At 51.5% G+C, this 245,172-nt stretch overlaps 11 protein-coding genes and 1 long non-coding RNA gene across 19 annotated transcripts; 1 reads left to right on the forward strand and 11 right to left on the reverse strand.

Moving 5' to 3' along the window:
- Positions 1-7,220: 7,220 nt before the first annotated feature.
- LOC128847388 (gastrula zinc finger protein XlCGF8.2DB-like) lies at positions 7,221-9,004 on the reverse strand. The gene is made up of 2 exons (XM_054046779.1): positions 8,996-9,004; positions 7,221-8,848 (listed from the first exon to the last, which is right to left on the reverse strand). The coding sequence occupies exons 1-2, from the start codon at positions 9,002-9,004 to the stop codon at positions 7,862-7,864; spliced, it is 996 nt and encodes a 331-aa protein (XP_053902754.1). The 3' UTR covers positions 7,221-7,861.
- A 10,734-nt stretch (positions 9,005-19,738) lies between these two features.
- On the reverse strand, positions 19,739-24,083 carry LOC128847827 (zinc finger protein 883-like). Of its 2 annotated transcripts, none has more exons than XM_054047550.1 (3): positions 24,012-24,083; positions 23,273-23,386; positions 19,739-22,970 (listed from the first exon to the last, which is right to left on the reverse strand). In XM_054047550.1, exons 1-3 carry the CDS (start codon positions 24,043-24,045, stop codon positions 21,112-21,114), a joined length of 2,007 nt encoding a protein of 668 aa, XP_053903525.1. In that variant the 5' UTR covers positions 24,046-24,083; the 3' UTR covers positions 19,739-21,111. The 2 variants fall into 2 exon arrangements, with proteins under 2 accessions (XP_053903525.1, XP_053903524.1); XM_054047549.1 differs by having other exon boundaries at positions 19,739-22,973.
- A 13,673-nt stretch (positions 24,084-37,756) lies between these two features.
- Positions 37,757-45,161, reverse strand: LOC128847793 (zinc finger protein 34-like). Its single transcript, XM_054047495.1, has 5 exons — positions 44,956-45,161; positions 42,411-42,498; positions 41,788-41,914; positions 41,049-41,162; positions 37,757-40,735 (listed from the first exon to the last, which is right to left on the reverse strand). The coding sequence occupies exons 2-5, from the start codon at positions 42,477-42,479 to the stop codon at positions 39,651-39,653; spliced, it is 1,395 nt and encodes a 464-aa protein (XP_053903470.1). The 5' UTR covers positions 42,480-42,498; positions 44,956-45,161; the 3' UTR covers positions 37,757-39,650.
- Positions 45,162-46,855: 1,694 nt separating this feature from the next.
- On the reverse strand, positions 46,856-49,668 carry LOC128847794 (uncharacterized). The gene is made up of 3 exons (XR_008446952.1): positions 48,661-49,668; positions 48,246-48,317; positions 46,856-47,414 (listed from the first exon to the last, which is right to left on the reverse strand). It is a non-coding gene; the product is annotated as an uncharacterized LOC128847794 (long non-coding RNA).
- A 149-nt stretch (positions 49,669-49,817) lies between these two features.
- LOC128847791 (zinc finger protein 850-like) lies at positions 49,818-64,807 on the reverse strand. The gene is made up of 5 exons (XM_054047494.1): positions 64,703-64,807; positions 55,703-55,790; positions 54,829-54,955; positions 54,099-54,212; positions 49,818-53,807 (listed from the first exon to the last, which is right to left on the reverse strand). The coding sequence occupies exons 1-5, from the start codon at positions 64,714-64,716 to the stop codon at positions 51,274-51,276; spliced, it is 2,877 nt and encodes a 958-aa protein (XP_053903469.1). The 5' UTR covers positions 64,717-64,807; the 3' UTR covers positions 49,818-51,273.
- Positions 64,808-76,119: 11,312 nt separating this feature from the next.
- Positions 76,120-81,178, reverse strand: LOC128848111 (zinc finger protein 665-like). Its single transcript, XM_054047893.1, has 3 exons — positions 81,052-81,178; positions 80,357-80,470; positions 76,120-80,115 (listed from the first exon to the last, which is right to left on the reverse strand). The coding sequence occupies exons 1-3, from the start codon at positions 81,176-81,178 to the stop codon at positions 78,332-78,334; spliced, it is 2,025 nt and encodes a 674-aa protein (XP_053903868.1). The 3' UTR covers positions 76,120-78,331.
- A 4,970-nt stretch (positions 81,179-86,148) lies between these two features.
- LOC128848110 (zinc finger protein 260-like) lies at positions 86,149-96,798 on the reverse strand. The gene is made up of 5 exons (XM_054047892.1): positions 96,570-96,798; positions 95,075-95,162; positions 94,437-94,563; positions 90,904-91,017; positions 86,149-90,595 (listed from the first exon to the last, which is right to left on the reverse strand). The coding sequence occupies exons 2-5, from the start codon at positions 95,129-95,131 to the stop codon at positions 88,647-88,649; spliced, it is 2,247 nt and encodes a 748-aa protein (XP_053903867.1). The 5' UTR covers positions 95,132-95,162; positions 96,570-96,798; the 3' UTR covers positions 86,149-88,646.
- A 7,042-nt stretch (positions 96,799-103,840) lies between these two features.
- On the reverse strand, positions 103,841-112,491 carry LOC128847633 (zinc finger protein 260-like). 3 transcript variants are annotated; one of them, XM_054047197.1, is made up of 5 exons: positions 112,263-112,491; positions 110,398-110,475; positions 109,764-109,890; positions 106,930-107,043; positions 103,841-106,629 (listed from the first exon to the last, which is right to left on the reverse strand). In XM_054047197.1, exons 2-5 carry the CDS (start codon positions 110,419-110,421, stop codon positions 104,762-104,764), a joined length of 2,133 nt encoding a protein of 710 aa, XP_053903172.1. In that variant the 5' UTR covers positions 110,422-110,475; positions 112,263-112,491; the 3' UTR covers positions 103,841-104,761. The 3 variants fall into 3 exon arrangements, with proteins under 3 accessions (XP_053903172.1, XP_053903173.1, XP_053903171.1); XM_054047198.1 differs by having other exon boundaries at positions 103,841-106,626; positions 110,398-110,479; XM_054047196.1 differs by having other exon boundaries at positions 110,398-110,479.
- Positions 112,492-120,968: 8,477 nt separating this feature from the next.
- On the reverse strand, positions 120,969-169,870 carry LOC128847389 (zinc finger protein 850-like). Its single transcript, XM_054046781.1, has 13 exons — positions 167,247-169,870; positions 166,584-166,710; positions 165,849-165,962; positions 164,039-165,564; positions 163,574-163,664; positions 155,780-155,939; positions 150,518-150,605; positions 149,876-150,002; positions 144,696-144,809; positions 142,595-144,369; positions 126,962-127,034; positions 123,653-123,766; positions 120,969-123,349 (listed from the first exon to the last, which is right to left on the reverse strand). The coding sequence occupies exons 1-13, from the start codon at positions 167,385-167,387 to the stop codon at positions 121,482-121,484; spliced, it is 6,318 nt and encodes a 2,105-aa protein (XP_053902756.1). The 5' UTR covers positions 167,388-169,870; the 3' UTR covers positions 120,969-121,481.
- A 6,153-nt stretch (positions 169,871-176,023) lies between these two features.
- LOC128847637 (zinc finger protein 883-like) lies at positions 176,024-196,403 on the reverse strand. 3 transcript variants are annotated; one of them, XM_054047206.1, is made up of 5 exons: positions 196,175-196,403; positions 186,110-186,197; positions 185,506-185,632; positions 182,152-182,265; positions 176,024-181,826 (listed from the first exon to the last, which is right to left on the reverse strand). In XM_054047206.1, exons 2-5 carry the CDS (start codon positions 186,131-186,133, stop codon positions 180,031-180,033), a joined length of 2,061 nt encoding a protein of 686 aa, XP_053903181.1. In that variant the 5' UTR covers positions 186,134-186,197; positions 196,175-196,403; the 3' UTR covers positions 176,024-180,030. The 3 variants fall into 3 exon arrangements, with proteins under 3 accessions (XP_053903181.1, XP_053903182.1, XP_053903180.1); XM_054047207.1 differs by having other exon boundaries at positions 176,024-181,823; positions 186,110-186,311; XM_054047205.1 differs by having other exon boundaries at positions 186,110-186,311.
- A 2,359-nt stretch (positions 196,404-198,762) lies between these two features.
- On the reverse strand, positions 198,763-220,419 carry LOC128847642 (tripartite motif-containing protein 10-like). 3 transcript variants are annotated; one of them, XM_054047218.1, is made up of 9 exons: positions 220,362-220,419; positions 219,674-219,727; positions 211,815-212,262; positions 210,713-210,808; positions 210,069-210,299; positions 208,394-208,416; positions 206,720-206,835; positions 200,317-200,376; positions 198,763-199,780 (listed from the first exon to the last, which is right to left on the reverse strand). In XM_054047218.1, exons 3-9 carry the CDS (start codon positions 212,223-212,225, stop codon positions 199,269-199,271), a joined length of 1,449 nt encoding a protein of 482 aa, XP_053903193.1. In that variant the 5' UTR covers positions 212,226-212,262; positions 219,674-219,727; positions 220,362-220,419; the 3' UTR covers positions 198,763-199,268. The 3 variants fall into 3 exon arrangements, with proteins under 3 accessions (XP_053903193.1, XP_053903192.1, XP_053903194.1); XM_054047217.1 differs by having other exon boundaries at positions 219,674-219,837; positions 220,362-220,416; XM_054047219.1 differs by lacking the exons at positions 219,674-219,727; positions 220,362-220,419 and having other exon boundaries at positions 211,815-212,357.
- Positions 220,420-227,936: 7,517 nt separating this feature from the next.
- On the forward strand, positions 227,937-239,676 carry LOC128847640 (E3 ubiquitin-protein ligase TRIM39-like). Its single transcript, XM_054047215.1, has 8 exons — positions 227,937-228,410; positions 230,815-230,910; positions 231,814-232,044; positions 232,367-232,389; positions 233,310-233,425; positions 235,070-235,129; positions 235,646-235,705; positions 236,506-239,676. The coding sequence occupies exons 1-8, from the start codon at positions 228,021-228,023 to the stop codon at positions 237,021-237,023; spliced, it is 1,494 nt and encodes a 497-aa protein (XP_053903190.1). The 5' UTR covers positions 227,937-228,020; the 3' UTR covers positions 237,024-239,676.
- The last annotated feature ends 5,496 nt before the right edge of the window (positions 239,677-245,172 follow it).

Here is a 245,172-nt window from a genome sequence, read left to right on the forward strand (position 1 = left end):
GGGCCCGGGCTGGGCCGGGCCAGAGCCACTCGGCCGGGACTGGGCTGGGGGTGTTCGGCTGGGGCCAGGCCGGAGGGAGCCGCGCACTCAGCGAGGGCCGGACTGGGCCACACTGCGCCTCCCTGGAACTCTCCTCGCGTCCCCCCCCCTTACCTCCTGCCTGCTGCTTGTTTCAGGCTTCCCGTGAACATCTGATTCGCGGGAAGCAGGGGAGAGGGAGGAGAAGGTGGGCGGAGCGTTCAGGGGAGGAGGGGGAAGTGGGCCAGGGGCGGGGTGGACAGCTGCGCAGGGCCCTCTAGGCGCAGGCCCGATTCAGGGGAATCGGCCGAATCGGCCTAAAGCCGGCCCTGGCCCCGTGTACACTGGCAAGTTTCTGCACAGTAAAGCAGCTTTCTGCGCTGTAATTCCCGAGGTGCACACACTGCCAAGCCACTTAGTGCGCAGAAACTTCACCATTATAGCGCTCTAAAAAAACCACCTCGATGAGCGGCGTAGAGCTTTCTGCACCGCGGCTACAGCACCGTGGTGCCACCAGTGTAAACACCGTGGTGATTACAGCGCTGCGATTGGCCTCCGGGAGGTGTCCCACAATGCCTGTTCTCACCTCTCTGGCCATTGGTTTGAACTCTACTGCCCTGCCCACAGGTGACCAACTGTCAGCTCCACCCCAGACATTCCTTTGGAATTTTGAAAGTCCCCGTCCTGTTTGCTCGGTGATGCGTGCAGTGGTCTCAGCGCTTCTTTCCAGGTGGCCACGCCGGCTCTATGCACCAGGCCATCCCCCGTTTGCAGTAATGCCAAGCTGCCGAGACTCATCAGTGTTTCGGGAGAGGAAGCTGTCCAGTCCCAGCTGTGCTCCAGCCATCAGAATTTTGATACCTACGGACAGATTTCTAGATGCATGACAGAAAAAGGCCATGACCGGGACACGTTGCAGTGCAGGGTCAGAGTGAAGGGGCTGCGGAATGCCTACCACAAGGTGTGGGAGGCAAACCACCGCTCCGGTGCTGCGCCCACAAGCTGCCGGTTCTACAAAGAGCTGGATGTGATACTCGGTGGTGACCCCCACCTCCACTGCAAAGTCCCCTGTGGATACTTCATTGGCTTCGTTTCCAGTCGAGAGTGGACCGAGCCAGGAGCAGCCAGCTTCCATAGTGCAATCGCCACACGCTTCTCCAGTGACAGGGCAGCTCTCATTCTCATGTCCTTGCGCCGCAGGGCTGGAGTGAGCTCATCACCCAGTCCCATGAAAGTGGCTTTCCTCATGCAAAAGTTCTGCAGCCACTGCTCCTCATCCCAGATGTGCATCACGATGTGGTCCCACCACTCAGTGTTTGTTTCCCAAGCCCAAAAGCGGTGTTCCACAGTGGTCAGCACCTCAGTGAATGCCACAAGAAATCTCGTGTCGTAGCTACTACGCATGGCGAGATCAATGTAGCACTCCTCTTGCCTTTGTAGTTTAAGGAATAACTCCACTACCACTCGTGACATGTTGATCATTATGACCAGCATTCTTGTCAACAACTCAGGATCCATTCCTGCAGTCAGAAAAAGGCAGGACAGGGCACGCCGTACACAAACCATTGAAAGATGGTGCCAAATGCGGACAGAAGCACAGGGATTGCTGGGATGCAAAGCAATGCATCATGGGACATTGGGACAGGACCCAGGATGCCCCGTGACCCCTTCCGCCTTGCCACAAGTCTTAGCAGGAAAAGAGAAAGAGGTGCTCTGTGGGATAGCTCCCCAGAGTGCACCGCTCTGAATAGCGCCACAATTGTGAATATGCTATTGCACAGGCAGCTGTCAGTGTGAACACACAACAGCGGTTTTATTTTGGCGCTCTCTGAATGGTGCTGTAACTCCCTCAGTTTCAGTAAGAGGCCAGCAGTCATGGGGCCAGGCAACTTCACGGTGTGTGTGAGCTCCAAAGCATCCTTCAGGTGAATTATAAATGTCTTTGTTTACCCCTTTCTTCCTGTTGGTGATGGACGGCCAGATAAGAGTTTTCTAACACCCACAGTCGGTCCTTTGTCATCTCTGAGGAGTTTGAGTGGGACAATCCCCAGAACTATGACATATTTCAGTAACAAAAACTTTGACATATGTCTGGGTTTTTACATACAGATCCTCTTTATTGAGCGCATAACAGCAAATTTTCCCATAACAGCAAATGTCCGGGGGTGTTTGCAGAGCACAAGCACTGAAGTTCAGAAATAACCCTGATTAGTCACCTTCCCAACTAGCCAATTGCCCTGCATCCATAGCTGATTGATTACTGCCGGATCGCACCTACCCAGGCCTGGGCTCCCAGGTCCCGCAGGTCGGAGCTGACTGATAGCTGTTGCCATTGCCCTGCCACAATGACAGCGGCCGACACTGCCCTCACCTCATGAGTACCCCCACCGCACCCCCTCCAGAACCCCTCACTCTACACCCCCCGCCAGCTCCCACCCCCCATCAGTGTCCTGTTTTGGGGCACCTGGAATATGGTCAGCCTAGCAACAAACATACATTAAAAACTCACCATTCTACATGCACTGGTGTTACAGGTATTTCAATGGCACAATATTCAGCAGATCATTAGTTTTCCAATGATCCCTCACCAGGCACACTTTGCACACAATATATCATAACCATACACAAGTGGTGAACATGGGGCACGGGGATTAGTCACAAGAGGGATGCAGTGTGGGGCAAGTGGGGCAAAGAAACTCTGTCATCCCAACACAAGACACGGCAGTACATGGGGAGGGCATGACAGGCGGGGCTGTAAGATTCCTCATCTCCGTCTGGCTTCAGTGATGGGGACTGGCCTGGCTTCAGGGCTGCCCAGGTCTCCTAACATCTCCGTCTCCCTTTTTCACTCTGCCGAACCGCAGCATCTTAGCAATAGGGAGACGCTGCCCCCTCCTCACATCCTTTCTCTTGGGGTGTCGTTCATGGGCCTTTAGAGTTCAGGTCCAGCTTCACACTACACAGGCCAAGTCTAGTTGCTCTCTGGAACTGGTGCACCAAGTTCACAGTTCTCAGCCTCAGCCATCTGGGGCTGAAGAGCAAACCCAGCGGTTTCCCAGGTCTGTTCCCCTTCACCTCCCCCCCACCAACGATATCACACATCACTGCAGGGATCATGCAATAACTTCATTTCCGTTTCAGATTCTGCCTCTCGGAGTCTCAATCTAGCTCTCACCATCAGTGTTCATGCTGAGAGATACTGATCACTGTCATCGTTCAAACCACACACAAAAATCTCACCACAAAGAGTCAGATAAACATTAACATAAAATAAAATTTTAAAAAGGACGATTCTGGAAAATAACCATTTTTCTCTTGAAATCCTCAATAAATCTGTGACGCATCCTGTCAAACTAAATTAATATCAAAGTACGTGACCTCTCGGCCTTCACAAAGAAAGAGAAATCCACAGTTCAGGACAGGCTATAACATGATTTCACATTCATAAAGTGAAATCTCAGAGAATCCTTTAGGACTCAAAATCAGGAAAAGAAATTTACCCATTTTCTTCTGAAGTGGCTAAACCGGCTTCACTTCTCGCCTCATTATTCGGCTGTATGAGTTACAAAAGTTTTAGCATCATCATCATAAAAGAAAGAGAAAGGAAGACAAAAAAACCTTCCCATCTACAAATGATCTGGACTAAACCTAGAAAAAGCCAGGAAGAAACTTTACCAATAGATGGAAACAGGGCTATAAGATCTGAAGGTCAAACTGTGCTTTGAAGTTCATTGAGATTTCCCTGCCCACTCCCAGGTCTGTGACACTTCCTTCTCCAGCACTCAGGAGTCTGACTTAAGATCATAGACATCAAAGCTGTGACCCCTAAGCATGGAGAGCCGGGGACACGGTGGTAAGTGACACCTTGGAAGATGGAGGGGTAGAACGGAGACAGGTTAAACTTTCCATGGCTAGGACAGAGGCTGCTGTGTGGAGAGTGACAGTGACAGGGGAAGGAGGGAATCTCTCGCACTCACCCCATCGCCCTGAAACAGCACAAAAGCTAAAACTTCACATTTTACTGTCCCTGCTCCCCACTATTTTAGCATTTAGTTAATTCTGGTGCATAAGGGATAAAATGTACAAACACTAAATGCTTTTCAGCACAGCCTGGTGTAATGTGAGACTATCTGGGAATGAGACAATCTGGCCCTGAAGGGGGAACTCAGGGACTAGCAATCACTCTGCTAACGGGAGGTCGGGGATCAGAAACTGTTCCCTGCAGGTTACACAACTGCACTGCAAGCTATCGAGGACCATGGAGGCAGGCAGGGAGAGGATCCCCTCCCCAGGTTTGGCCTAGATCCACCAGAACTGCTGGGGAGAGGAACCCCTCCCTCAGTCCAACTCAGGACCACTGGAGCCGCCGCGGCTGGGGAGAGTTGCCTCTCACCTGGCCCCAAGTTGCTGCGGTGAGAGAGGGCTGGGGGGAGTCCTCTCCCCACTGCAGTCTGCACCCCAAACCCCTCATCCCCAGCCCCACCCCACACGCCTAGCCAGAGCCCTCACCTTCCCACACCCCATCCTTCTGTCCCAGCCCTGAGCCCCCTCCCACACTCCGAATCCCTTGGCCCCACCCACACCACATGAATTATGTTCTGTGCACCAATATGGAGATGATGTGTCACATATTGGTGCATAGAACCAAATTCATGCCGCACATGGATGTAAAAAATGAGGCAACACTGGTCAGAACACATAAGTTGCTCAGAGTGAGTTTACACTAGGAAATCTGGTGGAGGGTCACAGAGATCTGCTGGCTAATCCCGACCACACCTCCTAGCGTAGCCAGAACTTCAGAGGCTGATGCTACGGAGGCAGAGGTGGGATCTCCAGGCCTCTGACAAAAGGTCCTGTGGGAATCAGCCCCTCTCAGTGGCGCTGTCTGAATGCAGAGGGGGGAAGGGGCAGAGAGGCTGAGTGAGGAGAGGCAGCACCTCTCTACCCCTGTGCTCTCCCTCGCCTCTGATCCCATCATCCCCAAACACTCAATACCCAGTACCCAGCTCCTGCTGATTTCAAGCTCAGCCAGCCTCAGCCATTCAATCCCCAGTGACCTCCCCAGAACCCATCGCCCTGGTCCCTTAACCTCTGATCTCCCAGAACCCAGCGCCCTGCGGGATTCGGGCAGGGGAGGAGTTACCAGCCCCCACCACCACCACCCCACTCCGGGACACTCACCCTGCAGTGAAAAGTTCCAGGTAAGTGGTGGAGTCCAGCCAAGGAGCTGGTGGAAGATGGGGGATGGGTACAGGTGTTTAGAGTGAAGGTGAGGCCTGGCCCATATGGCCTTTCTGCCCCCTCCCCTCCCGCACACGTGGTGATCTGGAAGCCTACTTTCGTCGTCTCTGAATCAAGGAATATTTTCAACACACCACTGAACAGCGCACTGACCCAAAGGAACCCTCCTATCAACACTATAAGAAGAAGAATTCTGCGTGGACTCCTCCAGACGATTGAAATGACAGACTGGACTTCTACACAGAGTGCTTCCACAGACGTGCACAGGCTGAGATTGTGAACAAACAGCATCACTTGCCCCATAACCTCAGCCGCACAGAACGCAACGCCTTCCACGGCCTCAGAAACAAGCCTGACATTCTAATCAAAGGGGCTGACAAAGGAGGTGCTGCAGTCATCATGAAGAGGTCGGATTATGAACAGGAGGCTGCCAAGCAACTCTCCAACACCACTTTCTACAGGCCACTATCCTCCGATCCCACTGAGACATACCAAAAGAAACTACACCAACTGCTCAAGAAACTCCCTGCTATAGCACGGGAACAAATCTACGCAGACACACCCCTAGAGCCCCGACCAGGGGTATTCTATCTGCTACCCAAGATCCATAAACCTGGAAACCCTGGACGCCCCATCATCCCAGACATCGGCACTTTTACAGCAGGATTATCTGGCTACGTGGACTCTCTCCTCAGACCCTATGCTAGCAGCACTCCCAGCTATCTTCGAGACACCACTGACTTCCTGAGGAAACTACAATGCATTGGCAATCTTCCTGAAAACACCACCTTAGCCACTATGGATGTAGAAGCTCCCTACAACAATATTCCACACGAGGATGGGCTACAAGCTCTCACGAACATTATCCCTGATGAGGCCACAGCACACCTGGTGGCTGAGCTTTGTGACTTTGTCCTCGCCCACAACCACTTCAGATTTGGGGACAACTTATACCTTCAAGTCAGTGGCACTGCTATGGGTACCCGCATGGCCCCACAGTATGCCAACATTTTATGGCTGACTTAGAACAACGCTTCCTCGGCTCTCGTCCCCTAGTGCCCCCTCCTCTACTTGCGCTACATTGATGACATCTTCATCATATGGACCCATGGGAAGGAGGCCCTTGAAGAATTCCACCAGGATTTCAACAATTTCCACCCCACCATCGACCTCAGCCTGGACCAGTCCACACAAGAGATCCACTTCCTGGACACTACAGTGCAAATAAGTGATGGTCACATAAACACCACTCTATACCGGAAACTTACTGACCGCTATACTTACCTACATGCCTCCAGCTTCCATCTAGGACACATCACATTATCCATTGCCTATAGCCAAGCCCTGAGATACAACTGCATTTGCTCCAATCCCTCAGACAGAGACAAACACCTACAAGATCTTTATCAAGCATTCTTAAAACTACAGTGCCCACCCAGGGAAGTGAGGAAACAGATTGACAGAGCAACACGGGTACCCAGAAGTCACCTACTACAGGACAGGCCCAACAAGGAAAATAACAGAACACCACTGGCCATCAGGTACAGCCCCCAGCTAAAACCTCTCCAGTGCATCATCAACGATCTACAACATATCCTGGAAAACGATCCCTCATTCTCACAGACCTTCGGAGGCAGGTCAGTCCTCGCTTACAGACAGCCCCCAATCTGAAGCAAATACTCACCAGCAACTACACACCACACCACAGAAACACTAACCCAGGAACCAATTCCTGCAGCAAACCCCGTTGCCAACTCTGTCCCCATATCTACTCTAGTGACACCATCACAGGACCCAACCATATCAGCCTCACCATCAGGGGCACATTCACGTGCACATCTACTAATGTTATGCCCTTCTGCCATGTACACTGGCCATACCAGACAGTCCTACGTAAAAGAATAAATGGATGAAAATCTGACATCAGGAATGGTAACATACAAAAGCCAGTAGGAGAACACTTCAATCTCCCTGGACATTCAATAACAGATTTAAAAGTAGCCATCCTTCAACCAAAAAACTTCAGAAACAGACTTCAAAGAGAAACTGCAGCGCTACAATTCATTTGCAAACTTAACACCATCAATTTGGGCCTCAATAGGGACTGGGAGTGGTTGGCTCACTACAGAAGCAATTTTCCCTTTCTTGGTATTGACCCCTCCTCATCAAATATTGGGAGTGGACCACATCCACCCTAACTGAATTGGTCTTGTCAACACTGGTTCTCCACTTGTGAGGTAACTCCCTTCTCTTCATGTGCCAATATATTTATGTCTGTATCTGTAATTTTCATTCCATGCATCTGAAGAAGTGGTTTTTTTTTACCCACGAAAGGTTATGCCCAAATAAATCTGCCACCAGACTCCTCCTTTTATTATTAAGGGCTGACTTCCAATGGAAACCATACCTGCAGTGCAGGCATTTATAGGGTCTCTCTTCTGTGTGGATTCTTCGATGGTTATTAAGTTTTCTGCTGTAACTGAACCTTTTCCCACATACCAAGCATTTATTAAGTCTCTCTCCTGTGTGGCTTGCCTGACGTGTAACAAGCCCTGATATGAGTCAATTACATGCAAGCTGCTTAACCCTTTCTTGTCACGTATCAAAGAAGTTTAGATCCTGTGTGGATTCTCTGATGTTTAAACAGGGCTGATTTCCATGTGAAACTTTTCCCACAGTCAAAGCACTTATGGGGTCTCTCTCCTTTGTGGACTGCCTGATGTGAAACAAGGTCTGATCTCCGTATGAAACTTTTTCCACAGTCCAAGCACTTATGGGGTCTCTCTCCTGTGTGGATTGCCTGATGTCTAACAAGGTCTGACCTCCGTATAAAACTTTTCCCACAGTCCAAGCACATATGGGGTCTCTCTCCTGTATGGATTGCCTGATGATTAAGAAGGTTTGACCTGTGTCTGAAACTTTTCCCACAGCCCAAGCACTTGTGAGGTCTCTCTGCTGTGTGGATTGCCTGATGATTAACAAGGTTTGACCTCCGTATGAAACTTTTCCCACATTCCAAGCACTTGTGGGGTCTCTGTCCTGTGTGGATTGCCAGATGTTTAAGAAGCACTGACCTCATTATAAATGTTTTCCCACAGTCGAAGCAGTTATGGGGTCTCTCTCCTGTGTGGATTGCCTGATGATTAGTAAGATCTGACTTGCGTGTGAAACTTTTCCCACAGTCTAAGCACTTATGGGATCTCTCTCCTGTGTGGATTGCCTGATGTGAAATTCGTGCTGACTTAGAACTGAAACATTTCCCGCACTCGAGGCATTGAATGGGCTTCTCTCCAGTGTGGCTACTCCCATGGTTATTAAGGTCTGAGCAGTTATTGAAGCTTTCCCCACAGTCCAAGCATTGACAGCGTTTCTTTCCAGTATGGATTGTCTGAGGTGTCACAAGTTGTGATCTTAGAATTAATCTTTTCCCACACTGCAGGCAGTCCCTGGGTGTCTCTTCCTTGGGATTTGTCTGCTTCACTCTGGGATCCTTGTCTCCTCCCTCATCGTTAATAGATTCGTCCACTTTCTTCCCTGGGTGGTTATCCAGCAGCTTCTCTGACACGTGCCAATTTCCCCAGGCTTCTCCCTGTTCCCAGCACTGGGAAAAATTCCCTTCAGTTCTTCCCACAAATGTCCCCTGTGGTTCCACTCCACTGAGAACTTCCTCATGATGATTCCCCTCCTCATTCTCACTCCGTCGCTCAGCACCTGCTGGGAGAGACACAATCCAAACAGGAGTCATTGTGCTGGAGAGAAAGAGGAATAGCACTGAGGGAAAACCCGACACAAAGACTGAGCAATTGGATTCTGCCTCCACTTCTCACCCAAACACTCACAGGGAAGGAAAATTGGAAAGGAAAGTCCTGCAGCTAACAGTATGGGTGGAAATTCGTGAGCGATATCTGCTGACTGCAGCCCTGTCCTGGCTGAGATAAGGAAGAACTGAGGGCGTCACTCACACCATATTTTGGGATTCTCAACTTTTCCCTTTATTCCCTGGATGGTTTCTGTATCAGTTCTCACCTGGGCGGGCGCCTCTCGGGATCTCTCTTTCCTCGCAGGCCTGGAGATCGGGCACCCACGGCTCTTCCCCTCGTTCCAGCTGGGAGATCACTTCAGGTTTGGAAATGGGAAATCCTGTGCAGAGGGGGAAATCAGACCAGATCAGGGTGCATGGAGCATTGGTGGAGTATTTGTCACCAAGGACATTCCATGAGTGGAACGTTTCCCCGTGCTCTGCTGGAGGAACGTGGAATCCAAGAGGACGGGAAAATGGCCACTGAGCCCCCTTGCGAAGAGGAAGTTGTCTGGGGAGGTGAGTTGAATTATTACTACACCTTCTCTAGGCGTTCCCAGGATCTGTGCGCTCTGGGGGCCTTGCTGACTCACGCACAGCTCTACACTTAAAACCCTGCCTCTTTCTAAACCTGCAGAGCCCAGAGCCCTCCCCATGGCTGGAGCTATTCCCAAGGAGGGAGGCAAACAGGGATTTTTTCTGCAGCCAAGAAACAACACAGACAGGACAATGCTGGATTTATGCCCCTTTGAAAGCTAGAGGGGTGGGGATGAGCTAACATGTCCATTAAGTTTTGACACCGTGTCTCACTGGAGAGGGCAAGGAGATGTAAGTCTCTCTCACATGGCAGCTGTGCATCATGGAACTCATTTGCCTCTAATCTAACTGACCAGGGAACAAACTGACCAGTTTCAGACACGCAGACCCCACGACTTCCAATAACCGAGGGGATGGGAATCCCTTACCCAGCGAGGTCACTGTCTCGTAGTTCTCCTGCATGACGTCCCTGTAGAGGGCTCTCTGACCGGGGTCCAGCAGAGCCCCTTGCTCCTGGGTGAAATACACAGCCACCTCCTCGAAGGTCACCGGCATCTGAAACACGAAGAGTCCCGCACTCAGCACCTGCTGCCCCAGCCACAATCCCACTAGTCGCACGGGAGGAAGGATAAAGAAATGGAAGCTCTGGGAGCACCAGAGTAACAGAATCCCACCGCCACCATGCGTAGAGGAGCCAGGAGGATTTAGCGGGTGGGGAGAATTTGAGAGCTCCTTGTCCCCCCCGAAGACACAGAGCAGGGCAGGGTCTTCTCATTTCCCACACACCTGCCAGGCAGAGGCTGATGCGGGAAGCAGAGCTCTGAGCTGGGGACAGAAACAGGAATCCCAAAAGCTTCCCTTCATATTTCGCAGCAGCCTCTGGCTAGTAGGGTCAGACTCCAGCACTGGGAGCCTGGAAAATGTTCCCAGCCCTGCCGAGGGGGTTGTATCCTGTTTTAGAAATGGGGGAATGTCCCCTCTCGCCTCCCCCGCCACCTACTCAGAAAATCAGTAGGTTTATCACACCCTGACTCCTCCCTGCCCCTGCCCACCAGCTCCCTGAAAATCCCAGACCCGAGCTGGATCCATCACAACCATTTCCCTTCCCTGTCTCCTGGAAGATGGGCCGATCTGGAGCTAAACGTGGATGTGATTCCTCAGCCTGTCGGGGCGATGGGGGAGGTTACAGGAGGGGCTTCAGTCCATGTCACACCCCGATTCCCCCCCAGACTCTTCAGACCCTCCCAGTAACACCATCTCTGAGCCAAATGCTAGAAAAAGAGCAGAATCAAAGGGCCACGTTGGGTGATTGCCCCCCTTTGCATTGTAAACCCCTCTCTCTTAGCAATAGCTGGAGCCCTCTGGTGGCATCATCTGAAGAATGAGCTGCCCTGGACTCCCCCAGCAGCCCCAGGGACAGGCAGGCAGAGGCTGATCCCATTGGCCCATCCACACCACCTGTCTCACACCCGTGTGGCTCAGATCTGAATCCTGCCCTGAAATCAGATCAGGGCCCCGAGCAGCCCCCAACACTCAAGACACACAGATCCCATCAGCACGGCTATGCAAGGCCGGCTCCAGGCAGCAGCGAAGGAAGCAGGTGCCTGGGGCGGCCAATGAAGGGGGCAGCACGTTCGTCTCTTCAGTGTCAATTTGGCGGTGGCTCCTTCAGTCCCGCCGGAGGGAAGGACCTGCCACCAAATTGCTGCCGAAGAATGAAGCGGCGCGGTGGAGCTGCCGCTGATCGCGATAGCTGCTTTCCTAGGGCTACCATACGTCCGGGTTTCCCCGGACATGTCCGGCTTTTCGCTCTTTAAATAGCCGTCCGGGGGGGATTTATAAAAATCTAAAAATGTCCGGGATTTCCCCCCGGTCGACTATTTATCGACGGAAAAGCGGCTGACAGGGCGGCCGAGCGCTGCTCGCATTGCGGCATCGGCAGCCAAGGCCCCTTCCCGGCTCCCCCATCCCCCGCAGCTTCAGCGCTCGGGTGGGGCGGGGCGGGGCCAGACACCTGCTCTAAGCCGAGCAGCACGGTAAGGGGGCTGGGGAGTTGGAGAAGGGGGGCAGTCAGAGGACAGGGAGCGGGGTGGGGGGGTTGGATGGGTTGGGAGTTCGGGGGGGGCTCTCGGGGGTGGAAAGGGGGAGGGAGTGGCTAGGGGGCAGGACTACCCCCCTCTTTTTTGAAAGTTCAGATATGGTAACCTTAGGCTTCCCCCCCACCCTTGGGGTGACAAAAACCCTGGAGCCAGGACGGAGTGTGTGTGACAATAACACACTGGGAGCAGGATGTGTGTGTGTGTGTGTGTGTGCGGCGGGGGAGGGGGCTGGGACTCCCATACCCGGTTTGACCCGGAGCTTCTCTCCGCCCCTCCCCCCTCGTGTCCCATGGGGCGGAGAAGCTGCCTTGGCATCTCCCCCGCTTCCCCCGCCAGCCTCCCCACATCCCCCTTCCCTCGCTGTGCCCCACACTCACATCTTCCCCATTCCAGCCTCGCTCCCCTCAGCCCCACAATCCCCCCCCGATCCCTCCGCATCGCCCCATCCTCTCTTCAGTGCACCCCCGCCCCCATCCCAGCCTGCCCCCCGCATCCCCAGCACCCGCCTCCTGCCCCCACCCCCAGCCTGCCCTCACCCCCCGCCCCTCTTTATCCTCCTCCCCCTGCAGCCCGGGGGTGACGGGGGGGGGGCGGGTCTCTCTCACCTTCCCTCCGAGCGGGGCCCCCTGGGGCAGGGGCCGGGCCGGGAAGGGGCCTGGCCGGGCTGGGGGCTCTGCCCTGGGAGAGGCTCCTGGGGAGCAGCGGGAAGGGCCCTGCTGGAGATTCCCCTCTCCCGGCTGCAGCCCGGGCTCCGGGCTCCCAGCACCAGCCGCCGGGGCTCGGGGATCTCGCCAGGAGCCTGGAGCCAGAGTCCCCGCAGCGGCTGCGAGTCACTTCCTGCTGCCGGGCCTGAGCCCAGCGATCGCTCCCCCAGAGCCGCCTCCCAGCTGCTCCTGGGTCCTAGTGATCAACCCAGCGCGCTGCAGCATCTCTGTGTCCAGCTCCTGTTCCACTCACAGGCTCTATGGTCAGAAGGGCCCATCGTGAGCATCTAGCCCAGGGATTCTCACAACCAAATTTTTCGTGGTCTCAGAGTGTGGCCAGCAGCTCTCGCTGGTGGTCGCTCTGACACTTTTTCTTAAAATACTTATTTAACTTTAGGACAAACCAATACATATGCACTTGGGTAAGCCGGGGAACAGTCCTGCTATTGTGGGGAACATTCCTGGCTTATACACAGTCCCCCTGGAATTGGCTAGCGAAAGGATCTGAGTCCTTTACCCAGAGGCCTGCATGACCTCAAGGACACTCCTGCCTTCCACTCTGGCCCTGTAACCCCAAGGCTGGGCCCAGGGTTCCTGAGGCGCTCGACCCCCCATCCTTTATGATCACTCAGGACAGGTGTCTCCATTGTGGGGTGCTTCCCTGAGCATTGCACAGAGTTCAGAACAAATACAATTTATTAAACAGCAACTTAAAAAAAAAATAAGGAGAAAAGTGGGAAAGATTAAAGGAAAACACGTCACCCGCTCTGGGGGGGGGGGGGGGGAGGAGGACCACAAACAGCATCTCTGGCATGTCAGGGCAGTTCAGTCTGTTCCTTGCACTAATGGCCAACCCATTGAGTTTCAGTAAGGAGCCCATAATCCCCTTACACATATAAACATGACAATCATAATTTATTTATTGCTAGCTAGTAAATCTGTGTTTATTAATATTTTTCACAACCTCTCAGCTCGTGACTTGTGTTGCCAACTTGGTAATATTTTAAAAATGGACACTCACGCAGGAGTGTTGGAACCTCCCCTGCCCCACCTCTTCCCCCCCCCAAGGTCCCACCCCTGCCCAGCCTCTTCAATGAGGCCCTGCCCCAACTCCACCCCTTCCTCCAAGGCTCTGCCCACCCTCCACTTCTCTTCCCACCCTCCCTACCCAGGTCAGTAGGGACTTGTCTGCAGAGTCAGACCTGGGAGCTGCAGCTGCCCTATGCAGGTAGGAGGCAGCCCCAGAAGAGTAGAGTCTGGTGTGAGTGATGACCCAGTGCCTCCCCCGCACAGTAACTAGACTTTGGGAATCCAGTCAGTAGATCTAACCAGACACTGTCAGGTTCCCTTTTCGACTGGACTTCATGGTTGAAAACCGGGCACCTGGCCCCCCTAACAGCACCCAATTTGCAGTAAGTCCTGGGAACACCTCAGGGACAAGTTCGGCTTTCTGATTGTGGAGGAAGTAACCAGGGGGCAGCTGGGTTAGACTCAGTTCTGACCAGCAGGGAGGAATTCATTGGTCTAGATTAAATTATTGTAAGGTAGATGCACAACTAAAGACTGCACTCAGAGTAGTTATCTATGGTCTGGTGTCAAACTGGGAGGGGAACGGTGCAGGGTTGGGGGGAAGCAGAAGCCCCAGGTGGCCTCCCTCGCTCTTTGCGGGGAAGAGGGAGTGGAGGAGGGCAGCCCAGCGGGAAACGGGGACTAGAAAGGGGGCAGTTCACACAGAGCTTATAGGGCAGCCACATTCCTGGGACAGAACTGCTGCTGGAGTTGAGTGACCGGGCTCTCAGCTCCCCACACTACTCCTCTTAGGTCAGTGGAAGTGCTACTGGTGAGGACACGCCCCACCGAGCCAAGAAGGATTGTGGGGACATCATCTACCGCAGTCATTACTGGAGTGGTTATAAGTCAACCTAATACAGATCAACTTATGGGGAAGGGGAGGTGGCCAGAGCCCTTTCCCCCCCTTCTTATCCTCGGAATCTTTACACTGGAAAAGTCTTTGCTGGGTCATGGGGTCAGGGAACTCCATGGCACAGGTGAGTGCCACACTATGCTACAGATGAATTGTAAGTTTTTTTGTTTACCCCTTTCTTCCTAATGGTGGACGGCCAAATAAGAGTTTTCTAACACGGACAGTCAGTCCTTTGTTGTCTCTGAGCAGTTAGTCTGTGGGCATTCCTCAGAACTACACCCTATTTCAGTAACAAACAGGGTTATCCTATGTCTGGGTTTCCCAGAGAGAGCCTCTTTTTTGAACCTGCTGAGTGGGGATTTCCGGTAACAGCAAATGTCCCCGTAATTTGCAGAGGAAACACGCTGCAGCTCAAAAAGAAGCCCTGATTGGGAAGTGGACCAATTGGTCCATTCCTCTCCATCCACAGCCAACCGGTGCATTCCCCTGCATCTGATTGATTGATGCTAGATCCTGCCCACCCAGGCCCTGGCTCCCAGCCCTGGGGAGGGGGTCCCGCAGGTAGGTGCTAATTGACAGCTGTCACTGCATTCTGGGCTTGTACCAGCACCCTGCAGCTGTGACAGGGACTGACACTGCCCTCATGTAACCGGGTGCAGACTCACCACCACGGCGCTTACTGCTGGTTGTACAGGGAATTATCTCAGTCCATCAGCAGGGCACCCTCCTCTGGAGGTGTCACGCTGTCACTGCTTCATTAGAAGGACCTCCCTTCCCTGGTTGGAACGCTCTCCTTAGTATAAGTGCATAGTCCAGAGGTTTGAGCAGCAGAGATGCTGGAGCTGGAAAGAGGTAAGATGGAGATGTTTCCAGGGCCTTTTATATCTTGCATCATGTGGAGGGAATCCCCTTGTTCTTACTGTGGAAAATAACAGTAACAAGATGGTGTCCAGTCACATGAGCCATCACATGGGCAAATCATCCATCCATGCATACATGACTCAGTTCTTTACAGGTAGAAGCCACGGCCCACATGCTAGTTTGAATGTTCCCAGGAAGGCTCATCAGATGTGCATTGGTGTCTCCCAAGGCCCATTGTCAGTCATGTACTTCTTGGTGGGCCACTCAATTTGAATAGTCCCTTCACAATACACTGGCCAAATGCTTCACTGATGCTACTCAAAATCAAACTCATGGAAATACAAGTATATAGCCAATACCCATCATTTCAAATACAAAAATAACACATGCATACAGATAGCATAATCATAACCAGCTATTGATATCCTTTCCATAGGCACCTCACTTGACCACCTTTGTACAAGATTTGTGGCAAACCTAGAACAGTGGTTGCAACAGTGATGTATAGATTCATATTTCAAATAGATCACATCACACAGGGAACCAGCAGCCCTTAGTCCTTGCTCCCAGCCTCTTGCTGTGGTGACAAACTCCAGCCCCTGGTCTAGCCCTTCGCTCAGGGGCAAACTGCAGTTCTTTGATAGGCTGCTCTCTTTGGCAGCAAGTGTGACAGACCCACTTGCTTCTCTAGGCCCCACCCCTAGGACCCTCTAGCAGCAGCACTTACTGCCTCTCCTCCAAGTTCTGCTGCTTACTTCTTTATCCCTGGGCCACTTCCCCATAGCCCCAGCACCTTCCCTGCCCCCTATCGGGGCTTCACTCTGGCAACCAGTCAGGCTGGAGCTCCGCTTGTTCTCCTGACCATGCCCCATGCCACTCTTACCCTGACACTTCCCTTTATAGACAGCTAGTCCTTTTCCCTCAGGCTCTGGAAAGAGACTGCTCTCTGCTCTACTGAACAGTCCTTTTAATATGGCTCTCACTGGCCCCTATTGGCTGCTCCACCAAGCCTTCTTTCCATTGGCTGTCTCTGCAAACCCTCCTCTCATTGGCTCGGCTTTGCACAGCCTCTTCAAGGGCTACTTTAACCCCTCTTCTCCCAGAGTGGGAAACTGTACCACTACACCTCACCTTGTGAATACCCCCACCCAGGAGCGCCGCCAGCTTTTCTGCCACCCAGGGCGGCGGAAGGTCCCGCCCCGAAATCCCGCCCCCCCCACCCACAGAGGCGGCAGAAGTTTCTGCCGCCGAAATACCGCTGCGGTCGCTGCCCCCCAAATTGTAGCACCCTAGGTGACCACCTAGGTCACCTAATGGTTTGCGCTGGCCCTGCCCCCACCGCATACCCTCCAGCACCCACCACTCTACCCCCTCCAGCTCACCTCCCCTCCAGCTCCCACCCCTCATCAGTGCCCTCTTTTTGGGCACCTGGGATATGGTCACCCTGGCAACAAACATACAGTAAAATCTCACCATTCTACATGCACTGGTGTTACACGCATTTCCACGACAGATCATGAGTTTTCCAAGGATCCCTCATCAGACCTACATGGTACACAATATATCAGAACCATACATAAGTGGTGAACATGGGGCATGGGGTGAGGGGAGCAAAGAGAGTCTCTGTCATCCCAGCATAGGACACTGCGGTAGATGGGGAGGGGGTGACCAACTGGGCTGTCAGGCTCCTCATCTCCCTCTGGCCTCAGTGATGGGGGTCAGCCTGGCTTCAAGGCTGCCCTGGTCTGTTGATATCCCCGGCTCCCTTCTTGCCTGAACCCAAGTTTGGCATCTCAAGAACAGGGAGATGCTGCCCCCTCCCTTATCATTGTTTGGGGTGTCGTTCATGGACCTTTAGAGTTCAGGGGGAGCTTCACACGACACTCACAGTCCAAGTCTAGTCGCTCTCTGGCACTGGTGCAGCGAGTTCACAGTTCTCAGCCTCAGCTGTCAGGCTCTGAGGAGCAAACCCAGCCGTTTCCCAGCTCTTTTCCACCAACTTCTCCCCCTCCCAACGGTATCTCACGTCACTGCAGGGATCAGGCAGTAACTTCATTTCCGTTTCAGTCTCTGCCTCTTGGAGTCTCAATCTTGCTCTCACCATCAGTGTTCAGGCTGAGAGATACTGATCACTGTCATTGTTCAAACCACACACAAAAAGCTCACGACAAAGGGTTAGAGAAACATTAAAATAAAATCTAAAAAAGGATGATTCTGAGAAATGACCATTTGTCTCTTGAAATCTGCAATAAATCTGTGACACATCCTTTCAAACTAAACTAGTATCAAAGTATGAGACCTCACGGCCTTCACCAAGAAAGAAAAATCCACAGTTCAGGGCGGGCTATAAAAAGTGAAATCTCAAAGAATCCTTTAAGACTCAAAATCAGGAAAAGCAATTTACCCATTTTCTTCTGAAGTGGCTAAACTGGCTTCACTTCTCGCCTCATTATTTGGCTCTATGAGTTACAAAAGTTTTAGCATCATCATCATAAAAGAAAGAGAATGAAAGACAAAAAAACTTCCCATCTACAAATGATCTAGATTAAATCTAGAAAAAGCGGAGAAGCAATTTTACCAATAGATGGAAACGGCTATAAAATCTGTGCTTTGAAGTTCATAGAGATTTCCCTGCCCACTCCCAGGTCTGTGACACCTCCTGTTGCCTGACCTTACAATGACCGGGGGTATACCCACCTCCAATTATTTCCCCCCAGCAGTCCGGGGTGGAGAGAGGGATGCTAAACCTCTCCTCTTTTTCTCAGCCCTGCTACGACCGAGGGTGTGTATACCTTTTAATCATAAAAATTCTCAATGCACGGTATTTTGCTATTCAAATAAGATTCAAACCTAAACTCCTATTTCCTTCAGTTTGTGGTTAATTAACTGAAAGTTTTCAATTTTTCCTAGAGTGCCACGCTTATTAAAGCTGGCGGTGTGCACACCAGTTTTTATAATTGTGGATTTTATGCTTTCTCTCCCTTTGCAGTCTCCACCAATAATGTTATGCAGACAAAACTACACAGGATCGTTTCAGGGGCAAGACAAAGATGCCACATTTATTATATAACACAATTTGATTTATGATCAATAACTAATACCGATACACACACATCCACTAGATGTTCTGCAGCTGCTGTATAGTGACCAGTCCTGAACGTAGCTTGAGTCCGTGGCCTGATTTCGGAGCTTGGATTCATAGCTCATAGCGGCTAACTGGCCAGGAAAGCCGGGCGCAAGGAAGGGCTGGGTCTCTGTTGGGCATGCACCGATGACTTTCCATGTTGGCAGCAGAATGTTACCCTCCAAAGTCTTCCATCCCACCCATCCTTTTTGTAGGCTTTAATTTGAATCCAGAGTCTATAGGTCTTGCTGTGTCACGCTGCCTCTGGGTTTGGTGATTGATCACCCGTAAGTTGCAGACGTGACTTTCAGCCTGGGACCGGGCTTTGATCTTCCTTCTATTGTACCTTTGGTCTTCTCTTTTTGGGGTGGACTCTTCTTACTTTGTTAGGGCTCTTGTCTGCATCTTCAGCGGTTCGTCTTTGAACTCTGTTTCATCAGGAGAGGCTGGCGCTGGAGGTTGATACCATCATCCATACATCCCTCATTCACACATCTAAACTAAACTAATAAGATTACAGCAGGGTTTTGCAAAAATGAAGGTTGCAGCAAGCCCTTCCAAAATGGAGTAAGCGTTTTAAAATGGGGTTTCAATTACAATATGGCAAACAGTGAACAGAAGTTACTGAAACAGTGCAGGTCTCAGGGATTTAGGCAGGAATTGGATTGACAGTGAAATTTACAAGATCAACTGGCTGAACAGCTATGGATCTTAACAAGCATTTTAATTGTCAATTAGCCAGTTATTGGGGTGACCGGTTTATGAATGAAAGTTGTTTCATGAATGAAAGTTTATGAATGAAAGTTGTTTCATGAATGAAAGTTGTTTCATTCATAAACTTTACCTATGAATGTTGTCAAGTATCAGGGGGTAGCCGTGTTAGTCTGTATCTACAAAAACAACAAAGAGTCTGGTGGCACCTTAAAGACTAACAGATTTATTTGGGCATAAACTTTCGTGAGTAAAAACCTCACTTCTTCGGATGCATAGAGTCCGAAGAAGTGAGGTTTTTACTCACGAAAGCTTATGCCCAAATAAATCTGTTAGTCTTTAAGGTGCCACCAGACTCTTTGTTGTTTACCTATGAAGTTACATTAAAAGTGAACAATTAAAAACAATTTCATTCATCAGTTCTACAAGCCCCTCCCCAGGCCCACCGGAGCTGCTGGGGAGAGGAACCCCTCCCTCAGACCGGCCCAGGACAACAGAAGCCCCCGCGGCTGAGGAGAGGTGCCTCTCACCTGGCCCCATGTTGTTGTGGTGAGAGAGAGGGCTGGGGGGGACTCCTCTCCCCACCAGTCTGCACCCCAAACCCCTCACCCGCAGCCCCAACCCACAGCCTACATGCCTAGCCAGAGCCCTCACCCCTTCGCACCTCATCCCTCTGTCCCAGTCCTGAGCCCCCTCCCACACTCCAAACCCCTCGGCCCCACCCCCACCACATGAATTACGTTCTGTGCACCAGTATGGAGATGATGTGTCACATACTGGTGCATAGAACCAAATTCATTCCACACATGGATGTAAAAAATGAGGCAACACTGGTCAGAGCACATCAGATGCTCAGAGTGAGTTTACACTAGGAAACCTGGTGGAGGGTCACAGAGATATGCTGGCTAATCCCGACCACACCTCCTAGCCTAGCCAGAACTTCAGAGGCTGATGCTGCGGAGGCAGAGGTGGGATCTCCAGGCCTCTGACAAAAGGTCCCGTGGGAATCAGTGCCTCTCAGTGGTGCTGTCTGAATGCAGAGGGGGCAGGAGGAAGGGGCAGAGAGGCTGAGTGAGGAGAGGCAGCACGTCTCTACCCCTGTGCTCTCCCTCGCCTCTGATCCCATCATCCCCAAACACTCGATACCCAGTACCCAGCTCCTCCTGATTTCAAGCTCAGCCAGCCCCAGCCATTCAATGCCCAGTGACCTCCCCAGAACCCATCGCCCTGGTCCCTTAACATTTGATTCCCCCAGAGCCCAGCACCCTGGGGGATTTGGGGAGGGGAGGAGTTACCAGCCCCCAGGGACACTCCCCCTGCAGGGAACAGCTCCAGGTCAGTGGGGCAGCCCAGCCCAGGGGCTGGTGGAAGATGTTGGATGGGGACAGGTGTCTAGAGTAAAGGTGGGGACAGACCCAAGTGTCCTTCTCCTCATCTCCATGGCAGGGGGATCCTGGCTGGCAGGGGAAGGGAGAGGGGGGAACTTCAGCCAGGCAGAGGGAGTGTCTGGAGCAGTTTCTCTCTCTCTCCCTTCCCCCACCTGTGGCCCATCAGCTCAGCAGCCAGGGCTGCAGCGGGGGGAGGGGCTGATCGGGGCATCTCCTCCTCTGCCTGGGGTTTGCTTAGACCAGGCAGAGCCAGTGGGTCACTGACCAGCTGATGCTTGGCTGCTGCTGGCTCCTCACCCCAGCCATGGGCAGCTGGATGCTTGGGAGCCAAAAGCCCCTGACGTGTGTGGGAATGAGGAAATGGGGTTGTTCCTATGGCCTAGTCAGGGCCCTGAGAGAATTTCCCTGCTGTGTGGGGGAGTCTCGGATGTCCAACATGGTGTTAGCTCCACTTGGAGCGTTTTCCGCACTGAGAACATCTCAGCGGTTTCTTCCCTGTGTGGATTTCTAGATGTTTGATACTCCGGGAGCACCTAATGAAGCTTCCCCCGCATTCAAGGCCTCTCTGCTGTGTGGGTCAATGAGGTGTGAAGTCAAATTAAATCTTTTTCTGCAGTCCGGCTATTCCTAGAGGGTCTCATACCTCTGTGGATTCTCTGTTACTGAAGCTTTTTCGATATGCCAAGCATTTATAAAGTCTCTCTCCTATGTGGCTTGCCTGATGTGTAACAAGACCTGATCTGAGTCAATTACATGCAAGCTGCTTAACCCTTTCTTGTCACGTGTCACAAGTTTAGATACTGTGTGAATTCTCCCATGTTTAATGAGGTGTGATCTCTCTCTGAAATTTTTCCCACAGTCCAAGCACTTATGGGGTCTCTCTCCTGTGTGGATTCTCTGATGTTGAACCAGGCTTGATCTCCATGTGAAACTTTTCCCACAGTCTAAGCACTTATGGGGCCGCTCTCCTGTGTGGACTGCCTGATGTTTAACAAGGTCTGACCTCCGTAGGAAAGTTTTCCCACAGTCCAAGCACTTATGGGGTCTCTCTCCTGTGTGGATTCTCTGATGTTGAACCAGGCTTGATCTCCATGTGAAACTTTTCCCACAGTCTAAGCACTTATGGGGTTGCTCTCCTGTGTGGACTGCTTGATGTTTAACAAGGTCTGACTTCCGCTTGAAACTTTTCCCACAATGTAAGCACCTGTGGGGTCTCTCTCCTGTGTGCATTGCCCGATGTGTAACAAGGTTTGACCTATATAGGAAACTTTTCCCACAGTCCAAGCACTTATGGGGTCTCCCTCCTGTGTGGATAGTCTGATGATTAACAAAGGTTAAGCTACGTGTGAAACTTTTCCCACACACCAAGCACTTGTGGAGTCTCTCTCCTGTGTGGATTGCCTGATGATAAATAAATTCTGACCTTCGTATGAAACTTTTCCCACAGTCCAAGCACTTATGGGGTCTCTCTCCTGTGTGGATAGCCTGATGATAAACAAAGGTTAATCTACATGTGAAACTTTTCCCACACTCTGAGCACTTGTAGGGTCTCTTTCCTGTGTGGATTGCCTGATGTTTAACAAGCTTTGACCTGTGTATGAAACTTTTCCCACATTCCAAGCACTTGTGGGGTCTCTCTCCTGTGTGGATTGCCTGATGTGTAGCAAGGGATGATCTCCATGTGAAACATTTCCCACAGTCCAAGCACTTATGGGGTCTCTGTCCTAGGTGGACTGCCAGATGTTTAACAAGCGCTGACCTCATTATAAATTTTTTCCCACAGTCGAAGCAGTTATGGGGTCTCTCTCCTGTGTGGATTGCCTGATGTTTAACAAGCTTTGACCTCCCTATGAAACTTTTCCCACAGTCCAAGCATTTATGGGGTCTCTCTCCTGTGTGAATTGCCTGATGTTTAACAAGGTCTGTTCTCCGCTTGAAACTTTTCCCACAGTCCAAGCACTTATGGGGTCTCTCTCTTGTATGGATTACCTGATGTCTTAGAAGGTGTGACCTCCGCTTGAAACTTTTCCCACAGTCCAAGCACTTATGGGGTCTCTCTCCTGTGTGGCTTTTCTTATGTGAATATAGTGCTGACATTGACCTGAAACATTTCCCACACTCAAGGCATTGAATGGGTTTCTCTCCAGTGTGGCTTCTCCCATGGTTATTAAGATCTGAGCAGTTATTGAAGCTTTCCCCAATGTCCAAGCATTGAAGGAGTTTCTCTCCAGTATGGATTGTCTGATGTGTCACAAGCTGTGATCTCACAATGAATCCTTTCCCACACTGCAGGCAGTGCCAGGGTGTCTCTTCCTTGGGATTTGTCTGCTGCACTGTTGGATCCTCATCTCCTCCCCCACTGTTCACAGATTCGTCCGCTTTCTTCCTTGGGGGGTTTCCCACAAGCCTCTCTGACCAGTGCCAATTTCCCCAAGCTTCTCCCTGCTCCCAGCACTGGGAAAAATTCTCTTCGGTTCTTCCCACAAAAGTCCTCTGTGGTGCCACTTCCCCGGGAACTTCCTCATGATGATTCCCCTCCTCATTCTCACTCCCTCGCTCAGCACCTGCTGGGAGAGACACAATCCAGACAGGAGTCATTGTGCTGGGGAGAAAGAGGAATAGCACAAAGGGAAAACCCAACCCAAAGACCGAGCAATTGGACTCCACCTCCACATCCCACCCAAACACTCACAGGGAAGGAAACTCCTGCAGCTAACTGTATGGGTGGAATGGCGTGAGCGATAGCTGCTGACCATAGCCCTGCTCTGGGTGAGATAAGGAAGAACTGAGGGCGTTATTCACACCATATTTGGGGATTCTAAACTTTTTCCTTCATTCCCCAGATGGTTTCTGTGTCAGTCCTCACCTGTATGGGTGCTTCTCAGAAGCCTTCTTTCCTCGCAGGCCTGGAGATCGGGTACCCACGGCTCTTCCCCTCGTTCCAGCCGGGCGATCAGCTTAGGTTTGGGAATGGGAAATCCTGTGCAGAGGGTGAAATCAGACCAGATCACGGTGCATGGAGCATTGGTGGAGTATTTGTCACCAAGGACATTCCGCGAGCAGAACGTTTCCCTGTCCTCTGCTGGAGGAACGTGGAATCCAAGAGGATGGGAACAGAGTCACTGAGCCCCCTCGCACAGCGGAATTTGTCTGGGGAGGTGAGTTGAATTATTACTACACCCTCACTAGGCGTTCCCAGGATCTGTGCGCTGTGGGGGCCTTGCTGACTCACACACAGCTCTGCACTTAAACCCCTGCCTCTTTCTAAACCTGCAGAGCCCAGGGCCCTCCTCATGGCTGGAGCTATTCCCAAGGAGGGAGGTGAACAGGGATTGTGTGTGCAGCCAATAAACAACACAGACAGGACAATGATGGATTTATGCCCCTTTGAAAGCTGGAGGGGTGGGGATGGTTTAACTTGTCCATTAGGTTTTGACACCCATGTCCCACTGGAGAGGGCACAGAGATGCAAGTCTCTCTCACACAGCAGCTTTGTATTATGGAAACCATTCACCTCTGATCTAACTGACCAGGAAAGTACCTCACCAGATTCAGATACGCAGCCCCCACAACTTCCAATAACCGAGGGGACGGGAATCCCTTACCAAGCGAGGTCACCTTCTCGTAGTTCTCCTGCATGACGTCCCTGTAGAGGGCTCTCTGAGCGGGGTCCAGCAGTGCCCCCTGCCCCTGGGTGAAATACACAGCCACCTCCTCGAAGGTCACCGGCATCTGAAACACCAAGAGTCCCCCACTCAGCACCTGCTGCCCCAGCCACAATCCCACTAGTCAAGGGAAAGCAAAAAAAATGTGAAGGTCTGGGAGGGCCAGAGTAGCAGAATCCAACCCCCACCCTGCTCCGAGCAGCCAGGAGGCTTCAGAGGGTGGGAGAAGGTGAGCACTCCTGTCCCCCCCAGCAGACAGAGCAAAGCCAGATCTTCTCATTTCCCACATGCCTGCCAGCCACAGACTGATATGGGAAGCAGAGCTCTGAACCGGGGACAGGGACAAGAATCCCAACAACTTCCCTTCGTATTTCACAGCAGCCTCTGGCTAATGGGTTCAGGCTCCAGCACTGGGAGCCTGGAAAATGTTCCCAGCCCTGCCGAGGGGGTTTTATCCTGTTTTAGAGATGGGGGAATATCCCCTTCCCCCTCCCCCACCACCAATGGGCCTACTCAGAAAATCAGTAAGTTTCTCACACCCTGTCTCCTCCCTGCCTCTCCCTCACCCTGCCCAGCCCCTCCCTGAAAATCCCCTACCTGAGCTGGCTCCATGACAGCCATTTTGGGCCTATCTGGAGTGAAACGTGGACGCAATTCCTCAGCCTGTCAGGGCAAGAGGGGTGATGGGGGAGGTTACAGAAGGGGCTTCAGTCCATGTCACGCCCCGATTCCCCCCAGGCTCTTCAGACCCTCCCAGTAACTGCAAATTGAACCAAACACTAGAAAAAGAGCAGAATCAAAGGGGCCAATTTGGGGGGATTGTCCCCCATTGCAGTGTAAACCCCTCTCCCTTAGCAACAGCCGGAGCCCTCTGGAGCTGAAGAATGAGCTGCCCTGGACTCCCCCGGCAGCCCGAGGGACAGGCAGGCAGAGGCTGATCCCATTGGCACATCCACACTCCCTGCCTGCCAGAGCCCGCAGTGACTCCGGTCTGACTCCGGTGTGGCTGAGATCTGAATCCTGCCCGGAAATCAGACCAGGGCACCGGGCTGCCCCCAACACTCAGGACACACAGACCCCACCAGCACCGGTTTGTGACAATAACACACTGGGAGCAGGGCTGGCTCCAGGGTTTTGGCCGCCCCAAGTATCCAAAAAAAAAAAAAAAGCCGCGATCGTGACCTGCGGCGGCAATTCGGCGGAAGGTCCTTCGCTCGGAGCGGGAGTGAGGGACCGTCCGCTGAATTGCCGCCGAATAACTGGACCTGCCGCCCCACTCCGGAGTGGCTGCCCCAAGCACCTGCTTGCCAAGCTGGTGTCTGGAGCCGGCCCTGACTGGGATGGGGGGGGGTGCGGGGGGAAGGAGGAAGAGGGGCTGGGTTTTTTCCTTGTAGCTTCTGCGCCCTGAGGGGTTTGTCTCCTGATCCTTCCCAAAGCCGGTTTGACCAGTTCCAGAAGGAGAAGAGCTTCTCTCCGCCCCTCCCCCCTCGTGTCCCATGGGGCGGAGAAGCTGCCTTGGCATCTCCCCCCTTCCCCCGCCAGCCTCCCCACATCCCCCTTCCCTCGCTGTGCCCCACACTCACATCTTCCCCCATTCCAGCCTCGCTCCCCTCAGCCCCACAATCCCCCCCGATCCCTCCGCATCGCCCCATCTTCCCTTCAGTGCGCCCCCCCCCCCGCATCCCCAGCACCCGCCTCCTGCTCCCACCCCGCTCCCCCCGCCTGCCCTCACCCCCTGCCCCTCTTTATCCTCCTCCCCCTGCAGACCGGGTGTTCGGGGGGCGGGTCTCTCTCACCTTCCCTCCGAGCGGGGCCCCCTGGGGCAGGGGCCGGGCCGGGAAGGGGCCTGGCCGGGCTGGGGGCTCTGCCCTGGGAGAGGCTCCTGGGGAGCAGCGGGAAGGGCCCTGCTGGAGATTCCCCTCTCCCGGCTGCAGCCCGGGCTCCGGGCTCCCAGCACCAGCCGCCGGGGCTCGGGGATCTCGCCAGGAGCCTGGAGCCAGAGTCACTGCAGCGGCCGCGAGTCACTTTCTGGCGCCGGGACTGAGCCCAGCGATCGCTCCCCCCAGAGCCGCCTCCCAGCTGCTCCTGGGTCCTAGCGATCAACCCACCGCGCTGCAGCATCTCTGTGTCCGGCTCCTGTTCCACTCACAGGCTCTAGTCTAAGGTCAGAAGGGCAAGGGCCCATCATGAGCATCTAACCCAGGGGTTCCCACGACCAAATTTTTCCTGGTCTCAGAGTGTGGCCAGCAGCTGCTGGTGCCGCTCTGACATTTTTTCTTAAAATACTTAATTAACGTTAGGACAAACCAATAAATATGCACTTGAGTAAGGGGGGGGAACGATCCTGTTATTGTTGGGAACTTTCCTGGCTTATATACAGCCCCAGTGGAACTTGCTAGCAAAAGAATCTGAGTCCTTTGCCCAGAGGCCTGCATGACCTCATGGACTCCCCTTCCACTCTGGCCCCTTAACCCCAAGGCTGGGCCCAGGGCTCCTGAGGGGCTCAACCCCCAATCTTGTTGTGATCACTCAGGACAGGTGTCCCCATTGTGGGGTGTTTCCCTGGATGCTTCCCTGAGCATTGCACAGAGTTCAGAACAAATACAAGTTATTAAACAGCCATTTAAAAAAATAAGGAGAAAAGTGGGAAGGTGAAAGGAAAACACGTCACCCGCTCTGTGGGAGGAACCACAACCAGCGTCTCTGGCATGTCAGGGCAGTTCCCAGTCTGCTCCTCGCACGTCCCAGGCCTCCTGCCCAGGCCCTGGCTGTGCTGCAGGGATGCCGTGGGTTGGAGACTTACTCTGGTGGTGGCCACAGTACCCTATTGACCATGGTCCAAAGGGGCCCTGGCTCAGCCCGCTCTTCTCTGCCCCTCCTCCATGGGGGCAGAAGCTTAGTTCTTCCAGCTCCTGCTGCAGCAGCCAAGCTCCTCCCCCGCCTCTTTCCCCAGCATGCTACGTTCTCCCCCTCCCTCCCCACCCCAGCCGCCGATCCGCTGCTTGCCCGCAGGAGGGAGGAGGATTAATGGCGCTTTAGCAAGCTCCCCACTCCGGGGAGGAGGTGGAGGTGGGGCCTTGGGGAGGGGCTGGAATCAGGGCACACCCCCTCCAGCCCCCTGCCATGAGCACCCTCACGATCCCAGCCCACACTGACCCCTACGCCCCCTCACACACACCCAGCCCCCTGACCTGACCCCTGCACTCCCCTCACACCTCCCCAGCCCCCTGTCCTGACTCCTGCACCCCCCCACATCCCCAGCACCCTCACACCCTGACTCCTGAACCGCCCCCACATCCCCACCCCCATCCTGAGCACCAAACATGAGCTCCTGCACCCCCCGCATTCCCACCTGCACCCCGCGCACCAAACAGGAGCTGCCCCAGGTAAGCGCTCCACACCTCAACCTCCTGCCCCAACCCTGAGCCCCCTCCCTCACCCTAGCTCCTGGCCAGACCCCGCACCCCAACTTTTTTTTTTACAGTATTTGGAATGATCATTAAGTGGTCCGTCGAGACTCTGCAATTTTCAAGTGGTCTGTGGAAAAATAAGTTAGACTACAAGAACAATCAAGGTACCTCACTTTACTTTCATTTACTTGCTATTACTTATAGGAGGAGGAGGAAGAAAGAATGAAAAAATGGGGGCGGGGGGAGATAAGAGAGAATGTTCTTTTTCTTGGCTGGGGCCCAAGGAGGGACTTTAGGTAAGCGGCGCTGGGCCGGAGGCCAAACCCCTCCTGCACCCCGCCACCCAACTCCCTGTCCTGAGCCCGCTGCCAACCCCCTCTTGCACCCCAACTCCCTGCCTTTAAAAAAAAATTCCCTGGGTGCACACCCTAATGAAATGTGCTGCGCATGCCTATGGGTTAGACTCAGTTCTGACCAGCAGGGAGGAATTCATTGGTCTATATGACATTAGTGTAAGGTGGGTGCACAACTAAACACTGCACTCAGAGTAGTTATCTATGGTCTGGTGTCGTATAAGTGCATAGTCCAGTGGTTTGAGCAGCAGAGAAGCTGGAGCAGGAAAGAGGCAAGATGGAGATGTTTCCAGGGCCTTTTATATCTTGCATCATGTGGAGGGAATCCCATTGTTCTTACTGTGGAAAAGAACGGTAACAAGATGATGTCCGGTCACATAAGCCATTACATGGGCAAATCACCTGTCCATGCATGACTCAGTTCTTTACAGATAGACGCCACGGCCCACATCCTAGTTTGAATGTTCCCAGGTAGGCTCATCAGCTGTGGATTGGCATCTCCCAAGGCCTATTGTCAGTCATGTACTTCTTAATGGGCCACTCAATTTGAGTAGTCCCTTCACAATACACTGGCCAATGCTTCACTGGTGCTACTCAGAATCAAACTCATGGAAATACAAGTACATAGCCAATACTCAATTTTAAATACAAAAATAACACATGCATACAGATAGCATAATCATAACCAGCTATTGATATCCTTTCCATGGGCACCTCACTTGACCACCTTTGTACAAGATTTGTTGCAAACATAGAACAGTGGTTGCAACAATGATGTATAGATTCATATTTTAAATAGATCACATCACACAGGGAACCAGCAGCCCTTAGTCCTTGCTCCCAGCCTCTTGCTGCAGTGACAAACTCCAGCCCCTGGTCTAGCCCTTCGCTCAGTTCTTTGATAGGCTGCTCTCTTTGGCAGCAAGTGCGACAGACCCACTTGTTTCTCTGGGCCCCACCCCCAGGACCCTCTAGCAGCAGCACTTACTGCCTCTCCTCTAAGTTCTGCTGCTTACTTCTTTATCCCTGGGCCACTTCCCCGTAGCCCCAGCACCTTCCCTGCCCCCTACTGGGGCTTCAGTCTGGCAGCCAGTCAGGCTGGAGCCCCACTTGCTCTCCTGACCATGCCCCACACCACTCTTACCCTCACACTTCCCTTTATAGACAGCTAGTCCTTTTCCCTCAGGCTCTGGAAAGAGACTGCTCTCTGCTCAGCAGAACAGTCCTTTTTATATGGCCCTCACTGGCCCTTATTAGCTGCTCCATCAAGCCTTCTTTTCATTGGTTCTCTCTGCAAACCCTCCTCTCATTGGCTGGGCTTTGCACAGCCTCTCCAAGGGCTGCTTTAACCCCTTTTCCCAGAGTGGGCAACTGCACCACTACACCTCACCTTGTGAATACCCCCACAGCACCCCCTCCAGCTCACCTCCCCCCCCCCAGCTTCCCCCTTCATCAGTGTCCTCTTTTTGGGCACCTGGGAGTTTTCCAGTGATCCCTCACCAGACCTACATTGTACATGATATTCAGAACCATACATAAGTGGTGAACATGGGGCATTGGGTGAGGGGGGCAAAGAGAGTGTCTGCCATCCCAGCACAGGACACTGCGGTAGATGGGGAGGGGGTGACCAGCTGGGCTGTCAGGTTCCTCATCTCCCTCTGGCCTCAGTGATGGGGATCAGCCTGGCTTCAAGGCTGCCCTGGTCTGTTGACATCCCCGGCTCCCTTCTTGCCTGAACCCAAGTTTGGCATCTCAAGAACAGGGAGATGCTACCACCTCCCCTATTATTGTTCGGGGTGTCGTTCATGGACCTTTAGAGTTCAGGGGCAGCTTCACACGACACTCACAGTCCAAGTCGAGTCCCTCTCTGGTACCGATACAGCGAGTTCAGTTCTCAGCCTCAACTGTCAGGCTCGGAGGAGCAAACCCAGCCGTTTCCCAGCTCTGTTCCCCCAACTTCTCCCCCTCCCAACGGTATCTCACATCTCTGCAGGGATCAGGCAGTGTCCTGGAAATTAACCACGCCTTGTGTTTGGATCAGACAGCCTGAGGCTCCTTTATTGTAATACAAGCATGCAGGGAGAGACAGCTGCACCGAGCTGCTCTGCAAAGATGAAAAAAATAAAAGCTCATAGAGATTTGTAACAATATTCAGCTAACACACTTCCTCATTCATATTTCCTTATTAGGAACACTGCAAAAAGAAGTTGTACAGTTTTAACAAGTTGTTCTTTGGTGGTTAACGGCTTTCTTAAGATTAGCTGTTGCACCTGTGTTTCTCGGAGCTCCCTCGGCAGTAACTTCCGTTTCAGTCTCGGCCTGTCGCATTCTGCATCTAGCTCTCACCATCAGTGTTCATGCTGTTGCCGGCACAGAGGGCCTGAGGACAACAACACTGGGGTTCATTGCCCGGTGTGCTTCGCGCCAATGAACACACCAGGGTGGAGAAGCAGACAAAGTTTATTCAAGAGCTCTGAATAGGCACTAGGAGACCAGCATGTCGCAAATCAAGCGCACTGATACAAGCAGTTTTTCCCTTTTTATCCTTTTTTTTTCCTTCCCTACCTTCCCCCCCCTGTAGCAGTTACATTAAACAACCTTGGCTGTGTAGCTTGTTCGCAATGTTCCCTTCTGCAAGTTATCTTGTCCTTCAGCTAGAAGCATGTAGGTTCCCCTTATCGCTATCGCTTTCCAGCTGCTGGCCTGTGAGGTTAGTAAAGTTTAACATGGAGAGGCTTTGGTTCACTTTGGCCTAGAGCGGCGGGGCTTCATCAACTCTCGTGGTCTTCCACCTCCCCCGCGAGTTACCTTAGGGTGATGCCTAGTGACACCAACAATGCTGAGAGATACTGATCACTGTCATTGTTCAAACCACACATAAAAAATCTCATGACAAAGGGTTAGAGAAACATTAAAATAAAATAAAATCTAAAAAAGGACAATTCTGGCAAATGACCATTTCTCTCTTGAAATCTGCAGTAAATCTGAGCTACATCCTATTAACCTGAACTAATATCAAAGAATGTGACCTCACAGCCTTCACAAAGAGAGAAAAATCCACAGTTCAGGGCAGGCTATAAAATGATTTCACATTCATAAAGTGAAATCTCAGAGAATCCTTTAGGACTCAAAATCAGGAAAAGAAATTTACCCATTTTCTTCTGAAGTGGCTAAACCAGCTTCACTTCTCACCTCATTATTTGGCTGTATTCGTTACAAAAGTTTTAGCATCATCGTCATCATACAAGAAAGAGAACGAAAGACAAAACAACCTTCCCATCTACAAATGATCTGGACTAAACCTAGAAAAAGCCAGGAAGCAATTTTATCAATAGATGAAACAGGGCTATAAAATCTGAAGGTCAAACTGTGCTTTGAAGGTCACTGAGATTTCCCTGCCCATTCCCAGGCCTGTGACACTTCCTTCTCCAGCACTCAGGAGTCTGACTTAAGATCACAGACATCAAGGCTGTGACCCCTAAGCATGGAGAGCCAGGGACACAGCGGTAAGTGACACGTGGGGAGATGGAGGGGTAGAACGGAGACAGGTTAAACTTTCCATGGCTGGGACAGAGGCTGCTGTGTGGAGAGTGGAGTGTGACAGTGACAGGGGAAGGAGGGAATCTCTCACACTCACCCCATCGCCCTGAAATAGCACAGAAGCTAAACCACCACATTTTACTGTCCCCGCTCCCCACTCTTTTAGCATCTAGTTAATTCTGGTGCATAAGGGATAAAATGTACAAACACTAAATGCTTTTCAGCACAGCCTGGTGTAATGTGAGACTATCTGGGAATGAGACAATTTGGCCCCAAAGGGGGAATTTAGGGACTAGCAATCACTCTGCTAACGGGAGATCGGGGGATCAGAAACTGTTCCCTGCAGGCTATGCAACTGCACTGCTGGCTATCGAGGGCCGTGAAGGCAGGCAGGGAGAGGAGCCCCTCCCCAGGCTTGGCCCAGGTCCACCGGAGCTGCTGGAGAGAGGAACCCCTCCCTCAGCCTGGCTCAGCACCACAGGAGCTGCCGCGGCTAGGGAGAGGTGCCTCTCACCTGGCCCCGAGCTGCTGTGGTGAGAGAGGGCTGGGGGGTGTCCTCTCCCCACCGCAGTCTGCACCCCAAACTCCTTGTAAGGGAAAATCCAGTGGCATCCAAACCTTATAGGCCCAAGCCTCCTGTTAAGCTGCCAAGGTCAGCTCGCTTAAATGAACAATTTTGCAGTATTCCTTACAGTCGCCGTTTAACCGCAAAAGGACAGACAGTAAATAACAGGAAAGGTCTAATATGGGAAGAATTTAAGTTTGCTCCAATCTGTATTGATTTTGCAATATTTTTAGTAAGGAAATAACAAGGAAATGTGTGCAACCTTGTGTAACTAGTTTGTCGTTTTAAGCTTTATAAAGCTTTTTGTCTGTAACCAGTCGGGGAGGCCGTTTCCAACAGCGGTCCTCCCCTGCGCGCTTGTAATCAATAAAAGGCCTCAGGCTGATCTGATTGAAAAACACAACGCATGGATCGATTTTTCCACAACACCCTCAACCCCAGCCCCTGCCACAGCCCACACTCCTAGCCAGAGACCTCACCTCCCCACACCCCAACCCTCTGTCCCACCCATGAGCCCTCTCCCACACCCCAACCCCCTCATTCCCGGCCCCACCCCACAGCCCACACTCCTAGCCAGAGCCGTCACCCCTCTGCACCCAACCCTCTGCCCAGCCCTGAGCCCCCTCCCACACTCCGAACCCATTGGCCCCACCCCCACCACATGAATTATGTTCTGTACACCAGTATGGAGATGATGTGTGTCATACTGGTGCATATAAAGAAATTCATGCCACACATGGATGTAAAAAATGAGGGAACCGTGGTCAGAACACATCAGACGCTCAGAGTGAGTTTACACTAGGAAATCTGGTGGAGGGTCACAGAGATCTGCTGGCTCATCCCGACCACACCTCCTAGCCTAGCCAGAACTTCAGAGGCTGATGCTACGGAGGCAGACTCTCCAGGCCTCCCACAATAGGCCCTGTGGGAATCAGTCCTTCTCAGTGGCGCTGTCTGAATGCAGGTGGGGGTGGGGGCGGGGGCAGAGGGGCGGAATGAGGAGAGGCAGCACCTCTCTACCCCTGTGCTCTCCCTCGCCTCATATCCCATGATCCCCAAACACTCAATAGCCCCAGCACCCAGCTCCTCCTGCTTCCCAGCTCCACCACCCCCAACCATTCAATCCCCAGTATCCTCCCCAGATCCCAAAGTCCTGATCCCTTAACATTTGATTCCCCCAGAGCCCAGCACAATGGGGGATTTGGGGAGAGGAGGAATTACCAGCCCCCAGGGACACTTGCCCAAAAGGGAACAGCTCAAGTCAGTGGGGGAGCCCAGCTCAGGGGCTGGTGGAAGATGGGGGATGGGTACAGGTGTCTAGAGTGAAGGTGGGACCTGGCCCAAGTGTCCTTCTCCTCATCTCCATGGCAGGGGGATCCTGGGTGGGAGGAAAAGGGAGAGGGGGAAACTTCAGCCAGGCAGAGGGAGCAGCTGGAGCAGTTTCTCTCTCTCCCTTCCCCCACCTGTGGCCCATCAGCTCAGCACCCAGGGCTGCAGCAGGGAGGAGGGGCTGATCGGGGCGTCTCCTCCTCTGCCTGGGGTTTGCTTAGACCAGGCAGAGCCAGTGGGTCACTGACCAGCTGATGCTCGGCTGCTGCTGGATCCTCACCCCAGCGATGGGCAGCTGGATGCTTGGGAGCCAAAAGCCCCTGACGTGTGTGGGAACGAGGAAATGGGGTTGTTCCTATGGCCTAGTCAGGGCCCTGAGAGAATTTCCCTGCTGTGTGGGGAAGTCTCGGATGTCCAACATGGTGTTAGCTCCGCTTGGAGCGTTTTCCGCACTGAGAACATCTCAGCGGTTTCTTCCCTGTGCAGATTTCTGGATGCCTGATACTCTGGGAGCACCTAATGAAGCTTCCCCCGCATTCAAGGCCTCTCTGCTGTGTGGGTCACTGAGGTGTGAAGTCAAATTGAATCTTTTCCTGCAGTCCGGCTATTCCTAGGCTCTCTCATACCTCTGTGGATTCTCTGACTTTTAATGAGGGGTGATCACTGAACGAAGCTTTCCCCACAGTCCAAGCACTGATGAGGTCTTTCTCCTGTGTGGATCCTTTGATTTGTTCCAAGGGCTGAATTCTACAGAATACATTTCGACAGTCGAGGCAATTCTGAGGTTTGTCTTAAGAAGGAATGTGAGGTGCGCAATATGATGAGAGCTCCAATTAAACTTTTCCCACTTTCAAGGTATTTATAGTGTCTTTCTCATGTTGAGTGAGTTTTGAGCTAGTTAAAATTTTCCCCACAATCCAAGCATATATAAGGTCTTGCTCCTGTGTGGATTCTCTGATGTCTAATAAGTTGTGAGCTTAGTATGAAACCTTTCCCACAGTCCAAGCACTTAGGAGGTCCCGTTCCTGTGTGAAGAGTCTGTTGTGTGAGAAGTGCTCATCTCTGTGTGAAACTTTTCCCACACACGAAGCACTTATGGGGTCTGTTTCCTGTGTGGATTCTCTGATGTGTTATAAAGTTTGACTTCGAAATGAAAGTTTTCCCACAAACCAAGCACTTTTAAGGTCTCTCTCCTGTGTGGACTGTCTGATGTGTAACAAGGCTTGATCTCTCTGTGAAACTTTTCCCCCAGTCCAAACACTTATGGGGTCTCTCTCCTGTGTTTATTTTCTGATGCCTATTAAGGGCAGTAAACGATCTAAACTCTTACATGCCACAGGGGGCTTCAAAAGTGGTCCCCTTAACTCACCCAACAATATTGTTAATCTATCCAACCACACACTTAACCCAGCAGAAGAGTCTGTCCTATCCCGGGGATTCTCTTTCTGCCCCCCCTCCACCGCCCCCACACATGATACAATTCTGTGCGATCTGGAAGCCTACTTTCGTCATCTACGACTCAAGGAATATTTTCAACGCACCACTGAACAGCGCACTTACCCACAGGAACCCTCCTATCAACACTACAAGAAGAAGAATTCTGTGGACTCCTCCCGAGGGTCGAAATGATAGACTGGACTTCTACACAGAGTGCTTCCGCTGATGTGCACAGGCTCAGATTGTGAACAAACAGCATCACTTGCCCCATAACCTCAGCCGCACAGAACGCAACGCCTTCCACGGCCTCAGAAACAATCCTGACATTATAATCAAAGCAGCTGACAAAGGAGGTGCTGCAGTCATCATGAAGAGGTCGGATTATGAACAGGAGGCTGCCAGGCAACTCTCCAACACCACTTTCTACAGGCCACTCTCCTCCGATCCCACTGCGGAGTATCAAAAGAAACTACACCAACTGCTCAAGAAACTCCCTGCTATAGCATGGGAACAAATCTACGTAGAAATATCCCCAGAGCCCAGATCAGGGGTATTCTATCTGCTACCCAAGATCCATAAACCTGGAAATCCTGGATGCCCCATCATCTCAGGTATTGCAACTCTTACAGCAGGATTATCTGGCTACGTGGACTCTCTCCTCAGACCCTATGCTACCAGTACTCCTAGCTATCTTCGAGACAACACCAACTTCCTGAGGAAACTACAATGCACTGGTGATCGTCCCGAAAACACCATCCTAACCACTATAGATGTAGAAGCTCTCTACACCAATATTCCACACGAGGATGGGCTACAAGCTGTCAGGAACAGTATCCCTGATGAGGCCACAGCACACCTAGCGACTGAGCTTTGTGACTTTGTCCTCACCCACAACCATTTCAGATTTGGGGACAACTTATACCTTCAAGTCAGTGGCACTGCTATGGGTACCCGCATGGCCCCACAGTATGCCAACATTTTTATGGCTGACTTAGAACAATGCTTCTTTGGCTCTCGTCCCCTAGTGCCCCTCCTCTATTTGCACTACATTGATGACATCTTCATCATATGGACCCATGGAAAGGAGGCCCTTGAAGAATTCCACCAGAATTTCCACAATTTCCACCCCACTATCGACCTCAGCCTGGACCCGTCCACACAAGAGATCAGCACTTCCTGGACACTACAGTGCAAATAAGTGATGGTCACATAAATACCACCCTATAACGGAAACCTACTGACCTCTATACTTACCTACATGCCTCCAGCTTCCATCCAGGACACATCACATGATCCATTGTCTACAGCCATGCCCCAAGATACAACCGCATTTGCTCCAATCTCTCAGGCAGAGACAAAGATCTTTATCAAGCATTTTTAAAACTACAACAACATAATTTTAAGCTAAACAAAAGCAATAAAAGCATTAACGTTCCCATTGTAATAATATGATGGGGTGGTTGTATAGCCTTAGTTACATAGCACAATACATCATAATTAGTACATAAAATAGATACCCTATGGGGTGTATGAAAGGCACACTTTTCAATTGGATATATATGTTGGAGCATATGAATTTAACCTTGAAATTCAGAGATTTATTGACCTTTGGTAGGAGTGAAAGCAAATTTTGGAATCGGTCGGGTACTAAGGCAGTTCAATTAAAGGGTATTTGGAATCTCAGGGCTGATTGTAGAACTCTATCTGCAGGCCAGTAAATTATATGATTGCCTGCAGCAGTGATGGGATTTAAATGTATGTCTTGCAAAGTGGTGGCTTTGACATACACACAACTATTATTAGCTTGGAAAAAGCAGGTGTCCTGTCAGGGTAGTTTTTTGTCCCATACCCTTCCAACAAACGTTGTCACGAACAGTGACAACTTCCCCTAGCTTCAGTTTTTGTACACACTGAAGCTGTGGGGGTTCTAAAGGCCAAAGTGTCCATTGATTCCCTATTTTTATTTAAATGTCGGGGGTTATTCCAGGAGCACTGACTACAAATCGGTTAGGCATACCAGGTAGTTTAATTTCCCAAATGTTTTGGTGAATTATTTAATCCCACATGCATTCTTCCCACGGACCCAGCAGGATACGGTACGTGGGAGCTTACATCCCTCCAATCGGTCCGTATGCTTGGAAGGAGCACTGCAAATGCCTGCACTTCCACCCAGAAAATCTCCAAGTATGTCTTTACGGCCACAGATCAGAGGATACTCCTAAAGTGTCTGTAAGGGCAGCGGGCCAAGCGTGATGCTCCAGATCACTCTGAATGGCCATGAGTTTCTGAACAAGCCAGATCCCACTGCAATGCCTTCCCAGCCTCAGTGATATTTAGCACCATCGTCGTCAGAAGTTTCTGGGCCATTGAACTAAGGGCGGAGATAACACGTAATTCACCAACTCCAGCCTGTACCTGGGTTAGCTGTGCTCCAGTAAGAAGACCCGTGGCCTTTTCCAATTGTCCTAATTTATTTATGTGGTTGGCCTTTATAAATATTCCAAATTGCAGCTGCGCTATTGGCACCATTTTATAGGTGATTAGTTAAGTCCTTTTTTTTTTTTTTAAAAAGAGGAAACCCAGGCCCTTTGCTGTGCTAACCTAATGGCAGCTCCATTTGAGCAATTAGAATATGTAGAAGTGACCTGAAAACGGGATAAGGGCATTTTATAGTCCCCAGTGTAGCATTAATTACAGTTTATTGATATTTTAGCACATTTTTTTCAGTGAAGTACCATACCACATTTGTTGGCTAAACACTTTTAGATACTTTTGAGAGGCATTAGCATTAATAGCATAGGAAGGAGTATATTGCACTATGTTGCAGGTTCAATATTGGTTACTGGGATTATTTTAGGACAGGTAACATTTCCGGCGGCAGAACAGACTTTTTGGGTATACGTTTGATTATTTACTAATTGGGTGACTAAGTAACAATAAAAGCAGCAAAGAGTCCTGTGGCACCTTATAGACTAACAGACGTATTGGAGCATGAGCTTTCGTGGGTGAATACCCACTTCGTCGGATGCATGGGGTGGGTATCACCCACGGAAGCTCCTGCCCCAATACGTCTGTTAGTCTATAAGGTGCCACAGGACTCTTTGCTGCTTTTACAGATCCAGACCAACACGGCTACCCCTCTGATAAGTAACAATAAGAGTCTTTTTCATTTAACATACTACAAATTTCGGGAACGGCCATTATATTTACCTCGCTATAAAACCCATTCATTTTAATTTTAGATTTTTGGGGCTTACTTGTAATGATATTCTATATTTTGATTGTTATTGACCCATTTGTTTTTTACTTAATTGTTTGCTTATATGACTTATTTTGAATTTTAAAGAAGAATTTTTTTGAGCAGAATTTTAGTAAAGCACTAAAATGTGAAGGCCTTGGCCAGTGTATTTCATTAGAATATATGGTATTATTTGTATTTGGGTATATTACAGGGGTGGTAGTGGCGGTGGGGGAGATGGTAGGGGTAGCGTTTGTGACAGCAAAGTGCTTTTGGTATTCATCATTTGAAAGCCAATTGGGGAGTGCTATACATGCTGAAGGTACTTGTCCAAAAGCACAGCACGCATTACTTGGAATAAACCCCCAAATCCAATGAATACCACATTTCTAAGACTCGTCCCCACAATTTCCTTCTTGCTAGTATACAACACTTCGTTTTTGCCACCAGTGCCAGTTTTTAATGTTCTTTGTGGTCAGAAATCCCTGGACTTTGGCGGTTTCAGAGGAGCGAGTGTTCCTACTTTTTTCTTGGAACAGTCGTGGTTTAGCATTTTGCAGGGGAGAGGTTACTAGCACATCACCCTGTAATGCTTTAGTTTTTTTAGCAAAATCCAAATGCATGGTAGTTCTGTCAGTGGACAAGGGAGCGGTTACTAGCCCTTCACCTTGTCCTTTTTTTCTGCTGTCCAAAAGAAACAGCAGCACCAGAAGGAGAAACAGGCTGATCATCAGTCGGAAAGTCCTCTTGAGGTGAAGAGCCCTTTTTGCAGTGAGAAGCATGGGTCCAGGCAGTCAATCCTTGGCACTTTACAGGAGTGTTGGTAGTCAGCAGGACTTGGTAAGGGCCTTTCCAGCGTGGAGCCAGGGCGGTCTTTCGCTGATGGACCTTTACGTAGACCCAGTTCTTTGGTTTCAGCGCGTGGCAAGGTTGTTCAGCTATTATCATTATTATCTATAAAAAAAAGGTATAAAGGCTTGCCCCAATTGTTTATCTTTGGAGCCCTACCTGGAAGAAGGGAGATTCCCTGCCTGGGTGTGTAGTTCCCCTCTTGCAATTGCTTAAGAATAAACTGTCTCTGATTTGTTACAACCACCCTAGAAGTAAAAACTCTGTTTTCTTCCACAATTATTGGTGCCGTGACTCGGATGGTAACGCCCGGCTGAGACAGCAGCAGCTACTGCGGACCGTTCCTCTTCGAACCCCAAAGCGCCAATCAAGAGGTAAGAGACCTTTTGAAATCTCTAATGGGGTATCGAAGGAGGACTGCCCGTGGAGCCGTCTGTCCCTCTTGGGCTCACGCCATCCGAATTTATTGATTTTGTAACAAAATCAAAGGCAGAGCAGAACTGAGGAACTGTTGCCGCCCTCAATAAGATTAGTTTGAAGTGGTAAGGGCCGGCTCTAGCTTTTTTGCCGCCCCACAGCCGGCCCTGGAAGTGGTACTGAGGATTTAGTTTTCCCTGATGTGTAACCAGGCCTGATCTGAGTCAATTACATGCAAGCTGCTTAACCCTTTCTTGTCACGTGTCACAGAAGTTTAGATCCTGTGTGGATTCTTCCATGTTTAATGAGGTGTGATTTCTGTGTGAAACTTTTCCCACAGTCTAAGCACTTGTGAGGTCTCGCTCCTGTGTGGATACTCCCATGTTGAACGAGGTCTGATCTCCATGTGAAACTTTTCCCACAGTCCACGCACTTATAGAGTCACTCTCCTGTGTGGATTCTCTGATGTTTAACCAGGGTTGATCTCTGTTTGAATGTTTTCCTACAGTCCAAGCACTTGTGGGGTCTCTCTCCTGTATGGACTGCCTGATGTTGAACAAGCTGTGACCTCTGTATGAAACTTTTCCCACAGTCCAAGCACTTGTGGGGTCTCTCTCCTGTGTGGATTGCCTCATGATAAACAAGGTATGACCTTCGTATGAAACTTTCCCCACAGTCCAAGCACTTGTGGGGTCTGTCTCCTGTGTGGATTGCCTGATGTTGAACAAGCTGTGACCTCTGTATGAAACTTTTCCCACAGTCCAAGCACTTGTGGGGTCTCTCTCCTGTGTGGATTGCCTGATGATAAATAAATTCTGACCTTCGTATGAAACTTTTCCCACAGTCCAAGCACTTGTGGGGTCTCTCTCCTGTGTGGATAGCCTGATGTTGAACAAGGTGTGACCTTCTTATGAAACTTTTCTCACAGTCCAAGCACTTGTAGGGTCTCTCTCCTGTGTGGACTGACTGATGACAAACAAGGTCTGACCTTCGTATGAAACTTTCCCCACAGTCCAAGCACTTGTGGGGTCTCTCTCCTGTGTGGAGTGCCTGATGTTCAACAAGGTTTGACCTTCTTATAAAACTTTTCCCACAGTCCAAGCACTTGTGGGGTCTCTCTCCTGTGTGGATTGCCTGATGTTTAACAAGGTGTGACTTTTGCATGAAACTTTTCCCACAGTCCAAGCACTTGTGGGGTCTTTCTCCTGTGTGGGTTGGCTGATGATTAACAAGCGCCGACCTACATGTGAAAGTTTTCCCACAGTGTAAGCACTTATGGGATCGCTCTTCTGTGTGGATTGCCTGATGGTTAACAAGGTTTGACCTCTCTGTGAAACTTTTCCCGCAGTCCAAGCACTTGTGGGGTCTTTCTCCTGTATGGCTTTTCTTAAGTGACTTTCGTGCTGACTTTGAACTGAAACATTTCCTTTCAGCTCCTCCCACAAAGGTCCCCTGTGGTTGAACTTCTCCAGGAACTTCCTGATGATGATTCCCCTCCTCGTTCTCACTCCCTCGCTCAGCGCCTGCTGGGAGAGAGACAATCCAGACAGGAGTCATTGTGCTGGGGAGAAAGAGGAACAGCACCAAGAGCAAACCCAACACAAAGACTGAGCAATTGGATTCTGCCTCCACATCCCACCCAAACACTCACAGGGAAGCAGAAATGGGAAGGAAACTCCTGCAGCTAAGAGGCTGGGTGGAATGGTGTGAGCGATAGCTGCTGACTACGGCCCTGCCCTGGCTGATATGAGGAAGAACTGAGGGCGCTTACTCACACCATATTTGGGGATTCTCAACTTTTTCCTTCTTTCCCTAGATGGTTTCTGTGTCAGTCCTTACCTGTATGGGTGCATCTCAGAAGCCTTCTTTCCTTGCAGGCCTGGAGATCAGGAACCCACGGCTCTTCCCCTCGTTCCAGCCGGGCGATCAGCTCAGGTTTGGGAATGGGAAATCCTGTGCAGAGGGTGAAATCAGACCAGATCAGGGTACGTGGAGCATAGGTGGAGTATTTGTCAGAAAGGACATTCCGTGAGTGGAACCTGTCCCTGTGCTCTGCTGGAGGAACGTGGAATCCAAGAGGACGAGAAAACGGTCACTGAGTCCCCTTGCGCAGAGGAAGTTGTCTGGGGAGGTGAGTTAAATTATTACTACACCCTCACTAGGCGTTCCCAGGATCTGTGCACTCTGGGGGCCTTGCTGACTCACACATAGCTCTGGACTTAAACCCCTGCCTCTTTCTAAACCTGCAGAGCCCAGAGCCCTCTCCATGGCTGGAGCTATTCCCAAGGAGGAAGGTGAACAGGGATTGTGTGTGCAGCCAAGAAACGACACAGACAGGACAATGATGGATTTATGCCCCTTTGAAAGCTGGAGGGGTGGGGATGGTTTAGCTTGTCCATTGGGTTTTGACACCCATGTCCCAATGGAGAGGGCATAGAGATGTAAGTCTTTCTCACACGGCAGCTGTGCATTATGGAACCCACTCACCTCTGATCTAACTGATCGGGGAAGAACCTGAACACATTCAGACACGCAGACCCCACGGCTTCTAATAACCAAGGAGATGGGAATCCCTTACCCAACGAGGTCACCGTCTCGTAGTTCTCCTGCATGACGTCCCTGTAGAGGGCTCTCTGAGCGGGGTCCAGCAGAGCCCCCTGCCCCTGGGTGAAATACACAGCCACCTCCTCGAAGGTCACCGGCATCTGAAACACCAAGAGTCCGTCACTCAGCTCCTGCTGCCCCAGATACAATCCCAAACGTGAAGGTCTGGGTGGGCCAGACTAGCAGAATCCCTCCCCCACCCTGCTCAGAGCAGCCAGGAGGCTTCAGGGTGGGGAGAAGTTGTCCCCCCAGCAGACAGAGCAGGGCAGGGATTTCTCATTTCCTACACGCCTGCCAGCCACAGGCTGATACGGGAAGCCGAACTCTGAGCCGGGGACAGGGACAGGAATCCCAACAGCTTCTCTTCGTATTTCAAAGCAGCCTCAGGCTAGTGGGGTCAGGCTCCAGCACTGGGAGTCTGGAAAATGTTCCCAGCCCTGCCGAGGGGGTTATATCCTGTTTGAGAAATGGGGGAAGGTCCCATCTCCCCTCCCCCACCACCAATGGGCCTACTCAGAAAATCAGCAGGTTTATCACACCCTGTCTCTGCCCTTCCTCTCCCTCCCTCTGCCGAGCAGCTCCCTGAAATTCCCCTACCTGAGCTGGCTCCATCACAGACATTTCCCTTCCCTGTCTCCTGGAAGACGGGACGATCTGGAGCGACATGTGAACGTGATTCCTCAGCCTGTCGGGGCGAGAGGGAAGGTTACAGAAGGGGCTTCAGTCCATGTCACCCCCAGATTCCTGTGGAAGAAACAGTGTCTTCACTCTTGTGTTTGTTAGCAGCAAGTCAGAGGCAGTTTATTTCAAGCAATTGCAGGGGGAGCCTACGGACAGGGGGTTCCCCTTCCTTAGGCAGGTCTCCAAAGTACAACAGTTTAAAGCACGTATTTACAGGTTCCCGTCACATATGTCATTGGATACAGCTGAATCTTGTTTATACATTTTCCTCCCCATTATCTTAGTCAGCAGTCCATTCTCCTCTTAAAGCAAGGTTAGAAAACAGCATCCCATGTAGTTTTGCCATCCGCCTCGCACAATCCCAGCTTCTACAAATCTCGCGGTGTTAGGGTTAAGGTTAGCCTTGTCTTGGAAGAATGACCACGCGTTGTGTTTGGATCAGAACAGCCTACGGCCTTTTATTGATTACAAGCGCACAGGAGAGGACCGCTGTTGGAAACGGCCTCCCCGAAGCTGGTTACGGACAGGCTTATAAAGCCTAAAACCACAAACTAGTTACACAAGGTTGCACACATTTCCTTGTTATTTCCTTACTAGAAATGTTGCAAAAGCAATACAAATTAGAGCAAACAAATTCTTCACATATTAGGCCTTTCCTGTTATTTACTGTCTGTCCTTTTGCGGTTAAACGGCGACTGTAAGGGATATTACACAATTGTTTTTGGCCAGGGCTGGTGCCTAGGGCGCGAAACTTCCACCTTGCGCCACCCCCCCGCCAGCCCTGCGGCAGCTCCCCGCCCCCCCTCCACCCTGAGACGCCTCCCCAGAGGCACCCCCCCCCCCCGCGGCAGCTCCCCACCCCCCAGCCCCGGGATCCGTGCGGCAGCTCTGACCCGGGGAACCCCTGGGCTGCCGGCAGCACGCTGACCTGGGGAACACCTGGGCTGCCGCCGGCGCGCTGACCTGGGGAACCCCTGGGCTGCCTGCCGGCGGCTCAGACTCCCTCTCCCTCCCAGCGCAGCGGCCACTGTAAAAAAAAAAATGGGGGCGCTGCTTTTTGGCTCCCCCAAATCTTGGCGCCCTAGGCAACCGCCTAGTTGGCCTAAATGGTAGCACCGGCCCTGGTTTTGGCTACGGGACTGTTGGGTACTTTCCACTGCCTCCTCTGTGCCCCCATTTAAGCGAGCTGACCGTGGCAGCTTGACATGAGGCTTGGACCTATAAGGTTTGGATGCCACTTGATTTTCCCTTACAAGGAGCTTGGGGTGCAGACTGCGGTGGGGAGAGGACATCCCCCAGCCCTCTCTCACCACAGCAGCTTGGGGCCGGGTGAAAGGCACCTCTCCCCAGCTGCGGGGTCTCCTGTGGTCCTGAGCTGGGCTGAGGGAGGGGTTCCTCTCCCCAGCAGCTCCGGTGGACCTGAGCCAAGCCTGTGGAGGGGATATTTTCCACTCCGACTCCTCCTGCCCCTTGTACACAGAAACAAACAGGATCTTAGTTCAAGGCTTGTAAGCAAGCTTGACCAAACTCAGGACCTTGACTAAAGTTTAAGACCTGCTAAATTTTCCCTCACAGCCTGTCTTCTCCTCTGTCTGTTAACGACACTAAGATGGCTGCTGCAAATCCCCTTTTTACACTTCCCCATTCCCCCCAGGATCTTCAGATCCTTCCAATAACAGCAACTCGGAGCCAAATGCTAGAAAAAGAGAAGAAAAAAAGGGGCCGCTTTGGGGGATTGTCCCCCATTGCAGTGTAAACCCCTCTCCCTTAGCCATAGCCGGAACCCTCTGGTGGCATCACCTGAGGAATGAGCTGCCCTGGACATCCCCAGCAGCCCCCAGGGACAGGCAGGCAGAGGCTGATCCCATTGGCCCATCAGCTCTCCCCCTGCCAGAGCCCGCAGTGACTCTGGTGTGGCTGAGATCTGAATCCTGCAGGGAAATCAGACCAGGGCCCCGGGCAGACCCCAAAACTCATGAGACACAGACCCAACCAGCACGGGTGTGTCGGACAATAACACACTGGGAGCCGGGAGGCTGGGTTTTTGCCTTGTACCCTCTGCGCCCTGGGGGGTTAGTCCCTGATCACTCCCAAAGCTGGTTTGACCAGTTCCAGGAGGAGAAGGGCTTCTCTCCACCCCCCATCGTGTCCCATGGGGCGGAGAAGCTGCCTTGGCATCTCTCCCCCTTTCCCCACCAGCCTCCCCACCCCCCTTTCCCTCGCTGTGCCCCCCACTCACATCTTCCCCCATTCCAGCCTCGCTCCCCTCAGCCCCACAATCCCCCCGATCCCCCATCTTCCCTTCAGTGCACCCCCGCCCCCATCCCAGCCTGCCCCCCGCATCCCCAGCACCCGCCTCCCGCCCCCACCCCGCTCCCCCCGCCTGCCCTCACCCCCTGCCCCTCTTTATCCTCCTCCCCCTGCAGCCCGGGGGTGACGGGGGGGGGCGAGTCTCTCTCACCTTCCCTCCGAGCGGGGCCCCCCTGGGGCAGGGGCCGGGCCGGGAAGGGGCCTGGCCGGGCTGGGGGCTCTGCCCTGGGAGAGGCTCCTGGGGAGCAGCGGGAAGGGCCCTGCTGGAGATTCCCCTCTCCCGGCTGCAGCCCGGGCTCCGGGCTCCCAGCACCAGCCGCCGGGGCTCGGGGATCTCGCCAGGAGCCTGGAGCCAGAGTCCCCGCAGCGGCCGCGAGTCACTTCCTGCTGCCGGGCCTGAGCCCAGCGATCGCTCCCCCCAGAGCCGCCTCCCAGCTGCTCCTGGGTCCTAGCGATCAACCCAGCGCGCTGCAGCATCTCTATGTCCAGCTCCTGTTCCACTCACAGGCTCTATGGTCAGAAGGGCCCATCATGAGGATCTAGCCCAGGGATTCTCACCACCAAATGTGGTGGCCTCCACGTGTGGCCAGCAACTCTCACTGGTGGCCGCTCTGACACTTTCCCCTATAATCCTAACTAACTTTACGAGAAACCAATAAATATGCACAGAGGTAAGAGGGGGGAATGTTCTTGCCTCACTCTTTGCGGGGAAGAGGGAGTGGAGGGGGGCAGCCCAGCGGGGAATGGGGCCTAGATGGGGAGCAGTTCACACAGAGCTTGTAGGGCAGCCACATTCCTGGGACAGAACTGCTGCTGCTGGAGTTGAGTGACCGGGCTCTCAGCTCCCCACACTGCCCCCCTTTAGGTTGGTGGAAGTGCTTCTGGTGAGGACACGCCCCACCAACCCAAGAAGGATTGTGTGGACATCGTCTACCGCAGTCATTACTGGAGTGGTTATAAGTCAACCTCATACAGGTCAACTTAAGTTTGGAGTGTTGACGTACCCTTACAAGCGAAGGGATTTCTCTCACCCAAAAACTTTCAGCAGTCCATGCTCACTGGGTAGCCTTCCAGCTAGGACCACTCCCCCAGCTCAATGATGCTCCTATTGTCTTTCAAGAGATCTTGCTGCCCTGAGTAGAGATGAGGGAAGGGAGGGGAGGTGGCCAGAGTCCTTCCCCCCCTGCTTCTTATACTCAGAATCTTTATACTGGAAAAGTCTTTAGTGGTTCATGGGGTCAGGGAACTCCATGGCATAAGTGAGCTCCACCCTGTGCTACAGATGAATTGTAAGTTTCTTTGTTTACCCCTTTTCTTCCTATTGGTGGATGGCCAAATAAGAGTTTTCTAACAGGGACAGTCAGTCCTTTGTTGTCTCTGAGGAGTTAGTCTGCGGGCATTCCCCAGAACTATGCCATATTTCAGTAACAAACAGGGTTACCCTACGGCTGGGCTTTCCCAAAGGGAGTCTCTTTTTTGAGCCTGCTCAGTGGAGATTTCCGGTAACAACAAATGTCCCCGTAATTTGCAGAGCAGACACGCTGCAGCTCAAAAAGAAGCCCTGATTGGTCCACTTCCCAATTGGTCCATTCCTCTGCATCCATAGTCAATTGGTGCATTCCCCTGTATCTGATTGATTGCTGCAGTGTCCTCTTCAAGGTACAGTCCTCCGGCTGTGCCCCAAACTCCGTTCTCTTCCTTCTGGGGTGTAAAGGTTTGCTTTAGTGGGACACTACTGAGAGTATGCAATTCAGGATGAACTGCTGAGAGAAAGGGCAGGCACAGCCCAAAACTGGTAGTCCTTCACTCACAAGATACACCAAAAAGCCAACTTCTGTGCCATCACTCTGGCTAACAAAGTCAGAGAAGCAATTCCCTCAGATACTCCAGTCCCCTTGTATCACTACTAGAAGCATTGCTTATAGGGATGAGTGGTTATTAAAACCAGTGTCCCCTGTTATAGGTTCTCCTGATCCCAAAGGATCAGCTACACAGCCAGGTCAATATACAAATCAGATCTTACCCAGAAATCATGCTGTTGCCAATCCTTTAGTATCTAACATTTAAAGGTTTATTAATAAAAAGAAAGGTGAGAGTTAAAATTGGTCCAAGGAATCAAATACATACAATAATCACAAAGCTCTTGCTTCAGGCTTATAGCAGCGATGGAATAAACTGCTGGCTTAAGTCAAGTTTCTGGTTACTTCCAAATCATTAGAAGGACCTCCGTTCCCTGGTTGGAACGCTCCCATTCGTATAAGTGCATAGTCCAGAGGTTTGAGGAGCAGAGAAGCTGGAGCAGGAAAGAAGATAGATGGAGACATTTCCAGGGCCTTTTATATCTTGCGTCATGTGGAGGGAATCCCACTGTTCTTACTGTGGAAAAGAACAGTAACAAGATGGTGTCCAGTCACATGAGCAAATCACCCATCCATGCATGACTCAGTTCTTTACAGGTAGAAGCCACGGCCCACATGCTAGTTTGAATGTTCCCAGGCAGGCTCATCAGATGTGGATTGGCATCTCCCAAGGCCCATTGTCAGTCATGTACTTCTTGATGGACCTCTCAATTTGAATAGTCCCATCACAATACGATGGCCAAATGCTTCACTGGTGCAAACATAGAACAGTGGTTGCAACAACGATCTATATGTTCATATTTTAATCAGATCACGTCATACAGGGGAACCAGCAGCCCATAGTCCTTGCTTCCAGCCTCGGACCATGGTGACAAACTGCAGCCCCTAGTCTAGCCCTTCCCTCAGGGGCAAACTGCAGTTCTTTGATGGGCCGCTCTCTTGGGCAGTAAATGGGACAGGATCAGGCCCGCTTACTTCTCTGGGCCCCACCCCCAGGACCCTTTAGCAGCAGCACTTACTGCCTCTCCTCCAAGTTCTGCTGCTTACTTCTTTATCCCTGGGCCATTTCCCCATAGCCCCAGCACCTTCCCTGCCCCCTATCAGGGCTTCAGTCTGACAGCCAGTCAGGCTGGAGCCCCGCTTGCTCTCCTGTCCTGACCTGACCTGACTCCCGCTGTTCCTGACACTTCCCTTTATAGACAGCTAGTCCTTTTCCCTCCGGCTGGAGAAAGAGACTGCTCTCTCCGCTACAGAACAGTCCTCTTTATATGGCCCTCACTGGTCCTTATTGGCTGCTCCATCAAGCCTTCTTTCCATTGGCTCGCTCTGCAAGCCCTCCTCTCATTGGCTGGGCTTTGCACAGCCTCTCCAAGGGCTGCTTTAACCCCTCTTCTCCCAGAGTGGGAAACTGCACCACTACACCTCACCTTGTGAATACCCCCACAGCATCCCCTCTAGCACCCACAACTCTACCCCCTCCCCCCCAGCTCACCTCTCCCCAAGCTCCCACCTTCATCAGTGTCCTCTTTTTGGGCACCTGGGATATGGTCACCCTAGCAACAAACATACAGTAAAATCTCACCATTCTACATGCACTGGTGTTACACGCATTTCCACGGCAGATTGTGAGTTTTCCAAGGATCTCTCATCAGACCTACATTGTACACAATATATCAGAACCATACATAAGTGGTGAACATGGGGAATGGGGTGAGGGGGGCAAAGAGAGTCTCTGTCATCCCAGCATAGGACACTGCGGTAGATGGGGAGGGGGTGACCAGCTGGGCTGTCAGGCTCCTCATCTCCCTCTGGCCTCAGTGATGGGGGTCAGCCTGGCTTCAAGGCTGCCCTGGTCTGTTGACATCCCCGGCTCCCTTCTTGCCTGAGCCCAAATTTGGCATCTCAATAACAGGGAGACGCTACCGCCTCCCCTAGCATTGTTTGGGGTGTCATTCATGGACCTTTAGAGTTCAGGGGCAGCTTCACACAACACTCACAGTCCAAGTCGAGTCCCTCTCTGGTACCGATACAGCGAGTTCAGTTCTCAGCCTCAACTGTCAGGCTCGGAGGAGCAAACCCAGCCGTTTCCCAGCTCTGTTCCCCCAACTTCTCCCCGTCCCAACAGCATCTCTGCAGGGATCAGGCAGTGTCATGGAAATTAACCACCACTTGTGTTTGGATCAGACAGCCTAAGGCTCCTTTATTGTAATACAAGCATGCAGGGAGAGACAGCTGCACTGAGCTGCTCTGCAAAGATGAAAAAAATAAAAACTCATAGAGATTTGTAACAATATTCAGATAAGCACACTTCCTCATTCATATTTCCTTATTAGGAACACAGCAAAAACAAGTTGTCCAGTTTTAACAAGTTCTTTTGCGGTTAACGGCTTTCTTAAGATTAGCTGTTGCACCTGTGTTTCTCGGAGTTCCCTCGGCAGTAACTTCCGTTTCAGTCTCTGCCTGTCGCATTCTGAATCTAGCTCTCACCATCAGTGTTCATGCTGAGAGATACTGATCACTGTCACTGTTCAAACCACACACAAAAATCTCACAACAAAGGGTTAGATAAACATTAACAACTAGACAGCTGCAGTGGCACAGCCTGGTGTAATGTGAGATTATCTGGGAATGAAAAAATTTGGCCCCAAAGGGGGAACTCAGGGACTAGCAAGCACTCTGCTAACGGGAGATCGGGGGGTCAAAAACGGTGTTCCGTGCAGACTATGCAGCTGCACTGCAAGCTATCGAGGGCCGTGGAGGCAGGCAGGGTGAGGAGCCCCTCCCCAGGTTTGGCCCAGGTCCACCAGAGCTGCTGGGGAGAGGAACCCCTCCCTCAGCCCAGCTCAGGACCACAGGAGCTGCCACGGCTGGGGAGAGGTGCCTCTCACCCATCCCCGAGCTGCTGCGGTGAGAGAGGGCTGGGGAGAGTCCTCTCCCCACTGCAGTCTGCACCCCAAACCCCTCATCCCCAGCCCCACTCCACAGCCCACACGCCTAGCCAGAGCCTTCACCCCCTGCACCCAACCCATTGCCCAGCCCTGAGCCCCCCACCCACCCCAATCCCCTCATCCCCAGCCTCACCCCAGAGCCAGTACCTGCATCCAGACCCCTCATCCCCCCCCCACATCCCATCCCTCTGTCCCAGCCCTGAGCCCCTTCCCAAACTCCGAACCCCGCGGCTCCACCCCCACCACATGTATTTTATTCTGTGCACCAATGTGGAGATGATGCGTCACATATTGAATCATAGAACCAAATTCATTCCGAACACGGATGTAAAAAATGAGGGAACACTGGTCAGAACGCATAAGATGCTCAGAGTGAGTTTACACTAGGAAATCTGGTGGAGGGTCACAGAGATCTGCTGGCTAATCCCAACCACACCTCCTAGCCTAGCCAGAACTTCAGAGGCTGATGCTGCGGAGGCAGAGGTGGGATCTCCAGGCCTCCCACAACAGGCCCTGTGGGAATCAGCCCCTCTCAGTGGCACTGTCTGAATGCAGAGGGGACAGGGGCAGAGAGGCTGACTGAGGAGAGGCAGCACCTCTCTACCCCTGTGCTCTCCCTCACTTCTTATCCCATGATCCCCAAACACTCGATACCCAGTACCCAGCTCCTCCTGATTTCAAGCTCCACCAGCCTAACCATCCAAACCCCAGTGACCTCCCCAGAACCCAAAGCCCTGGTCCCTTAACATTTGATTCCCTCAGAAGCCAGCGCCCTGGGGAATGTGGGGAGGGGAGGAGTTACCAGCCCCCAGGGACACTTGCCCAAAAGGGAACAGCTCAAATCAGTGGGGGAGCCCAGCCCAGGGGCTGGTGGAAGATGGGGGATGGGTACAGGTGTCTAGAGTGAAGGTGGGACCTGGCCCAAGTGTCCTTCTCCTCATCTCCATGGCAGGGGGATCCCGGCTGGGAGGGGAAGGGAGAGGGGAGAACTTCAGCCAGGCAGAGGGAGCGGCTGGAGCAGTTTCTCTATCTCCCTTCCCCCACCTGTGGCCCATCAGCTCAGCAGCCAGGGCTGCAGCAGGGAGGAGGGGCTGATCGGGGCTTCTCCTCCTCTGACTGGGGTTTGCTTAGACCAGGCAGAGCCAGTGGGTCACTGACCAGCTGATTCTCGGCTGATGCTGGATCCTCACCCCAGCGATGGGCAGCTGGATACTTGGGAGCCAAAAGCCCCTGACGTGTGTGGGAACGAGGAAATGGGGTTGTTCCTATGGCCTAGTCAGGGCCCTGAGAGAATTTCCCTGCTGTGTGGGGGAGTCTCTGATGTCCAACATTGTGTTAGCTCCACTTGGAGCATTTTCCGCACTGAGAACATCTCAGCGGTTTCTTCCCTGTGCAGATTTCTGGATGCTTGATACTCCGGGAGCACCTAATGAAGCGTCCCCCGCATTTGAGGCCTCTCTTCTGTGTGGGTCACTAATGTGTGAAGTCAAATTGAATTTTTTTCTGCAGTCAGGCTATTCCTAGGCTCTCTCATACCTCTGTGGATTACCTTGGTTACTGAAGCTTTTCCGACATGCCAAGCATTTATAAAGTCTCTCTCATGTGTGGCTTGCCTGATGTGTAACAAGGCCTGATCTGAGCTTAACCCTTTCTTGTCATGTGTCACAGAAGTTTAGATCCTGTGTGGATTTTCCCATGTTTAACAAGATCTGATCTCCGTATGAAACTTTTCCCACAGTCCAGGCACTTGTGAGGTCTCTCTCCTGTGTGGATTCCTTGATGTCTAAGAAGGTGTGACTTCTGCTTGAAACTTTTCCCACAATCCAAGCAGTTATGGGGTCTCTCTCCTGTGTGGATTACCCGATGTTTAATGAGGTCTGACCTGCGCTTGAAACTTTTTCCACAGTCCAAGCACTTACAGAGGCTCTCTCCAGTATGGATTGCCTGATGATTAACAAGGTCTGATCTCCGTCTGAATCTTTTCTCACAATCCAAGCAGTTATGGGGTCTCTCTCCTTTGTGGATTGCCTGATGTTTAACAAGGTTTGACCTCCATATGAAACTTTCCCCACATTCCAAGCACTTGTGGGGTCTCTCTCCTGTGTGCATTACCTGATGTGTAGCAAGAGATGATCTCCATGTGAAACTTTTCCCACAGTCCAAGCACTTATGGGGTCTCTGTCCTGTGTGAATTGCCAGATGTTTAATAAGCGCTGCTCTCGTTATAAATTTTTTTCCACAGTCAAAGCAGTTATGGGGTCTCTCTCCTGTATGGATTGCCTGATGATTAACAAGGTCTGATCTCCGCTTGAAACTTTTCCCACAGTCCAAACACTTATGGGGTCTCTCTCCTGTGTGGATTGCCTGATGATTAACAAGGTCTGATCTCCGCTTGAAACTTTTCCCACAGTCCAAACACTTATGGGGTCTCTCTCCTGTGTGGATTGCCTGATGATTAACAAGGTCTGATCTCCGCTTGAAACTTTTCCCACAGTCCAAGCACTTATGAGGGCTTTCTCCTGTATGGATTGCTTGATGTCTAAGAAGGTGAGACCTCTGCTTGAAACTTGTCCCACAGTCCAAGCACTTGTGAGGTCTCTCTCCTGTGTGGATTGCTTGATGTCTAAGAACATGTGACCTCTGCTTGAAACTTTTCCCACAGTCCAAGCACTTATGGGGTCTCTCTCCTGTGTGGATTACCCGATGTTTAACGAGGTCTGACCTGCGCTTGAAACTTTTTCCACAGTCCAAGCACTTACAGAGGCTCTCTCCAGTATGGATTGCCTGATGATTAACAAGGTCTGATCTCTGTCTGAATCTTTTCCCACAATCCAAGCAGTTATGGGGTCTCTCTCCTTTGTGGATTGCCTGATGTTTAACAAGGTTTGACCTCCATATGAAACTTTCCCCACATTCCAAGCACTTGTGGGGTCTCTCTCCTGTGTGCATTACCTGATGTGTAGCAAGAGATGATCTCCATGTGAAACTTTTCCCACAGTCCAAGCACTTATGGGGTCTCTGTCCTGTGTGAATTGCCAGATGTTTAATAAGCGCTGATCTCGTTATAAATTTTTTTCCACAGTCAAAGCAGTTATGGGGTCTCTGTCCTGTATGGATTGCCTGATGTTTAACAAGTATTGACTTCCCTATGAAACTTTTCCCACAGTCCAAGCACTTATGGGGTCTCTCTCCGGTGTGGATTGCCTGGTGATTAACAAGGTCTGATCTCCGCTTGAAACTTTTCCCACAGTCCAAACACTTATGGGGTCTCTCTCCTGTGTGGATTGCCTGATGATTAACAAGGTCTGATCTCCGCTTGAAACTTTTCCCACAGTCCAAGCACTTATGAGGGCTTTCTCCTGTATGGATTGCTTGATGTCTAAGAAGGTGAGACCTCTGCTTGAAACTTGTCCCACAGTCCAAGCACTTGTGAGGTCTCTCTCCTGTGTGGATTGCTTGATGTCTAAGAACATGTGACCTCTGCTTGAAACTTTTCCCACAGTCCAAGCACTTATGGGGTCTCTCTCCTGTGTGGATTACCCGATGTTTAAGAAGGTCTGACCTCCGCTTGAAACTTTTCCCACAGTCCAAGCACTTATGGGGTCTCCCTCCTGTGTGGATTGCCTGATGATTAGCAAGATCTGACTTGCGTGTGAAACTTTTTCCACAGTCCAAGCGCTTATGGGGTCTCTCTCCTGTGTGGCTTTCTTGATGTGAAATTAGTGCTGACTTAGAACTGGAACATTTCCCGCACTCGAGGCGAATGGGCTTCTCTCCAGTGTGGCTTCTCCCATGGTTATTAAGATCTGAGCGGTTACTGAAGCTTTCCCCACGGTCCAAGCATTGAAGGGGTTTCTCTCCAGTGTGGATTGTCTGATGTGTCACAAGCTGTGATCTCACAGTGAATCCTTTCCCACACTGTAGGCAGTGCCATGGTGTCTCCTCCTTGCGATTTGTCTGCTGCGCTATGGGATCCTTGTCTCCTCCCCCACAGTTAATAGATTCATCCTCTTTCTTCCCTGGGTGGCTTTCCAGCAGCTTCTCTGACCTATGACAATTTCCCCAGGCTTCTCCCTGTTCCATGCACTTGGAGAAATTCACTTCAGCTCTTCCCACAAATGTTCCCTGTGGTTCCACTTCCCCAGGAACTTCCTCATGATGATTCCCCTCCTCATTCTCACTCCCTCGCTCAGCACCTGCTGGGAGAGAAACAATCGAGACAGGAGGCATTGTGCTGGGGAGAAAGAGGAATAGCACAGAGGGAAAACCCAACACAAAGACTGAGGAATTGGATTCTGCCTCCACATCCCACCCAAATACTCACAGGGAAGGAAACTCCTGCAGCTAACAGAATGGGTGGAAATTCGTGAGCGATATCTGCTGACTACTGGGTGAGATGAGGAAGAACGGAGGACACTCACTCACACCATATTTTGGGATTCTCAACTTTTCCTTTCATTCCCCAGACGGTTTGTGTCAGTCCTCACCTGTGTGGGTGCCTCTTGGGATCTCTCTTTCCTCGCAGGCCTGGAGATCAGGCACCCACGGCTCTTCCCCTCGTTCCAGCCGGGCGATCAGCTCAGGTTTGGCAATGGGAAATCCTGCGCAGAAGGTGAAATCAGACCAGATCAGGGTGCATGGAACATTGGTGGAATATTTGTCAGAAAGGACATTCCGTGAGTGGAACCTGTGCCTGCGCTCTACTGCAGAAACATGGAATCCAGGAGGACGGGAACATGGTCACTGAGCCCCTTTGCACAGAGGAAGTTATCTGGGGAGGTGAGTTGAATTACCCTCACTAGGCTTTCCCAAGATCTGTGCACTCTGGGGGCCTTGCTGACTCACACACAGCTCTGCACTTAAACCCCTGCCTCTTTCTAAACCTGCAGAGCCCAGAGCCCTCCTCATGGCTGGAGCTATTCCCAAGGAGGGAGGTGAACAGGGATTGTGTGTGCAGCCGAGAAACGACACAGACAGGATAATGCTGGATTTATGCCCCTTTGAAAGCTGGAGGGATGAGGATGGTTAACTTGTCCATTGGGTTTTGACACCCATGTGCCACTGGAGAGGGCACGGAGATGCAAATCTCTCTCACATGGCAGGTGTGCATTATGGAACCCATTCGCCTCTGATCTAACTGATCAGGGAAGAAACTGACCAGATTCAGACACGCAGACCCCACAGCTTCTAATAACCGAGGGGACGGGAATTCCTTACCCAGCGAGGTCACCGTCTCATAGTTCTCCTGCATGACGTCCCTGTAGAGGGCTCTCTGAGCAGGGTCCAGCAGAGCCCCCTGCCCCTGGGTGAAATACACAGCCACCTCCTCGAAGGTCACCAGCCCCTGAAACAAGAAGAGTCCCCCACTCAGCACCTGCTGCCCCAGCCACAATCCCACTACCCATGGGAAAGGAAAAAAAACGTGAAGCTCTGGGAGGTCCAGAGTAGCAGAATCCCACCCCCACCCTGCTCAGAGCACCTAGGAGGCTTCAGGGGGTGGGGAGAAGGTGAGAGCTCCTTGTTCCGTCCCGCCCCCAGCAAACGGAGCAGGGCAGAGTCTTCTCATTTCTCACACACCTGCCAGCCACAGGCTGATATGGGAAGCAGAGCTCTGAGCCGGGGACAGGGACAGGAATCCCAACAGCTTCCCTGCGTATTTCACAGCAGCCTCTGGCTAATGCAGTGGCCCTCAAACTGGTGACCCTTTCACATAGCAAGCCTCTGAATGCGACCTCTCTTATAAATTAAAAACACTTTTTTGTATATTTAACACCATTATAAATGATGCAGGCAAAGTGGGATTTGGGGTGGAGATTGACAGCTTGCCACCCCCCATGGAATCACCTAGTGACCCCTTAAGGGGTCCCGACCCCCAGTTTGAGAACGCCCGGGCTAGTGGGGTCAGACTCCAGCACTGGGAGCCTGGAAAATGTTCCCAGCCCTGCCAAGAGGGTTATATTCTGTTTGAGAAATGGGGGAATGTCCCCTCCCCCATCCCCTGCCGCCAATGGGCCTACTCAGAAAATCAGTAGGTTTATCACACCCTGTCTCCTCCCTGCCCCCACCCAGCAGCTCCCAGAAAATCCCCTACCTGAGCTGGCTCCATCACAGCCATTTCCCTTCCCTGTCTCCTGGAAGACGGGCCCATCTGGAGCGAAATGTGGACGTGATCCCTCAGCCTGTCGGGGCAAGAGGGGCGATGGGGGAGGTTACAGAAGGGGCTTCAGTCCATGTCACATCCCGATTTCCCCCAGGCTCTTCAGACCCTCCCAGTAACAGCATCTCTGAGCTAAATACTAGAAAAAGAGCAGAATCAAAACGGCCACTTTGGGGGATTGCCCCCCCTAGCAGTGTAAACCCCTCTCCCTTAGCAACAGCCGGAGCCCTCTGGTGGCACCACCTGAAGAATGAGCTGCCCTGGACTTCCCCGCAGCCCCCAGGGACTGGGAGGCAGAGGCTGATCCCATTGGCCCATCTGCACTCACCCCCTGCCAGAGCCAGCAATGACTCCGGCCTGACACCGGTATGGTTGAGATCTGAAACCTGCAAGAAAATCAGACCAGGGTCCCGGGCAGCCCCCAAAACTCAGGACGCACAGACCCCACCAGCTCGTGTGTGTCTGACAATGATACACATGGAGCAGGGTATATGTGTGTGTGGGGGGGGGGGGGGGGAGAAGGGCTGGGATTTTGCCTTGTAGCTTCTGCGCCCTGAGGGGTTAGTGCCCTGATCCCTCCCAAAGCTGGTTTACCAGTTCCAGGAGGAGAAGAGCTTCTCTCCACCCCCCACCCCCCCTCGTGTCCCATGGGGCGGAGAAGCTGCCTTGGCATCTCCCCCGCTTCCCCCATCAGCCTCCCCACATCCCCCTTCCCTCGCAGTGCCCCACACTTACATCTTCCCCATTCCAGGCTCGCTCCCCTCAGCCCCACAATCCCCCCGATCGCCCCATCTTCCCTTCAGTGCATCCCCGCCCCCATCCCAGCCTGCCCCCCGCATCCCCAGCACCCGCCTCCTGCCCCCACCCCGCTCCCCCCGCCTGCCCTCACCCCTCTGCCCCTCTTTATCCTCCTCCCTCTGCAGCCCGGGGGTGACGGGGGGGGGGCGGGTCTCTCTCACCTTCCCTCCGAGCAGGGGCAGGGGCCGGGCCGGGACGGGGCCTGGCCGGGCTGGGGGCTCTGCCCTGGGAGAGGCTCCTGGGGAGCAGCGGGAAGGGCCCTGCTGGAGATTCCCCTCTCCCGGCTGCAGCCCGGGCTCCGGGCTCCCAGCACCAGCCGCCGGGGCTCGGGGATCTCGCCGGGAGCCTGGAGCCAGAGTCCCCGCAGCGGCTGCGAGTCACTTCCTGCTGCCGGGCCTGAGCCCAGCGATCGCTGCCCCAGAGCCGCCTCCCAGCTGCTCCTGGGTCCTAGCGATCAACCAATCGCGCTGCAGCCCCCCCCCCCCTCCCCCGCCCCCGCCCCCTGGGGATCCACCGGCCCCGGGCTCAGGCAGCTTCTCCCAGCATTAAGGGGGCATCCTACATAGAAACGTCTCCTGTCAGCATTCAGTCTCGCTCGCAGCCTCCCTGCAGGAGAAATCGGGCCCGTCTGAGCCGTGGCAAATTTCTCTCCCCATTGGGCTGGCTAAGGCCTTGCTCTAACCTGCCTCTCTGGTCACAGGCTACCGGCACTGGTGCAAAACGTCTGGTTGTCTCAGCTGGCTGGGCCAGATTTGTAGGGGAGAGAGCAGAAGTGGGGGGTGGCATAATAGTTTAGACCAGTGGGAAGGAAACAGATGCATGAGGGGAAGGCTGGCAGCAGAATTTCAAGTGTCACATCCCAGGGGGAGTTCAGGATTTAGCCAAAGCTGAAGCAGTTGAGGATGTCGGCTGGTTCCCCTTCTCTGGTCTGCCTTGTGGAACTTGCCTTTCAGGATCAGGATGATGAAAGCCCAAGGGTGCCATGCTGGGTTGCAGGAGACAGTGGGTGTGAGACGTACCCCAGGGTACAATCTGGACTGTTGAACTGCTTAATTCTCCATCCCAGGGCATGTTTTACACTGCTGCCCTGTGTGAACAACAAACCCCTCCACGCTCTGCTCACACACAGCCACCAGCATTCAAAGTCACTCCTGGCTGCACTGTACTGAGTGCGACCAGCCAGACACTCAGGAATGTACCAAACGACACAGCAACATCAGCCAGTTTTATACTCCAGCCTTATACCCTGGGAATGTGCATCTTGGACTGCTCGGTCTTTTCGCTGTGGCTGGACAAACTCAATAATTAGTTGGTCATCCCCACAAAGGGGCCTGATTAGGCCACAGCCTTGTTCTCTCCAGTCAAATCCCCCAAACACTTCAGTGAAAACACACAGGTCCAGACAAAACACTAAAACCAGTTTAGTAACTGGAGCAAGGGGGTTTTCAGGGATTACAAGGGAGAAAGATGTAAAAGGTCAGAACAGGTTAAAAAAAATAAAATTAAAACACGCATTTTAAATCCTAAATTTTACCAAGCTAAGGAAGATGCGAAGCAAACAGGATTTCCCACCCCACCCGCTGTTGCAGGCAGTTCACAGTTCTTAGTACCCAGCCTGGATTTCCTTCCAGCCTTGGTCCGTCCTCCCCACTCCAAGGCCCCTGTTGCCTTTCAAGCCATCTTGTTGACTTCTGTAAAGATGGGAGAGGAGAGGTGAAAATGGAGGCAATTCTCCCTTGTGCTTTTGAACCACTCTCCTCTTTGAGGTTCAGCCCCCAGCCGAGGGGCAGATGACAGTCAGTCTGTGGCCTAATTGAGCATCCAGCCGTCCTTCCGGTGAATTGTAACTCTCTTGTTCACAGCTCCACAGCTGGTGAATGGCCGGCTGAGCAATTAATGGCCACTTAGCACCTAGCTGGTGTTAGGGTGACCAGACAGCAAGTGTGAAAAATCGGGACGGGGGTAATAGGATCCTATATAAGAAAAAGACCCCAAAATCGGGACTGTCCCTATAAAATCGAGACATCTGGTCACCCTAGCTGGTGTGCAGGTACCATTGTCTCTGGGGAGCTCGTCTGTGGGCGTTTTCCAGCTTTACAGCATGTAACAAACATACAGCAAACTCTCAGAGCTCCATAGACAATGTTGATAGACACATTTTAACGGGGCAATAATATTCAGCAGACGATGACTTTTCCTATGATACCTCACAAGACATACTTTGTAGAAGATTTATCATTTTGTAAAAGTGGTGACCATAATACTGAGGGCTTTGGGTTCTGGCGTGTGGTGGTCGGAGCCTTGGGTAGAAGGGGCGGAGCTGGCAGGCTAGCCTCCCCAAAACAGGGGTTCGCACGCCACCCATGGTAGGTGGTAAGGTTGTGTGAGGACAGAGGCACTATCAACTCCATGGTTTTAGCACAATGTGGGAGTGTATTTCCTGCAGAGAGACCAAGGGCATGGCTACACTTGCAGATCTAGAGCGCTTTGAGTTAAACCAGCCTTCGTAGAGCGCAATAGGGAAAGCGCTGCAATCTGTCGACACTGACAGCTGCAAGCGCGCTGGCCACATTAGCAGCTCTTGCAAGGGCCACAGAGAGCACTGCATTGTGGTAGCTATCCCAGCATGCAAGTGGCTGCAACGTGCTTTTCAAATGGGGGTGGGGTGGGGTGAAGTGTGACAGGGAGTGTGTTGTGTGTATGTGGGGGGAGAGAGAGTGGGTTTTGGGGGGGACTGAGAGCATGTCAGCATGCTGTCTTGTAAGTTCAGACAGCAGCAGGCCCCCCGTCCCTTTCTCTCACACACAGCATTCCACAGTAATGGTTGCTTTCTCTCAGAGCAGATAAGCAGCCGGCTGTCAGAAACTGAGCTTTCAAAGGGCATATCTGCAATCCTGCTGCGATTCCAAAACAATGACAAGAGTGGCCACTTGGCTTAAGGGGATTATGGGATGTTTCTGGAGGCTGATCAGAGCGCAGTAGTGTTCACACTGACACCCGGGTGTTTCAGCCAAGGCACACCAAGTGTTAATCTTCTCACCGAGGTGGAGTACCAGAAGCGCTCTAGCCCTGGAGTCAGAGCGCTCTAGGTGCCTTGCCAGTGTGGACGGGTAGTGAGGTAGGGCACCCAGGCCTGCTTTAATGTGCTCTAACTCGCAAGTGTAGCCAAGCCCCAAGAATCCCCTCACAACAACTGCACACTGGCGTAGACAGGTCAAGTGACACCAGGGGGATTACTGTTGAATAGCACCCAGGTGAGGGAGAGGAGGATGAATCCGGGAGTCCAGTCAGACAGTTCCTGTTTTGTACTGGGGTCAGGGAGAGGGGCACAAGAGTTCAGAGAGCTTTATCTCTATAGGAAGTCTGAGGAGCCTATGACAGGGCAGGGTGAGGTTGGCTGGGCGACCTCACTGTGCATTTCCATCCCAGACCACGTCTGCATTGGCTTTACCTTGAACCTTAACTCTGGAGTGGGTCCCCATTTCACGCAAAACAAAGGAGACTGGGAGTGGGAGAAACTAAATTCTACTTTATTACAAGCACAAGCCCAGTTCAGTCCCAGCCCAGCCCACTGCTGCACCCAACTCCCGCCCGCTCCAACAACACAGCTACATCTGAAAATGGGGAGAAAAGTGCCGAGAAGCCATGAGAGATGTTGGGACCCCGTCACAAAAGCAAACACCCCAAGAGCTGGGAATCCAAAGAGCTCAGGTTGGAAGGATTCTTGCCAGCAAGTTAAAGAAGTATGGGCTGGATGAATGGGCTATAAGGTGGATAGAAAGCTGGCTAGATCGTCGGGCTCAACGCGTAGTGATCAATGGCTCCAAGTCTAGTTGGCAGCCAGTTTCAAGTGGAGTGCCCCAAGGGTCGGTCCTGGGGCCGGTTTTGTTCAATATCTTCATTAATGATCTGGAGGATGATGTGGACTGCACCCTCAGCAAGTTTGCAGATGACACTAAACTGGGAGAACTGGTAGATACGCTGGAGGGTAGGGATAGGATACAGAGAGACGTAGACCAATTAGAGGATTGGGCCAAAATAAATTTGATGAAGTTCAACAAGGACAAGTGCAGAGTCCTGCACTGAGGATGGAAGAATCCCATTCACTGTTACAGACTAGGGACCAAGTGGCTAGTCAGCAGTTCTGCAGAAAAGGACCTAGCGGTTACAGTGGACGAGAAACTGGATATGAGTCAACAGTGTGCCCTTGTTGCCAAGAAGGTTAACGGCATTTTGGGCTGTATAAGTAAGGGCATTGCCAGCAGATCGAGGGACGTGATCGTTGCCCTCTATTGGACATTGGTGAGGCCTGACCTGGAGTACTGTGTTCATCCAGCCCATACTTCTTTAACTTGCTGGCAAGAATACTGTAGGAGATCATATCAAAAGCTTTGCTAAAATCAAGGAATAACACATCCACTGCTTTTCCCTCATCCACAGAGCCAGTTATCTCGTCATAGAAGGCAATTAGGTTACTCAGACGTGACTTGTCCTCTTCTTCCAAGTCTTTAAAAATACACATTTACATTTCAAACTCTACCTTATCTAAGGTGGACACATTTTTAAAATCTCTCTCTAAAAGTTGAATCTCAGTCAATTACATACAAGTTGCTTAACCCTTTCATGCCATGTGTCACAGAAGTTTAGATCCTGTGTGGATTCTTCCATGTTTAATGAGGTCAGACCTCCGTATGAAACTTTTCCCGCAGTCCAAGCACTTGTGGGGTCTCGCTCCTGTGTGGATTGCCTGATGTTGAACAAGGTTTGACCTCAATGTGAAACATTTCCCACAGTCCAAGCATTTGTGGGGTCTCTCTCCTGTGTGGATTACCTGATGTTGAACAAGGTGTGACCTTTTTATGAAACTTTTCCCACAGTCCAAGCATTTGTTCGGTCTCTCTCCTGTATGGATTGCCTGATGATGAACTAGGTGTGTCCTCTGTATGAAACTTTTCCCACAGTCCAAGCACTTGTGGGGTCTTTCTCCTGTGTGGATTACCTGATGTTGAACAAGGTGTGACCTTCTTATGAAACTTTTCCCACAGTCCAAGCACTTATGGGGTCTCTCTCCTGTGTGGATTGCCTCATGACGAACTAGGTTTGACCTCTGTATGAAACTTTTCCCACAGTCCAAGCACTTGTGGGGTCTTTCTCCTGTGTGTAATGCCTGATGTTTAACAAGGTGTGACCTTCTTATGAAATTTTCCCCACAGTCCAAGCACTTGTGGGGTCTCTCTCCTGTGTGGATTACCTGATGTTGAACAAGGCGTGACCTTTTTATGAAACTTTTCCCACAGTCCAAGCACTTGTGGGGTCTCTGTCCTGTGTGGATTGCCTCATGACGAACTAGGTTTGACCTCTGTATGAAACTTTTCCCACAGTCCAAACACTTGTGGGGTCTTTCTCCTGTGTGTAATGCCTGATGTTTAACAAGGTATGACCACTGTGTGAAACTTTTCCCACAGTCCAAGCACTTGTGGGGCCTCTCTCCTGTGTGGATTGCCTCGTGACGAACTAGGTGTGACCTCTGTATGAAACTTTTCCCACAGTCCAAGCACCTGTGGGGTCTTGCTCCTGTGTGTAATGCCTGATGTTCAACAAGGGTTGACTTTCTTATGAAACTTTTCCCACAATCCAAGCACTTGTGGGGTCTCTCTCCTGTGTGGATTGCCTCATGACGAACTAGGTGTGACCTCTGTCTGAAACTTTTCCCACAGTCCAAGCACCTGTGGGGTCTCGCTCCTGTGTGTAATGCCTGATGTTCAAAAAGGGTTGACTTTCTTATGAAACTTTTCCCACAGTCCATGCACTTGTAGGGTCTCACTCCTGTGTGGATTGCCTGATGTTGTACAAGGTGTGACGTCTGTATGAAACTTTTCCCACAGTCCAAGCACCTGTGGGGTCTCTCACCTGTATGTAATGCCTGATGTTCAACAAGGGTTGACTTTCTTATGAAACTTTTCCCACAGTCCAAACACTTATGGGGTCTCTCCCCGGTATGGCTTAACTGATGTCTAATTATTTGTGTCTTCGAAATGAAACATTTCCCGCATTCGAGGGATTGAGCGGGTTTCTCTCCAGTGTGACTTGTCCCATGGTTATTAAGATCTGAGAGCTTCTTGAGGCTTTCCCCATGGTCCAAGCACTGAAGGGGTTTCTCTCCAGTATGGATTGTCTGATGTGTCACAAACTGTGATCTCAAAATGAATCCTTTCCCACACTGGAGGTAGTGCTTGGGATTTGTCTGCAGTGCTCTGGGATCCTCCTCTCCTCCCGCACTGTTAATAGATTCATCCACTTTCTTCCCTGGGTGGTTTCCCAGAAGCCTCTCTGACCTGTGCCAACTTCCCCAGGTTTCTGCCTGCTCCAAGCACTTTGAAAAATTTCCTTCAGCTCTTCCCACAAAGGTCCCCTGCGGTTCCACTTCCCCAGGATCTTCCTCGTGATGATTACCCGCCTCATTCTCACTCCCTTGTTCAGCACCTGCTGGGAGAGACACAATCCAAACAGGAGTCATTGTGCTGGGGGGAAAGAGGAATAGCACAAAGGGAAAACCCAACACAAAGGGTACGTCTATACTTACCTCCGGGTCCGGCGGTAAGCAATCGATCTTCTGGGATCGATTTATCGCGTGTTGTCTAGATGCGATAAATCGATCCCGGATCGATCCCAGAAGTGCTCGCCGTCCTCGCCGGTACTCCTGCTCCGCGAGAGGAGTACGCGGAGTCGACGGGGGAGCCTGCCTGCCGCATCTGGACCTGCGGTAAGTTCGAACTAAGATGCATCGACTTCAGCTACGTTATTCACATAGCTGAAGTTGCGTATCTTAGTTCAAAGTGGCGGGTTAGTGTGGACCAGCCCAAAGACTGAGCAATTGGACTCCGCCTCCACATCCCACCCAAACACTCACAGGGAAGGAAAGCTGGGAAGCAAACTCCTGCAGAGAAGAGGCTGGGTGGAATGGCGTGAGCTATATCTGATGACTGCAGCCCTGTCCTGGCTGCGAGGAGGACGAACTAAGGGTGCTTACTCACACCATATTTTGGTTACAAAGTATTCTTAAAACTACAATACCCACCTGCTGAAGTGAAAAAACAGATTGACAGAGCCAGAAGAGTACCCAGAAGCCACCTACTACAGGACAGGCCCAACAAAGAAAAAAACAGAACGCCACTAGCCGCCACCTTCAGCCCCCAACTGAAACCTCTTCAGCGCATCATCAAAGATCTACAACCTATCCTGAAAGATGATCCCTCACTCTCACAGATCTTGGGAGACAGACCAGTCCTCGCTTACCTTAAGCAAATACTCACCAGCAACCGCACACCATACAACAAAAACACTAACCCAGGAACCTATCCTTGCAACAAAGCTCGATGCCAGCTCTGTCCACATATCTATTCAAGTGACGCCATCATAGGATCTAACCACGTCAGCCACACCATCAGGGGCTCGTTCACCTGCACATCTACCAATGTGATATATGCCATCATGTGCCAGCAATGCCCCTCTGCCGTGTACATTGGCCAAACTGGACAGTCTCTACGCAAAAGAATAAATGGACACAAATCTGACATCAGGAATCATAACATTCAAAAACCAGTGGGAGAACACTTCAACCTCTCTAATCACTCAGTGACAGACTTGAAGGTGTCAGTTTTGCAACAAAAAGACTTCAAAAACAGACTCCAAAGAGAGACTGCTGAACTCGAATTAATATGCAAATTAGACACAATTAACTTAGGCCTAAACAGAGACTGGGAATAGTTGGGTCATAACATGGGGGGGGGGAAATTCAATTAGTGTAAAGTTCTCCTCACACCTTCTATGGGTCATCTCGATTATCACTTCAAAGTTTTTTCTTCTGCTGCTACTGATAGCTCATCTCAATTGATTGGCCTCTTACAGTTGGTATGCGTACTTCCACCTTTTCATGTTCTCTGTATGTATAACTATCTTCTGTCTGTGTGTTCCACTCTATGCATCCGAAGAAGTGGGCTGTAGCCCACGAAAGCTTATGCTGAAATAAATTTGTTAGTCTCTAAGGTGCCACAAGTACTCTTGTTCTTTTTACCACATTTTGGGATTCTCAACTTTTTCCTTCATTCCCTAGATGGTTTCTGTGTCAGCCCTCACCTGTGCGGGTGCATCTCGGAAACCTTCTTTCTTTGCAGGCCTGGAGATCAGGCACCCATGGCTCCTCCCCTCGTTCTAACCGGGCGATCAGCTCAGGTTTGGGAATGGGAAATCCTGCGCAGAGGGTGAAATCAGATCAGATCAGGGTGGAGTATTTGTCAGAAAGGACATTCCGTGAGTGGAACCAGTCCCTGTGCTCTGCTGGAGGAACGTGGAATCCAAGAAGATGGGGAAATGGTCACTGAGCCCCCTTGCGCAGAGGAAATTGTCTGGGGAGGTGAGTTGAATTATTACTACACGCTCACTGGGCTTCCCAGGATCTGTGCGCTCTGGGGGCCTTGCTGACTCACACACAGCTCTGCACTTAAACCTCTGCCTCTTTCTAAACCTGCAGAGCCCAGAGCCCTCCCCATGGCTGGAGCTATTCCCAAGGAGGGAGGTGAACAGGGATTGTATGTGCAGCTGAGAAACAACACAGACAGGACAATGCTGGATTTATGCTCCTTTGAAAGCTGGAGGGGTGGGGATGGTTTAGCTTGTCCATTGGGTTTTGACACCCATGTCCCACTGGAAAGGGCACGGAGATGCAAGTCTCTCTCACACGGCAGCTGTGCATTATGGAACCCACTCGCCTCTGATCTAACTGACCAGGGAAGAACCTGACCAGATTCAGACACGCAGACCCCACAGCTTCTAGTATCTAAGGGGACGGGAATCCCTTACCCAGCGAGGTCACCGTCTCGTAATTCTCCTGCATGACGTCCCTGTAGAGGTCTCTCTGAGCGGGGTCCAGCAGAGCCCCCTGCCCCTGGGTGAAATACACAGCCACCTCCTCGAAGGTCACCGGCATCTGGAACACCAAAAGCCCCCACTCATTACCTGCTGCTCCAGCCACAATCCCACTAGTCATGAGGGAGGAAGGATAAAGAAATGGAAGCTCTGGGAGCGCCAGAGTAGCAGAATCCCACCCCCATCTAGCTCAGAGCAGCCAGGAGGCTTCAGGGTATGGGAAGAAGGTGAGAGATCCTTGTCCTCCCCAGGACACAGAGCAGGGCAGGGTCTTCTCGTTTCCCACATGCCTGCCAGTCACAGGCTGATACGGGAAGCAGAGTTCTGAGCCAGAGACAGGGAAGGAATCCCAACACTTCCCTTCATATTTCACAGCAGCCTCAGGCTAACGGGGTCTCACTCCAGCACTGGGAGCCTTGAAAATGTTCCCAGCCCTGTGCAAGGGGGTTGTATCCTGTTTGAGAAATGGGGGAATGTCCCATCTCCCCTCCCCCGTCACCAATGGGCCCACTCAGAAAATCAGCAGGTTTATCACATCCTGTCTCCTCCCTGAAAATCCCCTACCTGAGCTGGCTCCATCACAGACATTTCCCTTCCCTGCATCCTGGAAGACGGGCCCATCTGGAGAGAAACATGGACGTGATTCCTCAGCCTGTCGGGGCGAGAGGCGCAACTGGGGAGGTTACAAAAGGGGCTGGAGTCCATGTCACACCCCGGTTCCCCCCCCCGCCTCTTCAGACCTCCCAGTAACAGTATCTCTGAGCCAAATGCTAGAAAAAAAGCAGAAGTAAAGGGGTCACTTTGGGGGATTTCCCCAAACTGCCGTGTAAACTCCTCTCCCTTAGGAGCAGCAGGAGCCCTCTAAAGAATGAGCTGCCCTGGACTCCTGCAGCAGCCCCCAAGGACAGGCAGGCAGAGGCTGATCCCATTGGCCCATCCACACTCCCTGCCTGCCCAAAGCAGCAGTGACTCCGGTGTGGCTGAGATGTGAATCCTGCCCAGAAATCACACCAGGGCCCTGGGCGGCCCCAAAACTCATGAGACACAGACCCCACCAGCACGGGTGTGTCTGACAATAACACACTGGGAGCAGGGTGTGGGTGTGGGGGGATGGGTTTTTGCCTCTGTCCCCCGCCAGTCTCCCCACACCCCTGCTTCCCTCGCAGTGCCCCCCACTCACATCTTCCCCCATTCCAGCCTCGCTCCAATCAGCCCCACAATCCCCCCCCGATCGCCCCATCTTCTCTTCAGTGCTCCCCGCCCCCATCCCAGCCTCCCCCCGCATCCCCAGCACCCGCCTCCTGCCCCCACCCCGCTCCCCCCGCCTGCCCTCACCCCCTGCCCCTCTTTATCCTCCTCCCCCTGCAGCCCGGGGGTGACGGGGGGGCGGGTCTCTCTCACCTTCCCTCCGAGCGGGGCCCCCTGGGGCAGGGGCCGGGCCGGGAAGGGGCCTGGCCGGGCTGGGGGCTCTGCCCTGGGAGAGGCTCCTGGGGAGCAGCGGGAAGGGCCCTGCTGGAGATTCCCCTCTCCCGGCTGCAGCCCGGGCTCCGGGCTCCCAGCACCAGCCGCCGGGGCTCGGGGATCTCGCCAGGAGCCTGGAGCCAGAGTCCCCGCAGCGGCTGCGAGTCACTTCCTGCTGCCGGGCCTAAGCCCAGCGATCGCTCCCCCGAGAGCCGCCTCCCAGCTGCTCCTGGGTCCTAGCGATCAACCCACCGCGCTGCAGCATCTCTGTGTCCGGCTCCTGTTCCACTCACAGGCTCTATGGTCAGAAGGGCCCATCACGAGCATCTAGCCCAGGGATTCTCACGACCAAATTTGGTGGCCTCAGCGTGTGGCCAGCAACTCTCACTGGTGGCCGCTCTGACACTTTCCCCTATAATCCTAACTAACTTTAGGAGAAACCAATAAATATGCACAGAGGTAAGCGGGGGAAACGGTCTTACTATTGTGGGGAACTCTTCGGGCTTATACACCACCCTGATAGAATCGAATAGCAAAAGGAACTGAGTCCTCGCTCCCACTCCCTTTACCTGGAGACCTGCCTGACCTCAAGGACTCCCCTTCCACTCTGGTGTCTGAAACCCCGACAAGGCTGGCCCCAAGATTCCTGCGGGGTCTTCATCCCCAATTTTGTTGTGATCACTCAGGACAGAGGCTAGGGTGTCGTATCCGCACTCTGGGGTCCTCTCTTCACTCCGGACGCATCCCTGATGTCGCCATTCAGAATTGCATTGAGTTCAGAACAAATACGATTTATTAAATAGCAAGTAATAAAAAAAATTAAGGAAAAAATGGGAAGGGGGAAAGGAAAACATGATGTCATCCCACGCTGCCCAGGGTCCCCCCGTTGCTCTCCCCAGCTGCTCACCACACCCAGCTCCAGACTGCTCCAGACCCAGCACCCCTCTGCATCAGTGCTTCTGCTGCTCTGCCTCCAACCCAGCTCTGGCTGCTGCTCTCCCCTTAGCTCTGCCCTTCTTTGGCAGGCAGCTCCAGCTCACACAGAGAATTGGCACCTGACTCCCTCATTGGCCTGCTGGTCCTGTCAACGAGGCTGACCTAGTGCCTTGGCCTCTCTCCATTCACCTTGGGGACTAGTCTGAGGGTTTTCATTTCTCATTGGCCCTTCCTGTCTTTTGGTACTGGGAGAAGCCAACCAACCCCCCCCCACACTAAGTTTCAGTAAGGGGCCAACAGTCATGGGGTCAGGCAACTTCATGGTGTGTGTGAGCTCCAAAGCATCCTTCAGGTGAATTATAAATGTATTTGTTTACCCCTTTCTTCCTGTTGGTGATGGACGGCCAGATAAGAGTTTTCTAATACCCACAGTCGGTCCTTTGTCATCTCTGAGGAGTTTGAGTGGGACAATCCCCAGAACTATCACATATTTCAGTAACAAAAACTTTGACATATGTCTGGATCTTTATGGACAGATCCTCGTCTTTGAGCCTGCTGAGCGGGTTTTGCCATAACAGCAAATGTCCGGGGGTGTTTGCAGAGCACAAGGGCTGAAGCTCAGAAACATCCCTGATAAGTCACCTTCCCAACTAGCCAATTGCCCTGCATCCATAGCTTATTGATTGGTGCCAGATCCCGCCCACCCACGCCCAGACTCCCAGGCATCCCTCAGGTCGGCGCTGACTGACAGCTGTTGCCAGTGCCCTGCCACTGTGACAGCAGCCAACACCGCCCTCACCTCATGAGTACCCCCACCGCACCCCCTCCAGCACCCCTAACTCTACACCCCCCCGTCAGCTCCCACCCCCCATTAGTGTCCTCTTTTGGAGCACCTGGAATATGGTCAGTCTAGCAACAAACATACATTAAAATCTCACCATTCTACATGCACTGGTGTCACACACATTTCAGTGGCACAATATTCAGCAGATCATGAGTTTTCCAATGATCCCTCACCAGGCACACTGCACACAAAATATCATAACCCTACAGAAGTGGTGAACATGGGGTGCAGAGGTTATCACAAGAGGGATGCAGTGTGGGGCGAGTCACACTTCAATCTCCCTGGTCATTCTATTACAGATTTAAAAGTCACTATCATTGAACAAAAAAACTTCAGAAACAGACTTCAAAGAGAAACAGCAGAACTAAAATTCATTTGCAAATTCAACACTATTAATCTGGGCTTGAATAGGGACTGGGAGTGGCTGGCTCATTACAGAAGCAGCTTTTCCTCTCCTGGAATTGACACCTCCTCATCGATTATTGGGAGTGGACTACATCCACCCTGATTGAATTGGCCCTGTCAACACTGGTACTCCACTTGTGAAGTAACTCCCTGCTCTCCATGTGTCAGTATATAATGCCTGCATCTGTAACTTTCACTCTATGCATCCGAAGAAGTGAGGTTTTTACTCACGAAAGCTTATGCCCAAATAAATCTGTTAGTCTTTAAGGTGCCACCAGACTCCTTGTTGTTTTTGTAGATACAGACTAACACGGCTACCTCCTGATACTTGGCAGGCGCCACTCTGCCTTGGACGGAGTCATCTCCACTTGAGCAAGCGAGACTCCCCGCAACCGCCAGGCACCTCTTCCGTCAGTGGACGGTGACCCTGACTCCGAGAGAGACCCCGGGAGAGCGGGAGAGAGACGGGGTGTCCCTCGGCTGGGCCCCCTGGGGCGAGATTCAGCCCAGCCGCAGCGGGGTACACAAGGTACTAGGTGGAGAGGGGAAGGAGAGAGAGAGCCAGGCTGGAGACCTCCGGGCTCTGCTCCCCTCTCTGCACCAGCCTGAGTGGGGGGCCTCAGGGCTTTTCCCAGCATGTACCCAGCTCACCCAACCTTGTGTCATGGGTCCGGGCCAAGCCTTCGGAATGAGGGGAGAGAAAAAGGCAACGCTGCCTCTGCCCGGGCTGTGCAGGGAATCACCCCGCCCTTCTGGAACTACCTCTGGGGACCCAGCTGGGATTGTAGCTCATTGAGACTTCCAGAGCCTGGCCCCATTGCAGTCACTCCATGAGGTAGAACAGAAACACCTGCCTTTAAAATTCAACTGTATCTAGGGTGACCCCACCCGTATTTCAAGTTCCGTAATAGAGGACACTGCTGCGGGGGGAGGGGGTATTTTGGGGTGCTGGAGGGGTGCGTGTGTACTGGGAGATGGTATTTGGGAGGTGCTGGACAGAGTATTTGGGGTGTGTAAGAGCAGGGGTGCCTCTCGGGACCGGGGGACCTCCCGCAGGCATGCTCATGGCGACCGGCAGACAGCACCCCAGGCAGGCGCTTGCTGCGCTGGTGCCTGGAGCCGCCCCTGGTTGTCCCCCATAACGTCCATTCTTCTCCCCCCCACACCCCATGGAGCACTCCCCTTTTCTCCCCCCCCAAGGAGCACCCTTCTCTCTCTCTCCCCTCCCCTCCGGCAGGGCTGGGTTGGGTGAGGGGTTGGGGGGGGGGGGAGGCTGGCTGCCTGCTGAGGAATGAAAGTGAAAGTAACTCACTTCCTGGGCAGCCAGCCAGGATTGGAATGGTCACGCGTGGCTGGGCTGGGGAGAGCCAGATAGCATGTGTGAAAAATCAGGACGGGGGGTTGGGATAGGGTGAGCAGATGTCCCACTTTTATAGGGACAGTCCCGATTTTTGGGTCTTTTTCTTATATAAGCTCCTATTACCCCCCCACCCCCTGTCCTGATTTTTCACACTTGCTGTCTGGTCACCCTAGGTGTGGGTAATTGGTGCCTATATAAGACAAAGCCCCAAATATCGGGACTGGCCCTATAAAATCAGGACATCTGGATCTGGTCACCCTAGCTGGGGAGCGCGTCTCTCCCCCGGGCTGGCAGCGATCCATCTCATCCAGGGGGAGCTGCTCAGGGCAGGATGAGCTGCGGTGGCTCCATGGGTGCCCCGTCCCTGAGATCAGATGCTGGGCTAACTTCACCATGGTCCGTGGGGCTGGCGGTGGTGCCCATTGGCGTGTGATCGGACCTGAGGGTTTGTTCCTGCTGTTGCCACTCTGCACCCCAAGAGGTGGATTTTGGGGTCCTGCCGTTTTCCACCGATCTCCTCCTCTACTGCAGCTGTGGGCCCAGCAGGCTGGGGGTGAGCCAAGCATGAAAGCAGTACTGTGTTGCCATTTAGATTGTCATTTAACAACTTTGTTTGCCAAAAATGCTTGCTAACAATCCCTGAATTCAATTTCAATATATTTTTTTAAATCAATATCTTGGCCAAAAACAGAAAATTAAGTTGTTGACAATTATTTGTGACAGGTTTGGTTTGGGGCAGGGAGTGGGCCAGTTTTCATCAGAGAAACAAAAAATGTTGACTGACTTTCCTATAGCCCTGTTACTGCTAAATAGAGCCTCCGACAACTGTAATATGCTCATCCCCTTACTAGTCTATAGAGCAGGGGTCGGCAACCTACGGCATACGTGCCAAAGGTGGCACACAAGCTGATTTTTGATGGCACGCCGCGGCGGGCTGAGCGGCTCAGCCCACCGCCGCTCTGGGGTTCCGGCTGCTGCCCCATTGCCAGCCGGGGTCCCGGCCCCGCCGGCCCCACTCAGCGCCTGCAGCTGGCCTGGGGACCCCCAAGGAACCCCAGGCTGGCAACGGGCTGAGCAGGCCGGCGGCTGAGACCCCGTCTGAGCCACTCAACCCGCTGCCGGCCTGGGGTTCCATTCACTCAGCCGGCAGCGGACTGAGCGGGGCCAGTGGGGGGCTGAGTGGGGCCGGCGGCAGGCTGAGCGGGGCCAGCGGCTGGGACCCCGACTGGCAAGGTACCAGCAGCCGGAAACCCAGAGCGGCAGCAGGCTGAGTGCTGCTGGCACCCAAGACTGGCAATGGACTGAGCCACTCAGCCCCCCCGCCGGTCCCGCTCAGCCCCCCGCCGGCCCTGCTCAGCCTGCTGCCGGCTGAGTGAACGGAATCCCAGACCGGCAGTGGGCTGAGTAGGGCCAGTAGCTGGACCCCAGACTGGCAGTGGGTTGAGTAGGGCCAGTAGCTGGACCCCAGACCGGCAGTGGGCTGAGCGGGGCTGGTGGCTGGAACCCCAGAGAAGGATCCCAGGCAAGGAGCACACTAAACTGATAAGATCTGCATTTTAATTTGATTTTAAATGAAGCTTCTTAAATATTTTAAAAACCTTATTTACTTTAAATACAACAATAGTTTATTTATATAATATAGACATAGAGAGAGACCTTCTACAAATGTTAAAATGTATTACTGGCATGGGAAACCTTAAATGACAGTGAACTTGGCACACCACTTCTGAAAGGTTGCCGACCCCTGGTATAGAGTGACCATCTGTTGTACTAAGATTCTCTTGCTTTTTTTCCCAGTGAGTCAGGATAGCTTTTGCCAGCCCAGAGGTTGGGCAGCCAATGTCCTACGTTTTCACAATGTTTTGTCCAACTTTCATAAAGTCAATACATGGTTAATACGAGTTAAAAAGGCCAGGGACACTTCCTTGTGAAGAATCTGTGTAGCAGATCATGCTAGAGCTGTGAAAATGTCAGTTTTTGATGGAACTTTAGAGGCAGTGATTTATCCTGTCTTTCTGGCAGTGCCCAAAATGTGCTGCTATGGCTCGCATCTTTCCAAAGAAAAATGAGGCACAATAGGCTTTCTGTAACATTTCTGTGCTGCCTTAATCTAGATGAGATGATTCTGTGCTGACTTCATTCTGGTCACTTTGTGCTTTACCTAGGAGTAAAACTAGGGATTATATTTCCCCACTGCTTGGAAACCCAGCTTATTAAACTGGATAATGCCATTGATCTATTTACAGTAGAAGGTTGATCTAGAGTTGTAACTGACATTAAGACTGATGCCCACGATACATTTAAAACTAAAAAGTGGCTTTGTAAAAATGACCTGGGTTTCCGACTCTACCGTGTCTCAGTCAGGGCGGAGCGCCTTGTGCGGTGTCTTCACACTAGCTCAAGGTCACAGCGCAAGAACCTAGAGAGCCTCCTGAAGCACGGTGATAGTTTTGATTTAAATGGACTTGAACTGAACGAAGATTTGAGTATACGGCAACCAATGTTGCCACATGCAAAATCGGTGATGGACATTGTACAGTTTATTCATACCAGCAAAACTTGTTGACATATATCCTAATGTGTACGTTGCCACTCGTATTCTACCGACAATTCCTGTACCAGCAGCATCAGGAGAACGGAGTTTCTCAAAACTAAAGCTCATTACAAACTCTCTGCGTTCTACAGTGAGTCAGGAATGCTTGACTGGTCTTGCTATTCCTGCAATCGAACAAGACATCACTTTGTCTTTGTCATACAATGACATTATTACTGCTTTTGCAGCCCAAAAAAGCCAGAAAGATTGCTTTGAATTAAAAACAACTCCTTGTTTCAATACCTCTTCATATCAATTTCCAATCAAATGTTGACAAATTAAAAAAATTATATTATTTGCATCATTCTGGCAAATCAGAATTTTTTCTATAGCGCTACTCGTTTAGTGCTAGTCCATCAGCATCACAGTGGGCTTAATTAAGTTAAACTGGGTTTAATAACGTGCATGTGGCAAGTTTTCCAATACTGTAAGCTTATGTTTGTGTTGTTAAGAGCAAGTCAGGCACAGGGGCACCAGTTTAATAATCCCGCCTAGGGCACCATAAATCCTAAGGATGGCCCTGGCTGTAGCCCTCACAGTGGGTCTCCTCCATATGTCGCACTGACGTCTTGAGATCAGCTGGGGAGGCCCATGGGGAACCGGGCACCCCTACTGATCGTCAGACTCCCAGAGCCTCCACTCAGAAGAGGGGGCAGGGATCTGGCTTTGACAGGGGAATGGATGTGGGAGATGGACTCCGTACCGGGGCAGTGGGTTGTGGGGGAGCTCCCTGCATTAACTCCATTTTCCCCATGACCTGAGACAAAACATTAATCAGGATGCTGAGGGGTTGGCGATCATATTTTCCCATATCCTCTCCTAAATTCACCAACTCCTTCCAAATCATGTTCCTAAGTGTCTCCTTGGTTCAACGCTGCCCAGGGTTGTGGGAGGTAGGGAAATTAAGATTGGGAGGGTGCCTGGCAGAGTGAGGACCATTATTTGTAAATGTGATAGCCTGCACGGGCTCTGAGGTAGTCTTTTTGCTGACTTGTCTTTTTAAGACACCAGTTTCTCGCAGCAAATCTCCTGCCTGTTTGATTTTTGCCACTAGTTTACTCCAGGTTAGGTGTTCTAAATCCACAGTCCCCATGGTCAATTTTGTCTGAGAATTTAGTCCTGCATAAGTGCTGTGTACTAATTCATGTCCCTGATACTGGAAAGTGATAATCCCATTCTCTTCCGTCTGGGGTAATGAATCGGAGAGAGCATCTGCATCACAAGGAGAGGCGCATAACTGAGCCAGTTGGGTTAAGTCCATGCCAGCAGCAGAGGGGTACATTTGCCAAACACGGGCCAACCATGCAACGGCTGTGTCACGGTTCAGTGGCCCCAGTCTCTCAGCAATAGCCTTGGCTTGACTAGGAGACCACCTTACTACATCCGTGACCAGCTCTGTTGTGGGAAGATCAGCTCCTGCAACTATGCGCTTAACCTCCCTTGTGGAAACAGGGGCAACAGTATGCCTGTGTGGCCAATCGGGGTTAAATGGGTTTTGGGGGACAGCATCGGGGGTATCTTTGTTTTCCCAGGGGGCTCTAAATCACAATCTTCTCTCAACCTTACAGCTGCTACCACCCCCTTATGGGCACTAAGTCGGGCACACAATTTACTAATTTTTGCCTCACACTGCTGATGGTCTGCTGCTGCCTTTGCTGCCCTGTTCTCTTCTGCCAAGAAGCCAGTTGCTGCTCTTGCTTCTTCTAACAGAACTTTTGTGTGTGTTAACTCTTTCCTCTACTGTTCTGCATTCTGCTGGCCTTGTCCCTCTCCTCCTGTATATCTCTAAGTACAGTCACCGTTCTGAGCTTTTCTGCTATCAACTCACACCCGTCTGTCTCACATTTATTCAAACGTTGTTGTAACTGCTTTTTCTCCAGCTCTAATTCCTGCCCTCTCTTTACCATTTCAACCATGTCCAGACATGCATCAAATAATGCCCATGCAGCAGCTGCGTCCTTTGCACTACCACGTGGCTTAAAGGTTGTGCAATATTGTTCCAAGCTCAGACTAGCTTCAGTCAGGGGATTCTCACCCTTAAAACACCCCCTTTCCCAGGGGCATTTCCCCTTCTTCATTACCCATCTCTCTAACCTGTCAGTTTTCTCCTGTCTCAAGTGAGCAGCAGAAAGGTCTTTTTCAGCCATCTTTATTTCCTTATTTCACTAATGATCCCCACCAACAGCTCTTTCTAACACCTTTACTTTGAAGGCACTACTCTTAAGTCCTTATTTCACAGTTCTACAGGTATTCTAAGCACAATTCTTAACAGAAGGTTACCAAATAGTCTATGAGAGAGAGACCTTGCTAAAGGAGCTTGGTCTGAAAAAGGAACAGAAAGCTTACTCAGGTCTGTGCCTCAGTTTCCCCACTCCACAGCAACTACTCAACAATTACCACGTGATTAGAGTCACGTGCCTCTCACCAATTTGTTACCAGATGTGCCCATTACTTTGGGGTATGCTCATTTATTCGGGTTACTCCTCTGGGGAAGGGGGTTCTGTAATCCTGTCGATGTACTGCTTGTGTCACTTGTGTGTTCATATGGAGCTCTACTTCTCCCTTCTGCAAGTCCCCTCCCAATGGAGCTATCCTGCAGGACCTAGGGTTGGGTTACACCCGCCCCAGAACCAGATGAACACACCCACACGTACATTAACAGAGCAAGTCTGAGCGGACCGGGTCAATCAGCACTGTCAAGCTGACCCCTTATATGTCTCTGGACTCACTGGGCTGGAGGAAGCAGCACTTTCAAGCTGTCTCTCCTTATATGCCCCTGGGCTCCATGGACTGGGTCAAGCAGCACTTTCAAGCTGTTACCCTTATGCATCCCAGATTCAGCACGTCCCTATCCCCACTCCCGCAACACAATTGTACTGGCAGTAACCTACTTGATGAGCAAACCCCATAGGATTTTGGGCGCTGCAGGGATCTTTAGCTTAGGTAAAAGAAGCGTTGCTGTAGAGTGAATGGGGGAAGCTAAAACCACAAATGAGTAAAGTTCAGCAAGAGAGAGAGAAGCAACCAACTGAACCATAGAAGTTATTTATTGAATAATAGTTATAACTACACAAGGAGGACTAAACCAACCTAACATACATGATTAAAGGCTAATACCTAAGGTAGAAAGGAAAACAGAGAGAGAAAAAGAGGGGGGGATCTCACCCACTCCATGAGGCTTGAACTGGTCAGGGTTCCCCGATGATGGTGGTAGCTGGTTCCCTGGTTCCCCAGGAACACAGAGGTGTCTGATATCATGTTAAAGTTCTTCATTTGCATTCCACTAGGCTTCTTCCTCATTTGATGGGTTATTTAGTTACAGGGTATACACAATGGAAATATTCACTACTACATTATAACAGGATATAGATAAGTGAAAACAATGCAAGTAACATCCAATTAGTTGCCAGGAAGTTTAAACAACAAATACACTCAGATATATTTAACAATCACTTTGATCTACCCTAAACAAAAGAAAGGAAAATACAGCTACTATATGGTGGGTGAACAACTGGTTGGATAACCGTTCCAGGAGAGTAGTTATCAATGGTCATGCTGGAAGGGCATAACGAGTGGGGTCCTGCAGGGATCAGTTCTGTGTCCAGTTCTTTTCAATGGCTTCATCAATTATTTAGATAATAGCATAGAGAGTACACTTATAACGTTTGCAGATGATACCAAGCTGGGAGAGGTCACAAGAGCTTTGGAGAATAGGATGAAAATTCCAAATGATCTGGACAAACTGGAGAAATGGTCTGAGGTAAATAGATTCATAGATTCTAGGGCTGGAAGGGACCTCGAGAGGTCACCGAGTCCAGTCCCCTGCCCTCATGGCAGGATCAAAGACTGTCTAGACCATCCCTGATAGACATTTATCTAACCTACTCTTAAATATCTCCAGAGATGGAGATTCCACAACCACCCTAGGCAATTTATTCCAGTGTTTAACCACCCTGACAGTTAGGAACGTTTTCCTAATGTCCAACCTAAACCTCCCTTGCTGAAATGTAAGTCCATTGCTTCTTGTTCTATCCTTAGAGGTTAAGGAGAATTATTTTTCTCCGTCCTCCTTAGCAACATTTTAGGTACTTGAAAACTATTATCTGTCAGGGTGGTTAGACACTGGAATAAATTGCCTACGGAGGTTGTGGAATCTCCTTCACTGGAGATTTTTGAGAGCAGTTTAGACAACTATCATCTGGTTCCACTGAGAACAGTCTAGATCCATCCTCTTTGGAACCCCTTTTCAGGTAGTTGAAAGCAGCTACCAAATCCCCCCTCTTTCTTCTCTTCTGTAGACTAAACAATCCCAGTTCCCTCAGGCTCTCCTCATAATTTTTCCACATCCTTCTTGTAGTGTGGGGCCCAAACCTGAACACAGTACTCCAGATGAGGTCTCACCGATGTCCAATAGAGGGGAACGATCACGTCCCTCGATCTGCTGGCAATGCCCCTACTTATACAGTCCAAAATGCCATTAGCTTTCTTGGCAACAATGGCACACTGTTGACTTATATCCAGCTTCTCATCCACTGTAACCCCTAGGTTCTTTTCTCCAGAACTGCTGCCTAGCCATTCGGTCCCTAGTCTGTAACAGTGAATGGGATTCTTTCATCCTAAGTGAAGGACTCTCCACTTGAACTTCATCAGATTTATTTTGGCCCAATCCTCTAATTTGTCTACATCCCTCTGTATCCTATCCTTACCCTCCAGCGTATCTACCAGTTCTCCCAGTTTAGTGTCATCTGCAAACTTGCTGAGGGTGCAGTTCACGTCATCCTCCAGATCATTAATGAAGATATTGAACAAAACCGTCCCCAGGACCGACCCTTGGGGCACTCCACTTGATATCGGCTGCCAACATGACATGGAGCCATTGATCACTACGCGTTGAGCACGACGATCTAGCCAGCTTTCTATCCACTTTATCGTCCATTCACCCAGCCCATACTTCTTTAACTTGCTGGCAAACATACTGTAGGAGATCATATCAAAAGCTTTGCTAAAGTCAAGGACTAACACATCCACTGCTTTCCCCTCATCCACAGAGCCAGTTATCTTGTCATAGAAGGCAATTAGGTTACTCAGAAATAACGTGCCCTCTTCTTCCGAGTCTTTAAAAATACACATTTACATTTCAAACTCTAGCTTATCTAAGGTGGACACATTTTTAAAATCTCTCTCTAAAAGTTGAATCTGAGTCAATTACATAGAAGTTGCTTAACCCTTTCATGCCATGTTTCACAGAAGTTTAGATCCTGTGTGGATTCTTCCATGTTTAATGAGGTCAGACCTCCGTATGTAATCTTTCCCACAGTCCAAGCACTTGTGGGGTCTCACTCCTGTGTGGATTGCCTGATGTTGAACAAGGTTTGATCTCACTGTGAAACATTTCCCACAGTCCAAGCATTTGTGGGGTTTCTCTCCTGTGTGTAATGCCTGATGTTTAATAAGGTCTGACCTTCGTATGTAATCTTTCCCACAGTCCAAGCACTTGTGGGGTCTCGCTCCTGTGTGGATTGCCTGATGTTGAACAAGGTTTGACCTCACTGTGAAACATTTCCCACAGTCCAAGCATTTGTGGGGTCTATCTCCTGTGTGGATTACCTGATGTTGAACAAGGTGTGACCTTTTTATGAAACTTTTCCCACAGTCCAAGCACTTGTTCGGTCTCTCTCCTGTATGGATTGCCTGATGATAAACTAGGTGTGTCCTCTGTATGAAACTTTTCCCACAGTCCAAGCACTTGTGAGGTCTTTCTCCTGTGTGTAATGCCTGATGTTTAACAAGGTGTGACCTTCTTATGAAATTTTTCCCACAGTCCAAGCACTTGTGGGGTCTCTCTCCTGTGTGTAATGCCTCATGACGAACTAGGTTTGACCTCTGTATGAAACTTTTCCCACAGTCCAAGCACTTGTGGGGTCTTTCTCCTGTGTGTAATGCCTGATGTTTAACAAGATGTGACCTTCTTATGAAATTTTTCCCACAGTCCAAGCACTTGTGAGGTCTCTCTCCTCTGTGGATTGCCTCATGACGAACTAGGTTTGACCTCTGTATGAAACTTTTCCCACAGTCCAAACACTTGTGGGGTCTTTCTCCTGTGTGTAATGCCTGATGTTTAACAAGGTATGACCACTGTGTGAAACTTTTCCCACAGTCCAAGCACTTGTGGGGTCTCTCTCCTTTGTGGATTGCCTCATGACGAACTAGGTGTGACCTCTGTATGAAACTTTTCCCACAGTCCAAGCACCTGTGGGGTCTCGCTCCTGTGTGTAATGCCTGATGTTCAACAAGGGTTGACTTTCTTATGAAACTTTTCCCACAATCCAAGCACTTGTGGGGTCTGTCTCCTGTGTGGATTGCCTCATGATGAACTAGGTGTGACCTCTGTATGAAACTTTTCCCACAGTCCAAGCAGCTGTGGGGTCTTGCTCCTGTGTGTAATGCCTGATGTTCAACAAGGGTTGACTTTCTTATGAAACTTTTCCCACAGTCCAAGCACTTATGGGGTCTCTCCCCTGTGTGGTTTAACTGATATCTAATTATTTGTGTCTTCGAAGTGAAAGATTTCCCACACTTGAGGGATTGAGCGGTTTTCTCTCCAGTATGACTTGTCCCATGATTATTAAGATCTGAGAGCTTATTGAAGCTTTCCCCGTGGTCCAAGCATTGAAGGGGTTTCTCTCCAGTATGGATTGTCTGACGTGTCACAAACTGTGATCTCAAAATGAATCCTTTCCCACACTGAAGGTAGTGCCATGGTGTCTCTTGCTTGGGATTTGTCGGCGGCGCTCTGGGATCCTCCTCTCCTCCCCCACCGTTAATAGATTCATCCACTTCCTTCCCTGGGTGGTTTCCCAGAAGCCTCTCTGACCTGTGCCAACTTCCCCAGGCTTCTGCCTGCTCCAAGCACTGGGAAAAATTTCCTTCAGCTCTTCCTACAAAGATCCCCTGCGGTTCCACTTCCCCGGGAACTTCGTCATGATGATTCCCATCCTCATTCTCACTCCCTCGTTCAGCACCTGCTGGGAGAGACACAATCCAAACAGGAGTCATTGTGCTGGGGAGAAAGAGGAACAGTACAACGGGAAAACCCAACCCAAAGACCGAGCAATTGGACTCCACCTCCACATCCCACCCAAACACTCACAGGGAAGGAAAGCTGGGAAGCAAACTCCTGCAGATAAGAGGCTGGGTGGAATGGCGTGAGCTATATCTGATGACTTTTTCCTTCATTTCCTAGATGGTTTCTGTGTCAGTCCTCACCTGTGCGGGTGCATCTCAGAAGCCTTCTTTCCTTGCAGGCCTGGAGATCAGGCACCCATGGCTCATCCCCTCGTTCTAACCGGGCGATCAGCTCAGGTTTGGGAATGGGAAATCCTGTGCAGAGGGTGAAATCAGATCAGATCAGGGTGGAGTATTTGTCAGAAAGGACATTCCGTGATTGGAACCAGTCCCTGTGCTCTGCTGGAGGAACGTGGAATCCAGGAGGACGGGAACATGGTCACTGAGCCCCCTCGCACAGAGGAAGTTGTCCCTTACTAGGCGTTCCCAGGATCTGTGCGCTCTGGGGGCCTTGCTGACTCACACACAGCTCTGCACTTAAACCCCTGCCTCTTTCTAAACCTGCAGAGCCCAGAGCCCTCCTCATGGCTGGAGCTATTCCCAAGGAGGGAGGTGAACAGGGATTGTGTGTGCAGCCGAGAAACAACACAGACAGGACAATGCAGGATTTATGTCCCTTTGAAAGCTGGAGGGGTGGGCATGGTTTAGCTTGTCCATTGGGTTTTGACACCCATGTGCCACTGGAGAGGGCACGGAGATGCAAGTCTCTCTCACACGGCAGCTGTGCATTATGGAACCCATTCGCCTCTGATCTAACTCACCAGGGAAGAACCTGACCAGATTCAGACACGCAGACCCCACGGCTTCTAGTATCTGAGGGGACGGGAATCCCTTACCAAGCGAGGTCACCATCTCATAGTTCTCCTGCATGACGTCCCTGTAGAGGGCTCTCTGAGCGGGGTCCAGCAGAGCCCCCTGCCCCTGGGTGAAATACACAGCCACCTCCTCGAAGGTCACCGGCATCTGGAACACCAAAAGCCCCCACTCATTACCTGCTGATCCAGCCACAATCCCACTAGTCACGAGGGAGGAAGGATAAAGAAATAGAAGCTCTGGGAGGGCCAGAGTAGCAGAATCCCACCCCAACCCTGCTCAGAGCAGCCAGGAGACTTCAGGGGTGGGAAGAAGGTGAGAGCTCCTTGTCCTCCCCAGGACACGGAGCAGGGCAGGGTCTTCTCGTTTCCCACATGCCTATCAGACACAGGCTGATACGGAAAGCAGAGCTCTGAGCCAGAGACAGGAATCCCAACACTTCCCTTCATATTTCACAGCAGCCTCAGGCTAACGGGGTCTCACTCCAGCACTGGGAGCCTTGAAAATGTTCCCAGCCCTGTGCAAGGGGGTTGTATCCTGTTTGAGAAATGGGGGAATGTCCCATCTCCCCTCCCCCGTCACCAATGGGCCCACTCAGAAAATCAGCAGGTTTATCACATCCTGTCTCCTCCCTACCCCCGCCCAGGAGCTCCCTGAAAATCCCCTACCTGAGCTGGCTCCATCACAGACATTTCCCTTCCCTGTGTCCTGGAAGACGGGCCCATCTGGAGAGAAACGTGGACGTGATTCCTCAGCCTGTCGGGGCGAGAGGGGCGATGGGGGAGGTTACAAAAGGGGCTGGAATCCATGTCACACCCTGCTTCCTCCCCCCGCTCTCCCCCCCAGCGACTCTTCAGACCCTCCCAGTAACAGTATCTCTGATCCAAAAGCTAAGAAAAAAGCAGAACTAAAGGGGCCACTTTGGGGGATTTCCCCACACTGCCGTGTAAACCCCTCTCCCTTAGGAGCAGCAGGAGCCCTCTAAAGAATGAGCTGCCCTGGACTCCTGCAGCAGCCCCCAAGGACAGGCAGGCAGAGGCTGATCCCATTGGCCCATCCACACTCCCTGCCTGCCCAAAGCAGCAGTGACTCCGGTGTGGCTGAGATGTGAATCCTGCCCAGAAATCACACCAGGGCCCTGGGCGGCCCCAAAACTCATGAGACACAGACCCCACCAGCACGGGTGTGTCTGACAATAATAACACGCTGGGAGCAGGGTGTGGGGGGGCTGGGTTTTTGCCTGTGTCCCCCGCAAGTCTCTCCACACCCCCCTTCCCTCGCAGTGCACCCCACTCACATTATCCCCCATTCCAGCCTCGCTCCCCTCAGCCCCACAACCCCCCCGATCCCTCCGCATCGCCCCATCTTCCCTTCAGTGCACCCCGGCCCCCATCCCAGCCTGCCCCCCGCATCCCCAGCACCCGCCTCCTTCCCCCACCCCGCTCCCCCCACCTGCCCTGACCCCCTGCCCCTCTTTATCCTCCTCCCCCTGCAGCCCGGGGGTGACGGGGGGGGGCGGGTCTCTCTCACCTTTCCTCCGAGCGGGGCCCCCTGGGGCAGGGGCCGGGCCGGGAAGGGGCCTGGCCGGGCTGGGGGCTCTGCCCTGGGAGAGGCTCCTGGGGAGCAGCGGGAAGGGCCCTGCTGGAGATTCCCCTCTCCCGGCTGCAGCCCGGGCTCCGGGCTCCCAGCACCAGCCGCCGGGGCTCGGGGATCTCGCCAGGAGCCTGGAGCCAGAGTCCCCGCAGCGGCTGCGAGTCACTTCCTGCTGCCGGGCCTGAGCCCAGCGATCGCTGCCCCAGAGCCGCCTCCCAGCTGCTCCTGGGTCCTAGCGATCAACCCATCGCGCTGCAGCATCTCTGTGTCTGGCTCCTGTTACACCCATCGGCTTGCACTCCGGAAAATGACACCAAGGCAAACTTTGGCTGCAGTGGCTCCCCACTAACCCCTGCTCCTTCTGCACCTGTCCCCTCCTGTACCGTGCCCCCTTCATCACAACCCCTGCTTTGTGCATGCCCCCTTCACCCCAAGCCCTTCCCTTTCCTGTACCGATAACCCCTGCACTTTTCCCCCTCTACCCCAATGCCTGTACCCCTCCCCCATGCACCGTGCGTGCCCCCTCACCCCAGTCCCTGCATTCCCCTCCTGCACCCCAACCCTTGCACTGTGAGTCTCCCTCACGCCAACCCCACATCCGCCTCCTGCACCCACGTGGGGAAACTGACCTGGATGTCTAAGGCAGCTGGCATTGCTGCTGGCTGCCTGGCTGGACGGCTGCTTCTCCACCCTGTGCACCCCTAGGGGGCTGTGGGGCGGGGGAGTCAGGAGCCCCGTCAGGTGTCTCTGCATCCAGGTCACTTTCCCCAGAGGGCAGAAGAGCAACAGCTGCTGTTGCCTCATAGACAGCCCAGGTGGGAAGTAACCTGGGTGCAGGGAGCCCTGGTGTTATGTTTTTTGGGGGGGGGGGGGGGAGTGTGTGTGTGGCTGAGTGAGTGTGGGAGCGCACTGTCTCTTTAAGAAACCATTCAGCGTTAGGAACCTGAAGGCCTGTTCAGACACAAGCAGCTGCCAGCAGCTCCAGACCCACAGAGGCTGCAGCACCCACAGATTCCCCCTGTGCCGTCACCCCAGCTCATTGGAGACCGGTACCCAGGTGGGGAGTGATCCCCTGACTTCAAACGCACAGCAGACAGGAGGAGCTCCCAGTCCAGAATGGCCAGGGGCTCCAGGGAGGGGGGGAGCAGAAAAGGGGAGGCTGAATATGATGATGCTATTTGTTCGCATGTATCATTTCTCTATCTGAAGATATGAATATTAGCCACACACCTGTATTTCAAATGTTGGCCTCTGTGGTAAGACCGGTGAGGTATTTAGCCAGCACATTGTGAAAGGACTATTCAAGTTGAATGGTCCATCAAGGTACAGGTAGTCACAAGAAAGACACGCAGCTGCATCTAATGGACTTTCCTGTGAACGTTCAAACTAGAGTGTGGAGAATAGCTTCTGCTGTGATTAAGCAAAATAATGCACGGACATGTGACTCCATACTCCATCTTCACCTGTCACATTCCACAGAAAGGACAATGGGATTCCCTCCACATGGCAGAAGCTATAAAAGGCCATGGAATGTTTGGAATCACCTCCATCTGGCCCCTTTCCTGCTCTGGCCTCTTTCCTGCTCAAACCTCTGGACTATGCACTTATACGAAGGGGAGCATTCGAACCGGGGAATGGAGGACCTTCCAAAGATTTGGAAGCAACCAGAAACTTGATTTAAGACAGTGGTTTATTCCATCACTGCTACAAACCTGAACCAAGAACTTTGCAATTATTGTATGTATTTGATTCCTTTAACCAATTTTAACTTTCTTTCTTTCTTTCCAGGGCCATCCCTAGGGGGATATGGGGCCTGGGACAACCCTCCCCTCATCTCCATCTCAGGCTGCCCCCACCCCGCCTCTTCCCAACTCTGCTCTCCCCGTCCCACACCATCCTCCAAACACCCTCCCCCAAGCAATGTGTCTGGGAGCTGGGGGGCAGATGGGGGGGAATGGGCTGGGGCCGGTTTCTTCCTTTTCCCACCACTGCCAGTGGCGGGAAAAAACAGTTTGATGAAGGATGATCTAGGCCAGGAAGACAGGCACAAAGGGGGTCACAAGATGGAGTTTACAAAATGGTGGTTCAGACTCCATTTTGAATTGCTGCTCTGTCCTTACAAATTACATATTGAGTTTAACATACACATATTTGAATAAGCTATAAGAGTATAACAAATCACACCCAACACCAGTGAGTGCGGGAGTGGGCCCGACCTCTGCTGCCAGCACAAGGTCCCCTGCTAATCCCCCAACCTGCCCTGGGCCTCTTTCTTTCTTTCTGTAAATAAACCTTTAGATTGTATATACTAAAGGATTGGCAGCGGTGTGATTTTGGGGTAAGATCTGAGTGTGTGGCGGGTCCTTTGGGATCAGAAGAACCTGTTATTTGAGGAGACGGGTTTTAAAGAACCACTCAGCTTTCAATCCAGTGTTTTGGGGGGTGATACAAAGACTGGAATGCCTCAGGAAGCTGCTTTTATGACTTCTTGTTAGCCAGTGTGGTGAGATAGAAGTTTACTGTTGTGGCTGGTTTGGTATATCGTTTGGGAGAAAAACCACCAGCATTTTGGGGTGTATTTACTCTGTTTCTCAGCAGTGTGACCTGAATTTGGTATTCTCAGTTGTGACCCACAATGGCTCGGTTACAGGTGGGCAGCTTTTCTCAGCATTACGGGTGCATCATGCGTACAAACTTCTGCTACCAGGGCTCAGTCTCACTAGCAGCCTCCCTGCAGGAGGAACCCGGGCACGGCCCGACAGCTGATCAGCCCGTGAGACTTGAAAAACTTCTCTCCGTGTTGGAGTGATTAAAGCTTTGCTTTGCGCTGCCTCTCGAGTCACAGGCCACCTGCCCTGGTGCAAAACGTGGCGTTGTCTCGACTGGCTAAGGCAGACTTGTAAGAGACAGGGCAAAAGGAGAGAGACAAGTAAGGTGAGGAAGGAGAATGAGGCCTGAGGGGAAGGGTGACAGCAGAACCCCACTCTCCTCTCGCAAGCGGTGTTTAGGATTTAGCCAAAGCCAGTGCAATTGAGGATGTTGGCTGGTTCCCCCTCTCCGATTAGCCCTGTTCTCAGGCTGAAAGATGAGCGCGATGATGAAAGACCAGTGGGGCCATGCTGGGTCCCAGGAGACGGTGGGCGAGACGTACCCCAGGGTACAGTGCGGACTGTTGAACTGCTGAATTCTCCATCCCAGGACATGTTTTACACTGCTTCCCTGGGTGAACAACAAACCCCTCCATGCTCTGCTCACCCCCAGCCAACCACCGGACTCAAGTCACTCCCAGCTATGCAGCACTGTGTGCGACTAGCCAGCCAGTGATGAATTAAAGTACATAGCAACCCCAGCCAGTTCTCTACTCCCAGCCTCGCGCCCCAGCTGTGCGTCTTCTACTGTCCAGTCCGTACACTGTGGGGTACAAGCTCACTAGTGCCTCATCCCAGCAAAGGATGGTGATTAGGAAACAGCCTGGTTATCGCAAGTGAAATCCCCCGAACGCTTCAATGAAAACACACCGGTTGGGATAAAAACAAGTCTATTAACTAGAGCCAGGTAGGTTTTAAGGGATCACAAGTGAGAAAGGGATAAAACGTCTGAATTGGTTACAACAAAAATAAAAGGTAAACACGCATTTTAAATCCCCAATTTTACCAAGCTAAGGAAGATTGGAAGGAAACAGCTTTTCTCACCCCACCCGATGTTGCAGGCAATTCACAGTTCTTAGTACCCAGGCTGGATTTCCTGGTCCGCCCTCCCCAGTCCAAGGCCCCTGTTGCCTTTCAAGCCATCTTCTTGCCTTCTGTAAAGATGGGAATGGAGAGGTAAAAATGGAGGCAATTCTCCCTTGTGCTTTTATACCACTCTCCTCTTTGATGTTCACCCCCAAGCCGGGGGCAGGCGACAACCAGTCTGTGGTCTAAGTGAGCGTCCAGCCGTCCTTCCGGTGAATTGTAAATCTCTTGTTCCCAGCTCCACAGCTGGTGAATGGCCGGCTAAGCAATTAATGGCCACTTAGCACCTGGCTCTGAGGAGCTAGTCTGTGGGCATTTTCCAGATTTCCAGCATGGTTCAGTAACAAACCCATGGCAAAATCTCATAATTCCATACACAATGTTGATGCACACGATTTAACAGGACAATAACACGCAGGAGACCATCACTTTTCATGGGACACCTCACAGGGCTTGTATTTGTACAAAATGTATCATCATTTTGTAACAGTGGTGACCATAATAGCGTAGACCAGTGGGTCTCAAATTTCTTTCATCAGGTCCCCCTTAATTGTGTCTGTTGTCATTTAAGCCCCCTACCCGAATCCCACAAGTAGATATACAGCCTCCTGGCTCTGACCCAGCCCCTCTCAGTGGTGCTGTCTGAATGCAGAGGTGGCTGGGAGAAGGGGTCAGACGGGGAGAGTGAGGAGAGGCAGCACCTCTCTACCCCGGTGCTCTCCCTCGCCTCTTATCCCATGATCCCCAAACACTTAATAGCCCTGTGACACAGCAGGGAGTGGGGAGTATTCAGCTGGGAATGTTGCAGGGGAGTTTTACTGGGAATGTGTATGGGATAGGAGACTTTCCTTGAGGGAAGATACCTGAGAATGTAACATGAGAGCCCAGGAGGGGGTTTGGGGCCAGGTGACACCTGCCCAGGAAACTGGACAAGTCTGGGGGAGGAGCTGGGGGGAGGGTGGGTGAGACGGCTGGAGGGGGTTTGAGTTTTGGAGCTGGCTGGGGAAATGGGGGAAACCCCAGGACTGGGGCCTAAGCTCCCTACCCCCCAGAAGGACTTGGCTGAGGTGTCCTCGTTGTATCTACAAGCTCTGTTTTGGACTGTGTTCCTGTCGTCCAATAAACCTTCTGTTTTACTGGCTGACTGAGTGTCACGGTGAATCGCAGGAAGTGGGGGATGCAGCGCCCTGAATCCCCCACAGTCTGTGACAAGCCCCAGCACGCAGCTCCGCTATTCCTAGGGTCTCTCACACCTTTGTGGATTCTCTGATGTTTAATGAGGTGCGGTAGCTGAAGGAAACTTTCCCCACAGGCAAGGCATTTATGAAGTTGTGACCAGGGTCCCGGGCTCACGGGACACACAGAGATCGCTCAGTTAGGGCAAACTGCAAAGAATGGGCTGACAATCCTCAAAACTAGTGGCTATTTCAATACTTAGATTCACCAAGCCACCAACAAAACACCTATCCCCTTTTATCCCCTCTGCCCCTCATTATTCCTGGGGTTTGCTCTACAATACCTTATTGGCTACACAGAGGCCAAAGAACAGCTCCCTTAAAGCAACTGGGCCTTGGGCTCACTCCCAGACCGCCCAGTTAAACATGATGGGGATTACTGAAAATCTTCTTCATCATATAAAACGTTCTATCAATCCCGAAGGATCAGAAAAATCACCCAGCAAGTTAATGATTTCTTTAGTTCTGACCGAAATACACGCTTACAGCCAGTTCTTATGAACTAAACTAAGATTTCTTACAACCAGAAAAGAGAGAGCGTGTGGGTTAAAAGATCATGCAGAGATGAATAGAGTCCTTAGGTCGGTTTCACTGTAGAGATGAAGCATTAAAATTGCAAAGCCTCTGTTTCAGAATCACTTCACCAGGTGAACAATAGGCTTTTCAAGTAATCTTCTATTTCCTAAACATCACTAGTAATTATTTAAATGGATCAAAAATTAGGTAAATATCCATAAAGCAGTTAATAGACATTATTACTCCCAAGTTTTATCTATATGTTAATATTTCCTTTCCATCTCAGATTGAACAAAATACAACCCTAGACAGGAACCCTTTGGTTACACTGTTAACCTCTAACAAGATGTAAGTAACCACAGACTATTACAATTACTAGCTTCTTCCAGTTCTTTAACCATAAAAGTTTACATTTCAAAGCTCTAGCTTATCTAATGTGGAATGGCTCTAATTTCCACTTACACACATTTCTGACCTGTGTCTAAAGGTTGAATCTGGGTCAATTAGCCTGCAAGTTGCTTAACCGTTTCTGGCCATGTGTCACAGAAGTTTAGATCCTATGTGGATTCTCCCATGTTTAGTGAGGTGTGATCTCTGTGTGTAACTTTTCCCACAGTCCAAGCACTTATGGGGTCTCTCTCCAGTGTGGATTCTCTGATGTCCTATAAGATCTGATCTCCTTCTGAAACATTTTTCACATTCCAAACACTTATGAGGTTTCTCTCCTGTGTGGATCCTCTGATGTTCTCTAAGATATGACCTCCGTATAAAACCTTTCCCACAGTCCAAACACTTATGGGGTCTCTCTCCAGTGTGGATTCTCTGATGTCCTATAAGATGTGATCTCCTTGTGAAACATTTTTCACATTCCAAACACTTATGAGGTTTCTCTCCTGTGTGGATCCTCTGATGTGCTCTAAGATCTGACCTCTGTATAAAACCTTTCCCACAGTCCAAACACTTATGGGGTCTCTCCCCTGTGTGGATTGCCTGATGTTTAACAAGGGATGACCTCCGTACAAAACGTTTTCCACAGACTAAGCACTTATGGGGGCTTTCTCCTGTGTGGATTTTCTGATGTAAAACAAGGAATGATGGGATTCTGAAACTTTCCCCACAGTCTGAACACTTATGGGGTCTGTCTCCCATGTGGATTCCCTGATGTTTAAAAAGATCTGACCTCTGTATGAAACTTTTCCCACAGTCCATGCATTTGTGAGGTCTCTCTCCTGTATGGATTCTCCGATGTTTATCAAGGTCCGATCTCCGAATGAAACTTTTCCCACAGACTAAGCACTTATGGGGGCTTTCTCCTGTGTGGATTCTCTGATGTAAAACAAGGTCTGATATGATTCTGAAACTTTTCCCACACTCCATACACTTGTGAGGTCTTTCTCCTGTGTGGATTCTCTGATGTTTATCAAGGTCTGATCTCTGTATGAAACTTTTCCCACAGTCCATGCATTTGTGAGGTCTCTCTCCTGTATGGAATCTCTGATGATTAACAAGGTCTGACCTCCATATGAAACTTTTTCCACAGATGAAGCACTTATGGGGTCTCTCTCCTGTGTGGATTGCCTGATGTTTAACAAGGGATGACCTCCATATGAAACTTTTTCCACAGATGAAGCACTTATGGGGTCTCTCTCCTGTGTGGATTCCCTGATGTTTAACAAGGGAATACCTCTGTATGAAACCTTTCCCACAGTCCAAGCATTGATAAGGTCTCTCTCCTGTGTGGATTTTATCATGTAAAACAAGGGATGAGGTGCTAATGAAACTTTTCCCACAGTCCATGCATTTGTGAGGTCTCTCTCCTGTATGGAATCTCTGATGTTTAACGAGGTCTGACCTCCATATGAAACTTTTTCCACAGACTAAACACTTATGGGGTCTCTCTCCTGTGTGGATTGCCCGATGTTTAACAAGGGATGACCTGTGTATGAAACTTTTTCCACAGACTAAACACTTATGGGGTCTCTCTTTTGTGTGGATTCTCTGATGAGTAATTAGTTCTGACTTCCAAATGAAACATTTCCCACACTGAAGGCATCGAGAGGGTTTCTCTTCTGTGTGGCGTCTCCCATGGTTATTAAGGTCCAAGGGATTATTGAAGCTTTCCCCATGGTCCGAGCATTGAAGGGGTTTCTCTCCTGTATGGATTGTCTGATGTGTTACAAGCTGTGAGCGCAGAATGAATCTTTTCCCACACTGCAGGCAGTCCCTGGGTGTCTCTTCCTTGGGGTTTGTCTGCTGCGCTCTGGGATCCTTGTCTCCTCTCCCCGAGTTAGTAGATTCATAGACTTTCTTCCCTGGGTGGTTTCCCAGCAGCCTCTCTGACCTCTGCCAATTTTCCCAGGCTTCTCCCTGTTCCAAGCACTGGGAAAAATTCCATGCAGCACTTCCCGTAAAGGTCTCCCGTGGTTGCACTTTACCAGGAACTTCTGCATCATGATTCTCCTCTTCATTCTCACTCACTCTCTCAGCACCTGCTGGGAGAGAGACAATCCAGACAGGAGTCATTGTGCTGGAGAGAAAGAGGAATAGCACCAAGGGCAAACCCAACTGAGGAATTGGATTCTGCCTCTTCTTCTCACCCAAACACTCACAGGGAAGGAAACCTGGAAAGGAAACTCCTGCAGCTAACAGGGTGGGTGGAATGGTGTGAGCGATATCTGCTGACTACAGTCTTTCCTTGCGTGAGAGGAGGAAGAACTAAGGGCATTACTCACACCATATTTTTGGGATTCTGAACTTTTTCCTTCATTCCCCAGATGGTTTCTGTGTCAGCCCTCACCTGTGCGGTCGCCTCTCGGGATCTCCCTTTCTTCGCAGGCCTGGAGATCAGGCACCCACGGCTCTTCCCCTCGTTCCAGCTGGGCGATCAGTTCAGGTTTGGGAATGGGAAATCCTGCGCAGGGGTGAAATCAGACCAGATCAGGGTGTTACGGGATGCTCCATATGCTTTCTGAAAATATGCTTATCCATATGAATATGACATAACTGGAACATGCTTTATGCAAAAGGTCCCATGTAAGGGATCATTGGAAAAGTTGTAATCTACTGAATATGGTTTTCCTATTTGTATGTATGTATCATTCTTATATTTACAGTTAGGAATATGAAGTACAAATCTAAGGTCCCGTTGTAATTATGGTAAGTGAGGGTCCTTAATGATACTTGATTGCTGCATTTATCCAAAACAATGGGCTGAGAATGGTTTTGTTTACCTGTACGTCCTCCTGTGTAGGTGAGGATCAGCCCATGAAAAATGGAGACTGGGATCTTACAGAAGCATGGGACCATGTCACCTGATACTGGAATCCATTTTAAACCGTGGACTTTTCCATAAGGAACTGGGAGGGGGTCAAGCTGGAACAAAGGACTCCCGCCTTTTGCCAAATCTATATAAGGGGGCTGCCAGTCGTGGTGAGGAGACCCCTGCTTATCACCCAAGATGTCTCCTGGAACTAAGGGATACTGAACAGGGGAAAGGATTGGGCGCAGATTAGATATGTCTAGTCTGTGAAAGAAGGTTACTGAAACTTTTGCGAGGGCGAGAAACTATTATTTGTAACCAGTTTCTAGTGTATTGAACTTAGCCTTGCATGTTTGTTTTATTTTGCTGAGTGACTTTCTTTGTTCTGTCTAACAGATGTGTTGGAGCATAAGCTTTCGTGGGTGAATACCCAGTTCGTCAGACGCTGACAAAGTGGGTATTCACCCACGAAAGCTTATGCTCCAACACATCTGTTAGTCTTAAAGGTGCCACAGGACTCTCTGTTGCTTTTTACAGATCCAGACTAACACGGCTACCCCCCTGATATTTGTTCTGTCTGTTATTACTTAAAACCACTACTTTTTATACTTAATAAAATCTCTTTTGCTCATTAATAAACCCAGTGCAAGTAGTTGTTACGGGGGGGGGGGGGGGGGGGGAAACAGTTTGTGCATATCTCTCTTTTCAGTGATAAAGAGGGCGAACACTTAGGAAGTTACCCTGTATAACCTTTATACAGAGTATGACGGATTTATCTGGGGTTTAGATCCTATTGGGGCTGGGTATCTGAGTGCTGGAGATGGGTATCTTGCTGTGCTGTTTTCAGTTAAGATTTGCAACTTGGGGGTGTGGCCCGGACCCTGAATATGTGCTGCAGCAGGTTAGCGTGTCTGGTTCAACAAGAGAGGGTACTGGGGGCCCAAGCTGGTAGGGAGAACAGGCTCGGTGGTCATTTCAGCACATCAGGTTACAGTCCCAAGAGTTCTGTGACTGAACTCTTCGCAGAGGGCGCATGGAGCATTGGGGGAGTGTCTGTCACAAAGGGCATTGTGTGAACGGAACCTGCCCCCGTGCTGTGCTGGTGGGAATATGGAACCTAAGAGGATAGGAACATGGTCACTGAGCCGCCTTGGGGGGGGGGGGGGGGGGGGCAGGCGTCTGGGGCGGTGACGGGAATTTTTACACCCTCACTAGGAGTTCCCAGGATCTGTGTGTGATGTTGTGCAGTCTATAAGGTTTTATAAAAATATGATAATGAGTGAATATAATGTAACTGGGATATGCTTCATGCAGAAGGTCTCTTGTAAGGTATCATTACAAAATGTATAATCTACTGAGTGTGATCATCCTATTTGTATAAATGTACCACTCCTGTATCTGGGACTAGAAATATGAAATATTACTCTGAGGGCCAATTGTAATTATGCAAAGTGTGGGCCATTAATGGTCGTTTGGAATCTTAATGGTTCCCATCAACTAGGACAATTGACTGGGACTCTGTTTGCAGGCAGGCCTTCCTGTGAGTCAGGCTGGGAGAATGATGGCTTGGGGTCTTACAGTGACATGTGATCCTGTCACCTGAACTGGAATCCATCTTTAACCTGGTGCTTTTTCAGTAAGGGGGGGGAGTGGTGGGTGGAAAACCCAGAGAGAGACAAAGGATTCCCACCTTATGTAAAAGATACATAAAGGGGTGGAACAGAACAAAGTGGGAGAGACATCATGAAGAATCCCCTAGCTACCACCTGAGCTGGAACAAGAGCTGTACTAGGGGAAAGAATTGTGCCCAGGCCTGGAAGGTGTCCAGTCTGAGGAAAAAACTTACTGAAGCATCTCTGAGGGTGAGATTATCTGCATTCAGTTTGATTAGACATCGATTTGCGCATTTTATTTTATTTTGCTTGGTGACTTACGTTGTTCTGTCTGTTACTACTTGGAACCACTTAAATCCTATTTCTGTATTTAATATAATCACTTTTTACTTATTAATTAACTCAGAGTATGTATTAATACCTGGGGGAGAAAACAAGTGTGCATATCTCTCTATCAGTGTTATAGAGGGCAAACAATTTATGAGTTTACCCTGCGTAAGCTTTATACAGGGTAAAACGGATTTATTTGGGTTTAGACCCCATTGGGAGTCGGCATCTGAGTGCTAAAGACAAACACACTTCAGTGAGCTGTTTTCAGGTAAACCTGCAGGTTTGGAGCAAGTAATTCAGACCTGGGTCTTTGTTGGAGCAGATGGTGCTGAAGTCCTGAGCTGGCAGGGAAAACAGGAGCAGAGGTAGTCTTGGCACATCAGGTAGCAGCTCCCAGGAGGTTTCTGTGATCGAACCCGTCACACTGTGCTCTCTGGGGGACTTGTTGACGCACACCCAGCTCTGGCACTAAACCTCTGCCTATTTCTAAACCTGCCGAGCCCAGAGCCCTTCCCATGGCTGGGGCTATAAGAAGGGAGGTGAACAGGGAATTTAATCTATTTCCCCATGTTAAGTATCCTCACACCTTTTTGTCAATTGTCTGAAATGGGCCATCTTGATTATCACTACAAAAGCTCATCTTAATTAATTAGTCTCTTAGAGTTGGTATGGCAACTTCCACCTTTTCATGTTCTTTCTATGTATATATATCTTCTTAATGTATGTTCCATTCTATGCATCTGATGAAGTGGGCTGTAGCCCACGAAAGCTTATACTCAAATAAGTTTGTTAGTCTCTAAGGTGCCACAAGTACTCTTGTTCTTTTTGCGGATACAGACTAACACGGCTGCTACTATGAAATGTGTCTGACTGGGAATCAATACAGACAGGACAAGGAATGAATTCTGTCCCTTTGAAACCTGGAGGGGTGGGGATGGGCTAGCAGGTCCATTAGGTTTTGACACCTGTAACCCATTGGAGAGGGCACGGAGATCCAGGTCTCTCTCACGGCAGCTGTGCATTATGCAAAACATTCCCCTCTGATCTAACTGACCAGGGAAGAACCTGACCAGAGTCCAACACGCTGACCCTCGGCTTCTAATAATCAAGGGGACGGGAATCCCTTACCCAGCGAGGTCACCGTCTCGTAATTCTCCTGCATGACGTCCCTGTAGAGGGCTCTCTGAGCGGGGTCCAGCAGAGTCCCCTGCCCCTGGGTGAAATACACAGCCACCTCCTCAAAGGTCACCGGCATCTGAAACAACAAGAGTCCCCCACTCAGCACCTGCTGCCCCAGCCACAATCCCGCTATTCGCAGGGAAAGGAAAAGAACTCGAAGCTCTGGGAGGGCCAGAGTAACAAACTCAGACCCCTACTGTTCAGAGCAGCCAGGAGGCTTCAGGGGGTGGGGAGAAGGTGAGAGCTCCTTGTCCGTCCCCCCAGCACACAGAGCATGGCAGGGTCTTCTCATTTACCACAGTCCTACCAGCCATAGGCTGATATGAGAAGCAGAGCTCTGAGCCAGGGACAGGGACAGGAATCCCAACAGCTTCCCTTTGTATTTCACAGCAGCCTCAGGCCCTCTGGCCAGTGGGTTCAGACTCCAGTCCTGTGCAGGGGGGTTATGTCCTGCTTTTGAATTGGGGAATGTCCCTCTCCCCCACTGCCACCAATGGTCCTACTCAGAAAATCAGCAGGTTTATCACACCCTGTCTCCTCCCTGCTTCTCCCTCCCGCCGTCCAGCAGCTCCCTAAAAATCCCCTACCTGAGCTGGCTCCATCACAGCCATTTCCCTTCTCCGTCTCCTGGAAGACGGGCCCATCTGGAGCGAAAAGTGGATGTGATTCCTCAGCCTGTTGGGGTAAGAGAGGCGATGGGGGAAGTTACAGAAGAGGTTGGAGTCCATGTCACACCCCGCTTCCCCGCAGCCTCTTCAAAGCCTCCCAGTAACAGCATCTCTGAGCCAAATACTAAAAAAAGAGCAGAATCACTTTGGGGGATTGCCCCCCATTGCAGTGTAAACCCCTCTCCCTTAGCAACAGCTGGAGCCCTCTGGTGGCAACACCTGAAGAATGAGCTGCCCTGGACTCCCGGGGCAAACCCCAGGGGCAGGCAGACAGAGGCTGATCCCATTGGCCCATCCGCACTCTCCCATGGCCAGAGCCAACAGTGACTCTGGGCTGACACCGGGGTGGCTGAGATCTGAATCCTGCATGGAAATCAGATAAAGACCCAAAGCAACCCCTTAATACTCAGGGGGATGGTCATATCGGTGTGTCTGTGACTGCGATGCTCACAAAGGTGTGAGGCAGAGTCTGGCAGGTGTAACAAAACTATATTAAGCTCACTTCACTCATGTGATGAGTTTTCAGACCAGCCCATGAAATCAGTCAGCTCTGCCCTTAAATTACAACATTACAATAGAAACAGGAACTGTTACAGTGTCACCGGGAGATGTGATTGCTGAAGCTACTCGCAACTATTCATATTTCCCATGATGATTTGCTATTACAAATGTAAATTCCATGGCAGAGTGACATCCCTCCGCACAACGCTAATGAAGTTGAAGATGAAGAGCTCAGAGTAATAAAAATAATGTTTTTATAAGGAACTAATGGACAGGAGTGAAACTGCCCAGACTGGATTCCAAGAGGAGTGAAACTCAGGGGAACAGGGACAGTGGCTGGGACACACGGATGAAGCGCTGGGCGGCTTTACGCAGACACAGGAACTGAGACCTGGATTCTTTAAACACTCGAAGCAGGTGTGACAGTGAGATCTTGGGGGGGGGGGGGGGGTCTTTAGCAGCTCAGTAGCATCTTATACCGGGGAAGAGCGGCTCCGTCCAGACACTGCGATGCACTGGGTCTTTAAGGACACGGCCCTGGAAAATGGGAGCTGAGATCCTGGGAAGGGGGGAGGAAAAAGCCTCTCCCCCCACCTCCATTTATTTGTTTATTTATTTATTGCATCCACTGCAGCTAACTCCCACATCTGGGGGAACTTTTATCCCCGCTACCCCTCATTATTCCTGGGGTTACCTCTCCGCCCTGCCTGGCAGGGTCTGTACCCGGCTCTCACCCCCCCTCTGCTCCCCACGTGTCTCTGTCCCGGGCTCCCCCCGCCCCGCACACACCGGGAGCTGGCGGCAGCTTTCCCGGGCCCAGGGCGGGAATCGCAGCCAGCTCCGCTGGGAGCAGCCTGGGGCCAAACCTCCCCCTGCAGCCCGGGGGTGACGGGGGGGGGCGGGTCTCTCTCACCTTCCCTCCGAGCGGGGCCCCCTGGGGCAGGGGCCGGGCCGGGAAGGGGCCTGGCCGGGCTGGGGGCTCTGCCCTGGGAGAGGCTCCTGGGGAGCAGCGGGAAGGGCCCTGCTGGAGATTCCCCTCTCCCGGCTGCAGCCCGGGCTCCGGGCTCCCAGCACCAGCCGCCGGGGCTCGGGGATCTCGCCAGGATCCTGGAGCCAGAGTCCCCGCAGCGGCTGCGAGTCACTTCCTGCTGCCGGGCCTGAGCCCAGCGATCGCTCCCCCCAGAGCCGCCTCCCAGCTGCTCCTGGGTCCTAGCGATCAACCCATCGCGCTGCTCACCGGAAAATCACACTCAGGCAAACTTGCATTTGGTGCCCTCCATTGGCTCCCCACTAACTCTGCCCCCTCCTGTACCCCCAACCCCGGGTGAAGGGCAATGTACCGTGCCCCCTTCACCCCAACCCCTGCTCCTCCTGCACCTGCCCCCTCCTTTACCCCTAAACCCTTTACCATGCCGTCTTCACCCCAACCCCTGCTCTGTGCGTTCCCCCTTCACCCCAACACCTGCACTCCCCTCCTGTGCCCCTAACTCCTGCACTGTGCCACCTTCACCACAACCCCTGCACTGTGCTTGTACCCTTCACCCCAAGCCCTTCGCTCTCCTGAACCGCTAACCCCTGCAGTTTTCCCCCTCCACCCCAACGCCTGTACCCCTCCTGCACCCCTAACCCCTGCTCTGTGCGTGCCCCCTCACCCCAGTCCCTGCATTCCCCTCCTGCACCCCTAACCCCTGCTCTGTGCGTGCCCCCTCACCCCAGTCCCTGCATTCCCCTCCTGCACCCCTAACCCCCGCCCTGTGAGTCTCCCCTCCCCCTCCGCGCACCCCCCTCCTGCACCCACGTGGGGAAACTGACCTGGATGCCTAAGGCAGCTGGCATTGCTGCTGGCTGCCTGGCTGGACGGCTGCTTCTCCACCCTGTGCACCCCTAGGGGGCTGTGGGGCGGGGGAGTCAGGAGCCCCGTCAGGTGTCCCTGCATCCAGGTCACTTTCCCCAGAGGGCAGAAGAGCAACAGCTGCTGTTGCCTCATAGACAGCCCAGGTGGGAAGTAACCTGGGTGCAGGGAGCCCTGGTGTTATGTTTTTTGGGGGGGGGGAGTGTGGGTGTGCCTGAGTGAGTGTGGGAGCGCACTGTCTCTTTAAGAAACCATTCAGCGTTAGGAACCTGAAGGCCTGTTCGGACACAAGCAGCTGCCAGCAGCTCCAGACCCACAGAGGCTGCAGCACCCACAGATTCCCCCTGTACCATCACCCCGATCCCCTGACTTCAAACGCACAGCAGACAGGAGGAGCTCCCAGTCCAGAGTGCCCAGGAGCTCCAGGGAGGAAGTGGGGGCGGGAGCGGGGCGGGGCACCCCTGCTCCAGATGAATCACCTGGCTTAGCTCCTCCTCCAACAGCCCCCTGCAGCTGGGGTCTCCCCCCCATCTCCAGACACTGCTGCTCGCCTGCCTGCCCCCTACTTCAGCAGGACAGGTGGGAATCAGTCAAACCCAGTGCAGGGTGTCCTTTTTGGTGGTCCGCCTGCCTGTAGTGTCCACCCCAAAGGCAGCCCTGAACCCTGGCCCTGATCCTACCCCTTGGAGCTCCACCTCCCTTGGGTTTGGGCGGTGTGATGGTATCTGACTACAGTATGTCCATATACATCACTATTGCAACCACTGTGATATATTTGCCACAAATCTTGTACTACGTGTGGCATGTGAGATGAACACAGAAAGGTTACCATTTACTCAATACGATGATGCTATTTGTTCGCATGTATCATTTCTCTATCTGAAGATATAAATATTAGCCATGCACCTGTATTTCAAATGTTGGCCCCTGTGGTTCAAACCTCTGGACTATGCACTTATGCGAAGGGGAGCGTTCGAACCGGGAAACGGAGGACCTTCCAAAGATTTGGAAGCAACCAGAGACTTGACTTAAGCCAGTGGTTTATTCCATCACTGGTACAAACCTGAACCAAGAACTTTGCAATTATTGTATGTATTTGATTCCTTTAACCAATTTTAACTCTCACTTTTTTCTTTTTCTTTCTTTCTCTTTCCAGGCCGTCCCTAGGGAGATATGGGGCCTGGGATAACCCTCCCCTCACCTCCATCCCAGGCCTCGCCCCTACCTCACCTCTTCCCACCCCTGCTCCGCTCCCTCCCACCCCTTCCCCCAGACCTCCTCCCAAAAATGATGTGTCTGAGAGCAGGGGGAGCAGAGCGGGCTGGGACTGGTTCGTTCCATTTCCCACCACCACCAGTGTTACCTCACAGGGGAACCAGGAGAACTCTATACGTATAGTAGCGTAGGTATCAAGAGATAAGACAAGCCCTTTTTACTCAGAAGAGGAGACCCGCCCTTGTCTGCATAGGCACTGACTCCATGGGTGCTTTGTGACTAGAGCACCCATGGAAAAAAATTGGTGGGTGCTAAGCACCCACCAGCAGCTCCCCGTGGCCCCGCCCCCCCTGCTCCAACTCGCCTCTCCTTCCTCCCAGCTCTTGTGCCGCAACACAGCTGATTCAGAGAGCAGGGAGGGAGGAGGGAGAATGCCATGTGCTGGGGAAGAGGCGGGGCCGGGCGGGGGTTTGAGGAAGGGATCCAATAGGGGCAGGGAGGGGGCGGAGTTAGGTCGGGGACGGGGTTGGAATGGGGGCGGGGCCAAAGGTGCAGATGAGGTGGAGTTGGGGCGGGGAAAGGGGTGAAGGGGCGCGAGCACCCACCGGCGCTGGAGAAAGTTGGCGCCACTGCTCAGCCGTATCTGTCACCGGCGGACTGGTACAGACAGATCTCCCTCCCTCTTCCCTATGTGTAGTGTGAGAAATAAAGCCTGATTATAAGTAAAGTTAGAAAAGAACAGGTAAGTGTATTGAGGGAATAAGTACAATGAGGGGAAGGGGATCAGCATGAAATCAACGGTAGCTATGGAAATTAACACAAAACAGTGAAACAGCGGCTTACGACAGGAGCATGAAGTTCAGGCCCAAAATACAAAATCCCCCTGGCAATAACCATGTTAAACCCCGACTAAAGAACCCGAATTATCTCCCTAGCAGCACATCTGCGGCGGCGGCAGTGAAGCCCAGGACCTGCATTCGTTGGGTAACTGGAACCCGCCAAGGAGGAGCACTGGAGAGTCCCTCCATGGTGACCAGGGTGGAAGAAGCGGGCCAAGAATCCTCTGGGGATGTCGTCCCCAGGAGCAGGAGCAGGTGAGGTGGAATGCCATCTTCTCGTCACTTCAGGAAAGGGGGCATCCTTCGACCACGCACCGATGCCGCGAAGGCCTGAACCGCGCATGCACAGTCACTAGTGTTGACGTCACTAGGCATCACCATCACCCTAGGTAACTCGGGAGGGTGGAAAATCACAAGTGTCAATGAAGCCTTCCTGCACTAGGCCTAAATGAACCAAACTCTTTCCTTGTTTAAACTCTAATCGACCTCAAAAGCCAGGTGCAATTGGAATATGTAAGCAACCAGTTATCTGTGTGCAACCTCCTGCTCACACCGGTATCAAGTGGTAATAATAAGGCCTGCATGTTTCTGGCTGAAGGGAAAAAGGACAAGATAACGGTTTAAAAAGTTACTAACAAGCTAGGCTTATAGCTGCCAAGAATGACTTAACTGCTTAAATGTAATCCTTATTTGCTTAGTAACTATTACCAGGGACGGGAGGGGTAGAGGGAGGAATGGGGGAGAGAAAGGGAGGGCTAGAGGGAAAGTGGTGTGGGGGATGAGGCTTAACTGCAAAATGTATAAAAGAAGAAAAACTCTTTCTGTTGGTGTGCTTGATTTGAGACGTGCCAGTCTCCTTGCACCGCTTTGAGATCTCAAATAAACTTTGTTTGCTTCTCCACCTGGTGTGTTTATGGACGCAAAGCACACCAGGCAACGAACCCCGCTGTTGCTGTCCTCGGGCACCTCTGTGCCGGCAACACTAGGATGAGCTGCGCCACTTGTCCCTGGTCAGAGTTCTTTTATGCAGCATGTGGAGGGAAAACATGGTACGGTCCCAGCAAAGGCAGGAAATAGTCTGAGGTAACATTGTTCTTGAGATCGCCCAGTGGCGGGAAAAACCAGTTTGATGAAGGATGATCTAGGCCAGGAAGACAGGGCACAAAGGGGGTCACAAGATGGAGTTTACAAAATCGTGGTTCAGACTCCATTTTGAATTGCTGCTCTGTCCTTACAAATTACATATTGCGTTTAACATACGCATATTTAATAAGCTATAAGAGTATAACAAATCACACCCAACATCAGTGAGTGCGGGAGTGGGCCCGACCTCTGCTGCCAGCACAAGGTCCCCTGCTAATCCCCCAACCTGCCCTTGGCCTCTTTCTTTCTGTAAATAAACCTTTAGATTGTATATAGTAAAGGATTGGCAGCGGTGTGATTTTGGGGTAAGATCTGAGTGTGTGGCGGGTCCTTTGGGATCAGAAGAACCTGTTATTTGAGGAGACGGGTTTTAAAGAACCACTCAGCTTTCAATCCAGTGTTTTGGGAGGTGATACAAAGACTGGAATGCCTCAGGAAGCTGCTTTTATGACTTCTTGTTAGCCAGTGTGGTGAGACAGAAATGTATTGTTGTGGCTGGTTTGATATATCGTTTGGGAGAAAAACCACCAGCATTTTGGGGTGTATTTACCCTGTTTCTCCTGAATTTGGTATTCTCAGTTGTGACCCACAATGGTACAGTTACAGGTGGGCAGCTTTTCTCAGCATTAAGGGTGCATCATGCATACAAGCTTCTGCTACCAGGGCTCAGTTTCATTTGCAATCTCCCTGCAGGAGGAACCCGGGCACGGCCCGACAGCTGATCAGCCCGTGAGACTTGAAAAACTTCTGTCTGTGTTGGACTGCTTAAAGCTTTGCTTTGCGCTGCCTCTCGAGTCACAGGCCACCTGCACTGGTGCAAAACACGGCGTTCACTCGACTGGCTAAGGCAGACTTGTAGGAGACAGAAGGCAAAAGGAGAGAGACAAGTAAGGTGAGGAAGGAGAATGAGGCCTGAGGGGAAGGGTGACAGCAGAATCCCAATCGCCTATCCCAGGGGGTGTTTAGGATTTAGCCAAAGCCAGTGCACTTGAGGATGTTGGCTGGTTCCCCCTCTCCAATTACCCCTGTTCTCATGATGAAAGGTGAGTTGAATGACAAAAGACCAGTGGGGCCATGCTGGGTCCCAGGAGACGGTGGGCGAGACGTACCCTAGGGTACAGTGCGGACTGTTGAACTGCTGAATTCTCCATCCCAGGACATGTTTTACACTGCTTCCCTGGGTGAACAACAAACCCCTCCATGCTCTGCTCACCCCCAGCCAGCCACCGGATTTAAAATCACTCCCAGCGATACAGCACTGTGTGCAACTAGACAGCCAGTGATGAATTAAAGTACATAGCAACCCCAGCCAGTTCTCTACTCCCAGCCTCGCGCCCCAGCTGTGCGACTTCTACTGTCCAGTCCGTACACTGAGGGGTACAAGCTCATCAGTGCCTCATCCCAGCAAAGGATGGTGATTAGGTAAACAGCCTTGTTATCTCAAGTGAAATCCCCCGAACACTTCAATGAAAACACACTGGTTGGGATAAAAACAAGTCTATTAACTAGAGCCAGGTAGGTTTTAAGGGATCACAAGTGAGAAAGGAGTGAAAGGTCCGAATTGGATACAACAAAAATAAAAGGTAAACACGCATTTTAAATCCCAAACTTTACCAAGCTAAGGAAGACTTGTAGCAAACAGCTTCTCTCACCCCACCAGATGTTGCAGGCAATTCACAGTTCTTAGTACCCAGGCTGGCTTTTCTTCCAGCCTTGGTCTGCCCTTCCCACTCCAAGGCCCCTGTTGCCTTTCAAGCCATCTTGTTGCCTGCTGTAAAGATGGGGAAGGAGAGGTAAAAATGGAGGCAATTCTCCCTTGTTCTTTTGGACCACTCTCCTCTTTGTGGTTTGCCCCCTTGCCGGGGGGCAGGCAACAATTAGTCTGTGGCCTAAGTGAGCGTCCAGCCGTCCTTCCGGTGAATTGTAACTCTCTTGTTCCCAGCTCCACAGCAGGTGAATGGCCGGCTAAGCAATTAATGGCCACTTAGCACCTGGCTCTGAGGAGCTAGTCTGTGGGCATTTTCCAGATTTCCAGCATGGTTCAGTAACAAACCCATAGCAAAATCTCATAACTCCATACACAATGTTGATGCACATGATTTAACAGGACAATAATATGCAGTAGACCATCACTTTTCATAGGACACCTCACAGGGCTTGTACTTTGTACAAGATTTATCATCATTTTGTGACAGTGGTGACCAGAATAGCGTAGACCAGTGGGTCTCAAATTTCTTTCATCAGTTCCCCCTTAGAGTCTCTCGTCATTTAAACACCCCCAATCCCAGAAGCAGAAATACAGCCTCCCAGCTCTGAACCAGCCCCTCTCAGTGGTGCTGTCTGAATGCAGAGGGGGCAGGGAGAAGGGGCAGACGAAGAGAGTGAGGAGAGGCAGCACCTCTCTATCCCGGTGCTCTCCCTCGCCTCATATCCCATGATCCCCAAACACTCAATAGCCCCAGCACCCAGCTCCCCTATTCCTAGGGTCTCTCACACCTTTGTGGATTCTCTGATGTTTAATGAGGTGCGGTAGCTGAAGGAAGTTTTTCCCACAGGTAAGGCATTTATGAAGTTGTGTCCAGCGTCCCGGGCTGGCGGGACACACAGAGATTGCTCAGTTAGGGCAAACTCCAAAGAATGGGCCGACAATCCTCAAAACTAGTGGCTATTTCAATACTTAGCAACAAAACACCTATCCCCTTTTATCCCCTCTGCCCCTCATTATTCCTGGGGTTTGCTCTACAATACCTTATTGGCTACACAGAGGCAAAGAACAGCTCCCTTAAAGCAACCAGGCCTTGGGCTCACTCCCAGACAGCCCAGTTAAACGTGGTGGGGATTACTGAAAATCTTCTTCATCACATAAAATGTTCTATCAATCCCGAAGGATCAGAAAAATCACCCAGCAAGTTAATGATTTCTTTAGTTCTGACCGAAATACACGCTTACAGCCAGTTCTTATGAACTAAACTAAGATTTCTTACAACCAGAAAAGAGAGAGCCTGTGGGTTAAAAGATCATGCAGAGATGAATAGAGTCCTTAGGTCAGTTTCACTGTAGAGATGGTGCATTAGAATTGCAAAGAGTCTGTTTCAGAATTACTTAATCAGGTGAAAAGAACAGGAGTACTTGTGGCACCTTAGAAACTAACAAATTTATTTGAGCATAAGGTTTCGTGGGCTACCACCCACTTGATTGGAAGCATAGAATGGAACATACAGCAAGAATATATTTATACATACAGAGAACATGAAAAGGTGGGAGTAGCCATACCAACTGTAAAAGGCCAATCAATTGAGATGAGCCATCATCAGCAGGAGAAAAAGAACTTTCGAAGTGATAATCGAGATGACCCATAGAAGGTGTGATGATATTTAACATGGGGAAACAGATTCAATTAGTGTAATAACCCAACCATTCCCAGTCTCTGTTCAAACCTAAGTTAATTGTATCTAATTTGCATATTAATTCAAGTTCAGCAGTCTCTCTTTGGAGTCTCTTTTTGAAGTTTTTTTGTTGCAAAATTGCCACCTTGAAGTCTGTCAATGAGTGGTTAGAGAGGTTGAAGTCTTCTTCCACTGGTTTTTGAATAAAGCAACAGAGGCACCTTTAAGACTAACAGATGTTTTTGAATGTTATGATTCCTGATGTCAGATTTGTGTCCATTTATTCTTTTTCTTAAACAACACTGGTAATTAATTACATAGACTAAAATAAGGTAAATATCCACAGAGCAGTTAATAAACAGTTTACCACAAACTTTACAGAGACATGTAGACAACGATCTTATTACACCCAAATTTTATCTATATGTTAATATTTCCTTCCCATCTCAGACTTAACAAAATACAACTCTAGACAGGAACCCTTTAGTTACACTGTTAACCTCTAACAAGATGTAAGTAAACGTAAACTATTACAATTACTAGCTTCTTCCAATTCTTTAACCATAAAAGTTTACATTTCAAAGCTCTATCTTATCTAATGTGGAATGGTGCTAATTAGCATTTACACACATTTCTAATATGTGTCTAAAGGTTGAATCTGGGTCACGTGTCACAGAAGTTTGGATCCTGTGTGGATTTTCCCATGTTGAGTGAGGTGTGATTTCTGTGTGTAACTTTTCCCACAGTCCGAGCACTTATAGGGTCTCTCTCCAGTGTGGATTCTCCCATGTTTAGTGAGGTGTGATCTCTGTGTGTAACTTTTCCCACAGTCCAAGCACTTATGGGGTCTCTCTCCTGTGTGAATCCTCTGATGTGCTATAAGATGTGATCTGTGTGTGAAACATTTTCCACATTCCAAACACTTATGGGGTCTCTCTCCTGTGTGGATCCTCTGATGTTTAATTAGGTCTGACCTCCGTACGAAATTTTTCCCACAGTCTAAGCACTTGTAGGGTCTCTCTCCTGTGTGGACTGCCTGATGTTTAATAAGGTCTGACCGCCGTACATAATTTTTTCCACAGTCTAAGCACTTATGGGGGCTTTCTCCTGTGTGGATTCTCTGATGTTTAACAAGGGATGATGTGATTCTGAAACTTTCCCCACATTCTAAGCACTTATAGGGTCTCTCTCCTGTGTGGATTTTCTGATGTTTAACAAGGGCTGACCTCTGTATGAAACTTTTTCCACAGTCCACACACTTGTGGGGTCTCTCTCCTGTGTGGATTCTCTGATGTTTAGCAAGGTCTGACCTCTGTTTGAAACTTTTTCCACACTCCACACATTTGTGAGGTCTCTCTTCTGTGTGGATTTTCTGATGTTTAGCAAGGTCTGATCTCCATATGAAACTTTTTCCACAGTCTAAGCACTTATGGGGGCTTTCTCCTGTGTGGATTTTCTGATGTAAAACAAGGGCCGATGTGATTCTGAACGTTTTCCCACAGTCCAAGCACTTATGGGGTCTGTCTCCTGTGTGAATTCTTTGATGTTTAACAAGGGCTGCCTTCTGTATAAAAGTTTTTCCACAGTCCACACACTTGTGAGGTCTCTCTCCTGTGTGGATTCTCTGATGTTTATCAAGGTCTGACCTCTGGATGAAACTTTTCCCACAGTCTATGCATTTGTGGGGTCTCTCTCCTGTGTGGATTCTCTGATGTTTAACAAGGTCTGACCTCCGTATGAAACTTTTCCCACAGACTAAACACTTATGGGATCTTACTCCTGTGTGGAATGCCTGATGTTTAACAAGGTCTGATCGCCATATGAAACTTTTTCCACAGACTAAACACTTATGGGGTCTCTCTCCTGTGTGCAATGCCTGGTGTTTAAAAAGGGCTGACCTCCGTCTGAAACGTTTCCCACAGTCCATGCACTTGTGAGGTCTCTCTTCTGTGTGGATCCTCTGATGTTTATCACGGTCTAACCTCTGTATGAAACTTTTCCCGCAGTCCATGCACTTACGGGGTCTATCTCCTGTGTGGCTTATATGATATGTAATTATTTCTGACTTCCAAATGAAACATTTCCCACACTGGAGGCATTGAACGGGTTTCTCTTCTGTGTGGCATGCCTCATGGTTATTAAGGTCTAAGGGGTTATTGAAGCTTTCCCCATGGTCCAAGCATTGAAGGGGTTTCTCTCCAGTATGGATTGTCTGATGTGTTACAAGCTGTGCGCTCAGGATGAATCTTTTCCCACACTGCAGGCAGTGCCACGGTGTCTCTTCCTTGGGGTTTGTCAGCTGCGGTCTGGGATCCCTGTCTCCTCTCATACAGTTAATAGATTCACAGACTTTCTTCCATGGGTGGTTTCCCAGCAGCCTCTCTGACTGCTGCCGATTTGCCCAGGCTTCTCCCTGTTCCAAGCACTGGGAAAAATTCCATGCAGCACTTCCCATAAAGGTTTCCTGTGGTTCCACCTTACCAGAAACTTCTGCATCATGATTCTCCTCTTCATTCTCACTCACTCTCTCATCACCTGCTGGGAGAGAGACAATCCAGACAGGAGTCATTGTGCTGGGGACAAAGAGGAACAGCACCAAGGGAAAATCCAACACAAGACTGAGTAAATGGATTCTGCCTCCACTTCTCACCCAAACACTCTCAGGGAAGGAAATTCCTGCAGCTAACAGGGTGAGTGGAAAGGTGTGAGCAATATCTGCTGACTACAGCCCTGCCCTGGATGAGAGGAGGAAGAACTGAGGGCGCTTATTTATACCATATTTTAGGGATTCTCAACTTTTTCCTTCATTCTCCAGATGGTTTCTGTGTCAGCCCTCACCTGTGCGGTCGCCTCTCGGGATCTCTCTTTCCTCGCAGGCCTGGAGATCGGGCACCCACGGCTCTTCCCCTCGTTCCAGCCGGGCGATCAGTTCAGGTTTGGGAATGGGAAATCCTGCGCAGGGGTGAAATCAGACCAGATCAGGGTGTTACAGGATGCTCCATATGCTTTCTGAAAATATGCTTATCCATATGAATATGACATAACTGGAACATGCTTTATGCAAAAGGTCCCATGTAAGGGATCATTGGAAATGTAGTAATCTACTGAATATGGTTTTCCTATTTGTATGTATGTATCATTCTTATATTTACGGTTATGAATATGAAGTACAAATCTAAGGTCCCATTGTGATTATGCTAAATGAGGGTCATTAATGATTCTTTTAGAACTTGATTGCTGAATTTATCCAGAACAATGGGCTGAGAATGACCTGTAAGTCTTCCTGTGTAGGTGAGGATCAGCCCATGAAAAATGGAGACTGGGGTCTTACAGAGGCATGGGAACATGTCCCCTGATACTGGAATCCATTTTAAACCGTGGACTTTTCCATAAGGAACTGGGAGGGGGTCAAGCTGGAACAAAGAACTCCCGCCTTTTGCCAAATCTATATAAGGGGTCTGCCAGTCGTGGTGAGGAGACCCCTGCTTATCACCCAAGATGTCTCCTGGAACTAATGGATACTGAACAACGGAAAGGATTGGACCCAGATTAGATATAACTCTAGTCTGTGAAAGAAGGTTACTGAAACTTTTGTGAGGGCGAGAAACTATTATTTGTAACCAGTTTCTAGTGTATTAAACTTAGCCTTGCATGTTTGTTTTATTTTGCTTAGTGACTTTCTTTGTTCTGTTATTACTTAAAACCACCACTTTTTATACTTAATAAAATCTCTTTTGCTTATTAATAGACCCAGTGTAAGTCCTTGTTACTGGGGGGGCAAACAGTTTGGGCATCTCTCTCTTTTAGTGATAAAGAGGGCGAACACTTAGGAAGTTACCCTGTATAACCTTTATACAGAGTAAGACGGATTTATCTGGGGTTTAGATCCCATTGGGGCTGGGTACCTGAGTGCTGGAGATGGGTATCTTGCTGTGCTGTTTTCAGTTAAGATTTGCACTTGGGGGTGTGGCCCGGACCCTGAATCTGTGCTGCAGCAGGTTAGCGTGTCTGGTTCAACAAGAGAGGGTACTGGGGGCCCAAGCTAGCAGGGAGAACAGGCTCAGTGGTCATTTCAGCACATCAGGTTACAGTCCCAAGGGGGTCTCTGTGACTGAACTCTTCGCACAGGGCGCATGGAGCATTGGGGGAGTGTCTGTCACAAAGGGCATTGTGGGAACGGAACGTGTCCCCGTGCTGTGCTGGTGGGAATATGGAACCTAAGAGGACAGGAACATGGTCACTGAGTCGCCTTGGGGGAGGCAGGCATCAGGAGAGGTGATGGGAATTTTTACACCCTCACTAGGAGTTCCCAGGATCTGTGCTCTCTGGGGGACTTATTGAAGCACACCCAGCTCTGGCGTTAAAACTCTGCTTATTTCTAATCCTGCCGAGCCCAGAGCCCTCCCCATGGCTGGAGCTATTTCCAAGACGGGAGGTGAACAGGGAATTGAATCTATTTCCCCATGTTAAGTATCCTCACACCTTTTTGTCAACTGTCTGAAATGGGCCATCTTGATAATCACTACAAAAGCTCATCTTAATTATAATAGCTCATCTTAATTAATTAGCCTCTTCGAGTTGGTATGGCAACTTCCACCTTTTCATGTTCTCTGTATGTATATGTATCTTCTTACTGTATGTTGCATTCTATGCATCTGATGAAGTGGGCTGTAGCCCACGAAAGCTTATGCACAAATCAATTTGTTAAGTCTCTAAGGTGCCACAAGTACGCCTGTTCTTTTTGCGGATACGGACTAACACAGCTGCTACTATGAAATGTGTCTGACTGGGAAACAATACAGACAATATAATGAATGAATTCTGTTCCTTTGAAACCTGAAGGGATGGGGATTAGCTAGCATGTTGTCACGGAGTCCCCGGGCGATGCTTTGGAACTGCTCCCCACAAAGCCAGTCAGGACTTTGGGGAGCTTCCTCTCCCTTGGAGCAGACTGTCTTCAGGGCAAGAAGCTCACACGGCTTCACCTTCCTGGGTCTGACCTTGGAGCATTCAGCATATGCCCCTCCGTGCGCTTCCAACAGCGAGTCTGCCCAGGCGGGGTCCTGGGGAAGCCAGAGGCTCCTGCACCCCCACTTCACAGTCAGACGTGACTCTTAGCCAGCCAGTAAAGCAGAGGTTTATTAGATGACAGGAACACGGTCTAAAACAGAGCTTGTAGGTACAGAGAACGGGATCCCTGAGCCGGGTCCATTCTGGGGCCCAACGAGCCAGACAACCCCGTCTGCCCTCACTTCCCATCCCCAGCCAGCTCCAAACTGAAACCCCCTCCAGCCCCTCCTTCTCTGCTGAGTTCCTTTCCTGGGCGAGGAGGTCACCTGACCTCTTTGTTCTCCCACACCTTTAGCATCCCCTTGCAGGGGGGAAGGGCCCCAGCCATTAGTTGCCAGGCAACAGAGTGTTGGCCAGAAACTGAGGCACCCACACAGTATTCAGAGGAATCATTAAGAACAGTCCCACTTCGTCACACATGTCCATTAGGTTTTGACACCTGTATCTCATTGGAGAGGGCACGGAGATGCTGGTCTCTCTCATGGCAGCTGTGCATTATGCAAAACATTCCCCTCTGATCTAACTGACCAGGGAAGAACTTAACCAGAGTCCGACACACTGACCCTCGGCTTCTAATAACCGAGGGTACGGGAATCCCTTACCCAGCGAGGTCACCATCTCGTAATTCTCCTGCATGACGTCCCTGTAGAGGGCTCTCTGAGCGGGATCCAGCAGAGTCCCCTGCCCCTGGGTGAAATACACAGCCACCTCCTCAAAGGTCACCGGCATCTGAAACAACAAGAGTCCCCCACTCAGCACCTGCTGCCCCAGCCACAATCCCGCTATTCGCAGGGAAAGGAAAAGAACTCGAAGCTCTGGGAGGGCCAGAGTAACAAACTCAGACCCCTACTGTTCAGAGCAGCCAGGAGGCTTCAGGGGGTGGGGAGAAGCTGAGAGCTCCTTGTCCCCCCCACCCCCAGCACACAGAGCATGGCAGGGTCTTCTCATTTACCACAGTCCTAGGAGCCACAGGCTGATACGGGAAGCAGAGCTCTGAGCCAGGGACAGGAATCCCAACAGCTTCCCTTCGTATTTCACAGCAGCCTCAGGCCCTCTGGCCAGTGGCTTCAGGCTCCAGTCCTGTGCAGAGGGGTTATGTCCTGTTTTTGAATTGGGCGAATGTCCCTCTCCCCCACTGCCACCAATGGGCCTACTCCGAAAATCAGCAGGTTTATCATCCCATCTCCTCTCTGCTTCTTCCTCCCGCCACCAAGCAGCTCCCTAAAAATCCCGTACCTGAGCTGGCTCCATCACAGCCATTTCCCTTCTCCGTCTCCTGGAAGATGGAGCGAAACGTGGATGTGATTCCTCAGCCTGTCTGGGCGAGAGAGGAGATGGGGAGGTTACAGAAGGGGCTGGAGTCCATATCACACCCCGATTCCACCCAGCCTCTTCAAAACTTCCCAGTAACAGCATCTCTGAGCCAAGTACTAAAAGAAAAGCAGAATCAAAGGGGCCACTTTGGGGGATTGCCCCCATTTCAGTGTAAACCCCTCTCCTTTAGCAACAGCAGGAGCCCTCTGGTGGCAACACCTGAAGAATGAGATGCCCTGGACTCCCCCGGCAGCCCCAGGGACAGGCAGGGAGAGGCTGATCCCATTGGCCCATCCGCATTCCCCCTGCCACAGCCAGCAGTGACTCCGGTCTGACACTGGCGTAGCTGAGATCTGAATCCTGCACGGAAATCAGATCAAGACCCAGGGCAACCCCTTAACACTCAGGAATCAGAGCCTCAAAGATCATGAGCTTGTCTCTTTTTTTAGAGTGGCAGTCTGTATCAGCAAAAAACAACGAGGAGCCCTTGTGGCACCTTAGAGAGTAATAAATTTATCTGGGCATAAGCTTTCGTGGGCTAGAATCACAAAAGTTATGCCCAAATAAAGGTGTTAGTCTCTAAAGTGCCACAAGGACTCCTCGCTGTTTTTTCTCATTTTTTAATAAAGCCAATGTAAGCTGGGAGCAGTGTGTGTGTGTGTACGGAGGGGGTTGCATGTGGATATCTGCCTTGTAACTAGGCACTGCCAGGGAAATGTAACTTGGACAGACGGCATTGTCTGTTACCCCTGTCGTACATGGGGATGGTCATATCGGTGTGTCTGTGACTGCGATGCTCACAAAGGTGTGAGGACACAATCTGGCAGGTGTAACAAAACATATTAAGCTCACTTCACTCATGTGATGAGTTTTCAGACCAGCCCTGAAATCAATCAGCTCTGCCCTTAAATTACAACATTACAATAGAATCAGGAACTGTTACAGTGTCACCGGGAGATGTGATTGCTGAAGCTACTCGCAACTATTCATATTTCCCATGATGATTTGCTATTACAAATGTAAATTCCATGGCAGAGTGACATCCCTCCGCACAACGCTAATGAAGTTGAAGATGAAGAGCTCAGAGTAATGAAAATAATGTTTTCATAAGGAACTAATGTGCAGGAGTGAAACTGCCCAGACTGGATTCCAAGAGGAGTGAAACTCAGGGGAACAGGGACAGTGGCTGGGACACACTGATGAAGCGCTGGGCGGCTTTACGCAGACACAGGAACTGAGACCCAGATTCTTTAAATACCCAAAGCAGATGTGACAGTGAGATCTTTGTGGGGGGGACTGTAAATATTTCACTGGATCAAGTCTCCTTTAGCAGCTCAGTAACATCTTATAGGGGGGTGGGGGAAGAGCAGCCTGTCCGGGCTCTGCGATGCACTGGGCCTTTAAGGACACGGCCCTGGGAAATGGGAGCTGAGATCCTGGGAAGGGGGGAGGAAAACACCCCTCTACCTCCCCCCACCTTGTTTTTTTTTTTTGCATCCACTGCAGCTGGCTCAGCCCATCTGGGGGAACTTTTATCCCCTCTGCCCCTCATTATTCCCGGGTTTTCCTCTCCGCCCTGCCTGGCAGGGTCTGTACCCCGGCTCTCACCCCCCCTCTGCTCCCCACGTGTCTCTGTCCCGGGCTCCCCCCGCCCCGCACACACCGGGAGCTGGCGGCAGCTTTCCCGGGCCCAGGGCGGAAATCGCAGCCAGCTCCGCTGGGAGCAGCCTGGGGCCAAACCTCCCCCTGCAGCCCGGGGGTGACGGGGGGGGGCGGGTCTCTCTCACCTTCCCTCCGAGCGGGGCCCCCTGGGGCAGGGGCCGGGCCGGGAAGGGGCCTGGCCGGGCTGGGGGCTCTGCCCTGGGAGAGGCTCCTGGGGAGCAGCGGGAAGGGCCCTGCTGGAGATTCCCCTCTCCCGGCTGCAGCCCGGGCTCCGGGCTCCCAGCACCAGCCGCCGGGGCTCGGGGATCTCGCCAGGAGCCTGGAGCCAGAGTCCCCGCAGCGGCTGCGAGTCACTTCCTGCTGCCGGGCCTGAGCCCAGCGATCGCTCCCCCCAGAGCCGCCTCCCAGCTGCTCCTGGGTCCTAGCGATCAACCCATCGCCCTTCTCACCAAAAAATGTCACTCAGGCAAACTTGCATTTGGTGCCCTCCATTGGCTCCCCACTAACCCTGTCCCCTCCTGTACCTCCAACCCCAGGTGAAGGGCAAGGCACAGTGCAGCCTGCATTCCCCTCTTGCACCCCAACCCCTGCTCTGTGCATTCCCCCTTCACCCCAACACCTGCACTCCCCTCCTGTGCCCCTAACCTGGGCCGGCTCCAGGCACCAGCTTGGCAAGCTGGTGCTTGGGGTGGCTACTCCGGAGAGGGGCGGCAGGTCCAGCTATTCAGCGGCAATTTGGCGGACGGTCCCTCACTCCAGCTAGGAGTGAAGGACCTTTCGCCGAATTGCCGCCGCAGATCGCGATAGCGGCTTTTTTTTTGGCTGCTTGGGGCAGTCAAAACCCTGGAGTCGGCCTTGCCCCTAACTCCTGTACCATGCCACCTTCACCACAATCCCTGCACTGTGCTTGTACCCTTCACCCCAAGCCCTTCGCTCTTTTGAACCGCTAACCCCTGCAGTTTTCCCCCTTCATCCCAATGCCTGTACCCCTGCTGCACCCCTAACCCCTGCTCTGTGCGTGCCCCCTCACCCCAGTCCCTGCATTCCCCTCTTGCAGCCCAACCCCTGCACTGTGAGTCTCCACTTACGCTCAGGGATAGCTCAGTGATTTGAGCATTAGTCTGCTAAACCCAGGCTTGTGAGTTCAATCCTTGAGGGGGCCATTTAGGGATGGGGGGAAGGGGGGTTGGTCCTGCTTTGAGCAGGGGGTTGGACTAGCTGACTTCCTGTTGTCCCTTCCAACCCTGATATTCTATGATTCTAACCCTACATTCCCCCTTCTGCACCCAGGTGGGGATGCCTAAGGCAGCTGGCATTGCTGCTGGCTGACTGGCTGGACGGCTGCTTCTCCACCCTGTGCACCCCTAGGGGCCTGTGGGGCGGGGGAGTCAGGAGCCCCGTCAGGTGTCCCTGCATCCAGGTCACTTTCCCCAGAGGGCAGAAGAGCAACAGCTGCTGTTGCCTCATAGACAGCCCAGGTGGGAAATAACCTGGGTGCAGGGAGCCCTGGTGTTATGTTTGGGGGGTGTGTGTGTGCCTGAAGTCCTGTTCAGACACAAGCAGCTGCCAGCAGCTCCAGAGAGGCTGCAGCACCCACAGATTCCCCCTGTGCCGTCACCCCAGCTCACTGGAGACCAGTACCCAGACAGGAGGAGCTCCCAGTCCAGAGTGACCAGGGGCTCCAGGGAGGGGGGGGGGGCAGGAGCAGTAGAGCAGGGGAGGGGCGGGGCACCCCTGCTCCAGATGAATCACCTGGCTCAGCTCCTTCTCCAACAGCCCCCTGCAGCTGGGGTCTCTCCCCCGTCCAGACACTGCTGCTCGCCTGCCTGCCCCCTACCTCAGCCCAGCCAGATCTCAGCAGGACAGGTGGGAATCAGGCAAACCCAGCGCAGGGTGTCCTCTTCAGGAGTGGCCCTAGATTAGCTGCCAGCAACTGGCGCCCTAGGCAAACCATGCAATCGGCTTTTGGTTAACTGGGCAACATTTTGCCCCTTTTTTCCTTTTAATGTTTTTTAAGCGGGGTTTTTTTTTAAAACCGAGGCTTAATTATTCGCTTTGTCCGTCCATCCATCTGTCCAGCCAATGTTTCTGAGATCAGATAAAACAAGACATGAAATTTTCAGAATAGATACATAATACACAACAGCTAGATGATATTTCAGTCCAATTTCAAATAAAAATGCATTAAAAATGTTAATTATAATTTTTATTATTACAAATCCAAAATCATCCATGACACTAAATGGCTTTAACTGCCTTTACCACCACATCCAATATAGAAAGAAATAAGAAAACTCTTCAAGGAACGTTAACCTGTATTTACAAAACACTCTGAATAAAAACCACTCTGTGCTCTTAAAATATGACTTTTCTTGCTTTAAGTTTTTCAAATTCAGTCACTAGTTCTTTTAGATCCAGTTTTCCAGCTATTTCGTGCTCTATTAACATTGTGGCAAGTCCAACAAGTCTCTCTTGCACCATTGTTGAATGCAGATATGTTTTTATCAGTTTTAAGTTTGAGAAGCTACGCTCCCCACTAGCTACAGAAAGTGGCAAAGTTAAAAGAATGCGGAGAGCTATAAAAATGATTGGAAAACTGTGAGTTTATTTTCACAAACAAACTTCAGTACTTCTTCAGGAGTGGAATGTTTCTTAAGTCGTCTTGAAAAAGTCTGAAGCTCACTACACAAATCTATAGCATCAATGCCTTTTGAAATTTCATGAGTCAACGCCAACTCCAGTTTTATACAAAATTATCTTATCTGTTTTGCTGTTTTCTTTTGCAAGCTGTGGATATCATATAGAAATCCAAATACAGATGTTGGTGTCACTAGGCATAGCTACCAGGTAACTCGGGAGAGTGGAAGGCCAAAAGTGCCGATGAAGCTCTTCTGCTCTGGGCCTACGTGAACCACAGTGACTCCATCTTGTGAACTCTCACCTCTGTGCTAACTGCTTACATGCTGAAGCAGAAATGTAAGGGTCAGCTTTTCTCTAGCATACAGCTGCTGTTTTGCTCAGACTGCTGCACAGGCCTTGCAAGGCCAAAAGAGAAGCAGACGAATGGGAACTTTTCTAATTGTAACTGTTAGAGAAGGGAGGGGTGGGAGGGGTAAGAGGGAGTAACAGAACAAAGGCTTACACAGAAACTGCTTGGAATATAAAAGGGAAAATTTTATTTGTATGTGCTGCACTTGATTTGAGACATGCTGGTCTCCTAGTGCCATTTCAGAGCTCTGAAATAAACTTGGCTTGCTTTCTCCCCTCGGTGTCTTTATTGGTGCCAAGCACACCAGCAACGAATCCTGTTTGCCATCTCGGGGCCCAGTTCTGGGCAGGCAACGCAGTCTCTAGCTGCTGCATCTGTTGAAATCTTTCATTAACCGAGTGAATAGCACTATCAAGGACTGTGAAATAGAAATTCACTTTGAACCTTTGTTTTGGGTTCTGAATAAGTGTGTCTTGTCCTTCATACAAAAACTGCTGTTTCTTTTGGCAAATCCAAACTGGCTCTGGTTCAGATTCTATCGGAAAGTCTATTTCTTCTGCAAGCTCGAGAGAATCTACCAGTGTTCTTTCAACCCTTCATCACTTCTGAATTCCTCCAGAATATTTTTAGTTTTCTGCAGTTTTTGAATAGTAAAATATATGTTCAAGTTCTTTTCCTGAAGCTGCTTACTAGCGAGGTTAATCTTGAAAAGGATATTGTACCACAAAATGAGTGAAGTCACAAATATGAACTTGGAAAGGCCATTTGCAAGAGCTTCTGCATCTGAACGTGCCGTATTGCCAGATGATCCAGTAAAGGTAGTGTCATCAGAAATTTCAATTAGGGCATCATAAATATTTCCAAGTTCATAGCGAAGCGGCTTCAAAGCATCGATGTGATTCTCCCATCTTGTCTGACTAAGTGGATTCACAGTTAGAGAATTCACATGGCAAGTCAGAATCTCCCAATGGCATGTTGAGCCTGAGAAAAACACATAAACACATTGCACCAGGTCAAAGAAACTGCTTGCCACTGTCACAGAGTGTGGGGAAGTCTGGGCTCCTCACCTCCACTTCCTGTGATTTACCATGACTCTCAGCCAGCCAGAAAAATGGAAGGTTTATTGGACGACAGGAATACAGTCCCAAACAGAGCTTGTAGGTACAACCAGGACCCCTCAGTCAAGTCCTTCTGGGGGGCAGGGAGCTTAGACCCCAGTCCTGGAGTTCCCTCCGTTTCCTCAGCCAGCTCCAAACTGAAACCTCCTCCAGAAGTCTCACCCAGCCTCCCCCCAGCTCCTCCGCCAGCCTTTGTCCAGTTTCCCGGGCAGAAGGTGTCACCTGGCCCCAACCCCCCTCCTGGGTTCAGGTTACATGCTCAGGTATCATCTCTCAAGTGAAGTCACACCCTGTTATCCCATCACCAATGCAGCTGGTCAGAGCCGGATTTAGCAAGAGCGGGGCCCGATTCCTGGGGGCGGGCCACGCTCCACCCGGGGTTGCGGAGCTTGGGTCCGGGCTGGAGCCGCTGGGGCTGGGGCTGGGCCGGAGCCGCTGGGGCCGGGTCCAGGGGTGCTCGGCTGGCACCGGGCCGGCACACTCGGCCGGGGCCGGAGCCGCTCGGGCCGGGGCTGTTTGGCCAGCACCGGGGCCGGGCCAGAGCTGCGGGGCCAGGCCGGTGCGCTCGGCCGGAACCAGGGCTGGCACTCTGTGGCCCGAGCCGACCTGGAGCCACTCGGGCCAGGGACGGGGGTGCTCGGCTGGCGCCGGGCTGGAGCTGCGGGGCCGGGCTGGCGCCCTCGGCCGGAACCGGGGCCGGTGCCCCGGGGTCTGAGCCGACCCGGTCCAGAGCCACACGGACCGGGGCCGGGGGTGCTCGGCCAGGGCCGGAGGGAGTCACTTGGCTGGGGCCGGATTGGGCCGCACCTCCCTGGATCCCTCCTCGTGCCCCACCTCAGCTTACCTGCTGCTGCCTGCCCCTGCTTGTTTTCAGACTTCCCGCGAACATCTGATTTGCGGGAAGCAGGGCGGGGGGAGGAGCAGGGGGTGGAGCGTTCAGGGGAGGGGAGGAGGGGGAAGTGAGCTGGGGGCGGGGTGGACAGCTGCGGGGCCCGATTCAGCGGAATTGGCTGAATCAGCCTAAAGCCGGCCCTGCAGACAGTCCCAACAAAACTCCCCCGCAACGCTCCCTGGTCAATCTGCCCCACTCCCTACTCCGTCACAGCCTCCAAATAACATCTACCAGCTTCATGGACAACTAATTCAGAGAATGCGCACTGCAAGGAACGAAAAAGGCCCTAGAATTGATTTCCATCAATCAATTTACATCCAACCAAGCACGTGCTTGGAGTGGCACCTGCTAAGGGGAGGCCAATCTTGGGGTGGCGGGGGGCAGTGCGGCGCAGCGCTCGGCGGGGGAGTGGGGGTTCCGGCGGCGAAGTGCTCGGCGGAGGGTGTTCGGTGGCGCGGCGCTCCACTGGGAGGGGTTCGGCAGCGCGGCGCTCGGCGGGGGGGTGTTTGGTGGCACGGCGCTCAACGGGGGGTGTTTGGTGGTGTTTGCGCGGGGGAGCTTCAGCAGTGCAGCGCTCCACGGGGGGCGGAGGTGTTCGGCAGCGCAGCGCTCGGCGGGGGGTGTTCGGCGGCACAGCGCTTGGCGGGGGGTGTTCGGCGATCGTTAGCTTAGGTAAAAGAAGCGTTGCAACAAAGTAAATGGGGAAGCTAAAAACACAAAAGAGTAAAATTCAGAGAGAGAGAGAGAGACGCAACCAGCTTAACCATAAAAGTTATTTATTGAATAGTGATAACTACATAAGGAGATTCTAAACCAACGTAACACTTAGATTATTAAAGGTTACAAAAGTTATATATAGAAAACTATACCTGCCTGAGGTAGAAAAGAAAACAGAGAAAGAGAGAGAGGATCTCACCATTTCCATGAACCTTGAACTGGTCGGGGTTCCCGGTGATGGTGGTAGCTCAAGACCCTGAGTGCTGGAGACAGGCAGAGCCCCCAGCACGATCAGTCAGGAGAAGATGAAATCTCAGTGGAACTGATGCATAGTTTAGATCTAAGCATCAGAACCCTGACTAGAGGGTGAGTAGGGCTTTTTGTAGGGAAAATACAATGGTTCAAGGGAGAACAATAGATTTGTTTGTGGGTAAACTGATGACTCAAGGGTTTTCTTTAGGCTAGAGCAGGGGTCGGCAACCTTTCAGAAGCGGTGTGCCAAGTCTTCATTTATTCACTCTCATTTAAGGTTTCGCGTGCCAGTCATACATTTTAACGTTTTTAGAAGGTCTCTTTCTATACGTCTATAATATCTAACTAAACTAGTGTTGTATGTAAAGTAAATAAGGTTTTTAAAATGTTTAAGAAGCTTCATTTAAAGTTAAATTAAAATGCAGAGCTCCTCGGACTGGTGGCCAAGACCCGGGCAGTGTGAGTGCCACTGAAAACCAGCTCGATAGGTTGCCGACCCCTGGGGTAGACAATAGGAGCTGATCACTCCTGGCTATGGGTGGTGTTTTCTTCCAGGGAGCTCATAATGCAACTAGGCTGCTTCAGTATTTGGATATCAATTAAGGATTCATTACTAGAATTGGTCTGATAACTGCTGAGCTGGGTGTGTGCAGGCGTGGGTTCATTAACATATGGAGCACAGATCCCCCATGATGCAGTGCTTCCCTGCTTTTCTGGTCCCAGAGTTCAGTGCGGTTCTTGGGTTGGAATCTCTGTTCTCCATTCTGTATGCTAATGGCGGTGCCTGCCTATCCCATCTTTCATGCAGATGAGGCTAGGGGAGTTCCCTTAATCTTGTCACCCTTGTCAGGAGGGGTCCAGGTGTGTCTCCCCCTGCCCTTCACTGCTCCCTGCAAGTTTTTTCCCTGATCGGGTTTGGTTCAAGCAGAGACTGGGGGGGGGGGTGTCTTTCATGAGTCAGACAGGCTGGATACTGTGCCCTGGTTCCCCAAGAACACAGAGCTGCCTGGTATTAACTGTGGGGTACAAGCTCATTAGTGCCTCATCGTAACAAAGGATGGTGATTAGGGAACAGCCTGGGGATCTCAAGTGAAATCCCCCAAATACTTCAATGAAAATGCACTGGTTGGGATAAAAACAAGTCTATTAACTAGAGCCAGGTAGCTTTTAAGTGATCACAAGTGAGAAAGGCGTGAAACGTCCAAATTTTAAATCCTGAACTTCACCAAGCTAAGGAAGATTGGAAGGAAACAGCTTCTCTCACCCCACCAGATGTTGCAGGCAATTCACAGTTCTTAGTACCGAGGATGGATTTCCTTCCAGCCTTGGTCTGCCCTCCCCACTGCAAGGCCCCTGTTGCCTTTCAAACCATCTTGTTGCCTTCTGTGAAGATTGGAGAGGAGAGGTGAAAATGGAGGCAATTCTCCCTTGTTCCTTTGTACCACTCTCCTCTTTGAGGTTCACCCCCAGGTCGGGGGGGGGGGGGGCAGGCGACAATCAGTCTGTGGCCTAAGTGAGCGTCCAGCCATCCTTCCGGTGAATTGTAACTCTCTTGTTCCCAGCTCCACAGCTGGTGAATGGCTGGCTAAGCAATTACTGGCCACTTAACACCTGGCTGGTGTGCAGATACCATTGTCTCTGGGGAGCTGTCTGTGGGCATTTTCCAGATTTCCAGTATGGTTCAGTAACAAACCCATAGCAAAATCTCATAACTCCATACACAATGTTGATGCACACGATTTAACAGGACAATAATATGCAGTAGACCATCACTTTTCATAGGACACCTTACAGGGCTTGTACTTTGTACAAGATCTATCATCATTTTGTAACAGTGGTGACCAGAATAGCGTAGACCAATGAATCTCAAATTTCTTTCATCAGGTCCCCCTTATTTGTGTCTGTCATCATTTAACCCCTCCCCCGCAATCTCACAAGTAGATATACAGCATCCCAGCTCTGAACCAGCCCCTCTCAGTGGTGCTGTCTGAATGCAGAGGGGGCAGGGAGAAGGGGCAGACGAAGAGAGTGAGGAGAGGCAGCACTTCTCTACCCCGGTGCTCTCCCTCGCCTCTTATCCCATGATCTCCAAACACTCAATAGCCCCAGCACCCAGCTCCCCTATTCCTAGGGTCTCTCACACCTTTGTGGATTCTCTGATGTTTAATGAGGTGCGGTAGCTGAAGGAAACTTTCCCTACAGACAAGGCGTTTATGAAGTTGTGACCAGGGTCCCGGGCTGGCGGGACACACAGAGATCGCTCAGTTAGGGCAAACTGCAAAGAATGGGCCGACAATCCTCAAAACTAGTGGCTATTTCAATACTTAGATTAACCAAGCCAAAAAGAAAGCAGCTTCTACAATACGTTACTGGCTACACAGAGCCAAAGCACAGCTCCCTTAAAGCAACCCAGCCTTGGGCTCGCTGCCAGACAGCCCAGTTAAACATGATGGGGATTACTGAAAATCTTCTTCATCATATAATGACAGGTTTCAGAGTAGCAGCCGTGTTAGTCTGCATCAGCAAAAAGAACAGGAGTACTTGTGGCACCTTAGAGACTAACAAATTTATTAGAGCATAAGCTTTCGTGGACTACAGCATCCGAAGAAGTGGGCTGTAGTCCACGAAAGCTTATGCTCTAATAAATTTGTTAGTCTCTAAGGTGCCACAAGTAGTCCTGTTCTTTTTTCATCATATAAAACGTTCTACCAATCCCGAAGGATCAGACACATCACCCAGCAAGTTAATGATTTCTTTACTTCTGACCAAAATACACGCTTACAGCCAGTTCTTATTAGGTAAACTAAAATTTTTCACAACAAGAAAAGAGAGCGTGTGGGTGAAAAGATCATACAGAGATGAATAGAGTCCGTAGGTCAGTTTTACTTAGAGATGGTGCATTAGAATTGCAAAATTTCAGAATCACTTCATCAGGTGAACAATAGGCTGTTCAAGTAATCTATTTCCTAAACATCACTGGTAATTAATTACATAGATTAAAATAAGGTAAATATCCATAAAGCAGTTAATAAACAGTTTACCACAAATTTTACAGAGACATGTAGACAATGACATTATTACACTCAAATTTTATCTATATGTTAATATTTCCTTTTCATCTCAGATTTAACAGAATACAACCCTTTAGGAACCCTTTAGTTACACTGTTAAGCTCTAACAAGATGTAAGTAACCACAGACTATTACAATTACTAGCTTCTTCCAGATCTTTAACCATAAAAGTTTACATTTCAAAGCTCTAGCTTATCTAATGTGGAATGGCGCTAATTAGCATTTACACACATTTCTAACATGTGTCTAAAGGTTGAATCTGGGTCAATTAGCCTGCAAGTTTCTTAACCCTTTCTGGCCATGTATCACAGAAGTTTAGATCCTGTGTGGATTCTCCCATGTTTAGTGAGATGTGATTTCTGTGTGTAACTTTTCCCACAATCCAAGCACTTATAGGGTCTCTCTCCAGTGTGGATCCTCTGATGTGCTATAAGATGTGATCTGTATGTGAAACATTTTCCACATTCCAAACACTTATGGGGTCTCTCCGCTGTGTGGCTTGCCTGATGTTTAATGAGGTCTGACCTCCGTATGAAATTTTTCCCACAGTCTAAGCACTTGTCCGGTCTCTCTCCTGTGTGGATTGTCTGATGTTTAATAAGGTCTGACCGCTCTACAAAATTTTTCCCACAGTCCAAGCACTGATTGGGCTTCTCCCCCGTGTGGATTTTCTGATGTTTAACAAGCTCTGACCCCCGTATGAAACTTTTTCCACAGTCTAAGCACTTATGAGGGTTTTCTCCTGTGTGGATTCTCTGATGTAAAACGAGGGCTGACCTCCGTATGAAACTTTTTCCACAGTCCACACACTTGTGAGGTCTCTCTCCTGTGTGGATTCTCTGATGTTTAGCAAGGTCTGACCTCTGTTTGAAACTTTTACCACAGTCCACACATTTGTGAGGTCTCTCTCCTGTGTGGATTCTCTGATGTTTAACAAGGTCTGACCTCCGTATGAAACTTTTCCCACAGACTAAACACTTATGTGATCTTACTCCTGTGTGGAATGCCTGATGTTTAAGAAGGTCTGATCTCCATATGAAACTTTTTCCACAGTCTAAGCACTTATGGGGGCTTTCTCCTGTGTGGATTTTCTGATGTAAAACAAGGTCCGATGTGATTCTGAACGTTTTCCCACAGTCCAAGCACTTATGGGGTCTCTCTCCTGTGTGAATCCTCTGATGTTTAACAAGGGCTGACCTCTCTATAAAACTTTTTCCACAGTCCATACACTTGTGAGGTCTCTCTCCTGTGTGGATTCTCTGATGTTTAGCAAGGTCTGACCTCTGTTTGAAACTTTTTCCACAGTCCACACATTTGTGAGGTCTCTCTCCTGTGTGGATTCTCTGATGTTTAACAAGGTCTGACCTCCGTATGAAACTTTTCCCACAGACTAAACACTTATGGGATCTTACTCCTGTGTGGAATGCCTGATGTTTAACCAGGTCTGACCTCCATATGAAACTTTTCCCACAGACTAAACACTTATGGGGTCTCTCTCCAGTGTGTAATGCCTGGTGTTTAAAAAGGGTTGACCTCCGTCTGAAACTTTTCCCACAGTCCACGCACTTGTGAGGTCTCTCTCTTGTGTGGATTGCCTGATGATTAACAAGGTGTGACCTCCGTATGAAACTTTTCCCACAGTCCACGCACTTATGGGGTCTATCTCCTGTGTGGCTTATATGATGTGTAATTATTTCTGACTTCCAAATGAAACATTTCCCGCACTGGAGGCATTGAACGAGTTTCTCTTCTGTGTGACATCTCCCATGGTTATTAAGGTCTAAGCAGTTATTGAAGATTTCCCCACAGTCCAAGCATTGAAGGAGTTTCTCTCCAGTGTGGATTGTCTGATGTGTCACAAGCTGTGATCTCACAATGAATCCTTTCCCACACTGCAGGCAGTCCCTGGGTGTCTCTTCCTTGGGGTTTGTCTGCTGCGCTTTGGGATCCTTGTCTCCTCTCCCACTGTTAATATATTCATCCGCTTTCTTTCCTGGGTGGTTTCCCAGCAGCCTCTCTGACCTGTGCCAAATTACCCAGGCTTCTCCCTGTTCCCAGCACTGGGAAAAATTCCCTTCAGCTCTTCCCGTAAAGGTCCCCTGTGGTTCCACTTTACCAGGAACTTCTGCATCATGATTCTCCTCTTCATTCTCACTCACTCTCTCAGCACCTGCTGGGAGAGAGACAATCCAGACAGGAGTCATTGTGCTGGGGAGAAAGAGGAATAGCACCGAGGGAAAACCCAACACAAAGACTGAGCAATTGGATTCTGCCTCCACATCCCACCCAAACACTCACAGGAAAGGAAACTCCTGCAGCTAACAGGGTGGGTGGAAAGGTGTGAGCGATATCTGCTGACTACAGCCCTGCCCTGAGTGAGAGAAGGAAGAAGAACTGAGTGCATTACTCACACCATATTTTTGTGATTCTCAACTTTTTCCTTCATTCCCCAGACGGTTTCTGTGTCAGCCCTCACCTGTGCAGTCACCTCTCAGGATCTCTCTTTCCTCGCAGGCTTGGAGATCGGGCACCCACGGCTCTTCCCCTCGTTCCAGCTGGGCGATCAGTTCAGGTTTGGGAATGGGAAATCCTGCGCAGGGGTGAAATCAGACCAGATCAGGGTGTTACGGGATGCTCCATATGCTTTCTGAAAATATGCTTATCCATATGAATATGACATAACTGGAACATGCTTTATGCAAAAGGTCCCATGTAAGGGATCATTGGAAAAGCTGTAATCTACTGAATATGGTTTTCCTATTCGTATGTATGTATCATTCTTATATTTACAGTTAGGAATATGAAGTACAAATCTAAGGTCCCATTGTAATTATGCTAAGTGAGGGTCATTAATGATACTTGATTGCTGCATTTATCCAAAACAATGGGCTGAGAATGGTTTTGTTTACCTGTAAGTCTTCCTGCGTAGGTGAGGATCAGCCCATGAAAAATGGAGACTGGGGTCTTACAGAAGCATGGGACCATGTCACCTGATACTGGAATCCATTTTAAACCGTGGCCTTTTCCATAAGGAACTGGGAGGGGGTCAAGCTGGAACAAAGGACTCCCGCCTTTTGCCAAATCTATATAAGGGGGCTGCCAGTCGTGGTGAGGAGACCCCTGCTTATCACCCAAGATGTCTCCTGGAACTAAGGGATACTGAACAGGGGAATGGATTGGGCCCAGATTAGATATCAGTCTAGTCTGTGAAGGAGGCTTATTGAAACATTTTTGACGGTGAGAAACTATTATTTGTAACCAGTTTCTTAGTGTATTTAGCTTAGCTTTGCATGTTTGTTTTATTTTGCTTATTGACTTTCTTTGTTCTGTCTGTTATTATTTAAAACCACTTAAATCCTACTTTTTATAATTAATCAAATCACTTTTGCTTATTCATAAATCCAGTGTAAGTAATTGCTATACAGTTTGTGCATCTCTCTCTTTTAGTGATAAAGAGGGCGAACACTTAGGAAGTTACCCTGTATAACCTTTATACAGAGTACGACGGATTTATCTGGGGTTTAGATCCTATTGGGGCTGGGTATCTGAGTGCTGGAGATAGTTATCTTGCTGTGCTGTTTTCAATTAAGATTTGCAGCTTGGGGGCGTGGCCTGGACCCTGAATCTGTGCTGCAGCAGGTTAGCGTGTCTGGTTCAACAAGAGAGGGTACTGGGGGCCCAACCTGGCAGGGAGAACAGGCTCAAGTGATAATTTCAGCACACCAGGTTACAGTCCCAAGGGGGTCTCTGTGACTGAACTCTTCGCACAGGGCGCATGGAGCATTGGGGGAGTGTCTGTCACAAAGGGCACTGTGGGAACGGATCCTGTTCCCGTGCTGTGCTGGTGGGAACAGGGCCGGCTCTAGGTTTTTTACCGCCCCAAGCAAAAAAATTTTTGGCTGCCCCCAAACCCAGCCCTGGGCTCTCCCCTGCCCCTGCACCAGTGCCCTCCCACACCCCCACCGGCCCAGTCCTGGGCTCCCCCCCTCAAACGGGACCACCTCGTTCACCACAGCAATCCCTGTTTACACTCGCAGTGGGGATCAAAACATTTATCCTATTTTTATTTCACTTTAGTATGAATCTCGCCCGCCCCTGTCCCCTGCAACCCCATCTTTAGTGCTCCAAATGCACATGCAAGGCATAGGGACTAACCTTCAAACCTTATACCCAGAAAGGGATGGGGAGCTAGTAAAGTGCAGGCAGAGGAGCAGGTGTGGGGGTGCTTGGGGGCTCTACACTGGCAGAGAGGCGGGGTGTGATGTACTCGCGGAGGAGGGTGGAGGAGGAGAGGGGGTATCAGGAGGGTTGCGGGAGAAGAGGTGCAGGGGAAAGGGGAGGTGCGGGAGGAGAGGGCTGGGGGAGGGTACAAGGGGAGAGATGCGGGTGAAGGGAGAGTACAAGGGGAAGGGGTGCGGCGAAGGAGTGATGGGGGGAGGTACAAGTGGAGGGGCTGCGAGCGGGATGGGGGGTGCAAGGGCTGAGAGGGGCAGGTGCTGACAGCTGCTTCCCCAGCCCCGTGCAGGCAGAGCCGAGAGGACAGACACTGACCCCCCCCCAGGTGCCCGAGCCGCGGGGGTCCCCTGGCAGGGCAGTATCTCCCGCTGCCCCGCTCGGAGCCGGGCTCTGCCTCTCCCCGCCCAGGGCAGGCAGCGCGGGGCTGAGTGGGGGAGGTGCGCGGCGGGCTGGGTCCGGGGGCAGGAGGGGGCGGCGGCAGCTCGGGCTGCCCAGCCACTCACCCTGTCAGCGCGCGAGCCGGGATCCGCCCCCTGCCCAGCCCGGCGGCGCCTGCACAGCCCCCTCGGGCGGGGAAACGCCGCGCCGCCCTGGGGAGACTCCGAGCAGCAGCAGGACCCCTCCCCCCTCCCCGGCTCCTCACCCCCAGGCTGGGCTGCAGGTCAGGCTGCCCGGCCGCTGGAGAGCCGGAGCATCATCCCCCGGAGCTGAGCCCCTCTCGCCGCCGCAGCCGGGCTCAGCTCCGGGGATGACGCTCCGGCTCTCCAGCGGCCGGGCAGCCTGACCTGCCGTCCAGCCTGTGCGACTCCGGCTGCCATGAGCGCCATCTAGTGACTGCAGCCAGAACTGCAGCGTCAGTTCCAGCGCAGCCTGAAAGCCTCAGCGGACAGGGAACAGGTTGGTTCAGGGCCGGCTCCGGCTTTTTGTATCCCAAGGAAAAAAAAAGGGGGGGGGGGGGGGGGCTGGAGTGCCACCCCTTGGAAGGTGCCGCCCCAAGCACATGCTTGTAGCGCTGGTGCCTAGAGCCGACCCTGGGTGGGAATATGGAACTTAAGAGGACAGGAACATGGTAACTGAGCCGCCTTGGGGGAGGCAGGCATCAGGGGAGGTGATGGGAATTTTTACACCCTCACTAGGAGTTCCCAGGATCTGTGCTCTCTGGGAGACTTGCTGACACACACCCAGCTCTGGAGTTAAACCTCTGTCTATTTCTAAACCTGCGGAGCCCAGAGCCCTCCCCATGGCTGGAGCTATTTCCAAGAAGGGAGGTGAACAGGGATTCTCTGTCTGACTGGGAATCAATACAGAGAGGACAATGAATAAATTCTGTCCCTTTGAAACCTGGAGGGATGGGGATTAGTTAGCATGTCCATTAGGTTTTTCACCTGTATCCCATTGGAGAGGGTACGGAGATGCAAGTCTTTCTCACGACACCTGTGCATTAGGGAACCCATTAGCCTCTGATCTAACTGACCTGGGAAGAACCTGACCAGAGTCCGACACGCAGACCCCACAGCTTCTAATAACCGAGGGGACGGGAATCCCTTACCCAGCGAGGTCACTGTCTCGTAGTTCTCCTGCATGACGTCCCTGTAGAGGGCTCTCTGAGCGGGGTCCAGGAGAGCCCCCTGCCCCTGGGTGAAATACACAGCCACCTCCTCAAAGGTCACCGGCATCTGAAACAACAAGAGTCCCCCACTCAGCACCTGCTGCCCCAGCCACAATCCCGCTATTCGCAGGGAAAGGAAAAGAACTCGAAGCTCTGGGAGGGCCAGAGTAACAAACTCAGACCCCTACTGTTCAGAGCAGCCAGGAGGCTTCAGGGGGTGGGAGAAGGTGAGAGCTCCTTGTCCCCGCCCCCCCTCCCCAGCACACGGAGCAGGGCAGGGTCTTCTCATTTCCCACACGCCTGCCAGCCACAGGCTGCTATGGGACGCAGCGCGCTGAGCCAGGGACAGGAATCCCAACAGCTTCCCTTCATATTTCACAGCAGTCTCTGGTTACTGGGCTCAGGCTCCAGCCCTGTGCAGGGGGGTTATGTCCTGTTTTTGAAATGGGCGAATGTCCCTCTCCCCCACTACCACCAATGGGTCTACTCAGAAAATCAGCAGGTTTATCAAACCCCGTCTCTTCCCTGCCTCTCCCTCACCCCGCCCAGCAGCTCCCTGAAAATCCCCTACCTGAGCTGGCTCCATCACAGCCATTTCCCTTCCTTGTCTCCTGGAAGATGGGCCGATCTGGCATGAAACGTGGACGTGATTCCTCAACCTGTCGGGTCGAGAGGGGCGATGGGGGAGGTTACAGGAGCTGGAGTCCATGTCACAAACCGATTCCCCCCCAGCCTTTTCAAACCCTCCCAGTAACAGCATCTCTGAGCCAAATGCTAGAAAAAGAGCAGAATCAAAAGGGGCCACTAGCTGTGGAGTCAGAGCGCTCTATGTGCCTTGCCAGTGTGGATGGGGAGTGAGCTAGTGGGCATGGGGCTCCTTTATTGCGCACTAACTCGCAAGTGTAGCCAAGCTCTTAGAGACTAACACATTTATTTGGGCATAAGCTTTTGTGGGCTAGAATCATGACAGTTATGCCCAAATAAATGTGTTAGTCTCTAAGGTGCCACAAGGACTCCTCGTTGGTTTTTCTCGTTTTTTAATAAAGCCAATGTAAGCTGGGAGCAGTGTGTGTGTGTGTACGGAGGGGGTTGCATGTGGATATCTGCCTTGTAACTAGGCACTGCTGGGGAAATGTAACTTGGACAGACGGCATTGTCTGTTACCCCTGTCGTACATGGGGATGGTCATATCGGTGTGTCTGTGACTGCGATGCTCACAAAGGTGTGAGGACACAATCTGGCAGGTGTAACAAAACATATTAAGCTCACTTCACTCATGTGGTGAGTTTTGAGACCAGCCCATGAAATCAGTCAGCTCTGCCCTTAAATTACATTATAATAGAAACAGGAACTGTTACAGTGTCACCGTGAGATGCGATTGCTGAAGCTACTCGCAACTATTCATATTTCCCATGATGATTTGCTATTACAAATATAAATTCCATGGCAGAGTGACATCCCTCCGCACAACGATAATGAAGTTGAAGATGAAGAGCTCAGAGTAATAAAAATAATGTTTTTATAAGGAACTAATGTACAGGAGTGAAACTGCCCAGACTGGACTCCAAGAGGAGTGAAACTCAGGGGAACAGGGACAGTGGCTGGGACACACGGATGAAGCGCTGGGCGGCTTTACGCAGACACAGGAACTGAGACCTGGATTCTTTAAACACTCGAAGCAGGTGTGACAGTGAGATCTTTGGGGGGGGGGAGGGTCTGTAAATATTTCACTGGATCAAGTCTCCTTTAGCAGCTCAGTAACATCTTATACAGGGGGAGAGCGGCTCTGTCCGGGCTCTGCGATGCACTGGGTCTTTAAGGACACGGCCCTGGGAAATGGGAGCTGAGATCCTGGGAAGGGGGGAGGAAAACACCCCTCTACCTCCCCCCACCTTGTTTTTGTTGTTTTTTTTTTTTTTTGCATCCACTGCAGCTGGCTCAGCCCATCTGGGGGAACTTTTATCCCCTCTGCCCCTCATTATTCCCGGGTTTTCCTCTCCGCCCTGCCTGGCAGGGTCTGTACCCCGGCTCTCACCCCCCCTCTGCTCCCCACGTGTCTCTGTCCCGGGCTCCCCCCGCCCCGCACACACCGGGAGCTGGCGGCAGCTTTCCCGGGCCCAGGGCGGGAATCGCAGCCAGCTCCGCTGGGAGCAGCCTGGGGCCAAACCTCCCCCTGCAGCCCGGGGGTGACGGGGGCGGGGGCGGGTCTCTCTCACCTTCCCTCCGAGCGGGGCCCCCTGGGGCAGGGGCCGGGCCGGGAAGGGGCCTGGCCGGGCTGGGGGCTCTGCCCTGGGAGAGGCTCCTGGGGAGCAGCGGGAAGGGCCCTGCTGGAGATTCCCCTCTCCCGGCTGCAGCCCGGGCTCCGGGCTCCCAGCACCAGCCGCCGGGGCTCGGGGATCTCGCCGGGAGCCTGGAGCCAGAGTCCCCGCAGCGGCTGCGAGTCACTTCCTGCTGCCGGGCCTGAGCCCAGCGATCGCTCCCCCCAGAGCCGCCTCCCAGCTGCTCCTGGGTCCTAGCGATCAACCCACCGCGCTGCAGCATCTCTGTGTCCGGCTCCTGTTCCACTCACAGGCTCCAAGGTGAGAAGGGCCCATCATGAGTGTCTAGCCCAGGGATTCTCAGGAACAAATTTTTGGTGGCCTCAGAGTGTGGCCAGCAACTCTCGCTGGTGCCGCTCTGACACTTTTTCTTAAAATACTTAATTAACTTTAGGACAAACCAATATATATGCACAGTGATAAGCGGGAGAAGGGTCCCACCATTGCGGGGGACATTCCTGGTTTATACACCACCCCAACGGAATCAAATAGCAAAAGGAGCTGAGTCCTCGCTCCCACTTCCTTCACCCAGAGCCTGCCTGACCGCGAGGGCTCCCCTTCCACTCTAGTCCCGGAAACACCGACGATGCTGGACCCAGGATTCCTGAGGGACTCGCCCCCCAGTTTTCTTGTGATCACTCAGGACAGAGTCAAGGGTGCTGTATCCCCAGTTTGGGGTGCTCTCTTCACTCCGGACACTTCCCTGGTGTCACTACTCAGCATTGCATAGAGTTCAGAACAAACACAATTTATTAAACAGCAAGTAATTAAAAAAATTAAGGACAAAAATGGCGAAAGGCGAAAGGAAGACACGTCTCCCCGCTCTGTGGGGGGGAACCACAACCAGCGTCTCTGGAATGTCAGGGCAGTTCACAGTCTGCTCCTCATACATCCCGGGCCTTCTTCTCAGCCTCTCGCTGTGCTGCAGGGATGTGATGGGTCGGACACTTGCTCTGAAAGTGGCCACGTATCTTCAGGCTCTAGGTAGCAGGGCCCTTCTTTCCAGTGTCAGCCCCCTCCTATCGGGGTTATGATCCCCCTCCCAGTCTGGCCTGCAAGGCCTCTTGGCTGGGGGCATCTCTCTGCGCTGGGCCTTCTGCCGAGGGTTCCCCCACGCACTGCCCAGCTGCTCACCACATCCGGCTCAGGACTGGTCCAGGTCCAGCTTCTTTCTGCCTCCAGCCCAGCTCAGGCTGCTGCTCTCCCCTTAGCTCTGCCCTTCTCTGGCAGGCAGCTCCAGCTCACACAGAGGACGGACTCCTGACTCCTTCATTGGCCTGCCTGCCCTGCTAATGAGGCTGACCAGAGTGTTAGCCTCTGACCGGTAGGAAGGAATTCATCGGTCTAGATGAAATTACTATAAGGTGGGTGCACGACTGGTTGAAAGACCGTGCTCAGAGTAGTTATCAATGATCTGGTGTCAAACTGGGAGGGGAATGTTGCGGGGCGGGGGAGAAGCCCCAGGTGGTTTCTTTAGGGGGAATAGCCCACCCAGAGCTTGCAGAGCAGCTAGGCTTCTCGAAGGGGGCTGCCAGTGGAGTGAAGTAGGGTGACCAGATGAGAGGAAGAAAATATCGGGACGGGGGGGGAGGGGGCTGTCGCAAAAAAAAAGACGAGTGCTGCCGGCGGCGCAGGAGAGAAAGAAATCTCAAATGTCTCTTCTGAGCACCCTCAAGCGGAGCCTGCTGCCTACCCTGCCAAACGTCCCAGCCCAGGAGTAGCAACCCCCCCCTCCGTCCCCCGGGCTGCACAGCTGGGGGTTCTTCGGGGCCACAGGCACTGGCTGGATGCCCACTTTCCTTCGGCCTCCCCTGCACCTGTCCTAGCAGCTTGGCCCAAGGCCTCTCTCCGTTCTGCCTTCGCCGGCTCAGCCCAGTGCCAGGCCCTCAGGCAGCCCGGACAGACCCATCGCTGCCGTGAAGCGGACACGTGGTTCCCACAGGGCTTCTCCGGGGTCTGCCCCCCAGAGCTCCCCGCGATTCACCGTCCCGGGGCTCTGCCACGGCCTCACACCTTGGGGAGCCGGTGACGTTACCGCGGGGCTCTGCTATGGTCCCATGCCCAGGAGCGACCGGAGTCCAGCCGGCCCCGCCCCACAGGCCCCCATGGCACGCAAGGCTCGTGGCAAAGTCCTACAGAGCAGGGTGGGGGAACCGGCGGCTCCCCACCGGCCACGGTGTCACTTCCGGCCGAGCGGCCAGTAGTAACCCCTTCTGGATCCGTCGGGGGAGGCTGGCTCATGCCGGCTGAGCAGGAGAGAGAAAAACAACACTTAAATATCGGGACAAACACTTAAATATCGGGACAGTCCCGATTTTATCGGGACGTCTGGTCACCCTAGGCTGGGGACAGGTATTTGTGTTTAATGGGATGGGCTTGAAACACCAATTGTACCTCCTTCTCTCATGACTGTGGAATATCAGAGCTAATTTTGATTCTATTAGGAATCTGATTACAAGCTACTGAGCTGAATTCACTTTGGGCCAATGGTGTGCTAGCACTGTCTCCCCCCTATTACAAGCTGAAATCACTGAGTGCAGGGGGGCGGGAGTCTGAAGCTATATTCCAGAGCAGTTTGTGGGACAATAAATAGAGTGGAGCAGCTTGGGGGATGGTGAGTGGGGCAAAGCAGTTTGTGGGATGACTGGAACGGTTCACGGGACAGCAGATGGAGCAGAGTGGCTCGTGGTGAAGGCTCCCAGCAGAACCCCATGGAGAAGTAGGGCAGTCGGCCTCGGACCATGTAAGGTGCTCCTTAACGCCCCCGTGGCGCACCATCCCCCCCCCCTTTTCCACCCAGGCTGGGAGATAAAACTCTGCAGATAAACTTTGAACTCTGGGGCTGCACTGACCAGGGACAGAGACTTTTTGGTTGTTGGACTTTTGGGTGATCTTTTTGGGTTGCTGGACTTAAGACCCTGAGGGGGAAAGGACATTGCCAAACTTACTTGGGGGTGGGTCTTTTGCTCATGGTTTGTGTTAGGAATCCTGATTGTGGTGTTTCCCCAACATAATGCCACATTGTTTCCCTCCTTTATTAAAAGGCTTTTGCTACACTCAGACTCCATGCTTGCAAGAGGGGAAGTATTGCCTCTTAGAGGCGCCTGGGGGTGGTATGTAATTGTCCCAGGTCACTGGGTGGGGGCTCGAGCCAGTTTTGCATTGTGTTATTGAAACAGAACCCCTAGATACTGAACCCGGCCCTTGTTGCTGCCAACTCAGACAGGCAGAAGGGTTACATGTGCATTCAATTTTTTTTTTATTATTAATAAACTGTATGATCTACTATGCAGTGGAAAGGGACTAATATTTCTTTTTAAATACTGAAAAGGTTTTCAATGCAATAGCCATGAAATTCCACTTGCAAAAGGTCTTTTAAACAGTCCTGAAAATATAGGAATGGTGGCTTGGTTCTCTCTTCTCCAAAAGTGTGTTTATCATCAAGTGTGTGTCTAATGGGTATTCTAAGAATGGCGACTAAGCATCCTGTCCTACAGCAAAAGTGTCAATTAAGATTTCTTGAATAATAAACGTGCAACTAAGACCTGTCTTTGATCTTGCTTCAATTGTACCTTTGTTCTTTTTGGGGGGTGGACTGTTCTGACTTTGTCAGGGCTGTTGTCTGCATCTTCAGCCGTTGGTGTTTGCACTTCACTTTATCAGAGCAGGCTGCGGCTGGAGGTTGATTCCATTATCCAGGCATACCTCATTCACCCATCTGACCTAAGTTAATGAGGTTACAGCGGGGTTTTGCAAAATGGAGTAAGCATTTTAAAATGGGGTTTTAGTTACAATATGGAATCTTATTAAAACAAGTGTAATGAACCATTTAGAATGTTGGGAGGCAAAGCGGAGTTACAATGTTAGAACAGTGAAGTTTGGTTTGTTCATTTGATACAAAATAAAGTCATATTAATAATAGTAATTAAAGAAAAGAAACAATTTCATTCTTCAGCTCTACATTGACTCGCAAATGACCCTTCAATCCAGAGGTATTGAATGGGTCACACTTTATGTAATTGTCTCAAGGCTATATAATATTTTTGAAACCATCTGAGCTGGTGGTTTCAGCATCCAACAGAACATGCCACACATTACAATTAACATTAAACTTATCAGAATAAAGAAAAGAATAATTGGGTGTAACAATTTTTAAAGTTGAAGACCAAGAGGGGGCCCATCCTTTAAGAATGATCATACCAATGGTGTGTTATCATTTGTTCTGCTTGTGCAGATACTCTTTATATTTCAGATCCCTGATGTAAAATAGCCAAACTGCGTGTCTGAACCTGGGCCTGTGTGATTTCAGTCAGTTGGATAATTTGGTTATTTTTCTTCATTAGTTTCTACAGACTTGTCCAATTGACCCACAAAGACAAGTTAAAGTTTAGACTATTACTGGTATCCAGTGTGGCAGTTCTTTTATCCTCATGAGTTGGGAAGTAATAGGTTAAGGTGGGAGTTTTTAAGATAGTTATATTACACATACATTGCTCTACTGGTGGCTCTTGCCACAAAAGCTCCTCTAATCCAATGGCGCTGTAGCGAGGTCATGACTCAACAGCACAGCGCCTCCTGCTGGTCGTCTAGGGAATTAGCTCTCCAGTGTACAGAGCACCTCCTACTGGCCAGTGTCTCGCCTGCTGCTGGCACCCGTGTCCCTGCCAGACCCTGTTGCCCTTTATCTTGGGGTGCTGCCCCCGCAGTAACCCCTTATTCTGGGTTTCCCCTCCCAGGGGAACCCCCAACCCTCTAGTCCCATCTTGCCTCAGTGGCTACTGCCAGTCATCATCTAGCCCCCGCTCACTGGGGCAGACTGTGTTGTAATGGCCACTCATCATTGGCAAGTGGTTAGGACCTGCTGCCTTTGACTATCCCCGGGCTGCCCCTCTGCAGCCCTAGTACCTTTTCATAGGCCTTCACCAAGGCCTGAAGCCTGAGGGCTTAAAAGGCTGGAGCTCCCCAGCTCCCTTTGCCCTTCCCCAGCACTGCTCCACTTCAGATACCTTACTTCCCTTCCCACTCACTACAGGGCTAGTGCGCGACTTCTCCAGCTTCTGGCCCACAGCCCTCTTATCACGGCCAGCTGGGCCCTAATGGAGCTGGCCACAGCTGTGTACCATCCAGAAACATACGTAAGGAAAAGGTTATTTTCATGTTTTGTCAGCAGAGGAGTTAAGACTGTCATATCGTTAGCTCGTATCCAATCCAGCTCCCTTTCTGTCAGCATAACAGCTAATAATTGTTCAGAACACCACAAGGCTAACAGGTACGGCCCTTCGCAGCTCTCAGGAATTGCTAATGGTAAGAATTCACTACCCACAGCAGCGAGAGGTCCAACTTTGCTAAAAAAGGTATTTCAAGCAGTCTTACATGTAAAACCAACCTGACAGCTTTCTTTGACAGGGTAACAACCCTACAAGTGGTAGATGTGGTATATGTTGCCTTTAGTAAGGCTTTTGATACTGTCTCCCGTGATCTTCTCATAAACAAACTATGGATGGCCATAACGAGTGGGGTTCTCCAGGGATCAGTCCTGGATAAGTTTCTATTCAAAATCTTAATGATTGAGATAATGGCATAGAGTACACTTATAAAGTTTGTGAAAATTTAAGGTCTAGAAAACATGACGTATGAGGGAAGATTGAAATACGATAACAGTTTTCAAGCATGTACAAATAAAGTAGCATCTTTTTACAAAAGCTGTTTCTCACACTATACGCATCACTAACTGCTACAGATAGCACATTTCTACACATAGCAGTTTCACATACACTATAGTGCAAGAAACTGCTATTTGTAGACATTTGCTACATCAGGTAGCAGTTTAATACAATAGCAGTTTCTTACAATCTATATGTATCAATAAGTGCTACTACTAGCACATTCCTACGCGGAGCAGTATCCTGCACTACACCTACCGCTTCTGGGAGCAGCGCGGCATGGAGCCAGGGCAGGCAGGAAGCCTGCCTTAGCCTCGCTGCTGCCATCCTGGAGCCACTCAAGGTAAGCGGCGCCGGGCCAGAGCCCACACTCCAAACCCCTTCTGCACCCTGTACCCCAAACCGCTGCCTTGATCCCCCTGCTGCACCCCTCCTGCACTGAGCCCTCTCCCACACACTGCACCCCTCCTGCACCCCAACCCCCTGCCTTGAGCCCCCTCCCGCACTCCACCCCTCCTGTACCCTGCATCTGACCTGCACCCCAACCCCCTGCCTTGAGCCCCTTCCTGCACCCACACCCCGCACTCCCTCCCACACCCCCAACCCCCTGCCCCAGCCCTACATTCATGGCCCTGCATGCAATTTCCCCACCCAGATGTGGCCCTCGGGTCAAAAAGTTTGCCCACCTCTGCTGTAAGTCAACCTAATATAGACAGGTCAACTTAGGTTTGGCATGTTGACGTACCCTTACAAGTAAAAGGATTTCTCTTACCTAAAAGCTTTCAGCGGGCCATGCTCACGGGAAAGCCTTCCAGCTAGGACCACTCTCCCCAGCTCAGTGATGCTCCTATTGTCTTTCAAGTGATCTTGCTGCCCGCAGTAGAGATGGGGGACAGGAGATGGCCAGAGGCCTTCCCCCCCCCCCTTCTTATACTCTGACCCTTTATACTGGAAAGGTCTTTGCTGGGTCATGGAGTCAGGCAACTCCATGGTATACGTGAGCTCCAAACCGTCCTTCAGATGAATTGTAAATGTCTTTGTTTACCCCTTTCTTCCTATTGGTGGAGGGCCAGATAAGAGTTTTCTAACACTGAGGGCCAGTCCTTTGTCATCTCTGAGGAACTAGTCTGTGGGTGTTCCCCAGAACTATGGCATCTTTCAGTAACAAACAGGGTTCCCATATGTCTGGGATTTACCAGACAAAGCCTCTTTCTTTAGCCTGCTCTCTCTGTCCAAGAGATTTTCCCATAACAGCAAATGTCCAGGGGTTTTGCAGAGCAGACACACTGTAGCTCAGAAACAGCCCCTGATTGGTCATCTACCCAATTGGGTTCTTCCCCTGCACCCACAGCTGATTGGTCCATTCCCCTGCATACCTGCAGCTGATTGATTGCTGCCGGATCCCGCCCACCCAGACCCCAGCCCTGAGGAGGGGGGTCCCACAGATAGGCGCTGACTGACAGCTGTCACTGCGTTGTGGGCTTGTGCCAGCGCCTTGCCACTGTGACAGTGATTGACACTGCCCTCACCTTATGAATACCCCCACCACAACCCCTCTGACCCATAGCTCCCCATCCCCCCCAGTTTTGGGGGCACCTGGGATATGGTCACCCTAGTAACAAACATACAGTAAAATCTCACCATTCTACATGCACTGGTGTCACACCCATTTCAATGGCAGATCATGAGTTTTCCAATGATCCCTCACCGGGCAACCACGCACCGCACCATAACAACTCTAACTCAGGAACCAATCCATGCAACAAACCACGATGCCAACTCTGCCCACATATCTACACCAGCAACACCATCACAGGACCTAACCAGATCAGCTACAACATCACCGGCTCATTCACCTGCACGTCCACCAATGTTATATATGCCATCATGTGCCAGCAATGCCCCTCTGCTATGTACATTGGCCAAACTGGACAGTCACTACGCAAGAGGATAAATGGACACAAGTCAGATATCAGGAATGGTGGTACACAAAAACCTGTAGGAGAACACTTCAACCTCCCTGGCCACACAATAGCAGATGTAAAGGTAGCCATCTTACAGCAAAAAAACTTCAGGACCAGACTCCAAAGAGAAACTGCTGAGCTCCACTTCATTTGCAAATTTGACACCATCAGATCAGGATTAAACAAAGCCTGTGAATGGCTATCCAACTACAGAAGCAGTTTCTCCTCCCTTGGTGTTCACACCTCAACTGTTAGCAGAGCACCTCACCCTCCCTGACTGAACTAACCTCGTTATCTCCATACTGATTTATACCTGCCTCTGGAAATTTCCATTACTTGCGTCTGATGAAGTGGGCATTCACCCATGAAAGTTTATGCTCCCAATACTTCTGTTAGTCTTAAAGGTGCCACAGGACCCTCTGTTGCTTTTTGCAGGCCTATATTGTACACGATATATCAGAACCATACACAAGTGGTGAACATGGGGAACAGGGGGTTAGTCACAAGAGGGATGCAGTGTGGGGTGAGTGGGGCAAAGATAGTCTCTGTCATCCCAACACAGGACACTGTGGTGAGAGGCAGGCGGAGACGAGCTGGGCTGTCGGGTTCCTCATCTCCCTCTGGCCTCAGTGATGGAGGTCGGCCTGGCTTCAAGGCTGCCCAGGTGTGTTGACATCCCCGGCTCCCTTCTTGCCTGCGCCCAACCTCGGCATCTCAGCAATATGGAAACACTGTCTGCTCCCCTTGTCCTTGTTTGGGGTCCTTTAGAGTTCAGGGGCAGCGTCCCACGACACTCACAGGCCAAGTCTCGTCGCGCTCTGGCTCTGATGCAGCGAGTTCACAGTTCTCAGCCGTCTGGCTCTGAGGAGCAAACTCAGCATTTTCATTCTCCCCCCACCCCCGACCGTCACCCCCTCCCAACGGTATCTCACATCACTGCAGGGATCAGGCAGTAACTTCATTCCCAGTTTCAGTCTCTGCCTCTCGGAGTCGATCTAGTTTGCACCATCAGCATTTGTACTGAGAGATACTGATCACTGTCATTGTTCAAACCACACACAAAAATCTCACGACAAAGGGTTAGATAAAGATTAAAATAAAATAAAATCTAAAAAAAGACGATTCTGGCAAATGATCATTTGTCTCGGGAAGTCCTCAATAAATCTGAGTTACATCCTGTCAAACTCAACTAATACAATTCATGTGACCAAACGGCCGTCACCAAGAGGGAAAAACCCACAATCTAGGGTGGACGATAAGACACTTTCATGTTCTCAGAGAATCCTTCAAGATTCAAAATCCAGAAAATAAAGTTATCCATTTATCCAGTGGCAAAACCAGCTTCACTTTTTGCCTCATTATTTGGTTGTATTAGTTGCAAAGGTTTTAGCATCATTATACGAAAAGAGAAAGAAAGACTATACACCCAGGACTCTGTTGCTTTTTACAGATCCAGACTAACACGGCTACCCCTCTGATACTACACACACACAAAAATCCTCCCTGTCTACAAATGATCTGCACTACGCCTAGAAAAGGCTGGGAAGCAATTTTACCAATAGATGGAAACAGGGCTATGAGATATACCTATCTCATAGAACTGGAAAGGACCTTGAAAGGTCAATTGAGTTGAGTTGAGTCCAGTCCCCTGCCTTCACAGCAGGACCATGTACTGCCCCAGCTCCCTAAAAAGGACTGAACTCACAACCCTGTGTTTAAGAAGGCAATGAGCAAACCACTGAGCAATCCCTCCCTCCATTGATCTAAAATGTCAAATTCTGCTTTGAGGTTCATTGGGATTTCCCCACCCACTCCCAGGTCTGTGACACTTTCTTCTCCAGCCCTCCAGAGTCTGACTTAGGATCATAGACATCAAAACTGTGATTCCTAAGCACAGAGAGCCAGGGACACGGTGGTAAGTGACACCTTGAGAGACGGAGGGGTAGAATGAGGAGAAGGTTAAAACTCTCCGTTGCTGGGACAGAGGCTGCTGTGTCGAGGGTGGAGGGATGGGGGAAGGAGGGAATCCCTTAGACTCACCCCTATCATCCTCAAATAGCACAGAAGCTAAAACACCACCGGCTACTGTCCCTGCTCCCCATTTTTTTAGCATCTGGTTAATTCTGCTCCATAAGGGAGAAAATGGACAAACAGTAAATGCTTTTTAGCAGGGCCTGGAGTAATCTGAGACTATCTGGGAATGAGACAATCTGGCCCCAAAGGGGGAATTTAGGGACTAACAATCACTCTGCTAATTGGGAGGGGGTCAGAACACATAAGTAAGGCTACAATTTTGTTACAGAAGTCACGGAAGCTGTGACTTCCAGAGACCTCCGTGACTTCAGCCCATTTTGGCTCGGAGCAGTGGGGTCCCCACACACCTCGTGGTGGCTGAGAGCTGCCCCCTAGATCACTGAGCCTGTGACTTGTCCATGACTTTTACTAACGATATCCATGACAAACGGGTGGCAGGTTTGTAGAAATTTTGGTGGTGCCCAGAACCCACCCCCCCCAAACTCCACCCCTCATCTGACTAAGGCTCTGGGAGGGAGTTTGGGTGGGGGGAGGAGGTCTGGGGTGCAGGCCCTGGGCTGGGGCAGGGGATTGGGGTGCAGGAGGGGTGCAAGGTGCAGGCTCTGGGATGGAGTTTGGGTGCAGAAGGGGTGAGAGGTTGGGCTCTGGGAGGGAGTTTGGATGGGGGAGGGGGTCTGGGTTGCAGGCTCTGGGATGGAGTTTGGGTGCAGGAGGAGGCTCTGTGCTGGGGCAGTGGGTGGGGGTGCAGGCTCTGGGACAGAGTTTGGGTGCAGGCTCTGGGCTGGGGCAAGGGGTGGGGGTGCAGGAGGGGGTGAGGGGTGCAGGCTCTGGGAGGGAGTTTGGGGGCAGGAGAGGGTATGTGGGAAGGGGGTGGGGATGCAGGCTCTGGGACAGAGTTTGGGGATGGGAGGGGTGTGAAGGGAGGGGGTGCAGGGGTGAGGGCTGTGGGGTGATGGGTGCAGGGTGGGGTTGGGGATGAGGGGTTCATGATGCAGGAGGGGGCTCAGGTCTGGGGCAGAGGGTAGGAGTGTGGGGGGATGAGGGCTCTGTCTGGGGCTGGGGATGAGGGGTTTGGGGCGTGGGAGGGGCTCAGGGCTAGGGCAGAGGGTTGGAGTGTGGGGGGGATGAGGGCTCTGGCTGGGGGTGTGGACTCTGGGGTGGGGCAGGGCTGAGGATGAGTTTGGGGTGCAGGCAGTCTGCCCCAGGGCTGGGGCCAGAGAGGATGACTCCCCCCAGCCCTCTGCCCCTGGCAGCAGTGAGCTCCAGGGGAAGGACCCCCATCTTCCCCCCTGCAGCACACTCACCTCACACCACTGTCACTGCACGTGTTCCTAGGGCCCCTCAGGTCCAGGAAGCCCCCTCGCCTCCCCTGTGGTGGGTGTCGGGGGGGGGGGCTGCCATCACGTGTGGCCTCCTCCCCTGCCGCTGCCCCTCACCGTAGTCCCACTGGGGGTGGGGGATGGGGCTGCCCCTTGCCCAGCGTGGGGCAGGAGCGGTGACTGTGGGCAGCGGGGGCCTCTGTGCTGGTGAAGGGTCCCGCCAGAAAACAGAAGGGTCCGAGGCAGAAGGGCAGGGGCAGGGCAGCCTGCCCTGCCGCTGGTGGTTAGGGGGCACTAGGACCCTGCGGTGGCAGTTGATGCCGGGAGCCAGCCCAGCAACGCAGAGTCAACATGGAGCTGCAGGGGAGAGGCAGGGACCCTCCAAGCCCAGGGGAGGCACGTGGGGGCAGCAAGTGGGGGCCGAGGGACACTCGGGGGGGGGGGGGGGACGGCAGGTGGGGCCAGGGCAGAGACCTGGCCCCAAACATTGGTGGAGCCGGGCCCCGGGCCCCGAATATTGCTGGAGCCCGGGCACCAAAGGCTCATATAACTCACCGCCCCGATGACATAATTTTAGCCTTACACGTAGACGCTCAGGGACAGTTTACGCTAGGAAACCTGGCAGAGGTCACAGAGATGCGCTGGCTAATCCCGACCACACCTCTTAGCATAGACAGATGCTCGAAGGCAAAGGTGGGATCTCCAGGCCTCCCACAAAGGGTCCTGTGGTTATCAGTCCCTCTCAGTGGCGCTGTCTGAATGCAGAGGGGACAGAGAGAAGGGGCCAAGGGGGTGAGTGAGGAGAGGCAGCACGTCTCTACCCCTGTGCTCTCCCTCGCCTCTGATCCCATTATCCCCAAACACTCAATACCCCAGCACCCAGCTCCCCCTGCTTCCCAGCTCCACCAGCCCCAACCATTCAACGCCCAGTGTCCTCCCCAGAACCCAGCGCTGACCTTGATCAGTTAGGACAAACTGCAAAGAACGGGGCAGACAATCCCCCAAGCTGGTGGATATTCCAATAGTTAGATTCACCAAGCCAGCAACAAAACACCTTCTATGCCCATCTTACTGGTTACCCAGAAGCCAAAACACAGTTCTATTAAAGCACAGGTAGTCAAGTCTATTTTGGTCAAGGTCAAAATTTCTTTGTCAAGGTATAGACAAGGTCCACACTCCAGAGAAAATTATAATAAAAAACCCAACAGTAATGATGATAATAGATAAATAAAAAAATTTCAGGGCTCCATTCAGAAGCATCTGGCTGTCAGATTTGGCCCACACACTGCCTGCCTTAAAGCAACCCAGCCTTGGGCTCCCTCCCAGACAGCCCCATTAAATATAATGAGGATTACTGAAAATCTTGTTCATCATCTAAAAAGTTCTACCAATCCCAAAGGATTGGATACATTACCCAAGAACTTAATGAATACTTCGGTTCTTACCCAAATACACGCTTACAGCCAATTCTTATTAACTAAAGTCAAATTTATTAAAAGCAGAAAAGAGAGAGAGTATTGGTTAAAAGATCATTATACATACAGACATTAATAGAGTGCTTAGGTCAGTTTCACCGCAGAGACAGTGCTTTAGAATTGAATTGAGGAGTCCTTTTTAGAATCATTTAATCAGGTTCTAGTCTAATGTCCAAATGTTCGATATCAGAGCAGTCCAGAGGAGACTGGAGATCTCAATCTTACGACTCAAACTCCCCCCGAATAAAGCGTAAGAAGATCTGAGAGAAAAGGATCAGGTCCCAAGAGTTTTTAATACAGATTTTTGCAGCCTCTCGGTGAACAATAGGCTTTTGAAGTAACCTTGTATTTCCTAAACATCACCGGCAATTAACGACATGGATTAACATAAGGTGATTATCCAGTAAGGAGTTCATAGACTGTTTCCCACAAACTTTAAAGAGACATGCAGACAATGACATTATTACACCCAAGTTTTATCTAAATGTTAATATTTCTGTTTGATCTCCAAATTAAGAGAATACAGCCCTAGAGAGGAACCGTTTGGTTACATTGTTAACCTCTAACAAGATATAGGTAAACAAAGACGACTTCCTCCAATTCTTTAGGAATACAAGTTTACATTTCAAAGCTGAAGCCTGTAGAACATGGAATGGCCCTAAATACCATTTACACACTTATGAAGCATGTCTCTAAAGGTTGAATCTGGATCAATTAGCCTGCAAGTTGCTTCCCCCTTTCTGGCCATGGGTAACAGAAGTTTAGATACTGTGTGGAGTCTCCCATGTTTAATGAGGTGTAATCTCTGTGGGAAACTTCCCATAGTCCAAGCACTTATGGGGTCTCTCTCCTGTATGGATTCTCTGATGTTTAACAAGGCCTGACTGCCACCTGAAACTTTCCCCACAGTCCAAGCACTTATGGGGTCTCTCTCCTGTATGGATTCTCTGATGTATAACAAGGCCTGACTGCCACCTGAAACTTTTCCCACAGTCCAAGCACTTATGGGGTCTCTCTCCTGTATGGATTCTCTGATGTATAACAAGGTCTGACTGCCACCTGAAACTTTTTCCACAGTCCAAGCACTTATGGGGTCTCTCTCCTGTATGGATTCTCTGATGTTTAATAAGGCCTGACTGCCACCTGAAACTTTTCCCACAGTCCAAGCACTTATGGGGTCTTTCTCCTGTATGGATTGCCTGATGTGTTATAAGGACTGACTTCCAACGGAAACTTTTCCCACAGTTCAAGCACTTATGGGGTCTCTCTCCTGTATGGATTGTCTGATGTGAAACAAGAGCAGATCTCTCTATGAAACTTTTCCCACAGTCCAAGCACTTATGGGATTTCTCTCCCGTGTGGATTCTCCCATGTTTAACAAGGACTGATTTCTGTGTGAAACTTTTCCCACAGTCTAAGCACTTATGGGGTTTCTCTCCTGTGTGGATTCTCTGATGTATTATAAGGACTGACTTCCAACGGAAACCATTCCCGCAGTTGAGGCATTTATAAGGTCTCTCTCCTGTATGGATTGTCTGATGTGAAAGAAGAGCAGATCTCTCTATGAAACTTTTCCCACAGTCCAAGCACTTATGGGGTTTCTCTCCCGTGTGGTTTCTCCCATGTTTAATGAGGTCTGATTGCTCTATAAAACTTTTCCCACAGTCCAAGCACTTATGGGGTCTCCCTCCTGTGTGGATTCTCTGATGCCTAGTAAGGAATGATCTGTGTCTGAAACTTTTCCCACAGTCTAAGCACTTATGAGGTCTCTCTCCTGTGTGGATTGCCTCATGTTTAACAAGGCCTGATCTCCGTTTGAAACTTTTCCCACAGTTCAAGCATTTATGGGATTTCTCTCCTGTATGGATTGTCTGATGTGAAACAAGAGTGGATCTCTGTATGAAACTTTTCCCACAGTCTAAGCACTTATAGGGTTTCTCTCCTGTGTGGATTCTCTGATGTGAATCAAGAACTGATCTGTATCTGAAACTTTTTCCACAGTCTAAGCACTTATGGGGTCTCTCTCCAGTGTGGATTGCCTGATGTTTAACAAGGCCTGATCTCCGTTTGAAACTTTTCCCACAGTTCAGGCATTTATGGGGTCTCTCTCCTGTATGGATTGTCTGATGTGAAACAAGAGTGGATCTCTGTATGAAACTTTTCCCACAGTCTAAGCACTTATAGGGTTTCTCTCCTGTGTGGATTCTCTGATGTGAATCAAGAACTGATCTGTATCTGAAACTTTTCCCACACGCCAAGCACTTATGGGATCTCTCTCCTGTGTGGCCTCTCTGATGTGTAACAAGGCCTGATCTCCGTGTGAAACTTTTCCCACAGTTCAAGCACTTATGTGGTTTCTCTCCTGTGTGGATTCTCTGATGTGTCACAAGGTGTGATCTCAGAATGAATCCTTTCTCACTTTCGAAGCACTGATAGAGTTTCTCTTCATTGAGATTTGTCTGCTGGGCTGTGGGATCCTTGTGTCCTCCCCCACATATAATAGATTTATCCACTTCCCCAGGAACATCCTCATGATGATTCCCCTCCTTGTTCTCACTCACTCTCTCAGCACCTGCTGGGAGAGAGACAATCCAGACATGAGAGTCATTGTGCTGGGGAGAAAGAGGAATAGCACAGAAGGAAAACGAACACACTAAATTTGTGAAGAATCACCAACTGGATTTTGCCTCCACATCCCACCCAAACACTCACAGGGAAGGAAAGTTGGGAAGGAATCTCCGGCAGCTAACAGGATGCCTGGAAAGCCGTAAGCGATATCTGCTGACGACAGCCCTGCCCTGGCTGAGATGAGGAAGAACTGAGGGCCCTTGCTCACACCACAGTTTTGGGATTCTCAACCTTTTCCTTCATTCACCAAATGGTTTTTGTGTCAGTCCTCACCTGTACGGGTGCCTCTCGGGATCTCTCTTTCCTCACAGGCCTGGAGATCAGGTACCCACGGCTCTTCCCCTTGTTCCAGGCGGGAGATCAGCTCAGGTTTGGGAATGGGGAATCCTGTGCAGGGGGTGAAATCAGACCAGATCAGGGTGCATGGAGGATTAAGAGAGTGTCTGTCACAAAGGACATTCCATGTCCCGGTGCTGTGCTGGAGGAATGTGGACTCCAAGAGGACGGGAACAGAGTCACTGAGCCCCCTTGGAAGAGGCAGACATTTGGGAAGGTGAGGGGAATTGTTACGCCCTCAATAGGAGTTTGCAGGGTCTGTGCACTCTGGGGGCCTTGCTGACAAACACACAGCTCTAGAGTTAAACCCCTGCCTATTTCTAAACCTGCAGAGCCCAGAGCCCTCCCCATGGCTGGAGCTAGTCCCAAGGAGGGAGGTGAACAGAGATGCTGTGTGTGAATGAGAAATAACACAAACAGAACAATGCATGACTTCTGCTCCACTGAACGGTGGGGGTGGGTGGGAATGGTTTAGCACGTCCATTAGCTTTTGACACTGCGATCCGATTGGAGAGGGTACATAGATGCAAGTCTCTCTCACACTGCAACTGTGGATTATGGGACAAATTCTTCTCCAATCTAACTGACCAGGGAAGAACGTAACCCAGGGATTCCCCCACCCCATCTACCTCGGGGGGGGGGGGGGGGGAAGGGAGGGTACACTTCCCTGGGATTTCCCCAACAGCCCCTTTCTCCCCCAGTTTTGTGAACTGGTTACATGCAGTGTTGCCAATGTAGTGATTGTTTGGAAAACTGACTTGAAATTGAAACATTAATACACACTTTAAAAGCATATACAGTGTATGATAAAACACATGTATCTGAAAAGTATAATTGATTTGAAAAGTATGAACATAGACTAGCTTCCTTATACGGCGGCTGTTTTTGATGACAATGTCGGTGCATTCATTTCGGTGATGTTGGCCAACCGAATAATTTCAAATGATGATTTGTAAGCAAAGTTTAAATGAGCTCTCCCTGACAGATAGTGAGGGGCTGGGGGCTGGGGGGAAAGGTTTCAGGACCAGATTGGATTTCCATTCACACCTAATCTACCTAGGTACCCAGCAAACAGATCTGTGTTGCCCAAGTGATAGATTTTGGCTGGGGTTGGGTTACCCCCTGTGCATTCAAGTGATTTGTAATGAAATGTTGTTATGTTATTGTATGAGAACAGGGCAGTAGAACTGTACTTAGCCTGTGCTGTATTTAGCACTACTGCGCTCCCCGCCCCCCCCCCCCCGCAGTCCTTGTCCCAAAACTCTTTCCCTTGTGCCCCCATGTCACCTCCAACCCACTTTCTCCAACATCCGGGTTCTTATCGCCACCAGCTGCCTCCAACACCTGTATCTTCACCACCCAGCCTTGCAAACTACAACCCTTACCCACTGCACTCAACCCCCATCACCAGGCATTTTAGCCAGCCTGAAGTGCAGCCCTCATTGCACAGCACTCCAGACAGGAAGGCTGAGTATGATAACAGGACATACGCAAATCTGTGATTGAACCGTTCCCCACCCCAACCCCTTGCCCTATTTCCCAAGCAGTTGTGTTTCTTTTCAATACATGAATTTTCTTTTAAATAACTGGATTTTTTGGCTTTGAAAACATGCTTTATTATTGCATTGAGTAAAAGATACCTTAGCCCAGGAAAGCAGCAGGCATTGCAAGTCAGTGTAGCAAGCACAGATTCCTACTAACATTGGAACCACTGCACTTCACCCCCGTGCAGGGCACCAAACGTTACTGGCGGCTTTCAGCCTCAAATTGCTCCCTCAAGGCATCCTTAATCCTTGCAGCCCCACGTTGGGCCCCTCTAATAGCCCTGCTCTCTGGCTGTGCAAATTGCGCCTGCAGGTATTGAACTTCCGAGGTCCATGCCCGAGTGAATCTTTCACCCTTCCCTTCACAAATGTTATGGAGGGGACAGCACGCGGATATAACTGCAGGGATGTTGTCATCGGCCAGATCCAGCTTCCCATACAGAGAGCGCCAGCGGCCCTTTAAACGGCCAAAAGCACACTGCACAGTCATTCTGCACCAACTCAACCTGTTGTTGAACCATTCCTTGCTGCTGTCAAGGTTCCCTGTGTAGGGTTTCATGAGCCACAGCATTAAAGGGTAAGCGCGGTCTCCAAGGATCACAATGGGCATTTTGACTTCCCCTACGGTGGTCGTCCGCTCTGGGAAAAAAGTCCCAGTTTGCAGCTTCCTTAACAGGCCAGCGTTTCGAAAGATGCGTGCATCATGCACCTTTCCGGGCCAGCCTGTGTTAATGTCAATGAAACACCCACGGTTATCCACAAGCGCCTGGAGAACCATAGAGAAATACCCCTTCCGATTAACGTACTAGGAGGCTAGGTGGGCTGGTGCCAGAATTGGAAAATGCGTCCCATCTATCGCCCCTCTGCAATTAGGGAAACCCATTTGTGCAAAGCTAGCCACAATGTCATGCATGTTACCCAGAGTCATGGTTCTTCTGAGCAGGATGCGATTAATGGCCCTGCAAACTTGCATCAACATGATTCCAACAGTTGACTTTCCCACTCCAAACTGGTTAGCGACCAATCGGTAGCTGTCTGGAGTTGCCAGCTTCCAGATTGCAATAGCCATCCGCTTCTCCCCTGTCAGGGCAGCTCTCAATCTCGTGTCCTTGCGCCGCAGGGTGGGGGTGAGCTCCTCACACAGTCCCATGAAAGTAGCTTTTCTCATCCGAAAGTTCTGCAGCCACTGCTCGTCATCCCAGACTTCCATGACGATGTGATCCCACCACTCAGTGCTTGTTTCCCGAGCCCAAAAGTGGCGTTCCACGGTGCTGAGCATGTCCGTGAATGCCACAAGCAATCTTGTGTCATATCCGTTACACGAGTTGACATCATCGTCGGACTCCTCACTGTCAGTTTGTAGCTTAAGGAGTAACTTGACTGCCAAACGTGACGTGCTGGTGAGACCCATCAGCATATTCCTCAGCGCTTCAGGATCCATTCCCACAGACCGAAAGGGAAGACAGAGCACGCAGTACAAAAAACATTGAAAGATGGTGACAAATGTGGATGGAAGCACAGGGATTGCTGGGATGCGAAGCGATGCATCACGGGGCATTGGAACAGGACCCAGAATGCCCCACATCCCCCTCTCCCTTCCCACAACTGACTAGCTAGACGCATGAGGTGCAACAGTGAAAGACTCAACAGTTGAAAAAGTGAAGAACTCTCTCACCACATTCAAAAAAGTTGCATACATGGCTGATGAATGCACCGATGCAAATGGGCATCAAATATTAAGTCATTGTGAACATTATCTTGATGTCAGTGGTAGGCCAGTAGATGCATTTCTAGATGTTCAAGTTATAGAAGACACATCGGCTGCATCTGTGACAACCCACATCTTAGAAGAGTTAAATGCTTGTCAACTGGACCCCAAACAGATGGCTGCTTGTGCATTTGATGGTGCTGCAAACTTCTCTGGAAGACATGGTGGAGTACAAGCTTTGCTCAGAGAAAAGTGTAACCCTAATCTCTCCTATACACACTGCAGAGGCCATCTACTCCAACTAGCACTAGTACGAGCTGCAGACTCTTCAAAAGACATTTAAAAAGCTATAAATGTAACGTCTTCATTATATCCTTTTTTCAGCAAGAGTCCAAAAAGACTGAATATCTTGGAAAATATAGAAGATACACTGGGACTGAAGTTCAAATTAGTCCAACCTGGGAAAACCCGCTGGCTTTCTCCTTGGCTGTTGTCTTAAAATTACTCCAGCCGTTATTACTGGCTTTGGAAAGTATCTACCAAGCTGGGATGGATCTACGTAGTGAGGCTGGTGGATTACTTTTGCTACTACGTTCAGAGAAGACTATTGCCATTCGCTCTCTTGTAAGTCTACTGTTGAAACCACTTGGGTCATTACACAATGCCATCCAGGCATCTGCTACAACAGTAGTAGATCTTTGTCCACCAATAGAAGCTATATGTGGATCAATCCGAGAGCGATCCATTGAAAAAGTACTGGAAGAAGCAAAGACTTCAGTCCAGAAGTTGACTAATGAAGGCATTTATATTGAATCCTTAAGTGAAGAGGACAAGAAGTGTTTGTTAAGACAACTGGAAAAGAAAACAGACTTAATTCTTAAAAGTCTACAACAGCGACTTCTAGATTCTACGTAGCTTTTCCAGATCCCTGTCCTATAAAACAATGGTCTCCAAAGTGGGGCGCGCAAGAGGATCCTTGGGGGTGCGCGGCCGGAGGACCTTCGTCCGAGCAGCTTTTTTGTTTTGTTTTGCGCTTCGGCAAAAATGGTAGAGCCGGCGCGGCAGGGGGTGCATGCTCAACGTTTTTTTACTGATAGGGGTGCACGATCAAAAACGTTTGGAGACCACTGCTATAAAACACCGACAGATGAGTGGAGTGAGGCACTACCAGCAATGGGGCTGGTACGTGCTCAGGACAGAATAGAGAATTTGAACACAGAGTGGAATATCATACAACAAATGAATAAAGATTTGACTTCAACTTCTTTTTTATCATCACTAGTGGCTCGACCCGATCTTTGTGCTATGTTTCCTGGGATGAAAGAAGGAGGAATTCATCTCTTGCTACTCCCAGTCACAATAGCTACGGCTGAACGTTCTTTTTCATCACTGAATAGAATTTTGTGTTCTGAAAGACGTCGCCTTCTGCCTGATCATGTGAATGAACTAATGAGCATATCAACTGAAAGAATGGAAGTACCGGACACACGAGAAGCCACCAAAGATGAACACATTGCATTCAAGAAGTTCATTAACGGAGTTGTGCAAAATTATAACAAGAAACCAAGAAGGATGTAGATACAGTGCTTCACAGAAGGCTTGAGTAGCCAACTTTAATTTGTGATGATTGTAAAACACGAGTTAAACCTAATAAAATGGTCATGAAACATTGTTCAGTTTTAACTATGGTGCCACAGCCCACCTTCACTCTCATAGTCTCACCCCTCATTGGCCCTGGACTCCTCACCCCCTGTAAATCCGAACACTCCCCCTAATTTCAATTCCTGGGGAAAACACTGATGTAACCAGAGTCAGAAATGCAGGCCCTACACTTTCTAATAATTGAGGGGACGGGAATCGCTTACCCAACGAGGTAACTGTCTCGTAATTCTCCTGCATTACGTCCCTGTAGAGGGCTCTCTGAGCGGGGTCCAGCAGAGCCCCCTGCCCCTGGGTGAAATACACAGCCACCTCCTCGAAGGTCACCAGCATCTGAAAGAACAAGAATCCCCAACTCAGCACCTGCTGCCCCAGCCACAATCCTGCTAGTTACAGGGAAAGGAAGGGGGGAAAAAAAGCAGCTCTGGGAGGACCAGAGAAGCAGAATCCCTCCCCCACCCTGCAGCAGCCACGTGGCTTCAGGGGGTGGGGAGAAGGTGAGAGCTCCTTGTCCGTCCCCCTCCCAGCAGATGGAGCAGGGCAGGGTCTTCTTATTTACCACACACCTGCCAGCCACAGGCTGATATGGGAAGCCAAGCTCTGAGCTGGGGACAGGGACAGGAATCCCAACAGCTTCCCTGCGTATTTCACAGCAGCCTCTGGCCAGTGGGTTCAGGCTTCAGCACTGGGAGTCTGGAAAATGTTCCAAGCCCTGTTTCATAAACGGGGAAAGTCAACACCCCCACCCCTGCCAATAGGCCTATTCAGAAAATCAGCAGGTTTATCACACCCCGTTTCCTCCCTGATGCTCCCTCCACCCGCCCAGCAGCTCCCTGAAAATCCCCTACCTGAGCTGGCTCCATCACAGCCATTTCCCTTCTCCGTCTCCTGGAAGACGGGTTGATCTGGAGTGAAATCTGGATGTGATTCTTCAGCCTGTTGGGGCGAGAGGGGCGGTTACAAAAGGGACTGGAGTCCATTTCACACCCCCATTCCCTCCCCCGGCTCTTCAGACCCTCCCAGTAACAGCATCTCCGTACACACCAGGCAGGGTCGTTTGGAAACCGAAGACTTTATGCTTCCATCCCACGCCACTGTCAAGTTTTAGCAAATTAGGACAAGTCAGCAAATAAGCACAACCTTAGCTATGAGTAACTGCTACTGGTGACAATTTGCTACCTCTGTACAGTACCAGAAGACAGGAAAGGTGAAAAGTAGCACATTTCTACAGATAGTTTCACACACCCTCTGGTGTAAGAAACTGCTCTATGTAGGAATTAGCTACATCAGAGAGCAGTTTCTAGCAAAGTAGGACTTCTCTGCTACATGTAGCAAATTCCTACAGATAGCAGTTTCTCATACTAATTCTCTGCTAATTGAAGTCTCTAAACCACATGATTTGGGGACTTCAACAGCAGAGTCAAGGGAAAGGGTAGGGACGGCTTTCTGGCCCTGCATGATGCGGGAGGTCACACCAGATGATCATAATGGTCCCTTCTGACCTTAAAGTCTATGAGTCTATGAGTCTACTACACCTGCCCCAGCCCTTTGCCCCAAGTCTCTCTCCTCACCTGCGGGCTCCAGTTCAGGAGCTGGTGTCCGCAGAGCCTGGGGCTGCCCCAGAGGCAGGTTCCAGGCACCGGAGAAAGTCCCCACCCGAGCTGGGCACCGAGGGGCTTTAACAAAGGTCTCTCCTCTGCTGGGTAAGAAGCAGCTTCTCAGTTTGGGTTCCCAGGTCAAAATGGAGGAGGCAGCAGCTTCTGGTCCACGGAGCTCAACTCCAGAGCTGTATCCTGAGCAGAGAGAGACACACACCCGTCTCCTCCTCAGCAATAACCGGAGGCAACACCTGATGAATGAGCTGCCCTGGACTCCCCCGGCAGCCTCCAGGGACAGGCAGGCAGAGGCTGATCCCATTGGCCCATCCGCATTCCCCCCCTGCCAGAGCCAGCAGTCAGGGCCGGATTAACTTTTTGTGCCCCCCCCCACCCCCCCAGGGGAATGATTGTAAAAGACAGGAGATCAACACAGAAATTGTCTTTGAGACAGCACATAGCTGCATGGCTTTTATTAACAACAGCTACACGAAGTGGTTTGGTTGAGTAAGTTACTCACATTAATGCTGGCTATGTAACATACAAATTACTTAGCTGAAGCAAGACTAGTGTGAAGAATGATGCTGTAAATAAAATGTACGATGATTTTATTCAGATTTTGCGACGGGCCTTTGCTGCAGCAAACATGTCAATTAATCTAGAGACGTCTATGGAATTTACCATCTCAGATTCAATGGATAACAGAGTAAGACGGTTAAGCCTTTCTTGAACCATTGTAGCACGTAAAGCACTTTTTATCCTTTTTTTCAAACGTGAAAAAGACCTTTCACCACTGCAGTTCGAGACTGGTAGTGTCAGGTAAATGTGCAGTGCAACGAAGACATTTGGAAAGACCAGTTGCAAATTACGCATGGTCATTACGGTCAGTATTTGCAGTGGCTGCCAGAAAAGCCGTGCGGGCAGGAGAAGGGGCAAGCAATCATTTTTAAAAGGGAGAGGGCTAAGCCTTAAGCAGGGGGAAGCAAGTAGTGGGTGGGCTGGGGAGTGGAGAGGAGCGAGTGGGCAGAGCCATGTCTGCTGTACTGCCCAGGTAGGTTGGAGACTGTGGGGGTCAGCTGACCCAGTATCCCCAGCCCAAGTGACCTGACAGCCAGTAGTGGATTTAGAGTTAGTGAGGGAGGGGGCTCAGGGTTGGGGATGTGGCGTGCTTACCTGGGCAGCTCCTGTTTGGTGTGAGGGGTGCAGGAGCTCCCATTTGGTGCTCAGGGTGGGGGTGGGAATGTGGGGAGGGGTGCAGGAGTCAGGGCATGGGGGGCTGGGTATGTGTGGGGTGCAGGAGTCAGGGCATGGGGGGCTGGGTATGTGTGGGGGTGCAGGAGTCAGGGCAGGGGGCTGGGTGTGTGGGCTCAGGTCAGGGGTACTCACAGCAGGGGGCTGGAGGCATAGGTGCTGACTTTTGGTTTTGCTGGTGGGTGCCCTCCCTAGGCCCCACCCCCACTCTGCTCCTCCCCCCTGCCCACTGCTCGCTCCTCTCCGCCCCCTCCTCCGAGCACCTCTGCCAGTTTGGGGGGAGGCTATTTTCAGCATATTTATACACAGAGAAAAAAGGTGGGTGAGGTAATATCTTTTATTGGACCAGCTTCTGTTGCTGAGAGAGACACGCTTTGGAACTTTCACTGAACTCTTCTTCAGGAAGAAGAAACTGTGACAGCTCCAAAGCGTGTCTGTCTCTCTCACCAACAAAAGTTGCTCCAATAAAAGCTATTACCTCACTCACCTTTTGTCGCTCTAATTTCCTGGGAACAACAGGGCTGCACCAACACAGCATACAAAAATGCAAGATTCACATGAACAGCCCAGAGTGACCATCATCCCACCAGGATACTATTTTCAGGATTCATCTTAGCATAAGGTCATCATCACACCATGGAAGTAGCACCACCAGCACAATGAGATAAATACAGCCACACGTGCACGCCAAAAATTCACAGGACACGCCCGCTGGGATCCACGCAGCAGGACAGTCGTGTCAGTTTAGTTCTCAGTTTAGCGGGGATACACTCAGGGACTGAGTCCAAGGGTTCAGCTAAACACAAGGGCACCTGCAAATAACAAGCAGGATCGACACTGGCCCAAGAGGAGGAGTTGCACGTCAGGGCACTAATTCCCAATCCCAGTGCAAGGCAATATGGGATCCAGCCACCGGGTCTTTAGTGCCAGAATTTGTACTCCCAGGGGAGTGGGATGGAATTATAGAAGTTACAGGGGGAAAAGCCCTCTGTGATCGTCCTGGCTCAGTCCATCTCCCTGCCAATGCAGGGCTGATCTTACTGTATGTTTTGTCTAGTCTCCTTTTAAAAGTCCCAAGCCTTGGAGTTTCCAGCTGTGACACTCTATACCAGGGGTCGTCAGACTGGGGGTCACGACCCCTCAGGGGGTCACGAGGTTATTACTTGGGCGGTCACAAGCTGTCAACCTCCACCCCAAATGCCTCCAGCATTTATAATGGGGTTAAATATATATATGTGTTTTTAATTTATAAGGGGGGGGGGGTCACACCCAGAGGCTTGATGTGTGAAAGGGGCCACCAGTACAAAAGTTTGAGAGCGACTGCTCTATACCTCGGGGGAGCAGCATGCTGTGCACTGCAAGCCCCATCTTCATCATTTGTATATATTCTTTATATTGCTTATAAAGCCTGCCATGTAACGTAGCCGGGGACAGGTTATCATTTGCTGAAACCCAGTGTTCTCTCAAAATATGTATATCATTAAAGTGTAGAAAGTGATGAGATTGTGCTGTATGGTGGGAATGAAATATGCTGCAAATCTGGGAGTAGCCCAGAAGGCAACTCCCCAGAAACAAGAAGGCACTTGACCAAATGGCTGGGTGGATGTTAAACAACCATCACCAGCCACTGTGCGGCAAGTGAATGACAATTAGCAATTCAATGCCCATCACCAGAGAATTACTCAACCCCCGGGACTCAACAATGCCTCCCTCCACCCCCGGCAACATGATCACTAGCCCTTCCCTTGGGAGACAATTCCATCCACACCCCAAGGCAGAGATTGCACTGCTAGGACGGTTTCCCCTGATGGCCTCAGTTTCCCTTTCCTACCCCCCCACCCCATCCCATCCCAATTCCCCACTGCCTCTTCCCTTCCACCTCCCTAAGAGGCAGTCACCCAGATGCCAGGGAGGGGGACCAAGCGCACTACATGGACATGTAAAAAGCAACAGAGGGTCCAGTGGCACCTTTAAGACTAACAGAAGTATTGGGAGCATAAGCTTTCGTGGCTAAGAACCTCACTTCTTCAGATGCAAGTATCCTGGGACAGGTTACTTACCCACGAAAGCTTATGCTCCCAATACTTCTGTTAGTCTTAAAGGTGCCACAGGACCCTCTGTTGCTTTTTACAGTTTCAGACTAACACGGCTACCCCTCTGGTATTTGACTACATGGACATGGCCACTGTCTCTGAGAGGCAGGCGTCTCTGCCTTGCCCTAGCAGGGGAGACCTGGAGATGCCCCCCCCCCTCGTCCACCATGCCCATCCTGGTCCAGCTGCCCAGCAGGGGCTGGTACTCTCAGTCTCTCTGTGCTGCGGGGGTGCAGGGGATGCCTCCAGCTGAGCCCCCTGCCAAATGCAGAGAGCTGGGTGGCAGCTGGTGCCCCCCGCCATGTAGACGGCCACCCCGCCAACAGCTAGGTGCCAGCTCTCAGTACAGCCACCTGGGAAGGGGTTTCAATCCCCTGCCAGCCACCCTCACCCAGGGCCGGCTTTAGGCCGATTCAGCCGATTCGGCTGAATTGGGCCCCGCGCCAAGAGGGCCCCGCGCTGCAGCTGTCCACCCCGCCCCCAGCTCACTTCCCCCTCCTCCCCTCCCCTGAACGCTCCGCCCCCTCCCCTGCTTCCTGCGAATCAGAGATTCGCGGGAAGTCTGAAAAGAAGCAGGGGCGGGCCGGCAGCACCAGGTAAGCTGGGGTGGTGGGGGCGCGAGAAGGGCTCCGGGGAGGCGCCGCCCGTTCCCGTCGAGCACGCAGGCTGCAGCGGCTCTAGCCCGGCTCGGGCCCGGCCCCCGCGGCGCGGCTCCGGCCCAGCCCGGTCCCCGCGGCGCGGCTTGGGTCGGCTCCGTCCCGGCCCGGTCCCCGCGGCACTGCTCGGGTCCAGCCCGGCTCCAGCCCGGTCCCCGCAGCGCGGCGCGGCTCTGGCCCAGTCCCCGCAGCGCGGCTCCGGCCTGGCCCCCGCGGCGCGGCTCCGGCCCGGCCCCGGCCCGGTCCCCGCGGCACGGCTCCAGCCCCGGCCCGGCCCCCGCGGCGCGGCGCGGCTCCAGCCCCGGCCCGGCCCCCGCGGCGCGGCGCGGCTCCAGCCCCGGCCCGGCTCCCACGGCGCGGCTCCAGGTCGGACCCAAGCCCAGCAACCCCGGCCGGAGCGTGGCTCGATTCCTGGGGGCGGGGCTTGCAGCAAGCCCCGCCCCCAGGAATCGGGCCCTGCTGTTGCTAAAGCTGGCCCTGCCCTCACCCCAAGCCCCCCTTTGAAATACACTCACCCTGCACTAGCGCCACAGAAAGCAGCCTGCTGCCCAGGAGAAGGAGGTGGGGCTGCACCTGTGGGGTCGCTCAGCCCCTGCTCCAGGAGCAGAGTTCCCCTCGCTGATTGGCTGATGGCCAAAAAACACCTAAATGGCACTGCCCATGACACAGGCCACACTGATCAGCAACTCAGAGCCGGAAAAACGTCCTTGATTGGTGGCTCTGCAATGATTCCCCGCCCCACCAAACAGTTGATGGCTCCTGGGCCCCCACGGCACCATTCCCCCCTCCTTCCCCAAGGCCCGGCCCCGCCTCTCCTCCTCCCAGGAGTGGCTAGCTTGCTGGATCTCAGCCCTTCCCCCTCCCCTCCCTCCTGCTGCTGGGTCGCAGTGACTCCGGTCTGACACCGATGTGGCTAAGATCTGAATCCTGCATGGAAATCAGACCAGGGCCCTGGGCAGCTCCGAACACTCAAGATTCAGAGCCCCCAAATCATGAGTCTGTCATGAAAAACAAACCAACCAAATAATACATTGGGAGCACGGGGGGGTTGCCTGTGGATATTTGCTTTGTAGTAAGAAAAAGCCGGACCAGGGTAAGGCCTTTGAAGTGACCAGCAAGTGGGACTCCAGCAACCACTTTCTCCCCATGGGCAACTTCACCGGATTCACCGACTGGCAGTTCGTACACCGCGCCCGACTGAATTGCGTCCCTCTCAATGGAGCCGTCCGCCGCGGGAACCGGGACAAGCGCTGCAGGAAGTGCAGGTGTAGGGTGACCAGATAGCAAATGTAAAAAATCGGGACAGGGGGTGGAGGGTAATAGGAGCCTATACAAGAAAAAGACCCCAAAATCGGGACTGTCCCTATAAAATCAGGACATCTGGTCACCCAGACTTCTGAGCGGCGAGGGGTTAGATCCCTGCCCAGCCACCCCCCAATACTTGTTTGACCAGTTAAGGAAAAAAATTCCCAGATGGCTGCTGGGAGGGGCAGCCCCTCCCCCTCTCCTACCCCATGGGGCGGGGGAGCTGCCTTGTGTCTCTCCCTTCTCCACCCAGCCGGTCTCCTCTTGCTCTCACATTCTCCCTCCAGCCTCCCCTACCCACACACCCTTTCCCTCGCACTGATCCCCCCCCCCACATCTTCCCTCTATTCCAGCCTCGTTCCCCTCAGCCCCATAATCCCCCCCCCCATTCCCCTGCATGGCCCCATCCTCCCTTCAGTGCACCCACTGCCCCCTTCCTGCCCCTGGATCCACTTTAACCTGCCTCCTGCCCCCTCACACATCCCTGTTCGACCCTCGATCCCCCTTATTTACCCCCCCCCCCGCCCTGCAGCCCCCTCCCGGCTGCCCCCCACGTGTCGCTGTCCCAGCCCCAGCACGGCCCGGGCTGGCTCCCCCCGCCCCGCACACACCGGGAGCTGGCGGCAGCTTTCCCGGGCCCAGGGCGGGACTCGCAGCCAGCTCCGCTGGGAGCAGCCTGGGGCCAAACCCTCCCCCTGCAGCCCGGGTGTGATGGGGGGGGGGTGGGTCTCTCTCACCTTCCCTCCGAGCGGGGCACCCCGGGAGTCACCCCGGCGGCTGCGAGTCACTTCCTGCTGCCGGGGACTGACCCCCAACGATCCTCCCACCCAGCTGCTCCTGGGTCTTAGCGATCAACCCATCGCGCTGCAGCCCCCTGCCCCCTGCGGGCCCCACCTCCCCTGGGCTCGGGCAGCTTCTCCCAGTCCTATGTAGACCTCCTGCATAGAAGCCAGAGGATCAATGCGGGGACAGAAGGGAGACGTGCAGATCCCAGGGAGGGGGCAGAAGGGGGGTTTCTAGGGAGACTCGGGTTGTTGCAGAGACTCCGGGGCGAGGGGAGCCGGGACACTCTGTGTGTGATTCGCTCTGGTTACAGGCTGGCACAGGAAGCAGTTGGGCAGAGCTGGTCTCTTCTCTCCACACCACACTCACTGGCTACCAGCCTGGGCCGGAGCTACCAGCTCTGCTCCCCTTGCTCGGGTCATGGAGCTATCAGAGGTTTGCCACTGGGTTCCTCTGGTTGCCTGTAGGTCCAGATGAACCTGCCCCTGGGCTCTATTTAAATCCCATGTCTTCCCCCTCCCTGGGATCCCCTCTGCCCATGTCCCAGTTGGCTCCCGCGCGTGGGCACTGACTGCAGCTCCCCATCGGGCACCTGGATGTCAGCAGAAAAGCTCCCCATTGCTCTGGGTCAGGGACTGGAGCTCCACCCACTCAGGATTGTCCCCTATTTCCCCCTCATCATTTTCCGATTTTCACCAAAATCATCCACCTTCCCCTGATGGCCGCCTAGAAAAATCCCCTGAAATGTTGGAATTGATCAGATGCAGCCGTCAAAACAGACCAGTGCCACCGAGTTAAGTGCAGGGCCTCATTTTGCTAGGCCAAAAAGAAATCAAGATATTAGATAGCACTCTTAGGCCATGGCTACTGATGCAGCCGCACCACTGTAAGCTCTCTAGTGCAGGGGTTCTCACAACAAATGTTTTGGTGGCCCCACAGCATGGCCCCCAACTCCTGCTGGTGGCCACTCTGACAATTTGGTCTAAAATACTTAATTAACTTTAGGAATAACAAATAAATATGCACATATCCATGCCCAAATCTTAATTTATTTATGTAGAGGTTTTTTCATACTCAACACTCGACCCAATACTCGCAGGATAATTCCTGTCTCTTTCTGGTTCTGGTGCAGCAAGTTCACAGGTCTCAACCTCAGCTGTCTGGCTCTGAGGCGCAAACCCAGCAGTTTCCCAGCTCTGTTCCCCACCCATCTCCCACTCCTGACCGTGTCTCACATCACTGCAGGGATCAGGCTGTAACTTCCTTCCCCATTTCAGTGTCTGGCCCTGGGAGTGTGAATCTAGCTCGCACCCTCAGTGTTTGTGCTGATGGATATTGATGACTGTCACTGTTCAAAGAAACAAATCAATTCACAGGGAGTAGAAAAAGGTTAAAATTAAATTGAAAAGGACTGTTCTGGCAAATGGACATTTGTTTCATGAAGCCGTCAATAAATCTGAGCTATAAAACTAATCTAATATCAAATTATATGACCAAATGGCCTTTGGGAACAGAGAAAAACCCACCACACAGGATGGGTTATAAAACATGTTCATATTCATAACATGAAATCCCAAGGAGTCTGGTGGCACCTTAAAGACTAACAGATTTATTTGGGCATAAGCTTTCGTGAGTAAAAACCTCACTTCTTCGGATGAAATAAATCTGTTAGTCTTTAAGGTGCCACCAGACTCCTTGTTGTTTTTGTAGATACAGACTAACACGGCTACCCCCGATACATGAAATCCCAGAGAATCTGAAGACTCAAAATCCAGAAAATAAGTGCACTCATTTTCTTCCAAAGGGGCTAATCCTGCTTTACTTCTCGCCTCATGATTTGGTCATGTTACTTACAAAAGTTTTAGCGTCATCATAATAAACCAAAACAAACCAGCTTCCCATCTACAAATGATCTGGACTAGCCTAGATAAAAACTGGAAGCAATTTTACCAATAGATGCAAAGAGGGCTATAAGATCAGAAAGGTCAAAATGTACCTTCAGATTCATTTGGATTCCTTTCCTGGTTTGTGACACTTCCTTCTCCAGCCCTCAAGGGTCTGACTTAGGATCATAGACATCAAAACTGTGATTCTTAGGCATGGAAAGCCAGGGACACGGTGGTAAGTGACACCGTGGGACATAGGCGTTAACTTTCTCTGGTGCTGGTGGGTGCTCACGCCCCCCCCCGTCCCCACCCTGACTCCACCTTTCCCCGCCCCAGCCCTGCCTTAATACCAGACACCTCTGTGTTCTTGGGGAACCAGGGTGCAATATCCAACCTGACTCATGAAAGACACCCCCCGCCCCCAGCCTCTGCTTAAACCAAAACCCATCAGAGGAACAAACTTGCAGAGAGCAGTGAAGGGTGTTGGGAGACACACCTAGACCCCTCCTGACAAAGGTGACAAGATTACGACATCTCCATTAGCATACAGAATGGAGAGCAGAGACAACTCCCCTAGCCTCATCTGCATGAAAGATGGGACAGGAAGACATCTCAATTTACATACAGAGTGGAGAACAGAGAACCGCAATGAACTCTGGGATCAGAAAAAGCAGGGAAGCACTGCATCCTGGGAATCTCTGCTCCAGATGCTAATGAACCTATGTCTGCACACACCCAGCTCAGCAGTTATCAGACCAATTCTAGTAATGAATCCTTAATTGATATCCAAATACTGAAGCAGCCTAGTTGCATTGTGAGCTCCCTGGAAGAAAACACCACCCATAGCCAAGAGTGATCAGCTCCTATTGTCTAGTCTAAAGAAAACCCTTGAGTCATCAGCTTACCTATAAACAAATCTCGTGTTCTCCCTTGAACCATTGTATTTTCCCTACAAAAATCCCTACTCACCCTCCAGTCAGGGTCCTGATGCTTAGATCCAAACTATGCATCCGTTCCACTGGAACTCCATCTTCTCCTGACTGATCGTGCTGGGGGCTCTGCCTGTCTCCAGCATTCAGGACCCTCCGCTACCACCATCACCTGGGAACCCCAACCAGTTCAAGCCTCATGGAGTGGGTGAGATCCCGCCTCCTTCTCTCTGTTTTCCTTTCTACCTTAGGTTAGGGTTACCATATTTCAGCGAGCAAAAAAGAGGACGGGAGAAGCCCCGCCCTAGCCCCGCCCCTGCCCCTCCCACTTCCCGCCCCCCCTGACCTCCCAACCCTCCCCCCGTTCCTTGTCCCCTGACTACCCCCTCCTGGGACCCCTGCCCCTAACTGCCCCCCAGGACTATCTAAGCCTCCCTGCCTCTTGTCCCCTGACTGCCCCAACCTTTATCCACACCCCCACCCCCAGACAGACCCCTGGGACTCCCACGCCCCTTCCAACCACTCCCCACCCCCTGACAGCCCCCCCCAGAACTCCCAACCCATCTAAACCCCTCTGCTCCCTGTCCCCTGACTGCTCCGATCCCTCTCCCCACTCCTGCCCCCTGACAGCTCCCCCCCAGAACTCCCAGCCCCCTACCCCCCGCTCCTTGTCCCCTGACTGCCCCCTCCTGGGACCCCTGCTCCTAACTTCCCTCCAGAACCCCACCCCCTACCTAAGACTCCCTGTTCCTTGTCCCCTAACTGCCCCCTCCTAAGACCCCCCCCCCAACTGCCCACCAGGACCCTACCCCCTACCTGTACCCTGACTGCCCAAAACTTTCTCCACTCCCCCCAAAAAGCCCCCCCCCGTTTCTTGACTGCCCCCTCCAGAACCTCCCTGCCCCTTCTCCTGCCCCCCTTACCCTGCTGCTCAGAACAGGGTGTTGGGCTCTGTGCGAGCCGGACACGTGGCTGCGCTCCCCAGCACAACAAAACCCGGTCCCTGGCCCTGCACAACAAAACCCGGTCCCTGGCCCGGACCGGTTTGCAGGGGAAAGCTGTCCTTGTATCAGCACAAAGTGCTCTCGCTCCCGTTTTGCTACGCTGCATGGCAGTAACCGCTCCCAGTTGCAAAAGGGGAGGGCTGCACTTTGTGCTGAGACACTTGCTGGAATGCAGGGCGGAGCTCCTCTCCAGCTGCTCCGGAGTCCAGCCCGGGACTTTCCTGCAGCCCTCCCAGCCGCTCCGGGGGAGGGGGGAAATCCCGGACATTGTGAGTGCTTTACAAATTCCCCCCGGACGCTATTTTTAGCACAAAAAGGAGGACATGTCCGGGTAAATCCGGACGAATGGTAACCCTACCTTAGGTATTAACCTTTAATCATGTATGTTAGGTTGGTTTAGTCCTCCTTGTGTAGTTATCACTATTATTCAATAAATAACTTCTATGGTTAACTTGGTTGCTTCTCTCTCTCTTGCTGAACTTTACTCTTTTGTGGTTTTAGCTTCCCCCATTCACTCTACAGCAACGTTTCTTTTACCTAAGCTAAAGATCCCTGCAGCGCCCAAAATACTATGGGGTTTGCTCATCAAGTAGGTTACTGCCAGTACAATTGTGTTGTGGGAGTGGGGATAGGGACGTGCTGAATCTGGGATACATAAGGGTAACAGCTTGAAAGTGCTGCTTCCTCCAGCCCAGTGAGTCCAGAGACATATAAGGGGTCAGCTTGACAGTGCTGATTGACCCGGTCCGCTCAGACTTGCTCTGTTAATGTATGTGTGGGTGGGTGGGTGTTCATCCGGTTCTGGGGCTGGAGTAACCGAGCCCTAGAGAACCTAGGTCCTGCAGGATATCTTCATTGGGAGGGGACTTGCAGAAGAAAGAAGTGACACAAGCAGTACATTGACAGGATTACAGAATCCCCTTCCCCAGAAGAGTAACCCGAATAAATGAGCATACCCCAAAGTAATGGGCAAATGTGTTAACTTTCTCCTGTGCCGGTGGGAGCTTGCGCTCCCCCCCCCCCCCCCCCGACCCCGTCCCTGGCCCTGCCCTGACTTCACCCTTTCCCTGCCCCTGGCCCCGCCCCCACCCTTGCCTCTTATCCCATGATCCCCAAACACTCGATAGCCCCAGCACACAGCTCCCCCTGCTTCCCAGCCTCACCCATACAATCCCCAGTTTCTTCACCATTGCCCTGGTCCCTTAATGTTTGATCCCCCAGAGCCCAGTGCCCTGGGGGTTATGGGATTGGGAGGAGTTACCATCCCCCAGGGACACTCCCCCTGCAAGGAACAGACCTAGGTAAGTGGGGGAGCCCAGCCCAGGGGCTAGTGGAAGATGGAGGGTGGGGACAGGTGTCTAGAGTGAAGGTGGGGCCCGGCCCACGTGTCCTTCTCCTCATCTCCATGGCAGGGGGATACAGGGGGGGGGAGGGGGACTTCAGCCAGACAGAGGGAGCGTCTGGAGGAGTTTCTCTCTCTCCTTTCCCCCGTCTGTGGCCCATCAGCTCAGCAGCCAGGGCTGCAGAGTCTGATTGGGGCTTTTCTTCCTCTGCCTGGGGTTTGCTTAGACAGCTGGGTCCTTGGGAGCCAATTAAGACAAGCTGCAAAGAATGGGGCCGACACTCCTCAAAATTGGTGGCTATTCCAATACTTCAGTTCACCAAGCCAACAACAAAACAGCTTCTACAATACCTTACTGGCAACACAGAAGCCAAAGCACAGCTCTCTTAAAGCAACCTGGCCTTGGGCTCACTCCCAGACAGCCCAATGAAACACGATGGGGATTACAGAAAATCTGCTTCATCATAGAAAAAGTTCTACAAATCCCAAAGGATCGGACACATCACCCACCAAGTTAATGAACACTTCAGTTCTTACCCAAATACACGCTTGCAGCCAATTCTTATTAACTAAACTAAGCTTTATTAAAAGAAGAAAAGAGAGTATGGGTTAGAAGATCATTATACACACAGACATGCATAGAGTCCTTAGGGCAGTTCATAGTAGAGATGGTGCTTTAGAATGGCAAAGAATCCTTTTCAGAATCATTTCATCAGGTTATAGTCCAGAGATTTTCAAACTTTTGCAGTGGTGACCCCTTTCATACAGCAAGCCTCTGAGTGTGACCCCCCCTCCTTAAATTAAAAATACCTTTTTATCTATTTAACACCATTATAAATGCTGGAGGCAAAGCAGGGTTTGGGGTGGAGGATGACAGCTCACGAACCCTCATGTAATAACCTCACGACCCCCTGAGGGGTCTAGACCCCCAGTTTGAGAACCCCTGTTATATAGTCCAATGTCCAATATCAAGGTGGTGCAGATGGGACTGGAGAGCTCAGTCTAACGACTCAAACGCCCCACGAATAAAACTAACAAAGATCTGAGAGAAAAGAATCACATTCCAAGAGTTTTTCTAGAGATTTTTGCAGCCTCTCGTCAGCACGCAGTCCTTGGGTGACCAATAGGCTGTTGACGTAACTTTCTATTTCCTAAACAGCACCGGTAATTAATTAAAGGCATTAACATAAGACATTTATCCATAAAGCAGTTCAGACAGAGTTTACCAAAAATATAAAAGAGACAATGACATTAAGTTTCCTTTTGATCTCTAAATTAACAGAATACAGCCCTAGAGAGGAACCGTTTGGTTACAATGTTAAACTCTAACAAGATATAGGTAAACATAGACTACTATAGTTACCATCTTCTTCCAATTCTTAAAGTTTACATTTCAAAGTTCTAGTCTATCCAACATGGAATGGCCCTAATTTCCATTTACACACTTTTCGAAAAGGTCTCTGAAGGATGAATCTGGGTCAATTAGCCTGCAAGTTTCTTAACCCTTTCTGGCCATGGGTCACAGAAGTTTAGATCCTGTGTGGATTCTCTCATGTTTAGTGAGTTGTGATCTCTCTATGAAACTTTTCCCACAGTCCAAGCACATATGGGGCCTCTCTCCTGTGTGGATTGCCTGATGATTAACTAAAGCTGATCTCCGTGTGAAACTTTTCCCACAATCCAGGCACTTATGGGGTCTCTCTCCTGTGTGGATTGCCTGATGTTTAATAAGATCTGACCTCTGTATGAAACTTTTCCCACAGTCCAGGCACTTATGGTGTCTCTCTCCTGTGTGGAATGACTGATGTTTAACAAGGTCAGACCTCCGAACGAAACTTTTTCCACAGTCCAAGCACTTATGGGGTCTCTCTCCAGTGTGGGTTGCCTGATGATTAACAAGGGCTGAGCGCCGTATGAAACTTTTCCCACAGTCCAAGCACTTATGGGGTCTCTCTCCTGTGTGGGTTGCCCGATGATTAACAAGGTCTGACCTCCATATGAAACTTTTTGCACACTCCAAGCACTTATAGGGTCTCTCTCCTGTGTGGAGTACCTCATGTTTAACAAGGTCAGCCCTCCGTACGAAACTTTTCCCACAGTTCAGGCACTTATGGGGTCTCTCTCCTGTGTGGATTGTCTGATGTTTAACAAGATCTGATCTCTGAATGAAACTTTTCCCACAGTCCAGGCACTCATGGAGTCTCTCTCCTCTGTGGAATACCTGATGTTTAACAAAGTCTGACCTCCATATGAAACTTTTTCCACAGTCTAAGCACTTATGGGGGTTCTCTTGTCTGTGGATTCCCTGATGTTGAAGAAGGGATGATCTCCGTGTGAAACTTTTCCCACAGTCCAAGCACATATGGGGTCTCTCTCCAGTGTGGATTGCCTGATGTTTAGCAAGGTCTGACCTCCGTATGAAACTTTTCCCACAGTCTAAGCATTCATGGGGTCTCTCTCCTGTGTGGATTGCCTGATGTCTAACAAGGTCTGACCTCCGAATGAAACTTTTTCCACAATCCAAGCACATATGGGGTCTCTCTCCCATGTGGTTTATCTGATGTGTAATCAGTGCTGACTTCTGATTCAAACAGTTCCCGCACTCGAGGCATTGATAGGGTTTCTCTCCTATGTGGCTTCGCCCATTGTAATTAAGATCTGAGCAGTTATTGAAGCTTTCCCCATAGTCCAAGAATTGAAGTGGTTTCTCTCCAGTATGGATTGTCTGAAGTGTAAGATGGTGTGGTCTCACAATGAATCTTTTCCCACATTTGAGGCAGTGGTAGGGTTTCTCTTCCCTGGGGTCTGTCTGCTGGGCTTTGGGATCCTTGTCTCCTCCCCTACATTTAATAGATTCACCTACTTGCTCCCTTGGGTAGTTTCCCAGCAGCCTCTCTGATCTGTGCCAATTTTCCCAGGCTTCTCCCTGTTCCCAGCACTGGGATAAATTTCCTTCAGCTCTTCCCATAAAGGTCCCCTGTGGTTCCACTTCCCCAAGAATTTCCTCATGATGATTTCCCTCCTGCTTCTCACTCCCTCGCTCAGCACCTGCTGGGAGAGACACAATCCAGACAGGAGTCATTGTGCTGGGGAGAAAGAGGAATAGCACTGAGGGAAAACCAAACACAAAGACTGAACAATTGGATTCTGCCTCCACATCCCACCCAAACACTCACAGGGAAGGAAACTCCTGCAGCTAACAGGACGGGTGGAAAGCCGTGAGTGATATCTGCTGACTACAGCCCTGCTCTGGCTGAGATGAGGAAGAACAGAGGGCTCTTACTCACATCATATTTTTCCTTCATTCACCAGGTGGTTTCTGTGTCAGTCCTCACCTGTGTGGGCACCTCTCAGGATCTCTCTTTCCTTAGCAGCCTGGAGATTGGGTACCCATGGCTCTTCCCCTCGTTCCAGCCGGGTGATCAGGTCAGGTTTGGGAATGGAAAATCCTGCACAGGGGGTGAAATCAGACCAGATCAGGGTGCATGGAGAATTGGGAGAGTGTCTGTCACATAGGACATTCCATGAGTGGAACCTGTCCCCGTGCTCTGCTGGGGGAACATGGAATCCAACAGGATGGGAATATGGTCACTGAGCCCCCTTGGGAGAGTTAGACGTCTGGGGAGGAGAGGGGAATTGTTACGCTCTCACAAGGAGTTCCCAGGATCTGTGCACTCTGGGGGACTGGCTGACGCTCACACACCTCTGGAGTTAGACCCCTGCCTATTTCTAAACCTGCCAGGCCCAGGGTCTTCCCCAGGGCTGGAGCTATTCCCAAGAAGGGAAGTGAAGAGGGATTTTGTGTGTGAAGAAGAAAGAACACAGACAGGACAATGAACGACTTCTGCCCCATTGAAAGCTGGAGGGGTGGGAAGGGTTTAGCATGTCCATTAGATTTTGACACCCTTGTCCCGTTGGAGAGGCCACGGAGATGCAAGTCTCTCTCACACGGCAGCTGTGCATTATGGAACTCATTAGCCTCTGATCTAACTGACCGGGGAAGAACCTGACCAGAGTTAGACACGCAGACCCCACGGCTGCTAATAACTGAACGGACAGGAATCGCTTACCCAGCGAGGTCACCGTCTCGTAGTTCTCCTGCATGACATCCCTGTAGAGGGCTCTCTGAGTGGGGTCCAGCAGAGCCCCCTGCCCCTGGGTGAAATACACAGCCACCTCCTCGAAGCTCACCGGCATCTGGAACAACAAGAGTCCACAACTAAGCTGCTGCCCCAGCCACAAACCCACTAGTCACACGAGAAAGGAAGAAAGAAAAAGAAAAACATCTCGGAAGCTCTGGGAGGACCAGAGTAGCAGAATCCCATCCCCACCCTGCTCAGAGCAGCCAGGAGGCTTCAGGGGGTGGGGAGAAGGTGAGAGCTCCTTGTCCCCCCCAGCACACGGATCAGGGCAGGGTCTTCTCATTTACCACATGCCTGCCAGCCACAGGCTGATATGGGAAGCAGAGCTCTGAGCAAGGGACAGGAATCCCAACAGCTTCCCTTCATACAGGAATCACAACAGCCTCTGGCCAGTGGCTCCAGGCTTCGGCACTGGGAATTTTGAACTGTTCCAAGCCCTGCCCAGGGGGTTTGTTTCCTGTTTGAGAAATGGGGGAATGTTCCTCCCTCCCTGCCAATGGGCTTGTTAAAAAAATCAGCAGGTTTATCGCACCCTGTTTCCTCCCCGCTTTTCCCTCCCCCCCGCCCAGCAGCTCCCTGAAAATCCCCTACCTGAGCTAGCTCCATCACAACCATTTCCCTTCCCTGTCTCCTGGAAAATGGGATGATCTGGCGTGAAACGTGGATGTGATTCCTCAGACTGGCGGGGCGAGAGGGGCGATGGGGGAGGTTACAGAAGGGGCTGGAGTCCATGTAACAACCCCGATTCCTCCGAGGCTCTCTCCCTGCAGACAGACACTCTGGACTCTGCCATGCTGGGAAGAAACCCAGTTCATTTATTACCACCCAGGCCAGGCCCCTCACAGCAGAACTATACCACTGGGGCACTTTTAAACTCTCCCCTTAACAGCACCTCTGTGCCAAAAGCTAGAAAAAGAGCAGAATCAAAGAAGCTACTTTGGTGGATTCCCCCTGACGCTGTAGTGTCACCCCCTCTAATGCCCTCTCTTCCCCCAAGTAGTGCAGTATTCAGTGGAGTCACAACCTTGTTTTTCCTCTCTCGGCTTCTCCCCTTGTTCCCAGGAGTGTCAGTCTGCCCAGGGGATGCAGGGAATGGATCCGGGCAGGGCTGGGAGCTGGGAATCTCCCTCCCCATCTCCTGCTCCTGCTGCCCCTTCCAGACTCTCCTCTCTCCCTTTTTATCCTCTTCCCTCTCCATGGAGAACAGTGACTGCTCCATTGTCCTGGGCCTTTTCCCTCATTAGGCAGATCAGCCACTGCCACGGCTAACAGGGGTTTGAACCTGCCTGTGTCCCTGAGAGCAGCAGCTCTGGGAGTCGCAGACACAGGGGGCTGGTCTACACTAGAGAGCGGGGGGGATCGAGCCAAGATACGCAACTTCGTAGCTGAAGTCGAAGTATCTTGGATCGAATTACCTGGGGTCCAGATGGCGCGGGATCGACGGCCGCGGCTCCCCCGTCGACTGCGCTACCGCCGCTCGCTCTGGTGGAGTTCCGGAGTCGACGGTGAGCGCGTTTGGGGATCGATATATCACGTCTTAATGAGACGTGATATATCGATCCCGGATAAATCGATTGCTACCCGCCAATACGGCGGGTAGTGAAGACGTACTGAGGGAGCCCCTCCCCATGTAGGCCAAACTGACCTGCAGGTCCCGGAAAGGGGCCCTTTGTGCAGAGTCACTTTCCTGCCTGGCCTCAGCCCTTTCCCCCAGGTCTCCGGTCACCTGCGGCTCAGGGGCACCATGGTGGCAGAGCCCGGGGCTGCTTGGCTGGTTCCAGCCACGAGAGAAATTGAATAGAGGAGGCAGCTTCTGACCCAGGGAGCTCAACTCCAGGGCTGTAATAACATGAGCAGAGAGAAAAACAACAAGGAGTCTGGTGGCACCTTAAAGACTAACAGATTTATTTGGGCATAAGCTTTCGTGGGTAAAAACCTCACTTCTTCGGATGCATAGAGTGAAAGTTACAGATGTAGGCATTATATACTGACACATGGAGAGCAGGGAGTTACTTCACAAGTGGAGTACCAGTGTTGACAGGGCCAATTCAATCAGGGTGGATGTAGTCCACTCCCAATAATAGATGAGGAGGTGTCAATTCCAGGCAAGGGAAAGCTGTTTCTGTAATGAGCCAGCCACTCCCAGTCCCTATTCAAGCCCAGATTAATGGTGTTAAATTTGCAAATGAATTTTAGTTCTGCTGTGTATCTTTGAAGTCTGTTTCTGAAGTTTTTTTGGTCAATGATAGTGACTTTTAAATCTGTAATAGAATGACCAGGGAGACTGAAGTGTTCACTTACTGGCTTATGTATGTTACCATTCCCGATGTCCGATTTGTGTCCATTTATTCTTTTGCGGAGGGACTGTCCGGTTTGGCCAATGTACATGGCAGAGGGGCATTGCTGGCACATGATGGCATATATAACATTAGTGGATGTGCAGGTGTCTGATGGTGTCGCCAGAGTAGATATGGGGACAGAGTAGGCAACGGAGAGGACCCAACCACATCAGCCACACCATCAAGGGCTCTTAGTCTGTTAGTCTTTAAGGTGCCACCAGACTCCTTGTTGTTTTTGTAGATACAGACTAACACGGCTACCCCCTGATACATGAGCAGAGAGAGACACACACCCGCCTCCTCCGCTTCCTTAGACAGAACCGGAGCCCTTTGGTGGCAGCAGCTAATGCCTGAGCCTCCCTGTCCTGCCCCGGCAGCCCCCAGGGACAGGCAGGCAGAGGCTGATCCCATTGGCCCATCCGCACTCACCCTCCGCCAGAGCCAGCAGTGACTCTGGTCTGACTCCGGTGTAGCTGAGATCTAAATCCTGCATGAACATCAGACCAGGGCCCTGGGCAGCTCCAACACTCAGGAGACAGACCCCAAAATCATGGGCTTGTCTTTAATAGATTTTTTTGGGTGGGGGGGGAGGAGGGCTGGGTATTTGCTGTGTAGTTTCTGGGCCCTGAGGGGATAGTCCGCTGACTCGATAGCAAGGGTGAAAAATCAGAACAGGGGGTGGCACCTATGTAAGACAAAGCCCCAAATATTAGGACTGTCCCAATAAAATCAGGACATCTGGTCACCCTGCCTGCCCCCCATGTTTGTTTGACCAGTTCCAGGAAAACATTCCCAGCTGGCTGCTGGACGGGGCAGCTCCTCAACCTCTCCTATGCCACGGGGCGGGGGAGCTGCCTTGTGTCTCTCCCCACCCCTCTCCTTGCCCTTTGCCTTCTCCCTGCCCCTCCCCACTCCCTTCCCCAGCCAGTCTCCTCTTGCTCTCACCATCCCCTTGCAGTGACCCCCCCACATCTTTCCTCCATTCCAGCCTCTTTCCCCTCAGCCCCATAATTCCCCCGATCCCCCTGCATCGCCCCATCCCAGCACCTGCAGCCCCATCCCGGACCTGTCCCCTAACGCATCCCTGCTCCTCCCCCAATCCCCTCCTGCCCCCCCCTCCCGGCTCCCCCGCCTCTGCCCCCCACGTGTCGCTGTCCCAGCCCCCAGCACGGCCCGGGCTCCCCCCGCCCCGCACACACCGGGAGCTGGCGGCAGCTTTCCCGGGCCCAGGGCGGGACTCGCAGCCAGCTCCGCTGGGAGCAGCCTGGGGCCAAACCTCCCCCTGCAGCCCGGGGGTGACGGGGGGCGGGTGTCTCTCACCTTCCCTCCGAGCGGGGCCCCCTGGGGCAGGGGCCGGGCCGGGAAGGGGCCTGGCCGGGCTGGGGGCTCTGCCCTGGGAGAGGCTCCTGGGGAGCAGCGGGAAGGGCCCTGCTGGAGATTCCCCTCTCCCGGCTGCAGCCCGGGCTCCGGGCTCCCAGCACCAGCCGCCGGGGCTCGGGGATCTCGCCAGGAGCCTGGAGCCAGAGTCCCCGCAGCGGCTGCGAGTCACTTCCTGCTGCCGGGCCTGAGCCCAGCGATCGCTCCCCCCAGAGCCGCCTCCCAGCTGCTCCTGGGTCCTAGCGATCAACCCATCGCGCTGCAGCCCCCAGACCCTGCCCCCTGGGGGCCCCACCTCGCCTCCGCTTGGGCAGCTTCTCTCAGCATAAAGGGGCATCGTGGCTGGTCGCATCGGGCTGGTTAACGCTTTGCTTTGAGCTGCCTCTCCAGTCACAGGCTACCAGAATGGTGCAAAAGGTGGCGTTGAGTGGACTGGCTGAGTAGGGGGAGGGATAGCTCCGTGGTTTGACCATTGGCCTGCTAAACCCTGCGTGGTGCAGTTCAATCCTTCAGGGGGCCATTTAGGGATCTGGGGCAAAAATGTGTCTGGGAATTGGTCCTGCTTTGAGTAGGGGGTTGGACTAGATGACCTCCTGAGGTCCCTTCCGACCCTAGTATTCTGTGAGACAGAAGGCAAGAGGAGAAGTAAGGTGGGGAAGAAAAATGAGGCCTGAGGGGAAGGGTGATAGCAGAACCCCATGTCTCACAGCCAAGGGGGAGTTCAGCATTTAGCGGAAGCCAGTGGAGTTGAGGATGTCGGCTACTTCCCCATCTCTGGTTAGCTCTGCTCAGGTCATCTTTCAGCATCAGGATGATGAAAGCCCAATGGTGCCATGCTGGGTCCCAGGAGACAGTGGATGTGAGACATACCCCCGTGCGGACTGTTGAACTGCTTAATTCTCCATCTCAGGGCATCTTTCACACTGCTGCCCTGTGTGAACAACAAACGCCTCCAGGCTCTTTTCCCAGACAGCCACCAGCCTGCGAAGGATGTTGATCAGCAGGAGTGAAGGTAACTCCAAAGACTTACTGGTATGAGTGCCCACTCTGGCCCCTGGAAGGGGCAGGGCCTTGGGAGGAAGAGGTGGGGCTGGGAGGGGTCAGCATCCCCTAGCCAGCCCTTCTACATTGCCTGGCCCACACCGCCCAGGGCTCCAGTGGCAATTTATAGGGCCCAGGGCTCCGGCTGTTGATGCAGTAGCCAGAGCCTTGGGCCCTTTTAAATCACCGGCCCCAGGGCAGTTGCTATCTTTGCCCCCTGCCCCGTCGGGCAGCACTTTACCATTGCTGCCCCTTCCCCCCATTGGCGGCAGCCCTGCCGATATGGACCCTACCAGCAGGGCCACCGACGGGGGAGGCAAAAGGGACAGGGACGTTAAAGCTAATGTGGTCTGCCTATGGGCCAGTACCAGCTTCTTACCGGTACGCCATACCGACTCGTGCCGTCTCACTTTCAGCCCTGCTGATCAGGCAACAACCTTGTTATCTGAAGTGAAATTCTCCAAACACTTCAATGAAAACACACCGGTTTGGACAAAACAAGTTTATTAACTAGACAAAGGTAGATTTTAAGTGGTTACAAGTGAGAAAGGTGTAAAAGGTCCACATTCGTTACAACAAAAATGAAAGGTAAACACCCATTTTAAATCCCAAACTTTACCACGCTCTGTAAGATGTGAAGCAAACAGCTTTTCTCACCCTACCCGCTGTTACAGGCAGTTCACAGTTCTTAGTACCAAGGCTGGATTTCCTTCCAGCCTTGGTCTACCCTCCCTAGTCCAATGTGCCTCTTGTCTTTCTTGTTGCCTTCTGTAAAGAAGGGGGAGGAGAGGTAAAAATGGAGGCCACTCTCCCCTGTTTTTATACCACTCTCCTCTTTGAGGTTTACCCCCAGCTGAGGGGCAGGTGACAATCAGTCTGTGGCGCACGTAAGCTTCCAACCATGCTTCAGGTGAATTGTAAATTTCTTGTTCACAACTCCTCCCCGTGCTGGTGAATGGCTGGATAAGTAATTAATGCCCACTTAGCACCTGGCTCTGAGGAGCTAGTCTGTGGACATTTTCAAAATTTACAGCATGTTTCAGTAACAAACATATAGCAAAATCTCAGAACTCCATACACAATGTTGATACACACACGTTAACAGGACAATAATATTCAGCAGATGATGACTTTTCATAGGATACCTCACAAGGCCTACTTTGTGCAAGATTTATCATAATTTTGTAAAAGTGGTGACCACAATAGTGTAGACCAGTAGTTCTCCACTTTATTTCATTGGGTCCCCTTCTTTGTGTCTGTTGTCATTTACACCCCCACCCTCATAAGTACATACACCGACACCCAGCTCTGAAGGCAGAGTGGAGAGCAGGGGCTGCTGGCCAGGTACCCAGCTCTGAAGGCAGCACCAGGAGCAGCACAGAAGTCAGGGTGGCCATGTGAAAAGTGACATTCATCAATATTATTACTATTCACAGCAGACTTATCAGCCCATTGCCACCTTACGTCTGTGCTGCTGCTCCACCTGGGGCTGACAGCTGGAGCCCCGCTGCCACCACGTGAGATTTTTTTTGGGGGGGGAGGAGAGCCCGTACGTCCCTTTAATCCCCGCCTTCCAGATGTGCACACCCCTCCTTCATGAGCTGCAGCCACCTGGGGCTGACAGCCGGTGCTCTTAAAAACCCCCACCAGACACACAGGCCGCGCCTCCCGTGGGAGGTCCACCCCATAGTTTGAGAACCGCTGATGTAGATAGTTGCAGTGGGGATTCACAGCCAAGATGGTAAGTGCTGCTCCTTTATGTCCCCGGGATCCCAGAGAACATATCCAAGCAGGAGAGCGAAGCAGCTCCCATTAACAACCTTTCAAAACACCCATGTGTGATTTCAGCTATAAACATTCTCTCCCATTTCCACAATCTTTCAGCCCCTGGCCCCAGTGATTGCAATGAGACGGAGCTAGAATTAGGCAGGGGGTGAGGTTGTGAGAACAGGGGCTGAAGTCCAGCTCAGGGATCAGAATCACCATCTCACAACGTGTGAGTGTATCTCCTGCAAACAGACCTAGAGGCCAGTGGTCTGATTCGCCCCTCACAACAACTTCACACTGGTGCAGACAGGTCACGTGACTCCAGTGGGATTATTCCTGCCTCGCACCTGGGTGAGGGAGAGGGGGATGAGCCCGGGAGCCCAGTCAGACTGCTCCTGATTTGTACTGGGGTCAGTGGTGTAGCCAGGTGGAGGGAACAGGAGGTGCAATAAAAAAAAAAGGTGCCACCTGCTGTGGCGCTTTTACTCACCCGGCGGCGCTCCGGGTCTTTGGCGGCGGGCCCTTCACTCGCTCCGGCACTGAAGGTACAGCCGCCGAAGACCCGGAGTGCCGCCAGGTGAGTAAAATAAAAGCACCACAGCGCTTTTTTTAATCGTTCCCCCGGGTGAGTACAAAGGCACCAGGAGATTGACAAGGCGCCGCTTGTGCTCAGTGGGGGAGCGGCCGCTCCCCCCGCTCCTCCCCAGCTACACTATTGACTGGGGTCAGGGAGCGGGGCACAAGATTTAAGAGAGTTTTATCTCTAAGGGGAGTTTGAGGAGCCTGTGACAGGGCAGGGGTGAGGTTGGCCAGGTGACCTCACTGTGCATTTCCATCCTAGACGACGTCTGCATTGCTTTAACCTTTCACCTTACCTCTGCAGTTGGCAGCCATTTCATGCAAAACAACGGGGACTAGGAGTGGGAGAAACTAAATTCTACTTTATTATTTAAACCGACAAGCAAAAGACAGACTCCTTTCCCCACTTCCAGCCCACCCCAGTTCAGTCCCAGCCCAGCCCACTGCTGCACCCAACTCTCCCATGCACCAGCAACATCTACACATTGGGAAAAAAGTGCCAAGAAGCCATGAGAGGGGCTGGGAGACAGTCACAAAAGCAAACACCCCGAGAGCAGGGACTCCAAAGAGCTCAGGTTAGAGGGATGAGTGTGGGGTGAGTGGGGCAGAGACAGTCGCTATCGTCCCCACACATGACACAGTGGTACATGGGGAGGGGGTGACCAGCTGGGCTCTATGGCTCCTTATCTCCCTCTGTCTTCCACAATGTGGGTCTGCCTGGCTTCAAAGCTGCCCAGGTTCCCTGACATCCCTGGCCTCCTTCTCATCTCTGCCCAGCCTCGTCCTCTCGGCAATCAGGAGACGCTGCCCCCTCCTCACAACATTCCTCTTGGACAGGATTGACAACATTATACAATTCAGGTAGGGTTTGACCCGACAGTGTTCACGGCGTTAGCGTGTTGGGTTTTCCCTCGGTGCTATTCCTCTTTCTCCCCAGCACAATGACTCCTGTCTGGATTGTCTCTCTCCCAACAGGTGCTGAGCGAGGGAGTGAGAACGAGGAGGGGAATCATCATGAGGATGTTCCTGGGGAAGTGGAACCAGCTGTTTCCCAGCTGTGTTCCTCTCCATCTGCCACCCTCTACCCCTCCTGACCATCGGCGCCAGCTTTCTCCGGCACTGGTGGGTGCCCGCGCCTCCTTGCCCCGACTCCACCCTTTCCCCGCTCCCATTCCAACCCCATCCCCGAAGTCCCTGCCCTAACTCCGCCCACTCCCTGCCCCATTGGATCCCTTCCCCAAATCCCTGCCCTGGCCCCGCCTCTTCCCCCAGTGTGCTGTTTCCCCCTCCTGCCCCCTCCCTCCCTGTCCCGCGAATCAGCTGTTTCTTGGTGCAAGTGCTGGGAGGGAGGGGGGAGAAGCGGGAGGCGGCAGCGCGCTCGCGGAGCCGGAAGCTGGAGCGGGGGGGCAGGGCGGGACGGGGAGCTGCCGGTGGGTGCAGAGCACCCACCAATTTTTTTCCATGGGTGCTCCAGAGCACCCACGGAGTTGGTGCCTATGCTCCTGACTGTGTCTCACATCACTGCAGGGATCAGGCGGTCACCTACTTCCCCATTTCAGTGTCTGCCTCTGGGAGTGTGAATCTAGCTCGCACCCTCAGCCTTTGTTCATTGCAATTGTTCAAAGAAAAAAAAATCACACAACAAGGGGTAGAAAAAGCTCAAAATTAAATAGAAAAGGACTGTTCTGGCAAATGAACATTTGCCCCATGAAGCCTTCAATAAATCTGAGCTACAGCCTGTCACACTAATCTAATATCCAAGTGCAAGTATCCGAGGGGTAGCCGTGTTAGTCTGAATCTGTAAAAAGCAACAGAGGGTCCTGTGGCACCTTTAAGACGGTCCTGTGGCACCTTTAAGACTAACAGAAGACTGTTAGTCTTAAAGGTGCCACAGGACCCTCTGTTGCTTTATCCAAGTACAGCAACTCCTCACTTAATGCTGTAGTTATGTTCCTGAAAAATGCCACTTTAAGCGAAACGATGTTAAGCGAATCCAATTTCATAGATTCAAGGACTGGAAGGGACCTCGAGAGGTCATCGAGTCCAGTCCCCTGCCCGCATGGCAGGACCAAATACTGTCTAGACCATCCCTGATAGACATTTATCTAACCTACTCTTAAATATCTCCAGAGATGGAGATTCCATATGGAGATTTCCCCATAAGAACTAATGTAAATAGGGGGGGTTAGGATCCAGGGAAATTTTTTTTGCCAGACAAAAGACTATATTTTATACACACACACACACACACACATATACACAGTATAAGTTTTAAATAAACAGTTTAATACTGTACACAGCGATGATGATTGTGAAGCTTGGTTGAGGTGGTGGAGTCAGAGGGTGGGATATTGCCCAGAGAATGCCTTACTGCTAAATGATGAACTAGCACTCGGCTGAGCCCTCAAGGGTTAACACATTGTTGCTAATGTAGCCTCACACTCTACAAGGCAGCACGAATGGAGGGAGGGGAGACAGCAAGGCAGAGAGAGACAGAGACACACACCCTGTGTGTCAGAGATGCGCATTGCCCCTTTAAGTACTCTGACCCCACTCTAAGTACATTGCCTTTTTAAGTAGATCAGCAAGTTGAGACAGCAGCTGCTGCCAGCAAGCTCCCTCCTGTAGTGTCCCCGCGCCTGCTCTATAGAGATGGGATAAGCGGGGGGCAGGATTAGGGGGGAGGGGGACACCCCTTAACCCCTCACCCCCTGCACAGCAAGCAGGAGTCTTGGGGAGCAGCTCCAAGGCAGAGGGCAGGAGCAGCACATGGCAGTGGGGGGAGGGACAGCTGAACTGCCGGCAATTGATGGCCTGCTGGGCGGCTGCCGCACAGGGAACTTAGGGGAGCAGGGAGCTGATAGGGGGCTGCCGGCCCACCCTGGTTCCAAGCCCCCACAAGCTAGCTGCAACGGGCTGCTCTTTCTGCAAGCAGTGCACAAAGCAGGCGGCTGCCAAACAATGTTATAAGGGAGCACTGCGCAACTTTAAACGAGCATGTTCCCTAATTGATCAGCAACGTAACAACGAAACACCGTTAATCAGAATGACTAAGTGAGGAGTTACTCTATGGGACCAAAAGGTCTTCAGGAACAGAGAAAAAACCCACAGTACAGGGTGAGCTACAAACCACTTTCACATTCAGAAATTGAAATTCCAGAGAATCTGAAGACTCAAAATCCAGAAAATAAGTGTACCCATTTTCTTCTAAAGGGGCTAAACCTGCTTTACTTCTCACCACATGACCACGACCACAGCTCGTTGTGTTAGTTACAAAAGTTTTTGCATCATCATAACAGACCAAAAACTCACAAACATCTTCCCATCTACAAATGATCTGGACTGGCCTAGACAAAAACTGGAAGCAATTTTACCAAGAGATGCAATTTTACCAAGAGATCAGAAAGGTCAAAATGTTCTTTGAAGTTAATTTGAATTCCCTTCCAGGTCTGTAACCCTTCCTTCTCCAGCCCTCAGGGCTCCGACTTAGGATCATAGACATCAAAGCTGGGATTCCTAGGCATGGAGAGCCAGGGACAGGGTGGTAAGTGACACCTTGGGAAGGGGAGGGGTAGAACGGGGACAGGATAAAACTCTGCATTGCTGGGACAGAGGCTGCTGTGTGGAGAATGTGATGGTGATGGGGGAAGGAGGGAATCCCTCGGACTCACCCCATTGCCCTGAAATCACACAGAAGCTAAAACCCCACATTTTACTGTCCCTGCTCCCATTCTTTTAGCGTCTGTTTAATTCTGGCCCATAAGGGGGAAAATGTACAAACACTCAACGCTTTTCAGCGCGGCCTGGAATAATGTGAGACTATCTGGGAATGAGACGATCCGGCCCCACGGGGGGATTCAGTGACTAACGATCACTCTGTTAATGGCGGGGATCTGAATAGATAAGATGCTCCAGGTGAGTTTGTCACACTGTCTGGAGTGGTTCACAACTGGGCGTGCAGACCTCCGGGCAGATTGACAGCAAACCAGGCAGACGCCCCAAGCTGCTGGTTCGTTCTGTAATTAGATTTCACCAGGCCAGTAACAAATGTGAACTCCTGGATCACTATCCCAGTCTTACCCTAGACGCACAGTCCCCTTAGACTCTCCAATCTGTCTTGCCAGCCAGACAAACTGGAATTTGTGATAAATGGTCACTTATACCAAAAATCACATCACATCGCTCCCAGTCCCAAGAGATCAGTCACTTACCCCAGAGCAATTGGAACCCTAGATCTTACACCAAAGACAATGCTGGTAGCCAATTCTATAGTAAATTAACTAAAGGATCATTAGCTAAGGAAAGGAAGTGAGAGTTATTGAGAGGTTAAAGCAGGTAAAATGTATGCCCAGGTGAGTCACAGTTTGTTATTCCAAAGGGTGGCAGTGATGTTATAAACTGACAGTTTCCCAAAAGTCTTTTCAGGGTACTCAGATTGTCCCTGGGGGTCACAGCTTTGTATGTGGTATTCTTCTCTGTAAGAGTCCAACAGTCCAGAGATCCAGGATTTTTCTTTGAATCCATACTTATAGCTTCTTCTCACGGAAAACAAACTGACAGGGTCACTACCCACGTTGGCTCTTTAATGACAGAGTGAGGAATGCGTTTTGAGTCTTTGACCTCCGGTCATAACACACAACGCCCCCTTGCTTTGAAATTAGCTCTTCTCTGTTAAAGTTCATTTGCATTCCACAGGGCTTCTTCCTCGTTGGATGGGGTATTTAGTGACAGGGGTATACACAATGCAAATATTTGCTACTACATTAGAACGAGATATAGTTAAGTGAAAACAATGCAAGGAACATCCCATTACTTTTCATGAAGTTTAAACACCAAATACACTCTTAGGGCTGGTCTACACTAACCCCCCAATTCGAACTAAGATACGCAACTGAATAACGTAGCTGAAGTCGACGTACCTTAGTTTGAACTTACCGCGGTCCAGACGCGGCAGGCAGGCTCCCCCGTCGACTCCGTGTACTCCTCTCACCGAGCAGGAGTACCAGAGTCGACGGCGAGCACTTCTGGGTTCGATTTATCGCGTCCAGACAAGACACGATAAATCGAACCCAGAAGTTCGATTGCTTGCCGCCGAACCAGCGGGTAAGTATAGACGTACCCTTATACATTTCACAATCTCTTTAATCTATCCTAATACACGAGCGAACTGGCCTTGGGCTCCGGCATGAGCTGGCACTTGGTTTGCCCGAGTCTCACAGTTGACACCACGAAACCTGGTGCAGGGTCATAGAGATGCTCTGGCTGATCCCGACCACATTTCCTACCATAGACAGACCCTTGGAGGCTGATGCTGCGGAGGCAGAGGTGGGATCTCGGGGCCTTCCACAAAGGGTCCTTGTGGGAATCAGCCCCAGAGGGGACAGGAGGAAGGGGCAGAGAGGCTGAGTGAGGAGAGGCAGCACCTCTCTACCCCTGTGCTCTCCCTCGCCTCTTATCCCATCATCCCCAAACATTTACTAGCCCCAGTACCCAGCTCCCCCTGTTTCCCAGCTCCCCCAGCCCAACCATTCAATCCCCAGTTTCCTCCCCATAACCCATCACCCTGGTCCCTCAATATTTGATCCCCCAGAGCCCAGCTATTTGGGGAGGGGAGGAGTTACCAGCCCCCAGGGACACTCCCCCTGCAAGGAACAGCTCCAGGTCAGTGGGAGAGCCCAGCCCAGGGGCTGGTAGAAGATGGGGGATGGGGACAGGTGTCTAGAGTGAAGGGGGGGCCTGGCCCAAGTGTCCTTCTCCTCATCTCCACAGCAGGGAGATCCCGGCTGGGAGGGGAAGGGAGAGGGGGGAACTTCAGCCAGGCAGAGGGAGCGGCTGGAGGAGTTTCTCTCTCTCCCTTCCCCCACCTGTGGCCCATCAGCTCAGCAGCCAGGGCTGCAGCAGGGAGGAGGGGCTGATCGGGGCGTCTCCTCCTCTGCCTGGGGTTTGCTTAGACCAGGCAGAGCCAGTGGGTCACTGAGCAGCTGATGCTCGGCTGCTGCTGGATCCTCACCCCAGCGATGGGCAGCTGGATCCTTGGGAGCCAAATGGCCCTGATGTGTGTGAGAACGAGGAAATGGGTTTGTCACCATGGCCAGCCCTAGTCAGGGCCCTGAGAGAATTTCCCTGCTGTGCGGAGGAGTCTCTGATGTCCATTGTGGTGTTAGTTCCACTTGGAGCATTTTCCACGCTGAGAACATCTCAACGGTTTCTTTCCTGTGCGGATTTGCTGATGCCCGATACTCCGGGAGCACCAAATGAAGCTTCCCCCATGTTCAAGGTCTCTCAGTTTTGTGGATCACTGATGTCTGAGCTCGGATTGAATCTTTTTCCATAATCAAGCTGTTCCGTGGGTCTCCCAGGCCTTTGTGAGTTCTTAGATGTTTAGTAAGGTATGAGCTCTTCCTGAAACTTTTCCCACAGGCCAGGCATTTATGAGGTTTATAGCCCGTGTGGATTCTCTGATGTATAATAAGGTTCGATCTCTGAATGAAACTGTTCCCACAGTCCAAGCACTTATGGGGTCTCTCGCCTGTGTGGATTGCCTGATGCCTAATAAGGGATGATCTGTTGGTGAAACATTTGCCACAGTCCAAGCACCCATGGGGTCTCTCTCCTGTGTGGACTGCCTGATGTCTAATAAGGGTTGATCTCTGAATGAAACGTTTCCCACATTCCACGCACTCATGGGGTCTCTCTCCTGTGTGGATGGCCTGATGTCTAAGGAGGGCTGATCTGTGCGTGAAACTTTTCCCACAGTCCAAGCAGTTATGGGGTCTCTCTCCTGTGTGGATTCTCTGATGTATAACAAGGGCTGATCGCTGGGTGAAACTTTTCCCACAGTCCAAGCATTTATTGGGTCTCTCTCCAGTGTGGATTGTCTGATGGGTACTAAGGGATGATTTCTGACTGAAACACTTCCCACAATCGAGGCATTTATAAGGTCTCTCTCCTGTGTGCATTCTCCGATGTTTAGTAAGGTAGGAGTTGTTCTTGAAGCTTTTCCCACAGTCCAAGCATACGTAGGGCTTCTCTCCTGTGTGAATTCTCTGATGCACAATCAGGTCGGAACTGAGAACAAAACTTTTCCCACAGAGGAGGCATTTATAGGGACTGTCTCCCGTGTGGACTGTCCGATGTTTAGTGAGGTAGGAGCTGTTCTTGAAGCTTTTCCCACATTCCAAGCATTTATAGGGCTTCTCTCCTGTGTGGATTGTCTGATGGGAAATAAGGTTTGTTCTCTGAATGAAACTTTTCCCACAGTGGAGGCATTTATGAGGTTTATTCCCAGTATGAATTCTCAGATGTCGAAGAAGGTGTGAGCGCTGAATGAAACTTTTCCCACAGTCGAGGCACTTATAGGGTCTCTCTCCTGTGTGGATTGTCTGATGTGTACTCAGGGCTGATCTCTGTGTGAAACTTTTCCCACAGTCCAAGCACTTATGGGGTTTCTCTCCTGTGTGGGTTTTCTGATGCATAATGAGGGTGGTCTTCTGACTGAAACAGTTCCCACACTCGAGGCATTTATAGGGTCTGTCTCCCATGTGGATTCTCCGATGTTTAGTAAGATTTGAGCTGTTACTGAAGCTTTTCCCACACTCCAAGCACTTATGGGGTCTCTCTCCCATGTGGGTTGCCTGATGTGTAATAAGTGCTGACATCCAATTAAAACATTTCCCACACTCAAGGCATTGAAAGCGTCTCTCTCCTGTATCGATTCTCCCATGGGTATTAAAGTCTGAGCTGTTATGGATTGTTTGATGTGTAACCAGCTGTGATCTCAGAATGAATCCTTTCCCACACTGGAGACAGTGGTAGGGTTTTTCTTCCTTGGGATTTGTCTGCTGGGCTGTGGGATCCTTGTTTCCTCCCCTATAGATAACAGATTCATCCACTTTCTTCCTCGGGCGGTTTCCCATCAGCCTTTCTGACCTGTGCCAATTTCCCCAGGCTTCTCCCTCTTCCAAGCACTGGGAAAAATTCCCTTCAGCTCTTCCCACAAAGGTCCCCTGTGGTTCCACTTCCTCATGATGATTCCCCGCCTCGTTCTCACTCCCTCGCTCAGCACCTGCTGGGAGAGACACAATCCAGACAGGAGTCATTGTGCTGGGGAGAAAGAGGAATAGCACAGAGGGAAAACCCAACATGCTAACGCTGTGAAGACTGAGCAATTGGATTCTGCCTCCACATCCCACCCAAACATTCACAGAGAAGAAAAGTTGGGAAGGAAACTCCTGCAGCTAACAGGATGCCTGGAAAGCCGTGAGCGATATCTGCTGACTACAGCCCTGCCCTGGGTGAGACAAGGAAGAACTGAGGGCACTTGCTCACACCACATTTTTGGGATTCTCAACTTCTTCCTTCCTTCACCAGATGGTTTCTGTGTCAGGCCTCACCTGTGCGGGCGCCTCTCGGGATCTCTGTTTCCTCGCAGGCCTGGAGATCGGGCACCCACGGCTCTTCCCCTCGTTCCAGCTGGGCGATCAGCTCAGGTTTGGGAAGGGGAAATCCTGCGCAGGGGATGAAATCAGACCAGATCAGGGTGCATGGAGGATTGAGAGCATCTGTCATAAAGGGCATTCTGGGAGCTGAACCTGTGGCTGTGCTGGGGGATCGTGCAATCCAAGAGGACGGGAACATGGTCACAGAGCCCCCTTGGGAGAGGCAGACATCTGGGGAGAATTGTGACGCCCTCACTAGGAGTTCCCAGGATCTGTGCACTCTGGGGGCCTTGCTGACGCACACTCAGCTCTAATGTTAAACCCCTGCCTATTTCTAAACCTGCAGAGCCCAGAGCACTCCCCATGGCTGGAGCTGGTCCCAAGGAGGGAGGTGACCAGGGATTCTGTGTGCGAATGAGAAACAACACAGACAGGACAATACATGGCTTCTCCCCCTTTGAAAGCTGGAGGGTTTAGCACAGAGGTGGGCAAACTACGGCCCATGGGCTACACTCGGCCCAGAGGACCCTCCTGCCCAGCCCCTGAGCTCCTGGCCCGGGAGGCTGGCCCACGGCCCCTCCCCTGCTTTTCCCTCTCCCCCTAAGCCTCAGCTCACTGTGCCACCGGCGCAATGCTCTAGGCGGCGGGGCTGCGAACTCTTGACGGCAGCGCAGCTGCAGAGCCGGGGCCTGACCCGGTGCCCTGTGCTGCGCGGGGGCGTGGCTGGCTCCAGTCGGGCGGCACGGCTACCTGTCCTGGTGCTCCAGGCAGCATGGTAAGGGGGCAGGGAGTGGGGAGGTTGGATAGAGGGCAGGGGAGTTTAGGGTGGTGATCAGGGGGTGGGGATGTGGATAGGGGTCATGGCGGTCAGAGGGCGGGGAACAGGGGGGTTGAATGGGGGCAGGCGTCCCGGGAGAGGGGGAGTCAGGAATGAGAGGAGGGGTTGGATGGGGTGGCAGGGGGCAGGTAGGGGACAGGGAGGGGTGGATGGGGTAGGGGTCCTGGGGGGGGCCATAAGAGGACAGGGAACAGGGCAGGTTGGATGGGGCAGGAGTCCCTGGGGGGGGTCGGATGGGGGTGGGGCTGGGCCATGCCTGGCTGTTTGGGGAGGCACAGCCTCCCCTAACCAGCCTTCCATACAATTTTGGAAACCCGATGTGGCCCTCAGGTCAAAAAGTTTGCCCACCTCTGGTTTAGCTGGTCCATTAGGCTGGTTCCGTTGGAGGGGGTATGGAGATGCAAGTCTCTCTCACATGGCAACTGTGCATTATGGACCCCAATCCCCTCCATAGAGTCATAGACTTTAAGGTCAGAAGGAACCATTATCATCGTCTAGTCTGACCTCCTGCACAACGCAGGCCACAGAATCTCACCCACCCACTCCTGTAACAAACCCCTAACCTATGTCTGAGCTACTGAAGTCCTCAAATCATGGTTTAAAGACTTCAAGGTGCAGAGAATCCTCCAGCAAGTGACCCATGCCCCATGCTGCAGAGGAAGATGAAAAACCTCCAGGGCCTCTGCCAATCTGCCCTGGAGGAAAATTCCTTCCCGACCCCAAATATGGCGATCAGCTAAACCCTGAGCATGTGGGCAAGACTCACCAGCCAGACACCCAGGAAAGAATTCGCTGTAGTAACTCGGATCCCACCCTATCTAGTGTCCCATCACAGACCATTGGGCATATTTACCGCTAATAGTCAAACACCAATTAATTGCCAAAATTAGGCTATCCCATCATATCATGCCCTCCATAAACTTATCAAGCTTAGTCTTGAAGCCAGATATGTCTTTTGCCCCCACTGCTCCCCTTGGAAGGCTGTTCCAGAACTTCACTCCTCTGATGGTTAGAAACCTTCATCTAATTTCAAGTCTAAACTTCCTGATGGCCAGTTTATATCCATTTGTTCTTGTGTCCACATTGGTACTAAGCTTAAATAATTCCTCTCCCTCTCTGGTATTTATCCTTCTGATATATTTATAGAGAGCAATCATATCCCCCCCCCCTGCCTTCTTTTGGTTAGGCTAAACAAGCCAAGCTCTTTGAATCTCCTTTCATAAGACAGGTTTTCCATTCCTCGGAAAATTCTAGTAGCCCTTCTCTGTACCTGTTCCAGTTTGAATTCATCTTTCTTAAACATGGGAGACCAGAACTGCACACAGTATTCCAGATGAGGTCTCACCAGTGCCTTGTATAATGGTACTAACACCTCCTTATCTCTACTGGAAATATCTCGCCTGATGCATCCCAAGACCGCATTAACTTTTTTCACGGCCATATCACATTGGCGGCTCATAGTCCTCCCGTGATCAACCAATACTTCAAGGTCCTTCTCCTCCTCTGTTACTTCCAACTGATGAGTCCCCAGTTTATAACAAAAAAACTTGTTATTAATCCCTAAATGCATGACCTTGCACTTTTCACTATTAAATTTCACCCTATTACAATTACTCCAGTTTACAAGGTTATCCAGATCTTCCTATATGATATCCCGGTCCTTCTCGGTATTGGCAATACCTCCCAGCTTCGTGTCATCCGCAAACTTTATTAGCACACTCCCACAGTTTGTGCCAAGGTCAGTAATAAAAAGATTAAATAAGATTGGTCCCAAAACCGATCCCTGAGGAACTCCACTAGTAACCTCCCTCCAGCCTGACAGTTCACCTTTCAGTATGACCTGTTGTAATCTCCCCTTTAACCAGTTCCTTATCCACCTTTCAATTTTCATATTGATCCCCATCTTTTCCAATTTAGCTAATAATTCCCCATGTGGAACCATCTCAAATGTCTTACTGAAATCGAGGTAAATTAGATCCACCGCGTTTGCTTTGTCTAAAAAGTCTGTTACCTTCTCAAAGAAGGAGATCAGGTTGGTTTGGCACGATCTACCTTTTGTAAAACTATGCTGTATTTTGTCCCAATTACTATTGACCTCAATGTCCCTAAGTACTTTCTCCTTCAAAATTTTTTCCAAGGCCTTGCATACTACAGATGTCAAACTAACAGGCCTGTAGTTACCCGGATCATGTTTTTTTCCTTTCTTAAAAATAGGAACTATGTTAGCAATTCTCCAGTCATACGGTACAACCCCTGAGTTTACAGATTCATTAAAAACTCTTGCTAATGGGCTTGCAATTTCATGTGCCAGTTCCTTTAATATTCTTGGATGAAGATTATCTGGGTCCCCTGATTTAGTCCCATTAAGCTGTTTGAGTTTGGCTTCCCTCACTAACTAGGGAAGAACCTGTGTAGATTCAGAAATGCAGATCCTGCATCTTCTAATAACCGAGGGGACGGGAATCCCTTACCCAGCGAGGTCACTGCCTCGTAGTTCTCCTGCATGACGTCCCTGTAGAGGGCTCTCTGAGCGGGGTCCAGCAGAGCCCCCTGCCCCTGGGTGAAATACACAGCCACCTCCTCGAAGGTCACCAGCCCCTGTAACAACAAAGACCAGAGATACAGAATCCCACCCCCATCCTCAGAGCAGCCAGGAGGCTTCAGGGGGTGGGGTGAAGATGAGAGCTCCTTGTCCCCCCCAGAAGACGGAGGTGGGCAGGGTCTTCTCATTTACCATACGCCTGCCAGCCACAGGCTGATGAGCAGGGAACAAGAATCCCAACAGCTTCCCTTCGTATTTCACAGCTGCCTCTGGCCAGTGGGGTCAGGCTCCAGCACTGGGAGTCTGGTCAGTGTTCCCAGCCCTGCCCAGGGGGGAGTTTCCTGGTTCAGAAAAGAGGGAATGTCCCCCATCCTCCCCAAAAAACAGGCCTGTTCACAAAATCAGGTCCCAGGTTGAACGTGTCAGGGCAGGTTTATCACACCCTGTCCCCTCCCTGCCTCCCCCTGTGTTTTTCCTGCCCCTCCCCCTCTACAACAACCCCCCTCCCCTGCAGCTCCCTGAAAATCCCCTACCTGAGCTGGCTCCATCACAGCCATTTCTTTTCCCCGTCTCCTGGAAGACGGGACGATCTGGAGCAAAATCGGGATGCGATTCTTCAGCCTGTCAGGGCGAGAGGGGCGATGGGGGAGGTTTCAGAAGGGGCTTGAGTCCATTTCACACCCCAATTCCCGCCAGGCTCTCTCCTTGCAGACAGACGCTCTGGACTCTGCCACGCTGGGAAGAAACCGTTAGTTTATTACCATCCAGGCCAGGCCTCTCCCAGCAGAACTAAACCCACTGGGGACACTTTTAAACTCTCCCCATAATAGCATCTCTGAGCTGAATGCTGGAAAAAGAGCAGAATCAAAGGAGCCACTTTTGGGGATCCCCCTGACATTGGCCCCAAGGGGAGCACATCCCCCCAGCAGTGCAGGAACTCGGCTGGGACAGGAACTGGCTTTTGCTCTGTCAGCTCCTCCCCTTGTTCCCAGGAGAGTCAGTCTGCCCAGGGGGTGCAGGGAATGGATCCGGGCAGGGCTAGGAGTTGGGAACCTCCCGCCCCACTTCCTGCTCCTGCTGCCCCTTCCAGTCTGGTCAGTCTCTGTTTCTATCACCTTCCCTCTCTCCCCTGCCCTCTGCCCCGGAGAACTGACTACTCTCCTGTTCCCATGGGCATTTGCTCTCATTAGATCAGCGGCTGCCACAGCTCACAGGAGCGTGAGTTGGGATGTGTCTGTGAGGGCAGCAGTTCTGGGACTCACAGACACCAGGGAGCAGAGATGGGGCAAGGAGGGAGCGCTTGTGCAGTCACTTTACTGCCCGACCCCAGCCGGGTCTCTCCCCATCACCTGCAGGCTCCGGCTCAGGGGCTGGTGTCGGCAGAGCCCAGGGCTGCCCTAAGGGGGCTGCTTCCCGCCACTGGAGCCTGTCCCTACCTGGGCTGGGCACAGAGAGGGCTTTAATGAAGGTCTCACCCCACCACAGTCAGGGCCGGCTCCAGGCACCAGCCGAGCAAGCTCGTGCTTGGGGCGGCAGATTCCCCGGGGCAGCATTCCGCCCAATCCTAGGGCGGCACGGCTGCTTTTTTTTTTTTGTTTGCCGATTCGGCCGCCCTGTAGGGAGCGGCGACGCGGAGGAAGGGAGCGCCTTGCTGGGAGCGGGCTGCGTATCCGTCTGCCCCAGCCGGTGCCAGGTCTGTAGCAAGCCCAGCAGGGCAGCCCACGCCCTTCCCTCCCCGCCGACCGGAGCAGCACAGAGCCCTCCCGGCAGGTGGTGCGGTGGTTGGGGCCGCGTGGCAGCACCCCGCCGAAACCCTGGCCGCCCCTCTTCTCTCTCTCCCCCCCGCTAGCTGCAGCACGTCTGCAGCGCAGGGAGTCCCCCTGCACCCTGGCTCCAGCCACCCCCCAGTTTTTTTTTTTTCCTGCTTTGCTGCTCCGGCCGCGCCGCAGGGACGGCAAAAAAGCCAGAGCCAGCCCTGACCACAGTCCCCACTGCAGGAGCAGCAACTGCTCAGCCCGGGCTTCCAGACCAAACTGGAGGAGGAGCAGCATCTGCCCAGGGAGTTTAACTCCAGGGCTCTAATATCAGGAGCAGAGAGAGACATGCACCCGCCTCCTCCTCTCCCTTGGCCAGAACCGGAGCCCTCTGGTGGCAGCAGCTAATGCCTGAGCCTCCCTATCCTGCCCCTGCAGCCCCCAGGGACAGGCAGGCAGAGGCTGATCCCATTGGCCCATCCGCACTCCCTGCCTGCCAGAGCCAGCAGTGACTCCGGTCTGACTCCAGTGTGGCTGAGATCTGGATCCTGCCCGGAAATCAGACCAGGGTCCTTGTCAACCCTGTCGTGTAAAAGCCAGAAGGAAAGTGGGGTTATTTCTCCATCAATCTCTTTCCACTGTCAACCAGGTCACAGATGTTCTATAGTGAACAAACATGTAATGCACACAAAACACTGTGAATGGTGTAACGCATTCTGGACAGTCTTTGGAATACTTAGGAATTCCTCGTAAACACAAGCCATTAGGCAGAAAATCTGTCTTTGTCCCTTAGACTGACTCATCCCCCCATTGTCACTGTCACACTTTGGCTCATGCATGTTAACACCTTCCTCTCTGATCTTCTTTCCCAGCTGTTTTCTCAGGCCTTTTCCTCACTGCTAAAGTCCAAGTGCCTTGTCCTCACTGCGTTTGTACCGCAGCATCGCGCCTGCTCCTTACTTACCCCAAAGCAAAGAACAAAACCCACCTCTCTCAGCAGTGAGGGACAGGCCTCTGGGCTAGACTCACGAAGGGACTGAGGCGTTGTGATGCTGAGTGTCGCAGTGCCTAACTGTTAAACACCTAGAAAGTCACAGGAACATCCCTCAGAGTAATAGCCGTGTTAGTCTGTATCCGCAAAAAGAAGAACAGGAGTACTTGTGGCACCTTAGAGACTAACAAATTTATTAGAGCATAAGCTTTCGTGGACTACAGCCCACTTCTTCGGATGTTATGCATCCGAAGAAGTGGGCTGTAGTCCACGAAAGCTTATGCTCTAATAAATTTGTTAGTCTCTAAGGTGCCACAAGTACTCCTGTTCTTCTTTTTGAGGAACATCCCTGCGATCCACAAAGCGGACGGAGTTAGGTGCCTAGGCTCCCTATACAGTGACTAGGGAGAGATGGGCGCCTTAGAATGGCATCCGAAAAAGTCAGCCCGCTAGGCAAGGAATCGTCTAAGTCAATGGTCCCCAAACTTTTCAGGGTCATGCCCCCCTCCTTACTCCTGTCTGGGCCCGTGGCTCCTGGGGGGCGGGAGGGGGAACCAGGACGGGGTAAGGAAGCTGAGGCTGGAGCCGCAGCCAGGGAAAGGGTCTGCGTCAGGGGCTGGGAGCGGAGCTATGGCCAGGGGCAGGAACCACGATTGGGGGTGGGGCCATGGCTAGGTGGCGCTCCCTCCCTGCCCACTTTGGGGTGGGGCCTGGGTCCAGCCACGCAGGGGGGCACGCCCCACAGTTTGGGAGTCACTGGCCTCAGCTAACCAACGGGAGATGCCGACCACGGGGCTGTGTCCTAAACCCTGCCCATCTCATGGAGTTTGGTACCTAAGTCCCCGCTGCAGGGAAGTGCCTAGTGATCCAGGAATGGGAACCCCGCTCCTGCAGTCCGGCGGCTCAAGTGCCTAAGCTGTTCCTTGTGAGAAGGAGCTAGGCAGGTGCCGCACACCGCACAAAACAGCCAGAGGAGAAGGGTTCCACCTTATCACTTTTAACCCAATGGTTACCACACTTGCCTGAGATGTCGGAGACCCCCACTCAAACCCTGTCTCCGTCTCTCTCTGAGGCAGGAATTGAACCTGGGTCTCTCACATCCTAGGCCAGTGCGTTAACCACTGGGCTAGAAGTTGGATAGCAACACCATGGCCCCCTTTTCCAGCCAGAGTTTGAATGGGACCCGATCCGGACAGTGAGTCTCTGAGCACACTTATCGGATTGTGCCCTGAAGGCAAGAGGGTCAGTCATTCACCCGCCTGTCCTCTCCCTTGTTCCTGAATCACTCTGGGGCTTACATGGGAGCCAGGTATCCAGCTGCCCAGAGGAAGGCAGTAGGGCTCATCTCAGAGGCAGAAACTAAGGGTATGTCTGTACTACGGGTAGTGTTCGATGTATCGGGGATCGATTTATCGCGTCTCGTCTAGATGCGATAAATTGATCCCCAAATCAACGCCTGTAGTCCACCTTGGCAGGAGGAGTAAGCGGAGTCGACGGGGGAGCTGCGGTGGTCGACTCGCCGCCGTGAAGACGGCCAGGTAAGTCAAACTAAGATACTTCGACTTCGCGTAGCTGAAGTTGCGTATCTTAGTTCAACCCCCAGTGTAGCCCAGGCCTGGGGCTCCTTAGGGAAATTCTACCTTGAAAAAAAACAGGGAGTGGCCACGCCAGGTGGTTTGCCTACAATGAAAATATCCGATACAGCTTCAGAAACAAACACAGAGCATGTCTAGTAACTGCCGCCGCACCCTATTTCTGGATGCGTCTGAGCCAGATTAGCCCCGTGCTCTGCACATGTGCCGAGACATATCACAATGTTTGATGTGAGCTGAAAATACTTTTGCTACGCCTGGCAGGGTGCGTCCTCACACCTTGGTGAACATCGCAGTCGTGGGCTCACTAATCTAACCATCATAGTGTAAGCAGGGTAACAGACTTGTAAGTGATATGTGGATCAATTGGCTCATTCCCATGGGACAAGAGTGCCCCCATTTTGTCTATAGTTGCTTATAAAGGGGATCACGGTTCAGTCAGGCCAACACACGCACAGCAGGATCTGTCATGACACTCTCCGGCCTCCATTCTCCTGCTCATGAAAGACGTCCTGTCCTTTGCAGGAGCGAGAGCACCTTGAATTTCAGCCTTACCCCATTTAATGAAATTCTGTCAGGCCAAAACTGACACCTGTAAAATATCCTAATGGCTTTTCTACAGAGCGCAACACTCAGGGAAGATGAGATGAGCGCCCCACTGCTTCGCTCCTTCTCTTTGGACTTGAAAAATCGAATGTGGGTTACACCTGGATGATACAAAATTTAAGAATGTTCAAGAGAGGTGAAAGGGCCGGTAATTAATAGTATTTGGGGGAAGGACGCCTGAAATCTTCTGTGGTTGCCCTGAGTGCCACTGTCAAAATTAAGGCCACCTTCTCAATGAGAACATCTGTAAGTTATTTGCATTAACTTCACACCTGTAGTGTCACACCATGTAGACAAGCCATGAATAAGTAAAAGGAAGAGAATACGGGAAATTGAGAGGGGGGAGCCCCCACTAATGCCTTTAGTTTTAAATGCTTTAACTGGTTTTCCAGGACACCCACACAAACGGGTGCAGACATTCAGATGCAACCCCTGTCAAAGGAGCAGGAGTAGTAGCCACACGATCCGTATCAGAGTTTTCAGCCTGCAAACCCATTTAATGTCAGAGTCAACATTATAGTCACTGTATCTGCAGTGCTAAGACAATGGGTGTTTTTAACTATTACACATTAGCTATCCCACTGCAAAACCATAATGGAGGCCAGGCACTTTGGTTTCACCAAAGGAAAACTAAGTGAGGTCAGCACTATTCCCCCCTCCCTGAAGAGAAACAGAATTTTTTTAAAAAGTCAAAACATCTTTGATATCAGCTGTACAAATCAGTAAACTTGGTGAACATCCCTGAAACGTATCATAACAAACTAGGCAGCACACATACAAGGCTATGAAATTAAAACAGACAATTGGAAGTACAAAGAAATCAGTAGAAAGATTGCCATCTATATCTGCAATAAATGAACTTATAGAAGAGTAAGGCATGTACTTCAGTGTGTGCAGGATGGGGGATTATTCACAGAAATGAGTAATTACAAAAGGGGAGAGATCACATGTTACTGGAAGTGCAAAATGGCATTGAATGTTACAACCATTTTAGATATACGGATCCTTTGGGAGAACAGCAAAAGTATGAATGCACCCTAAAGATGCAGAAACGGACAGGCAAACAAAAGGAATGAAAAATGCATTTATTTATCTATTTTAATTCAGGGGTTCTCGAACTGGGACTCGGGACCCCTGAGGGGGTCGTGAGGTTATTACATGGAGGTTCATGAACTGTCAGCCTCCACCCCAAACCGCATTTTGCCTCCAGCATTTATAATGCTGTTTTTATATAAAAAAGTGTTTTTAATTTATTAGGGGGGGTCGCACTCAGAGGCTTGCTATGTGAGAGGGGTCACCAGTAAAAAAGTTTGAGAACCACTGTTTTAATTTCATGACTTTGGGGGGCATAACTCATGAGTTTTCAGTTCTTGTGGCTCTCAATCCATCTTGGGGTTGTATGTTTAGTAAAAAATATAGTGGAAATTTCCTTTGGGGAAGGATTTTATACAAATGCCCTAAGGGACAGATTTTTAAGAGAACTTACGCTCCTTGTGGGATTTTTAAAAGGGTGTAGGGGCCGTCAACTTTTAAAATTCTGGCCTTTGGTGAACATTGGAGAACCAAGTTCGACACACAAGGTGACATGTGAAAAAACACAATGGAAAATAACAGGGGATTGAAGCAATTCCCATTGGTGGATCAAAGGAAACTGAAGCAGTTTTGACACCAACCCAGGAAATCAGTCAGCCTTGAACTCAAAAGATCCCAAAGAATGAACACACACAAAAAAAAAAGAACAAAAATTTAGAACTGAAAACTGCCAGTTACAAGATTGCACTACAAACAGGAAATGTTACACTAGAAACACTGTGAAATCTCTTTGCTGAAGCTTCTAGCAACTATTAATATTTCCCATGATTATTTGCCATTAAAAATATAAATTCTATAGCACAATAACATCCATCCACACGATGTTAACAACGTTAATGACGAAGTGCTTAGAGGAATCAAAACAAAATTTTAAGATAATTTAAAGGAGTGAAACTTTATCTACAGCAGATTACAAGAAAAGGAGTCAAAATCAGGGAATTGGAAAAGTAGAGAAGACAATAAGGCCCCACCTCCTGGAGCCACCTGGTTAGATCAGCACTTTGCTTTTCATAAATAAAATAACTAATTACATAAAGCCACCCTGGAGTAAGTTTCTAGCCCTCATGTTTGCAGAGGAAAACTTGAAACTGAGACCCGACCATAACTGGTGCAGAAAGATCTGCTTGAGTCAGAGAGACTAAGACCACAGAGGGCAGAACTGCCCCATGCAACCAAATAGGGCATTAAGGTGCTGGGGTCCTTGTTTCCAACCCCAGGCAGAGGAGGAGAAGCCCCCATCAGCCTCTCCTCCCTGCTGCAGCCCTGGCTGCTGAGCTGATGGGTCACAGATGTGGGAAGGGAGAGAGAGAAACTCCTCCAGACGCTCCCTCTGCCCGGCTGAAGTTCCCCCCGCTTCCCTTCCCCTCCCAGCCGGGATCCCCCTGCCATGGAGATGAGAAGGATACTTGGGCCAGGCCCCACCTTCACTCTAGACACCTGTCCCCATCTTCCACCAGTTCCTGGGCTGGGCTCCCCCATTGACCTGGGGCTGTTCCCTGTGGGGGAGTGTCCCTGGGGGCTGGTAACTCCTCGTCTCCCTGAATCCCCCAGAGTGCTGGGCTCTGAGGGATTAAATAATAAGGGACCAGGAGGGGGAGATGTTGGGCAGAGAACTGCAGGATTGAATGGGTGGGGCTGGGGGAGCTGGGAATCAGAAGGAGCAGGGTGCTGGGGTTATTGAACGTTTGGGGATCACAGATAAGACCCTTATCACTCACCCCCTCTGTCCTTTCTCCCTGTCCCTCTGCATTTAGACAGCACCACTGAGAGGGACTGATTCCCACAGGCCTGGGGATCCTACCTCTGCTTCAGCAGGAAACTGGGTTTGTCCCGACTGGGAAAAGTGGTTGGGTTAACTGGCACATTTCCCCCTGACCCGGACTGAACCTCCGCCCCTTTTCCTAGTCCAGATCAACCCTGAGCATCTCATTTAGCCTGCTCTCCCCCCCCACCCCCCGCAGCAGAGTGAATGTTACAGATGCTACATTTCCCCTTGGGGGTAGATTGTCTCATCCCTGATTATTGTCCCGTTGAGCTGGGGTTGTGCTGAAGGACATTTATTTTCTCTGCCCATTTTTGTTCGTAAAAACAGAATACAACAGAGTCTAAAAGAGCTGGAGCAGGGAGAATAAAGGGCGCTATTTCAACCTCTGGTTTATTTGAGCCTGATGGGGGTGAGTCTGGGGGATTCCTTCCTTCCGCCTCAGCATCACGGTCCTCCTTTGACACCATGGCGTCTGTCCCAGTGCTGGAGCATTCATCCTCTCCCCGTTCTATCCCTCCCCCTCCCAGACTGGTCGTATTCCAAAGCGGTTCTTCTCTTGCCACGCTTAGGAACCACGCTCTGATTTCTTGAATCCTAAATCAGACTCCCCAGGGCCGGGAATGAAAGGGGACCTGGAGAGGGAATTTAATGAATCCCACACACGGGGTGATCATTCTGAGGCTAAATCCCAGTTGCCAAGCAGTTGTGGGCTTCTTTCTGCCGTGCGCAGATTGTTCGCTGATGGGAAGGATGCTAGTTGTGCTTTCTTTCTCTGCGATCAGGCTAAAACTTTCATCAATAACAGAGCCAAATAATGAGAGAGACCGGAAATATCCTGTGAACGTTGGGAGAAGCCCTCCTTAAATCAGTGGTTCTCAACCAGGGGCACACGCACCCCTAGGGGTACACAGCCCTCTTGCAGGAGGCTCATCAACTCATCTAGATATCTGCCTAGTTTTACAACAGGCTGCATAAGAAGCACTAGCGAAGTCAGGCCAAACTCAAAATTCAGACAGACACTGACTTGTTTAGACTGCTCTATAGACCATACACTGAAATGTAAGAACAATATTTATATTCCAGTTGATTTCTTTTAGAATTATACGGTAAAAATGAGAAAGTCGGCACTTTTTCAGTAATAGTGGCTGTGACACTTTTGTATTTTTATGTCTGATTTTGTAAGCGAGTAATTATTAACCTGGGGGTAGGCAAGACAAATCAGACTCCTGCTAGGGGTACAGTGGTTGGGAAAGGTTGAGAGCCACTGCCTTACGTTATAAAGGGCTATGGATGACACCATCAGTGGACTGGGGGGGGGGGGGGGGGGGGACTGAGAAGGAAGGTGGGGATAGCTACAGGCCTATCCAGCCCTGATGCCAGACTGACCTGGATCGCTGAGTCCAGAGGAAGACGAGGAGCCTGACACAGCCCAGTGGCTTGCCCTGTCCCCGATGGCCACAGCATTGGCTGGGGACAATGGGGACTATGCCAGGGATGTCCCCTGGGGGAATCAAAGCTGACCTGGGACAGAAGCCGCTCACCCTAAAGTCACCGTCCTCTCTGGCTCCCGTTCACCCGAGCTCCCTGGGTTTTCTGTGCCTGCTTTTGTGACAGGATCCCAGTGTCTCGCACGGATTAGCGGCGTTTTTCTGCCAGCCTTAAAAGGTCGCTCTGTGGCTGGTGCCTGCAGGAACCGGGACCAGCAATGGGCTGGCCTAGGGCTGAAATGTGGGGTGCTGGGCTCTGAGCATTGGGTTGGAGAAAGGGGGGTGGGGGTTAGCTTTTCTTTCCTCCTTCGAAATAATATAGGAGAATTGAGTTTCTCAATGCTCCCCCCTCCCAGAGCCCTTTGTCTTGAATATCGATTAAACAGGGTCTTTAAAGGAGTCGGAAGCCATCTTGGAAGGCTCTTTGCAGTGTTAATTTCTGTAACACTGAGCCCAGATTGCAAAACTACCGTGTGTGTGTGTGTGTGGGGGGGGGGGGGGGGTGTCTGTGGAGATAATCCATCATCTGCCGGGCCAATCCCCTCTATCATTTCCCATTCCCCTGCCTCTTGTCCAGGGAGAGTCAACAATCTGCCTAGCATACACCATATAGAGGAGGGGAGAGGGGCCCTGCCCAGGCACTGCGATGCACTGGGCCTTTAAGGACACAGCCCTGGGAAACAGGAGCTAAAATCCTGCAAAAGGGGGGCAGGAAAAGCCCCTCTGCCCCCCCCTCCCATTTTTACAATCACTGCAGCTGGCTCACCCCCTCTGGGGGGACTTTTATCCCCTCCCCCGGGTTTCCCCTTCTGCCCTGGCTGGCAGTGCCTGTACCCAACTCCTACCCCCGGTCCTTGATTTGGCCCCTGGGCCCCGCTCCTTCCCCAAGCTGTTGTAACACCCCCCGCCCCCCCGTGCATTCAGTTTGGCCCCTGCCCAGATTCTGTCCCTCCACCCCCCAGGAACAGCCGGGAGCTGCTTGTCAGCCCAAGGGGGGGGGGGGGGGCAGGGTGCGGGCAGGGCGGTGCCAGCAGATCTCACCGAGCAGCAGCCTCCGTTCACACCAGCGCGGCCAGGGGCTGGGAACACAAAGCACCGGATTTGGGGCAGCAGGTGACTCCGGCTCCCACCCCCGTCTGCCCCCGTGTCGCTGTCCCAGCCCCCAGCACGGCCCGGCCCGGCTCCCCCCGCCCCGCACACACCGGGGGCTGGCGGCAGCTTTCCCGGGCCCAGAGCGGGAATCGCAGCCAGCTCCGCTCGGAGCAGCCCGGGGGTGACCGGGGACACCGCTCCCTGGGCGGGGTCTCTTACCTTCCCTCCGAGCGGGGCCCCCTGGGGCAGGGGCCGGGCCGGGAAGGGGCCTGGCTGGGCTGGGGGCTCTGCCCTGGGAGAGGCTCCTGGGGAGCAGCGGGAAGGGCCCTGCTGGAGATTCCCCTCTCCCGGCTGCAGCCCGGGCTCCGGGCTCCCAGCACCAGCCGCCGGGGCTCGGGGATCTCGCCAGGAGCCTGGAGCCAGAGTCCCCGCAGCGGCTGCGAGTCACTTCCTGCTGCCGGGACTGACCCCCGCGATCGCTCCCCCCAGAGCCGCCTCCCAGCCGCTCCTGGGTCCTAGCGATAAACGCAGCGCGCTGCAGCCCCCTGCCCCAGACCCTGCCTCTACCAGTCTAGACAAGGGCAGCTTCTCTGAGCCCCCTCACACACGCGCAAATCGGGCCCCTAGACTCCTGCCTAGGTTGCCAGCGCCTTAATCCAGCCCTGGATGGATCCCTCCAGGGTTGGGGGGCTGGCGGGGAGGGGAGTGTGGGGAGTTGATTCAGTAGCTGTTGTGTCTGGTCCCTGCTCAGCGAGAGGAGGGTGCGCTCCATCTGTCTCCGTGTTTCGCCCTCCTCCATTGGGATCTGGCAGCCCGAAGGGAGCAGCGGCTGCTCCCCCAGCCGGGTGGGTCTGTGCTGGGGGGAGGGCACCTTCCCATGTATGATTGTTGCCAACTCTCCCCCATAGCTATAAAGGAAGGTGATCTTGGCTCCTGCAGCAGGAGCTGTAACTGGGAGATCCCAATGAGATCCACAAAAAGAACAGGAATTACTTGTGGCACCAAATTTATTAGAGAATAAGCTTTCGTGGACTACAGCCCACTTCTTCGGATGCGTATCAATGAGATCCAGTGACACAGATTGGTACAAATCACTTCCAGCTCCTGCGGGCCTTCTAGCGTCTCCTCAAACTCTCCCCCCAACCCCTATTTAATTAATTCTGTGTCCCTGCCACCCCCACATCTGCCTGTCCCCCCGTCCAGCAATTCATTCTGCTTCCCCAGTCCCCACACCAGTTCCCCCCCTTCCCGTCTACATGGCAATACCGGTTTGTGAATATGTCATGTGTTCTTTTAGGGCAGTACTACCTGAACTTAGGAATTTACCCAGATGTAATGACCAGAGCTTCGAGCCCCAAGCCGCTCAGGGGGGCTCCCTATCCACTTTTTATTATAAGAACGTGCCTGTTTTAATATTGTGGGGGGAATATTCCTGTTTAGGGGCCCCAATGGGCTAGCACTGGCATTGATAACAAGAAAGCATCTTTCTCTCCTGCTGTTGCATATAATGTACAATCCCCATTTTTCTCTGCCACCCCCTCCCCCTGACCTGACATGTTCTTCTGCAGCTACTTTCAGAAAGCAGGCGTTGATGTCAAGTTCTTTAATAATATCTATGTAACTCATCAACCCTACAAACTACTATTTGTATATTTACATCTAACTCACCAATATGTACACACTCATCAACCCTACCAAGTACTATACGTTCTATGTGCGAGTGTGACTCGCGATGCATTGAGCAGGTCAGTGGTTCTCACACTATTTACCATCCTTTTTTCCCCTCAAAGATAAACTAGGGACTGGTCTACAGTGAAAAGTTACATTGGCATAGGTGGGTCGGTCGGGGTGGGAAAGGAACCCACGTCCTTGACTGACATTTCTATGCTGACAAAACCTCCAGTAATGGATCGATGCACCTTTGTTGATGGAAAAGGGCTTTTGGGGGCATAGCCAACTTTGGGCTGGTCGTGGTGGTTTGCAGAGAGAACAAAACCCCTTTTGTCAGCGTAGGCTGCATCTACACTAGGGGGCTGTGCTGTCAGTAGAGTTGGCTTAGGCCATGTCTGTACTAAAAAGTTAGATCAAAATGCAATTATGTTGATTCGGGCTATGAAAAACCCACACCCCTGAGTGATGGAGTTAAGAAGAACAGGGCCGGCTCCAGGCACCAGACGAGAAAGCACGTGCCTGGGGCGGCACATTGTAAGGGGCGGCTTTCCGGCCAATCTTGGGGTGACACATTCCGGACACCCTGCCGTTTTTTTTTTTTTGCTTCGGCAGTCTGGCCACCCTTTTTTTCTTTTTGCTCGGGGCAGCAAAAAAGCTAGAGCCGGTCCTGAGAAGGTCTAATCCCCAGCAGAGATCCATGGAAGAATTCTTCTGTGGACCTAGCTCCCACCTCTCGAGAAGGTGGATTAACTACAGTGAGAGGAGACCCCTTCCTATCGCTGGAGTGAGTGTCTACACTGGAAGCACTACAGCCGTGCCACTGCGGAGTTTTGTGAAGACACAGACTTTGCCTAAGAAGGAAGAGAGTCAAGACCGTAATGGAGGATGGATGGCAGGTCCCCTAACTTAGGAAGCAAGGAAATGGGAATTCCATCGGAACAGCCAGCGAGAGACATGCATGTGCCTGTCCATTAAAGGTTGACTTTGTAACCTGAAATTATCCCACAAACACTGGCAGGAGAGGAGAGGGCAGGTAAAAAGTCAAAAGACGGACTAAAAAACATATGATGTTTTATTAAAAACTCACGCTTTATAGGGCAGTCTCAAAATTGTTGATCTCTTGAGGTTGGCACTAGTGCAATTCTGCCCCACACCCCACTGTGACCCCTGCAACCCCCATATCGGCCTGTCCCTCAGGGCCCCTCTGCTCTTCCTGCAGCTTCAGTAGTTCTTCACCCACCCCTTTCCCACCCCTAGTGCTGGCAAGGAGAGAGATGAGCTTTCAGGGGGTGAGAGATAGGAGAGGCCAGGAGAATGGGGAGACAGGAGTCCTCCAAGGTCATGGAGACTAGGATGATGGTGGCTAAAGAAACCCATCTTTTAATTCCCGGTAGGCTATTCCCCAGTATCTCAGTGCCTGAGCTGGGATCCCAGAGTTTTCCTGACTATGGAGGATAGTGAGAAATAGGCTGCAGAGTCTAGAGGGGGAAAACCTGATGTCTCCATCTCCATCGCTGCTTCCTCTCTATGGTTTGACGATCCATTGTCCCCCATGGAGGCGCCGGGGTCATGGAGACGAGGACGTTTGAGGCTAGAGAGGCTGACTTCAGGGTCCCCAGGAGGGATATTTCCCCCCTGTGTCTTAGGGCCACAGTCTGAGCCGGGATCTCCCCACCTGGAGCCAGGGTAGGCTTCTCTCCCCAGTGAAAGAGGCGGGCGGGAAAGTGAAGATCGGGCCCTGGTTCTCAGCATCGAAAAATGTCACCTGCCCCCGTTCACAGTCCAGAGAAACCCGGATCCTGCTGGGGGCCTGGCTCAGGGGCAGGGGGGTCTCAGGGGAGGTGAGAGCCTGGTATTGATCTCCACACCGCTCCACAGCCCAGATCCCCCCCTCAGGGCTACGGCTGATCCATCCCTTCCTCCTCACAGACTCTCTGGCCACCCCCACGGCCCAGAATCGCCCACCCCCCACCTCCACCTCCCAGCAATGTCTCCCCGAGGTGAATCCCTCACAGCCCAGCACACAGGGCAAAATGTCAAATCGCTCCGGATTGTCGGGTAGATCCTCCTCTGTGAATCCCCATCTTGCACTTTTCCAGTCCTCTGACACGATGAGTTCAGGATGAGCCGTGTCTGGATCCAGAGTCACATTCACTGGGGAGAGAGAGAATTGGAGCATTAGGGGCAGAGCTCGGCCCTGGGGGAGGCTGGAACCATTTCTAACATTCCCCAGCAGCCTGGTGCTGGATGCGACAGTCCTGGATCCCTGGGAGGGATCTCAGGAGGAAGAAGTGGGGTGGGGCTTTGGGGGGAAGAGGTGGGGCAGGGGCCTCAGGGAAAAGAGGCGGGGCAGGGGAGGTTCCAGCACTCCTGCTGGAGTGTCCGGTTTTTAAGTATTACCAAGTTGGCAACCCTACCGGGGTTAGAGGAAAGTGTTTGGATGCAGGTTCGTGAGAGTGCTTCTGTTCCTTGGCGTGGGCATGGACTCGGTATTAAGGTTGGTGTCAGGATTGTTCATATGACTTGAGCTTAGGGTCACCTTAGTAGTTACAATTCTCTATTTTATTTGTGAATGGGACGTGTGTCAGGAACACTGTTAGTTTGGTTTGTAACTTCAGCTCCGGGTTCATGAAAGTGTCTTGATGGAATTTCTGTCTTCACTTGAAGACCATCTCCACCGGCAATCTCACCCTGTCTGTGCAATCCTAGGGATTCCCTTCTTCTTTTCTCCAGTTCAGACGGCAGAGTGTCTGGAGGGGGAAGGGACAGAAGAGATGAGATAGCACGCTTTCATGTTTGAAACAACACCCTTGTAATGATCTTGGAGTTCATTAAACAACACACCAGTGCATGACAAAAGAATAGAACTTTTATTAAAACAACCTAGAGAGCTTCTGGGGTGAACTGCTGTCAGGAGCAAAGGACTCTCCCTAAAAGTGGGGGGGGGGGCACCAGTGCCCAAACTGTGACCTTGCCCCCCTTCTCCCCCCCTTGTGCCACTTCCTCTCCCCTCCCCAATCTGTAACCCGATCTATAAATTATATATATAGACTGCGTAGACTGTCGGTCCTTCATCAGTTAAGACTGAGCCGATCACAACACGTCTTCCAGTCTTCTCTTAATATATATATTAATTACTTAAGAATCCCCAGTTATCACTTTGAGGGTTAGCAGGTTCTTGTCCCAAGACCAGGCCCAATATTATTCAAATTATTATATAGTTGGAAACCCCAATGTGCATAGTTGCAACACTCACACTATAGGAACTCCTCTATTATTACAAATATAGTTTATTAATACATTTAGCACAGTCACAAACACCCCAACTCAGTAAGGGAGATAGAGATACTACAGAATGTACATCTACACACCCACATACTCACACCATCCCTTGCAGAATAACCTGACATGTTACCCATCATCTTCCTCATCACCATCACCTTCTTCATCATCACCCATGGCCATCATTCTGACACCTCCCAAGAACTACATCTTCTTCTCCTACTGCCCCTAGGCTGGGATACCATTTTTACCATATGTTACTCTGCTGCTGCTATATTTAATGCATATTTAGTAGGGAATTTCCCCCTTTTCCTTATTTGTATTTCCTCCTCTTACTAATGTTGGAGTGTCTTTTTTCTATAGGTTCATATATCATAGAATCATAGAAGATTAGGGTTGGAAGAAACCTCAGGAGGTCATCTAGTCCAACCCCCTGCTCAAAGCAGGACCAACACCAACTAAATCATCCCAGCCAGGGCTTTGTCAAGCCAGGCCTTAAAAACCTCTAAGGATGGAGATTCAACCACCTTCCTAGGTAACCCATTCCAGTGCTTCACCACCCTCCTAGTGAAATAGTGTTTCCTTATATCCAACCTATACCTCTCCTACTGCAATTTGAGACATTGCTCCTTGTTCTGTCATCTGCCACCACTGAGAAAAGCCTAGCTCCATCCTCTTTGGAACCCCTCTTCAGGTAGTTGAAGGCTGATGTCAAATCCCCCTTCACTCTTCTCTTCTGCTAAATAAGCCCAGTTCCCTCAGCCTCTCCTTGTAAGTCTTGTGCCCCAGCCCCCTAATAATTTTTGTTGTCCTCCGCTGGACTCTCTCCAATTTGTCCACCTCCTTTCTGTAGTGGGGGGCTCAAAACTGGACACAATACTTCAGATGTGGCCTCACCAGTGCCGAATAGAGGGGAATAATCACTTCCCTCAGTCTGCTTGCCATGCTCCTACTAATGCAGCCCAAGTCCACCGCTTTCCCCATATCCAGAAAGCCAGTTATCCCATCATAGAAGGCAATCAGGTTGGTCAGGCTTGACTTGCCCTTGGTGAATCCATGTTGACTGTTCCTGATCACCTTCTTCTCCTCCAAGTGCTTCAAAATGGATTCCTTGAGGATCTGCTCCATGATTTTTCCAGGTACTGAGGTGAGGCTGACTGGTCTGTAGTTCCCCGTATTCTCCTTCTTCCCTTTTTTAAAGATGGGCACTATATTTGCCTTTTTCCAATCTTCCGTGACCTCCCCTGATTGCCACGAGTTTTCAAAGATAATGGCCAATGGCTCTACAATCACATCAGACAACTCCCTCAGCACCCTCGGGTGCATTAGATCTGGTCCCATGGACTTGTGCATGTCCAGCTTTTCTAAAAAGTCCTAACCTTGTTCTTTCACCACTGAGGGCTGCTCACCTCCTGGGAGCTGACCTTGTCTGTGAAGACCGAGGAAAAAAAGCATTGAGAACTTCAGCTTTTTCCACATCATCTGTCACTAGGTTGCCTCCCCCATTCAGTAAGGGTCCCACATTTACCCTGACCTTCTTCTTGTTGCTAACATACCAGTAGAAACCCTTCTTGTTACCCTTCACATCCCTTGCTAGCTGCAACTCCAATTGTGCTTTGACCTTCCTGAATACACCCCTGCATGCTCAATCAATATTTTTATACTCCTCCCTAGTCATCTGTCCAAGTTTCCACTTCTTGTAAGCTTCCTTTTTGTGTTTAAACTCACCGAAGATTTCTCTGTTAAGCCAAGCTGGTTGCCTGCCATATTTGCTATTCTTTCTGCACATCGAGATGGTTTGTTCTTGCGCCCTCAATAAGGCTTCTTTAAAATACAGTCAGCTCTCCTGGACTCCCTTCCCCCTCATATTAGCCTCCCAAGGGATCTTGCCCATCAGTTCTCAGAGGGAGTCCAAGTCTGCTTTTCTGAAGTTCAGGGTCCGTATTCTGCTGCTCTCCTTTCTTCCTTTTGTCAGGATCCTGAACCTGACCATCTCATGATCACTGCTGCCCAGGTTGCCACCCACTTCTACTTCCCCAACCAATTCTTTTCTGTTTGTGAGCAGCAGGTCAAGAGGAGCACGGCCCCTAGTTGGTTCCTCCAGCACTTGCACCAGGAAGTTGTCCCCAGCACTCTCCAAAAATTTCCTGGATTGTCTGTGCACTGCTGTATTGCTCTCCCAGCAAATGTCAGGGTGATTGAAGTCCCCAAAGAAAACCAGGGCCTGTGATCTGGAAACTTCTGTTAGTTGTCCGAAGAAAGCCTCGTCTACCTCATCCTGCTGGTCTGATGGTCTATAGCAGACGCCCACCAAGACATCACCCTTATTGCTCTCGCCTCTAAACTTAACCCAAAGACTCTCAACAGGCTTTTCTCCAGTTTCATTCTGGAGCTCTGAGCAATCATACCACCCTCTTACATACAGTGCAACTCCTCCACCTTTCCTCCCCTGCCTGTCCTTCCTGAACTCATCCATGACAGTACTCTAGTCATGTGAGTTACACTGCCAATTCCAATCACATCATAGTTCCTTGACTGTGCCAGGACTTCCAATTCTTCCTGCTTGCGTTCATGTCCAGGCACCAAGATATCTAGCCGATTGGCCTACTTTCTCAGTATGAATCAGGAGGCCTCTCCTGTTGCACCCTCCTCCTTGTGTTTCCTCCCGGTATCCCACTTCCCCACTTACCTCTAGGCTTAGGTCACAGTTCCCCAGCGAACCTAGTTTAAAGCCCTCCTCACTAGGTTAGCCAGCCTGCTTGCGAAGATGCTCTTCTCTCTCGTCGTTAGGTGGACCTCATCTCTTCCTAGCAATCCTTCTTCCCGGAACAACATCCCATGGTCGAAGAATCCAAAGCCCTCTCTCCGACACCACCTGCATAACCAAGCATTTACCTCCACAATTCGATGGTCCCTACCTGGGCCTTTTCCTTCAACAGGGAGAATGGACAAGAACACGACTTTTGCCTCAAACTCCTTTATCCTTCTTCCCAGAGCCACGTAGTCTGCAGTGACCCCCTCAAGGTCATTCTTGGCAGTATCCTGGGAGAAGTAGGAAGGGGTGGCGGTCTGAGGGCTTGATCAGTTTTGGCAGACACTCCGCCACACCCTGAATTCAAGCTCCAGGCAAGCAGCACTCTTCTCGAGTCTCTGGGTCTGGACGGCAGATGGATGACTCCATCCCCCTGAGAAGGGAGTCCCCGACCACCACCACCCATCTCCTCCTCTTGGGAGTGGTGGTTGTGGAACCCCCATCCCTAGGACAATGCACCCCATGCATTCTCAACTTATTATCACGTCTGTCAGTTTGTTGCCATGGCCCGTTAGCGGTTAGGTGTCTGCAAATGTAGCTCATGTACCTGTTACACGTCAGTTCATTGCCAGGAGGCTTCTGTGGTTAAACCATGTACCTGTGGTCAAAACTTCCCCTTAAACACTCTATTTTCAGTTCCCCAATATTTGGGGTTTTCCGTTGGCCGTTTATCTGTGCAAAGTTCATAGGCCTCAAGCCTCCTGCTAACTTGCTGAAGCTAACGTCTGACAGGATACAGGCCTGTAGGTTCCGTGCATTACTGCTAAATATAAGGCAAAGCAAAATATAATGAAAGCAAGCTCGCCCACTGGGCTACACACCGACCCTACTTCCCGAGCTCCCGCCCTCGCGCTGCCATTCTCCCTGAGGCCCCGCCTCTTCTCCACAAGACCCCGCCTCCACTCACTCCTCTCCACCCCCATTGCTCGCCCTTACGGCCGGTGAAAAGCTATAGGGCCCTGGCTCCCGGCTCCCCGTGTTCCAGCGCCCCGATTGCTGTATGCAGCTACACTGAGTTCTCCACCCCAGCTTCCATGGCACATCTCTAAATTCCTGTATTCATAATCCTGTCCCCTATGAGGGAGTGTCGCTAAATTATAATCTTCCACAAACATCTCTCTACAACCCCCACTCTGACTTGACGTAACTTTGGTTTAATAGTGAGAGAGAAACAGACAGAGATGGACAGACACACACTCAGGTCTTTAATTAAAGCTAATCCCAAACCTTCTCTTTCCTCCTGGCCCCTCAGATCAACAGAATCCACTTCCATTAACCCTCACCACATGCCAGGGAATATTAGCTGTAAGAAAGCCTGACGGCTTCCTCATCCTCTCCCTCCCACCCCCAGACCCCAGCTGGTGTGTCACATTCACCCGCTGCATTTCGTCCTAACTTAGACCCAGATCCAGCAAAGACTTTAGCATGAAAGTGACTTGCCACACTTTGACATTAATGGGAGCTTAAGAATTTGCAGGATCAGGGTCCTTTGTTGTAAACTTTAGGTGTGTTTACTCAGTGTCTCTACTGAGCTTGGCACAAACGGGGTCTTCGCCCTGGATAGACTGAAATGCAAACAATTGTATCCTTTTACAAATGCAGAAACTGAGGCAGGAAGAGGTTCAGTTCAATGGGCCAGATTCACCCCTGCACTGGCAAAGAGATAGAGGGGAGGCAGATTGGGTCTTCCCTATTCAGTGGCTAATGCAAAGCTTGGCACAGGGAAGTCCTGCAATCCAGACAGATTTGCATCCTTGTGTCAGCGACCTCTATGGGGCTTTGCCGGCCAGCAGAGTATAAGAGAAACAACTTCATCCTGGCGACACCTCTTTATCCCGGTCCACCCCCTCCCTGCTCCAGTGTGCCCTCACCAACTCCACTCCATGCCCAGGCACACTCCTTGTGCCAGCAGCTGCTGTGGAGCAGGAACAAGTGGCTTCTGTACTAGAGGGATTCCCTCGGGATGGGACAGGGGTTTGCATCTTTCCTACAGCCCCTTTGGCCCAAACTAGCTGGTACACGGGGCCAGAGCACAAGGATGGGCCGGGTCCCAATTTCAATAGTGGCCTTTAATTTAGGGTCTACATTTTGGATGCTGAACTTTAGGCACCTGGGGCCTGGTTCACAGAGGGGTTGGGCACCTGCAGGTCCCACGGACTCCACCTGCAGCTGTGGACGATAGAAGTTCTGCAGTACACGCCCTGCAGTTCTGCAGCTGGACGAGATACTCCGAGGTTCCAAAAATTTGGCCATTTTGCTAAACCTGGACCTAAATAATTTCCTAAAGGTGACCGAATAACTCAACCCTTGCTGGATTTGTTCAGGTTGTCTGCTTCACTTTTCTTATTGAACGGATTCATAATTTCATAGAATATCAGGGTTGGAAGGGACCTCAGCAGGTCAACCCCCTGCTCAAAGCAGGTCCAATCCCCAACTAAATCATCCCAGCCAGGGCTTTGTCAAGCCAGGCCTTAAAAACCTCTAAGGAAGGAGATTCCACCACCTCCCTAGGTAACCCATTCCAGTGCTTCACCACCCTCCTAGTGAAAAAGTTTTTCCTAATATCCAGCCTGGACCTCCCCGACTGCAACTTGAGACCATTACTCCTTGTTCTGTCATCTGCCACCACTGAGAACAGTCTGGATCCATCTTCTTTGGAACTCCCCTTTCAGGTAATTGAAGGCTGCTATCAAATCCCCCCTCATTCTTCTCTTCTGCAGACTAAATAAGCCCAGTTTCCTCAGCTGCTCTTCATAAATCATGTGCCCCAGCCCCCTAATCATTTTCATTGTCCTCCGCTGGACTCTCTCCAATTTGTCCACATCCTTTTTGTATTGGGGGTCCAAAATTGGATTCCATACTCCAGATGTGGCTTCATGAATAAAAGGGAATAATCAGTTCCGTGGATCTGCTGGCAACACTCCTACTAATGCAGCCCAATCTTCTCCCACAGTCTCTAGACTCATCCCAATTTCCGCTCCTCGATCCCATCTTGGTACCTTTGAACTTCTTCAGAGTCTCCGTTAGATCACTATTATTCTGAGACAACTCTCCGAGTCTCTTTTCCAGCTCCGAAGACATCTCCACGGGCTGCTGGACCTTCCCCTTCTCACACCTGGAGAGAAAATGTCACATTCTGGTATTTCGTTTAGTGACACATCATCATTTGTCGTCAGTGAAAGTTGCTGCTCTAATGGGCCTGAAATTATAATTCTTTGGCTTCTCCCAGCTTCAGAGCAGGTGCAGCACAGGCTGTGGCCGTACAACCTTCCCCCTGAAGATCCCATTAATATTCTTCAGCTCTGGCCTGGAGAGACCAGCTCTGGAGCAAAACAGGAACTGAGTCTCCACGGCCAATTCACTCCTTGGCCTCCCTGCTGGTCTTAGTGTTGTAGCTCTGTGTGCACTCGGAACTGGACTGATTCATTCCAAATTAAGCCCTGAATAGATGTAAGAGGTGCCGGGGCTCAAGCAATTTTTTTATTTTCATAAGTGACGCGGCGAGCCCAGAGGTGCCAGGGCGATGAACATGGGCGCCAGGTTTGTATAATTTTTGGTGGTGCCCAGAACGGGTCCATGCAGAGCCATCCCGTCCATAGGATGGACCGGGGCAACCATCCCGGGCCCAGCGCTTCAGGGGGACACGGGGTCCAGGACGGCCTGGGGGTTAGCGGGGAGTCTGGCGCTAGCAGCAGCGAGTGACGCGGCCCCAGCCCACCCCACTCTGTTCCGCCCCACTGGCTCCCGGAGTCGCTCGGGGGAGGGGGCGTAAGCCAGAAAGAGGCGGGGCAGGGGATTGGGGTAAGGGATGGAATGGGGAGGGGAAGGGGTGGAGCAGGGGTGGGAAGAGGTGGGGCAGGGGGTTGGGGAAAGCGGTGGAGTAGGGCGGGGAGGGGGCAGAGCAGGGGTGGGAAGAGGTGGGACGGGAGCTTGGGGGAAGGGGTGAAGTGGGGGCAGGTGCGGAGCAGGGGCGGGAAGAGGCGGGGCAGGGCGGGCTGTGTCCAGGTCCCCCGCTAACCCTCCAGGCCACCCTGGACCCCACATCCCCCTGAAGCACAGAGTCCCCCAAAGTGCGGGGCCTGGGTCGGGTGCCCCGATCCATCCTATGGATGGGACGGTTCTGAAAATATAAGCCCAAACATTGGTGGAGCCGGTCCCACGTTCCTGAATATTGGTGGAGCACGGGCACCATGGGGCTATATAACTTGCTGCCTGTGGCAATGAACTGCCAAGCCTAGAGGGCTCAGCCCTGGCAAACCGCGGCACAAATTAAGCCTTGATCTACTCCCCACTTCCCCAGTTCATTCCACACAGGTCTCCAAACAGTCCTCAAGCAGTAAAGACTCTTGATGATCGCTGCCCCGGGCGGGACTGTGTCCTGTGCCCTAGCGGTGAAAGGCCGATAGTCCATCCCCAGAACCCCGAGGCAGCCAGGCCCCCAGGGATGGGACATCTCTAGGAAATACTTTAGGTTCAGAAGCTTTCCCGCAGGATGGATAACTCCAGAGTGTCGGGGCAGAGGGTGAGAACCTCCGGATGTTAAATTCAACCGAGATTTGCAGCCGAATGTGACCCAGCCCCACGTGCTGTGCTGTGGTGCCCTGGGGAGGCGGGGTTTGAACATAGCGGCCAAGTCCTTTCCCGGCGCCGTAAAGCAGGAAGGAGCCACGTACCTGCTCAAGGTGCTTCTGATGTCCTAGAGGGAAGATAAAGAAAAGAGAGCTCAGTCCCATATGCCGAGGGCCCCTCCTGCTCTGGAGGGGGCTCGCTCCGAATTCAGCACAGTGCAAATGGGGATCTAGGACCCTTTTATTCATAAACATTTTTTCCCAAGTGCATAGGCACCGACTCTGTGGGTGCTCTGGGGCTGGAGCACCCACGGGGGAAAAATGGTGGGTGCTCAGCACCCACCAGTGGAGCTCCTCCCCCTCCCCCCAGGCACCTCCCGCCCCCGGGCGGCCCTGCCGATCAACTCCTCCCCTTCCCCCCCTGGCACCTCCCGTCCCCAGGCGGCCCTGCCAATCAACTCCTCCCACTCCCTCCCCGGCACCTCCCGTCACCGGGCGGCCCTGCCAATCAACTCCTCATCCTCCCCCCAGTGCCTCAGCTGTTCAGAAGACACGGGGGGGGGGCAAGAGGGCAAAGCACGTTCAGGGGAGGGGGTGGAATGGGGCAGAAAGAGGTGGGGCGGGGCCTTGGGGGAAGGGGTGGGGGCGGGGCCTGGGGCAGAGCAGGGGTCGAGTGCCCCTGGGGAAATGAAGAAACTGGCGCCTATGCCCAAGTGGGTTTTTGCTGTTATTTGTGGAAAACGAAAGCCACAGAGATGGTATTGTGAGTGGAAATGTGCAGGAGCGTTCTCACGGGAAGGGCCCTTTCTCTCTCTCATGCCCATATTGAAAAACTCTCTAACTCTTTGTGCTCCTCTCACGGTCATGAACGAGTGTGGAGAGTTTGTGACCAGACCAGAGAACCCTGCTGTGTATAAAGCGCAGGTCATTCCCTCCAGGAAGAGAAACAATATCTCCTCCTCCCACCCTCATCCCACCCAAAGCCCCAATAACTTTGTTCCCCCACCCTCATCTTCCCCCACCTCCCTAGTCCTGCACGTCTTAGGCGCCAACTCCGTGGGTGCTCCGGGGCTCAAGCACCCACAGAAAAAAAAATAGTGGGTGGTCAGCACCCACCGGCCACAGCTGTTCGGCGGTGCTGCCGATCAGCTGTTTGGCGGCTGGGGGAGGGCAGAAAGCAGCGAGCGGGGGGTCTCGGGGGAGGGGTTGGAGCAGGAAGAGGCAGAGCGAGGGCGGGGCCTCGGGGCAGAGCAGGGAGCACCCCCTGGGAAAAATAAAAGTCAGCGCCTATGTCTCACATTCCCGCAGAGACAGCCCAGAGCTCTCAAATATTCCAGCCTGCTGCCCTGCAGAATCCAGAGACCAAGGAGGGGCAGAAATTGCCAAGTGTGACCCGTGTGGATAGATGGATCAAGGGGAAGAAACTACGAAAGGGAAAGTTGTGGCTGAATATCAGGGCGAACTTCCTGACTCGGAGAAGTATCTGGCTAGAGAATCATCTCCCAAGGGGAAACGGTGGAAGCCGCAACCCCTGGGAATTTTGAACCTTGGCTGCACAAAACCAAAGAAAGTGAGTTGGTGGGAGCAACCCTGCTCTGGCCCCAGGGCCATGGAGTGTCTGAGCGAAGGGGGCATTTCCATCTCGAACATCTAGGAGTCTGTAACTCTCCAAAGGACAATCCTAATTCCCATTCCAGCAATGCACCGACTGTGTGCTCCTGGACTCTGTTGCTGGGACACCTGTGCAGGGATCTGGGGGGGGTCTCTAACTCAGTCTCACCTGCAGGAATTTGCTGGCCGGCTGCTGGCACGTCTCCTCCATCTCATCAATCAGCTCGCTGAGACGGGGTATCTCCTTAGACACGCTGGTGGCGTTTTCTTCCTGGCTCTTCCTAATCGCCTTGTCCAACTTTTCCAACTGGGCCAGCAGGAGTCGCTCTTGGTCCTCCAGAAACTGGCGCAGTTGCTTGAATACAGATACAATCTTCTGCCTCTCGTCTTCCATTTTCTCCTGTAAGGGACACGCAGGGAAAAGGCAGGTTGGGAATACGTGGAGAGTCACAGGCCGTTTCACAATAGATCCCTAGCTGGAGGGTCAGGGATTCTCACCAGAGTTGCACATGCTGCCTGCCTGCGATGGTCCAAGTGACCTGAGAAGAAGCGTCACCTTGACTATTAGCCCCGTGATGTATGTTCAAATTATCCCTAGAAAGGATCTGTCTTCATAAATAAACATTCTCCTGCCTTCACCATTTGCCGGCCTCATCTCCAGTAAACCAGAACAGAGTTTACTTGACACAGAGCACTAACTAATCATCGCGGAAAGGGGAAAGTTACCCACTGTCGCTTTCCCATCAATCAGAGCGAGGAGAACATTGATAATGCCCCCAGGAATATCTGCTAGCGATTAACAAAGGCACCTACCAGCAGTTCCAGGAGTCTCTTTTCCTCGCTCAGTTTAACGGCCGGGATCTCATCTCTCTCTTTCATCAAGCTCTGCAAATGGAGCCGAATTTGATCCTAACAAAAGAAAAGTGACTTTTGATTTTTCTCTTTTCCCAGGGTTATTTCCCCGCCGGATCTGTGTTTTCCAGGACATCACATCGGTAACAAAGCTCACCTCAGGAATACCTGGCTCAAGCCACTTCAAATGTGGCCCACTAACCCTAACCTGGAATCCCAGGAGGGAGGGGAATTTTCAAGACAATCGGAATAAGAGCGAGGATTGGCTTTCAAACAATAAACCAGTTTCAACCTTAACTGTAGCGGTGCTACCAACCCACCATAATTCACATGTCCCCGGCCAGCAGAGCTGCCGTCTCTTTCTCTTCAGTCTGAACCTCCTTTTTGGCTGCATCTGGGCTGCAGCAGGCTCATCTGCTCCGTCTCTGGCCTGACCGGAACCGTGCAGCCATCATTGTTAATGCCCTTCAAGGGAGAGAGCGCCTCCTCTGGACACCTCAGCACAATGCTAGAGCAGCGTCAGTGCCAGCCCAGAGGGAGTAGCTCTGTAAGGTAGGACTATTGATGGAGCCGGCTTCTGGGAGAGGAAATCCAGGAAACTGGGAGAACCTGTTGCTCTGAAGGAGGCTCAGAGAAACTTCAGCTCCCCTGGGGGAAAACATAGGCGCTGAGTCGCTGACTCTGTGGGTGCTCTGGGGCTGGGGCACCCACGGGGGAAAAGAAATGTGGGTACTCAGCACCCACCAGCAGGCCCCGCAGATCAGCGCCTCCCACCTGCTGGTGGCCCCACCGATCAGCTCCTCCCCCTCCCTCCCAATGCCTCCGGCCCGCTGCAATCAGCTGTTCAGTGGTGTGCAGGAGGCGCTGGGGGGGAGGGGGTGGAGCAGAGGAAGGAAGAGGCAGGGGGATGGGGTGGGAAGAGGCAGAGCGGGGGTGGGGCCTGGGACGGAGCAGAGGTCGAGCTCCCCCCCGGCATCTGAGTAAGTTGGCGCCTACGGGGGGAAAGATCAATTTAGTCTGAGAAGAAAAGGATTGAATTAACCGACGTCAGAGTGTTTCCTACCTTGTATTTCTGAGCAGCCTCTTCCATGAGCAGCACTCTGTGAGATCTGTGCTGCGGGGATCTCCAACAAGCCACACACACGGCTTCCCCGTCCTCCTCGCAGAACAGGTCGAGGTTCTCCTGGTGTGTCTCACACAGATTCTCTTTGCTAGGATTTAATTCCAGTTGTCTAATTTTCCCTACTATGTTCCCCAGCTGCCAGTTGTGCCGGAGGTTCCCTTTCCGGATCCGGTGTCTGCAGACGGGACACTCCAGGGGGCCATATTCTTCCCATTTGTCACAGTAGTTACTGATGCAGCCCTGGCAGAAGTTGTGCCCACAATCCATGGTCACGGGGTCCGTTAGATACTCCAGGCAGATGGGACACTTGGTTTCCTCTTGGATTCCCTGTACAGGAGCCGCTGAGGCCATGGCCGCTGGGATCGCCAATGTTTTTTCTGGCCTCTTCCTTTAAGCCACACGTGGATGGGAGAAAAAGTTCAGTGAGAGGCATATGGGGGAAAAGTGGGGGCATGACAGGGAGAAGTTGAGATAAAGTTGGTTGGGATTGAAGAAGAGAACGGGCAATGCCTGTTTCACACTCACTCTGGAGAATTGGGTGTCTCTCCATAATGGGGGCTGTAAGTCTCTCTCTGCCACGAGCCTTTCTTTCTTCCTTCTGCACCAATGTGTGTCCACACCGGCCCTCTCCACTTGCTAAACCCAGACCGATCTGAGCCCCTCTCCTTTTAGTGCACAGAAGCGGCTCCCTCAATGGAACTGACCCAGTGAATAACCCAGTGCACCTCTTGCTACAGCCTGTCCCAGCTGTATTAGAAGGAGAGAGCCTGAAACATGGGGCCTGGTTCAAGGCCTGAGGCCTGAACTAAAGTGAGCAAAAATCAGGCCCTGCTGATATAAAGCAAAGTTATCAAGAGAACATAAGGATGGCCATACTGGGTCAGACCAATGGTCCATCTAGCACAGTACCCTGTCTTTGGAAGACAGGATCCTGGGCTAGATGGACCTTTGGTCTGACCCAGTATGGCCGTTCTTATGTTCTTCCAACAGTGGCCAATGCCAGGGGCCCCAGCAGGAATGAACAGAACAGGGAATCATCAAGTGATCCATCCCTGGTCGCCCATTCCCAGCTTCTGGCAAACAGAGGTTAGGGACACCATCCCTGCCCAACCTGGCTAATAGCCCTCGATGGGCCTATCCTCCATGAACTTATCTAGTTCTTTTTTGAACCCTGTCATAGTCTTGGCCTTCACAACATCCTCTGGCAAGGAGTTCCACAGGTTCACTGTGCATCGTGTGGAAAAAAAATACTTCCTTTTGTTTGTTTTAAACCTGCTGCCTATTCATGTCATTGGGTGACCCCTAGTTCGTGTGTTAGGAGACGGCGTAAATAACACTTCCTTATTCACTTTCTCCACACCAGTCATGATTTTATAGAGCTCAATTGTATCCCCCCCTTAGCCGTCTCTTCCCCAAGCTGAAAAGTCCCAGTCTTATTAATCTCTCAGGCTATGAGCCAAAGTCAGGTACATGAAGTTGGCAAAAACCACAGGCACTCCCAAGAAATACTAGGCGCAGGGTATTCATGTAGGCACATTCAAAAAGATGCAGGTACCCCCTGACATAAAGGAGTGGCATAAACACAATGGTAGGAAATGGAACAGGAACACACCAAGCCCAAGTGAAACAAGGACGGGAGGACAGGACAGGATGAGGGATGAAAATGTTTTGTTCGAACCAGCAGGTACAAGGTGTAGGGTGGTAACTAACCTCGTCGGGGGCAATACGTAGCTTGTTTGTATCCGTGTATAAAAGAGGGGCTGCAGAGGGGGTGTCTTTGTCCAGCTGGGGGGGATGGCAAGTGCCCCCGCTCACTCAGCTGAGTCCATTGTCAGGGGCATACAGGTCTTAGTGTCTCCGTAGAATTTTCTGGGCACTAGGACCATCTTTCGTTAACAACAAACCTGGCCAAGCGCCTTCACTACTGAACTGACTCTGTGGTCTTCTTAGACAGGTCAGTCGAGGTCTGGTGTACCGGCTACCTGGCCAGAGCTGGTGCAGCACACAGAGAGAACACACACGCCGCCAACAACTGACACCACCAGCTGCCTGGACACCGAGGGCTGAATTCACCCCGTGTCTGAGCTGAACTTCCTGACCAATTTGTGCCTGTTCTGCGCTGGGGCTGCCGTGTGTTTAGCCTAAATGCTGCATTTCACTCCTATCTGCACGAAAAGCCAGGGGGGCTTGGGGGAGAAAGTCCTTGTGATGATTCCCTCATGGAGATTCCCCCAAGCTGCCCAATGAGGAGGGGGTTTTATCCCCACTTAAAAGGCCACGGAGCCCACCCCTAAACCTGGTGAATCTCCTGTGATCTGCAGAAGCTTTGGCCCTTCTCCACGGGGACCAGTGTCTCTGCACCCAGCTCGGCCTTCCAGCTCAACCTCAACTGGCTCCCAGGCAGCCCCGCTCAATGGGATCTGCATCGCCAGGTGTGTCCCGTCCCACCCAGGCTGCAGCAGCTCCGAGTATGGAGAAAAATGTCTTCTAGAGGTGCCAACTTTTGTGTTGCAATTTATGTAAGGAGCTAATTTGAATATTACAAATAATTCTCACGTAACCAGAAATTTCAGCGTGTGGTCAATACATCCTTCCCCAAGCAGCAGCTGGGGGTAGGACATGGGTCTGCCCAAAACTAGGCAGGTGAGGCCGGGGAAGGTGGGTTGGTGGGTGCTTGAAGATGCCTGTGGGGGTAGCAGAGCGGGTGGGGGAGTGGGAAGTGGTGGAGTTGCTGGGTGGGTGACTGGTGGGGCTAGGAGGTGATGGGACTGTTGGGGGGCAGGGAGTTGCCTGGGGGTACTTAGTACCAGATTTAATGGAAGACGAAGGGGCTACTATCAGGCAAACAGTACTGGGACTTCTCAGGTCGCTTGGAGACGTAGGGCTGCCTGTGAACCCTCTGGCTTCAAACAGAGCCCCAGTCTCGCTGCTTGTGCGCATTTTACGCTCCTTGGTGCATCCGTTTGGACTGACTCCTTCACCCTGAATCACTTCACCCAGTGTACTTCCTGAAATGGGTCCTGGGTGCCCGTCACTAGCTGGGCTCAATCCCAAGGCCCTGCCCTGGCTCCGCCCCTTCCCCCAAGGCCCCACCCCCACCCTGCCCCTTCCCTCAAGGCCCACCCCACCTCTTTCCCCGAGGCCCCACCCTCGCTCTGCCTCTTACCCCCAAGGCCCCACCCCCGCTCAGTCCTTTCCACCCCCTCCCCCCATCGCTTGCCCTTAAGGCAGGTTAAAAGTCGGAGAGCTATGCCCTCCCACTTTAAAAAGTGATAGGGCCATGGCTCCTTGGCCCCCCATTTTTCGGTGCCCCTGACTGTGATCCAGCAAACCTCCTAACCATGTAGGCTGCTTGTGACACTGGCAGACCAGGTGCCAGCTCATGCCGTGGTCCCCATGTCTCAGTGGAACGCTGACGCACACATAGCTCGACTCACCTGCGTGTTAGCTTTGTTAAAACAGGTATTAGAACTCTAAGAATGTGTTCAGTGTTTAGACATTATTTGAATGCCCACAAGTTGCTGCCTGTATTAATCTCACCTTTAAACCACAAGTTGAGGACGTCAGTAGCTCAGACATAGGTCAGGGGTTTGTTACAGGAGTGGATGAGTGAGATTCTGCGGCCTGCGTTGTGCAGGAGGTCAGACTAGAAGATCATAATGGTCCTTTCTGACCTTAAAGTCTATGAGTCTATACCAGCTGTATCCCATATTGCAAACTAATATTTGAGCACTGGCATTGTAAGCCTTTGTAACTATGTAAAGCACCAGCTCCGACAGGAGGGAGACATTACGTAGGCCAAGTCTACATGTACAGCTGGACCTGGTGAAGACACTCTATGCTGACAGGAGAGAGCTGTCCCGTCAGCATAAAAAAACCCACCTCCGCGAGTGACAGAAGCTATGTCGGCGGGAGACGCTCTTCCACTGACATAGCGCTGTGCTCACAAGCACTTGTCGGTGTAACTTAGGTCCCTCAGGCAGGGCCGGCTCCAGGGTTTTGGCCGCCCCAAGCAGCCAAAACCAAACTAAAACAAAACAAAAAAGCTGCGATCGCGATCTGCGGCGGCAATTCGGCAGGAGGTCTTTCGCTCCCAGGCGGAGTGAGGGACCGTCCGCCGAATTGCCGCCGAATATTTGGACGTGCCGCCCCTCTCCGGAGCAGCCGCCCCAAGCACCTGCTTGACAAGCTGGTGCCTGGAGCCGGCCCTGCCCTCAGGGCGGTGGAATATTCACACCCTTGAGCGACATAAATTTTGCCAACATAAGCTATAGTGTAGACATAGCCCTAATGTGAAGTTCCGATGTGCAGCCTTACGTCCTGCCCAACAGGGAAAGCCCATCGACATCAGACGGACTACTGTGGAACGTTAAGGAGGACAAAGGCGTTTTTGATTAGCTCACACGCTCCCCCCCCCCCCGCCCCGCATGGAGATGAGTCATGTAAGTGGATTCCTCCCAGCAGCTGAGTTTGCAGCTCAGTTCACATGGCAGGAGGGGGATAAAACCCTAAACAGAAGGAACTGAGGTCTGGTCTACACTAGGAACTTACATCCCTCGAGAGAGGTAGCATCACCAACCTAGCCCCTGGATTCTTCCATCAACCCAGCTACCACCTCTTGGCGAGGTGGATCACCTACACAGATAGGAGAACCCCTCTTGTTGGCACAGGCAGTGTCTACACTGAAGCACTGCAGGTGCCCCACTGTAGCGTTTTAAGTATAGACATACCCTGAGTATCTCTATGCTCCTTGGACTCTGGAGGGCAAGGCTTGCTAGGCATAAGCAAGACGTCTCCAGTGCTTAACCTGGATTAGCTCTGAGAGACATATAGAGCTTGTTTGTTATAGAAGCTTCTCTTATCTTTTGAAATTTAAGATTGTAATTCATTTGTGTATGTAAGATAACCTGCTTTAACCTTGTAAATAACTCTCATTTCCTTGTCCTGTTATTCAATCTGTACATAGTTTATTACAGGCGTGGCTACAAGCGTTGTCTTTGGTGTGAGATCTAAGGTGCAAGTGACCTGGGGTAAGTGACTGGTCCTTTGGGACTGGGAATAACCTGAATAATCCTGTGATTCTCGGGGTAAAAGACCATCTAGCACAAAGGCAGGCTCACCTGGGTGGCGAGACAGATCAGAGTACCCACGAGGCCTGTCTGCGACTCCATAATTAGGCTGGTATATCACCTGAGGAATTGACACTTGATTATTGGCTGGTGAAATCGATGTACAGAACTCACAACCAGGGTTGGGTTTGTGCCCTGGTTCCTAACAGCCTGCCCCGAGGTTGGTACTCACGCTTTTGAGTCACCGCAGACAGCTTGACACTGCTAACCTCACTTGGTGAGTACGTTTTCACGGTAGGAGTTCTGTAGGTGCTTCTGTTTCTCCCTTGGAATATACATGGCTGCTTCCCTCTAGGCCTGCAGATGCTTATCTCCACCTAAGCCCCAGAGCAAAACAGGAACTGGGGGAAGATAGGCAGAGGAACCCCATCACGCATTTTGGGCCGCCCCAGTAAGTGTCCTCAGAGGCCACCTAGCGCTATACAAAATGGCCAGCACGGATGAGGACTCCTTTTATAAACTTTCAGGAAACTTTCCAGCCTGATGAGGAGAAGGGATTGGAACAGGGGTCCTAGGTGAGTGCCCGAAATCCTGGACTAGAGCAGCATTCTCACTTTTGCCCAACCCATATTCATTTTTCAATTAAAATGGAACAGGGGCCACAAAGTTAGTTCTAAATTGTGGATCCGGGCCTTAGAAACAATGGCTGTTAAGCAGGACGCAAGGCTTTCCCTTCACTAGAGCAGAGCTCCCACCCTCCAAGGTAGAATGAAAGACAATATAAATGTCCGGCCTGCCACAAAATACAACAAACGTAGAGCTCACTGAATAGAGAAAAATAATGCTCTATGCAAATGTTGATTTATCACAATTAACTTGTCCTTACTAGAGTCATATTTTAAAAACGACATACACGGATGTTTCAAGGGGGATTTTGTCAAATCTGAGAATAGACCTGCGGGAATAAATTTACAGAAAGTATTTTTTTTAAGCTTTTATAGATCTCATTAATATTTTGCATGACGCTAGTGCAGTCCACCTGTGGAAAGTAACTTACCAACGTGGGTGAATGAAACCGCACAACAATGCTCAGTGTCGGTGAAGCATTATTGCCTTTGTTTTACAGAAAAGATTTCTTATATCTGCTTCTTTGCATACTGCTCCCCAATAGAAGAACATAAGAACGGCCATACTGGGTCAGACCAAAGGTCCATCTAGCCCAGTATCCTGTCTACCGACAGTGGCCAATGCCAGATGCCCCAGAGGGGATGAACAGAACAGGGAATCATCAAGTGATCCATCCCCTGTTGCTCATTCCCAGCTTCTGACAAACAGAGGTTAGGGACACCATCCCTGCCCAACCTGGCTAATAGCCATTGGTGGACCTATCTTCCATGAACTTATCTAGTTCTTTTTTGAACCCTGTTATGGTCTTGGCCTTCACAACATCCTCTGGCAAGAAGTTCCACAGGTTGACTGTGCGTTGTGTGAAGAAATACTTCCTTTTATTTGTTTTAAACCTGATGCCTATTAATTTCACTTGGTGACCCTAGGTCTTGTGTTATGAGAAGTAGTAAACAACACTTCCTTATCTACTTTCTCTACACCAGTCATGATTTTACAGACCTCAATCATATCTCCCCTTAGCCGTCTCTTTTCCAAGCTGAAAAGTCCCAGTCTTATTAATCTCTCCTCATACAGAAGCCATTCCATACCCCTAATCATTTTTGTTGCCCTTTTCTGAACCTTTTCCAATATACCAGATCTACCCAAAATACCGGTCTGCCAGTTTTTCTGTGGGTATACAATGCTCTTTTAAAAATACGCGCCAACCAAAAAAAAATGAGACCATCACATCAGAATTTCAACAAGTGCCCAATTTCAAACACTACCCACAAAACGGCACCTAAAATGTGAAGGGCGTTAAAATATGCAGGTGAAGTTTCTCACTGAAAGGACCTGTACTTAGAAAGAAAAGAGGAACTTTCACCTTCATTTACTACATTTCAGAACTCAACCCTAGCGATGGAGCCAGGACCAACAGTTCCAGAAAAATAAAGGAGATTTTTAAGAATAAATTGGACAAACACCCATCAGGGATGGTCTGATAATGCTTGGTCCTGCCTTGAGCGCAGGGGACTGGACTAGATGATCTCTCGAGGGCCCTTCCAGTCCTATGACTCTAAGGTTAAAAGTCCATAATGAACTCTAATGAATCCTCGCAATTTCCCAGAGAGGGGCACGAATATTAATCATCTGCTAGCAAGAGTGATACAAAGATGCCCAGTGAGCGTGAATCTCAAGTAAATGGGCAAACTTTGGGGAGGTGAAATTAATTTTCATTGTGTGGCCAGGGCCTAGGACCCCAGAGCAGCCCCCCTGTGGCAACTTCTTCCGCAGACACTGGACTACGGTTAATGGCTGAAGCTCTCACGCAATGCTTGGTGCTACTGGAGACCCCTACCACCGTGCTAGGGGGTGGGGAGCAGAGTTTCCACAGCAGAGCCTCTTCCCCTCCCTGATGCCCCACATCTGGGCCCTCAGCTTTGTGGAGTACTTAGTACAGGTTCTCCACGTGATGCCCGGATTCTCATCCAGAGTACAAACAAGAGATCCCAGCTCCCTGGCAACAGCGCTCGGGCCTGACACGCACACACAGGAAAGACTCACAAACTGAAAGACGGATCGAAGGATTAAAAAAAGAAAGAAAAAAAAAAATCTTTCTCCTACCTCACGTCTGGGAGAAATGTCTTAGCAGTTCCTGGATCTTTGGGGCATTCCCAGCTTAAAGAGACAATGAATCAAGGGGATTTGTGTTTAATGCTCCGTTTAAATCCAGTGCTTTTTGATGGGTAGTTGGAAATCCCCTCTATTGCAGTGAGAGGGGCCAAATGCTACAGTGGGAAGGGGAGGAAATATTCAGGAATCACATGCTCGTGTCAGGAAAAGGAAAACTCCTTTTATGGTGCGGGGGTAGGGTGACCAGATGTCCCGATTTTATAGGGACAGTCCCGATTTTTGGGTCTTTTTCTTACATAGGCTCCTATTACCCCCCACCCCCATCCCAATTTTTCACACTTGCTGTCTGGTCACCCTACGCGGGGGTACAGGGACTCACTGTAACCCTTCAGGGGATTGATTTCAAATCATCAGCCCTCACCCAGATCAGGTTTGAGCGGAGTCCGAAATGGGTTTTTACTGATTCTTTGACAAACTGTCTCAGGCAAGAGAAGGGAAAAATCAAGGACAGCAGAAAGGCTAGTTGGAACAGGCCTCGTGGCTAAGTTTTGGGATGACTTTACCCTGGATTACTTTGCAGTCCAGTGTTTCCTTGTGGAGCAGGGTTCACCCTCACCACAGCCCCTTGGGAGTTTCTCGCCTCCTTAACTCTGGATTTCTGCAGTGTAGAGTTACTTACCAGCGCAATATTGATCAGTATGACAAACTCTTCCTGCTTTCCCCAGCTGGCAACTTTGCTCTGTTACTGAGCCTGCTGGAGTGATCTGAACATGCTCAGTGAGATCTCTGCTCCCAGCTATAAAGGGAGAGGCCCAGAGGCAGGCTGGGTCATGTCAGAGTGAAGTGGTAGGCCAGGGAAGGAGAGGGACAAAATCGAGGAGAGGGGTTAAGAGCTGCAAGAAAGTGATCACCAATGGAACTTTTTTTTCTCCCCTCCCCGGTCAGATCATCTCAGCACTCCCTGCCCAGGGCCGTGGTTCAGTACTGCCAACTTTCAAGAGTTCAAAAATCCTGAGATTGGCCGCAAAATCACACCATTTAAAAAAATAAATTATATTGTGTTTTTTAGGCCAGTCTCTTGATGTTTGAACTCCCCCGGCCCATCCCCAGGGTGTGTGCATGCGACAATTAGCGTGGCCCACTCTCCCACCTGTACTGGATAAGGTGATTTTTGGACCCTGCTGCAGAAACTCTCACCCCCATGTCTGCCCTGCCCAGCAATTAATCCCGTCCCCCAGTTCCCCACCAGTTCTGTCCCCACTCAGCCCCCCTCAATTCAGCCTCCTTCATTTCAGTTCCTCAGCCCCATCATCATCATCATCCCATCAGTTCAGCCCCCCCACTCCATTGCCCCCCCAGCACCCTCAGTTCACCCCCCAGCACCGCCCCATCTGTTCAGACCCCTCCACCCCATCAGCCCCCACTCTCCTCACTTCAGCCCTCCTGCTGCTCCCAGCCTCACCTCTGCTCCTTAAGGGTTCTTCACCCTCCCCAGGCCTGATGCGGGGGGGAGGGCTGCAGTGGGGTAACTCCTTCCACTTCCCAGGATGGCAGGGGAGCAGCCGCCCCAGGGCTGACAGTGGGAGGCCCCGCCATGCCCCGGGTGGCTGACAGGATTTTGCTTTTAGAACTCCATCGTATGATCATGAGTGAGGCTTAATTTTGCTCAGAAATCACATCTCCCGTGATCAGTTCAGGAGAGTTGGCATGTCTGTTGGTTTTAAAGCACCGAGATGCCCAATGCCTAGCCCAGTGGCTCCCAACCTTTCCAGACTACTGTACCCCGTTCCAGACGCTGATTTGTCTTGCGGACCCCCAAGTCTTTCTATGGCGAGCCTGCCATTACGTGCAGCGTTGTTAGCGGTTTTGTCTGCCATTTTGGGCCCTGGGATCCAAATATGCACCGGGATGTCTTGGCCAGTGGTTCTCAACCAGGGGTACGCGTACCCCTGGGGGTACACAGATGTCTTCCTGGGGGTGTCATTCATCTAGATATTTGCCTTGTTTTACAACAGGCTACATAAAAAGCACTAATGACATCAGGACAAACTAAAATTTCCTACAGACAATGACTTATTTATTGTGGTCTATATACAATGCGCAGGCTGACCCGGGCAGATTGAAGTAGACGGGCTTTTTTATTACGGTACTTGTTCCCCTCGACCCAATTGTTGAGTAAGCACTGAATTAGTTACAGCACACTCCTTTTATCTAAGTTAGTATGTAAATACCTACATACATCCCCCAAACCCTTATTGAGTAACATGAACGCCCATACAATGAATATTAATAGCTATCTACTGAATATAATTATCCCCACCCCTGATTACTGTTTACAGCATTAGTATATTCTACAGATAATTTTACCTTGAAGATACATTTCTTTGCAGTAATTGCAGCCACAAATTCCCTTGATCAACAGTTTGCAGGGAAGGGAGAAGGGGGCCATGACCCCGAGCTCGTTTATGTAGCTAGGAAGGGCGGGGAGAGATCACACTGCTTTACACAAAGGTATCCTTTAGATCCCCACATTCCTTACGCAGATGCAACGCTTATCAATCCTTAACAAGGAGAAGGGGAGGGAGAGGGGTAGCACTTTACTTATCAAGCCAGGAGAGGTGCCTGCACTTATCTATCAAGTGGCAGGGCCGCCCAGAGGATTCAGGCGGCCTGAGACAAAGCAATATCGGGGGCCCCTTCCATAAAAAAATGTTGCAATACTATAGAATACTATATTCTCATGGGGGCCCCTGGGGGCCCGGGGCAAATTGCCCCACTTGCCCCCCGGGCAGCCCTGATCAAGTGCAGAAGTGGTGCCTGCCGGTGCTTCTACCCCTATACCATGTCAGCAGACAAGCAGTTTCCCAGGTCTCGACTTAACCCTTACACAGCCCACCATGTACTTACATGTCAGTGTACTGTATAATATTCCTGTCAATTTATTTGATAATTATATGGTAAAAACGAGAAAGTCAGCCACTGTTCAGTCCTAGTGTGGCTGTGACCCTTTTGTAGTTTTAGGTCTGATTGTGTAAGCAAGTCGTTTTGAAGTGAGGGGAAACTTGGGGGTAGGCAAGACAAAGCAGCCTCCTGAAAGGGGGACAGTCATCTGGAAAGGTTGAGAGGCACTGGGCCAGCATGCTCAGCAAAGCAGCCATCTGAGAAGGAGAGGGCGGGAACTGTTTGTCACACGGCACCTTGTCACGTTGATCCAACCCCTTGGTAGCTGTAGAAATCTCAGAGATCCAGAGTTAAGGCTGCGAGAAACTCCCAAGGGGGAGTTAACCCTGCCACACAAGGTACTGGCCTGCAAACATAGGTGCTAGAATTAGGGGAGCTGCCGCACCCCCTGGCTTCAAGTGGTTTCCATCATATCCAGGGTTTACAGTTTGGTTCGATGACTCTCAGCTCCCTCACTGTACAAATTGTTCCAGCCCCCCGACTGCAGAGTAATCCAGATTAAAACCAGCCCCAAATCTAGCCTCCGATCCTGTTGTTCTACCCAGCCTTTCCGCTGCCCTTGATTGTCCCCTTCTCTTGCCAGAGACACTTGGTCAAAAACAATCAGTAAAAACTCAGCTCCCGCTTGATCTGGGGGAGGCAGGGCTGATGACTTCAAATCAATCACTGGCTCGCAGCGTTACAGTCACGCCTCCCTCCTGCCCGTCCATAAAAAGAATTGGCCTTTTCTACTTCCGGACACTAACATCATGTGATGCCTGGATGTTTCCTTCCCTTGCCCTGTAGCATTTGTAAAAAACAACAGAGGGGCCTTTGGTGTCTTTCGCTGCAGGAGCGGAGGCACTGGATTGAATCTCTCCTCTGAAACTGTGCATAGGTTAGAATAAAGTTCAGACTATGTTATCAAACAGGAATCCCCTTGATTCATTGTCTCTCTAAGGCGGGGGAGCTGGGAACACCCCCAGGATCCGGGAACAGCTGAAATGTTTCTCGCAGACGTTTAAGGTAGGAGGAGTAATAATCTTCTTCTTCTTCCGATCTGTTTCTGTTTGTTAGTCTTTCGTGTGTGTGGGTGTGTGTGTGGAAGAGGGAGAGCAGTATGACCTAGTGGCTGGAGCACAAGGCCAAGGAGTCCAAAATCTAGGGCAGGGGCTGCGCTGGAGCCCCATACCCTGGCCCCACAAGTGATTTTCACCTCCCCCATTCCCTGCATTCCTGCTGCATTGAACCCATTTAGGGTGGAACCTCAGAGGTCTCAACACCAGCGTTACAAACTGACCGATCAACCACACACCTCATTTGGAACCGGAAATACAGCGTCAAAGGCGGCGGCAGCAGAGACAAAAATAAAAAAAGGGCAACTACAGGGCAGTGGTGTGTTAAATCTAAGCTACTAAAGAAAATAAAGGGAAAGTTTAAAAAAAGAAAGAGATTTGACAAGGTAAAGAAACTGCTTCTGTGGTTGTTCCATTTAAATTTAGATGGTTAACAGCAGCATTTTTCCTCGGCGGAGTAAAATTTTAAAGCTGTATCAAGTCACTGTTCGGTTGTAAACTTTTGAAAGAACAACCATAACATTTCATTGAGAGCAGGGCCGGCTCTAGGTTTTTTGCTGCCCCAAGCAAAAAAATTTTGGCTGCCCCCCAGCCCTGGGCTCTCCCCCTTCCCCCAACTGCACCCTCCTGCTGTCCCAGCCCTGGGTCACTGGTAACTCGCTCCCAGGGCGGGTCATTGAGCAGGAATTTTGGATGTGCACAGAACACAGACAGGATTGGTTCCCATATGGTTACAGAACTGCAGTAAAGTGGAACCATTTTCAGCTTGTGTGATTGGAGGATATCTGGATGCATATTATAAGACTGTCCTACATAAATGAGGAAAAGTTGAGGTGCCTTTATTATTCCTTTGTTCCACTCTTAGTTTCTATGGGGAACTTGCCAATGCAATATCACTGTCTTCCTTTCAAACAAATAAAACTAAAATAATAAAAAAAAAAGGCAATGGCTGTTGAAAATAGCAATTCCAGTCCTAATAACCACTGGGAAGAATTTCTTGCTCAATTTTGTGCTACTTTTTCTACAGCAAGTTACAGTGGCTCAGTAGATTTGATTTGGGAGAAATGAAGTAACAGCTGCCCAAATTGAGCTTGAGCACTCCTGGATTTTGAGGTGTTCAAATCTGGAAGGCAGGTGCTAGATTCCCTTTCTGAATATTAGCTAAATCCGGAAAGGAAAAGTCAATTTCTGCTTCCATGGCTCAGAAGTGGAAATCCTCCTAAATGCCTGATACTGTATCTAAAGCTGCCCAGGTCCTCTAGCAGAGCCTCCCCTCCCTTACTTTTCATTTTAAATTCTAGTGGGATCCACATACCTCCCTTGCTAGGCTTCAGATAGAGAGGTGCACCGTCCATTTAGTCCCCCCAATTCCTTCTTTGGGGGATAGCCCAGGGCTGGGGCAGCAGGAGGTGCGGGTGGGGGGGGAAGAGCCCAGGGCCGGGGTGGCAGGGGGTGCGGGTGGGGACCAGAGCTGGGGCGGCAGGGGGTGCAGGGATGGGGGAAGGGGAAGAGCCCAGGACTGAGGCAGCAGGAGGTGCGGGTGGGGGGAGAACCCAGGGCTGGGGGAGTAGGGGAGTGCAGGCGGGGGCCAGAGCTGGGGCTGCAGGGGGTGTGGGTGCGGGAGAGCCCATGGCTGGGGTGGCAGGAGGTGCGGATGGGGGCCAGAGCTGGGGCGGCTGGGGATGCGGTGGGGGGGGGGGGGGAGAGAGCCTAGGGCTGGGGCAGCAGGGGGTGCGGGTGGGGGAGAGCCCAGGGCTGGGGCAGCAGGGGAATGCTGGTGGGGGCCAGAGCTGGGGCTGCAGGGGGTGTGGGAGAGCCGGTGGCATGGTGTGTGTGTGTGTTGGGGGGGAGAGCCCAGGGCTGGGGCGGCAGGAGGGTGCGGGCGGGGGGAGAGCCCAGGGCTGGGGCGGCAGGAGGGTGCGGGCGGGGGGAGAGCCCAGGGCTGGGGCGGCAGGGGGTGTGGGCGGGGGGGGGGGAGGGGCGGCAAAAAACCTAGAGCTGGCTCTGTTGCTACCATTCACAGCAAGCTGCAGATTTCAGTTCCATACTCCTTTCCCACACCCCTTCTTGTTACTAGTGGCCAAGGGAATGCTGGGAAATGTAGTTCTTTCCCTGCTCCAGGGCTGGCTCTATAGACAGGGAGCTAACCAAGGAACTACAGCTCCCAGGGCCCCCTGTTGGTTCTCAGCTCCCATGCTGGATTCTTGCGCCCCTGCAAATCTGTCGCCCCAAGCAGCTGCTTGCTTTGCTGGTGCCTAGAGCCAGCCCTGGTTGAGAGTTACGAACATCCTCCATCCCCGAGGTGTTCGTAATTCTGAGGTTCTGCTATATTTGGGATTCACAATCACTGACCCATCTTTGTATCTCTCTCGCTAAAGAGCGGATTAACGTGCATGCCCCTCTCTGGGAGATTGTGGGGATCCAATATTTACTTTGGACCATTATGATTCTGGAGGTGTTGGTCCTGGCTCCATCATTAGAACTGAGTTCTGAAATGTATTAAATAAAGTGAAAGTTCAACATATAGGGCCTTTCAGTGAGAAACTTCACATACCTTTTCAATGCCCTTTTATTTCAAGTTAGGTTACCAGATAGCAACTGTGAAAAAACGGGACGGGGGGGTTAATAGGTGCCTATATTAGAAAGTCCCAAAAAATGGGACTGTCCCTTTAAAAATGGGACGGATGGTCACCCTATTTCAAGTGTATTTTTAGGTGATGTTTTAGTTTGAAACTGGGCTCGAGTGGAAATTCTGATGTGATGGTCCTTTTTGTCCCCTGTGGTCGGCGTGTGTGTGTGTGTGTGTGTGTGTGTAAAACACTGTGTATAAATACAAAAGCTGACAAAAGAGACATTATTTGAGTAGGTCTGGTGCATCGGGGAGCTGTATGCAAACAAGCATATGAAAAACTTGTCTGTAAAACGAGGCAATCATGGAAACAAAGAGGAGCAGATAGTAATAATGCCCAGATGGAGAATACGCCAAGGTCCATGAGCGGACAGCGCTAGTGTTACACAGAATATTAATACAGCTGTAGAAGAGCTTGGATAAATGTATTCCCGCAGGTCTGTTGCTTAGATTTATCAAAATCTCCCTTGCAACTTTAATGATCAGTGTACATAATTTTAAAAATATTACTCAAGCACAATTTAATTGTGATAATTAAACATTTGCATAGAGCTTTTTAAAAAATATTCAATGATCACTACATTTATTGTGTTTTATAGCAGCATATATATTAGATCTTCTATGTGTATTGTAGCAGCATGGGAGCTCTGCCCTAGTGAAGGTAGAGCCTTGCATACTGTTTAACAGCCATCATTTCTAAGGTCCAGGGCCACAGATTAGAACTGGCCCCTGCTCCAATTTAATTCAGTAATTAAATAGTAATTGGGCCAGAGCCAAAGGGCGAATCGCTCTCTAGTCCAGCAGCCTGTTAATGCGGAGGGGGATGAAATGCAGAGTTCAGGCTGAACACCCAGCAGCTCCGCCGCAGGGGCCGCACCAACCGGGCTCAGAGGTGGGGGTGAATTCAGCGCTCCGTGTCCAGGCAGCTGGGAGAGGTGCTAGCAAGCTCTGTCCTAGGGTGTTCGCGAGTCCGTTACATTCAGGGGGTTGCTTCTGTACACTCAAAGGCAAGGGGCTCAGATCAGTTTGGCTTTGGGGAATGGAGAGAGCCAGTGTGGACACAAATTAGGTTTGCAGGAGGGAAACCGGGCTTGTCATGGAGGGCTAGGAATGGGCCCCTGCTATGGAGAGACGCCCACCCCTCCAGAGGGAGTGGGGAAGAAGCAGTCCCCATCTGGGTATTACTGCCTTTTCTTCTCCATTCCTATCCTGCTTTCATGGGTGATGGGTGAGCCCCTTCTTCGGAGAGGCTAGCCTGCCCCACTGCATGCCGGAGCCTCAAGCGCCCCCTGCCCCCAGCTGGAGGAGCCCCGGCCCACCTGTCTCAGCTGCCCCCCCACCCTGAGTGCTGAGCCGGCCCCCTCCGCCCCTGGCTGGCCCCAGTGCTGTCCCAGGCCACCCCTGGCCATGGGTGAGCCTGAGCTCAGGGCCACCAGCTGGAGCTGAGCCCCTGCCAGCTTCAGGTAGAGGGGTAGGGTGGGTGGGGCCTCGGGGCGCAACATGGGCAGGGCCACAGCCGGGGTCGGGGAGGCTTAGCCTGCCCTGGCCTATGAACCTGCTTCCCACGCCTGCTTTCCTCACCTTCTCCCAGCCATTCCCTTCCCTTGCGTGGTTCTCACCAAGCTTCTCCTGACCTCCACAGGCAGAATCCAGAGGAAGAGAGATCAGAGAGAGACTGGAGACCCCAACAGCCATGGCCTCCTCCGTTTCAGGCTTGGACATGCAAGAGGAAGTCATCTGCCCCATCTGCCTGGAGTACCTGACCGACCCGGTGAGCGTAGATTGCGGGCACAACTTCTGCCGAGGCTGCGTCACCCAGTACTGTGTGGAATGGGCGGGACGCGGATCCCTGATGTGTCCCGTCTGCAGATCCCAAATTCTGACAGGGAACCTCAGGCCCAACTGGCAGCTGGGAAACCTCGTGGAAAAAATGAAACACGTGGCTGTGTGCGCGAGGCACAAAAAGACCCTGGATCTGTTCTGTGAAGAGGACGGGGAAGCCGTGTGTGTGGTTTGTGAGAGATCCCCCCAGCACAGATCTCACACGGTGCTGCTCATAGAGGAGGCTGCCCAGAAGTACAAGGTAGGAAACCACCTGGATCCTGGTAAATTCAGTCCTTTCCTTTCCAGACTAATAGGAATTTCCTCCTGGGGAAGTGAAATTCTCCGAGCCTCTCGGAGCCACGCATTCGCCCAGGTTTCAGATTTCCTTTCCCAGCAGCCAACTCTACCCCTAGCATTGCATTGCCAAGAGCCCTGGTCACAGATAGCCCTCTATTTTGTCAGCACCACCTGGTTAATTATGCTGAGGTGTCCCTGGGCCTTTTGATAAGGCCTTTTGTTTTCTTCAGAGGCTTTAGCCATAGGCGCTGACTTTTATTTTTCCCTGGGGGGGTGCTCTGCCCTGAGGCCTTGCCACCACTCTGCCCCTTCTTCCAAGGCCTCATCCTTGCTCCGCCCCTTCCCCTGAGGCCCCCACCCTTGCTCCGCCTCTTCCCGCCCCCGCTCTGCCTCCTCCCCGAGACCCCTGCCCGCCCGCTGCTCTCTGTCCTCCCCCAAGCCCCTCCCTGAGCCATCAAACAGTCGTAGCTGGTGAGTGTTGAGCACCCACTATTTTTTTTTTTTCCATGGGTGCTCTAGCCCCGGAGCACCCTGGGGCGTTGGTGCCTATGGCTTTAGCCAGTAGCGTACATGCTGCTGCCAGAGGAGGTGGGTGGAACCTGCCAGAGCTCACACTTAGGCAAACAACCTGCACTCTGCTATACTCACTGTTTAATCGTGCGTTTTTCCAAGTGTTCTAAAATCCACAGGCTTCCTTGGAAACTGGTCTGTTGCATGGTGATCTGGGGCAGGGTTCTTGGTCCATTCTTGGGGTGGTTTGAGCTTGGGTGTCCCATGGCTGCGGAGAAGCAGAATCCGTTGCAGAATCCGCTCCCACGGGTGAACTAAGGGAACGAGCAGTGAGTGAAGTTGAAATCACAGGAGGGAGCAGTCCGTGTATGTGAGGGTGCTGCCGTCAGACCGGAGAAGGGGAAGTTACAAGCTGTGGTTGTTACTGATTTGTATCGTAGCATTTGTTATGACTGTTTGCATAGCAGTAGCCCTCACAGACATCAAACAAGATCTGATCTCGAGGGTGTTGGGCCCCGCACAAAACACAGTGAGGGACAATCCCTGCCCTGAGCAGGTTACAGCCTAAATAGACAAAGGATAGGCGGGGAAACTGAGGCAGGATGTGACTGGTGCAATGTCACCAGTAGCTCAGTGGCAGTGCTGGGAATAAAAGCCAGGTCTCCTCAGACCCAGTCTATAGCTCTAACTACTAGACCACACTGCCACCCCAGCAGTGATAAAGTATGGTCATTAGGAGGGAAAGTCACCTTGATAAAGGGCCCAGGCCCAGCAGGGAGAGGAGGTTTCCCACTGAGATTCTGAACTCCCATGTTGCCCTAACCCCTGGGTCTGAACGACTAGCCAGAATGGTTCCATTAGTCTTCTGCTGCTCTCCCCCAGTGTCTAATTTACAAACCTCCCAGAATCCACTGCTTCTGGGCACTTTGCTGTTGGCTGTGGGGTAGCTACCCGGAGGGCACTGCCACTGAAAGGGTTTTGGACAACACTAGGGCAAACTCCAGTGGCGCTTAATAAAAATCAGCGCATCTAATGGGGTTTGCCCTAGTGCTCAGACCAGTTCTGTCCAATCCACAGGCACTGACTTTCCAAAGTGCTGGGGGATGCTTGACCCCCAGCTCTGCCCCACACCCTGCCCCCATTCCAGCCCTTCGCCCTAGGCTCCAACCCACCTCTTCCTGCCCCTAAGCATACCTTGTCCTTGCTCCTCCCCCCTCCTTCCTAGCCTCCTGAACACTTTGAAACAGTTGATTGCAGCGGGCAGGAGATGCTGGGAGGGAGGGGGAGGTGCTGATCCATGGGGCCTGCCAGCAGGCAGGAAGCACTGGGGCGGAGGGGGGGGCTGATAGCGGGGCTGCTGGTGGGTGCTAAGCACCCACCATTTTTTCCCCGTGGGTGCTCCAGCCCTGGAGCACCCATGCAGTGAGAGTCTGTGTCCCCAGGGGTTCAGGGCTGAAATTCAATTGGGAGTTGGGCTTCTTGGAGAACCCCAGCCCATATTTCAAGCCCGGGTGGCTTCTGGGATTTGTGTCCCTTTGTTAGTTAAACCTGCTCAAAAACAGGTTCATTGATTCACCGCCATGCAACTCCCAGTTTCCTGCTGGTTTAACTCATGGCAGGAAGAGGACAAATAATTCCAAAGAGGCTGAATAGGACACCCTCCCAATCTCCGTTAATGAGGTTTCTTTTCCTTGGTGCCCTGATGTTATAAACCTATTCGGACCAACAGTCAGCTACGAGAATCTTGGGGTCTGGATGGAAACCACCCACCCCCCTCATTGTGTCTGTCTCTCTCTCTCTCTCTTTACACACACAGACAGACACAATAAAAACACTCAAATAATTTGTTTCTTCAGGAAAAAATCCAGGACCATTTGAAGACTCTGAGGGAAGAGAGAGAAAAGCTGCTGGGATTTAAAGTGACTGGAGAGGGGAAAAGCCGGGAGTATCTGGTAGGTGTCTGTTGTTATGAACCGGAGTTGGTGCTGGAACATGGGAGACGAGGGGGCCATGGCCCACCGCTTTTAAATGGGGTAGTGGGGGGAAGAGGTAGCGTGGGGTCGGGGTCTCAGGGGAAGGGGCAGTGCAAGGGCAGGGCCTTGGGGGGGGGGGGGGGGGGAAAGAGGCAGGATGGGGTTTGCGGGAAAAGGGCTGGGGCCTCAGAGGGGTGGTGCCACAGTTCAGGCGCCAGTGGGGCCCCCCCACTTTTAAGAAGCTTCTGTTGCTCCTGGGTGGGAGGCCCGTTTGTAGGCAAGTTCTGCTGTGGCCTCGGGGGGGACGTGGCCTTATTTTGTGTGTGTGTGTGTGTGTGTGTGTGTGTGTGTGGTTCTCCATGATCGCGGATTGCTGTGTTAGATAATCTTCTCCCTGGGGCAGGAACACGTCGTTCTCTGCAGAATCCAAGCTTCCATTCCAATTCACGGGTTAATTTCCGGCTCACATGACTTACCCAAAGATCCTCCCAAGCTGAACGGACACGAATACCATGCAGTGCCAGCTGCCCAAGCCTGCCGCCGTGTCTTGCCTTGTTCAAATGTTTGATTCTTTTTTCTCCACTGGCCTCTCCATCAGTGTAGTGCTGACTAGTCCTGCCTCTGCTGCTCTGGATTCTGAGAGGCCACTGATCACACAATAGCCTGACCATGTCAGACATAGAAACGTCCCTTTAAGAGATACCGGGGGGCCAGAGGGGCAGGTGTGAGAGAATCCTCTTCTTAGTAAGCACACAGTAGAGTCAAGTGTCAGAAATCTTCGAGCTTACAGATATATTCTCTCTCCTGCACACTCAACAATCCATGAAAGGACCCTGGGCTCCATCCGTGTCCCTGACCAGCCCTTTCCCTATTTTTATTCAGAAACAAACACAAACCGAGAGGCAGAAGATTGTGTCTGAATTTCAGCAACTGCGGCAGTTCCTGGAGGAACAAGAGCGACTCCTGCTGGCCCAGCTGGAGAAGCTGGATGAGGAGATTGTGAAGATCCAGAAGGAAAATGTCAGTAAACTCTCCGAGGAGATTTCCCGTCTCAGTGAGCTGATCCGTGAGATGGAGGGGAAGTGTCAAAAGCCAGCGAGTGAATTCCTGCAGGTGAGACTGAGTTTAAAACATCCCCGATCCATGCGCAGGGACAGGAGAGCTCCTGAATCATGTCCATTGGAATCCAGCAGTCAGAGATCACAATGTAACGGTTTGTGTGCATTGCTGGAATAGGAATTATTATTATTCTTTGAGTTACAGACACACAAATATTAGAGATGGCAAAGCCCCATGAGCTCAGCGAATCCAGGGCTCTGGGGCCAGGACACGGCCTCTTTTTCCCAGATTTGCAAAATCCCTGCCCTGGGATCCCCAGCACGCATCAGGTAGGACTGAGATTCTCATTCTCTCTCTCTCTCTCTTTCCCCTCTAGGATGTCAGAAGCACCTTAAGCAGGTACGTGGCTCTCCCTCACTCCCCCTTGTGTTTCACCCTGCTGGGAAAGGGTGTGGGGACCATGTTAGCACCACTTCTCCCAGGGTTCCACAGCAGAATGCGTGGGGGGAAGTTCACATTTTGAATACAAATTTATCTGCTGAACTTAATCCTGAGGGTCTCACCCTTTTACACCAGACTCTATTATCTGTTCAGTAGGAAAGATTATCATAAAATATTTCCCAAAGAGGTCACATCCCTGGGGGACTGGCTGCCTCAGGATTCTGGAGATGGAATATGGGCCTTTCACCTGTAGGGCACGGAGTACATTTCAAACCAAGTCAGCAGTCAGTAAGAGGCTTTAGTGCCTGAGGAGTGTATGGAAACTTCAGGGGAATGAACTGGCTTGAAGGGAGTAGGGGGCTCAATCTAGTTCCTTAAATAAATAAATACACAACATTAAATATCTGGGAAATAGTACATGGAGGCCAAGGAGTGAATTGGCCATGGAGATTCATCTTCATGGATGGGCAGGGATGGTGTCTCTAGCCTTTGTTTGCCAGAAGCTGGGAATAGGCGACAGGGGATGGATCACTTGATGATTCCCTGTTCTGTTCATTCCCTCTGGGGCACCTGGCATTGGCCACTGTTGGAAGATAGGAGACTGGGCTAGATGGATGTTTAGTCTGACGCAGTGTGGCCGTTCTTACGTTCCCTTTTTTTTTTTTTTTTGCCAGAGCTGGTCTCTCCAGGCCAAAGTCAAATAATATAATAATGTGATCTTTAGAGGAGAAGTCGGCGTTGCCATGACCTGTGTTGCACCTGTTCTGAGGCTGGGAGAAGTAGAGGAATTTGCAATCTTAGAGTAGCAGCTTTCACTAGCAAGAAATTATGACAAGTCGCTAAATGAAAGATAATCATGTGAAATTGTTTCTCTCCAGGTGTGAGAAGTGGAAGTTCCAGCAGCCGGTGGAAATTTCTCCTGAACTGGAAAAGAGACTCAGTGTTTTGTCTCATAAAAATGTTGCTTTAATGGAGACCCTGAGGCAGTTCAAAGGTATCAAGAAGATGGGATCTAGGAGGGGAATCACGAGTCGTCTCTGACTGTGGGAGGAGATAGGAACCAATCGACCAGAGCCCAATGAGATCCTGTCTATTCAATGAACAGTGGAAAGTAGACAAAGTGAGCAGATGTAGCAGGGGCCCAGGCACCAGGATGTCTGTCTGATTCACTCTGTGATCTTCAGTAGATCATTAAAGTAAAAATAGAGCAAAAAAATGGTGGGCACCTCTGTTTATCTTGCCCCACTTCAGAACTGCAGGGCTCGCTTCCCTGAGCTGCTCGGCATCCACACTTGCTGCTTGAGTCAGTGGGAGCAGCAAGTGCACAAAACCAGTAACAGGTCCCTAGCGGCCACGTTTTTCCACTCAAAATTATTCAAATTCAGACCTGGTTCCACTTTTGAAGCTGGGGCCTGGCCCAGCCCTGTGCTCTGGCCTCATGTGGGGCAAAGAGGCTGGAGGGAGGGTGTAAAACCCTCTCACCCTGGGGACCCCACCCAGTAAGGGAACCTTTTGTGCATCCTCTACAGCAGTGGCTCTCAACCAGGGGTACATACCCTTGGGGGTACACACAGGTCTTCCAGGGGGTACATCAACTCCTCTAGATATTTGCCTAGTTTTACAATAGGCTACATAAAAAGCAGTAGCCAAGTCAGTATAAACTAAAATTTCAGACAGACAATGACTTGTTTAGACTGCTCTATAGACTATACACTGAAATGCAAGTACAATATTTATATTCCCAGTGATTTATTTTATAATTATATGGTAAAAATGAGACAGTCAGCAAGTTTTCAGTACTAGCGTGACACTTTTGTATTTTTATGTCTGGTTTTGTAAGCGAGTCGTTTTGAAGTGAGGTGACACTTGGAGGTAGGCCAGACAAATCAGCGTGGTCCTGCTAAAGCTCACCGTTCCAGTGCTGTCAAAGAGACCAAAGCACCTAAGTTTAATTCATGCTGAAGTCTTGCCGTGCTCTGGGTCTAGGTTCTGACAAAATGCAAAAGGAGAATGAGACAAATCAACTGGGGTTTGGAGGGTGGGAGGGGGCAGAAAATCTCTCTTCCTCTGTCCTAAGCCCTGTATGGCAGTGGGTCTTAACTTTTCCAGAGGACTGTACCCCTTTCAGGAGACTGATTTGTCTTGCCTACCCCCAAGTTCCACCTCGTTTAAAAACGACTTGCTTACAAAACCAGACATAAAAATACAGAAGTGTCACAGCCACTAGTACTGAAAAAGTGCTTCCTTTCTCATTTTGTCTGGATGAAATTTTAGTTTGTACTGACTTCGCCAGTCAGTGCGTTTTATGTAGCTTGTTGTAAAATGAGGCAAATGCCTAGATGAGTTGACATACCTGCTTGTACGCAGACCCCTGGTTGAGAACCGCTGCCGTATGGCATAGATAATTTGTCCTACAATGGTTGTTAGGCTGAATGGAGGTTGGGTCCATTGTTCTGAGATGCCAGAATGAAAGAAGAAATAGGTTTCAGATTAGCTTTTATTAAAGATCTGCGTGTGTCTCCATCCCGCTGTCTTTTTCTCTCTCATATATAATCAAAAACATGGTTATGTCAGTTAAGTGTGTGGGTGGCGTTAGAAACACAACAGTATGAAATCTCTCTTGTCCTTTACCCTCCAGACACTCTGCCATCGGAGCTGGAGAGAAAAGGATGGAAATGCCTAGGATCACAGAGAGAGGGTGAGTTTTCAGAAAGATTATCTTTTTGTGAAGATGATTAATATATTCATGAATGCATCGCCACTGTTACAAACCTAACCAGCATTAAGAATGGAACACACACCCCTAAAAATATATTTAAAAAAAAAAATCCAGTTTAAGGAGAGCCCAAGCTGAAATCACACGAACAATGTGGACATAAATCTTAATGCTGAGTCCATGCACACACCTGTGAACAGAAGCATTGTCCCTGAGCAGGAACCAAATACCCTTAACTCTGTCCCCTGAGATTTCCATAGACATTCAAATGATTTTTTTAAAATATTCAAATCAGAGGAACGTGCGGAGAGACCGGGATGCAGCTGGGAAGGAAGTACGGAGGCAACTTCTGCAGCTGCCACTCCCATTCACCCATGTGCAGGAACTGCCAGGGCATCCGTGCTCAACCTCAGATGCCCAAGCCAGAGAGGCAGTTGCCCAAGGCTGCATTATAAATCAGGCAGCATAAACTAATCTCTTTCCCCTTTTCCCCTCCAGACACTCTGCCATCTGAACTGGAGCAGGGAAGGGGAAAATATTTGGGATCACACATCAACGGTAAGTGCTGGTGGAGATTTTCCTTCAACTTTTAAGAGAAATCCCATGGAAGCAACTCTCCCACACACCAGTAACCAGACACATGCTCCCACCACACAACACCCTTAACTCTGACCTCTGTCATTTGGATGGTTATTGACGTGCGCTTCTCATATTAAATGCAGAGGAATGAGTAGCGAGATCTGTCCTCTCATGGCTGCCACATCCTTCCCCTGGTCTCCTCCATGGTTCTTCTCCAACATCCTCCCTTTCCTGTGGCCAGGGCTGGGCTGTCCCATTGGAGCGGTTCACTACTTAATGGATGGGAAGGATGCTCTCCCTCTGACGATGCCCCCTTCTCTCTGGGCTGGGAATGGAGCTACCTCAGCCTATGCCGCCTCCTGCGTCCTACTCACTGGTGCTGTATGGCCTCTTCATCTCTGCTCCCTGCCCAGGGAGTGGAGGACACATTTAGGGGAGGGCACTTCCCTTTGGGATCCAAAGCTGTCACCTGACGGCTCTCCCTAGGTCTTCGCTAACAGCTTCTCCTGCCTTCCTTGCTGTGTCTCTGCAGCGGGAATGGAGCGGCCCCGGCAGGGGGAGAAAACAAATGAGGCTATAGAGGTTGTTCCCATTACATTGACCAAGGAGCTGCAGTGACATTTCGGCTCAATCTCAGGTGCCCAGGGCAGAGGCAGCTCCCGGGGATCCAGGCCTGTCCCAGCCAGAACGGGGCTGCTCCGGGGAGTGTGAGAAATGGTCCCAGCCCCTGCCAGAGCTGAGCTCTGCCCCTAACGCTCTGATTCTCTCTCTTCCCCCAGTGAATGTGACTCTGGATCCAGACACGGCTCATCCCCAACTCGTCCTGTCTGAGGATGGGAAAACCGTGAGATATGGATGCCTATGGAACAAACTGCCCAACACGACCAAGAGATTTGATTACGAGCGCTGTGTGCTGGGCAGTGAGGGATTCACCTCAGGGAGACATTGCTGGGAGGTGGAGGCGGGGGAGCGGGGGGGCTGGGCCATAGGGGTGGCCAGAGAGTCTCTGGGGAGGAAGGGAGAGATCACCTTTAATCCTGAGGCGGGGATCTGGGCTATGGAGTACTGGGAGGGTCAGTACTGGGCTCTCACTGACCCCCTGACTCCTCTGCCCCTGAGCCGGGTCCCCAGGAGGATCTGGGTTTATCTGGACTACAAACAGGGGCAAGTAGCCTTTTTTAATGCCGATAACGAATCCTTGATCTTCACTTTCCTGCCGGCCTCTTTTGCTGAGGAGAGAATCCGCCCTTTGTTTGTGGTCTGGGAAACCGAGTCCCAGCTTAGACTGTGTCCCTGAGACCTGGAGAAGGGGAATAAAAAAAAAATTCAAAAGTTCAGGGAGGACAGGTCCCTCAATGGTAATTAGCCAGGATGGGCAGGGACACAACCCCATGCTCCGGGTGTCCCTAAGTCTCTGACTACTAGCAGCTGGGACTGAACAACAGGGGATGGATCACTCGAAATGGTCCTGTTCGGTCCCTCTTAAGCATCTGCAGCATCGGCCACTGTCAGAAGACAGGATATGGGCTAGATGGACCATTGGTCTGACCCTGTTTGCTCCCCCTCGGATCAGAGCATATCAAATGAGCTTCTCTAGCCTTAAACATCCCACTCTGTGACCCTGGAGGACTCCCATCTCTCCTAGCCCCCAGGCTCCTTTTCTCTCTTGCTGCCAGGGTGACAATGTCTCGGTGTGTCTAGTCTGGGCTGTCGAAACTATAGAGGGGTGTGATCTGCATAGACAAGCCCATCCCATTGCTGCCAGGGTCAGCCACCCTATCTGTTCCTTGCTCTGTGGCTCCGGACCAGCGGTTCTCAACCTAGTTACCATTATGGGCCACACACACACACTCTCTCTCTCTCTTCCCCATGTGCCTGGCCCTGAGGATTTCACATGGGCCTCAGCTGTGTGTTGATTGGGCTGCAGCTTGAGAACCTCTGAGGTAGGGAGACCAAGGGATGGGGAGGGTGATATAGGGACTGGAGAGGGTGACTTTGAGGCCCTGGGGAGGAGATGCAGTGGGGGCACTGGAGAGGGTGAGCTGGCTGCGGGAATGGGAGTGGCAGGGACAGGGCAGAAGGGAGAGAAGAAAAGAATTAAAGTAAAAGATAATATGGAGAATTGGGAGGAAAAGGGGGGTTGTCACAGGGTCCACTCACCGCTAGGGGTGCCTCTGCCTGATAGCTCCACTTTGGTGCTGGGATGTCCTCTGGCAGTCTCCCCCCCTGTCTCTGCAACTCCAGCTGCCCCTTCTCCCCAACTTGGCCCTCCGGCTAGCTCATTATGCGTGTCTCCCCCTTCCTGGGTACCAAAGTCTTCTAGTGCAAATTTTCCCAGGTGGTCTGCTCTCCATTGCCTGGTTTGTGCCAGTGGCTGGTAGGGGAATCCAGGCCCACCCTGTCATTTGCCTTGCTGCTTTTCCCCTGAACCTTTCCTGCCTTTGTGGCTCTCCTCCCTCTCTAGGGGTTTGCCAGCCCAAACTCCCTCCTCCCAGGGGGTAGGGTGCTTGCTTCTATAGCCCCAAACACACCTCTCTTCTCCCACCCAGGGAGTGACTGTAGACTGCTTCCCTGCAGCCCCTTTCTGCTCTCAGCTCCTTGGCTTTATACAGGCCCCTCCTCTTCCCATGCAGTTGAGCATCATCTACTTAATCACTGCCCCCTGGCTCCACCTCCAGGGGTAGCCTGGGTGGTTCATTGGCCCACCTGGCCACCTTGACCCCTTCAGGTCTTGGATGGGGATAGACAGCCCATCCCAGGGGGAAATCAAAATGAAAAGAGCTAAAGCAAAATGATCCAGACAGAGGAAAAGTCCCAAGGGGAAGAGAGAAATTCAGGAAAAGAATGAGGAATCCGAGGGGGAATGATCCATAATAGGGGGGTGGGGGGAGACAGAAGTAAACAGGGATGGGAAACCGGCACAGGAGAGAATGGGGGGGAGGGGGGTCAAAATGGGTCAAGCAAAAGAAGGAAAGAGAGACTTTAGCTTTCTGATTCCATAGACAGTGGCTGCCGCATCTTAGCAAACTCTCGGTTCCCAGCAAAACATGCTACTCTCTGGCAGGTACCAATAAGCGAAAGGCTGGATGCAGCCAGGGAAGGAAGCACTGGCATGTGCCAGCCCTGGTGGCAGCCCCGCAAACCTGCCTGTGCCCGGGGACCTGCCACCTGCACAGGAGGTAATGGGCTGGGGATCCCCACTCAATTGGGGAGCCCCTATTGGAGTCCCCACACCGTGGGGTGCATTCAGGGTGCAACCCCCCCCTCCACATTTCTGCCCTGCCCACAGCCTCCCCTCCCAGCAGAGATGACCTGTGCCTGCTGATAGGGGGAGGCACAACCCCAGAACAGCTTGAGTCATGCCCCCTCCAGGTACCGCCCCCCCAAAAGCATCAGCCCCTCTCTGCAGCTTCCAGCTGTTTCTCCTGCCTCTGCCTGCCCCATGCTCAGCTGCCCAAGGAGAAGGCCCAGCCACACCATGTGACCGAACAATCGGGGGGACATGTGACCCCACATGCCCTCTCCCACACATTACCTCTGCCTCCCAGCCTCAATGCAGAAGTCGTCAGCTGTGCAGCTCAGAACCGTCCCATTGGTTCCTGGTAGGACCTATCTTCTAATAAAGCTGTTAATACACAGCATACCTGTTGCCAGTTTCCAAATGCCATTTACCATTAAAGTTAATAGGTTGGGACTGGTTCCCTGCCAAATGTTGCTATTAACCAGAAACTGTTAATATCAGTGATTGCTCTCAAGTGGCACCCACTGTATTAGTTAATGGAAATTGTTATTTTAGTGCCTTTAAATAAAACGAGTCTTAAAATTCACGGACATTTTCCCATATGTTCTGGTATTAAAAGCTGCCTCTCAGCTCCTTTTAATCCCAACATTTATTTGTTATAAATAACACTTTTTTTTAATTAAAAACTTCTTGTTTGTTTTCACTTTAATTCTCTGTATTAGTGTTTATTGACAACTGGGCCATGATATTTCGTTTCCTGATTAGCGTATTGGATGATATGGTCTCATCATGCAGTGATGGTAACACTCTTTCCAGTATTTCTGGGGGATGGCAAAGAGAAGCTACTAAAGCTAAACATTTTTTAAATCAGCAGGTTCACACCCAAGAGTTTTAAAAGAGCTGGCCGAGGAGATCACTGGACTGTTAATGTTGATTTTCAATAAGTCTTGGAGCAGTGGGGAAGTTCTAGAAGACAGCTAATGTTGTGCCAGTTTTTAAAAAGGTTAAAGGGGATGGCCTGGGTAGTTATAGGCCTGTTGGCCTCATGTCAGTTCTGATTGGCTGCTGTTGTTGCCATTCCAGGCTATAAGCCAATGAAGGGCAGTGCTCTGTTTGTCAGCCATTCCCCTGCACACCCAGCCTGTCCTGTAGCTGTCCTGGTGTCCAGACTGCTGCCCTGGGCTGTGGCTGGTCACCGCCCCCGGGATTATTGCAGGGTCGGTGCTGGAATCCACAGACAGTGTTGCCAGGGGTGCTGGAACAGGGAGGGCAGGGGGGCCATCATTTTTAAAAGTGGGAGGGCTATGACCTTCCGCTTTTTACCAGCCGTAAGGGCGAGCAATGGGGAGGTACAGGGGGCAGAGAAGAGTGAACAGCGGATGGGGCCTCCAGGGGAAGAGATGGTGAGCGGGCAGGACCTCAGGGCAAGGGGTGGTGTGAGGGCAGGGACTTGGGGGAAGGGGTGGCATGAAGGTGGGACCTCAGGGGAAGGGGTGGGGGATGTTTTAGGTCCCTGTGCCCCCCCCCCACTTTTAGGGACCTTTTGTTGCCGCTGGGTGTTGCCTTTGAGAAAGGACCTGGGTTTCCCGCTCCTTTCAGTTTCAGAGCCTACTACTCTGTCTCACGCACGGTCCCCTCCTCCTCTTGCTGCCGGTAAACGGAGTCACTTGGCTATTTCTGTTACCTTCACATTTGGGCTGAAGTTTCCCTGGGGAAAGGTTGTTCTGCTCGGAGAGCAGGGATGTTGGCAGCCGATCCCCCCTCAGAACCGGGAGATACAGGCCTAGCAGACTCTGCCCACAGTGGATAGTCAGTGGTCGTTTAAGCCATTTCACTCAGGTGGAACATGCAGCGGCCTCTTGACCTCATTTTATAGGATTCTTTGCAGCCATGGCCCCTTCTGGAAAGTGTCACAGACTTAGTTTGTTTAGAATTACTCCCACCTGCAGCAGAAAGTGGGTGTTGCCCTACCTGGAGCTGACCTTTTTGCTGGCCCGGAATGACCCTATTAAGTTTATAACCTGTGACGGCTCTAGTGCAAATTGTAACCCTACCTGTCCAAGGAGTGACCCTAAATTCACAGGCAAAGTTTTAATTCAGCTGGAGTTAACAATGTAAATCTAACCTGAAGAAGAGCCCTGCATAAGTTCAAAAGCTCGTCTCTCTCCCCAACAGAAGGTGGTCCAATAAAAGATATTACCTCCCCCAGCTTGTCTCTGTAATGTAAATCTCTATCAGTTATTTCCAGGCAATTACCCAGGAGAAGGCCGCCATTTTCTGAAACAGAATGATTCCTGCATGGGTAAGGAGAAAAAAAACAAACCACAGACAACACAAAGCCTGTGAGCCTCAGAAACCACACGCTTGGCTGATTGCCCTGGTTTGGTAAAGAATGATAAATAGAGAATCGTGGATCAATTTTTAAGAGTATTTTTCTAACCTCTTTTTTTGCAAAGAGCACCTGGAAAATGAAAGCTGTGGCCTCTCACAGTACAGCTTGCTAAGAGAGCATTAACCGGGATGAAATGTTGCCCAGAAAAGGCAGACTGATCTCTTTTAAAGTCTATGGAAAGTTCCATGGAGCAAATTTATGGAGGGTGTTGGCTGTGACTGCATAACAGTGGGCAAAAAAATCTTGATAACCAGTCAGAGTGGGGAAGAAATGTGGGTATGTCTGATCTGGTCTGGGTCTTCTCACAGGGGATGGGATCTGATGCATCTCCTTCCCTTCAGTTGAGTCATGTCTGGTCTCCTCTCAGTGCCAGCCAGAGCTTGACCTGGATGACCGTAGGCTGCTCGAACCTCTACTAGTCATGATAAAGTTCTACCAGCATTCACCAGATCTCTGTGCAGACTGGCTGCCTCATTCTAACCCCCTGGTCTCCACTGCTTCCCTCAGCTAATGCTTGGTATCTTCCATGGCTTGGCCTTTTCCGATACTAAGGTGGCTCATGAGAGTCTAAGGGGTGATCACCTAGACCCAAAAGAGGAAGTTGAACTGGGGAGGGAGAAGAGCACTGACTGGAGACAGCTGCCTGGTTGCAGCTAGTCAGATGGGCCACTCTTGGCACAGGACGCAGCCTTTGAGTCAGTTGCTATGCTGTAGCACATACTAGATACATTGCTGCAAATTAGCTTCCTCTGTCGCTGGGGGCTGTTGGCTGAAGGTTTTCTTTAAGGGAAGAATCTCACTGCTGCATTTCGTCCTGGTTAATGTACGGCTGGTGATTTGTACTCAACACTCAACCACATTTATCCTTCTGCTGCTGCTCCCCAGATCTGGGCCCTTCCTCCGGCCTCTGTCTCTTGATTCTCCAAAAAGCCCCTGTGATCCGCGTCGACCCACCTACCCGCTAGGGGGCGGTGGGGAGCTACAAGGTCACTGGCCGGACTGGGTCACGCCTCCGTCAGTGGGGAATTAGCGGCGGGGCGGCCGCCAGCCAGAGTCAGTAGCGCGCCCCTAAGGCAGGGGAGCGCCGGCAAAGGTCAGTAGCGCGCCCCTCAGGCAGGGGAGCGCCGGCAAAGGTCAGTAGCGCGCCCCTCAGGCAGGGGAGCGCCGGCAAAGGTCCCGGCATGGCTCGGCCGGGTAGGGGAACGCAGGCCCACCCTACACCACTGCGTTCCAGCCCAGGGCCCTGACAGTGGCAGGACGAGGGTCCCGCCACTGGATCAGCGGCGTCCTTCCGCAATACAGACTCACCACTGTGCAGCTCTGTCCCTGGGCTACTTCCTACCCGATTGCTCGTCCGAATTCCTCTGGTCCCGCCGGTGCATTGGGGTAGTCCGCTGCTGGCAGCTCCAGCTCCAGCTCCCCCTCCGGCTCCTCCAGTTCCTCTGGGTACTCGGCAGCGGGCAGTCCTGGCAGCCCCAGTCCGTCCTCCAGGTGAGGTCTCCACTGGTCCAGGGCCTCCCCTGGCGTGGCAGCAGGGTCTGAAGGGAGCAGCCCACAGTCTGCATCTGCCTCCCTCCCTGGTGCTGCTCTAACTGAGCTAAGGGCCCCGCCCTTTATACTTCCTGTTCCACCCCTCCCCTTCCGGGGGGTGGAGCAAGCTTGGGCTGGCCCCGCCCACTCAGGCTGAGGGAAAGGCCCTTTACCCTCAGGTTCGGAGGGCAGCCACCCTGGCCCCCTACAGCCCCCCATGGACACAGCCCTGCACCCGCATGGAGCCTCTGGCAGGTTTGGGGTCTCAAACCCTTTATTAAAGATTGGTTTCTACACAGTGATCAGTGCTGTCAACTCCCACTATGTATTTTCCCACCAAAAGCTTAAAAATATTTAAGCATTTTTAAACACTGTGGTAACTCAAAGTGTTTTTATCAATAGAGCTGCTTTCAGTAAAGCTACTGGGGGAAAAAACTCTACTGAGACAAACAATTTTAATGTAATATACCCTCATCTTCACCAGCGCTTGCACCAATTTGACCGAATCTGTGTTTTATACTTAGTTAAAACAGGGCAAAAATGGTGTCGGCCTTAATAAGCTTTTAAACTAATCTAGCTAAATTGGCTCACCTCCCTTGTGTGAACACTCTTATTTTGGCTGAAGAAAGCCTTAATGGTATTTTGTTTTAGGCAGCAAGGGTGAGATTCACAAAGGTACTTAAGTACTGAAACCCCCAATTTAGGCAACTAAGTCTCAGTTTTAGGCTTCCCTGTAATCCACAGCATTCCAGCTGAACCCTTTAGCTGCCTAAACTCGGTGCCTAAATTGTTACCGCTGGGTTCTCACTCTGCTGCTTCAATCTAGGTGTCCGGACACCTCTCTCCTGCCTAAGAACCAGTGCGATCCCCAGACTAGAGGAAGACGGGTATTCACTTGCCTAGCTTGCATGCAGAGCCTGACCCACTAGCTGTGCTCTGAGGTCACCTCCAGATCCGGTCCCGTTCAAAATCTGGCTGGACGGGGAGGAGAAAATTGAGGTTCCCACTTTGAAACATTTAGCTCAGTGGTTAAAGCATTGAGCTGGAAGGTGACATCAATTTTCCCCTCTGCCCAAGGGGAAGCAAGGATGTGAACTGTAGTCTCAGGACAGTTCTCTAACCACTAGGCTATGGGGGTATTCTGATGTGGTTCTCCTTCTCTCTCTCTCTCCATGGTGGATAAATGCTTAAATAGACAGTGGGCCAGAGCAAGAGAGAATTACTCTGGAACCTGGTGATTAGGGCTCCCCCTGGAGGTGGGAAACCCAGCATCCTGTCCCCCTGCTCCGCGGACTTAAGTGATTTATAAACAGCAGAATAGCTTCAACAGGAGAGAGTCCTGCATCAGGCAGTCCCCTAGCTCAGGGGGTCTAGAACTGGGGTCACCTCCATCCCAGGTGAGCGCACGAGCCACTGGGATAAAAGTTATACCGTGGGCACCTCCTCTTCTACGGAGAGCGAGGCAGGCACCTAGCTCAAGCTCACAATAAACAATTTAGGTGCCTAAACCATATGACTGCAGGAGAGAGGTTCCCACTCATGGATCACTAGCGGAGCACCAAAACTCTGTGAGAAGGGTGGGTGTTTGACCACCCCCAGCTCTTGTTGGAACTTCCCACTGGTTGGCTAGGACGGCTCCCCACCTAGTGTGCTGGCTTTTGTGGATCCCGTTCTAAGGCACCTCTCTCTTGGATCACAGGGTGGTGCTGGTGATTTCCTAGGTGCCTAACCGCTGGGCCATTGCAATACCCAGTGTCATAATTAGGGCCCTACCAAATTCACAGACCAGTCTGGTCAATTTTGCGGCCATAGGATTTGAAAATTAGTCAATTCCACGTTTTCAGGTATTTACATCTGAAATTTCACTGTGTTGTAAACCATGAGGGTTCCGACCCAAAAGTGGGTTTTGTGTGTGTGTGTGTGGGGGGGGTGTCATGGGATTGCCACTATCACTTCTTTGCTGCCTTCAGAGTTTCCTGCAGCTGCAGGAGGTTCCCGGAGGTGGATGTGGGGCAGGGGGGGTCTGATCTTCCCTGTGATGTTGGGAGTTCCCCAGCTAGGGATTCCTAGCTGCTAGTCCTGTCCCTCCCCAACCTACAGGGGACTAGCAGCTGGCACCGGGGACAAGTAGAAACCCCCCACTGTGTCGCCCCAGCCTGCCATTCCCTTCCCCTCCCCTCCAATAGCTAGATTTCACCGGGGAGGTCTGATTTCACAGTCCGTGACACATTTTTCATGGCCATGAATTTGGTTGGGCCCGAGTCATAATACCTAAATGCCATT

This window comes from Malaclemys terrapin, chromosome 13 (assembly GCF_027887155.1).
Source record: "Malaclemys terrapin pileata isolate rMalTer1 chromosome 13, rMalTer1.hap1, whole genome shotgun sequence".
Taxonomy (NCBI): domain Eukaryota; kingdom Metazoa; phylum Chordata; order Testudines; family Emydidae; genus Malaclemys; species Malaclemys terrapin.

What these genes read in the sequence shown, in the direction of transcription:
- LOC128847827 (XM_054047549.1), bottom strand. Translation starts at nt 24,045, where the DNA reads ATGCAGGAGAACTACGAGAAGGTGACCTCGCTTG. An exon ending in CGAGAAGGTGACCTCGCTTG is followed by an intron (nt 23,387 to 24,011) that starts GTAAGGGATTCC and finishes CCCTCTGCACAG; the next exon opens with GATTTCCCATTCCCAAACCT. An exon ending in TCTGAGAAGCACCCATACAG is followed by an intron (nt 22,974 to 23,272) that starts GTGAGGACTGAC and finishes TGTCTCTCCCAG; the next exon opens with CAGGTGCTGAGCGAGGGAGT.
- LOC128847793 (XM_054047495.1), bottom strand. Translation starts at nt 42,479, where the DNA reads ATGTCGCTCCAGATCGTCCCGTCTTCCAGGAGACAGGGAAGGGAAATG. An exon ending in CGAGACGGTGACCTCGTTGG is followed by an intron (nt 41,163 to 41,787) that starts GTAAGGGATTCC and finishes CCCTCTGCACAG; the next exon opens with GATTTCCCATTCCCAAACCT. An exon ending in TCTGAGATGCACCCATACAG is followed by an intron (nt 40,736 to 41,048) that starts GTAAGGACTGAC and finishes TCTCTCTCCCAG; the next exon opens with CAGGCGCTGAGCGAGGGAGT.
- LOC128847791 (XM_054047494.1), bottom strand. An exon ending in CTGTGATGGAGCCAGCTCAG is followed by an intron (nt 54,956 to 55,702) that starts GTAGGGGATTTT and finishes TTCTTGTTTCAG; the next exon opens with GGGCTGGTGACCTTCGAGGA. An exon ending in CCCAAGAGGCACCCACACAG is followed by an intron (nt 53,808 to 54,098) that starts GTGAGGACTGAC and finishes CTCTCCCAGCAG; the next exon opens with GTGCTGAGCGAGGGAGTGAG.
- LOC128848111 (XM_054047893.1), bottom strand. Translation starts at nt 81,178, where the DNA reads ATGCCGGTGACCTTCGAGGAGGTGGCTGTGTATTTCACCCAGGGGCAG. An exon ending in TGAGATGGTGACCTCGCTTG is followed by an intron (nt 80,471 to 81,051) that starts GTAAGGGATTCC and finishes CCCTCTGCACAG; the next exon opens with GATTTCCCATTCCCAAACCT. An exon ending in TCTGAGATGCACCCGCACAG is followed by an intron (nt 80,116 to 80,356) that starts GTGAGGACTGAC and finishes TGTCTCTCCCAG; the next exon opens with CAGGTGCTGAACGAGGGAGT.
- LOC128848110 (XM_054047892.1), bottom strand. Translation starts at nt 95,131, where the DNA reads ATGGGCCCGTCTTCCAGGAGACGGAGAAGGGAAATGGCTGTGATGGAG. An exon ending in CTGTGATGGAGCCAGCTCAG is followed by an intron (nt 94,564 to 95,074) that starts GTAGGGGATTTT and finishes TTGTTGTTTCAG; the next exon opens with ATGCCGGTGACCTTTGAGGA. An exon ending in CCCGAGAGGCGACCGCACAG is followed by an intron (nt 90,596 to 90,903) that starts GTGAGGGCTGAC and finishes CTCTCCCAGCAG; the next exon opens with GTGCTGAGAGAGTGAGTGAG.
- LOC128847633 (XM_054047197.1), bottom strand. Translation starts at nt 110,421, where the DNA reads ATGGCTGTGATGGAGCCAGCTCAG. An exon ending in CTGTGATGGAGCCAGCTCAG is followed by an intron (nt 109,891 to 110,397) that starts GTACGGGATTTT and finishes TTGTTGTTTCAG; the next exon opens with ATGCCGGTGACCTTTGAGGA. An exon ending in CCCGAGAGGCGACCGCACAG is followed by an intron (nt 106,630 to 106,929) that starts GTGAGGGCTGAC and finishes TCTCTCTCCCAG; the next exon opens with CAGGTGATGAGAGAGTGAGT.
- LOC128847389 (XM_054046781.1), bottom strand. Translation starts at nt 167,387, where the DNA reads ATGGACTCCAGCCCCTTCTGTAACCTCCCCCATCGCCCCTCTCGCCCC. An exon ending in TCCACACAGGATCTAAACTT is followed by an intron (nt 163,665 to 164,038) that starts CTGTGACCCATG and finishes GGTGCTGTTTAG; the next exon opens with GAAATAGAAAGTTACGTCAA. An exon ending in TTCTGTGGCGCTAGTGCAGG is followed by an intron (nt 150,606 to 155,779) that starts GTGAGTGTATTT and finishes TCGCCCCAACAG; the next exon opens with GCTGAAGAATCACATCCAGA.
- LOC128847637 (XM_054047206.1), bottom strand. Translation starts at nt 186,133, where the DNA reads ATGGCTGTGATGGAGCCAGCTCAG. An exon ending in CTGTGATGGAGCCAGCTCAG is followed by an intron (nt 185,633 to 186,109) that starts GTAGGGGATTTT and finishes TTGTTGTTACAG; the next exon opens with GGGCTGGTGACCTTCGAGGA. An exon ending in CGAGGCAGTGACCTCGCTGG is followed by an intron (nt 182,266 to 185,505) that starts GTAAGGGATTCC and finishes TCCCCTGCGCAG; the next exon opens with GATTTCCCCTTCCCAAACCT.
- LOC128847642 (XM_054047218.1), bottom strand. Translation starts at nt 212,225, where the DNA reads ATGGCCTCAGCGGCTCCTGTACAGGGAATCCAAGAGGAAACCAAGTGT. An exon ending in CGGCCAGCAAATTCCTGCAG is followed by an intron (nt 208,417 to 210,068) that starts GTGAGACTGAGT and finishes TCTTCCCTCTAG; the next exon opens with GACATCAGAAGCACCTTGAG. An exon ending in ATCAGAAGCACCTTGAGCAG is followed by an intron (nt 206,836 to 208,393) that starts GTACGTGGCTCC and finishes TTTTCTCTCCAG; the next exon opens with GTGTGAGAAGGGGAAGGTCC.
- LOC128847640 (XM_054047215.1), top strand. Translation starts at nt 228,021, where the DNA reads ATGGCCTCCTCCGTTTCAGGCTTGGACATGCAAGAGGAAGTCATCTGC. An exon ending in GGAAAAGCCGGGAGTATCTG is followed by an intron (nt 230,911 to 231,813) that starts GTAGGTGTCTGT and finishes ATTTTTATTCAG; the next exon opens with AAACAAACACAAACCGAGAG. An exon ending in GACCCTGAGGCAGTTCAAAG is followed by an intron (nt 233,426 to 235,069) that starts GTATCAAGAAGA and finishes TTTACCCTCCAG; the next exon opens with ACACTCTGCCATCGGAGCTG.